General features: G+C 43.7%; 3 protein-coding genes across 4 annotated transcripts in view; 2 read left to right on the top strand and 1 right to left on the bottom strand.

The window, feature by feature from the left end:
- Positions 1-16101, top strand: part of SLC34A2 (solute carrier family 34 member 2) — a 20273-nt gene extending 4172 nt beyond the window's left edge. For both annotated transcript variants that reach the window (XM_073609157.1, XM_073609149.1), the window contains 12 exons: positions 1574-1679; positions 3596-3724; positions 3840-3968; positions 4372-4515; positions 5405-5516; positions 7834-8029; positions 8131-8217; positions 9179-9293; positions 10185-10352; positions 10858-10974; positions 11075-11199; positions 13881-16101. In XM_073609157.1, coding sequence (XP_073465258.1) covers positions 1577-1679; positions 3596-3724; positions 3840-3968; positions 4372-4515; positions 5405-5516; positions 7834-8029; positions 8131-8217; positions 9179-9293; positions 10185-10352; positions 10858-10974; positions 11075-11199; positions 13881-14453 — 1998 coding nt within the window. In that variant the 5' untranslated portion in view covers positions 1574-1576 and the 3' untranslated portion in view covers positions 14454-16101. The remainder of the gene's footprint in view (positions 1-1573; positions 1680-3595; positions 3725-3839; positions 3969-4371; positions 4516-5404; positions 5517-7833; positions 8030-8130; positions 8218-9178; positions 9294-10184; positions 10353-10857; positions 10975-11074; positions 11200-13880) is intronic.
- Positions 16102-60005: 43904 nt separating this feature from the next.
- SEL1L3 (SEL1L family member 3) lies at positions 60006-172414 on the bottom strand. Its single transcript, XM_073609138.1, has 24 exons — positions 172264-172414; positions 163452-164004; positions 145804-145933; positions 143628-143749; positions 138834-138949; positions 137247-137305; positions 115869-116001; positions 110714-110846; positions 110459-110602; positions 106047-106246; positions 104588-104767; positions 98388-98507; positions 96731-96871; positions 95992-96054; positions 95345-95518; positions 90725-90852; positions 85362-85445; positions 84481-84571; positions 81094-81178; positions 75830-75939; positions 73328-73455; positions 67973-68075; positions 67826-67889; positions 60006-60670 (listed from the first exon to the last, which is right to left on the bottom strand). The coding sequence occupies exons 1-24, from the start codon at positions 172342-172344 to the stop codon at positions 60516-60518; spliced, it is 3297 nt and encodes a 1098-aa protein (XP_073465239.1). The 5' UTR covers positions 172345-172414; the 3' UTR covers positions 60006-60515.
- Positions 172415-179861: 7447 nt separating this feature from the next.
- Positions 179862-187134, top strand: SMIM20 (small integral membrane protein 20). Its single transcript, XM_073609131.1, has 3 exons — positions 179862-180035; positions 183408-183464; positions 186989-187134. The coding sequence occupies exons 1-3, from the start codon at positions 179930-179932 to the stop codon at positions 187024-187026; spliced, it is 201 nt and encodes a 66-aa protein (XP_073465232.1). The 5' UTR covers positions 179862-179929; the 3' UTR covers positions 187027-187134.
- The last annotated feature ends 101224 nt before the right edge of the window (positions 187135-288358 follow it).

Genomic DNA, 288358 nt, shown 5'->3' with positions numbered 1-288358 from the left:
GGAGATAGTAATTATATATAAGTGGATCGGCAGGTTGAGTAGGATTGACTTGCTGGAAATGGCGCAGGATAAACATTGATGACAGAAAAGATTCAGTGTATGACTATAAAGGCAGGTTTTTGGTATTGTCCTCTAAACAATTCTCTCCCTTGTTTGGAAAATCTGTGAGCACATCATAGGATATACTTTGTAGATTAATACATGCAATGAGCATTGTGACTGCACCAAAAGACTCAGTGCGGGTTATTTACTAAAACTGGAAAGTGCAAAATCTGGTGAAGCACTGCATAGAAACCAATTAGCCTCTAGGTTTTTGTCAAAGCTTAATTGAACAAGATGAAGTTAGAAGCCAATTGGCTACCATGCACAGCTGCCAATTGGCTACCATGACAGTTTTTGCACTTTACGATTTTAGTAAATCAACCCTGGTATCATTATCTGAATAGGCCATAGAACTCAGAAGCATGTCACTCTTGTTTTGTATTTTTATCTTCTCACTCATTTGGCCAAATTTAGATTATGTGCCTTGCTTTTTAAATGAAGCTGTCCATACCTGGTTCGAATCTTGGCTGGTTCAGCAGAAAGCGGCTGAGATTCAAACTATTAATGGGCAGACTGAATGTACCAAGTTGATTGATTGATAGGGAATGTTTGTGAACTTTACTAGATCACAAGTTCTTGATGATGAACTGTCTAATGATGTGTTATTGCAAAAGAAAATCAGGTTAAAATGAAAACCACTGATCAATACATGAAAGATAAAGTCCTACAGCATATTCTTGTCCCTTGTTTCCTAGTACACACACATTGATAGCTCACATGCTGTTGTGAAAGACACAGTGACACCAGGAACTCTGTGTGACAAGTCAATAAATCAGGATACTCTTTAGCTCATTGTGTGCTCAGAACTCATTAACTTTCTAATACAAAGTCTTCTTTGAGAGAATGCAACCATTGTATAATGGCCATCACATTACCTGATGTACTTTAGGAGTCTGTTCCAGTAAAACAAACACAAATACAGACATCGCTGGGAATTTCAGAATGAGATTTTGGGAGAAAATTACTTCCTCTGAAATTCCCCTCTTTGGGTCTCGGCATGAATAAAAAAATAACAAACCATTGTTGTATGCGTAAAAAAGTAAGTAAAACAACATGATAGAGAGTTGGCCAGGGTAACCAAAGCAGCATATTGGACACAGAAATATTGTTCCACTTTATGCAGAGATTTGGTTACTACATATAGCGATTGCATTCCATGCTTCAAGGAGAAAAGAGTCTTTGTTAAATAGTAATGCGCAACGAGCATGTACAACACCCAATCACAATGCAACTAAAATTGTTCTGCCAGTTGCATACTAATAGGTGGAGAAATGCTTTTGGTTCATGTGGTATCTGTTGTTTGCACACCATTATTATTTGGATGCTGCTTTATTGAATGAGCTTGTTGATGGTGAACAGGATCTTTGACAAAAAGCTGTTGGGTTGCTGCATCTTACTGATAGAAAGTTTGTATGTTTTTGATCTAAAAACTCCTACCAGCATTTTCACTTGCAAACTGTATTGTTTCCAGAAAATGGCTCCCTTTCCGGAATTCCAGAACCATATTGCTAATGATCTGGAAGATGTCAAAAAACAGACGGATATCTCCCTGAATGGCAATACATTCCCTCCACCTGGTAAAGTACCTCCAACAAAGTGCTGTGTTAAATAAGAGCTTTAGTGTAAACAAAACCTTTCTGGGAATTCCAATGACTAGGCCATTTTGATTTCTAAATATAGCTTAATAAGAGCTAGAGTAAGTGCTAATATACAAATTAGGTGACCCCTACAGACAAAATAATTTGTTGTCAGTGACTTTCCTGCTGTAACATATTCGGGAGTTACTTGATTCCTCCATGGCACAACAGGCCCTCAAGCGATGCTTTTTGTTTTTTTCCATAAAATTTGTTGCTGTTTTTCTAAAACTAAACTACCCAAAGGTTATGTCTTAATGTTAGACACAAATCTTTCTTGGCAGATTTGTATTATTTCAAATAGACTAAAATATGCCTTCATTATGTAAGAGAGCTACTTAAACCTTTCATGATCATAAGTACATATCTATCTATATTGGTATAAATCCAGATATTTGACAGGATATTACTATCTGTTAGTGTACTATATAAAGCCTTGTAGATTGTACTTCTTTAATTACTACACACATCATACATTACTAATTGTTAAGTGATCTAAATATTAATTGCAGGGATTAGGGTTCCCCCTATCTTTCTCTCTTTTTGTATATAAATATGCAAGGAACTTATTGGTTTATGTCATTGGCCATTTTATTTTCAAGGGGTTCACTAAGGGCTGTCAGTATTGCTCTTTATAGGGAATTAAGGTCGGGAAATGTGTTGCATTTGGGAAGTGCCTCAGCCCATGACCTGAATCTTATCTCAGTTTCTTTAGTTCTAGAAGTTCTCTTAAACTTAACACACTGTAAAGTTTGACAATATTAGTATTTCTCCTTTTATAAGGTTCTAGAGGTAGATTGTTATGCAATTTTTATGCAGAAAACATTTTTTAGCATTTTTTGTTTTACATTATTTGCTAAATATCTATTTTATTTATTTTTTTCATTTTCAGTGAGTATATACTTTAAAGAATAATTTCAGGCATGATTGTATTTTATATATATTTTTATCCAGCTTAGACCAATTTCATTATACTATGATGCCCCTGGAAGCTGGAAATCACTAACGTAGACACCACTGCTTCCAGGTCCCCTACACGCCTGCCTACTGAGCACAGGAGGTCCGCTGCTCAGCACAGGCACTATTTAGAGAATGCTTTGCATTTTCTGAATTAATGCAAAGCCTTCTCTGATTGGACAAGGCAGGGCGATGACGTCACATTCTCCACCTGGTCCAATCAGAGAGTGCTTTCCATTTATTCAGAAAATGCAAAGCATTCTATAAATGGCACTTGTGCCAAAGCAGCCAACCTCCTGTGCTCAGAATGCAGTCACTCAGCACGGGACCCAGAAGCAAGTAGAGATAAGTGGAGTAGCAGATTTCTACTTCAGTGATTTCCAGCTTCAAGGGGCATCGGCCAGGTATGTTATATGCATAGTTACATTGGTTCTAGCTGGACCAACATAACTATGTATAAAATATTTATACCTGGACTTTATCTTTAAAGTGTATTTTACATTTGCAGACAAATTGGGACATCACCAACTTTATATTTGTTTTACCTATCCATTCACATGGCATAACAGAAATTTTTAAAAATTGCTGCTTTTTTCTTATTTTAAAATCCTATATAGATTTCCCCTTCTATGTAATGTTAAGGCTGTATAAAAGTTAAGGAATAATACGGCCACTCCATGTACATATATAATATATATAATTTAAAGTCATTACATAAACAAGATTTTTTAAACATTCATATGCACTGATAAAATTATAACAATAATAATAATACCAATCGATAAGATATTGATGATAAGATAAACTATTGCATTCATTTATGTATCCTACAGAAAACAAAACGTTTTAGGTTCCCGCAATGGTATTTTCTTGACATATACTTATTCATATATGTTTTTCAGACAATACTAGTTCAGACTTACCACCGAGTTACTCCTCTGTGACAGTCTGCCAAGATGTATCTGAAAAAGAAAAGGAGTTTGATCCATGGGACATGCCGGAACTTAAAAGTACTGGACCAAAGTGGGCAGGTAGGTGTACCATAGCCTTTGCTATTATTTTTTTTGATTGTTATAGCACAGTTCTTGGTGTAGATTGTGCTTATTTCACTGTGGACAACAAACAAAGTGTCCTCTTGTTTTTTAGAAATGACCACAAAACAACGTGTCTTGTCTGTTCTAAAGGCGATCGCTCGGTTTATCCTCTTACTGGGATTGTTGTACTTCTTTGTGTGTTCACTGGATGTGTTAAGCTCTGCCTTTCAGTTGGTTGGAGGTAAGTGGGTGCTACTTTATTCTAACGATGTTCAAAATGCTATAATACAAAGGTCATCCCAATTCAGGTCTAAAGGGGGGGGGGAGAGGGGTGGGGGGGGGGGGTGGCTTGAGAGGTGGATTCTCCCATTGCTGCTCTTCTAGAGTTGCATTTAGTGCACTGGAAATTACTACGGTACATAATTTCCAGTGCGCACAGACTAAGGGGCTGATAAACTGCAATACATGACATTGTACTTGAGTTTAAATAAGTCTGTGTTTGATACTGGATGGAGGGCTGAAAGATTTCCTCCATAAGGTGGTCATATTCTTATGGAGATTTTGGTTGGATTAAGATACTAATGTTTATTGCAATAACTAACTAACTAATCAACAAATTAATACATTTAATTAACTTATTTTAGGCAAAGCTGCAGGAGATATTTTTAAGAACCACTCTGTTCTCTCCAATCCTGTTGCTGGGCTGGTTATTGGTGTCCTGGTGACTGTTCTTGTACAGAGCTCAAGTACATCCACATCTATTGTGGTCAGCATGGTGTCGTCTGGACGTAAGTGGGAATTTTTAATTATAGAACATAGCTATGTGTCTGTCCCTACTTCTGTGGAGTAGATTATTGCTTTAATCATTGCTTCATGTCCCATTTGTCATCCAGAACAGTTGGTTTTATATTGTTGTAACCATATCTTTTGTCTTATTCACATTGACGATCTCTATAGTGAGAAGACTTTTTATACTAAATTGATCTGATCAATTCCAGGAACTTAAAAGTGGTACACCAGACAGACACTTCAATTACATATACACTAAAGGAACTGTATTACCTATCAAAAGATTGTTCTTTTTTGCCCTCCATTCATGTGTCTTACATACTTCACAGCCAGGTAGGCTTCACAGCCAGGTTCAGCATGGTTTACCTCTCCATCTACAGCCATCTCATTGGACATTGCACCAACATGATCACCTCTGGCCAATGAGCTTTAGGAAGTAATGCCAAACCAGAAATTAGGAAAGTGCTCTTCCTGACTAACAGAGAAGTACATCTTTGTTAATCAGGAAGATCACTCTCCTAATTTCTGGTTTGGCATTACTTCTTAAAGCTCACTGCTGGCCAGAGGTGATGATGCTGGTGCAATGCCCAGTGAGATGGCTGCAGATGGAGGGGTAAACCATGATGAACCAGAAAATGTGTGTCACCAACCTGACTGTAAAGTATGTAAGTCACAAGACTGGTTGTGCAGAACTTAAAATTCTTTGGCAGGTAAAATGATTAACATATTTTTTGAACTCTGTATTTATCTCTTTGCCTGGAATTCCACTTACTATTCATAGATAAACAAATCCCATCAGACTGTTGTGACAAGGCACAAACATGTTCCATTGTGTTCCTGAATACACTATAAGATTAATATCGGAGTCATATTTTTCTGTTTTGGCAGTTCTAACGGTCAGGACAGCCATTCCAATCATCATGGGAGCCAACATTGGCACATCAGTCACAAACACCATTGTAGCGCTGATGCAGTCTGGTGACCGGAATGAATTTAGAAGGTACAGTATCTACTCTTTTTAGATGACTATGAGATTGACAATCAGATAAAATTGAACCTACAGGCAGTGCTAATTTAGTCGACATAAATATTTTGTTAGACTAAATGAACACTATGTTAGTCGACTAAAACTACCATACCAAAACTACCATTTTGACACAAAATCGAAATTTGCGTCAAAATTAAAGTGGTTCTAAAGGCAGAAGGTTTTTTTTATCTTCATGCATTCAATGCATTAAAATAAAATAAAAACTTCTGTGTGCAGCAGCCCCCCTCAGCCACCCTTCAGAAAAAAACAAGACTTTAGTATCATTTTAACACTGCCTACAGAGTGTATATTAAATAAAAGCTACCTTAAAAATGCATTGAGGCTGCCATTACTGGTGTCCTCTTCTTAAACTCTTAAAGTGTTACTAAACCCAGTAATATGAAAATAGTTCATCCCCCCCCCCACAGTGCCCACAGCTTATAAATCTTCTTACATTAAAATACTGCCACTATATAACCTTTTAGCTGATCTGTATACCACGGTCAGTGATAAACTGCACAGTTTCTCCAGGGCTGAGAGTTCAGGTAGGAGGAGATTTCTGCTACAGCCTGTATACACACCCACTTGTGTGATGTCAATATCATGTGACCTGGCTATCTCTGAGAACAAGTAATTATTCTCTCCAGCATAAAAGATACAACTGATCATGTGCAGGTCGGCTACCCTACCTGTGTTAGCTGGTTTTCCCCAGATAGACAATGCAGGAGGGGGAGGATCTGTGCATACAGGATAAAACAGCCTTTTGTACACAATGCAGAGGATTAACCCCTTAAGTTCCACAGTGAGTATAACAAGTATGCTATGCTGCATATACAGGCTGATTTTACTGTTGTGGGTTTAGTAACACTTTGAGCTGGCAATTCATATCGCCCAGTGGGTGGCCCTAATAGCCCTCTCCTGGCCCACATCTCTTGATTAAAATTTCAAAGAAGTCGAGCAGAGAATTGTTAAATGAGATTCAATTAGATACAGGCACTGTTCGGGTATTTTGACAGCTGACAGAGCTGACTGTCAAAATACAATGGCCACAGTGGGAGATTTGTCCATCCATGACATGTACCCTGGTTGGAGGAATCTGTAAGATTTTTTTTTTTTCCGTTCAGCGTGACCATCTGTATGTGTATAGCCAACATTAGTGCCCTATTAGTGCCCTGATCCATTGGTTTCACTTTCTGAAATCCAAAACAAGTATACATCTTTTACTTTGACTTTGCTTGCTGCATGCCTGATCTTGGCTAGTGATCCAAAAGGTATTGATGCCAGACATGGCCAGGCAAATAGCATTTGAAAAGTAAGTCAGCAAGAGCTGAATAGAGAGTTACCCGCAATTCACGTCTGGTAAAACACAAGGCAGGAGGTGACTATTCTTTGGTGGCTTGGTTCTCAGTGCAGAGACGGCGGGGGACAGCTGCAGCATCGGTCTGATGCTGCATCCACCTAGGTAAGTATGAATCTAAAAAAAAACAACCCATACTTCTCTTTTACAACTTAAAGTGGTTGTAAAGGCACAAGGTTCTTTTACCTTCATGCATAGACCTTTTGTGTGCAGCAGCCCCCCCAATACCTACCAGAACCTCCTCTCGATCCAGCGATGTCCATGAGAGCCTTCCCTCTCCAGGGACTTGCACTCCTGATTGGCTTGAACTCCTGACTGACTGACAGCCAGTGAGCAAATCAGGGGATGGAGGGGGAGTGGGGCCAAGCCCTGGCACAGAGCTGCGACTCAGGAGCGAGCCTGCTTGGGTGCCCCCAAAGCAAACTGCTTGCTTGGGGGCACCTGGCAGGAGGAAGGAGCCAGGAGCGCCGGCGTGGGACCTGAGAAGAAGAGGATCCCGACTGCTCTGTGCAATGGTTTTGCAGGTAAGTATAGCATGTTTACAGGGGCGGATTGACAACTCCTGGGGCCCCCGGGCAATAGGAGATTATGGGGCCCCCGGGCAATAGGAAATTATGGGGCCACACAGTATACACACACACACAGTATACACACACAGACACACAGTATACACACACAGAATACACATACACACACTGAAAAGGTACTGGAGAGGCGGGGCAGCTATAATCTTGGAATTTTTTAAAAAACACAGATTTTTACATACTGTCCCTGGTTTTATTGAGGCTGGCAACCCTGATGGGGCCCCTTAGTGGCATGGGGCCCTCGGGCAGTGCATAACACATATAAAGTGACAGACATCTATATTATCTGCAAATAACATGCCATAAGCTGGAATTTCATTTAATAACTCTCAATATTTCCTCATAATAGGGCATTTGCTGGAGCTACTGTCCATGATTTTTTCAACTGGCTGTCGGTGCTGATCCTGCTACCCATTGAGATAGCTTCAGGATACCTGTTCCATCTCACCAATGCCATTGTGGATTCCTTCAACTTAGAGTCAGGAGAGGATGCCCCAGATATGCTGAAGGTTATCACTGAGCCTCTCACCAAAGGAATCATCCAGGTATAAATAAATGTAGGCCTTTGCCAACATCTTTCAGATTTCTAATGCTTAACCAATCAATAAAAACAGGTCACGCTAAATATGAAATTTCTATATTGCAGCTTGATAAGAAAGTCATACAGGAAATTGCCAATGGGGATCCAGCTGCTCAGAACAAGAGTCTGATTAAAAGAGATTGTGGAACGAAGGTAAAGTGTCTGTGATTTTAGAGATGTATCAGTATGGGTAGCAGAGATAACATTCATTATATTGTCCATGACCCAAGTGGAGTCTAAACCTGAGGTGTAGCCATTCAGAAAACCATATGCGATACAGCTAGAACTATTGTTTTCCTGAAAATATAAATTTCTTATTTTTATTAGTTCAATTTATGTTTAAAATTGTCTCCTACCAAGCTGTCTGTCTGCAGAGTGCTAATATAAGCACTCCTCTTGGGAAGGATTAAGGAAAACATGCTCCACCCACTCAGTACCACCCACAATATAGAGTGAGAATGTTATGTTACTGTGGATGAGAGATGGGAGCTTTTCCAAGGCTACACTTTTCTAACTCTCAGGGGATGCTGTAGACAGTGGCCACAAATATCTTCCTGCAGTCCTACATGGAGAAAACCATAAATGAATGTAAATACAAATCTTTGTTACTCAGAGGTAATACATACATTTCACAACATAAATTGTCATCAGAGATATAAATTTACAATCAATGGGTTGGCTGCAGATCAAGTGGCTAGACAAAATGCTGCTTCAGTTACACATCTGCATTTTTCGAAAAATATTGTGGTATAGAGCCGTGGTCTCCATACTATGGCCTGTGAGCCAGATGCAGCCCTATGCTTGCCTTTATCTGGCACCTGGGGCACTGGTTCTTACCAGTGGTATGTGGCACTATTCCTTTCACTGCCCTAACAATGGGGCATAATTCCTCCCATATTCCTCCTTATACTGAACACCAAGTTCAAGACATTGCCTACTCCCACTGATGCTGGGGCATTTTTCTACTCTCACTGGCCACAGTCCAGCCCTTCTAAAGTCTGTGTGACAGTAAACTAGCCATTTGTTTAAAAAGTTTGGAAACCTATGGTATAGATGAATGATAAAATCAATAAAAAAACACTATATGAATGTGCATGTTTGCTATTCTACACAGATGTGGGTGAATGCGTCAGTGCCAGGCAAAGAAAACTGCACTACTAGCAGACTCTGCTGGACAGATGAAAACAATGTGACATGGACAGAGGTCCAAGAACAAGTCAAGGCCACTTGTAAGTACTTATTCATGTTGCTTAGATCATACAGGGCAAGCTGCCAGACCTTACATGGGGTCCCTTGTTTCCTTGAAAGCCACTTTGCAAATGGAATTAGGAAAACATGGACATAAAAGTTAAATGAAACCTGTTCGGAGAGGCTGCCATTGCTGACCTGGAAGTGCTAGCTGCTTGTTGACCCTCTTCCTCAATACTTTGAGTCACCAACCTACAACAATGCAGATTAGAATTGCTAGCTTTTCTCCAACTTTCTAGGTCTGCCTACTTGTTCTGGCTCAGGGACCTGGAAAAAATTAGAGCTAATGCACTGACAGAACCTCCAATCCCCCAGTATTTAGAGTAGATCAGCAAAGGTGGTGCCTCAATGTTTTTCATAACAATTCTAATTTAAAGGGCCACTTAGCACAAAATAAATACGTTACAAGAATAACAGCTATGAAAATAAAAGTACAATGAGACACCTGAGCTCTATGTCTACTGTTGCTCTGTTTTAGCTGCCACTGCAAGCAAAACTAATAAGCAAAACAAGTACAACGAGTATGTTTCTTCTAATGGAATACTAATCTGGAAGCCTGTTCTTTCCTGGAATTATTTATTCACTCCTCAATGCACAACCATCATTTACTTTCGAAGATTCCCAGTATTTCCATCACAACCATGCATAAATGTGCCTGAAAGTGCAATTATTACAACCCAAGCTTTCCTTGTTCACAGATTACAAGGCTCCAAGGCCTTACAGTTAGGCCTTAAATAATGTTCGCAGCCACTGGACCCTATTTGAGTGCCATTGACTTACTGTACACAAAATAAAAGACCACTGCTACCATGTACATGGGTGTAGAAATTTAATAAACTAGTACATTATTTTTTCTATATTCTATTGTTTAGGTGCACACCTGTTTGCCAAGGCAAATCTTCCAGACCTGGCAGTTGGACTTATCCTGTTGGCGCTGTCATTGCTAGTGCTTTGCACCTGTCTGATCCTAATCGTCAAGCTCCTGAATTCAATGCTGAAGGGACAAGTATCAGTAGCCATCAAGAAGGTCATTAACACTGGTAATAATACATATTATATCTTTGCTTTGGTGCTCTTCCTGAATTTCCTTTTGCCATTATGTCAATTGGCTAGAGTCTGTTTCACTGGGCTCACACAGTGTATTATGCTTGCAAACACTAGCTTTCCATTTCACCCTGTTGAACACTTCATCATATACTGCCCACCCATTACCAACACTACTGACTAAATCCGGTGCCACTGGTCTTAAACAATAAAGCGTCATATTTGTACACTAGTCTCTTTACTGCAAGCCTATATGATCATCAGAAAGAAAGGAGAACTCTTCGATTTTTGGAGCCTCTGCACCTCCCTGACACTTCCCCTAATTAGTTTCCTTGTCCTTTGTAAGCCTGTTTTTAGGAACACAGGTATCCCCCCCCCCCACAACCACACTTTTTACATACTTGTCCTAGATTGCTACAACAGTATGCTGCTCATATACATCAACATTTTAGAGTGGTAGGTATGTCATTGTGTCATAACTAATTTATTGTCATTACACAGATTTCCCTTTCCCATTCTCATGGCTGACGGGTTACTTGGCAATGTTGGTTGGAGCTGGAATGACATTCATTGTGCAGAGCAGCTCTGTCTTCACATCTGCAATTACTCCTCTGATTGGTATGATTCATAAATGTGCAGAAGTTTTGTATGTCTTTGGGAAAATCATGATTGGGTGGCTACCATCATTGTCTAACATTTGGCTTCTGTCACCTTGTAGGCATTGGTGTGATTAGCATAGAGAGAGCTTATCCCCTGACGCTTGGATCTAACATTGGAACAACAACAACTGCGCTATTAGCTGCTTTAGCCAGTCCTGGGGAAACCTTATACAACTCTGTACAGGTCTGTCTTCTTAGTCATTTATAATCTTTGTTTCTCACAATAAGATCCATGGTGTTTAGCCTGCTTCATCTAGAAAACGAAATAAAGTATAATATTCCTGGCGAATGTCATTTGGTGTATTGGTGGGGTTCCTATGGAAAATGTAAATGTTTTGTTTTGGGAAGAGTTTTTTTTATTAAAATGTAACATAATTTAAAAGATTACATAAGCAGGTTCTTTATAGCCACTATGTTAAATTTGTAAAATTATAACAGACAGATTCCTGTTTTTAGCTGACAGAAGTCTGGCTTAAAGGTCCCAATAACTGTTATTGGTTTAGCCTCTATATTTGACAAAAACTACATGCCGTTAAACTAAGTTTGAAGATGAGACGTTTAATCTCCAGCTGATGAAGGGTATTTTACTGTAATTGTAAAAGATACGAGACCATACAATACACCTCCAAAAGAATTGGGCTCGTTCACACGTGTTATTATACTGCTATCCAGTGGCATCGCTAGGGGGTGGCTTTTGGGGCTATAGCCCCGAATCTGGGGCCCATAGCCCCGAGTCTCTGCAGGGGTCCCCAAGGGGAGGGTAGGCTTTCTGGGGACCCTTATGTAAGTGGGGGGCTCTCTGGGGACCCTGATTTAAGGGGGAGGCTCTCTGGGGACCCTGATTTAAGGGGAAGGCTCTCTGGGGACCCTGATTTAAGGGGGAGGCTCTCTTGGGACCCTGATTTAAGGGGGGTGCTCTCTGGGGACCCTAATGTAAGGGGGGCTCTCTGGGGACCCTGATGCAAGGGGGAGGCTCTCTGGGGATATATATACACACACACACGTATATTATATACATGTATATGCCCGTCCAAGTGTATGACTTTCTTTACTACACTGCTATGGGCTCTAGCCCCAGATCTTTTGTAGACCTAGCAATGCCCCTGCTGCTATCCCTCTAAAAAGTGAACCAATGTGACTTGCTTTTCAGAGGGCATTTAACAGACAATGAGGAGGTGATATGTCGCACACTCGCTGCTTGCTTTAACCTTCAAAATGCTGAACCATGACATTGCAAACACATTCATTGTATGTGGTTGAAGGACAGTTGCGGTTGCGGCACGGCCTTGAATGGGCTGTGTTCAGTGGCAGTATCATCTGCTGAATAGGACATGATGTTTAATGTTGCTATGGCAAAGCATCATAGCCCTTGCATGGGTACAGCCCTAAATGACTGTTTTTCTGTTATAAATGCCATCCCAACTCCACCCCCACCTACCACACTTCTCCCGGCAGCTCATGTAAAGAAGCCTAACTGCAATGCTAGAGAGATTTAAGACTGAACTCTGGATTGGAGAGCCAAGATTTACTGCAAGACTGGTCCCTGTGGCTCCCCCCCCCCCCGCAGTCTAGCGGTCTTGTGCAGTGGACTGTTCCTGACGTCATCACACCCATGGACCAGCCCTGGATGTGAAGACATCAGGAACAGTCCACCTCTGGAAGAGGGGGAGCACTGTTTTCTGTAGAATCGAAGGATCGGGTGAGTATAAGCTCTGTATTCACCCCTAAACAAAATAAGCAGTTAACCCATGCTCAGAGTTGGGCTTTAAGTAAGGTTTAGATGCTTTTGTTAAAAGAACAACATTCAAAGGGTTAGCAGTGCTGATAAAATAACAAACACATTAACAATTGTTGATCCAGCAAAGAATCAACTACTATTAGAATGAAGGGGGATTTTTCTGTTAAAAAATTCATCCTTTGCATTATAAAGATTTCTTGCCCTCTAGGGATCAGCAGTAAAGCATTCACAAAATATCCATTGCTTTCATTGTTTTAGTGAGCTGGCTTCTATAGGTACATGTTCAAGTTTAACAGAATACCCCATGCCAATCTAATTGGTCCTAACAAGGATTCAACAAGTTGCTCACAGGCATTCTTTCAGTGTCAGCACATCCAAACTTTGATAAATCAAGTGACCATTTATTTTTAAGGCTGATATGTAAAAGACATTCAATTTCCTAATACAATAACTGATTTGCAAATGTAATGCTATCTTTACAATACTCTTCTTATCAATTCTGTTCTTACAATGACCTTTGAGCTAAAAAGCAGTGCACAATGCTGCACTCATAGTAATCTATTAAATACCTGTTTGGCTTTAACAAAGTGATGTTACCATGCTTTGCTTCTTGAAGAATACTGACTTACTGCTTGCATAATGCATAACTAAAACTAAGAAAATAATATAATATATTGCACTTTACTAATCCTTAGATGCTGTAGCTGAATTCGTTTTCTTTTTTCAGGCTTTTTTCCTTCATTTTTCAACTTGTGATCCTGTCAGTAACACACCTCCTGTTCTAGGGTAAAACGCACATTTAGCATACTGTATTCATAGAGGAGCATTATTGTCACTGGAGGTCAGGAAGTGTGTTAGGACTACAGGTCACCTCCCTCTCCTCTTCTTCATAACATAGAAGGGTGGTGTTCTGCAGCCATAAACCACATTCTGATAACCTTGTTTGAGATCACACTGCAGAGTGCACAGGACACAGGGCAGCCCTGGAATTTCTGACAGGATCAACAAGTATTTTACTTTGCATTTACCAAACTGACAAAATGCAGAAAGGAAGCAAATATGAAATGTTGATTTAGAGTTTAAATTCACCTAAAAGTAAAATAAATGTTGTGCTTTTCTCTTTGCAGATTGCATTATGTCACTTTTTCTTCAATATATCTGGGATAATACTATTTTACCCCATTCCCTTCACAAGAATACCTATTCGGCTAGCTAAAGGTCTGGGAAACAAAACAGCCAGATACCGGTGGTTTGCTGTCATTTATTTGATTATGTGTTTTTTCTTGCTGCCTCTAGCAGTATTTGGCTTGTCAATTGCTGGATGGCAGATACTTGTGGGAGTTTGTGTCCCTATTGTGTTTTTGATACTTGTCGTCATTGTCATCAACACATTGCAAGCCAAATGTCCACGTGTGTTGCCAAACATTCTGAAGACATGGGACTTCCTTCCCAAGTGGATGCATTCTCTAAGTCCATGGGATTCTTGGATGACCCACGCTGCTCTTTTCTGTGGTCGCCGATGCTGCTGCTGCTGCAAGTGTAAATGCTGTAGTTGCTGCCAACCCACTGAAGATGAGGAGTTGTCTCTCGACAAGCCACAGGCCTTGGAATGTCATGAGAATGTGGTGGACTTGAGTGATGAACTACCAAATATTGACAGCAAAGAACAAGGGAAGAACCTGAGCCTTACTTCCTTGTAGGACAAGTGTAAGAAGGATCTACCTTGAGAACTGTATAGGCTATTATTATACTTTCATATTTATTAATGACATCATAAAATGACTATTTATCTCATACTGTGAGTTGCTTTGTCCATCAGGAAGCTCCCAAATAATAACCCGTATTCTCTGTTCTAAGTGAATCAAGTTCTGACTTCTATCGCTTAGCGTCTACTTAATGCTGCCTAAGTGCTGCAGTCATTAGTAGTAATAATAGTAATAATGATGTCAGAGTAAATAATTGGGGAGTTGGATGAGAGAGTGACATCATAGCTATAGACGTGTGGAATAACAAGCAACTGCATGTAAATATCACACTTTCTTCTCTTAAAATCTCTAAGGCTACTTTCACACTGAGGCATGTGGGCGCTGGCGGTACAGCGGCACTTAATATATCGACGCTTTACCGTCGTTTTAGCGGTGCTAGCGGGGCGGTTTTTACCCCCCGCTAGCAGCCGAAAAAGGGTTAAGACCGCCCGCAAAGCGCCGCTGCAGCGGCGGTTTGCAGGCGGGTTTGGATTGCTCCCCCATTGTTTTCAATGGGAAGGGGCGCTTTAGGAGCGAAAGGAGCCTTAGAGTTCTAAAAAGATGGTAGGTAGTTCAACCCATTAGCCTCTATCATAAAATAAATATATATATTTTTGTAATGTGAATAAAAAAGGGATCCTAAACTTTTCTGTGGGAAAAGAGGAACAATCTTAAAAGGCAATGTCAAAATTGGAGTGACACTGCCTGGTTTGCTGCTGTGTTCCTTTTGTCTTTTGCTTGCTCTTTTATTTGAATGCCCATGCCTGTTTATCTACTGAAAGTCCACCAGATGAAAACTTTTTCTTTATAACCAATCAAGTCATAATATCAATAGAATTTGAGTGGTTCCATTGTTGGCAAAAGCCTGCCAGCAACGCATAGGCAAAAACCACTTTCGTTTTGCCTAGTTGGTGGTGGTTTTCAAAATCGATCTCAAGCCAAAACCATCCCCATTGTGAATGTTGTTTCCCCAATAACTAGATTTTTTCTTTTTTCCCATCCAAGAGGTAGAAAAGCGATTAAGAAAATATCTCTTCAGTTGTCACAGGAATGGGTACCCTCTATGTGAGATTTCCCATCTACAGTACTACGGTTCTTATGACACCTGTAAAATTTTAGATTTGCCGTCAATTGTTGCGTAAGGGACAATTGCCTCAAGGACAGAAAGTGATGGTGAAAATATAGAGACAACCTACCAGAGATTCTAACCCTACCCTACTCTACTCAAAACTAGGACATTTTTGGCTGGAAATCCACTTTAGGTGACCACTTTGTGCTACTACAAACCATGTAGAGTGGCAGGATCTATGTTTTAACAAATCTGTTGGACTTATATCAGGAAGAACAATATAAGAGAGCAGTAATGAGTTTTGAATGCTTCCTACAGAATTGAATGTGTACTGTGTACATTAAAATACTTCAGGATAGTTTGGATTATGTATATAGCTGCAGAAAATAATATTTTGAATGTAATGTTCAATGCAAAATATGTGCCTTGTATTACTTATGCCCTTGGCATTGAGGTACTGCCAGGGTAAATGTAAAAAATGTAAGATAATGTTGTTTTCCAAAGCCTAATAAATATTCTATAATACAACAATGTCTTAACTGGCTAAAAATAACAACATTATGGTAAATTATTTCAACTATTAAATGACTTTACGCATTACATATTAACATGTGCCATGCAACATGAGCTACTGTCTAAAATGAATGGATAACTCTCACCCAAACAAAAGGTACATTAAATAACAATTTCAAGTATGGATATTTTATACATAGTTACATTAGTCCAGTTTTAATCAAACTAACTAGGCATATACCATACCTGGCTGGTGCCCCTGGAAGTGGGAAATCGCTGAAGTAGACACCACTACTCCAATGATCTCTACTTGCATTTGCACAGCCCTCATGATAAATCCCTATATTTTATTTAATCAATCTAGTCTACCTAGCAGCTCATGAGTTTACCATCAAAATCTCAATCTAGTGGCCATAATACTGTATTATTATGATTGAGGTATTCTAGGAAAATACTGCATTATGGACTCTAGATGGAGCTGACAATCATGGGAAATAAACATAGGCAAAGTATGGGGGTTTATTGTGAAAGCTGTGTAAATACTTGGGGCATTCATAAAGTTTGTTGTGTTTTTTTCCCTTATTTTGTATATGATTGCAATTTGTGTACAGTTGGTTTTTATTTTATATTTGTTCACGGTCTATTTTTTTGTCTCTGTATAACAAAAAAATAAATGACGAGGCTAGTAAACAGCTGAATTTTGGCACAACAACAAATCCAGGATAGTAGAAAAGGACATAAAGTGTTTCTAAAGGCTCTTTTTTAAATCAAAATAATAAACATATTATTTTCTCCTGCTCTGTCCAATTGTATTACACAGAGCCCTAATCCTCCTCTTCTAGGGTCCCCAGGCAGTGCTCTGGGCTTCTCTTCTTTTCTGAATGCCCCATAGCAAGCGGCTTGGTATGGGGGCATATTTGTGGGTGTGCTCCCGAGCCAGGTTAAGTGTGTCCATAGACACACACAGTGCATATTGAGGCTCTCTACTCACACGATTTGACTGGTAGCAGCAGGGGCCAATGGCACCCACTGCTTTCAACAGTGGCGGCTGGTGCTCAAAATTTTTTTGGGGGGTGCAAACAAACTGAAAAATTCTGAAAAAAAACCCCATCAATTGCAGCCTCACTGTACCATTAATCGCAGCCACTGTGCCATCAAACGCAGCCACTTTGCCCATCAATTGCCGCCACTGTACCATCAAACGCAGCCACTGTGCCATCAAATGCAGCCACTGTGCCATCAAACACAGCCACTGTGCCCATCAAGTGCTGCCACTGTACCATCAAATGCAGCCACTGTGCCATCAATCGCAGCCACTGTGCCATCAAATGCAGCCACTGTCCCTATCAATTGCCACCACTGTACCATCAAACGCAGCCACTGTGCCATCAAACGTAGCCACTGTGCCATCAGAAGCAGCCACTGTGCCCATCAATTGCTGCCATTGTACCATCAAACACAGCCACTGTGCCATCACACGCAGCCACTGTGCCCATCAATTGCCGTCACTGTGCCATCAAACACAGCCACTGTGCCCATCAAACGCAGCCACTGTGCCCATCAAACGCAGCCACTGTGCTCATCAAACACAACCACTGTGCCATATCAACTGCTCCCAGTGTGCCATCAAATGCTGCCACCGTGCCATCAAATGCTGCCTCTGTGCCCCATCAAATACAGCTACTGTGCCCATCTTATGCAGCCACTGTGCCCATCTTATGCAGCCACTGTGCCCCATCAAATGCAGCCACTGAGCAGCATCGATCGCAGCCACTGTGCCCATCTTTTGCAGCCACTGTGCCCCATCAAATGCAGCCACTGTGCAGCATCGAATGCAGCCACTGTGCCCATCAAATGTAGCCTTACTGTGCTCATCAAATGCAGCCTAACTGTGCCCATCAAATGCAGCCTCGCTGTGCCCCATCAAATGCAGCCTCACTGTACCCCATCAAATACAGCCTCACTGTGCCCATCAGATGCAGCCTCACTGTGCCCCATCAAATGCAGCCTCACGGTGCCCATCAAATGCAGCCTCACTGTGCCCCATCAAATGCAGCCTCACTGTGCTCCATCAAATGCTCCCACTGTGCCCCATCAAATGCAGCCTCACTGTGCCCCATCAAATGCAGCCTCACTGTGCTCCATCAAATGCTCCCACTGTGCCCCATCAAATGCAGCCTCACTGTGCTCCATCAAATGCTCCCACTCTGCCCCCCCGCCCGCCCTCTGTACTTATCCTGTCTCAGTGGCAGTGGGACAGCTCCTCTATGTCTTCTCCCGTCCTCTCTTCCTATCCTCTGCTATGATTGGACGCCTGATCACAGTGCCCGTCATTTCAGCCAATCAGGTGATGGGTAATAGATCCAAACACCTGATTGGCGGAGAGGCGGTTTAGTTTTAGGAAAGCGAATATTCATTCGTTTTTCTAACACAGCTGAGTGACCTGTGAGCGCCATGCTGTGCCTTTTTTGACACCTATTAGAGCCTGTGGCTCTAATCAGGTGCTTAAAAAAAACCTGCCGTTGTAATTCAGGCACCCAGCGCCTGAAAAGGGGGTGGCAGCGGCGGCCATAGATAGATTCATGCAATGCATGAATCTATCTATTGGTGCTAGAGGGGTGGCTGGAGAGAGGGGGGCGCGCAAGGACTTTCAATGTAGTGTAGTGAGAGCAGACAGAGAAAGGAAGCCCTGGATCCATGCCTCAGGTAAGTTTTGAGGGGATGGGGGGCACAGCAAGTGGCAAAATGTTTTTACCTTATTGCAGGGAATTCATTCAAGTTTTAGCAATCAATAAGTTTTAGCTTTAAAACCACTGTCAGTAACCCTTGGGAACCATCTAAAGTCCGATGGATTCCTTAAATAAAAAACACTTTCATGGTCTTAACCATTGACTACAATGCATTTTGCCAAAAAGTTTGATTTGGATTAACAGCAGTCTTGCGATTTCAGCTGCCCAGGGCCTGCATTGCGTTCAGTGAGAAAGGCAAATAATATAATTCAAATGAAAGTCGAGTCAGAGGAAGGAAGGAGTCTGTGTTGGATGTTCAATAAATTGGATTTATGAGTCCGCAACTTCTTGAAAATGCATGTACATAAGCTGGAAATGAGCCCTAGGAAGCCAGCACTACAGATGGGGGAGGAGGGTTGTTTGAGGGCCTTGAGCAGAGCCATTTTGTACACAGACTTTACATCTAGCAGATTTCTGACCTGACAGTTTCTTCACCCAGTGCAGGCCAGTTATGTTGCTTTTTACTTGATAAAAGCAGCTATAAAAACATTGTATTCATTAATAGATCTATAAATATAAAGGACTCTGTGTACATGTACTGATAAGATAACAGAGAAGAGTTCAGGGGCTGCTGAAAAAAACGCCCAACTGCTCCTAAACATTAGTTTACCAGCTGCAGTGTACATGAGGCCTAAAACAACTCCCCTATATCACTGAAGCAGTTAGCTGTCTACCTGGAGTTCAGCTTTAATGTACACAGGAGCCTTATTATCACAGGAAACATGCCAGAGCTTAGTAACAAAGCGTCATTGTTTTAACCGGTTCCCAACCAGCTCACGCACATATACTGCAGCACAATGGCACCGCTGCGCAAAACCCCGTACCTGTTCGGCGCTCGCTCCCGCCAGCAGGGGGCGCGATGATCGGTTTAGTTCCAGAACTGATCAATCTTTAGGTCCAAGCCAATGATTTCTGGCCTGGACCTGCTGATCGCTTCTGGAGAATTAAATGCTTCCCCTGCCTGTAAGTGTAAACACAGGCAGGGGAAGTGATGACCTCTCCTCTCCTGGAATTCTTTTTGGTTCCAGAGAGAGAGGACATCTTTGAGTTGCACCAACACTACACTAACACCAGTACACGTAGGCACGCTTTTCACCCCTGGATCACCCCCCGATCACCTCCCCCTGTTAACCCCTTCACTCCCTGTCACTGTGTCACCAAGTGCAGTTTTACAGATCTTTTACTGATCACTGTACTGGTGTCACTTGTGACTCTAATCAGCGTTAGGGGAGTTAGTGGTAGTTAGTAGTAGGCCCAGGTAGCTAATAAAGGTTTAACCCCTTGATTGCCCCCCAGTTAACCCTTTCACCCCCTTGTCACCAGTGATTACCATATTGGTGTCACGGGTGACGCTGGTTAGTTTGTTTTTTATAGCGTCAAGGTACTCGCCGTAAATTGACCGATAAAGGTTTAACCCCCTGTTCACCCGGCGGTTAGGTTTTAGCATCAGTTAGGTTCAGCGTCAGTCCCAAGCAGCATGAGATTAGTGCCAGTAGCGCTAACACCCACGCACGCACCATACACCTCCCGTGTATGGTGTCTAGTATAGTGTCTGAACGGATCAATATTTTTGATCTGATCAGAACTATACTAGCATCCCCAGTAGTTTAGGGTTCCCAAAAACATGGCGTTAGCGGGATCAGCCCAGATACCTGCTAGCATCTGCGTTTAGCCCTCCGCCCAGTCCAGCCCACCCAAGTGCAGTATCAATCAATTACTGTCACTTACAAAACACAACACACATAACTGCAGCATTTGCAGAGTCAGGCCTGATCCCTGCGAACGCTAACAGTTTTTTTGGTAGTGATTGAAGCAGGCTATGACAGTCAGGTGCTCTTTTTGCCTGTGAGTCTTGTAGTAACAGTAAATTTAGAGGCCAAAATGTCAAATCGGAGGTACGCTAGTGAAGAGGCCTACACGTTTCTGAGCATGGCAGATGAGAGTGAAGAGGAAGTCACCCATGTGTCAGATTCAGGCTCAGAATACAAACCAGTAGACAGCAGCGGCACCCTGACAGATAGCTCTGACGACGGAGTAGTGGTCCCTACTAAGGTCAGGCCTACCCGACCCCGTTCTTCTGCTGTTGAGGTGCAAGAGCCGCAGGGCTCTCGTATGGAGCAGAGAGCCAGAACTAGTGCCGCTCATCTTTCTGGTGAACTGGCAAGCACCAGCAGCCTAGTACATCCTGGTTGTACATCCAGCACTACAGTATCACGTGGTGACGTGGCAAGTCCCATAAGTGCAGTTCTAGGACTAGCACAAGTAGTGCCCCACAGCCACCAAAAAGACAAACACAGGCCCATCTAGCCCAAAGTGCCCTTCCTGCTGCATTTGCCAATCCTAATTGGGAGCCCACCACTTCTGCAGCACCCGTACTTCCCGCAATCACTGGCCAACCTGGAATTCAGGTGGAAACAGTTGATTTTACATCACTTGATTTTTATTCACTGTTTTTCACTAAAGATCTCTATAGATCTATTGTGGACCAAAGTGATTTGTATGCTGGTCAATTCATCGCTGCTAATCTCCAGTTTACCCTTGCCAGAGATTGGAAACCTATTATGGTTTCCCAATTTAAGACCTTCCTGGGCCTATCCCTCCTCATGGGCATAACTAAAAAAAGGGAGTTGCGGTCATATTGGTCCACTGACCCAATTCACCATATGCCCATGTTCTCTGCCTCCATGACCAGGACACGATACGAGCAGATCTTGCAGTTCGTGCATTTTAATGACAATGAACTCTGTCGTCCTCGGGGTGACGATGGATACGATCGGCTCCACAAAATTTGGCACCTCGTAAAGCACTTCAACCAACAGTTCGCAGTCTTGATTACTCCCGATCAAGTTGTCTGCGTTGACAGGAGTAGTAAAAGCTCTGTGACAGGACCACAGGCTATACATATAGTTTTATGGTTTATGAAGGAAAAGTTAGTCACGTGGAGCCCAAGAACTGCCCAAACTACATAGGGAACGCTGGTAAGATTGTGTGGGACTTGGTGTCACCCTTGTTTGGAAAGGGGTACCACTTGTATGTGGACAATTATTACACAAGCGTGCCACTTTTTAGTCACTTGTTTGATCATGGAATTGGCGCATGTGGCACCGTGCAATCTAGTCGCCTGGGCTTACCCTAGTGAGTTAATAGTGACTTACCTTAGTGAGTTAATGTTTTATTGTTACCATTGTTTGCTTTTCAGGTACGCCATTCAGCTGCAGCACTGATTTATTTATCTTGATCGTAACAGCATTTGCTCTCACGATATGTAAATCAACGACTCCAGCGCTGTAGGAGGTGATTTCACCACCACAGTTAAAAAAAACAAAAAACGGTGCATGTATGCCCATTGTTGAAAGTGGGTGGATGTAGGGCGGTTGTCACAAACTTGTTAGGAGGCCGAGATGCTGGGAGGGCTCCCCTTGCGGCCGAGCACAGCACAACCCTGAAGGTGACACAGGGATGCGGTGCCCACAGAAGCACGGGCTGCCTTGTAGGTGAAGCTGATTGCCAGGAACTTGGTAAACAAGCAAAGTCACTGGAAGCAGGCATGCTTGGAGGTCCAGCAGCTGGAACCAGTGGAATGTCCGGGTAGCAGAGACAGAAGTCAGGCCAGGGGTCAAACACAGCAAGACAGTCCAAAATCAGAGGGCAGCTAAGACTTTAGCACAGAAGACAGGAACAAATGGAGTCCATTAGCCAGGCTGGGGTCAGATGCAGGAAGCAGGCAGGAGGAAGTCAGGAAGGTCAAGCCAGGGAATCAGCAGAAGGCGGTCAAACAAGCTGGGTTTGGTACACAGGAGATCAGGTAAGCAGGAAACATAAGACACAGGAACAAAGGGAAAGCTGACGATAATCCAGCAATGTGTCCCTGTCAGCAGAGCGTTTGAATAGGCAGTGGCGCCCACATCACGTTGTGCGTGTGTCGTTGCGTATGCGTGTTCGCCTGATCGCGGAGCCGTTGCACGCGCGCATTCGTCTGATCGCGACACCGGGCGTCCATCTAGTTGAGACGTTGCGCATCCGTGTGCGCTGATGCGCGTCAGCACGTCCTTGCCTATGCTTGTTCGCCAACCTTGCGGTATTGCGCATAAAGATGCGCCTATTTCCCTGACAGCAGTCTTCTAATGGTGGGCATACCCACCGATCAATCTCTTTTTTCGTTCAGCCCACAGGCTTCTTTAAAAAAAGAATATTACAATATATGCCCAACAAGGACCAGCAACGAATACATACTGGTATGTTGCTGGACTTTGAGTGGTTATACCAGAATTATGCCTGCAGGTTTAGGTTTCATCTTGGTATCATTCTTTTCAGCTAGTGGTCGGCTTTCATGTAAAAGCAATCCTAGCAGCTAATCAGCCGCTAGACTGCTTTTTCAAGCAGTGGGAGGGAATGTTCACCCCCCCTCCCGCCGTCTACCATAGAGCTGATCGAAGACCAGAACGGCTCCAATCATCTCTATGGCCTAAGAAACCGTAAGCTATGAGCATTTCATGACTTCGGTTTCGCCGGATATAAACAGCGCCATTGGGAAATTGGAAAAGCATCTGATCACACCGATCTTGGTGTGATCAGATGCTTTGAGGGCAGAGGAGAGACATTTAGAGTCTAATAGACCCCGTTTTTTTTAAAAAGAGTACCTGTCACTACCTATTGCTATCATAGGGGATATTTACATTCTCTGTGATAACAATAAAAATGGTTAAAAAAAAATGAAAGGAATAGTGTAAAAATAAAATAAAAAGCAAAATAAATAATAATAAAAAAAAGCACCCCTGCCCCCCTGTGCTCGCATGCAATGGCAAATGCAAGCATCAGCCTCGTGTCATATGTAAACAGCAATTGCACCATGCATGTGAGGCATCACCACGAACATCAGATCAAGGGCAGTAATTTTAGCAGTAGACCTTCTCTGTAAATCTAAAGTGGTAACCTGTAAAGGTTTTTACAAAATGTATGTAGTTTGTCGCCGCTGCACGGCTGTGCGCAATTTTAAAGCATGTCATGTTTGGTATCTATGTACTCGGCATAAGATCATCTTTTATATTTTACCAAACATTTGGGCAATATAATGTGTTTTAGTGCAATAATATTCAAAAAAGTGTTTTTTTTTTTTCCCAAAAAATTGTGTTTGAAAAATTGCTGCGCAAATACTGTGTGAAAAAAAAAATTGCAACTACCACCATTTTAATCTGTAGGGCCTTTGCCTTAAAAAAATATATAATGTTTGGGAGTTCAAAGTAATTTTCTAGCAACAGAAAAATATTTTTTCATGTAAACAAAAATTGTCAGAAAGGGCTTTGTCTTCAAGTGGTTAGAAGAGTGTGTGATGGGTGACATAAGCTTCTAAAGTTGTGCATTAAATACCAGGACAGGTCAAACCCCCCCCCCCCCAATTACCCCTTTTTGGAAAGTAGACTAGAAAGCTATTTGCTGATAGGCATGTTGAGTCCATGAAATATTTTAAATTTTGCCACAAGTTTCGGGAAAATTACAATACTTTTTTCTTTCACAAAGTTGTCACTAAATGATATATTGCTCAAACATGCCATAGGCATATGTGAAATTACACCCCAAAATACATTTTGTTGCTTCTCCTGAGTACAGGGATACCACATGTGTGGGACTTTTTGGGAACCTAGCCGCGTACGCGACCCCGAAAACCAATCACCGCCTTCAGGCTTTCTAAGGGCGTAAATTTTTGATTTCCCTCCTCATTACCTATCAAAGTTTCGGAGGCCATGAAATGTCAAGATAGCAAGGGGTTTGTCTTCAAGTGGTTAGAAGAGTTGGTGATGTGTGGCAAAAGCTTCTAATGTTGTGCATAAAATATTACCCTTTTTTGGAAAGTAGACACTCCAAGCTATTTGCTGAATGGCATGTCGAGTCCATGGAATATTTTATATTTTGCCACAAGTTTTGGGAAAATTACAAGAATTATTTATTTTTTTTACAAAGTTGTCACTAAATGATATATTGCTCAAACATGCCAGGGGAATATGTGAAGTTACACCCCAAAATACATTCTGCTGCTTTTCCTGAGTATGGGGATACCATACATGTGTGGAACTTTTTGGGAGCCTAGCCGCGTACATGACCCTGAAAACCAATCACCGCCTTCAGGATTTCTAAGGGCGTAAAATGGTGATTTCACTCCTCACTACCTATCACAGTTATGGAGGCCCTGAAATGTCAAGAAAGTACAAAACCTCCCCCCAAATGACCCCATTTTAGAAAGTAGACACCCCAAGGTATTTGCTAAGATGCATTGTGAGTATTAAAAAAAAAAATAATATTCAATGTGCTCAGCAAGCCTCTCAGCAAATTCCTTGGGGTGTCTACTTTCAAAATAAGGGGTCATTTGTGGGGATTTGTACTGCCCTGCCATTTTAGCACCTGAAGAAATGACATAGGCAGTCATAAACTAAAAGCTGCGTAAATTCCGGAAAATGTACCTAGTTTGTAGACGCTATAACTTTTGCGCAAACCAATAAATATATGCTTATTGATTTTTTTTTACCCAAGACATGTGGCTGAATACTTTTTGGCCTGAATGTATGACTAAAATTGAGCTTATTGGATTTTTTTATAACAAAAAGTAGAAAATATAATTTTTTTCAAAATTTTCAGTCTTTTTTCGTTTATATCGCAAAAAATAAAAACCGCAGAGATGATCAAATACCACCAAAAGAAAGCTCTATTTGTGGGAAAAAAAGGACGCAAATTTTGTTTGGGTACCGCATTGCATGACCGCGTAATTACCAGTTAAAGCAGCGCAGTGCCAAATTGCCAAATTGTAAAAAGTGCTCTGGTCAGGAAGGGAGTAAAACCTTCCGGGGCTGAAGTGGTTAAAGTGTCATTGTTTTGGCTGAAATTAAGGAAATTGAATGTCAAATTATATTTTGGTAAATAATAATGATATATATATATACAGTATATATATATATATATATATATATATATATATATATATATATATATATTTATATACACACATATACAGTGGGGACGGAAAGTATTCAGACCCCCTTACATTTTTCACTCTTTGTTATATTGCAGCCATTTGCTAAAATCATTTAAGTTCATTTTTTTTTCCCTCATTAATGTACACACAGCACCCCATATTGACAGAAAAACACAGAATTGTTGACATTTTTGCAGATTTATTAAAAAAGAAAAACTGAAATATCACATGGTCCTAAGTATTCAGACCCTTTGCTCAGTATTTAGTAGAAGAACCCTTTTGATCTAATAGAGCCATGAGTCTTTTTGGGAAAGATGCAACAAGTTTTTCACACCTGGATTTGGGGATCCTCTGCCATTCCTCCTTGCAGATCCTCTCCAGTTCTGTCAGGTTGGATGGTAAACCTTGGTGGACAGCCATTTTTGGTCTCTCTAGAGATGCTCAATTGGGTTTAAGTCAGGGCTCTGACTGGGCCATTCAAGAACAGTCACGGAGTTGTTGTGAAGCCACTCCTTCCTTATTTTAGCTGTGTGCTTAGGGTCATTGTCTTGTTGGAAGGTAAACCTTCGGCCCAGTCTGAGGTCCTGCGCACCCTGTAGAAGGTTTTCATCCAGGATATCCCTGTACTTGGCTGCATTCATCTTTCCCTCGATTGCAACCAGTCGTCCTGTCCCTGCAGCTGAAAAACACCCCCACAGCATGATCCTGCCACCACCATGCTTCACTGTTGGGACTGTATTTGACAGATGATGAGCAGTGCCTGGTTTGCTCCACACATACCGCTTAGAATTAAGGCCAAAAAGTTCTATCTTGGTCTCACCAGATCAGAGAATCTTATTTCTCACCATCTTGGAGTTCATCAGGTGTTTTTTAGCAAACTCCATGCGGGCTGTCATGTGTCTTGCACTGAGGAGAGGCTTCCGTCGGGCCACTCTGCCATAAAGCCCCGACTGGTGGAGGGCTGCAGTGATGGTTGACTTTCTACAACTTTCTCCCATCTCCCGACTGCATCTCTGGAGCTCAGCCACAGTGATCTTTGGGTTCTTCTTTACCTCTCTCACCAAGGCTCTTCTCCACCGATAGCTCAGTTTGACCAGAGGGACAGCTCTAGGAAGGGTTCTGGTCGTCCCAAACGTCTTCCATTTAAGGATTATGGAGGCCACTGTGCTCATAGGAACCTTAAGTGCAGCAGAATTTTTTTGTAACCTTGGCCAGATCTGTACCTTGCCACAATTTTGTCTCTGAGCTCTTCAGGCAGTTCCTTTGACCTCATGATTCTCATTTGCTCTGACATGCACTGTGAGCTGTAAGGTCTTATATAGACAGGTGTGTGGCTTTCCTAATCAAGTCCAATCAGTATAATCAAACACAGCTGGACTCAAATGAAGGTGAAGAACCATCTCAAGGATGATCAGAAGAAATGGACAGCACCTGAGTTAAATATATGAGTGTCACGGCAAAGGGTCTGAATACTTAGGACCATGTGATATTTCAGTTTTTCTTTTTAAAATAAATATGCAAGAATGTCAACAATTCTGTGTTTTTCTGTTAATATGGGCTGCTTTATGTACATTAATGAGGAAAAAAATGAACTTAAATGATTTTAGCAAATAGCTGCAATATAACAAAGTGTGAAAAATGTAAGGGGGTCTGAATACTTTCCGTCCCCACTGTATATCTTTGTTTGCAGCAATCTCCAGTGACAGAGCAGCATCACCTCTTCCTGGCTGCAAGTGAAGGGAGGAGCAACCGTCTGGGGAGAGGTAGACTTCAGCCTGGCCGCTGTACAAGAATATCTTTATGCACTGAGGTATAAACAGGGAAGAGACTGTTTATATATGAGGGTGACAGAAGACAAACAAGAGAGAATCGGCCATAGAACACAGGCACTGTGATAGGCCTGTAATTACAGCCACAGCCACCGGAGGAGAGCCACCACCACCCAGTGTACAGAGGAAATTGTGACTGACTGCAGTGCAGCCTGGGAACTGTGAAAGACTGTGGGGAGCTTCTTGGAACTGTGGGGGATAGTATAGTCCCCAGGAAACAGCCTCTATTAAGAGGAGAACAGTATGGGACTACAAGTCCCAGGATAATTGTGTGATGCAGAATAGTGGAAAAGGAAGCCAGAGCTCAGGGTAGTCTCACATGGGGAGTGAGAGGTGACTGTTTGTGGGTACTATTGAGTCAGAGATGTTGTTGTTTCCTGAGCTCACCGCGATGTCGGAGTATGACTGTGCTGCTGCATTACCACAGAGGCTACAGCTGTTGGAGAGATCTGGAGGAGAGGGACATTACTGGTTTTGTGAGAGGTTACCGCCAACACCACAGGTTCCTATCATCAGAGAGTTGGAGTAGGCTTCCTTACAGACCGCGTAGTGGTGAGAAGCTGCTAGTGACAACCTCCCTAATCTACCCTAACTTGGGAAATCATTTGGGGACTAATGTCATTTACCATGGGATACAAGATCTGAGTGTTTCAGTGCAGGACTCTGGGCCCAATGTTTAATATCCCACCTCCCCCCCAGTCAGGAGAGACTCAAGGACCTTTTAGCTTTATGCACAAAGTGCAGGTTTATGTTCTCTTTCAATTCAATAGTCCCATACTAAAGGAGTTTCAGGAGGTGGAGTCAGTACAGGAAACACTGCTTGCAGGCAGCAAGGTACCATGGGATATGCACCTTTGGGATGTGGTGGAACGGGAGATTAGCATCAGGGATGTGCAGCCGACAAATCTGCAGGAACTGCGTGATGCTATCATGTCAATATGGACCAAAATCACCCAAATTACCCACTGCCCTACTGACACCATCTACTGCCCTACTGACATGACCACTGCCCTACTGACACCACCCACTGCCCTACTGACACTGTCTACACATTACCCACTGCCCTACTGACACTGTCTACACATTGCCCATTGCCCTACTGACACTGTCTACACATTACCCACTGCCCTACTGACACCATCTACTGCCCTACTGACATGACCACTGCCCTACTGACACCACCCACTGCCCTACTGACACTGTCTACACATTGCCCACTGCCCTACTGACACTGTCTACACATTACCCACTGCCCTACTGACACTGTCTACACATTACCCACTGCCCTACTGACACTGTCTACACATTGCCCACTGCCCTACTGACACTGTCTACACATTGCCCACTGCCCTACTGACACTGTCTACACATTACCCACTGCCCTACTGACACCATCTACTGCCCTACTGACACTGTCTACACATTACCCACTGCCCTACTGACACTGTCTACACATTACCCACTGTCCTACTGACACTGTCTACACATTGCCCACTGCCCTACTGACACTGTCTACACATTACCCACTGCCCTACTGACACCATCTACTGCCCTACTGACATGACCACTGCCCTACTGACACCACCCACTGCCCTACTGACACTGTCTACACATTGCCCACTGCCCTACTGACACTGTCTACACATTACCCACTGCCCTACTGACACTGTCTACACATTGCCCACTGCCCTACTGACACTGTCTACACATTACCCATTGCCCTACTGACACTGTCTACACATTACCCACTGCCCTACTGACACTGTCTACACATTGCCCACTGCCCTACTGACACCATCTACTGCCCTACTGACACTGTCTACACATTACCCACTGCCCTACTGACACTGTCTACACATTACCCACTGTCCTACTGACACTGTCTACACATTGCCCACTGCCCTACTGACACTGTCTACACATTACCCACTGCCCTACTGACACCATCTACTGCCCTACTGACATGACCACTGCCCTACTGACACCACCCACTGCCCTACTGACACTGTCTACACATTGCCCACTGCCCTACTGACACTGTCTACACATTACCCACTGCCCTACTGACACTGTCTACACATTGCCCACTGCCCTACTGACACTGTCTACACATTACCCATTGCCCTACTGACACTGTCTACACATTACCCACTGCCCTACTGACACTGTCTACACATTGTCCACTGCCCTACTGACACTGTCTACACATTGTCCACTGCCCTACTTACACTGTCTACACATTGCCCACTGCCCTACTGACACTGTCTACACATTGCCCACTGCCCTACTGACACTGTCTACACATTGCCCACTGCCCTACTGACACTGTCTACACATTGCCCACTGCCCTACTTACACTGTCTGCAAATTGCCCACTGCCCTACTGACACTGTCTACACATTGTCCACTGCCCTACTGACACTGTCTACACATTGTCCACTGCCTACTTACACTGTCTACACATTGTCCACTGCCTACTTACACTGTCTACACATTGTCCACTGCCCTACTTACACTGTCTACACATTGTCCACTGCCCTACTGACACTGTCTACACCAGTGTTTCTCAACTCCAGTCCTCAAGGCGCCCCAACAGGTCATGTTTTCAGGCTTTCCATTATTTTGCACAGGTGATTTGATCAGTTTCACTGCCTTAGTAATTACAACAGCCATTTCATCTGAAGGAAATCCTGAAAACATGACCTGTTGGGGCGCCTTGAGGACTGGAGTTGAGAAACACTGGTCTACACATTGCCCACTGCCCTACTGACACTGTCTACACATTGTCCACTGCCCTACTGACACTGTCTACACATTGCCCACTGCCCTACTGACACTGTCTACACATTACCCACTGCCCTACTGACACTGTCTACACATTGCCCACTGCCCTACTGACACTGTCTACACATTACCCACTGCCCTACTGACACCATCTACTGCCCTACTGACATGACCACTGCCCTACTGACACCACCCACTGCCCTACTGACACTGTCTACACATTGCCAACTGCCCTACTGACACTGTCTACACATTACCCACTGCCCTACTGACACTGTCTACACATTGCCCACTGCCCTACTGACACTGTCTACACATTACCCACTGCCCTACTGACACTGTCTACACATTACCCACTGCCCTACTGACACTGTCTACACATTGCCCACTGCCCTACTGACACTGTCTACACATTACCTACTGCCCTACTGACACCATCTACTGCCCTACTGACATGACCACTGCCCTACTGACACCACCCACTGCCCTACTGACACTGTCTACACATTGCCCACTGCCCTACTGACACTGTCTACACATTACCCACTGCCCTACTGACACTGTCTACACATTGCCCACTGCCCTACTGACACTGTCTACACATTACCCACTGCCCTACTGACACTGTCTACACATTGCCCACTGCCCTACTGACACTGTCTACACATTACCCACTGCCCTACTGACACTGTCTACACATTACCCACTGCCCTACTGACACTGTCTACACATTGCCCACTGCCCTACTGACACTGTCTACACATTACCCACTGCCCTACTGACACCATCTACTGCCCTACTGACATGACCACTGCCCTACTGACACCACCCACTGCCCTACTGACACTGTCTACACATTGCCCACTGCCCTACTGACACTGTCTACACATTACCCACTGCCCTACTGACACTGTCTACACATTACCCACTGCCCTACTGACACTGTCTACACATTGCCCACTGCCCTACTGACACTGTCTACACATTACCCATTGCCCTACTGACACTGTCTACACATTACCCACTGCCCTACTGACACTGTCTACACATTGCCCACTGCCCTACTGACACTGTCTACACATTGCCCACTGCCCTACTGACACTGTCTACACATTGTCCACTGCCCTACTGACACTGTCTACACATTGTCCACTGCCCTACTGACACTGTCTACACATTGTCCACTGCCCTACTTACACTGTCTACACATTGTCCACTGCCTACTTACACTGTCTACACATTGCCCACTGCCCTACTGACACTGTCTACACATTGTCCACTGCCCTACTGACACTGTCTACACATTGTCCACTGCCTACTTACACTGTCTACACATTGCCCACTGCCCTACTGACACTGTCTACACATTGTCCACTGCCCTACTGACACTGTCTACACATTACCCACTGCCCTACTGACACTGTCTACACATTGCCCACTGCCCTACTGACACTGTCTACACATTACCCACTGCCCTACTGACACTGTCTACACATTACCCACTGCCCTACTGACACTGTCTACACATTGCCCACTGCCCTACTGACACTGTCTACACATTACCCACTGCCCTACTGACACCATCTACTGCCCTACTGACATGACCACTGCCCTACTGACACCACCCACTGCCCTACTGACACTGTCTACACATTGCCCACTGCCCTACTGACACTGTCTACACATTACCCACTGCCCTACTGACACTGTCTACACATTGCCCACTGCCCTACTGACACTGTCTACACATTACCCACTGCCCTACTGACACTGTCTACACATTGCCCACTGCCCTACTGACACTGTCTACACATTACCCACTGCCCTACTGACACTGTCTACACATTACCCACTGCCCTACTGACACTGTCTACACATTGCCCACTGCCCTACTGACACTGTCTACACATTACCCACTGCCCTACTGACACCATCTACTGCCCTACTGACATGACCACTGCCCTACTGACACCACCCACTGCCCTACTGACACTGTCTACACATTGCCCACTGCCCTACTGACACTGTCTACACATTACCCACTGCCCTACTGACACTGTCTACACATTACCCACTGCCCTACTGACACTGTCTACACATTGCCCACTGCCCTACTGACACTGTCTACACATTACCCATTGCCCTACTGACACTGTCTACACATTGCCCACTGCCCTACTGACACTGTCTACACATTACCCACTGCCCTACTGACACCATCTACTGCCCTACTGACATGACCACTGCCCTACTGACACCACCCACTGCCCTACTGACACTGTCTACACATTACCCATTGCCCTACTGACACTGTCTACACATTACCCACTGCCCTACTGACACTGTCTACACATTACCCACTGCCCTACTGATACTGTCTACACATTGCCCACTGCCCTACTGACACTGTCTACACATTACCCACTGCCCTACTGACACCATCTACTGCCCTACTGACATGACCACTGCCCTACTGACACCACCCACTGCCCTACTGACACTGTCTACACATTGCCCACTGCCCTACTGACACTGTCTACACATTACCCACTGCCCTACTGACACTGTCTACACATTACCCACTGCCCTACTGACACTGTCTACACATTGCCCACTGCCCTACTGACACTGTCTACACATTGCCCACTGCCCTACTGACACTGTCTACACATTGTCCACTGCCCTACTGACACTGTCTACACATTGTCCACTGCCCTACTTACACTGTCTACACATTGTCCACTGCCCTACTTACACTGTCTACACATTGCCCACTGCCCTACTGACACTGTCTACACATTACCCACTGCCCTACTGACACTGTCTACACATTACCCACTGCCCTACTGACACTGTCTACACATTGTCCACTGCCCTACTGACACTGTCTACACATTGTCCACTGCCTACTTACACTGTCTACACATTGCCCACTGCCCTACTGACACTGTCTACACATTGTCCACTGCCCTACTGACACTGTCTACACATTGTCCACTGCCCTACTTACACTGTCTACACATTGTCCACTGCCCTACTTACACTGTCTACACATTGCCCACTGCCCTACTGACACTGTCTACACATTGCCCACTGCCCTACTGACACTGTCTACACATTGTCCACTGACCTACTGACACTGTCTACACATTGCCCACTGCCCTACTGACACTGTCTACACATTGCCCACTGCCCTACTGACACTGTCTACACATTGCCCACTGCCCTACTGACACTGTCTACACATTGCCCACTGCCCTACTTACACTGTCTGCACATTGCCCACTGCCCTACTGACACTGTCTACACATTGTCCACTGCCCTACTGACACTGTCTACACATTGTCCACTGCCTACTTACACTGTCTACACATTGTCCACTGCCTACTTACACTGTCTACACATTGTCCACTGCCTACTTACACTGTCTACACATTGTCCACTGCCTACTTACACTGTCTACACATTGTCCACTGCCTACTTACACTGTCTACACATTGTCCACTGCCCTACTTACACTGTCTACACATTGTCCACTGCCCTACTGACACTGTCTACACCAGTGTTTCTCAACTCCAGTCCTCAAGGCGCCCCAACAGGTCATGTTTTCAGGCTTTCCATTATTTTGCACAGGTGATTTGATCAGTTTCACTGCCTTAGTAATTACAACAGCCATTTCATCTGAAGGAAATCCTGAAAACATGACCTGTTGGGGCGCCTTGAGGACTGGAGTTGAGAAACACTGGTCTACACATTGCCCACTGCCCTACTGACACTGTCTACACATTGTCCACTGCCCTACTGACACTGTCTACACATTGTCCACTGCCCTACTGACACTGTCTACACATTGTCCACTGCCCTACTGACACTGTCTACACATTGTCCACTGCCCTACTGACACTGTCTACACATTGTCCACTGCCCTACTTACACTGTCTACACATTGTCCACTGCCCTACTTACACTGTCTACACATTGTCCACTGCCTACTTACACTGTCTACACATTGTCCACTGCCCTACTGACACTGTCTACACATTGTCCACTGCCTACTTACACTGTCTACACATTGTCCACTGCCTACTTACACTGTCTACACATTGTCCACTGCCCTACTTACACTGTCTACACATTGTCCACTGCCCTACTGACACTGTCTACACCAGTGTTTCTCAACTCCAGTCCTCAAGGCGCCCCAACAGGTCATGTTTTCAGGCTTTCCATTATTTTGCACAGGTGATTTGATCAGTTTCACTGCCTTAGTAATTACAACAGCCATTTCATCTGAAGGAAATCCTGAAAACATGACCTGTTGGGGCGCCTTGAGGACTGGAGTTGAGAAACACTGGTCTACACATTGTCCTACTGACACTGACTACACATTGCCCACTGCCCTACTGACACTGTCTACACATTGCCCACTGCCCTACTGACACTGTCTACACATTACCCACTGCCCTACTGACACCATCTACTGCCCTACTGACATGACCACTGCCCTACTGACACCACCCACTGCCCTACTGACACTGTCTACACATTGCCCACTGCCCTACTGACACTGTCTACACATTACCCACTGCCCTACTGACACTGTCTACACATTGCCCACTGCCCTACTGACACTGTCTACACATTACCCACTGCCCTACTGACACTGTCTACACATTGCCCACTGCCCTACTGACACTGTCTACACATTACCCACTGCCCTACTGACACTGTCTACACATTACCCACTGCCCTACTGACACTGTCTACACATTGCCCACTGCCCTACTGACACTGTCTACACATTACCCACTGCCCTACTGACACCATCTACTGCCCTACTGACATGACCACTGCCCTACTGACACCACCCACTGCCCTACTGACACTGTCTACACATTGCCCACTGCCCTACTGACACTGTCTACACATTACCCACTGCCCTACTGACACTGTCTACACATTGCCCACTGCCCTACTGACACTGTCTACACATTACCCACTGCCCTACTGACACTGTCTACACATTGCCCACTGCCCTACTGACACTGTCTACACATTACCCACTGCCCTACTGACACTGTCTACACATTACCCACTGCCCTACTGACACTGTCTACACATTGCCCACTGCCCTACTGACACTGTCTACACATTGCCCACTGCCCTACTGACACTGTCTACACATTACCCACTGCCCTACTGACACCATCTACTGCCCTACTGACATGACCACTGCCCTACTGACACCACCCACTGCCCTACTGACACTGTCTACACATTGCCCACTGCCCTACTGACACTGTCTACACATTACCCACTGCCCTACTGACACTGTCTACACATTGCCCACTGCCCTACTGGCACTGTCTACACATTACCCACTGCCCTACTGACACTGTCTACACATTGCCCACTGCCCTACTGACACTGTCTACACATTACCCACTGCCCTACTGACACTGTCTACACATTACCCACTGCCCTACTGACACTGTCTACACATTGCCCACTGCCCTACTGACACTGTCTACACATTACCCACTGCCCTACTGACACCATCTACTGCCCTACTGACATGACCACTGCCCTACTGACACCACCCACTGCCCTACTGACACTGTCTACACATTGCCCACTGCCCTACTGACACTGTCTACACATTACCCACTGCCCTACTGACACTGTCTACACATTGCCCACTGCCCTACTGACACTGTCTACACATTACCCACTGCCCTACTGACACTGTCTACACATTGCCCACTGCCCTACTGACACTGTCTACACATTACCCACTGCCCTACTGACACTGTCTACACATTACCCACTGCCCTACTGACACTGTCTACACATTGCCCACTGCCCTACTGACACTGTCTACACATTACCCACTGCCCTACTGACACCATCTACTGCCCTACTGACATGACCACTGCCCTACTGACACCACCCACTGCCCTACTGACACTGTCTACACATTGCCCACTGCCCTACTGACACTGTCTACACATTACCCACTGCCCTACTGACACTGTCTACACATTACCCACTGCCCTACTGACACTGTCTACACATTGCCCACTGCCCTACTGACACTGTCTACACATTACCCATTGCCCTACTGACACTGTCTACACATTACCCACTGCCCTACTGACACTGTCTACACATTGCCCACTGCCCTACTGACACTGTCTACACATTGCCCACTGCCCTACTGACACTGTCTACACATTGTCCACTGCCCTACTTACACTGTCTACACATTGTCCACTGCCCTACTTACACTGTCTACACATTGCCCACTGCCCTACTGACACTGTCTACACATTACCCACTGCCCTACTGACACTGTCTACACATTACCCACTGCCCTACTGACACTGTCTACACATTGTCCACTGCCCTACTGACACTGTCTACACATTGTCCACTGCCTACTTACACTGTCTACACATTGCCCACTGCCCTACTGACACTGTCTACACATTGCCCACTGCCCTACTGACACTGTCTACACATTGTCCACTGCCCTACTGACACTGTCTACACATTGCCCACTGCCCTACTGACACTGTCTACACATTGCCCACTGCCCTACTTACACTGTCTGCACATTGCCCACTGCCCTACTGACACTGTCTACACATTGTCCACTGCCCTACTGACACTGTCTACACATTGTCCACTGCCTACTTACACTGTCTACACATTGTCCACTGCCTACTTACACTGTCTACACATTGTCCACTGCCTACTTACACTGTCTACACATTGTCCACTGCCCTACTTACACTGTCTACACATTGTCCACTGCCCTACTGACACTGTCTACACCAGTGTTTCTCAACTCCAGTCCTCAAGGCGCCCCAACAGGTCATGTTTTCAGGCTTTCCATTATTTTGCACAGGTGATTTGATCAGTTTCACTGCCTTAGTAATTACAACAGCCATTTCATCTGAAGGAAATCCTGAAAACATGACCTGTTGGGGCGCCTTGAGGACTGGAGTTGAGAAACACTGGTCTACACATTGCCCACTGCCCTACTGACACTGTCTACACATTGTCCACTGCCCTACTGACACTGTCTACACATTGTCCACTGCCCTACTGACACTGTCTACACATTGTCCACTGCCCTACTGACACTGTCTACACATTGTCCACTGCCCTACTGACACTGTCTACACATTGTCCACTGCCCTACTTACACTGTCTACACATTGTCCACTGCCCTACTTACACTGTCTACACATTGTCCACTGCCTTACTTACACTGTCTACACATTGTCCACTGCCTACTTACACTGTCTACACATTGTCCACTGCCCTACTGACACTGTCTACACATTGTCCACTGCCTACTTACACTGTCTACACATTGTCCACTGCCCTACTGACACTGTCTACTTTTAAGGTATGCTAAGTTTATATTTTTATAGTGACATTCGTTTTATTATGTTTTTCTAAGCTTTCCTAACCATTTAGTTAGGTCTTGCTAGTTAATTACCCTGGTGATCTTTGATCGCTTTCATGTGTTTCAGGTAGATCTGCAGGGTCCCTACCCCTTTTCCAATTCCGTATTTAAAAGAAAAATGGAAAGATTTGTCAAAATGTGGACAGTTTATCCAAAATCTTTTGAATTACCCTCTAAATATGTAAATAAAGATCAGAAATAACGTAGTGGGAGTATCTTGGCGCACGGTGGAAGTGGCGGGTGGTAGTGGGAGTACCTCAGGTAAACTTTTACATCTGGTTCCACAAGCTTCAAGCTATGCCTCTACCTGGTACGCTGTCACTTTGCACGAAGAGATACAATGAGCTATAGCAGCTTACTGTATTGATTCTTCTTCTCTCTCACCCACAATTAGGTGGTGATTGCCAGGAGAGAAAAGTGCAGGCAGCAGAGCAGCACAGAGCTACCCAATGTCTGCTCCCTCTAGTCGATATCGGTCTAGACATTCATCAGAAGAACCCTACAGGCTGTCTATTTGGCAGTAGGCAGAGGGAGGAAGAAAGAAAATCATTTTGTCTATGGCCGGCTTTACTTTGGGAAGATCCCCACACATTTACTTCCTCGAATTCTGTCACACAATTGTCACTATACCCTGTATGTAGGCATGGCTGTGTCACATTTCACAGAGCCTGCCTTCTAAACTACAGAGGTACTGGGAGAAGGCATTTCAGGAGGCGGAGTCAGTACAGGAAACACTGCTTGCAGGCAGCAAGGTACCATGGTACCATGCTGCAAAGCATGCAGGGAATCCAGGAAGTTGTGGAAAGAGATGACCAACAGACAGGCAGAATTCCCAATATGAAAGAAGATTTTGTAAGTAAGACTATCTTAGGCTGGTAAAAATAACTATTGTTTGTATTGGTTTTACAATGCTGATGTATACTGTGACCATAGATCACCTTCAATTACAGTACTGACTCCAATTTTATGGTGGTATTTTAAATAATTTCATATAAAATTTAGTCTGCAAAATGGATGCTGGAAGAAAATGCCCTGCAGTTACGCATCTACCTCAATTCATTTAAAAAAAAAAATAGTTATTCAAAAATGTATTATTTTCTAGAAGTAACATATTAGAGTGATTGCCCATTTTTGTATTTGTTTTCTATTTTTATTTTGTTCAACAATTATTAACAGCTACATAAGGGTGTTGGGTTCAAGGCAAATTATGGAGCAATCTGCTTGGATTGCTCCATGATTTGGATTGAGTCCAGCGCCATTAAAATTTTACTGTTATTAATTGTTGGGCAATTATGAATCACAGCAGGGAGAGTTTCTGTCTCTTTAATTTTGTATACAAATTATATTTTCACTGTATACACCCTTTAATTATTAAAAGAAAGAGACAGCAATGTAAATGAATAAGGTGAGGTGGGGTAAGTTTTAGCAATCTTCCCTGTTAACTCTGCCCAAAACTGATATATTCGTTTTCTGTGGCTAAAATACATGCTGACTTATTAGGGCTAATATCTCTATTAGAGTCTCCAGGGCCTTTTTTGGAAATATTTTCCATGGAGTCTTCAAGGAGCATGAAGCCCACAAATTATTTATTAGCCACCAAAAATGAAAATATCAATTTTAAAAGGGCCTTTTTACATCTTCTGCTGGGTGCCAAATTAGAATGGCACATTGAAAAGCAACAGTGTTAATGGGCCCTAAACCTGAAGAGACCTGTAGATGTAGTCTCCATTATAAAAAAAACACCCTTACAATCCATAATATGCCTGGTTTTAGGTTCTTCATTTCTTCCACAAGTGATCATAAAGTGTATGTATTCCCTAACAACAAACTTTTCTCATTTGCTCCCTATTATTTGCTGGTCTGAAAAAATATACCATTGTAAGCATTTTGTTATATCTGTTTGATAAGAGCAAACTAATACTTGTTGGTCAGAGATCCAGTGCTGTTCTGTGCCTGTGCCCTCTGAGGGGTAATCCTGAAATGATATAATAAAACCCTGCCCGACTCCATCTCACTTCTCCTGACTACAGAACATCTCTCCTCTATGTAAGGTAATAGAGGAGCAGGTGAAGTGCTGTGTAGTCCTAACATACTTCCTGCTGTAGGGTGGCAACCCTGCTCTGCCATAGATACAGTTATCACCCTAGGACAGGAGGGTGCACCTGGCAGGATCACCAAGTGAAAACAAAGTAAAAAAAAAAGCCCCTAAAAGAAGCAAATGCTGATACAGCATCTTAGACCTGGGGAGCTGCAGTATATCAATATATGACATTTTTGTTCTTGGATATAGATATGCTTTATTAGGTACAAGATGTAACCAGTAATCCTGTACTTCTGGCAACATGTAATTACCCATTGATAAACTACTAAATAGTTACATAGTTAGTCTGGTTGAAAAATGACATGAGTCCAATTTGCTCCAGCAGAGGGAAAAAATCCTTCCCGGTCCCCCCAAGAGGCAATCAGATATTCCCTGGATCAACTTTACCTATAAATGTTAGCATCCACTTATATTATGTATATTTAGGAAAGAATCCAGAACTTTTTGAAGCAATCTACTGAGCTGGACAGAACCAGCTCTTGAAGGAGTCTATTCCACATTTTCACAGCTCTTACTGTGAAGAAGCCTTTCCGTATTTGGGGATGAAGTCTCTTCTCCAGATGTAAAGAGTGCCCCCTTGTCCTCTGTGATGACCTTAAAGTGAATAACTCAACACCAAGTTCACTATATGGACCACTTATGTGTTTGTACATGTTGATTATATCCCATCTTAATCTCCTCTTCTCAAGAGAGAATAAATTCAGTTCCTTCTAATCTTTCCTCATAGCTGAGCTCCTCCATGCCTCTTTTCAGTTTGGTTGCCCTTCTCTGCACTTTCTCCAGTTCCCCCATATCCTTTTTGTGAACTGGTGCCCAAAACTGAACTGCATATTCCGGATGAGGTATTTGCTGTCTATAGGAATAATTGATTAATTCAAATAAATAATAACCCAATATTTCTTCCCCAACAAAAAAAATCTGAATTGCAGTTACCCATGGCAACTGATTAGAATCCATCTTCCTAGGATTTGCTTACATTTTATTTATGCTTTTTTCCACTCATGGCAAATCAACAGGTTTACTTAAACATCCTTCTCTCCAGTCACATGTATTTACCTTGTTTTTGCTCCCCCACCACATATTCATCTTCTTCTTTGTAAGTGACAGGTCGATAGAATCATAGTTGACATGACTATGGACCACTGGTTTCACAGTGCTGATTGGGGCCACTCACATGCTCCTCCATACCTGAAAGTATGGGATATTTTTTGGGGGGGCTCCCAGTTCTAAACAGAGAATCAGGGAAGCTGCTGGGAAGGGGTGGGGGGAATTAACACAAACCTGTTACTTTGCTCCGAAAGGTTTGTTGGAAGAACAGGAACTCTTTTTAGTGGATTTTACTGCTCCCAAGCTTGATCAAAATCAGTGGTTGTCCAGTAAACAAGCTCTAGAAAAAAATAGCAACCACCCCAATTTCTAACTAACCTTTGCAGCAAGATGGGAATGGAAGGCATTGCACATCACAAACAAAAAATGTCCCAGCACACCTACCAGCTAGCCTGCAAAAAATAATTGACCCTGTGTAACATTTCACATTTAAAAAAAGAGGGTTTATTTATGAAACCCGCAGTGTCTCACCAAGGCTCCAGTGGTTGTCCACCAAGGATGACCATCCTTTACCTTGTCAAGCCCATCAGTTTCAACAGAAAAAGGAGAAACCACAGGCCAGGAGGTCCTTGCTCATTACACAATGTATTGAGATATAGGGAATTCGAAGTATTGCTTTAGGTGGCTCTTGTAGAACCACACCCATTTAAAAAAAATGTTTTAGAAATATTGGCATCTATGCAGGATGGGGTCCCACTGCGGGACCATAAGAAAGGGCCCTGGATCAATGGGAAGGACCAGTGGCAAGGGCCCCCAAACGGGGTCAGAGAGGCCCTTCATGGTTTCTTGCACCAGGGCCCTGAAGGTTCTGGTTTCGCCTCTGCATGGCAACATGTTTTGGGGTGTTCCTGTCCGTCTCAAGCCTTGAGAAACCTAAATAGGGTCCCCTAACCAGTCCACAGCAGCCATTCTGGTTGCTGTCAAGAAGCTATCTGCATGAGGAAGTGCCTGAGCTGGGGAAAGGCTGCCACCAAGTGGAATTGCATTAGATGCTGCTTTTTTGGATCGCACACTGTGAATGCATATTATCTTTGTTTTTTGAGAGCTAATAAACTAATGTATTTTGTCGTTGGTGCGGTTTTTCTTTCCTTTGTCTTTTACATATGTAAATCTGAAAGTGGGAGTCCGCTCAATCCTGTCCTCTGGAAAGAATCTGCTGTTGCTGACGGTGTTCATCCTTTACATTTATGGAGGAATATGGACTTTTGGATTATCGACTTGTGTAGGATTATGTCACACTGATAATTTCCTTTATCTTTGGTCACATTTGCACACACTTTGGTTAAGTTTTAAGTCTTTTGGCGTTTTGTACATATTTGTGCTGGGGAGTTGTGCATTTGCATGTACAAACATGTTTATATTATCTGGCTTACAGCCTATTACTAAGCCCCTAACAGGGTGAATCACATACATGGAGGAGACAATTTTTGTCTTTTTTGAATTTAATGAATAAAGTTTAAAGCAGTATTAAACCCAAAAACAAAAATGTAATATGCTGCAGCTTTTCAATTTATAATAGTAATGGCTGCATGAGTTTATTTTTTAGGCTAAAGACCTAAAACAAAAAATAAAACTTTTGACCATACATACACTTACTAGCTGTGTTTGTGTCTGGCGGAGTTATTCTTCCCACTTCTTTTCCCTATGACATAATAATAAGTTAGGGCAAATCTCCCCCATGAGAATACAGACAGCCAGTTCTAACCCTACCCTAATTTATCCAACACATAATACTATTTATAGTTGGATTTATACTTTAAAGAGACAGTGGGAGTTATTTACTAAAGGCAAATCCACTTTGCACTACAAGTGCAAAGTGCACTTGAAATTGCACTTGGAAGTGCAGTCACTGTAGATCTGAGGGGGACATGCAAGGAAAATTAAAAACAGCAAAAACAGCATTTTAGCTTGTACATGATTGGATAATAAAATCAGCAGAGCTTCCATTTCAGATCTACCCCTCAGATTTACAGCGACTGCACTTCCAAGTGCACTTTCAGTGCAATTTCAAGTGCACTTTGCACTTGTAGTTTGCACTTGTAGTGTAAAGTGGATTTGCTTTTTGTAAATAACCCTCATTGTTACCTTGCCAATTCAGGACATGGCCATAGTTCCTCTCAATGGCCCACCCAATGGAAGGTATACAAACCTATCAATGTTCCATCACCCTCTCTCATTATAGGAGTCCACAATAGGTAGGTTTCCGAGTTGGATGATGTTGGAGCTTACCTGGGTGGATGTTGTTACTATCTCTCCCTACGTGACATTGTTCAGACCTTGCAATTGACCACTTAGGCCCAAGCACAGTCACATGGGGTAAGTCACATGCCTCCCTTTCCCAAAAGCTGTAAGTCCCATTCCATTACAGAAACACAGAAAGAGCTCTAACAAAGCGGTAATGTGGTGAAGAAATGTGGATGGGCAAGCATAACTTGCTGGGGCGTTGTCTATCAGTAGGCAAAGTGTTTCTTTAATTTATAAGATATGGAAAAAATTTCACAAGAATTTCTAATGACCTTGTTTCCTAAATATAGCTAAGAAATGCTCCAGGAGATGTGTTTTACAATGTCGATTACAAAGTTCACCTTGTCGTACCATCATACAGTTCATTATGTGCACTCAGTGCCTGAGCCACTGGCTAATGTGTGACATATACATCACTGCTGAAATAATAATCAATGTTAAGAGGAACTACTGTGAACTGGAAAAAACTGGCTTGTATTTATAGGTTTGCATAATTCCACTATCCCTAGCAGACTGTAGACTCAGTGTCTTGGACCAAGCTTCTCATACATTAAAGTAGATTAAAGCCTGGTACACACTATCATTTTTTTTTTTGTTCAACCGAGCAGGCTGAACAAAGAAAAAACTGACAGCTCAGGTCGGAGCCACTGTACTAACAGTCTGATGTTAGTACAGCAAACTCCCCTGCTGAGCTATTGTGTTGGCTGCTGGTTTTCAAGCATGTTTGTTCGACAGAAGCCGGCCGGACGGCCAACTCCTGTCGGACCGGTTGCCATACACACAAGCCGAATGTCGGACAGTTTTTATTGAACCGATGTCACCCAACATTTGGCTCGTGTGTACTAGGCTTAACTGTAGCAAGCTGGAAATATAGCTAGCAGAAGAGGTGCATAATGAGGGAGCAAAACACAATAAATCTATATAATAAACTTGTTTCTCAGTACTCAGTCCTGTTAACCAGTTAAGCTAGCCAATTAAGGCCCACTTCTAACATTTTGACAAAAAGCAGAAATCTGAATTATATAAAATAATAAATAAAATATAAATAATAATAAATAAAAATAAAACATTACTGCCATTAGGTGAAAAGTCAGAAATTTTGACTTACCAGCAGAATTCTATGAGTACAATATGAGACACAGACTATTTAGATCCCTTTCACACCGAGGGCGTTTTGCGGGCGCTATAGCGTTAAAAATAGTGCCTGCAATCCGCCCTCAAACAGCTGCAGCATTGTCTCCAGTGTGAAAGCCCGAGGGCTTTCACACCGGAGCGCTGCGCTGGCAGGACGGGAAAAAAAGTCCTGCCAGCAGCTTCTTTGGAGCGGTGAAGGAGCGGTGTGTTTACTGCTCCTCCACCTCTGCTCCCCATTGAAATCAATGGGGCAGCGCTGGAATACCGCCGGCAAAACGCCGCCATTGCGGCGCATTGCGGGCAGTTTTAACCCTTTCTCGGCCGCTGGCGAGGGGGTAAAAGCGCCCCGCTAGCGGCCGAAATGCGCCGCTAATCCGATGGTAAAACGCCGCTAAAAATAGCGGCGTTTTACCGCCGCCGCTATGGGCGGCCCGGTGTGAAAGGGCTCTTACTCATTATGACTGGAATATATGCAGCTAATTGGACTAATTTAATTGGACTAAGTCTAATTTATGCATCCTTTAATGTACTCCAAAAATTCAATATTACTGGCTAAATCCTATTTTCATACGGTATGATATAGGAAAGAGGAGATGCCCAAATGCAGTTTAAACGAGGGGTGGGAAACAATGCTGATGGCCCACATAAAAAAAAAAATTAAAAATGGGTCAGGTAAGCTTGGCAAGCTGGGAGAGCAACTTGTGGCATCTTACACATGAAACATATGAGGCCTGAACATTCACCCGGTAGAACTTGAATAGGAAATTGCCCCCCCCCCCCCCCAAAAAAAAAAAAAAAAAAAAAATATACCGTAGAAGCTGCTAACTTTTAAAAAACGTTAAATTACTATTCCAGGGCTCCAACAGTGTCCTCACTCTGGACGGTTCTTCGGGTTCTCAGTGCTGCTAACTTGTATGTGGGTAGCCGGCTGTCTTCCCAATGCACATGCGCCAGTAGCGCTGCACTTTTTGAATAATCCCACAGCCTCCTGGGACCTGTGTTGTGTCTCGAGAGGTTGCAGGCAGGGGAAGGGGGATAGAAATAGGTACCTGCTCCAAAAAGGAAAGGAAAAAACAATTAGTGGTTGAGGAGGGGGAAGTGGGAGAAAAACAGAACTTCCCTTTTAGGTGAAGATCCACTTTAAGAAATGTGTGAACAGAAGCTCAGGTTGCAGCCTTGCGAATATGAGAAACAGAAGCCTGATGCTAAAAAGCTGATGAAGCAGATTCAGATTCATAATAACATAGATTCACAACTAACAGATTTGTAGTAACATAGTCAGGTTGACAAAAGACACAAGTCCATCTGGTTCAACCAATAAAAAATAAAAATAAACAAATAGAAAACCTTTCATATACACAATTCTATTCCCATACTGACGGTTGCAGATCTGATAGAGTGTGCCTTAACATAGAAAGAAGAAATCCTATCCTTTAGACTTTAGGCTATAACCTGTCTGATCCAACCAGCAATTGTGGAGCAAGAAGCAGGGAGACCCGTGCAGGAACCTTCAGGAAGCACAAAGATGAAATCTGATTGCCTAAAAGAGGTAGTAGCTAAGAGGTAAACTCACCTCAAGACAGTGGAGAGAAATATCCTTAGGATATTTCAAAACAAATGCAAGGAAGGGCAATAGCCTAGTTAGCATGGAAAGCAGAAACAACCTTTCAGGAGGATAGATGCCTTAGGCCTTAATACAACTTCTCCTTGCGCAACCTTACAGGATAAGGACTCAAACTAACTCAAAGACCCTCTGTGCAAAGATGATGGCTACAGGAAAAGCCACCTTCCAAGCAAGGTCAGACAAGGTAACATACAAGGTAATATCCCTATTAGGTTCAAAATGCGACTTCTGCAATGCAAAGTCAACAGAATCAGAATTAAGTCCCAAGGTGAACCAGAAGAGCGCACAGGGGGAATAAAGTGAACTACTTCCTAAAAAAATCTTTACCCAAAGAATGAGAGGTTAAAGGTGCTACAGTAAACTTTTAAATGGCAAAGGGCTTGAAGAACCTTTGGATGGAAAGGTCATTTCCTCAGATCCAGATGCTAATGACTAAGAAAGTCTACCTGCCAACTTTTCATGCCTGAGATGTGGACAGCAGACAAGGTGAGAACTTGAAGTTCTGCCCAAGAGAGGCTCAAGTCCACTTTCCTTTGAGTGGGTCAACTTCTTATGCCCCCTTGATGACTGATGTAGGCCACTGCCATGGCATTGTCCAATTGGATTGTCGGTGGGTGTCCAGAATTAAAGGGTTCCAAAATAGTATACAGTTACATAGTTGGTAAGGTTGAAAAAAGATACAGTCTATCCAGTTCAATCTACAAACTAAATGCTGAATAAAAACTTGATCCATAAATTTCCCTTTACTAGGGAGTGCACAGCTTTAATACAACCTAGCAAAAACTTCATAGAATATGTAAATTAATTTTAAATATAGGTTTTTAACATCCTTTGCCAACCAGATTAGTTCGCACTTGAGTAGTGTTAAAGGGAGATGAAAAATTGTCAGTCACATTATCAAAGGGAGGTCAGACCAGATTTTAATTAGAACTGTAACGTTACTGACAGAAAATCTTTTCAGAATGATCATGAAACAACTGGTGATAATAGTTACATAGTTGGTAAGGTTGAATAAAGACACCAGTTAATCCAGTTTAAACCAAGTCTGTGTGTTTATGTCGCTACCATTCTCCATAGCCCTGTACTTTGTGCTCACTAAGAAGCACATCTAAAAAAGTTTTGATGACATTCCCCACTGACACCACCAACTGTGAAAAGGATTTCTGCATCCTTATCGCAATAACAATAAAGAACTATCTACACAGTTTAAGATTGAATGGCTTCTCATCCAACTTCATTGTGTGGGCCCATGATTTTTTTTAGAGACCTTAGGTTAAATAGTTTGCTTCCAATGCTAGAGTCACCATTTAAATATTTGTATTTTGTGATCATATCCCCTCTAAAGCGTCTCTTCTCCAGGGAAAATAAGTTTAATGTTTGTAGTCATTCCTCATAACTTATTTAGCTTTGTTGCCCTTCTCTGGACTCTGTCAAGTTCAAGCAAAATCCTTCCTGAGGACCTCTGACCAAAACTGGATGGCATACTCAATATGTGGCCGAATAATAGTTTTGTAAATTGGTAGAATTATACTTCTTATTTCTTGAATAATTACCCTTTTTAATGCATACTAACAGTCTACTAGACTTGCTTGCTAAGGCTGTCATCTACTAGGATCCCCAGATCCTTTTCCATCTTCGATTCCCCCAGAGATTCTTCCCTTGCTAGTAACTTCCAACTTCCACTGAGTCTGCACTGTTTGTGGGTCTTTAAACAGGAGGGTGTCCAGGTACTCTAAAACACACAAAAAATGCACACAGAGAACAGCCAGGACCCAAGCAAACACTTTGTTAAAACATGGGCGGTATCAGGAGAGGTACTCTCCGAGGCCGAAATGCTGAGAGCGGTTCACCCTTGCGACTAAGCGCAGTCCACCCCCTGGAGGTGTGACAGGGAGTAAATGCACAAAGAGGCACAGGCTACCCAGGAAACAGGTGGTTGCTGGCGTGTAGCCCTTGTCAGAGAGGAGTAGCTGTGCAGTGACTGGCAAGTGGAGTATCACCAGAGCAGGTACAAGAAAAAGTCCAGGACCAGGCTGAGGGTCAAACACACAGGTTAAAATATCCAAACACAGGCTGGAGTGCTGAGGCAGGTAGATACAAGAGAAGTCAAGGATACAGGCAATGGTTCAAGGGCAAGGAGACAGTAGGCAGGTCCGGGTCACAGGCAGAGGGTCAAACACTGGAGAAGGAATCCGTTTTAACAAGCCAAGGGTCAGGTTCAGGAGACAAGCAGAGTAGTCGAGGTCAGTCTGGGTCAAAAGCAGGTAATCAGGCAACAATCAGGAAGCAGAGATACACAGGAAGCTGAAGACAAACCAGCAAAGATCCTGTGTGCCAGAGTCCTTTTTATAGGCAGCCCAAGGGTCATGTGGGATGTGCGCTAGTGTGCATGTGCGTGCGCCGGAGCGCCGTTCCGCCACGCATGCGCGCAGGCACATGGCTTTGATGCCTGGAAACACTATTTCCCTGACAGTGCCCCCCCCGAGGGGCGGCCTCTGGACACGCAAATTGGTCATCAATTCAGGATGTTCCTGATCAAAGATCTGGATTAAACGTGAGGCATGCACATTTTTAGAAGGTTCCCAGGAATTGTTTTCAGGGGGATACCCCTTCCACTTGATTAAGTACTGGAGCTGTCTTCCCTTCTTCCTGCAACTTAGTATGCTTTCTACTTCAAATTCGTCTTCACCGTCCACTTGGACCGGTGGAGGAGGTGTTTCTTCTCTGCCCGGGAAAGGACTGGGGACCCTAGGTTTCAGAAGAGATGTGTGAAAAACTGGGTGTATCTTGTACGAGTTGGGCAGGGCCAATTCAAAAGCTGCAGGATTGATCATCCTTTTGATCTTGAAGGGCCCTATGAATTTTGGTCCTAATTTCTGTGCTGGAACTGGCAATCTAAGGTTAACAGCTGACAGCCACACTTCTTCACCCACCTTGAAGACTGGATTCTCCTTCCTACCTCTGTTATAATACTTGCTGTAGTCCTCTTGGGCCTTTTGCATGGCTTCCTGGATCTTCCGAAAATTCAGCTGAATGGAGCTTACACTATCTTGTACCGCAGGAACAGATGTTTCTAAAAGAGAACTCGGGAGAAATGAAGGATGAAAACCGAAATTTGACCAGAAAGGTGTTTGATTAGTGGCAGAATGAACGGAATTATTGTACGCAAACTCAGTGTATGGTAAGAGGGAGAACCAGTCATCCTGGGAGTTGGAACAAAAGCAGCGGAGATACTGGTTCGTTCTTTCCGTCTGTCCATTACTCTGTGGGTGATATGCGGAGGGGAGGCAAATTTTCATTTCTAAAGATTTACAGAGTTCCTTCCAAAACTTAGAGGTAAACTGGACCCCTCTGTCAGAGGTGATACTGACAGGAACACCATGGAGCCTAACTACTTCCTTGAAAAAAATATCAGCTGTAGCTGAAGCAGAGGGAGTGCCCACCATGGGCAGGAAGTGTGCCATCTTGGAGAGACGGTCAATGACAACCAGGATAGTGGTGAACCTTCCAGAGGGTGGTAGATCCACGATGAAGTCCATGGAAATGTCTGCCCAAGGACGTTCAGGAATGGGCAGAGGTCTTAGCAAACCCCATGACTTCATATTTGGTCCTTTACTACGCTGACATGAGATACAGGAAGCCACATAGTCCTTACATTCTTGTCTCCAGCCTGGCCACCAGAAGGAACGGGATACTAATTCTACAGTCTTTAGTGTTCCAAAGTGGCCCGCCAGTTTATGGTCGTGACATGTCTTCAGAATTAGAGGTCTTGTCTCTGGTGGGACAAAGATCTTCCCCCGGGTCCAAAGAAGGTCATCTTTTTTCTGTAAAAAAGGCATTTTAGGGTCAGAAAAGTGACTGGATGCAATTTTAATCGTGGTCACCAGATCAGTCTGGGTGATCATACAAAAATTTTGTGGAGATAAAATGGTGCTGGCTTCGATTTCTTGGGTGGTTTCATGGAACATTCTCAAGAAGAAGAGAGCCCACCGAGCTTGTCTGCATCTTAAACGCTTGGCGGTTCTGTGGTACTCCAAGTTCTTGTGGTCTATAAAAATCATGACAGGATGGGATGCTCCCTCTAGTAGATACCTCCACTCTTCCAGAGCAAATTTAATGGCTAACAGTTCTCTATCCCCAACATCGTAGTTTCTTTCTGGTGCACTTAGTAAAAGCTACAGGGTGCAGGAGGGCTTTGGGACCTTGCATTTGGCAGAGAATGGCTCCAGTGGCTGTTTCAGAAGCATCAACTTTGAGTACGAAGGGCAGAAGAGGATCAGGATGCCGTAAGATTGGTGCGGAAGAGAATAAGGTCTTCAGTTTGGTAAAGGCTTCCTGTGCTTCCGAGGACCACAGAAACCGGCTATGTGGTGTGTGAGCTGGGTAATGGGTGCTACAATTGTTGAAAAGCCAGCAATAAATCTTCGGTAGAAGTTAGAAAATCCAATGAAACGCTGTACTCCTTTTTTATCCGTGGGGGCCAGCCATTCCTGAATCGCCTTGACTTTTTGAGGGTCCATAGCAACCCCATTGGTGGAAATGATGAACCCCAAGAACTGAACCGTTGTTTTCTCGAACTCACACTTTTCCACTTTGAGGTACAACTTGTGTTTCCTAAGGATTGCGAGGACCAGCTTAACATGGACTTGGTGCAGTTCATTAGTGGCGGAAAAGATGAGAATATCATCTGAATACACAACTAGAAAGTCATCAAGGTATTCCCGGAAGATGTCATTTACCAGGTGCTGGAAGGTCGCCGGGGCGTTGCAGAGCCCAAACGGCATCACCAAATACTCATAATGCCCGAACCTGGACCTGAAGGCGGTCTTCCACTCATCGCCTGCCCGGATCCAGATGAGATTATAGGCCTCGCGAAGATCCAACTTGGAGAAGACCCTGGCAGACCGGAAGCGCTGAAACAATTCTGGGATAAGAGGGAGCGGGTACCGGTTTTTAATGGTAACTTTATTTAACTCTCTGTAGTCAATGCAAGGTCTGAGGGAGCCATCTTTTTTTTCTACAAAGAAGATGCCGGCTCCGGCCGTTGATGAGGAATGACGATTAAACCCTTTCTCTAGGTTTTCGTCGATGTAAACCTAAGAGCCTTTAGTTCGGTTTCGGATAGTGGGAAGATGCGCCCAAACGGAATTTCAGAGCCTGGTAGAAGATCAATAGGGCAGTCATAGGACCGGTGGGGTGGTAGATGGTCAGCCTGTTGTTTATTGAAGACATCCCTATATTCCAGGTAGGCTGAAGGTACATGCTGAAGGCTGTCAGGTACTGGTACAACATTGGAACAAGAGGCTGGAGCTGAGAAAAAACAGTGCTGGGAACAATATTCGGAGGAAATGGAGACTTCCTTCTTTTTCCAATTGATGTGGGGTTCATGTGCTTGTAGCCAGGGTAGGCCCAAGATGATGGGGAACATAGGTGACGGGATTATGTCAAAGCGCAGGAACTCCTGGTGGCCGGAGTCCGTGGTGACAAGAATGGGATTTGTTTCTTTGGTGATAAGTCTGGAACGGGAAAGAGACCCATCAGCCAGGTGTATCCAGAAACTTTGTTTCTTGGTTAGCAGAGGGATATGTAAGTTAGCAGCCAATGTGCCATCCAAGAAGCAGCTGCATGCTCCAGAGTCAATTATGGCTGGGAGGCAGGTTACCTCTTCCGTTAGCTGTAAGGAAACAGAGAGGTTTACATAAGTCTGTGAAAAACCAGAGGATTGAAAGTTCATAATAGCTGGTGAATAGGACTTACTAGGCCTCACAGGGCAGGTGCGGAGAAAATGGCCCGACCCTCTACAGTAGAGGCACAGGTTGGCCTGACGCCTGCGCAGTCTTTCTTCAGAGGAGAATGGAGCCCGGACCAATCCCAATTGCATGGGATCAACGTCACAGGTGTTTGAAGCTGGGAAACCAGTACAAGGTGGGTGGATGGGCATTGGTTTAGGGCGCATCCAGCTGGGACGAGGAACCTGGAGGCGTTCTGAACGCCGTTCTCGCATGCGCCTGTCCAGCTTGGTGGTGGTTTGGATTAAGTCCTCCAAAGTTGCAGGAGTCTCCATTCTGGCCAGCTCGTCTTTAAGGACTTCAGACAGCCCTTGGCGGAATTGATATTTAAGGGTCGGCTCATTCCAACTGGCGTCAGCTGACCATTTTCGAAATTCGACAGTATAGTCTTCAACAGGTCTGCGCCCTTTGAACAAATTGTGTAAAGTGGCTTTAGCTGTAGCCATGCGTTGGGGGTCATCGTAGAGTTGCCCCATACTTTCAAAGAAAGAGTCTATGGTGTTTATTATTGGATTCCTTTGTTCCATCAGGCTGTGGTCCCAGGCTTGTGATTCATCAGTTAAAAGGGAGATGACAAAGCCTACTTTTACTACCTCAGAGGAGAAAGTCCTAGGCTGCAAGGCCAAGTACAGAGAGCAAGCATTTTTGAAGGCTCGGAATTTTTTGCGATCGCCAGAAAATCGCTCGGGTATGGGGACCCTGGGTTCAGGAGTAGCCACGACCACTGTAGGATTAGAAGCCACTTGAGAGGAGGACCCGCTGGTGGGTGCAGGAGCCGAAATAGGAGCTGCGGAAGGGCCGGCAAGTTGTTGGAGGCGACCATCTATCTGGGTGTAGCCATCTTGCAACTTTTGCACTGCATCCGTAAGTGCTGATACTTGCTGGCAGAGGATCTCAAGGGGTGAACGTGCTCTGTCGGCCTCTGACATGGCTGGTTTGTACTATCAGGAGAGGTACTCACCGAGGCCGAAATGCCGAGAGCGGTTCACCCTTGCGACTAAGCGCAGTCCACCCCCTGGAGTTGTGACAGGGAGTGAATGCACAAAGAGGCAAAGGCTACCCAGGAAACAGGTGGTTGCTGGCGTGTAGTCTTTGTCAGAGAGGAGTAGCTGTGCAGTGACTGGCAAGTGGAGTATCACCAGAGCAGGTATAAGAGAAAGTCCAGGACCAGGCTGAGGGTCAAACACACAGGTTAGAATATCCAAACACAGGCTGGGGTGTTGAGGCAGGTAGATACAAGAGAAGTCCAGGATACAGGCAATGGTTCAAGGGCAAGGAGACAGTAGGCAGGTCCGGGTCACAGGCAGAGGGTCAAACACTGGAGAAGGGCGGAATCCGTTTTAACAAGCCAAGGGTCAGGTTCAGGAGACAAGCAGAGTAGTCGAGGTCAATCCGGGTCAAAAGCAGGTAATCAGGCAACAATCAGGAAGCAGAGATACACAGGAAGCTGAAGACAAACCAGCAAAGATCCTGTGTGCCAGAGTCCTTTTTATAGGCAGCCCAAGGGTCATGTGGGATGTGCGCTAGTGCGCATGTGTGTGCGCCGGATTGCCAGACCGCGCATGCGCTGGAGCGCTGTTCCATCGCGCATGCGTGCAGGAACGCGGCTTTGATGCCTGGAAACACTATTTCCCTGACAAGCGGCAATGGACAGGCCAAAGAGAGGGGTGACAAATTGGTAATGCTGATGGCCAAAGAAAAACACAGACAGCGTTGATGATCTGGAAAGATGTGAATGTGTAAATAAGCATCTGCGATGTCTATTGAGGCCAGAAAATCTCCACAAGGAGGGAAGCAAAGACCCATTTGGCAGTTTCCATGCAAAACTTTTGAACCTGTAGATACAAGTTGAGTCTTCAGATCTAGAATGGTCCAGACTCTGCTTAGTATGGGTTCAAGTAGACAGAAATATGGCTGACAGACATTGGTGCTTCATCACTGGAAAGAGGCCTTGGAACCAGTCTTGGCTGGTTTGAAAAGCAACATCTAAATAAAGTATGGACCAAAAGGATGGCCAGTTGCTCAAGGGGGTCCAGAGAACAAAATTAACCCTGGGCTAAATGCTTAATGGGCTTCTGCCCTGTATTTACCATAGAAGACCTAGTACGCAGAAGCAACTGGGGATATTCCCTGGCTTTGTCCTCCACAGAGGGAATACCCCCGCAGGGGTCTTTGAGGACAGGGCTCTACTGCAGGCAAACTACTTCCCTGGACTTCATAAAGCACCCTCTGGTTAATGCTGCACATTACACTACAAGTTAAGGGGAATACATACAGGAAGATCCAGTGTATGGCAGTAATATTACAGACCTGCCCAGCATCATCCGTCTAGTCCTTGTACAGTCCCCCAAGGCTCTGCCAGGGAGTTAACCAACCTGGAAGGGGCATAATTAGCCAAAGTGGCTATAGTATAACAGGAGTCTTGATTAAGAATAGTGGAATATCATCAGAGAGATATACCTACATAGAAGTTGGTAAGCTTCTATAATTAGCGTGAAGAGGACCATCACCTAAGGACACTAACAAAAACTGAAGCTAGATGGGAGTGGATACATTGGGGATGACCTTGCTACCTTCCAGTTTTACCAGTATCCAGTCACCTGAAGGTAGATGCTTTTCATCCAGCCTGTGTTAAACAGCCTGAGTCCCATATTGTACAACTAACAAAGGCATTTTAGTGTACATTTAAAATATAGAGAATTCATGATTGCCCTACCAACATAGTAGAATATGTTAACAAACTATAGTTTATCCAATTTATTTTCATTTTATATGTAGTTGATCTGATTCTTTGTTCCGAATATGTTTAAAGCTGTCCTTTAAAGACCTTGATAATGAATTCCATTTTATGGCTTTTCACTTGTCATGTGTCCAAAATAATACTGGTCTTTTCCATGACGTTAAAATTATGACATACAATATAACTGTAGTGTTAACCTGGAATGTTTATTAAGCCCAGTTGTCAAGAATAGTATTTTACTGCTTGCCTTTTTTTTTTTTTTTTTTTATTAAAGTGATTGTAAACCTATTTTCTTTAATAACAAACATGTTATTCTTACCTGCTCCGTGCAATGGTTTTGTACAGAGCAGCCCCAATCCTCCTCTTCTCAGGTGCCCCGCTGGCCCTTCTGGCTCCTTCCTCCTGCTGAGTGCACCCTATAGCAAGTCGCTTGCTATGAGGCACTCATGCAGGCTTAATCCCGAGTCACGCTCTGTGTTTCCCTCAGCCCCGCCCCTACTTTTTTTCTCACTGGCTGTGATTGACAGCAGCATGTCCAGTGAGTAGAGAGAAAGAGGACAGAACATCTGCTCTCAGGCACAGCGCTGGATCGTGATTGGGCTCAGGTAAGTACAAGGAAAGTGGGTTTGGGCAGCTGCATAGAGAAAGGTTTTTCACTTTAATGCAGAGAATGCATTAAGGTAAAAAAAACTTCCTTTAGAAGTGCTTTAACACCATGACCTAATGTGTACACCGTTTTTTAGCACAGATCATGCTGTGCAAAAGTGCAAGGGTGCAGCAGCACACGCTGGAAAAAAAAAAAAAAAAAAAAAATCGGTTGTCAGCAACTCAGTAAAAAAATGAAATACATCCATATTTTCTGATTTTTCTGATCGATTGTGCTGGCTTAGTGCACACTAATGTTCTTCATACTTCAGTTAAGCAGGCTGATAATATACACAATTGCAATAAATTATATGTATAGCTAATATTTGTTTTTATTTCTGGGTAGAGTTGGAAAGGGTTGAAGCCATTAGTTAATTTCTTTGCTGTCTGTGGCCTATCTGAGAGACTTCCTGTCATGGAGACACAGAAAGTGAGAGGAGATCTTGACACAGAGGGGAAAATCACTGGAATAGGTGTTCCCACTGGGAGATACACCCATACCTCTTGTTCTGGTGACAACTTTAAAATGTGGGATTTCCTACTACTTTTAAGCATAATGTCAACCAGGGCAAAATATAAAGGATACATCTACCTTTCTTTCTCCCACTGACCACCACTAATGGAGGCACTTTCCCACTGACCACCACTAAACGGGGCTCTTTTTCACTGACCACTAATGGGGGCACTTTTCCACTGACCAACAATCCAATGGGAAGCTTCTCTATTGGCCACCAAAGTGAGGGAAAGTACAATTTTCACCTTTCTAGATATAATTATGTGTTAATAACTATTATCCATTACATATTTTTTCATAGAGAGCAGTCATATGTGTTAAATATGTTACGTGTGCTGCAATCTTTTTTATTTCTTAGCTTGCTGCTCATGCTAAAGTGCAGTGAATGGAAAAACAGTAATTATTAGCATGGCCTCCCTGAGACCTAAAAGTCATTTCAGGGGTTCCTCCAAATAAAAAAGGCAGAGAAAGGCTGATCTAATGTCTAATGCCGCGTACACACGATCGGACTTTACAGCATACTTGGTCCGGCGTATCGGATTTCGTTGGACAATTCAATCATGTGTGGGCTCCAGCGGACTTTGTTTTCTCAAAAGTTTGACGGACTAATGTCGCGTACACACGAGCGGACTTTCCGGCATACTCAGCGGACTTTTCCGTTTTAAATCTTTCCGTCGGACTTTTTCTGATGGAAAGTCCGCTTGTCTGTGTGCTGGTCCAACGGAAAGCCCACTCGTCTGTATGCTGGTTCAACGGACCAGATACGACGCAAGGGCAGGGTATTGCATTTCGCGCTTGCTGCAATAGGAAAAACAAATTTTCCTATTGTGGCGAGCGCGGGGCATACCAGGCCCTTAGGTCTGGTATGGATTTTAAAGGGAAGCCCCTATGCCGAAAAAACGGCGTGGGGTCCCCCTAAAATCCATACCAGACCCCGATCCGATCACACAGCCCGGCCGGTCAGGAAAGGGGGTGGGGACGAGCGAGCGCCCCCCACTCCTGAACCGTACCAGGCCGCATGCCCTCAACGTGGGGGGTGGGTGCTTTGGGGGAGGGGGCGCCCTGCGGGGCCCCCCCACCCCAAAGCACCTTGTCCCCATGTTGATGAGGACAAGGGCCTCTTCCCGACAACCCTGGCCGTTGGTTGTCGGGGTCTGCGGGCAGGGGGCTTATCGGAATCCGGGAGCCCCCTATAATAAGTGGGCCCCCAGATCCCGGCCCCCCACCCTATGTGAATGAGTATGGGGTACATGGTACCCCTACCCATTTACCTAGGGAAAAAGTGTCAATAATAAAACACACTACACAGGTTTTTAAAATAATTTATTAAACAGCTCCGGGTGGGGGTCTTCCTCCGGTTCCTCTTCTCCCGGCGTCCGGTTGGTTCTTCTCCGCTCTCTCCGGCCTCTTCTCCCGGTGTTCCAGTTCTTCGGCCGGCTCCTCCGCTGTCTTCATGCCACTCTTTTGCCAGCGGAGGTCCGGACTTCTGGGCTTCTTGTCTTCTTCCCTCTTCTCTTCTCCAGATGTTGACACGATGCTCTCTCCGGATGGACTGCTCTCTGAGCGCTCTGTTGTGACTTATATAGGCAGAGACCCTGCCCCCTTATGCCGGGATTGTGACGTTTTAGGAGGCGTGGTCACCGGGTGATGTTGACCACGCCCCCTAAAACGTCACAGTCCCAGCATGCCCAGGGACTGTGAAGGCATAAGGGGGCGGGGCCTCCGCCTATATAAGTCACAACGGAGCGCTCAGAGAGCAGTCCAGCCAGAGAGAGCGTTGTGTCAACATCTGGAGAAGAGAAGAGGGAAGAAGCCAAGAAGCCCAGAAGTCCGGACCTCCGCTGGCAAAAGAGCGGCATGAAGACAGTGGAGGAGCCGGCCAAAGAACTGGAACACCGGGAGAAGAGGCCGGAGAGAGCGGAGAAGAACCAATCGGACGCCGGGAGAAGAGGACCCGGAGGGACCCCGAAGCCGGAAGAAGACCCCCGAAGCCAGGGGAAGACCCCCCCGGAGCTGTTAAATTATTTTAAAAACCTGTGTAGTGTGTTTTATTATTGACACTTTTTCCCTAGGTGAATGGGTAGGGGTACCATGTACCCCATACTTATTCACATAGGGTGGGGGGCCGGGATCTGGGGGCCCTCTTATTATAGGGCGCTCCCGGATTCCGATAAGCCCCCCCGGCCGCAGACCCCGACAACCAACGGCCAGGGTTGTCGGGAAGAGGCCCTTGTCCTCATCAACATGGGGACAAGGTGCTTTGGGGTGGGGGGGCCCCGCAGGGCGCCCCCTCCCCCAAAGCACCCACCCCCCATGTTGAGGGCATGCGGCCTGGTACGGTTCAGGAGGGGGTGGCGCTCGCTCGTCCCCACCCCCTTTCCTGACCAGCCGGGCTGCGTGCTCGGATCGGGGTCTGGTATGGATTTTAGGGGGGACCCCACGCCGTTTTTTCGGCGTAGGGGTTTCCCTTTATAATCCATACCAGACCTAAGGGCCTGGTATGATCCGCAACGGGGCTCGCAAGGTGTCAATCTCGCCGATAAAAGCGGCAAGATTGACTTCCTTTTCTAGTCCCGTCGTACCTGAGTCACGTTCAAAATGAACGGACTTGTCCGTGTGTGGGCAAGTCCATTCATTCTGAAAGTCTGCCGTAACTCCGGCGAAAGTCCGTCGGAAAGACGGGCGGACCTAGCCCGCCGGAAAGTCCGGTCGTGTGTGGGCAAGTCCGTCCGTTTTTAAGTCCGGCGCATCTGGCAGACAAAGTCCGTCGGAAAGTCTGCCGGACCAAGTATGCCAGAAAGTCCAATCATGTGTACACGGCATAAGATTTGAAACATGTTTCAAATCTATCCGACAGACTCGAGTCCGGTCGAAAAGTCCGCTCGTCTGTATCCTAGTCCGACGGACAAAAACCGACGCTAGGGCAGCTAATGGCTACTGGCTATGAACTTCCTTGTTTTAGTCCGGTCGCACGTCATCACGTACGAATCCGTCGGACTTTCGTTTATCGTGTGTAGGCAAGTCCGTTCATTCGGAAAGTCCGTTGAAAAGTCCACCGGGCAAAGTATGCCGTAAAGTCCGGTCGTGTGTACGTGGCATTAGAGGCCCAATATGTAGATATCTGTCTGTCCTCCGGAAAGTCATCTCTTCCATGAGAACAGAAAATGGTCATTGAGGGTCTGTTCACACCAGCCGCTGTTGCAGGCAGTGCTGATCCACTGATCCTGGGAAACATTGGACTGTTTGCTTTGTTTTAGTGAACTTTATTAAAATGTCACACAATGACATTTCATAAAGTTCTACCAGTTGCTGAGTGGTGACTGCGCTGCTCTAAAAAATATGTATGTCCAGCTGTACTTTTTTCAGTGCACACCACCCGCACACAACCGCAATGTGGTGGTGTGAACTGGCCACACCAGTGACCAGGCTTTTTGCCATGACTTGCAGTGGGGATGTGGTGGGACTGCGGAGGAAAAGCCTCCCAACACACCTGGTGTGAATGGACCCTGACTGTAAGCAATACTAAAACTTCAAATCGCTGGCTTTTACAAGGAGGGTATGGCCAATGGAAGGGTATCCTAACCTAGACATAAGTAGGCTTTTTAGGTTTGCTTTAATTATCATTTTAGGATACTAAGTATATAAGACCTCTCTGACCTCTGTCTTGCTCTTTTCTCTTTAGTGAAAATAATTCACTAAGAAGGAGAACAAATACAATGACAATGAATGGACTTTTTTGTGTTGAAATATCTTTTGTACTTAGTATCTTTTGATAATGTGATGCAAGTAAATACTGACATTCCAGAGGCACAAAAGCTGTTTCTTTGGGGTAGGAAAAGGACACAAGTCTGGTCATTCTATTGACATGAGATACTACTGAAGGGATTTGTGCACAAGGAGATCAGAAATCCTCTGTAATGGGAGATTGTCTTCTGATATCACTAGGTACCTTCATTCTTGGAACCTAAGTCTCCTAGTAAGTTCATACATGACATGCAGGAGGTGTTGCTGATTTTCCTCCAACGATCATATTCTCAGGTATGACTGAAAATGCGATCATTTAAGGGCTGCATCGATGTGTGTAGGTATTCTTCAAACCACAATTTCTATTGTTTCTTACACAATATGGGTGTTTTGCACCCCTGTTCCATTACAATGCTGACACATCAATCTTCACATCTACACACTAAATATAAAGGAGGTTTATTTGAGCTTGGCTGATCAAATTCTAATGCTCATTTGCTGTCTCATGACAACATACTTTCAATTTTATCTAATCCAATAATGTACCAGTAATTGCAAACGACATTCTATATGTCCATTGTTTGCCTTTCTTAGACAAAACACCTGATAAGTATCACCATTCTAAAAATGTACAAAACATTACAATGCAAACAACATGGATGTATAACGACTCGTGGCAACCTATCACAGATCTGCTTTAATTTGCTAAACGATATGTACATGGCTGCCGTGGGTACAGAATATCACTGTGTTTTGCACTAGCTTATTAAAATAACCCTGTTTGTTACATCTCTGTGTTTTAAAATAAAACTAATCCTTCATTGAGTCACATTTACAGCATTAGGAATTATGGAAGAAATTGGCCTTCTATTGTCCTCTCAGATGGAATGATGAAGGACATAAAACATTGACTTCTGATGTGTCCGAATTCTCTGCTTCCACCATTCTGTGTGTCATCTGTGCAAGCCAATATTTCTTATTTCTGAATGGGGATTTTCCAGGTTGGTTCTGTCGTTTGGTTCACTTGCATTCGCCATGGTATAGGAGTTTTCTTCTAATAGTGGTCTGTTACGCAAACCATTGACTCTTCTGGAGTTTAAGATCAAATCTGGAAGAAAACATTGATGACACTGTTACATATATTTCTCCCTTGACGTAATGTAAGAATTTTATTACAGGACATTAACACACTGCAAGCAACAAAAATGAGGCTCTCAGCTTTCCCATCAGTCCAAAAATCTCTGGCTTCTAAAGCCAGCCATAGACGGAGCTCAATTGTGTTGATGGAGGAATCTCCCCTGCAGAGCTATTTTTTTCTCCCGATACCGGGGAGGCTTCCCCGCCCCTCCACCCCCCCCGGGAGAACACACAGTAATTATTAATCAAAATAGTGGCAAAATCACTTGCGCAAAAAGATAAGCCTGTTTGACCTACCTCAGTGTTTACTCAGGGGGTCAACATTGGCGGGTGAGGGCACAGACGGTAGATTGGTGTGAAGCAGTCTTGGATGCATGGAGCACGTTTGTTTAAAAGTATCTTCACGTGAATTTAATAGCCGCATAGCCACTTTGAATTTTGCACTATTGCTGGACTTTATGCACTTTAATGTTTTCATATGCACTTCATCTGTTATTGATTGCACTTTATTGACACATCTGGATATATGGTGATTATTGATTGTGTGGATTCATATTTTAATACTATTCATTGGGTAAGGTAAGTGCAGCTCCTGTTTACAACAAGTAACACGGTTATTATTTCTAGCAGCTATAGCCACTGGCAATAATCGCATGAAAAAACAAAAGGCTGGTTATACCCAAGTTGATTGATTGATCAACTTGGGCTCAATCAACCTGCCCATACATGGTTCGATACATGGTTTAATACTATTCATTGGGTAGAGTAAGCGCAGCTCCTGTTTAAGTAACACAGTGATTATTGCTAGAAGCTATAGCCACTGGCCATAATAAAAAAATAATAAGTATGGTGCCAACCTAGTGAAATAGAAAAAGATTTTTTTTGGTGTATAAATGTGATTAAACGTGTGCAGCTGCCCCACCTTTCATTTATAGTGAATAAAAAGTCAGATGCTACTAAACCACTTCTGCTTCTCAAGGCAAATAAACCATAAAAAATAGTATACTAAACATAATTCCATAAAAATCAATTTAAAAAAATGTAAATATTGAAAATCCACATGAAAGTGTAAATAGTCCTTTTTAGAATCCTCTAACCCCTGTGCTTTAGAGATATAAAGTGCTTAAATCTCCTTCCATTCCATCTCCTCCATTCCTTTTTATTCACTATACTGGCAATAATCGCATGAATTATTTTTATTTTTTATTCACTATACTGGCAATAATCGCATGAATTATTGATCAACTTGAGTACAATCAGCCTGCCAAAACTTGGTTCAAATCTCGGCCGCTCCCTGCTGAACCGGGCAAGATTCAAATCAATGGCCAGCTTAACGTTTGTTGCTACACTGAAAAGCCAGGGCAAGCTAGGCTATTGCCAGGGCTATATTTTTTATGAAATGCACCACTAGGTCCTCTTCAGTGTGCTATTACAGTTCAATTAATCCCTCTTGTATCAATCCCCTACTCCCTGATAGTGTCAATGGAATGTATTAGACCCCTTTCAAACTGGGGCCACGCCGCATTAGCGGTAAAGGCTTTTCGGCCTCTAGCGGGGTGCTTTTAAACACCACTAGCGGCCGAAGGGTTAAAAGCGCCCCCATGTTGCGGCGCTGCTGAAGCGCTTTGCAGGTGCTTCGGCAGCACTGCCCATTAATTTAGAAGGGCAGGGCGTTTACACCACTCCCAAACCGCCCCAAAGATGCTGCTTACAGCACTTTTTTTCCCATCCTCCAGGCTTTCACACTGGGGAGGCTTGAGAGACACTTTTCAGGCACTTTACAGGTGCTATTTTTAGGGCTAAAACGCCTGAAAATGCCTTCAGTGTGAAAGAGGTCTTAAGGAGTTTCACTCAGGTGTTAAATTCATGTGGGAATTCCTGTTTACCATGGTGTCTCATTACAAGTTTAACCCTGAGGCAGAACAAAGCTTTGGAGGTTTCAGCACCACGTTGTAAATCTTTTTGAAATGGAACCTGTTGCGAGACCATTCGTTGCAACAAAAATCGACTTCTAAAATTATATATTCATTTAACGTATTTTATGCATGTTATTTACCTAAAAAAGCCTCACTTTTGTAGCCACCATCATCTTGGATGTGATGTCAGTAGCCTCAGCAGACTGAGAGCTAAAGTGACCCCCTGTAGTATTCCACAGCTGGTACATAAAAGGTTATGTAGGGAGGGGGAGGGAAGGGCAGAGGAGCTGGTCCAGCACAGACAGTAATTAGACACTCCCATAGGAGGAGAAGGCTATGACATGCGGGAAGGGAGGAGGCTGTGCTAGGGAATTAACTATCCTTGAGTATTCAGGATATCTAGGAAATTCAAAGGCATATTGCAAGCGAATAGAAAAAGAAAAAAAAAATATTCATGGAAATGACAAACACTGAAAGTAATCATTTCAAATTCTTGATTTTTCTGTGACCTTAAGCAAGTTGGTGACAGGGTCTGTTTAAGAGTCTCTGTGAAGTCTAGTACACCCCAGTGTAAAAAGGAGATGCACACAATACATTCTTGCTATGCCAAGGAATCCTGGACACTCAGCCGAGACACAATACAATGACCTATATTCAACTTCCTGCTCCTATTAGGTTATCACACTTGTCTTCCTACACTATCTTCATATAGAAGTACTCAGAGCAGTGCTTGGACTTTCACAAAAGAGGTACTTCTATATCTAAGTATGAAGTGTAAATGTTGTGATGGACGCCATTACTATGACCCCATGCATTGTGTACTCATTATCTCCATTACTACACAGGCTGCTATACAGGTCATCAAATGCTATCAGAAAAGGTTTGAAATGTCAACACTGGTTAAAATCCAAATAAAAAGTACAGACTGTGAAATCACGACAAAGATAAAACCTGATCAATGTTTACACCTGCCTTAGTCAATACAACCGGTGCTGAAAGGTTTTTACTATGGCACACTAAAGCTGGCTATATACTAGTAGATTTTTTGAACGAAGGTTTATACGAACATTGGTACAAAATTCTCAGTACATTCGATGACTAGACAAATATCGTTCAAAAGTACTTCAAAATTTTGTTCGCTTTTTACATTCTTTTATGGAATGAATGTAATTTCCCAAACAAATACCACATTCACTGTTAGAAATTTCTTCATTCGAGAAAACTTTGCCACCCTTCTTCTCTGTGGTAGAAAATGTTCGTCAGTTTGAGTCCATTAATGGTTAAAAATCGAACACACATTCTTAAAATGAAATATTTTGAGAAAAATTCTACTAATGCATGGTCAGCTTAACTACGCTAGCAAAGCCTAAAATACCACTTTGTCCTCTTTCAGGCGGGTGACGGGGGAGCAGTAAAAAGGGGCAGCTGAGCCACAGTTTTAGCAACCCCCCAGCCGCAAACCCAAACTGTCCCCATACAATTGTGCGGGGCTTTATAGATGCTGCGGCTAAAATGCTTTACAGCATTTTTAACTTGCGGTGCAGAGGTACCACCCGTCAAAATATATTAAAAAAATGATGTAAAAAATAGACTTCCAATAGCCACATATGCAGTACTATTGAAGGACAATATGGGATGGGAATACACCCACCCCAAACAACAGGACCAGACTTTATGTGCTCAACATCAGAGAAGCCACATGTATATTAAAAGACAATATCTTTATTACAAAAAAGTTAAAAAACACATGTATAAGTGAGTAATATTGTAAAAATAGAAGACATGCCTCTCAAAATAGCCAAGGGGCAAGAGAGACCCAGGTTTTGTACATCTCTCAATCGATTGGGAGTATAGGTAACAGTCAAAGTTCCGTATTGAAATTGGGGAAATGTACGTGTATAACTGTATTCTTTCAGTCGGCCAGGTCAACGCATTTTGCCAATTTATGGCTTCTTCAGGACCATAAAGAAGCCATAAACTGGCGGAACGCATCGACCTTAGTGACTGGAAGAGTACAGTTATACACCTACATTTCTGGAACTCTCTTGCCCCTTCCTTGGCTATGTTGAGAGGCATTTCTTCTGTTTTTACAATATTATTCATTTGTACATGTGGTTTTTAACTTTTTTATAATAAAGATATTGACTTTTTATATACAAGTGGTGTCTTTGATGTTGAGGTGATAAATTCCAGTCCTTTTGTTTGGGGTGCGTGTATTTCTGTCCCATAATTTTCTTATATTCAATATATATATATATATATATATATATATATATATATATATATATATATATATATATATATATATATATTTACTGAGGCCTACTGTTGCTACCATCCTGCTATAGGCTTGCTAGTACAACAAGCTTATTATGTGATAATGATAGCACCAATGCCAAAAAATAAAAGACATTGCCTACTGCTGTCATGCTTGTAAATTGATAATTGATGCCATTTTTAGTACTACGGTCTTGTTTTATTTTTAGTAAGCAAAGTTCAAAGTGGAAAAAATGTGAAATAAATGAGTCACATAAGTGCAAGTGCTGGTACATACTGCAAACTCTTTAAAATGGTCCACAGGAACTAGATACCCTGGGAGCTTCTTGAATGTGAGATGCAAATGTTGTTCAAATCTAGAGGACTATAACCCCCTCTCACTTCACAATACCCCAACCTAATGGTAGATTCCTGAACCACAGAACATAGAACATATGATGCAACATGAGAACAGGCCTATCTCACCACTACAAGAAAAAATGACTTTACATACTCAGGTCGGGGGATCTTGTGGCATTTTTGAGAGACGTTTCTATTTTTTAAAATATTTACTATGATTTTCAATACATTTTTAACACCTCTGCTGACAGCCAAAAAAAGTATTGCTGCAAATGCCTTTTTAATTCTGTTTATGTGGAGTGTATACTCAATCTATACTGTAGTTAAAACATTCTTGGTCTCCTGAACTGGCATCTTTCCCATCATTAAAAACAGCTAACACATTGTACGGGACCCTATACCTTGTATATACTAAATATACAGTACATCGTATTTTCAAGTGGAAATAAAGCCCACTTTTAACTTGTACCTACAGGTAAGCCTGTAATAAGGTTTACCTGTAGGTACACTGAAAATCTCCTAAACTTGCACTGTTTAGGAAATAGTCACATGGGATGCAGCCAGTGACGTCACCGGCGCACGCGCTCTGAAGGGACGTGCCATACCTTCAGAGCTCCATGCCAGGGTTGGGGATCCCAAGCACATGTGCAGGAGTGACGTCATCATGGCCCCGGCCTTTCCTACAGCTGGAACCTGCGAATACGGAAGGAAGACCGAGTGAAGATGAAAGTCCCGGGGAGCTGTAACAGCATTGTGCTATAGCGTTCCGTATACAGATAAGTCTGTAATAATGTGCTAGTATGCGGTGCATACTCCCGCATGCGGTGCACTTGCTCCCCCTTAAAGTGGTTGTAAACCTAGTTACACCACCTTTACCTACAGGTAAGCATATAATAAGGCTTACCTGTAGGTACTGGAAATATCTCCTAAACCTGCACGGTTTAGGAGATATTTACCATATACGCTTGCACCAAATCATCGGCGCATGTGCACTGAAGAAAGGGCACAATCATGCCGTTTCTAAAGGGCCCGTGCCATGACCGGCGGCTCCCGCGCGCATGCGTGGCAGTGATGTCACATGGCTCCGGCCAGTCACAGAGCCGGAGTCCACGGCCCCAGAAGGAAGAGGGGTGAAGATGGATGCGACCACCAGCGGGGACATCACAGGCTTCGTTTGCAGGTAAGTGCAACATAATGGGCTAGTATGTGATACATACTAGCCCATTATGCTTTTACTTTGCAGGGAAAAAAAAAAAAAGGACAAAAAACCCATTAGGGTTTACTTCCTCTTTAAAGCATGATTCAAATCCCACATCAGACACATAAATGGGATATTGATCTATTATGAATGCATGCAGTGTTTGCTGTACCCAAGCCAGGCTGGTCACCCACAGACATAACACTCTATAGTATACTTCGTCACATTGAATACTGAGTTACTGTAAGTATGATTTGTAAAATCGGAGATTGAAAAAACTTCACTGAAGTGCTTTAAAAATTCAAATGTTACGTGACAAATTTTCAGTGCTAGTGGCTGTCAGAATTCCCAGACAGCAAATGCATTTGACTGGATGAAGCTGCTGTTAGGACGACAATTTTCCACTCTAATGCCCTGTACACACGGTCGGACTTTCCGATGGAATATGTGTGATGGGAGCCCGTTGTCGGAAATTCCGACCGTCTGTGGGCTCCATCGGACTTTTTCCATCGGAATTTCTGACACACAAAGTTTGAGAGCAGGCTATAAAATTTTCGGACAACAAAATCCGATCCTTTAAACTCCAATCGTGAGTAGACAAATCCGCATGCCACGCATGCTCAGAATAAATTAAGAGATGAAAGCTATTGGCTATTGCCCCGTTTATAGTCCCGACGTACGTGTTTTACATCACCGCGTTCAGAACGATCTGATTTTCCCACAACTTCTTGAGATCGTGTGTATGCGAGACAAGTTTGATCCAACATCCATCAGAAAAAATCCATGGATTTTGTTGTCGGAATGTCCGATCAATGTCCGATCGTGTGTACAGAGCATACCTTGACTTTTCAATTGAAGGATGTTGGGTGGAAAGATGTCCACAGGGATACACACAAAGTGAATTTTGGATTGTTCATTAGGAGCCGGATGTAATCCACTCAGTGTGTGTGTCCAGCTTTACTCTAGATAAGACATTCTCAACCAAGGATCTGTAGGAACCTAAAGTTCCTCCAGAAGTTGCTAGGGGTTCCTTTAGCTATGGCTGATCGACCTCACATTTGTGGGAGCATATATACCGGTAGTTACAGGTCAACACCATTTGGTAGAGCAAGCAGCATTACAACAATGATCTTTTTAGCTGTCTGTAAGGGTGGCATTCTGATCACCACTGTAAAGGGGACATCATTCCCAACTGCCCCCAATGTAAGAGGCATTATTAATTTTTTTTTTTTTTTTTTTTTAACAGGGGTCCCCGAGATCTTATAATTATTTCAAGGGTTCCTCTGGGGTAAAAAGTTTGGTAAAGGCTGCTCTAGGTTTATCAGAAACCCTTTAACTATTGGGCACTGCCATGTAATCATCTCTATTAGCTTTTCCACACAAAATGGAATGTTACCTTGAACTGCATATATGCATTGTACTGTGAATACAGCCAGCACCAGCGATACCAGCAAATACATCTGAAAAAAAAAAGAAAGACAGAAAATGTTACAGTGCGTAGAACAATTTATGGCAGTTATAAAGTAATATTGTAGAGGTGTACCATAGGGGAACGCAGTAATATATTCCAGGCATCATTCACTTGAAGGTAAAGGAGCACAAGGGTACAAGGATTAACACCCTCATCACTGCTGTGATTCTGACACCTGTAAAGCCCAACACAGACATTCCAGTTATAACAGCAAGTTCTAAGAAGGAAGACAGAAATGATACTACAAGAGATAACTATGAAAATGCTGAACAGTGTAAGTTACAAAAATAAAACTGCCTCATTTTCAACTTGTGTTGAATGTAAATGTTCTCATCTGTAAATGGTACAAAATAGTGTGACCAAACCCCCGTATTTTTTGAATATGTTCAGGTGTTTTTAACTAGCCCTGCAGGAAATGTCGTTCTTGTATGTGTGCGCTGTAAAATATTTTGTACTGTTTGCAGGTCTTATAGCAGCACCATCTTGAATTTAAACGCATTGTATGGTGTGCCCCCCAAATATGTTCTCATCTGTAAATGTTCACCACCTTAGTCCGCTTCCCTGCCTGACATAATGACTGTCAATAACATTCAGATAATTCCACCACCTCCAGATCCAGGGTAACACTTCATACAACTCATTTAAAGTATGGAAATGAAAAAAAAACAAACATACATACTCACCTAGGTGAATGCAGGATTGATCCAATGCTACATCTGTCCCCCCGCTGCCTCTAAGACCGAGAACTGAGCGATCAAAGACCACTGATCGCTCAGCTCTCTGTCTTCACTGAGCAGAAAGCCAGTGACTGCCAATCACCATCTATGTCCTCTGCCCCTCCAGAACTCACTGGAGTTCTCGATTCTGGAGGGGGCAGGAGCGGCTGGCTCAGGTTCTCAGCGGCTCATTGGGAGGCTGAGCCAGCTGGTGTTCTAGGCATTTGGGTGGATCCAGACATTAAAGTCGGGATCAATCCTGCACCTGGAATGGCCTTAGCTGACAGTGGACTTTAGAAGGAAAGAGGCCACCATTTCATGTCTCCTGAAAATGCTAGTTGCCTGACTGTTATACTGACCATGAAGCTTAAAGTGGAACTTCAGCAATTTCAGCACTTCTAAAAATCCATTAGGTGAAATCTAAAGCTGGGCCTACACATAATGACAAGGTGGCCTGCAATGATAGCAGCATTAGACCAGAAAGGTTCCATAGAATTTACCAGTCCAGCCAAACTAATGCCTAAGTAAAATATAAACAGCCTATTACAACAAATAATACTCTTGATTTGGAACTACTTGTGCTAATTCAGATATCATGTGGGGACATCACACTTCGTGGCCAGCTCACTGTCAACACTGGACCTTAGTGCTGCCTACTCAACCCTTGGGCAGAACTCTGCACACTGGGTACAGAGAACTAAGCTACTGTAATTTATGTAATGATACTGTATACTGGTGTTATTTAACCAGTTCAATACAGGGCACTTTCCCCCCTTCCTGCTCAAGCCAATTTTCAGCTTTCAGTGCTGTCGCTGTTTAAATGACAATTGCGCGGTCATGCTAAGCTGTACCCAAACAAAATTTTTATAATTTTCTTCCCACAAATAGAGCTGTCTTTTAGTGGTATTGGATCACCCCTGCGGTTTTTATTTTTTGCTAAACAAATAATAAAAAATGAAAATTTTGAAAAAAAAATTTTTTTTCTTCGTTTCTGTTATAACATTTTGTAAATAAGTACATTTTGTCCTTCACTGATGGGCACTGATGAGGTAGCACTGATGAGCATGAATGAGGTGGCATTGATGAGGTGGCACTGATGGGCACTGATATGCGACACTGATAGGCAGCACTGATGGGCACTCATATGCGGCACAGATGGGCACTGAAAGGCTGCACTGATGGGTACTTATGGGTGGCACTGATAGGTGGGCATGGATGGGCACCGATTGACACTGATATATGGCACTGATTGGCATCACTCCTTGGGAGGCACTGGCAGGTATTGCTGGTGGGCACTGATTGGCATATGAGGGCACACATTGCCACCAGGGATGCCATCCTGGTGGTCATCAGTTGTGGCCATCCCTGGTGGTCCTGGGTGGGTATCCGAGGGGGGGCTGCGCTGATAAACAATCAGCGCAGACCCCCCTTGTCAGAGGAGCAGCCGATCGGCTCTCCTCTACTTGTGTCTGTCAACGCGAATGAGGAAAAGCCAACGTCTCTTCCTGTTACATTGTGATCAGCCGCAATGGCGTCACTAAGGGGGGGCCAGAGGGTGCCCTGAACCTCCCAAAATTATGCTGTGCCCCACCAATTAAAACGCATTTTTGTTTCTACATGTAGCGGGGTGCTCTGCCTCTTTCTCGGGCTGCCGCCGAGTGGACACAAGCTCTCCTGAGAGGCAGAGTGTCCTGACAGCAACCTGCGGGGGATTTCTCCCCCTCCCTCTGCTCGACGACTGTGCATAATACGAGAGCCGCTCGCATAGCCACAGCCACCGATCTGCTCCCTCCTCCTGCATCCTCATTGGCAGGGAGGAGAGCGACTTCAGACAGGACTACACCAGCGGGGGGCGGGTAAGCCTCCCATTATCTAAGTGGCAGTGAAAAAACAGACTAATTTCTCCCATCCATAGGACAGGAGAATCAGCCTGTAAATTCTGAGACTGTTGGCTGCAGCTCTGTAAGAGTGTCTGGACAGACACTCTTACACAGCCCAACGAACACACCTACCCTGACCCCCCCCACTGACGGGAGATCAGAGAGAAATACACTATAGCTCTTCTCCACCTCTGTCTTCCTGCCCCGCCCACACTATCCCCGGCATTCCGCTGTATCTGGAGCGAGGTGTGTGTGGGCGGGAAATAGGAAAAACAGCAGCTGCAGATTCCCCTGTGTCAATGATTCCTGAGCTCCCAGCCTGGACCTGTGGGTAAGTGTACACTGCAGTACACCGTGATCACTGAACTGTCCCTCTCCATCCCCCTCCCTTCTCTCCCCCATCTGTCTCCCTCCCCCCTCCTGTACTTTCAAGACATTCACTAACTTTCAGTTCCAGTTAGGCTGGTAATAGACAGTGCAAATTTCTTTCCTGCAACTACAGATTGCAGGAAAGAAACTTGCATGATTCCATCATCAACACAGTCAGTGCTGACAGGGGAATCCCTTCCGCTGATCAATTGTATTCTCCCAACAAATAGCGATTATCACTAGCAGATATGGCAACCACTAGCAATAATCATAAGAGAATCCGGCAGGCTGGTTGTACCGAATTTGATCGATCAACTTGGTACAATCAGCCTGCCATTAATGGTTTAAATCTCAGCCAGTTTCTGCTGAACCGGCCGAGATTTAAACTGTCTATGGCTGGTCTTAGCACTTAAGAGCACTTTCACACTGGGGAGGTGGAGGCGTCGGTGGTAAAGCTCTGCTATTTTTTGCGGCGCTTTACTGTCGCTTTCACGGCGCTATTTGGCCACTAGCGGGACGCTTTTATCCGCCGCTAGTGGCCAAAAAAGGGTTTTAACCCTTTTTTGGCCACTAGCTTTGCCAGCGGTTCGGCGGCACTGCCCATTGATTTCAATGAGCAGAGGAGCTGTAGGAGCGGTGTATTCACCGCTCCTACAGCGCCTCAAAGATGCGGCTGGCAGGACTTTTTTACCGTCCTGCCAGCACACCGCTCCAGTGTGAAAGGCCTCGGACTTTCACACTGGAGTGAAAGGAGCCACTCTTTCAAGACGCTTTGCAGGCGCTATTTTTAGCGCTATAGCGACTGCAAAGCGCCTCAATGTGAAAGGGGTCTTAGGCAGACCATACATTGATCACTTTTTTCATTCAACTATTTGGTTGAATGAAAAAAAATGTTCCATTTCCCCCCCATCTACACATTCCAGGTGGATGGAGGAATCCTCCCACTGTGGAAGAGCGGCAGAACTATCAGGGTTGCTGTCCTGTCCTGGCTATTGACAGCGCTGGTCTCTGTCTCCATGGCAGCAGCACATTAGGACCCAGTGCTGGTTACTTTATGGGGCTGATGGGCTCATGCACAGGAGGGCCAGCACAATTGGTTGTTAGAAATGGGCTCGGGCCTGTTTGAAATCCCACTTGGCTGATCCCGCCAGGAAGCAGACAATGCACACGGCTAATCACAGGCAGTGAGACATTTCCCGATTCGCAGCTGCACAGAGCAAGAAATGTCTCCCTGGCTGTGATTAGCCGTGTGGAGTGTCGGCTTCCTGGTGGGATCAGGTATGTGGGATTTCAAGCACACCCAAGCCCATCTCTTATAGTTGTAGACAGTTGAGCTCCCTGCAGGCTGCTTAGCGGCAGTGTGTCTTCTCTGACATGCTGATAGGGATGCAATCCAGGTGATGCTCCTAGTCAAATCTAATGTTAAATATGATTGTGATTTTATTGATCAAAGCCCACACCTTACAGGCATGGAGCCCACATGGCAGCTGAAAATATGGTTATATATATATATATATATATATATATATATATATATATATAAAATAAATATAGTAAATACTGTTTTTATTAGATCTGACTGGGAGCATCACCGGGATCACATCCTGATCGGCAACAGAGAAGGTTATGCATCATTACTGCTGCTAGGTGACCAGCTGGGGGCTCAGCTCTCTACAACCAATAGTGCCGGCCTTCTCCTGCATGCACACATAATGTCACCAGCACTAAGTCCTAATAGACTGCCGCCACTGCCAAGGAGACAGACGCCAGACCAGCGCTGTCAATAGCAGGGGCAGGACAACAAGAGGAGGCTTGGAAACCCCACAGTGGCAGAACACCAGGGCCCGATCGCAAGTGCAACCTTTGCAACCCTGGTAGTTCTCCCACTGCTTTGGACTCTTATATTTTCCTGGTATGCTGGTGACATATATCTCTTGTTTTCTGCCACCCTGGAGGGCCCCAATACAGTAGGAAGGGGGCTCACTGCAAAACATGTATAAGGGTCTCGTTGCAGGATCATAATAAAGGGCCCCACATCAGAAGTAAAGGGCCCCAGGATATCTATCTATCTAAAAATACTTGCATTTTATAGTTGCCCCCTTACTTTTGTCCCTGTCCCCCCATGTGCCCACCCTAAATATGAAAGCTGGAGATGCCACTGATCAGCAGTGATTGGACACGGCTGATCACGTGATGTTACCTACAATCGGAGTTGCGGTGTGTCAGACTGACACGCCGCAACAACGATTGCCGCTATGAGCGCCCCCGGGGTGCGCAGCAGCTTGTTATCATAACCAGGTCATATGACGTCTGGTCAGGATATCACAACCACTTTGCCAACGTCATTTTGCTATATGGCGGGTGGCAAGTGGTTAAACATTACACTTGGGATATATTTTACTGCATTATTAATATTTATATATTTATGTTTCTCAGAAATGGTAAGTGACAAAAAATGAAACCTTTCATAGAGCTCTATCACCAGGGTGCGGTTGTCCCCAAAGAAAGATGCGTTCAATTTCAAATGTCTTAACATATATTCAGGAATGGTGACTCCCTCTTGGATTAGTTGAGCTAGGTTGAAAAAGCCCTGAAAAAAAGCATACAAATTAAGTAAGTCAAACAGCAAAAATAATAATACTGATAATAAGAAAAAGTGGAAGCACCCCACCTGGAACTACATTACACTATATTGTCAAAAGTATTGGGACGCCTGCCTTTACACACATATGAACTTTAATGGCATCCCAGTCTTAATCCATAGGGTTCAACATTGAGTTGGCCCACCCTTTGCAGCTAATTCATCCCATAGGTGTTCTATCAGGTTGAGGTCAGGACTCTGTGCAGACCAGTTAGATTCCTCCACCCCAAACTTGCTCATCCATGTGTTTATGGACCTTGCTTTGTGCACTGGTCCAAATCATTTGGTGGAGGGGGGACTATGATGTGGGGTTGTTTTTTCAGGGGATGGACTTGACCCCCTAGTTCCAGTGAAGGGAACTCTTAAGGTGTCAGCATACCAAGACATTTTGATAATTTCATGCTCCTAGCTTTGTGGGAACAATTTGGGGATGGTTCCATCCTGTTCCAATACTGACTGCGCACCAGTGCACAAAGCAAGGTCTATGAAGACATGGATGAGCGAGTTTGGGGTGGAGGAACTTGACTGGCCTGCACAGAGTCCTGACCTCAACCCCATAGAACACCTTTGGGATGAATTAGAGCAGAGACTGCAAGTCGGGCCTTCTCGCCTAGATCAGTGCCAGATCTCACAAATGCACTTCTGGAAGAATGGTCAAACATTCCCATAGACACACTCCTAAACCTTGTGGAGAAAGGGTGGGCCAACTCAGTATTAAACCCTACCGACTCAAACTGGGATGCCATTAACCACTTCAGCCCCGAAAGGATTTACCCCCTGAATGAGCAGGCCATTTTTTGCGATACGGCACTGCGTTACTTTAACTGACAATTGCGTACCCAAAAAAAATTAATGTCCTTTTTTTCCCCACAAATACAGATTTCTTTTGGGGGTATTTCATCACGTCTGTGGTTTTTATTTTTTGCACTATAAACAAAAAAGAGCGACGATTTTGAAAAAAAAAAACAATATTTTTTACTTTCTGCTATAATACATATCCAAAAAAAAAATATATAGAAAAAAACAAATGTATTCATCAGTTTAGGCCAATATGTATTCTCCTACATATTTTTGGTAAAAAAAAATAGCAATAATAATATATTGATTGGTTTACGCAAAAGTTATAGCATCTACAAAATAGGGGATAGATTTATGGACTTTTAAATTAGTTTTATTGTTTTTACTGGTAAAGGCTGCGATCTGCAATTTTTAGCGCGACTGCAACATTGCGGCAGACAAATCTGACCCTAAGTGACACTTTTTGGGGACCAGTGACCCCGATACAGTGATCAGTGCTAAAAAAAATGCACTGATTACTGTATAAAAATGGCACTGGCAGGGAAGTAGTTAACTACAGGGGCTATCAAAGGGTTTGTGTTCCCTTAGTAAAATTCTACATGTGTGGGGGAAGTGCCGACAGGAACACACAGATCGCTGTTCCTGATCACACTATCAGTTGCATAAAACGACACACGGTTACGTTGTTTCGCGCAATAGAGCCGCCCTGCGCAGTATAGAAGTGGTGGGTGGTCTTTAAGTGGTTAAAGTTCATGTAAAGGCAGGTGTCCCAATACTTTTGACAATAAAGTATATATAATACAGTGGAACCTAAGATTTCGAGTAACGCGGTTTACGAGCGTTTCGCAATATGAGCTGTTTTTAAAAAAACTAATTCTAACTGGCTTTGCGAGCTTCATCCCGCAAGACAAGCAGGATTTAAGCCTCTGGGGTGTGCAGTACCACATTTGGCCAGAGGTGCGGGGGCACCAGTGACGCTTGGAGACACTCGGAGCTGCTCGGTGACACTCTGAAACACTTCGTTCCCGAGTCCCTCAGAGCGTCTCCGAGAGTACCCCCGCACCTCTGGCCACATGCGGTACTGCATAGACAAGCAGTGGCTGTGGAACGGATTATCTGAGTTTTCATTATTTCCTATGGGGGAACTTGCTTTGATATACGAGTGCTTTGGATTACAAGCATTCTTCTAGAACGAATTATGCTCATAATCCAAGGTATTACTGTACTAGGACTCAGGGACATTACACTACTAATGTCACTGGAGGCAGTGATTCTAATGCCATCCAGTAATTTCACACCAAATGGTGCTGCCAACCCATGCCATGTACAACAATTTTGGTCTTTCCTCCATAACACTCATGGACAGTAGAATAAAGAAAAGAGCTAAAGGCTACAAAGGGAGGTATGGTAAAATAAGCTTAGCTTTCATTAGTAAGGTCCCAAGTCAATCAACAGTCTCACCTTGCTTTATGGTAAGAATGCTTTCAATGAAAATCTGAGAGATGTAAAGAAGGCTGTGTATTACCTGAGCATCCCCGAGCGCTGCCGCCTGTGTGTACATCTTTACTGACTCTTCCAGATGTCTATGGTGGTTTTCCCCACCATAATAATACATGTCACCCATCTTCAGTAAAGCTGCGAAAATAGAGAGGATTCATGATCAGGTGAGAATTATTACTCTAATAAAGAATGTACCTGCATTCAGAAGTCAAGTACATCAATCACTGCAATGCTTTCAGTACATCCTTGTGTATAGTAATAGCCATATCCAATAAGCCTTAATAGGCCATTAACATTTTTTAGTTTAGGCTACATCTCTAGCACAATAGTGAGACCCACTAGCCACAATATTACAGCTAACATAAGGTTAAGCTGTCAGTAAATGCACCTGCTAACACTAAGGCCCTGATTTATTAAAGTGTGAAGTGAGGTCAAATGCAGTGAAGTAAATCATAAGCAAGAAAAAGTATATATTTCTAAAACTGGTCTTAGATGATTCATTTTTTCGTTCTGCCAATGGGCTGAATGAAAAAAAAGACAAAGATTTCTGCATCCACACTATCAAAGTAGATGGAGGAATTCCCCTGCTGGGACAAAGTATTTTAAAAGCAGGACTCTTTGCTGTCAGAATATACTGATCAGTGGCTGCAGCCGATTGTTCTGTCAAACGGAAATTGCTACACATGGATCGAAATTCAGACAGTCCCTGCTGATGCGGCCGAATTTCGATACATGCATGACCAGGTTAAAACATTTTGTAAAGATAATTTTTTTATTAAAATACCAAACATGTTAAACTGACCAACTTTGTGCCATGATATTGCACATAGCAAACCCCGAACCTCCTCTTCTGGGGTCCCCCGCTGACAATCTCCTCTGTGTCTGGCCCCATAGCAAGCAGATCCTTGAGCTATGTGCGTTCACTGACACATAGCGCAGGTTGGCCCCGCCCCCCTGATCACTGCTCACAGGATTTGATCAACAGCAGCAGGAGCCAATGGCTCTTGCCGCTCTCAGCCAAGTCTGTGAGAGAGCATAGAGGGGAGAGAGAAGACTGGGAGACAGGCAAAGTGCTGGATAGATACAGTATGGGGGGGGGGTTGGGGCAATTAAAGCGGTAGTAAACCGCTGGGTGAGTTTTTTCTTTTTTCTGACCTGCAAGGTAATATCATAATGTGCTAGTATGAACACTCACATTCTAGCACATTATGTGAAACTTACCTGAAAACGAAGCCCTCCAGCAAAACACTGTCACCGCTGGAGACTGCTTCCATCTTCACCAGTCTTCCTTCCTGGTCCGCAGACCCTGGCTGTGCAACTGGCCGGAGCCACGATGCCGTCACTTCCGCGCCCGCGTGGGGGAGCCACCATTTACGGCACAGGACTCTGAAGGAACAGCCGTGTGTGTGGGGGGCAGACATAGATAGAGGTGTGTGGGGGGGCTGACACATAAACAGGTGTGTGTGGGGGGGGCTGACATATATACAGGTGTGTGTGGGGGGCAGACATATATACAGGTGTGAGGGAGGCTGACATATATACAGGTGTGTGGGGGGGGGGCTGACATATATACAGGTGTGTGGGGGGGGGGCTGACATATATACAGGTGTGTGGGGGGGGCTTACATATATACAGGTGTGTGGGGGGGGGGGGGTTTACATATATACAGGTGTGTGGGGGGGGCTGACATATATACAGGTGTGAGGGAGGCTGACATATATACATGTGTGAGGGAGGCTGACATATATACAGGTGTGTGGGGGGAGGCTGACATATATACAGGTGTGTGGGGGGGGCTGACATATATACAGGTGTGTGGGGGGGGTTACATATATACAGGTGTGAGGGAGGCTGACATATATACAGGTGTGTGGGGGGGCTGACATATATACAGGTGTGAGGGAGGCCGACATATATACAGGAATGAGTGCGTACAGGTGAGGTGGCCGGTGAATGTTGGTGGTCAGGCTCGGGGAGGGGGGGGCAGAAATAAAGCTGTGTAAGGGGCCCAAAAATTTCTGGTGGCATATACATGGTTTTAACCGTATTTGTGAATAAATCGTCAACAGTATATCAGATGCACTTTGTGGGTCATTGCCATTACTGGTAAACATCGATCACCCCAGCCCCTTAGCGCTGCCAGCTCTTGTTGTTAGCCTTCCCTTCAGCATTCAATCCCATGCTATGTGATAGCAGCACAGTTGAGCTGTTTGTACACAAATCCTGCATCAGGTGTTTTCACAGCCAACAGCGCCTGGAACCCAGGTTTATTGTTCTAATTGTCCTTTTGACCACTGCCACTGAAGTGGGGGAAATCTTAAAGCCCAACTCCAGGCAAATAAAAAACTATCCCTTGAAGTGGGGCTGTGCCTGCACTGCAAGGGTTAATTGCTCATTTATGTCTAGGGAAACAGTAAAAGGAAATATACTTATCCGATCCTCTGCTCTTCCCTGCAGCTAGACCAGTCCCTGCAGCTTCTGCACCCCCTTGCTCTGGTGATCTAGGGTCCTGATATCATCAAGACCACAGCAGGTCCATAGCCCTGCTCTTAACACAAGGACGCAGAGGGACAGTTCACCGCCAGATCGTGAGAGAGTGCCATCTGCAGGGAGAGCGGAGGATCAGGTAGGTAAAACGGTCTCCCCTCTGCCTTATTTAACTATACTTACTGGTATTTAAAATATAAAACTGTCTCTCCTCTGCCTTTTTTAATTTTTCTTGCACGTGATTGGGTATTCTTTGCAAAGTGAAACTTTACCTCATTTACTAAGCTCTGGAGCAACTGCACATGCAGAGTGCAACTGCACTTTGCAAAGTGCATATCCTATTTGCCTTAGTAAATCAACCCCAGAGTGTCTGAACAGCAATTTTCAAGTCTTGCCACAGATTCTCAATTGAATTTACGTCTGGACTTTGACTGGGCCATTCTAACACATGAATATGCTTTGATCTAAACCATTCCATTGTAGCTCTGGCTGTATGTTTAGGGTCATTGTCCTGCTGGAAGGTGAACCGCCGCCCCAGTCTCAAGTCTTTTGCAGGTGTGAGGGAGGCTTAACAGATTTTCTTCTAAGATTGCCCTGTCTTTGGCTCCATCCATCTTCCCATCAACTCTGACCAGCTTCCCTATCCCTGCTGAAGAAAAGCATCCCCACAACATGATGCTGCCACCACCATGTTTCACGGTGGGGATGGTGTGTTCAGGGTGATGTGTAGTGTTAGTTTTCCGCCATACATAGCGCTTTGCTTTTAGGCCAAAAAGTTCTGTTTTGGTCTTATCTGACCAGAGCACCTTCTTCCACATGTTTGCTGTGTCCCTCACATGACTTCTTGCAAACTGCAAATGCGACTTATTATGGCTTTCTTCCAACAATGGCTTTCTTCTTGCCACTCTTCCATAAAGGCCAGATTTGTGGGGTGCATGACTAATAGTTGTCCTGTGGACAGATTCTCCCACCTGAGCTGTGGATCTCTGCAGCTCCTCCAGAGTTAACATGGGCCTCTTGGCTGCTTCTTTGCTTATTGCTCTCCTTGCCCGGTCTGTCAGTTTGGGTGGACGGCCATGTCTTGGTGGTTTGCAGTTGTGTCATACTCTTTCTATATTCGGATGATGGATTGAACAGTGCTCCGTGAGATGTTCAAAGCTTGGGATATTTTTTTTATAATCTAACTCTGCTTTAAAATTTTCCACAACTTTATCCCTGACCTGTCTGGTGTGTTCCTTGGCCTCCATGATGCTGTTTGTTCACTAAGGTTCTCTAACAAACCTCTGAGGGCTTCACAAAACAGCTCTATTTATACTGAGGTTAAAATTACACACAGGTGGACTCTATTTACTAATTAGGTGACTTCTGAAGACAATTGGTTCCACTAGTTTTTATTTAGGGGTATCGGAGTAAAGGGGGCTGAATACAAATGCACACAACACTTTTCACATATTTATTTGTAAAATATTTTGAAAACCATTTATCATTTTCCTTCCACCTCACAATTATGTGCCACTTTGTGTTGGTCTATCACATAAAATCCCAACAAAAAACATTAAAGTTTTTTTGGTTGTAACATGACAAAATGTACTGTAAATAGTAAAAACAAGGTAAATCTTTTGTTGACCTAGTCTTACTAAGCCAGTCTTAAATTCAAGATGTCTAAATGTACATTGTGTTCAGGTTTACAAACCATTTCACTTCTGTCTTTAGGTGAATATCTGCAGCAAAATTGCTTTGCGATAGTGGATGAGTAGCCAGGGCACCAAATAATGATTTTGTAATAAAGTCCACCAATCTATTCCTATGGTTCTATTGGATATTATCAATGTACTTCAGTTTCATGTTCTTGGATCAAGACTGATGATCTAATGATCACATGTAAAACATAAAAGGCAAAGCGCATGGTTCCACCTAGTGGCTGAAAAATATTATGGTGGGACAGCTTTACCCTAATTAATATACAGTATATGTCACTACCACACACTCAGTAAAAGTACATTTTAAATATAAAATGCACAATTCTAGATCAGCAACACGGTCAGTGCTGTCTCAAAATGATAGGCTAAAAATCAAATTTAACAGGAAAAATAGATGTTTTGTTGGCAGGATGGCTTAATAAAACTGTGCATATGCTTGTTTTTAAAAATAAGTATATGACAAAGATCGGAGACACTATTCAAAAGCAGCAACCAATCATAACTGATCTCTTAGAACTGTAATGGCATTGCTACAAATGAATTCACTAGATTATTTCCTTTATTTAATAAACCTACTGACAAACGGTTCACTAATAGCAGGTCCATGAAATAAAAAAAAAAAAAAAAAAAAAAAAAAAGCTACATAAACATACCTTTGGGAGGGAAAATAATTCAACTATATACAGTACTTACTTTTTTTTCCAACATCCTCCCCCAGCTCCTAGGTAAGGGTGAGGTCCTCTTGCTTTTGGCCAAGATCTCAGATAATGTTAAGTGGCTCAATCTCATGAAAAGATGATCCTGCGCTTTGCTGCTGCGTCTTCTCACAACATGCTGCTCAGCATTCTCTGAGATCTTGTCGGCAGGAAGATGACATCACCCTCCAAGCTATGGAAGATTAGGAAGGAGGAGTATGTTACCTATGTGTCCCTCAACAGGTACAGTCATGCAGTGTTTTAGGGGGGGGTTGGGCATATTTAATAAGCAGACCTTGTCACTGAGGTGAAACGTCCGCTTAAGGCACAAATAAAAATTCAAAAGACGATTAAGATTGCTTTATTAAGTAATCTATATTCTGTAACATGGTATAATGAATACCCACCATATGTTGAGGGAGCGGGCTGGTGTACCGACAAATTATAATACCTCAATACGCAGGTATCCCTTAGCAGAAATGAAGACAGCTCCTGCAAAAGTAGAATTTTTATTATTTATGCAGGGAAGACTGTATATGTGGCATGGGTGTTTTAGTAATAGTTATCTCCTATGTACTTCAAATTCTGTTGTCCTGTGGTTTGGGGAAGAGACAAGCTCTATGCTACATCTATGTTAGTGTTAATCTACAAGGGAGGATGAAACACTCATCTGAGTTTGTGGGGGTTAAAGTGAGCGTTGCCAAGTGTGGAACGGGTCACTTCACACTAAGTGCACCGTTCTCATCCCTGTGTTTAATCACTTGACACCCAGACCTATTCATACACTTCTCACATAAGTGTAAATAGTACTTAGAACCCCCAAATATTTTATTTTTTATATATATATATATATATATATATATATATATATATATATATATATATATATATATATATATATATATATATATATATATATATATATATATATATATATATATATATATACACACATACACACACACATACACATATATACACACACACACACACAGTTGTGCTCATAAGTTTACATACCCTGGCAGAATTTATGATTTCTTGGCCATTTTTCAGACAATATGAATAACAAAAACTTTTTCTTTCACTCATGGTTAGTGTTTGGCTGAAGAAATTTATTATCAATCAACTGTGTTTACTCATCACTCATTACTCAATCATAATGACAACATAAACTACCCAAATGACCCCGATCAAAAGTTTACATACCCCAGTTCTTAATATCCTGTATTGCCCCCTTTAACATCAATGACAGCTTTAAGTCTTTTGTGGTATTTGTGGATGAGGCTCTTTATCTTCTAAGATGGTAAAGCTGCCCATTCCTCTTGGCAAAAAGCCTCCAGTTCCTGTAAATTCTTGGGCTGTCTTGCATGAACTGAACGTTTGAGATCTCCCCAGAATGGCTCAATGATATTGAGGTCAGAAGACTGAGATGGCCACTCCAGAACCTTCACTTTATTCTGCTGTAGGCAATGACAGGTTGACTTGGCCTTGTGTTTTGGATCATGGTCATTTTGGAATGTCCAAGTACGTGTGCAGCTTCCTGGCTGACGAATGTAAATGTTCCTCCAGTATTTTTTAACAACATACTGCATTCATCTTGCCAACAATTTTGACCAAATTTCCTGTGCCTTTGTAGCTCACACATCCCCAAAACATCAGCGATCCACCTCTGTACCTTTCATCATAGGCCTTGTTGACTCCTCTCCAAATGTAGCATTTATGGTTGTGGCCAAAAAGCTCAATTTTGTTGTCATCACTCCAAATGACTTTGTGCCAGAAGGTTTGAGGTTTGTCTCTGTGCTGTTTGGCGTATTGTAAGCGGGATACTTTGTGGCATTTGCGCAGTAATGGCTTTCTTCTGGTGACTCGACCATGCAGCCCATCTTTCTTTAAGTGCCTCCTTATTGTGCATCTTGAAACAGCCACACCACATGATTTCAGAGAGTCCGGTATTTCACCTGAAGTTATTTGTGGGTTTTTCTTTGCATCCCGAACAATTTTCCTGGCAGTTGTGGCTGTTATTTCAGTTGGTCTACCTGACCGTGGCTTGGTTTCAACAGAACCCCTAATTTTCCACTTCTTGATTACAGTTTGAACACTGCTGATTGGTATTCTCCTTTGATATCTTTTTATATCCCTTTCCTGTTACCTTTTCCCGCAGATCCTTTGACAATTCCTTTGCTTTCTCTATGACTCAGAATCCAGAAACGTCAGTGCAGCACTGGATAAATGATGCAAGGGTCTGCCAGGAGTCCAGAAACTCATTGACCTTTTATACACACACACTAATTACAAACAAACAGATCACAGGTGAGGATGGTTACCTTTAATAGCCATACAAATGCCTTTGCGTCAACTTGCATGTTATCAGGACAAAATCACCAGGATATCTAAACTTTTGATCAGGGTCATATGGGTAGTTTCTGTTGCCATTATGATTTAAAAAGAGTAAACACTGGTGATTGATAATAAATGGCTTCAGCCAAACACTAACCATGAGTGAAAGAAATGTTTTTGTGTTATCATTCATATTCTCTGAAAAATGGCCAAGAAATCATAAATTCTACCAGGGTATGAAAACTTATGAGCACAACTGTATATAGTTTTAAGCAGAGGCCCTAGAGAATAAAATGGGGGGTGCTGCAATTTTTTATGTCACACAGTATTTGCGCAGCGGTTTTTCAAATGCAATTTTTTTGGGAGAAAAATACACTTTAGTGAATTTTAATGCACAAAAACACAATAAAATACCCAACTGTTTGGTCAAATATAAAAGATGATGTTACGCCAAGTAAATAGATACCTAATAATTAATAATAGTTAATTGTGTTCCCTAGTGTGTGTTCTAACTGAAGGGGGAGGGGACTGTGTAGGGAAGATGGCAGATCGTTGTTCATACGCTGTATGAACAGAAGATCTGTCTCTTCTACCCTCAGAGAACCGGAAACTGCGTGTTTACACACACATATCCCGGTTCACCGTGTGTCAGAAGCGATCGCATGAGCCCGGCGGTGATAGTGACCGCTGGGCACTCGCATCGGGGGCGTGCAGCGCACGCCACTAGTGGCCACAGGGTGAAGCGTCGTTACATAACGTTGTTTCGCCCAGCCGTGCCATTTTGCCGCAGTACAACTGCGGCGGCTGGTCAGCAAGTGGTTAAAGATGCAGCCTCTCACTTCTTCTCATCTTTTTTAAGGGCTTTTCTTGCACACTTTTATTAAAACAAAGTTCAAGACATCACATGGGTTTCCCTCACAGGAAGGGAATATCTTAGCCACAAAAAACAAATGTACATCAGCCTCCTACAATGCGCTGCCGCTCTGGCCTCACACTTCAGGCCCTTTGCCTGCATCCTCCATACAATCTTACCACACAAGCTATGTACTCACACTTCTTAGCTCCATACTGCACTGGCTCCCTCCTATCCCCTAGGTGACCCCGGGCTGAGATGTCCTTTGTCCGCCTGGTCATTTCACTAATAAAAACTTCTAAACACACCTGTCCAATTAATGCGTTGGTTGTTTGCAAAACCAGAACCCAGGATTAGAGACTTCATCCCTCCCAAGTCTCTATGAAGTCTCCGGACTCCAGGTCCCCAATCAGCTTTTACCAGGTTGAGGAAACTGAAAATCCTGTTTCTTCTGTTTTGATACAAGCACCCTGGAGCCCCTTAACCTGCCTGTATGAGAACACTGGGTGACACAATAATCTTTTCACACTGTAGCAGGGCACAACACTGTCACATGTTACTCACTTATTTTTTTATGAGAAAAGAACAATCTGGGGATACTTACAGGAAGTTCCTCACAGAGATATGCTACATTTGTCTGAGATGATTCAATACCCGCTTCTGCTGCCAAGATGAAATGCAAAAAAGCCTCATTTCTGCAGAAAATCACACAAAACATAATCATTCATTTAGAGGCAAAATGTCAGATTGCCATAAACACCACAATGAGTTGTGTGGATATTGTTTCTATGGTTCCTATGGACAACACAGATATAGTCCTTGAAGACAATTTTTATATGTAAGCATAGCTGGTATTTTAAAGAGACCCAGTCACTGGAAAAAATGGGGGGCATATTGCTACTGGTATGAGGCGCAAGTGCCAAGAGGCAGTATTAGAGTTTGCTGCTAAGTTTTAACCTCTTCCCTTCCTCACACAAATTTCTACTGGTCTATCCCTATGATGGTCCTCCTCACTGGCCAACGGAGATGTATAGGAGTGAGGAAGGGGCAGGCAAGCTTTAGGAAATGCTGATGCATTGCTGTAGGTATGTACATCTACCTCAGCATCATACTTACCATATTGCGCCCCCTTTTGCCCAAATGACAAAACCTTCTAAAAGGATCGCACCTCACAATTTAGGGTATCGGGAGCATCAGTTCATCAAGACTTTTTTTTGCACATTAATTGTTTTTTATATAAATGTTGTTATGTTCATAGCTTGCAAAAGTACCAGTCGTGTAAAGATCACCAAAGAAAAAACTCAGCAAATCTTAAAACGAGGTGGAGGGAAACAGGAAAACATACTGTTTTTGCACATCAAATATTGTATTCTATTAAAATAAAATATAAAAAAGTAATTTTTATAATGATGTTTAGTAAAAATCCTCATATGCTTGAATCTGTTTGGGAAACAATCTCAATTAAAGTGTAGTTCTCTTACTTACATTGATCCATCCAAATAGGCATTTACAGCTTTTCTGATAACGAGTCCAACATTTCCATTTTGTTCAGCCACAAACTTCGCCAAACTGTGAAAAGTAGGTTTACTAGTTATGTTATTATTAGAATCTGTATTTTTATATTTTCAAGTATCTATTTCCTAAAAGTTGAACTCTAGACAAGAACCTAATAATACAGCTGTAATATATGTACAGTATATAAAAACAGTTTTGCCTGTCAAATGATTTGTAACTGTATTCATCCTATCCTATTACATAGTTACATAGTAGGCGAAGTTGAAAAAAAGACACAAGTCCATCAAGTCCAACCCATGTGTGTGATTTTATGTCAGTATCACATTGTATATCCCTGTGAAAGAGAATTCCACACCCTAGCCTTTAAGGTTAAACTGCTTTTCTTCTAATTTTAGTGAATGGCCGTGTGTCTTGTAAAATTCCCATTCTCGGAAAAGCTTTATTCCTATTGTGGGGTCACCAGTACGGTATTTGTACATTGAAATCATATCCCCTCTCAAGCATCTCCTCTCCAGAGAGAACAAGTTCAGTTTTGTAACTTTTCCTCATAATTAAGGTCCTCAAATCCTTCCTGAGGACAGGTGTCCAGAACTGGACAGCATACTCCAGGTGCAGCCAGACCAGAGAGTCTTGTAGAGTGAGAGAATTATCGATTTATCTCTGGAGTTAATCCCCTTTTTAATGCATGCCAATATTCTGTTGGCTTTGCATGCCATTGCTGAGCCTATCATCTACTAGGACCCCTAGGTCCTTTTCCTTCCTAGATTCCCCCAGAGGTTCTCCCCTTAGTGAGTAGATTGCATTCATATTTCTGCCACCCAAATGCATTATTTTACATTTTTCTACATTAAACCTCATTTGCCATGTAGTTGCCCACCCCATCAAATTTGTTCAGATCTTCTTGCAAGGTTTCCACATCCTGTGGAGATGTTATTGCCCTGCTTAGCTTAGTATTGTCGGCAAATACAGAGATTGAACTGTTTAACCCATCCTCCAGGTTGTTGATGAACAAATTAAATATGATTGGTCCCAGCACAGAACCCTGGGGGACCCCACTTCCCACCCCGATCATTCTGAGTACTCCCCCATTTATCACCATCCTCTGAACTCACCCTTGTAGCCAGTTTTCAATCCATGTACTCACCCTATGGTCCATGCCCACTTTGTACAATAAACGTTTATGGGGAACTGTATCAAATGCTTTTGCAAAATCCAGATACCCCACGTTTACGGGCCTTCCTTTATCTAGATGGCAGCTCACCTCCTCATAGAAGGTTAATAGATTGGTTTGGCAAGAACGATTCTTCATGAATCCATGCTGATTACTGCTAATGATACCATTGTCATTACTAAAATCTTGTATATAGTCCCTTATCCCCTCCAAGAGCTATGATCAAGACATGCCTAACAGAAAGTAAAAGGTGGACAAGAACCAGCCTGGACAGTGAAGGTTCAGCACTACACTGTGAAGGAATCGCTCTGTTCACTTAGCTCTCTTCTCCTATCAGCATGTTCCCTGTCAGAAGGCAGTCTCTGCATCCTGACTTCTACGGTCTATGTATAAACAATCTGCTGTGCGAATGCGTTTCACTCATTTGAACAAACACATAATGAGTTTTCCAGTAATTTGCTTAATTATTTCCTAGAATCATCAACTCCATCTAGTGACAATAATGCACTAAATTTCCTGAAATACCTCAATCAATTTTAGGATATAAATTAATTAACTAAATTCCGATAAAGTATTGTGACACCTTTGTGAATTACTGACACCTTCACACAGAAAATTTTGTTTATACATAGACCCCCTAGAGTTGAGTTCCTAATCTGAATCTTGCTGTGCAGAAGACTACAACAGAAGATTGATATCAAATCAAAGTCAGGTATTTATTCTACAACCCCTGGCAAAAATTATGGAATCACCAGTCCCTGAGGATGTTCCTTCAGTTGTTTATTGGTGTAGAAAAAAAAGCAGATCACAGACATGGCCAAAAACTAAAAGGCATTTCAAATGGCAACTTTCTGGCTTTAAGAAACACTAAAAGAAATCAAGAAAAGTAATTGTGGTGGCCAGTAACAGTTAGATTTATAGAACAAGCACAGGGAATAAATTATGGAATCACTCAACTCTGAGGAAAAAATTATGGAATTACCCTGTAAATTTTCATTACAAACACTAACACCTGCATCAGATTAAATCTGCTTGTTAGTATGTAGGTAAAAAGAAGGAGTGATCACACCTTGGAGAGCTGTTGCAACAAGTGGACTGACATGAAGCATGGCTCCAACACCAGAGATGTCAATTGAAAAAAAAGGAGAGGATTCTCAAACTCCTTAAAGAGGGTAAATCATCACGCAGTGTTGCACAAGATGTTGGTTATTCACAGTCGGCTGTGTCTAAAACATGGACCAAATACAAACAACATGGGAAGGTGGTTAAAGGCAAGCATACTGGTAGACCAAGAAAGACATCAGGCCTACCTGTACTAGGTTGCCCCCAGGACTTATACACAATGCTATAGTGCCTGGCCACCACACCAGTTCAGACGCAAACAGAGCAAACAACAGACTACTTGCATTTTAGCAGACAGATAGCGTGGTTCTAAGACAGTCCATGTAATAAGGCAGGCTGAGTTCAGGAAAAAGTCCAATATCCGATCTGGGTCATACACAGGGAAATCCAACAGCAAAGCAAGGCAGAAAAATGGGAGGCATGATCAGGAACAATGCAGGTAACTGTCTCTATCACAAGCCAGGGATAGAGTGTTTGGTTTGCTTATATCAGGTGACTGATCAGATCAATCAACTTACAGGGTGAACACAGACAGGGGAAAAGCAACAGCCAACACCCGGGTGCAGGAATGAGGAGCAGGGGCACTAAGTGATTATGACAGTTATCTAAAAATACTGGAGGAACATTTGCATTCATCAGCCAGGAAGCTGCGAATGGGACGTACTTGGACATTCCAACATGACAATGATTCAAAACACAAGGCCAAGTTGACCTGTCATTGGCTACAGCAGAATAAAGTGAAGGTTCTGGAGTGGCCATCTCAGTCTACTGACCTCAATATCATTAAAGATAGAGATCTCAAAACGTGCAGTTCATGTAAGACAGCCCAAGAATTTACAGGAACTGGAGGCTTTTTGCAAAGAGGAATGGGCAGCTTTACCATCTGAGAAGATAAAGAGCCTCATCCATAAATACCACAAAAGACTTCAAACTGTCATTGATGTTAAAGGGGGCAATACACGGAATTAAGAACTGGGGTATGTAAACTTTTGATCAGGGTCATTTGGGTAGTTGATAATAAATGGCTTCAGCCAAACACTAACCATGAGTGAAAGAAAAGCTTTAATTATTCATATTCTCTGAAAAATGGCCAAGAAATCATAAATTCTGCCAGGGTATGTAAGTGTCATATTTTGTGTGGCCACCATTATTTTCCAGCACTGCCTTAAACCTCTTGGGGATGGAGTTTGCTTCTGGGACAACAGCCATGCATACCAATTTGATGCAGTGTGCGGCGTATGGTCTGAGCACTGACAGGCTGACCTCACGCCCCTTCAACCTCTGCAGAAATGCTGTCAGCCCTCATATGTCTGTTTCCCAAAGACAACCTCTGGATATGACGCTGAGCATGTGCACTTAACTTCTTTGTTTGACCATGGCAAGGCCTGTTCTGAGTGGAACCTGTCCTGTTAAACCGCTGTATGGTCTTGGCCACTGTGCTGCCGCTCCGTTTCGGGTTCTTGGCAATCTTCTTATAGCCTAGGCCATCTTTATGTAGAGCAATAATTCTTTTTTTCCAGATCTTCAGAGAGTTCTTTGTCATGAGGTGCCATGTTGAACTTCCAGTGACCAGTATGAGAGAGTGAGAGCAATAACACCAAATTTTATCACACCTGCTCCCCATTCACATGTGAGACCTTGTAACACTAATGCCCTGTACACACGGTCGGATTTTCTGACGGAAAATGTGTGATAGGACCTTGTTGTCGGAAATTCCGACCGTGTGTGGGCTCCATCACACATTTTCCATCGGATTTTCCTACACACAAAGTTTGAGAGCAGGCTTTAAAATTTTCCGACAACAAAATCCGTTGTCGGAAATTCCGATCGTGTGTACACAAATCCGACGCACAAAGTGCCACGCATGCTCAGAATAAATAAAGAGATGAAAGCTATTTGCTACTGCCCCGTTTATAGTCCCGACGTACGTGTTTTACGCCACCGCGTTCAGAATGATCAGATTTTCCGACAACTTTGTGTGACCATGTGTATGCAAGATAAGTTTGGCTCCTCCGTACGCTTTTCTTTACCAAGCAGACGTCGTCTCGGGCACTCCTACCCACTTGTGGCTGCTCGTTTGAATGCTGATTTCCACTAAGCCTGTAGGAACGCTTGGCTTGATCAGCCACTGGAGGTGCCGGGAGGACCTAAAGGCCCAGGCCGGGTATTGGCCACAAGCTTCCACAGCTTGTTTAGCTGGTAAGCCTTTAATCTATGTGGTGGTGGATTCACAGTGTCCTTAAGTATAGAGGATCCCTCACAGGGTGTTCTTAACCCTCATTTCCCGTTGGAAAGTTTCATGGAAGAGACTTTATATGCATTCAATGATTATTTTCTATTTTTATTTAAATCCCATGGATTATTTTTATATGACCTATCCATTTGTTATATTGGATTATTTTTTGCTTATTCAAGAAGTCACATGTGTGTGTTTCCTCTGGACTATATCCATTTGTATTGGTTTTTCTTGCAGGTTATGCTCTAAATCACTATCTTATGTGTATATATGACTGTTCATTGCCTGCTCACTACATTGTGTATTTATTATTTTTTTCTCACTATTAGCGCAGCTCTTTTTCTTAATTAAACAGGTGTATCTAATAAAGTGGCTGGTGAGTATATATACTGTATATACACAATGTTTAGATTCATATTTGTCCAACATTTGTAAATTATATTTATCCTGTATTGCACATTGGCTCTCTACTAGCAGTATACAGTATATGTACTCCAGGGAGTACTCTGGTCAACTCAGAAGATACTTCTGCTTCATCACAGCAGCCTAGCATTATATTCAATAAATCATATATCATATGGATATCAGTAACTATTTTTAGATAAAAAAAAAAACATAATGGTTTGTTTGGAACACATTTAAAGATATTTAGGGGTACCGGAAATAAATGTCAAAAAGGTACTGGTAGTAGAGCCACACCAGGGAGTGCATGGTCACTGTAGGCTTTTAAAAAGGGGTATAAACATTAATAGGAGTTAACAAACACTCCTATGATATACCAACTATACCATATGTTTTACTTACAATACAGCTGCCTTTGGATTTCTCTGTGCGTTCCTTAAACTTCCCATTATTAAATATTGTGCTACGTTGATAGAGGCTTCAATATGGCCACCATCTGAAGCTTTAGACATGTATTCAAAGGCACGTGTCTGTGAGCAAGAAATATTGGTTTTAGTAATGTTTACTAAAAAACAAATGACATTGTACGAGATATATATTATATATATATATATATATATATATATATATATATATATATATATATATATATATATATATATATATATATATATATATATATATATATTTTCCTCTAAAATTCATGGTTTATAATTGAGAAATGTATAATTCAATAAGTGTTAAATCTTGAATAAATGTGTAAATAACAGACTGCACAGTACTAAGATTTAACAACTAATTCCGGCCATCCACATAAAGCTGAATAACAGATCATGAATACATTGATTTCAAATATTCTTGCAAAAATGGATTGTTCAACACAGCAAAAATAAAGATAAACTGACCCACCAATTTTTTACTTTTTTGGATAAAAAGATTTATTATTGATGAAACCACCTGAATTCTGCAATCCTATTCTTTCATTAATACAGATGTTATAGTGAACAGAAGTATTGTTATATGTATGGACAGCATAAGCCTGTGAGAACATTTTAGGTGCAAACACTGATACACATAAACTAGTGCAAAAGATTGACCACTTTTGCAAAAACAGCAATTTGCTGTCTTTTTTTAAATTACAAAAAATGTTTGTCAAAACAGAGAAAAAACTTGTGTACTAACTAAGCAAACATTTGCATTGTTTTCTGATGTTTTATGAAATAATTGTCTGCTGCAATTTTGGATATAATTTCCCCCCCAAAAAAATCAACACACTAATTATATATACTGTATGTATAACTTTAGATGACAAAAAAGTGACTCTTTTTTTTTCTTCCTTAAAATTTTATTGAAGTGAATAAAACATACAGAAATACATGTGACTTTTTCTGATTGAACCAATGCACAACCCAGGCTGGGGTAAGATCACAATGAAATATGAGTATATGCCATGGCCATTGGGTCTGGCAGCTTTTTTGTTCCACAACCCACACAAATAACAATCATTGATCAAATGTAAGGGTCACAGACTACATTTCAGAGCCTATTCTCCTCCTCCATCCCATATGGTGGCCACATGCGGTTAGATTTTAGTTTGCTTTTGTTTAACTACAGTATTCTAAATGTTTATTTGATTTTCCATCATCTCAAAGGGATAAATTGCTTATCATTTTGACCGTAGTGGCCAAAAAAATCTAAGAAAAAGGGTGGAAATGTTTCTTGTTTCTTATCGATGAGTGTGGTTCTCATTTGGCAAAAGTCAGAGATTGTATATTATAGTAATAAATAGGTGCTATTAAAAAAAGTACTGGTACATCCGGAAGAAAATTTTTTGTGGTCATGAACATTTATTTGTTTAAACAATTATGATAGAACAGGAATTCATGAAAGAATAATGCAAACAAAGGTTTAGCATTCTCCTGTATTATAATAACCTTTTAGAATGAACTTTTATAGGATAGTGCCTCATGTGATATGACACAATGATCGCGTTTGGTCTTATCCCAAATAATTCATCATTAGATGTTGGATGGTATCAGAACCTCGGGGCACGGGGTGCCACAATGAAAGATTATTGTTTTCGCAAACCACCATTCCCCTAAATACAGAAGTGTGCGGGAGTGACAGATAAGATCAGAAGCACACATTTTTAGATCTACACTTTTTATTCTTTCAAACAAAGTTTCTTAAGTCAATGATGGCATCATTGGTAAACAATTTCTCAGAAAAACATACGATCGATAATCCAACCTCTTATGACTAGCTATATACTTTACTGATAGCCTCAGGCTCCCATTACTGCAGAGTCCTTATACAGTAGGTGACCGCGATATTGTGTCAATCTCACCGCCATTATCGGCGAGATTTGACACCTGCGAGCCCTGTCGTGGGAGCTAGCGCCGAGCTTGTCGGGAAAGGATGTCACCCGGTGACCCCGCCCCTTATGATGTCACAGTCCCAGGGCATGATGGGACTGTGACGTCATAAGGGGCGGGCCACCGGGTGACATCACCCGGTGACCACGTCCCATGCCTATATAAGTCCTTGCGCACCGCTCACACAGCATTACAGCGGGAGAGAGCATCGTGTCAACATCGGAAGAAGAGAAGAAGGAACAAGACAGCGGAGAAGACCGGGCCACCGCTAGCAAAAGAGCAGAAGATAGCTGAGGAGCCCGGCAGAAGAACCGGACACCGGGAGAAGAGGCCGGAGAGCGGGAGAAGAACCGGACACCGGGAGAAGAGGCCAGAGAGAGCGGAGAAGTCGGAAGAAGACCCCCAAAGTCGGAAGAAGACCCCCGGAGCTGCCTAATAAATTACTTTAAAAACCTGTCTCAGGTCTCAGGGAAGCCTTGCTAAAAATGACTAGATCTACAACTCATGATACATTAGTATGATAGTCAATGGGAAGAATGCTCCTTACACTTGTAGTCATTGGGAAGAATTAGCCCCTTACAGATAGCTAAAAAGATTAATGGTGTCAATGGGAACCTATCTGAGAGGCCCTTGAAGGAACCAGAGGATCCCATAGAATCCATGGAAACCTGGTTGAGAAACCCTGATCTAGAGGCACTCCTCCTCCCAGTGTCTGCATGTAGATTATAAGGCTAAAATCAGTAGTGGAAATCTGTGGGCAAAACTTTGTGTTTTTTATTGACACTTTTTCCCCCAGGTGAATGGGTAGGGGTACGATGTACCCCATACTCATTCACATAAGGTGGGGGGCCGGGATTCCGATAAGCCCTCCGCCCGCAGACCCCGACAACCAATGGCCAGGGTTGTCGGGAAGAGGCCCTTGTCCTCATCAACATGGGGACAAGATGCTTTGGGGTGGGGAGGCCGCAGGGCGCCCCCCTGCCCCAAAGCGCCCACCCCCCCCATGTTGAGGGCATGCAGCCTGGTACGGTTCAGGAGGGGGGGGGGGCGCTCGCTCGTCCCCACCCCCTTTCCTGACCAGCCAGGCTGCATGTTCGGATAAGGGTCTGGTATGGATTTTGGGGGAGGGACCCCCACTCCGATTTTTCAGCATAGGGGGTTCCCCTTAAAATCCATACCAGACCTAAAGGCCTGGTATGCTCCTGGGGGGGAACCCATGCCGTTTTTTTGGCACGGCGTTCCTCCTCATGATTCATACCAGACAGCTGTCAGCACTGCTTGTCGCTCATCGCGAAAGGAAAAAAAAAGTTTTCCTTTCCCGATGAGCGAGCCAGCGCGAGGTGCACAGTACCCTATCACCGAGAACCAGCACGATGGGATTGCGCTGGAAACACATTCTCGCTGTTAGGTACTGTATTTTTTTTACCACCATCTAGCACTAACCACTTCTCCCTAAAAATAATTTTCCTGCATGTTTTAGTCTGAAAGAGCAGTGTGATAACGTGACAAAGTATGGGGTGACTTTAAAGCTTACTTTCTTTGGTTCCAATGTACAGCACTAAGTGCCATCCTCATGGCTATTCTCTATAATAGTATATGAATACCGACCCAATGCACCCAAAGTCGCATACAAAAGGCAACAATTGTAGCCCAATCATGATACATACTCAGTGCTCCCAGATTGCCAGTGAACTGACAAAAATGGCAAAATACACATTTGAAAGACATCTGATTGACATTGCAATTTCTATTTATTTGTCTCACCCAGAAGTGTCCTGATCACCAAGACCAGCCTTAGAATTTAGAATCTAGACCAACCTTTACAACACAGAGCCTTGAAATAACTTTCAGGTCTTAGGAAAGCCCTGCTAAAAAAGACTAGATCTACAACTCATGATACATTAGTATGATAGTCAATGGGAAGAATGTTCCTTACACTTGTAGTCATTGGGAAGAATTAGCCCCTTACAGATAGCTAAAAAGATTAATGATGTCAATGGGAACTTATCTGAGAGGCCCTTGAAGGAACCATAGGATCCCATGGAATCCATGGAACCCTGGTTGGGTAACCCTGATCTAGAGGCACTCCTCCTTCCAGTGTCTGCATGTACATTATAAGGCTAAAATCAGTAGTGGAATCTGTGGGCAAAACTTTTACTCTATTTAAATGCACAATTATAGCCTGGATTTGTCAAACTTAAAGAAATACATTGAAAAAACTGGTATGTGTCTAAGGGCCTTAATGATGAAAGGTCCCTTACCTTCATGTACAGTATCTGATTCATTCGTCACATCATGACAATGTTCTCCACATATAAAATCCTGTCCTGGCAGCACATTGACTTAGTTATTGGCACTCCTGCCTGCAGCACTGGGGTCCTTGGTTTGAATACTAATCAGCACACTACTTGCATGGACTTTGCATGTTCTCCCTGTGCTTGTGAGTTTCCTCTGGGTACTCCTGTCTAAATTGCACCTAGTATGAGTATGCATGTGAGGTAGGGACCTTAGATTCTAAGCTCCTTGGAGGCAAAAACTGATGTGAATGTACAGTATGTAAAGCGCTGCAAAAATTGTGGGCTCTATATAAATACCTGTAATAAATAGTAAACTAGTCATCATGGAGTCAGCGAGCAGCACCACTTACTTCATTGGCTCCAGATTCTGGAGAAATGCCATGCAGATGCATAACGCCAAGATTAAATGCTGCATCAGCATTCCCCTTATCGTAAGCTTTGCTCCAGTACTTCACAGCCTTCACATTGTCTTTCTTGAAATTATGGTAATACCAGCCCAAGCCATTCAGAGCCTCCACTTGTCCCTGTGGGCAAAGGCAGATAGGTAAGATATTCAATCCATGTCCAACACATATTATATCGTTCCACAATTCCTAAGGAGACTGAATGTATGGGCTAATAATGTATAAAATATTTTTTCTTGTGAATACAGTTAAAGTGCTACCTTTTTAAAAACATGAAGCATCCCTTGGTAGATTCTTTATGATAATAAACAAATATTCTCCAAAGTAATATTTTCCATAAGGTCTTTTGAGAGGGTCCTAACACAAACTATTATAGACATCCCCTGGAAGTTCCAAGAACTAAAAGAAACTGAGAAGTGATTCAACCCACCAAAAACCTTCTCCAAGGATTGCTACACTTCCGGTTTCAAAACCGGTTATTGTGGTAACTAACCAAACCTAAAATACCCTGCTCTCCATAGATCATAGGGGCAGCATACCTTGTTTTCTACTTACAGAAAAAAAAAAAAAAAAAAAAAAAAAAAAAAAATCACCTTAGAAGCAGATTTCTTCATTAACTCCAAAGCCAGTCTCTTGTTTTTTGGCACACCATCACCCTAAAGACATAGGCAAAAGCATTCTTTAATGAAAGCATTATATTAAGGGTATTCATTACACATTTGTGCATACATGTAAAGAGCCACCATGACCCACGGTGCAGTACGAGGACGGGTGCTTTGGGGATCATTTTTTGGGAAAAATCCTTAGACATTCCCCTAATGCATGCAGGCTGCAAGGGGCTGCATACTCACATTTCCTTGGTATGTGGATACCAACCTGCCTAGCATGGTGGGCTGGATAGCGCTGGGAGGAGACGTCAAAAAAAAAAAAAAAAAAAAAGGGGCAAATCATGTTTAATGAAATTTTCGCACAGGAGAATCTTGTTTGATGCAACATTTCAATAGCAAATGTTGTGCAAATCGCTGTTACAAATGTGGAAAAATTTAATCTTGTCCAAAAAAGGGTGAAGCTTAGGCAAAAATTGTGAAACTTGGCTAAATATTATGATAAATATTTTGCTATTTTTTAATCTTGAATTTGCTTGCACATGTTCACAGTACATAGAAATCTATAAATCTAAAATCACCATTGTTTACAGCATGTCTCTGTGTGAATCCTCCAAAAATACACCTATCTATACAAAAATAGGAAGGACTCTATTGCCTCCTTGTGGCCAATTCTCTAAACTACTAAGAGCAATATACAGAATAGGAGAAGTTATTGACAACATACTTTAAACAGCAGCACGGCATAATCATACATCAGCACTGGTTCTTCGTTCTCAAGAGCTCCTCGTTCATACCATTCTATGGCTGCTCTGGTGTCCTGGGTCACACCCTGCTGACCCCAAAAAAGCATTTGGGCGATTCTGTGCTGCAAGACAAATCAAAAAACAAAAAGAGTATAGAAGACAAAAAAAAACCCCAAAAAAACATAAGACAAGTTGCTGGATACAGCATAGACACAACATAAAAATGATTAAAAAAGCTTACCTCTTGGTATCAAAGGAATGTGTTCGTAATCTGGAATTCATTCAGCACTGAAATAAATATTTCAGTGTACATAACCTATTATTTATTTTACACTGATTTTGTTGATAAGAATCTACAGGATAAAATGTACCCTTTGTCATCCATGACGCCTTGGCTGTTTCAGTCACATTATGATAAACTTAATTCTGGTATGTGAACAACAACAAACAGGTCTTTGTGATAAGGTTTTGAGTCTATTTTATTTTAAGTCAAATGTATCAGGTTTTTAGCTGATATTTTACATCTGTTTTGCTACTGTAACAGGCTATACAAGTTGCACCAGTAATGCCGGATTCTGACTCATTCACTTGTGTGTGTAAATATTGGCTTGAGCTAGTGAGCTCTGTAAACAATGGGCTTTTTTTTTTTCAACAGCAGGTTATGAAAAACTAAAAGAAAACTAAAGCTCCACCTTAATTTTTTGTTTAATTTCAAATATTTTTTTTTCCTGATAACAAAAAATATATACAAACGAATTCAGATTGATTTAGGGCCTATTCACACCAGAAACTGCACATAACTGTGCATTATGACTGCATGTTTACATGCATTTTGAAGCGCACTTGATTGCGTTTTGCATGCCTTTTGTGCTGCGTTTGCAGTGTCTTATTCTATACATTTTTGGCTTGGCTTTCTTGGCTTAAAGGGGTGCGGTGCAGTGCATCTGAAGCGTGTTTGTAGCGCATTTGTAGCGCATTTGTAGCGTGTTACCTGCATTTGCGGTGCAGAAAAATACAGCATGCTCTACTTTTTTTTTACTGCGCTGAACTGCACTGCAATGATGTGAACTATGTCTGTCCAGCGATGTCCACGAATCCCTCAGCCATCCGGGACTCTCCCTCCTGATTGGCTGAGACACAGCAGTGGCGCCCAAGGCTCCTGAGGCTGTCAATCACAGTCAGTTAACCAATCAGGGGAGAGAGGGGTGGGGCCGAATGGCAGCTCCGTGTCTGAATGGACACATGGAGCTGCAGCTCGGCTTGGGTGCCCCAATAGCAAGCTGCTTGCTTTGGGGGCACTCAACAGGAGGGAGGGGCCAGGAGCAGCGAAGAGGGACCCAAGAAAAAGAGGATCCAGGCTGCCCTGTGCAAAACTACTACACATAGGAGGAAAGTATAACATGTTTGTTATTTTTTTTAAACAAGACTTTACAATCACTTTAAAGACTATAGGTCTAATTCACAAAGCTATAACCTATGTGTTAGTTTTCATAATGATGTTCAGCCATGTGATTGGTATTTTCAGCATCCCCTGGTTGTAATTACTGAAACCAATAGTCAATATAGCTTAGTAAACTGAGGTTTAAAAGCGTTACAATCATTAACATGGTAGCATTTTGCATATAATGTTCATGGTACCTGGGCATATGGATCTCCTCTCTCTGCGTTCTGTTTAAGCCACAGAAACAGGTCATCATTCTCCCTGGTTTGCTCCTTTAAAATATTGTCATCCATTAACCGTATGGTTTCTGCAAATGCCTTAAAGGCGAAATAAAAGTCAGCTTCGAGGGAGAAATTATACAATTTTTATTTTATGATTGCATACCTAGATAACTATAGCATACGACGTGTGCATAAAACTTAAAGTCATCAAATATTCAGAATGTTGACACAGGGAAAGATAATAATGTACAGGACTCTGGTTGCAGAAAAAAAACACAAGTCACAGCAATCGTGACATGCGAGGTATAAACAGCACCACACCCTATCTGGCTCCCATGCATGAAAGTGTTTGCTGTCCCAACCCATACTTTCAACACACCGAGCTCCTGCACACAAAGGCAACTAAAAGAGTTGTGTTGATGTAAAGTCCCGTCTCCTTCTCCTTCTTAAAGAGCTTACCCTTTGTCACTATTAAGTATCTAATGCTGAAAAAAGCTGTCCTGCTTCTCACATAAAGGAAGGAACAATAGTTTACACTTATCCTCATTTATTATTATAAATGTGCCATCAGGAAAATATAACGGACCACCAAAATTAATTTAATACAATAAGAGTATAATTTTATTAAATATGTAATGCTAAAAACAAACCTGAAAATAAGTCTAAAACATACAAAAAAGTATATGCATAAAATGTCTGCACAGTGTTGTGGACTATATCAATACATGTCTAATACTGTCAATGCATTTCGCAGACTAGGATGCACAGTGGCTGTCTTCGAGTCCATAACCCTTCATTCTATCAATAAAACAAATATGTTTTGGGCCTATTTCAGGCTTGTTTATAGCGTTTTGTATGTAATACAAATTAGACTTTTATTGTGTTAAATTCGATTTGGTGGTCCATTATATTTTTCTGGTGGCAGGTTTAAAGTCTTTTAATTTTCAAAATTTTTATACTTGTTAGTTACATAGTTAGTCAGGTTGAAAAAAGACACAAGTCCATCTAGTTCAACCATAAATAAATAAATAAAATAAAAAGTATCATACAATCCCATATACCCAATCCTATACCCACAGTTGATCCAGAGGAAGGCGACCCCCCCCCCCCCGAAAAGCAGGATCCAATTTGCTACAGCAGGGGAAAAAATCCTTCCTGATCCCAGAGAGGCAAATCGGATTTTCCCAAGATCAACTTTACCTATAAATGTTAGTACCCAGTTATATTATGTACATTTAGGAAAGAATCCGGGCCTTTCTTAAGGCAATCAACTGAGCTGGCCAGAACCACCTCTGGAGGGAGAGTATCCAAGTTAGTATTGCTTGGACACCCACAGGGAAATGTTATGACCATTTTTATGATTGCTTGAAGACACCACTGATCACATTTTATCTACTAATTCATTATTATATTCACCTACTGTTAAAGGAGAGCTGTACATTTTTAATAACCCTCCCACCTCCCTAAGCTAAACTGCACCAACCCCCTCCTGCTGCTTACTTACCTTAGTACTGGAGCCTTGGCCTCCCCCAGTGTTTACAGCCACTTCTGGCCAACATCTTTTTAAGGCTGGCCATGATGCCCCATTGACTTTGAATAAAACCATCTACTGAGACTTAGCGTCTATTCAAGTCAGACACAGGCAAAGAGATTTTCATTAGAAGAAGCTATAAATACTAAGAGACCACAGCTATAGTACTAAGGTTTATTAAAGAGAAGTATGAGATTTTTATTTATTTTTTTAATCATACTTACCCAAGTGGATGCAGCATTGGACGGATGTTGCATCTGTCTCCTGCCCACACTAACACTGAGAACCGAGCGATCAAACACTGCCGATTGCTTGGTTCTCAGAGCTCCTTGAGCAGAGAGCTGGTAACTGTCAGTCATTGGCTCTCTGCTCTGCCCCCTCCTTGCTTACTGGATCGATGGGCTGTGGAGGGGGGGGGGTGGCTGACTCAGCCTCTCAACGGCTCGCTGAGAGGCTGAGCCGGGTACTGGTCCAGGCGTGTGGGTGGATCCCGACCATATGGTCACGATCTTTCCTGAGCCAGGACTGGCTCTGTGACGTCAGCCGACAGTGGGCTTCAGCCTGCTGTATGCTGAAAACAGGGCGAAGGAGTGCAGAACGAACTGCACTTCTGTGATCCACAGGAGCAATGAGGCCAAACAAGCTTTGGCTGTACTTCTCCTTTAAAGAATCATAAATCATTACCTACATAATAATCTGAGCAAGTTAAAGCCTGAATTGCCAGAATCTATTTCCCTATCAATTTACCAATCAAGGAAAAATCCTGCCTGAGCAGTTGACAACCAGTATTGGTTCAAAGAGGATAACTAACTGTAAACTATTTGTTGGTTGCATAGTTTGGGGATATTTACTAGTTGCAATCAGTGAGTGTGTTAAAGCGGAGTTCCGCCCAAAAATGGAACTTCCACTTTAAGGGAAGGTGACCCCCTGACGTGCCACATTTGGCATGTAATTTTTTTGGGGGGGGAGCCGTTACCCTCTTTTTAGATAGTTCCAGCTCCCACTTCCTCCCAGCGCACCGCGGCACCGGAAGGGAGATCACCTCTGCCCCCTCCCTCTCGGCAATCATCTGGGACACGTCACACGTCCCAGATGATTGCCTGGCCAGTCACGGCAGGCCGCGTGGCTCGCGCATGCGTAGTGCGTGCCTGGCTGTGTAGCCACAGCCGGGCGCCCACAGTGACAATGCCGGCGCCGCAGAGAGGAGGGGGAGATAAGTGGGGCTTCGTTCCCCCGCATCGCTGGACCCTGGGACAGGTAAGTGTCCGATTATTAAAAGTCAGCAGCTGCAGTATTTGTAGCTGCTGACTTTTAATTTTTTTTTAAGCGGAACTCCGCTTTAAGGTTAATCTTCTTCAGCATGCTGAATTATCACTGTAATGCAAACTATCCAAATAGGCTGTGGTATGTATAGACTGGAATATGCACATGCAAAGCTTAGTGAATCTGATGTGGAATACCTCTCCCCCTCTCTAGCAGATATGGCCCTGTATGGAATTATATTCAGACAGTAGCAGTCAACAAGTGAAAACGCAGTGCTGGGATTTCTTTTTAGAAAGCCTAGTATGCTCCTCACCTTACATGTTATAAAAGCATTCCATATTAATTGTTTAGTTATAAAATAAAGATTGTGTAAAAAGAATAAAACATTGCATGAATAAACTTGCAAACATAAAAAAAAAAAAAGAAATAAGTAAAAATAAGTAAACAGAGCTGACTAAATCCATTACAGATAATGTTTTAAGTATTTTAGAATAAGGCAGGCCATAGAACACAGTGATTATTGCTAGCTATATTGCTATAGCCACTGACAAAAAATCCGACATGCTGGTTGTACCCAAGTCGATTGATGAATCGACTTGGGTAAAACCAGCCTGCCCATACATGATTCGAACCGTCTATGGCCGGTTTTAGTTTCCGGGGCACCAGCACATTCAGACGCTTTATCTAACCACTGGGTGGCTGCATGTTTTGCTGATGTGCACACTCCGGAATGTGGTCAAAATTTGAGCCAAACGTTCGGTTTGTACAATGATCAATGGAGCAGGTCAGATGACAAATTGAAGACCTGTGTAGTAGGGTTTCAGAAGCGGGTCCTATGTAGTATGCTTTCAAGTTCTTCTAGGATGCTTTGACTCACATGTGAGCTGCTCTCATTTGTTTTCCAGCTGCTCCAGAAGTACATATTACCATGTACACTCAGCCACGTTATTAGGTACACCTACTCAATTGCTTGATAACACAAGTTGCTAATCAGCCAATTACATTGCAGCAACTTAATGCGTTTAGGCATCTAGATGTGGTGAAGACGACTTGCTGAAGTTCATATCGAGCCTCACAATGGGGAAGATAGGGCATTTAAGTGACTTTGAACGCTGCGTTGTTGTTGGTGCCAGACAGGCTGGTCTGAGTATTTCAAAAACTGCTGATCTACTGGGATTTTCACACACAACCATCTCTAGGGTTTACAGAGAATGGTCCGAGAAAAAGAAAATATCCAGTGAGCATCAATTGTGTGGATGAAAATGCCTTGTTGATGTCAGAGAATGGGCAGATCAATGCAAGATGATCGTAACAGCCAAGGTATGCAGAATACCATCTCTGAAAGCACAACACATCGAACCTTGATTCAGATGGGCTACAGCAGCAGAGGACCACACCGGGTGCCACTCCTGTCAGCTAAGAACAGGAAACTGAGGCTACAACTTGCACAGGCTCACTAAAATTGGACAATAGAAGATTGGAAAAAGGTTGCCTGGTCTGACTAGTCTCGATTTTAGCTGTGACATTCAGATGTTAAGGTCAGAGTTTGGCGTAAACAACATGAAAGTATGGATCCATCCTGTCTTGTATTAATGGTTCAGGCTGGTGGTTATATGGTTTGGGGGATATTTTCTTGGCACACTTTGGGGCCCATAGTACTAGTTGAGCATTGTTTAAATGCCACGGCCTACCTGAGTATTGTTGCTGACCATGTCCATCCCTTTATGACTACAGTGTACTCATCTTCTGATGGCTCCTTCCAACAGGATAACGCACCATGTCACAAAGATCAAATCATCTCACCACTGGTTTCTTGAACATGACAATGAGATCACTGTACTCCAATGGCCTCCACAGTCACCAGATCTAAATCCAATAGAGCACCTTTTGGATGTGGTGGAAGGTTCGCATCATGGATGTGCAGCCAACAAATCTGCAGCAACTGCATGATGCTATCATGTCAATATGGACCAAAATCTCTGAGGAATGTTTCCAACACCTTGTTGAATGTATGCCACGAAGAACTAAGGCAGTTCTGAAAGCAAAAAGGGGTCAAACCCGGCACTAGCAAGGTGTACCTAATAAAGTGACAGTGATGTGTATATGAGCCCTAATAGGTACATTCCATTCATCGTTTCACCAAATTTGCAATTCCAGCTGTACAACAGTTGCCTTCCTCAAATATATCTTTGTGATGTAGGAGCACTGAACCTTATAAAGATGCGTTTTAATGGGATGGGTGGTTTGTGGTCCTGGAGGCTGCTCACCAGCAATTGTGGGGTCTTGCTGGACCCCCAAAGCAGCGGCGCTCCCATCCTTTCAAAACGTCCTCAAATATATACCAGTTATTAGCAGGTAGGGTCCAAAACAAAGTACCGTATTTATCGGCGTATAACACGCACCCCAAGTTTAGGAGAGAATTTTAAGGAAAAAAACTTTTAGGAGGGAAGTTTAAGGAAAAGAAACTTACATTAAAATGCCCATCAATGCAGCCTCATCAGTGTTCATCTGCAGCCTTGTTAGTGTCATTGCAGCCTTTTCAGTGTCATTGCAGCCTTGTCCCAGTGCAGTCTTGTCCCAGTGCAGCCTTTTCCCCAGTGCAGTCTTGTCAGTGCAGCCTTGTCCCCAGTGCAGCCTTGTCCCCAGTGCAGCCTTGTTCACAGAGCAGCCTTGTCCACAGAGCAGCCTTGTCCACAGAGCAGCCTTGTCCACAGAGCAGCCTTGTCCACAGAGCAGCCTTGTCCACAGAGCAGCCTTGTCCACAGAGCAGCCTTGTCCACAGTGTCCCTGCAGCCTTGTCCCCGCCGCCGCCGCCATACACATACTAGTACTTTTAAATATGGCGCCGCGGAGTTCGGAGGGACTCGGGGCCGGCGGAAGTGAACGAACGCCGCCGAGATACACATAGCCGAGGGTTCTCGGCTCTTTCCGGCGCCGCTCACAGTCCCGCCCAGTCCCGCCCTATGATGGACATAACACAGGTCCAATGGCGGGACTGGGCGTGACTGTGAGCGGCGCCGGAAAGAGCCGAATACACTCGACTATGTGTATCTCGGCTCTGTGATTTCGGCGGCGCTCGTACAGCACCGCCGAGTCCTTCCAAACTCCGCAGCGCCATATTTCAAACTACTCGCTATGTGAATGTTGGCGGCGATCGCCGAAATTCACATAGCGATAGCGGGGATCGGCGTATAACACGCACCCACGACTTTCCCCTGATTTTAAGGGGAAAAAAGTGCGTGTTATACGCCGATAAATACGGTAATCTATTCTAATAATCAGTTTAAAAAGTGTAAAATTCTGCAGAGGAAACAAGAGACCCGTAGGTATTCTGGTTTACTAGAGATGTTATTTTTGGATTCGATAATATAACATTTCATACCTGTTCTGTGTGCCTGGCTAATCGGTCCTTTGGAGTTTTCTTTGCAACATTCATGTAGTATGCAAGTGCTAGATCTAGATCCAAACTGTGAGTGTCTATCCCTTGGAGATGCTTATACCCAAGATTCATCAGAGCAAGTCTATCATCTCCTTGTGCCCCAATTAGGCTATATAACAGAGCCTGTGCAAAGAAAGAAATACAATGCCTTAAATTACAGATGCAATTACCATCATGTATCCATTTAATATCCTTTAAGGTGGACCCATCAGTAACTTTACAAATCTGCATGAATACATTCCTGATATATAACAAAATACAATGGGTCATTATCAAGTGTACCTTTGACTTTGCAAACATTTCCTTAGTCTCCTCTCCATCAGTGATCAATTATTGAAACTTTCAGAACACGGAAAGTTTCTGGCAGATCAAAAGGGGGACTGATTTATTAAAACTGGAGAAAAAATTAGAACAAACTATTTTCTATAAATGAAAGGTGAAACTTGTCTGGTTTGTAAAAATTCCAAATTTGTGCTATTTTTTTTCATGTTTAATCAATCAGCCCCATGATGAGAGACAGCAGGAGATGGCTGATCTGTGTTTGAAAAATGATTGTGTCATCTCTGAATATGGATCTTAATCTGGGATTTAGATGATGACATTGGGAAAACTGAACAAAGATAGTGTTGGTCTTCAGGGGGGTAAGGAATATGAAGCAACTGTCAGGGAGAGTACTGTGACCTCTTTAAGATGTAATAAACACATTATTTAACACGCATGTATTTAACAAAATATACTATTTTAACGAAAAAAGTATTCTATAGCCATATTGGCATAGCTGTGTTGATCTCCAACTTGCTTTCCCAATTTACCCAAAAGTGCTAAGTTTTGGAGTACAGTCATTAGTTAACTTTCCGAAGAGCCTTGGGGATCTCTAAGGGGATGTTTGCTAAAGCAGAATTGAAGCAAAATTCCATCACTGGGCATACACTAATCAACTTCCATCCCTCCTTTCCACCCTTGCATAACCTTTAAAAAAATTCTCTAAAGCTGTTTTTTACTCTCTGGCACCTCTTCTGGGTGTGGAGACCGGTTATCTGGTGCTGTAGTTTGCCCCCACACCGACTGGTCCCCTTTTTGTGAAGGGATCACACCATACCATCGTCTGGAGTTCATTGCTGGATGGCCAATAAGAGATGTCCATATCACTTAGGCAGTGATGTTGATACCAGAAGAAGTACCCTCCTCCTCTACAGTATGAAAGATAAACGACCAACGACACAGCTTGTTTAGTGACAATGGATTTAAGTAATTAAAAGGAGCTTTTAGCTTAAGACTAATATAGTGGCTAACTGGGGGAAAGTTTCAAAAAGGTGCCTGAAGAAAAGCTTTAAAGATATATATCAAGTCATTTTACTACTGCTAGATCAATACAGTTGGCAATATAATTCTTTGTGCAGACCTGGGCTGGGTCAGCAGGCACACCTAGGCCAATTTCATAGACAATGGCCAACAGGTAAGAGGCTTTGTGATATCCACAGCAGCTAGAATCCATTAAATCAGGGATAGATGAATTTAGATGCTGGAAACCATCAGACAAGTTCTTTATAACACCTTCAAATATCTTCTTCCCAAAGGCAGGTACTGGATCTTTCCAAAAATCTTAAAAGAAAAATATAGAACACAGTTCATAGGTTAAATAATGATGAAGTGGAATCTTTCCTAAACCTGATTTGTAAAGGTGGAAATAAACTTCAGAGACAGTGCATAAAATGAATTTGGGTTTCTCTAAACACCCAACACTTTTACTCCAATTTTACATTCCTATTCCATTAAAGTCCAAGGTGCAGCATCTCAGTTATGCATGCCTATCTGTATTCTTAAAGTCTGATCAAGGTATGTCTCAAAAATTGTGCCTACACCTGGCCAAAAAAACCCCAGGTCTCTCACATGGGCAAACTTTACAATAACTCCTCCACTGTAGTGTCTATTACCTCTGTACAAGACCATTCTGGCTCGTCCTCTGTACACTTCTGCAATTCACTTTAATGTCACAATTCTACATTATCCATTTAAGAAGCAAGCAAACATTTGCCATATTGATTATAGAGAGCTGAAAGTCCTTCAGGCATAATAAAACAATGGTGACAAAAGGAAAGCTTCATCTTTTTTGGCATTGGCAAGTGACACAAGCTTTGACTACAGGGTGGATTATCACAATTACATTTTTAAAGACAATGACAAGGAAGTAATCGAGTAATGAAAATACTTACAGCTCACGGCCACTTTCACAAATGGATAAACATGGTTTCTGCACCTAGCACAGATATTGTACATTAAACCTTCACTTTACTATAATTCCAGCCATGCATGAAAAGCCTGGGTGTACCTAGAAGTATAGCAGAGCCTGTAACTGCAGATGGGCCCTAAGGAATAGGGGACCCTGAACTGTCTGGTTACATACTAACTAATATAAGTAGAATACAAAAGGTAGTATCAAATTTAATGAATATAGTTTGGGAAAGGAAGATCACTATATTTAGGTACATGCCCATGTAAACTATTCCTTGCTTGACCAGCAGTCATTAGCAGTTAAATTGCTTTTGAAAAGGAATATGTAAAGGCAGGGGCCCCTAATGATTTTGCTATGGGCTCCCATCACACAGTTTAAGCACTGATGTAAAGCTCAATGAATGGGACGCTTTTCGTGGATAAGTAATGTAGCTCTGATCTGAAATGCGCTGAAAAAAAAGTTCTAACTACCTGGTGTACCTGCATCAGATTAATTGTTGGGAATTACACCCAGGACCACACTTTTGTGATAGCTATGAAGTATCTGTAGTGGAGCCTGCAGTCAGCCTACACTGCTCATCATAAGCCTGCTAGCGGTTTTAAACATAGATTGTAAGCTCTAATGAGCAGGGCCCTCTGATCCCTCCTGTATTGATTTGTATTGTAAGTGTACTGTCTGCCCTCATGTTGTAAAGCGCTGCGCAAACTGTTGGCGCTATATAAATCCTGTATAATAATAATAATATTAATAATATGTGCATGACAGCCACTTCAAAAGGTGAGGAGATTCATATGCAAAAGGTAGTTTACCGCCTATTGAGAAAATTACTCTTATGCCGCGTACACACGAGCGGATTTCTCGTCCGAAAAAGATATGACGACTTTTCCGACGGGATTCCGCTCAAGTTTGCCTTGCATACACACGGTCACGAAAAAATTCGCTGAAACTACGACCGTCAAGAACGCGGTGATGTACAAACACCAAGACGAGCTGAGAAAATTAAGTTCAATGCTTCCGAGCATGCGTCAAATTGTTTCCGAGCATGCGTAGGGATTTTGCGTGTCTGAATTGCCACAGACGACATACAAGAACATATTTGGGGGGCACGCTATACAATGCGTTTAAATTCAAGATGGTGCTGCTATAAGACCTACAAACGGTACAAAATATTTTACAGTGCACACATACAAGAATGACATTTCCTGCAGGGCTAGTTAAAAACACCTGAACATATTCAAAAAATACGGGGGGTTTGGTCACACTATATAGTTATATAGTGCTAAGCCCACTTACTGCGACAAAGTACCCCAAATTAGTGGGTCCTACTCTAGTAATAGAATGGAAGATCCTTTGTCTCAACCATGGGAGCTGAACTCCTCTATGTGGGAGAACTGAAGGGGATACATCCTATGCACTAGTGGCCACTAAATAAGAGGTAATGACCTCTTATTTACCTCTTATTTAGTGGCCAGCAGTGCATAGGATGTATCCCCTTCAGTTCTCCCACATAGAGGAGTTCAGCTCCCATGGTTGAGACAAAGGATCTTCCATTCTATTACTAGAGTAGGACCCACTAATTCGGGGTACTTTGTCGCAGTAAGTGGGCTTAGCACTATATAACCATATAGTGTGACCAAACCCCCGTATTTTTTGAATATGTTCAGGTGTTTTTAACTAGCCCTGCAGGAAATGTCATTCTTGTATGTGTGCGCTGTAAAATATTTTGAATTGCCACAGACGATCGCATTTTCGGATAGGAACTTTTCCCGACCGAAAAATTGACAGCATGCTCTCAATCTTTTGCTGGCTGGAATTCCGCCAGCAAAAGACCGGTGGAGCATACACACGGTCACATTTTCCGACGAAAAACTTGCATCGGTCTTTTGCGGGCCGAAATTCCGATCGTGTGTACGCGGCATCAGAACTGCTTTCCCCTCTTAGAATGCATGGATTTTGTCATAGAAGCATTCCTTGTCCTTCTTTTCTGCATGGGAAATCTGGTAATGGTAAATCTAGGAACTGGGTGGGTGGGAATTTTACATTCAAGCTTTATTATTCTTTGTTGAAATACAGAGATATAACTGAAGGGATCGTTTAAACAGGGTCTCCAAACTTTCCAAACAAAGGGCCAGTTTACTGTTCTCCAGACTTCAGGGGGGCTGGATTGTGGCGTAGGGGTAGAAAATGTCCCAGGCCCAGAATTGGTGAGAATAAACATGGCCTCAGGGTTAGTGGTCATTAGTAGTAGCCCAATCATGGTAAAAGGTGGGAGGAATAGTACCCCATCATTGGTATCAGTGGAAGAAATTGTGCCCTATTGTTGGTGTCTGTGGAAGGAATAGTGCTTTGCTAGCCTTTATCTGTCCCTCGGGCAGCAGTTTATAGATCCCTGCACTAAATAGTAAATACCCATGTTGACTGAATGGAGTATTATTCCTAGGTCTAATCATTTGGTGCTGGTTCTTGGGTATAGAACCAGAACAAGTCTGAACCAGCCCTGAACCATGCAGGGCAAACCAACAAATGCACTTTGATCGCCCTCCCCAGCAGCATAAAATTACAGTTTTCCATTCGGTTGCCAGGAACAAAGAAAAGCCCTGTGAACAGTGTAAGCTATGAATCATAGCGCACAGAGGGATATGGATTCCCCATGCAGTGAAGCACGCACTCTTTCATGCTTAGTAATACATGGCATACCCTTCAATAGAGTGGTGATGGAGCAAAGAAAGGTATGCATATTCTGGGGGTATACCTGTTGTTTTGTCATGAAATGGCAAAGCACAAGCTTGCTAAAAAGGAAACCTCTCATATCCTCATAAACTTTACATCAATGTCATCTATGAGCAGATGACACGCACCCACCATCCAAGAAATCAATCACTCTCATGCCCCAGACACACCATCAGAAATTCTGCCTGCAAAAGTCCGATGTGAGCTTTTGGTCAGAAATTCCGACCGTGTGTATGCTCCATCGGACTTTTGCTGGCAGAATTCCAGCCAGCAAAAGATTGAGAGCAGGTTCTCTATTTTTCAGTCGGAAAAAGTTCCTATCCGAAAATGCGATCATCTGTATGCAATTCAGAAACGCAAAAAATCATGCATGCTCGGAAACAGTTCGACGCATGCTCGGAAGCATTTAACTGCATTTTCTCGGCTTTTCGTAGTGTTGTACGTCACCGCGTTCTTGATGGTCGAAAGTTCAGAGAACTTTTTTGTGACCGTGTGTATGCAAGGCAAGCTTGAGCGGAAATCCGTCGGAAAGACCATCCAAGTTTTTTCTGACAGAATTTCTGATCGTGTGTATGGGGCATTAGGCCGTCTGTTTCATTTGTTTACTATAGCTGAATACAAAGGAGATAGACTCAATGTGTGAACAGCAGCACTAGCACAGGTCCTCTCCGCTATCCCACCATACAAGATCTGGCAAGTCCCAGGATCTCACAATGAAAGGGCACTACACATTTCCCCCCATTGACCTCATCAGGACCAGCCTGCTTAGGACAACATAATATATGGAGTGTTGTAATAATCTCTATATCTCTACACCAATACAACCCTCATTACATTACAAGGACACTTACCCAATGAAGTCTTCTCTGCAGAGCTTAGACGATAAAATAAATTACTATGTTTCCTTTCATCCTCTTGTGTCCAAGGAACCAGCTTACAGGTGGGTCTGTCTCTATATTTCAGGTGGAGGTCCATGTAACTATTCTTAGCTTGACCTGCAGATAAGCCACTTTTTTAGTAATTATATTTAATATGACATACACATCTGCTAACCTTTAAACATATGATTTTATATACAAGCTTAAATGCTTGGAGTCAGCCCTTACTCTTAGTCTCCTTCATGTGCTCCTCTTTTTGCATATTGACATACAGACGTACTATGTCTTTCACGTTAAAACATCTGCTGTAATAATCCTGTATTTGGCGATAAACTTCGTCTTCTGGAAGAGGGTTTGATATCTATAATCAGCAGAAACAGAAGACATGGGTGTTGTTCTCATTTACTTACTCACAAACCATCAACCATCTCACAAAATTTACAAATTCACAAACCATCATTCACAAATAAATTTAAAGTATCTTCATTCTACATCAAATATCATATACACAAAAAGGGGAAAAACTGTTGCTGTAACTGCTTATAAAGAATTCGCTGGATTTTGGCTTCAATTTGTTAGTGTGTCTAAATCTGCTAGTACATCTAACACTACCTTCCCCCAGACTGACAATGCTGCTGTGCAAAGATACCCCCCTGTGCTCATTCATCCAGAGTGGGGGCATTCTAATACAGGAGGTATGTTACTAGGCAGATCACCAGGCGAAAACAGAGTTGAAGTGATTCTAAAGGCTTGTTTAAAAAAATAAAAAAATAATAAAAACATTTTATAATTACCTTCTCTGTGCAGTTGGTTTTGCACACAGCATCCTGGATCCTCCTCTTCTCAGGTCTCTATTTGCTGCTCCTGGCCCCGCCCTCATATTGAGTGCCCCCTCAGCCAGCAGCTCTCTATGGGTGCACCTGAGCTGAGTCAGAGCTCCGTGTACCCATTCAGACAGGGAGCCCCAACCTGGCCCTGCCCCTCTCTCCCCTGATTGGCTGATTGACTTTGAAGGACAGCCGCGGGAGCCAATGGCGCCGCTGCTGTGTCGGGAGTGTCCTGGATGGCTTAGACACTCATGGAGATCTCTGGAAAGAGATGGGGTTCAGGTAAGTAATTAGGAGGGTGCTGGGGAGGCTGCTACACACAGAACATTTTTTATCTTAATGCTTGAATGCATTAAGATAAAAAAAAACCTCTGCCTTTGCAACTCCTTTAAGAGTGCCTAAAAACAGAAAACGAATGCAGCCATCACACCTTATGACCAGTAAGCTACAATATATTAAATTTTGATATTGAGTTTAATACCGCTTTAATCAGGACTCTCCATAGTTTATTTGGTGTATGCTAGATACAGCTAGACTGAAGTCAGCTTGAGTTTTCTTTACATTCTGATGGTGTTCCTAAGCTTAGGCCATTGATTGCTTCTGCCTGGTACTGTTGGGGAGGCTTCAGTAATCAGCGTAGGAAGGGTCAGTGGCCGAGTCCTAAATATTTATTCCCACCAGCCAATTGCTTAGGAGATTGTTCATTGATGTGAGATGGGGAAAGCAATAAAAGTTCAGAGCAATCTTCCCAAATGTTCTCCTTTTTTCCCTTCCCAGGTCTCTGTACTCTCTGTAGTTATGTTCAGACGTTCCTGAAACATTGGGCTTAAATTGCTAAAGGTGTATAAGCTGCTAAAAGGGAATTTGCCCCAGAGCTTAGTAAATGGTGGTGGTTTCACTCTGCAAAGAACCCAATCATGTGCAAGGAAATTAAAAAAATCTAATGTTTGCTTGAACACAATTGGTTGATGGAAGTCAGCAAAAATTCATCCCATTCAATAAGGCAAATTCTCTTTTAAAGTGACTAGTCTTCTTGCCTTTAGTAAATCAACCCTGTTGAGTCCACGCTGCTCTGGACTTTGTTCCCAATAAGCATGCACAGGCAGCATTGAAGAGACCTCCTTAAAAAAGGATAGCGCCTGTGGCTGCCCACCTAAAGAAAGGCTGACCACACACAATACAATCTAAATGTCCTTTAGATCTTCCATAAAGGATGCAGTGCAATCACCTGCCTGATTTGATACAAGTGGAATAGATTGTATAGATTTGCCTTTTTAGTACATAGTTTTGGTAAATCTAAGGAAGATTGTACAGAACATATACAATGAGACTGTATAGTATACAGTCAGGTTTTATTGGAGCTGCACTAACCATATGGAGGGAGAACATGCTAGAACCTTCTTGCTGACCCACATATTTGGAGTGTCTGATCTATTCATCCACACTGGTTATGTATGGGGCCAGCAAGTAAGAAGCTGCTGTCTGTACATAGACCTTGGAGGCTGCTGTACAAAGAAGCCACTCTTTGTGTTTTTGGGTATCCTTTTCCCTCATCCTCTCTCCCATGATACAAAATCCAGCTAAAGAGACTGGTGCCTATCTGTGTTATTCCACTGAAAGACAAGGGTCTAGCCATGAGAAGTGGGAGCAAATCAGTGGGTCTGGCAGAGGCGTGGTCCGCTGGGACCCGCTGATTGTTCGGGAGACAGGCAGAACAGCGGTCTACCTATGTAAACAAGGCAGACTGCCGTTCTGTGACAAGGGAAGGCTGTGATCCTGTGTTTCTGCTAAGCAGAAACACGGATCTCTGCTGTCCCACAGTACAACCACCCCCCACACAGTTAGAAAGCACTCCCAGGGAACTCCCAGTTAACCCTTTGATCGCCCCTGATGTTAACCCCTTCCCTGCCAGTGTCATTAGTACAGTGACAGTGCATATTTCTTAGCACTGATCGCTGTATTAAAGTCTCTGGTCCCCAAAAAGTGTCAAAAATGTCAGTTAGGTTTCCGATTTGTCCACCACAATATCACAGACCTGCTATAAGTCGCCGATCGCTGCCATTACTATTAAAAAAACAAACAAATAAATAAAAAACAAAATCTCCCAGCTTGTAGACGCTATGACTTTTACCCAAACCAATCAATATACGCTAATTGGGATTTTTTTTTTACCAAAAGTATGTAGCAGAATTCATATTGGCCTAAATTGAAGAAATTAGATTGTGAATGTTTTATAGCAGAAAGTAAAAAATATTGTTTTTTTTTTTCAAAATTGTCCGTCTTTTTTTGTGTTTAAATACCACCAAAATAAAGCTTTATTTGTTGAAAAAAAAGGCCAAACATTTTATTTGGGTACAGCATCTCATGTCTGCACAATTGTCAGTTAAAGTAACTCAAAATCAAGAAAAACCTTAAAACCCAACAGCGATTCTAACCTAAAAAAACATTCTGAATGGAGGTACACTTTAATTATGAATTTATAAGCAATGTAGTTTAACCACTTGCCGACCGTATAACTTAGATATACAGCGGCAAAAGTGGCACAGCTGCGCCAAATCAGGTGCCCAGTACATGATCCAACACTTCAGGGTCTGGGGTGCGCATGCACGTTGCCGGTGGCTCCCTCCCACTGTAATCACACACAGAGGTGGGTACCGCGGACTCGATGTCTGCCGGCACACCCGCCCATTGTTAAGTACACAGGCAGAATGATGATCTGCCTATGTAAACAAGGCGGATTGCCATTCTGTCAGGAGGGAAGGCATTAATCCTGTGTTCCTGCAAAGCAGGGACACGGATCTATGCTTTACCTTAGTAAAAGCACCTCCCACACTGTACACAAGCACACAGGCTAAGCACACAGTTAACCCTTTGATCGCCCCTATTGTTAACCCCTTCACAGCCAGTGTCATTAGTATAGTGACAGTGCATATTTTCAGCACTGACCACTGTATTAGTGTCACTGGTCCCCAAAAAGTGTCAAGTGTGTTAGTTAGTCCCATTTGTCCAGCGCAATATCGCAGCCCTGCTATAAGTCGATGATCACCGCCATTACTTGTAAAAAAACTAAAATAAATAAAAATATCCCATAGTTTGTAGACGCTATAAAATTTGCGCAAACCAATCAATATACGCTTATTGGGATTTTTTTTTACCAAAAATATGTAGCAGAATATATATTGGCCTAAATTGATGAAGAAATTAGATTTTTTTTATTGGATGTATTTTATAGCAAAGAGTAAAAAATATTTTTTTTTTTCAAAATTGTTGTTCTTTATTTGTTTATAACACAAAAAAGAAAAACCGCAGAGGTGATCAAATACCACCAAAAAAAAAAAAAAAAAAAGCCCTATTTGTAGGAAAAAAGGACATAAATTTTTTTTTGAGTACAGCGTGGCACAATTGTCAGTTAATATAACGCAGTGCCGTATCGCAAAAAATGGCTTGGTCATGAAGGGGGGTAAATCTTCTGGAGGTCAAGTGGTTAACTAAAGTAATTATAATGGCTGCTAATATGGTAGCCAAAATAGAGGAGAACTTCAGTCACAATGACCAAAATTATCTATATTTTTCCAATTTTCTGTGTAGCCAGGGGTGCTGGTTCCTGTTGTATTTTGTGCAATGGCTGTTTTTTTTTAATGCACATTTGAGGTGAAGTCAAGGAAAGTCAGAAGCCAGTAACACAGTGAAACTAAGTAAGCCGAAGACACAAAACAGGCTTTTCATGGACAACTGAAGTAATAATAGCTCCATAGTTAGTAAGGTTAAATAAAGACACCAGTCCATCCAGTTTAACCTGATTGAGTGTCTACAGTTGTCCTCTCCTTGTACATTGTGTCTCATTAAGATGCTCATCTATTATATTATTATTCTATTTAAGGTACCCATATAGCACCGTCAATTTACGCAGAAATCCACATCATACATTGCACACTCACATCAGTCCCTACCCTCAGAGCCGGTTCACACGGGGGCGACTTGTCAGGCGACCTAGCCGCCTGACAAGTCGCCTCCCGTTCTGTACAATGGAACCGTTCTAATCGGAGCGACGCAAGTCGCTCCGACTTAGAAGAAAGGTTCCTGTACTACTTTGAGGGCGACTTGCATAGACTTCTATACAGAAGTCATCTTGCAAGTTGCCCCGGCAGTCGTGTGCAGGTCGCCTCGGTGAGGCGACCTGCAAGTCCTGCCGCGTTTAGTGTGAACCGGCACTCAAGGAGCCCACAATTCAAGGTCCCCAACTCACATTCATATTCATGGGCCAATTTTTTGGACAGAAGCCAATTAACCTACCAGCATGTCTTTGGAGTGTGGGAGGAAACCAGAGTACTCGGAGGAAACCCACGCAGGCACAGGGAGAACATGCAAACTCCAGGCAGGTAGTGCCGTTGTTGGGATATAATGGGCATCTTGCGGTATGTGCTCCTTAGGAATTTAAAGTACAGGTTCACTTTATGCAAATTCTGTACTTGTTTTTGTTAAGTTTGTGTTTTTCAGCTGCTCAACATTCCAAATACAGCCAATCTATTCCTGATACTAAAACACTTGGTACCTACCTCATCCATTTGCAGAGCCTTAAGGCGGTAATATTTCACAGGTCCAAAGAAACCATCTATGCTGGAAACAAACTTGCTGCCCCCAAGAGCCATAAAACCATCAGTATCATCAAAATGTATTTCTTCATCAGCACTAAAAAAACAAAATATGGTGAAATCAAATAATTATAAAAATGTCATCACCAGGAAAGATATTGTTTCTGTTTCCTGCATGCAAATGCAATTTGGTTACCCTTATGGTTATCTCTCTGTTATTCTGTACTGTTGCACAGTAGCACAACAAATGGGCTTCTTGTGCTGCTTCTCCCTCTCCCCAATCTAAGCTCTGCTGCATAAGGATTGCAAGAGGCCTATACTAGGTCAAGCTCAGGTACTAAAAAATACATTTGATGCATTTAATGATGCATTGATTATTACAGTGCCTTGCAAAGGTATTCACCCCCTTGACTTTTTACCTATTTTAGGGTTGTCCCGATACCACTTTTTTAAGACCGAGTACAAGTACTGATACTTTTTTTGAAGTACTCGCCGATACCGATACTTTTTTTTAATGTTATGTGACAGTTTTCAAAGCACAATACAGGTTAGGTGGCACTGATATGCAGCACTGATGAACAGATAGGATTAGGTGGCACTGATATGCAGCACTGACAGATGGCGGGCACTGACAGATGGCACTGATGGCTGGTACTGACAGGTGGCTGGCACTGATAGATGGCATTGACAGGTGACGATGGCACTGATAGATGGCACTGACAGGTGGCTGGCACTGATAGATGGCACTGATAGATGGCTGGCACTGATGACACTGACAGGTGATGCTGGCACTGACAGGTGGCTGGCACTGACCGAACTATATGGGCTGGGTGTAAAAAGATGTCTGCTGCTGGCTTACTGCAGCCGAATGCAGGGTGTACCAAGATGGGCGTCAGGATGTCCAACCGCTGACGTCAACACGGAGCGTCACTTCCGGTGTTCCGCCCACTGACTTCCGGTTGCGCCGAGTCACTTTATTCCTCTCCCAGGTATCGGATCTGGCATCGGGAGCATTTGTGCGGAGTACAAGTACTCGCGCAAATGCTCAGTATCCGTCCCGATACTAATATCGGTATCGGGACAACCCTAACCTATTTTGTTACATTACTGCCTTTAGTTCAATGTTTTTTAATCTGAATTATATGTGATGGATCAGAACACAATAGTATATACATAAAACTAATTTTTCAGAAATAAAAAAACTGATAATTGGCATGTGCGTATGTATTCACCCCTTGTTATGAAGCCCATAAAAAGCTCTGGTGCAACCAATTACCTTCAGAAGTCACATAATTAGTGAAATGATGTCCACCTGTGTGCAATCTAAGTGTCGTATGATCTGTCATTACATATACACACACCTTTTTGAAAGGCCCCAGAGGCTGCAACACCTAAGCAAGAGGCACCACTAACCAAACACTGCCGTGAAGACCAAGGAACTCTCCAAACAAGTAAGGGACAATGTTGTTAAGAAATACAAGTCAGGGTTAGGTTATAAAAAAAATATCCAAATATTTGATGATCCCTAGGAGCACCATCAAATCTATCATAACCAAATGGAGAGAACATGGCACAACAGCAAACCTGCCAAGAGACGGCCGCACACCAAAACTCACGGACCGGGCAAGGAGGACATTAATCAGAGAGGAAGCCATTACTTTCAGCAAAAAACAAAATGGCATGTTTTGAGTTTGCAAAAAAGGGATGTGGGAGACTTCCAAAATGTATGGAGGAAGGTGCTCTGGTTTGATGAGACTAAAATTGAATTTTTTGGCCATCAAAGAAAACGCTATGTCTGGAGCAAACCCAACACATCACATCACGCAAAGAACACCAACATGTGGGGATGTTTTTCAGCAGTCAGGAATGGGAAACTGGTCAGAGCTGAGGGAAAGATGGAAGGTGCTAAATACAGGGATATTCTTGAGCAAAACCTGTACCACTCTGTGTGTGCTTTGAGGCTAGGACGGAGGTTCACCTTCCAGGAGGACAATGACCCCAAACACACTGCTAAAGCAACACTTGAGTGGTTTAAGGGGAAACATGTAAATGTGTTGGAATGACCTAGTCAAAGCCCAGACCTCAATCCAATAGAAAATCGGTGGTCAGACTTAAAGGGGTTGTAAAGGTAAAAATTTTTTCACCTTAATGCATTCTATGCATTAAGGTGAAAAAACTTTTGACAGTACCGCCGCCCCCAGCCCCCCCGTTTTACTTACCTGACGCCTCGAATCTTCGCTGCTCGTCCTCGTCATCTTCATTGCAGCTCAGCCTGGTCGCTGATTGGCTGCAGTGGATGGATTGAAAGCAGCGCAGCCATTGGCTCGCGCTGCTGTCAATCACATCCGATGACGCGGCGCGCCGGGGGGCGGGGCCGAGTGATACAGCGAGCGGCTATAGCCGCCGGCTGTATCACGGGAGCGCGCCCGCAAGCACTCACCACCATGTGAGGGAGCTCGCATTAAGGTGGTAAATGCTTGCGGGGAGGAGCTGAAACAGCCGCCGAGGGACCCCAGAAGACCAGGTTCGGGGCCACTCTGTGCAGAACGAGCTGCACAGTGAAGGTAAGTATAACATGTTTGTTATTTTAAAAAAAAAAAAAAAAATACCTTTACAACCCCTTTAAAGATTGCTGTTCACAAGCGCAAACCATCCAACTTGAAGGAGCTGGAGCAGTTTTGCAAGGAGGAATGGGCAAAAATCCCAGTGGTAAGATGTGGCAAGTTCATAGAGACTTATCCAAAGTGACTTGGAGCTGTGATAGCCGCAAAAGGCGGCTCTACAAAGGATTGACTTTAGGAGGGTGAATAGTTATGCACATTGACTTTTTCTGTTATTTTGTCCTATTTGTTGTTTGCTTCACAATAAAAAAAAAACATCTTCAAAGTTGTGGGCATGTTCTGTAAATGAAATGATGCAAATCCTCAAACAATCCATGTTAATTCCAGGTTGTGAGGCAACAAAACACGAAAAATGCCAAGGGGGGGTGAATATTTTTGAAAGGCACTGTACATAGGTGCATTCATTTGTATATTTTTTTTTTATCTGCCTAGACTTTAACCTCCCTGGCGGTATGATTATTTTGGATTTTAGGTGCTGAAAGCGGTACAATTATTTTGCACAGAAAGTTGGCGTTTTATATTGTAGGCTGTAATTCTTAACAATAACACACCTAAATCTGTCCAAACAAGAGTCTAGTAGATATCCCGGGTATGATGAAGTTTGAAACACAAAATCATAAATTATAATATAATAAATATAAATAATTAAAAAAATAATAATATAATAATAATAAAATACATTTCCCCACGATTCACTATCGCTCAGTTCTGCAAGTGTTCTAATTTACTATCGCTGTTTTCTAGCTGGTCTAAAACCACTTTTGACGTAAAGGGACACTTTTTGGTTGCTATGGACAATCTCAAGTTTCCAGGCAGAAAGAACAGAATATATCATATAAAACTGCATGCAGGGCACTGGACAAAGCACTGGGGACAAAAGGGAAGTGAAATGATGTCATACAGTACTGTAATCTGTAAGATTACAGTACTGAATGTGTTATGATTTTTACATTTTTTTAAATTTGCTGCCAGCCTCCGCCCCCGTGCCTCGCCACGCTCGCAGGGAACGGAGCCCGGCACAGAGAGGCTTCGGACGGAGGACAGAGCCCACAGACACAGCTGGGGGGACATCGCAGAATCCTGGGGACAAGGCAAGTATACCGCACCAGGATCCTGCAAACGGACCTGAAACTGATGCTGCTGTATCTCCAGTGTGAAAGCCTGGGGGCTTTCACACTGGAGCAGTGCGCTGGCAGGAGGGAAAAAAAACTCCTGCAAACAGCATCTTTGGAGCGGTGAAGGAGCGGTGTATACACCGCTCCTTCACCGCTCCTGCCCACTGAAATCAATGGGGCAGCGCGGCTATACCGCCGGCATAGTGCCACTGTAGCGGCGCTTTGAACTCTTTTTTGGCCGCTAGCGGGGGTTAAAACCGCCCCGTTAGCGGCCGAATACTGCTAAAACGACGGGAAAGCGCCGCTAAAAATAGCGGCATTTTACTGCCGAAGCCCCCACCGCCCCAGTATGAAAGGGGCCTTAATCACAATTTGATGCCACAGAGCAGATCCCTGTCCTGCAGGGAAAGGGATCCGAATTTTATGTTCTTCAGTTAGGCTATGTTCACATCTATGCGCTTTATAGTGCGTTTGCAGATCCACAGGAATGCATTACAATCCATCTAACCTTTTTTCCCATGGGTCCCGTTCACATCTATGCAGTTTCCTGCAAAGCGTTTTTTGTAAAGGTGAATTTTTTTTTTTTTTTTTTTTTTTTTTACACACAGCGTGGTGTTTTTGGCTTCATAGACTTCAATGGAATTGCATAAAAAATGCATGTAACATGAGTTTTTGGTGCGTTTTCCTGCATAACAACTCTTCTTAGCAACGTCAAAAAAAAAAAAAAAAACTGCAAAAATATGCATTACCTGCACATGCATAGATGTGAACCGAGCCTTAAATAACACTTACAGCTCTTGTCCCTCCCCCAGCCTGTGATCAGGTGGTGAAAGGAGAAGCAATATTGATGAGCTCATCTCTCTCTCACACTGCTATCTCCTCCTATCAGCATGTCACATGAGCACTACTGGTTCCTTGTTTTGTGTCCCCTTCTCCAAACTATAGCTCTGCTGTACAGGAGGCTACAAAAAGCTGATACCAAGTCATATGCAGGTATTTACACTACATGGATTAATGAATACAAAGCTGCATTAATTTGTGTCAGAGTGTGAGAGCAAGAAGCAGGGCAATTTGACTATTAGTTCATGTGCTGACAAGAAGCATAATGATAGGAGAAGAGAGCAGAGGGACAGAGAGATGAGCCCATCACTGTGCTGTTTCTCCTTTCACTGTCCAGTCACAGCCTAGGGCTCAGAGGGAGTGGGTTGAATAATACTGGCCATCAGACTGAGGACACCTAGCAGCAGAAAAACATACTACAGGTGAAATCTCCTGATTGAAAGAGAATACTTCTCTTTCAAAAGTGAAATTGTAAAATGGTGACACTGTCCACTGCCATAACACCAACTTCTGCCCTACAGACACTGTCCATTGCTCTACTGACTGACACTGTCCATTGCCCTACTGACACCGTCCACTGCCCTACTGACACCGTCCACTGCCCTACTGACACCGTCCACTGCCCTACTGACACCGTCCACTGCCCTACTGACACCATCCGCTGCCCTACCGACACCATCCGCTGCCCTACCGACATTATCCTCTGCCCTACTGACACCATCCACACATCATCCACTGCTCTGTTGATTACGTCCACTGCTCTACTGAATTACACTGTCCACTGTTAAGGTAAGCTAAGTTTATATTTTTACAGTGACATTTGTTTTATTATGTTTTTCTAGGTTTTCCTTACTATTTATTTAGGCCTTGCTAGTTTTTTTTTTTTTTTTTTTTTTTTTTAAAAAGGGCACCAAACCCTGGTGATCTCAGACATCACAACCTGCATCCAATCTCCATCTAGGTGGACATGGTGAGGTCTCTTTGGCAAAGAGGAGGTGCTGCTCATTTGCTGACGTACATCTGCTGTACAGAAGATACCCCACTTAGAGAGTCCGGTGACATCTAGCCATTCAAGTTCAAAGACCCAGGGCTGGGGATAAGAGCCACAGGCACTTACGATCTCCTTAAACAAGAGATCTTAAAAGCTGGTAAGCAGTAATAATATTACAGGTGGAGGAACTTTCCTGTCGCACTCTATCACATCTCCCTTGGTGTTGTGGTCGTATGTCAGTACTATTTAGAGGGCTGAAATATCACCACTTGGAAGATCACTATGAACTGTATATTCAGTGGGGCTTCTACTTAATAGCCCATTGGAGGGGACTCAATTTGTTTGAGAAGTTATTGATTTTCACTTTGTTTTTTTAATTTTTCAATCATTTTCTGCACATTTCACTTGTGATTGCATTCAAATATTTATGTAATAGCGTGACATATGGAGCTTTCACATCTCCATCCGTTTAGATGAATACTCTTTAAGTCACATTTTTTTGATCACTATTTATATAGCGCAGCTTTTTTTCTTACGTTGTATTTAGTGTGTGTGTCTCACATTATAGTTGCAGCTTGTTTTCCATTATATATGACTTATTTGGATAGCGCAGTAAAATTACCTTTTTTTTAGCCCAATGATAAGTCCGGCCCTGGCGGTGGGTAGTATGTGCATGTGAGGAGTGAGGAGTGAGGAGTGTACAGCGGTGAGTAGTATGTGCAGGATGGTGTCAGTAGGGCAGTGGATGGTGTCAGTAGTTCTTTATTTTTATTATTATTTTTTTATTTTCCTTGCATGTGATTGGCTATTCTGTGCAGTGGGAAATTACAAGTGCAAGTGAAGAAGTACCTCATTTACTAAGCTCTGCAACAACTGCACTTTGCAAGGTGCACAGTCTATTTGCCTTTAGTATATCAACCCCAGTATGTCTAGAGCTCACACACGCACAGCAGAACAAGTCTGCTGTATTAAATCCTGATATTTATATGTATTCACATATCCTTAAAGTAAGATTACATAGCTGAGTACGTTATTTGCTGTCTGCACTGGCATATTATAACACAATATAGCGCAGCTTTTTTTCTTACTTTGTATTTAGTGTGTGTGTCTCACATTATAGTTGCAGCTTGTTTTCCATTATATATGACTTATTTGGATAGCGCAGTAAAATTACCTTTTTTTTAGCCCAATGATAGGTCCGGCCCTGGCGGTGGGTAGTATGTGTATGTGAGGAGTGTGGAGTGTATGGCGGTGGTTATAATGTGCATGTGAGCAGTGTGGAGTGTACAGAGGTGAGTAGTATGAGCAGGATGGTGTCAGTAGGGCAGTGGATGGTGTCAGTAGTTCTTTATTTTTATTATTTTTTTTACAATTGTATTTTTAAAATTATTTTACAGTTTACTGTAGTTTCTGTTTTTCACAATGATTGGGGGTGGAGGTAGTGGACAGTGTCAGTAGAGCAGTGTGTCAGTAGTTTTTTGTTTTTATTATTTTCTCTATTTTTTACAATTTTGTTGTTTATTATTTTTTTTAAATCATTTTTTAAAACATTTTTTTCACAGTGCTTCTGGAGAAAGGGTAGGGAGTATGTGGCGGTGATGGTGTCAGTAGGGCAGTGGATGGTGTCTTCTGACCTCCCCCCCTCCTTCAGGAACACTTTCCTCCCTGTTCTTGGTTAATGCTGTGCACTGTCTGGCATGCATGAACTCATATTCCTATTATTTCTGTATATATACCAAGTAGTTAGCAGTAAGTGGCAGCCTGTAAGGAAATCAAGTGTTTAAAACATAACTGGAAAGGGAGGTAACTAGAGGTTGGACCTGTCACTTCTGGATGAGGGCACTGTGAGATAAGTGTGCACAATGGGTTTGATTTACTAAAGGCAAATAGGCTGTGCACTTTTCAAGGTACAGTTGCTGCGGAGGTTAGTAAATGAGCAGAAGTTCTGCTGACTTCCATCATCCAATCATGTGCAAGCAAAAATGCTGTTTGTTTTATTTTCCTTGCATGTGATTGGCTATTCTGTGCAGTGAGAAATTACAAGTGCAAGTGAAGAAGTACCTCATTTACTAAGCTCTGGAACAACTGCACTTTGCAAGGTGCGCAGTCTATTTGCCTTTAGTATATCAACCCCAGTATGTGTAGAGCTCACACACACACACACACACACACACACACACACACACACACACACACACACACACACACACACACACACACACACACACACAGCGGAACAAGTCTGCTGTATTAAATCCTGATATTTATATGTATATCAGGTAGGATTACATAGCTGAGCATGTTATTTGCTGTCTGCACTGGCATATTATGACACAATGGCACCTTTGTGTTTGCAGTGTAAATAAGAGATTTGGCTAACAAGTACATGTATTAAAGAATAGAAAAGGAAATCAACTTTACGAGGATATTTTGTTTTCCCATGGAATTAAAAAAATGGAAAAACAATCTATAATAATTTCACATGCAGGCAGATGACTGAATATGGGCACATAAAAATAAAAAAAAACGTAATCAGCTTTATGGTACCTTAAAGCAGTATTGAACCCAAAACTAAAAAATGTTGTTACTTTTGGGATAAAAGTTTTATATAAAGAAATAAATGCTGGTCATTGTAAGCACCCCTGTCAGTGTTAGCCCACATTCAAATTTTTGGGTGTACCGGTGAGAAATGCTTAATAAGAAGTCCCTAATCCTTTTTTAAAATGCACCTGCAGGGAACTTCATGGTATTGCAGCACCATGCAGTTTAACACACGGGAAAACGCACCACATTTTCTTCTAGTGCGTGAGCGTGCCGTTGAGAATAAATGGCACCCTTTTGCGTCTGCTAAAATGCAGCACGTTTTGCCTGCGGGTCAGGAAGGTGGCATGATTTTGCCAGCGTTCCTGACCCACACAAATGTGAACCTAGGCTTAAAAGGCTTATCTTGACCCCCTAACTGCTACATCAGCAGGACAGCTTGCTTTGATGATAAATAATAAGGCTTGCTGGCAGGGAAAAATAAAAGAAAGAAAGCCTAAAAAAAGAAAAGGAATGCAGCCATCGCATCTAAGAAGCTGCATTAATTATCCTTGCTTTTTGGTTTAACACCGCTTTAATATGGGTTTTCAGTTTTGAAACTGCACATTACTGATTTATTCCATTCATGTTTACAGGATAATAAATCAGCATTGCATGATCATACGATTACATCCCCCACCCCGGTCATGGATAGCTAATAGTATCTTATGATTATGAACTATTCAGGCTGGTCAGAGGTCAACCACAGCCATGGCTCACTAGAGACGTCTGGAGGAACTTAATCCTGTAAAAACAATTACATATTAAAAAAAAAAAATGAACATACCTGGCTTGATAAACGATTGTTTTTCAGATATGATGCACACCCAACATGCCCCAAATAAACAGCATTCCGCTCTGGCTTGCGCATGCCCGGGTCGGGCGGGATGGGCACATTGTCATACTCCTCTATGGAGATTGCTGCCTACTTTCCTGCAGCTTATACCATCTAATACTAGCACCTATACCCACTACATCCTAATTGCCCATCGACACCCTGCTCTTTCTCAGTGGCTTTTTGTTTTAAACTTTTTCCCACAAGCAGTTAATGGAACATTTCCAGGTAGGTGATCAATGGATCATTTAAACCCCCTATTGGATATCTACTAACAACCTTTGCATTATTTGACCCTTGTCTACACACTTTTATTCTTATATTATTTATTTATTTATTTATTTATTTTTTTTTCAATATACTTAGATGAACCCCTCTTTTCGACCATGCCCCTGAAGAAGGACCCTAGAAACATTAAACACCCCGAAACGCGTCGGGCTTGAAAAGAGTTTTTCTGGTTTCTTTTCACCATTGCCTATTGCTTGATTGTTTAATGTGTTTACTAAGTAGTACTGCTTTGTTACCGATGATATCCACTTTGTTTTTAATATTTGTATTTTCCTAATTGAATAAAACATATATCCTTTTATGATGTATTATAGTTTCTATTTCTAATTTTCTCTGTTATGCAAGTGCCGGGAAAGTCCACCTAGGGGAACCTTTTCTTGTGTTTAAGTACTATTGGACGTGGCACGGCTTTCCTCCTAAACAAGTTGGTCTTCCTTTCTTTGTTCATTGTCTCTTTGGTAGCAAATACCACTCCCCGCCTGACCAACATACTTTAGGCTCTTAATATTTTCCATACTCATTATAACTACCCTCCCTGGAGATCGGTACCTTCCCTTCCCCCGGTAGCGATCTTCATCTTACTCCTCGTGTTTGTCAACCATTTATATTAAATCCTACCCTCCCAATACATTACCTGATAATGGCTTCTGAAACGGAAGCTATACACTTTGAAAATGTATTTGTGGGCCAGGACTGGGATTCTTTAATGCAACAATACCTGGACAAATTTGGCGATAGTGATCGCACAGAAGCAGAGATTTCCTCTTTGTTCTTCAAACTTGCCAAGAACTTAGAGAAAAAAATCCTCATTTTTTTGGCATATCAGGTCGTTTCAAGATTACCTCAAAAGCAACATGAACCCATTGGGTCTCCGCGTCCAGATCTTCCCTACCCTGGAGGATCTGGACGCTGAGTTCAAGTCTACATGGGAAAATGCCCTACAAACATGCTCACGGAATCTCATGCAGATTCTGATAGATGAATACACAAGGAGATCTCTGGCATTGGATATTGAAATCACTAAGACTTGTGAACAACTTCAAAAATTCAAGACACACCAATCAGTTTCCACCAAAGAGAAAAAACTTAAAATCCATTTGGAATCTTTCAATAAAAATATTCTCATCAAAAAAAACTTCAAATTCCACAGGGACAAGAATGCATTTGAGGCCGGCAAGGCCTACAAATGGAACCAAATTAATAAAACATCCAGAAATTCGAATATACCTCAAAAATCTTCCTCCAACAAACCTCTGCCTCATATTCCCCCACTTATCACCTCTAAAGCAAAACCTCCCTATGGGACCAAACGCCCATTGTCAGGCGACTCCACCCAAGACCAGAAACCTAAGAAATCAATCTCAGATAAAATAATCAATCCCCTCATCCCGGCTCTTCTCGATAACACCACTAAGGGATTGTTGCCTAATCACTTGACACAGGCGCATCCATCTTCTTATCCTCAGGACCCCACTACCACACACGAGCCTAGTCGCAACGACCCATCTTTTTTAGACCTGGTTTTGGCCGGTCTCAAACCACCTCCACCAAACTTAAACACCTACACACAAATGACACTATGACTCTTCCCCCCATCACCCTCACTCACTCCGACACGGACCTGAGCATCATTAATTTATCCTCCCATCCCCTCTCAGAATATGAAACCTCCATTCTGAAAAAAGGATTAAATTTCTGCCCTAATTATACGTTAGATAAATTCGAACTATATAAAGACCTTCAATTATTTATCCGTAAAATAATTGTCAAAAAACTCTACCAAAAACAAGATACCAAAAGCAATTTTACCCCTCGAGAAAAATCGAGCCCTAGACCAACTTGTGGCGTTATTGGAGGAGAGTGATACAACTGATTTGATTGATCAAATAGATCTCTCTCGCATCCTCCAACAAATAGATGACCCTGTTGTTCCATCACATTCGGGTGACTCGAAATTAAAGAAAAAATCTGATTTGTACCCGCCACCTAGTACATGTCCGAATGCAGCAGCGTTTCTCAAACTTGTTAAAAACGACCTGGACAAACTCAAAATAAAAAAGAAAGGACCTTCCAATCTCAGCCCAGGAGAACTACAGGCGTTAGATTCTCTGAAGGCTAATAATACTATTACTATCAAACCTTCTGACAAGGGAGGGAATGTGGTAGTCTTGGATAATGAGCACTATATTAAGATTTGTAAGAAAATTCTCAACAATGTGGACTGGTATCGTCGTATGCCAGCCTCTATTGTTGAGAAATATAATAAAGAATTTTACGAGATAGTTGACTCTGCATTTCTCAACAATATAATCAGTAAAGCCACTTGGACCTTTGTGAGAAACAACTTTCCCAAGACCCCCACTTTCTATGCACTCCCTAAAGTGCATAAAAACCTGACAGATCCACCGGGTAGGCCCATAATCTCAGGCGTGGGCTCAATAAGCGACAACGCTAGCAAATTGATTGATGAATACCTTAGGCCCTTCGTCGTGTCTTTGACATCTTATGTAAAGGACACTAGCCACTTTTTACAAATCCTGGACCATTTGCCTGTTTCAGATCAAGCCCTCCTCGTCACCATTGACGTGGAGACGCTTTACAGCTCCATTCCACATGAACTTGGTTTGGCAGCAATCAGACATATACTTAAAAAAAAATTTGACTCCGATCCCATTTATAACGAATTCATCATTGAACTGCTCGAGTACATCCTTACTCATAATGTTTTCAACTTCCTCGGCTCCCACTACCTCCAGGTGCAGGGGGTAGCGATGGGGACATGTTGTGCCCCATCGTATGCCAACCTGTACCTGGGGGAGTGGGAGAAAACCCTCCTTTCAGATGGCAACATCACTCAATATACAAACCACATTCAAGGGTGGTATCGATACATAGACGACATTTTTGTCGTCTGGGAGGGCCCCTCGGATGTACTCGAGCAGTTCATATCCAGGATGAATAAGAATGACTTCAACTTGACATTCACTATGTCCTTCAACAACACTCATGTAACGTTTTTAGACATCGAAGTCTTCAAAGATGGACAGGGCAAGCTCTCTACGAAGCTTTTTAGAAAAAGCACAGCTGGCAACACCATATTGCATGCTGCTAGCTTCCATCCAAAACCTCTAATTGATTCCATACCCTACTCGCAATACATCAGGATCAAGCGCAACTGCACAGATAATGAAACCTTCCTTAAAGAAGCTGCTGCCTTACGAGACAGATTACTAATATGCGGATACTCTCATAAATCCCTAAAAAGGGCTTTTAAAAAAGCAACTGATAAACCCAGACAAACGCTTCTCCATTCTACTAAACAACAAAGAGATACACGCCATCTGAGTATCATTACAACCTATAATCAACAACACCAGCAAACTAAAAGAATAATTGAAAGATACTGGCACTTATTGGTTCTCGACCCTAGTCTGGGCCATTTAGTGCCAGAAAAACCCGCTTTTACTTTTAGGAGAGCGACCTCTATTGGGGATAAAATCACCAACAGCGAATTTAGATCAACAACAACTCATTGTAAATACAGGGGAACATTTGCCTGCGGTACTTGCCACTACTGTGGCTACATGCTGACCCAGAGAAATCCCACTCTCCCTAATGGGAAAACTTTTTTTCCTAAACATTTTGCCAACTGCAGGACCACTGGAGTGGTTTATCTACTCCAGTGTAACTGCGGTTGCTTTTACATAGGAAAGACTAAACTTGAGTTTTGGCGAAGAGCATACAGGCATATTCTGTCTATGAAAACAGCTGACCCGGATCTCCCTCTGGGTCGGCATGTAGCCCTGGTACATGGAGGCAAGTTTCCCGCTATCAAATTCTTAATTTTGGATCGCATACATCCCAACCCCAGAGGGGGCGACTGGAATAAAATTTTACTCCAGCGAGAACTAAAATGGATTCATTTATTGAAGGCCACTACACCCCCGGGACTCAATGAGGCTGTCTGTTTTAAACCCTTTTTAGAAGGCTACAATTCTGGGGGAATGGAAAAATAATTCCTTGTTTCCCCTCCCTTATCAATTCCCAGTTCCCTTCCCCCCTTTCCTTCTCCTCCCTCTCTCCCTTTCTTTCCCTCCCCTTTTCCTTCCTTCCCTTCCCTTTACCCACCTTCTATTGTGTCCTTTTTTGTGATATCACACTCAACTCTGTACACCAAGCTGATTGTCGGGCCTCATACATACCCCCCTGCCCTTTTTTTTTTTTTTTTTTTTTTCTCCCTTATTCCATATTGTGTACCATATTATATTGACCGGCATTTTCCAGGGAACCATGTATCAGATCCATACAATCAGCTTGGTTGGTTCCCTTCCAGGAACCTCCTTTTGCTTGTATATATATCATTTGCCTGTTTTCTATTTTGTGTCAGCATTAATCGCACTCCAACTTGCGACTAAGTCTTCTGTCCAATGCCAGATTCTTCATTGGATGTTTTTTGTTGGTGCTTCTGCCTATTATAATGTCTTGTATAAAGAGATCATACTACCTGATTTTGCTTACCTCACTATTATATTGTTTAACTTTTGATTCTGTCTGCCCTCCCTTGTTAAGGATTTTATGTTTTGCGACATGTCCCAGTCCTCTCTCCATACACTTCCATTGCAGCCACTGAGATCCAGCAGGGCTAACGTTTAATTCCCATGTACCCATTCTTTAATTCATTACCGTCCAAGGTTGTCCTGAATTTTTTTATATTCATCACTCTGTACCTTCCCATACTACTTTTTCGGTTGTGTTTTTCTACTCCACCTAGGATGTATACATCTCCATATGTTTTTCTTTTATGGCCAACTTTCCCATCCCTCGCCCCCCCCCCGAGGCGTGTGCAGCCAGAGCGGCTGCCCGGCACGGAAAACCGCCCCAGATCTGTTTCCCTGGGGCGGCGCTCAGGGAGGTCGCTGGGCGTGGCTCCATCTTACGCCCACCGCCTCCATGTTGCCACTCCGGCGAGCATGCTCAGTTCGCCGGAAGGGCACTTCCGTGTCGGTGGGGCGGGTGTGCGCGACGTCGCTCCAACGTCAGTGCGCCTTCGCGCATGCGCGGTAGGGGCGGCGCCGCGCACCCTCACCTCGGGAGGTTTTATTAGGCGTCCCAGCTGACGCCCTCCATCACACAGCTGTGCGTCTCATTGACGCCAGCTGATTGGAGCCCGTCTTATACTTAAACCGGCCCCACTCATTCCCTGCCAAAGCGCTCCATATGCCGGATGCAGGATTGCGTGTTTGGCCGTGTCTACATTTTCATCTTCTATAGGTATGTCTATTTACTCTTTTTCCCATTTTTCTCCTCCTTAAAGACCATTACTAAAAATGCATTATACTTCCTCTCCTAATATTCATTTATCTCGGGTTATATGAATGTACTGTTTTTTGCCTCTTTACCACTTCCTAATCCTGCTATGGCCCCATTCCATTTCCTGCAGGCTAAGAGGAATTTATACACACGGCTTTTTTAGCTTCACATTTGCTTGTGACATATGGATTATACACCATTATGCCAATTCTGTCCACAGTACTCTAGTCTTCTAACCATAAAATCTCTTACGATGTATGTACTCATTTGGACATATATTTTCTTATTATATATTTCTAATTAGGAATTTTTTCCATTATGCATTAATTCACTTCAATAATTATTATATATATATATATATATATATATATATTTTTATAACCCCAGTTTTCTATAAGGTATATGATACTTTAACTTACATTTAGTCCTCCTCCTGTTGCTCTGCCTCAACTATTTTGTTGTTTATATGTGTAAACCTGACAGCAAGCACTTTATTATAAAATATAGATACATATTCTTTGTATACCTATTTGGTCTGTCATTTTTGCATTTATTTACTTACACACATTGAATTCCTGCTAAGGTACCTTAATTCTTTCATTTTTAGGGGCGCCTTCCTGTGACCTCAGCATTCCGCTCTGGCTTGCGCATGCCCGGGTCGGGCGGGATGGGCACATTGTCATACTCCTCTATGGAGATTGCTGCCTACTTTCCTGCAGCTTATACCATCTAATACTAGCACCTATACCCACTACATCCTAATTGCCCATCGACACCCTGCTCTTTCTCAGTGGCTTTTTGTTTTAAACTTTTTCCCACAAGCAGTTAATGGAACATTTCCAGGTAGGTGATCAATGGATCATTTAAACCCCCTATTGGATATCTACTAACAACCTTTGCATTATTTGACCCTTGTCTACACACTTTTATTCTTATATAAATTTATTTATTTTTTTTTTTTTTTTTCAATATACTTAGATGAACCCCTCTTTTCGACCATGCCCCTGAAGAAGGACCCTAGAAACATTAAACACCCCGAAACGCGTTGGGCTTGAAAAGAGTTTTTCTGGTTTCTTTTCACCATTGCCTATTGCTTGATTGTTTAATGTGTTTACTAAGTAGTACTGCTTTGTTACCGATGATATCCACTTTGTTTTTAATATTTGTATTTTCCTAATTGAATAAAACATATATCCTTTTATGATGTATTATAGTTTCTATTTCTAATTTTCTCTGTTATGCAAGTGCCGGGAAAGTCCACCTAGGGGAACCTTTTCTTGTGTTTAAATAAACAACATAGTGCCGCCTATGTTGAAGAGTACCAGACGATGTGCACCAGAAAATATAATATCGCGAATTGTGATTTGATGCAGGAATGTTGCACTTTCTGTACCCTAAAAACGAATAATATAAAACTAAAGACCAACATTTGATGCAGATATTGGTTGAAGGTCTGTTCCTGGTCTGCCCAGGACTTGATCTGCACATCAAGCTGACTCCCTCTGGTAATGTCTGGACAAAGCTGCCTCCTCCCTTTGCCCAGCTGAGCATTGACGAGGAGGCAGGTTCCCTCTGTCTGTCTCCAGACAGCCACCCACCACGGATGGAGTGGGCACTGGCCAGCTCTGTGTTGCTTTGCTGCCTCCACGTCTCTCTTTTCCCAATGATCACGTCCTGTTCACTGTATGACTCCCCGGACAGTGATGCCAGGTGAGCACTGTCACTGTGCAATATGCACCTAATAAATGGGACCTCTGTTTATTTAGGGGCATTTGGACATTTCTGTGCACAAATATACATGGAGCAGTGGCACTGTGCCACGTATAGTTTATTCAGCCCATTGTACAGTGGGGAAAATTATTATTAGATCCCCTGCAGATTTTTTAGGTTTGCCCACTTACAAAGAAATGAAGGATCTATAATTTTTTTTATCATAGGTATATTTTAAATGATAGAGACAGAATACCAACCAAAAATCCAGAAAAAACACATGATACAAATGTTATAAATGGAGTTGCAGTTCAGTGAGTAAAATAAGTATTTGATCCCCAAGCAAACTTAGTACTTGGTGGAGAAACCCTTGTAGGCAAGCACAGAGGTAAGACATTTCTTGTAGTTGAGGACCAGGTTTGCACACATCTCAGGAGGGATTTTGGTCCTCTTTTCTTTACAGATCTTCTCTAAATCCTTAAGGTTTCTTGGCTGTTGCTTGGCAACTCAAGGTTTCAGCTCCCTCCATTACATTTTCTATAGGATTAAGGTCTAGAGACTGGCTAGGCCACTCCATGGCCTTAAAGCGGAGTTCCACCCAAAAATTAAACTTCCGCTTTAAGTGATGTTGACCCCCTGGCATGCCACAATTGGCATGTCATTTTTTTTGGGGGGGGGACCCGTTTTAAGATGCACCCAACTCCTACTTCCTCCCCTGGCGCAGGAAGGAAGATCACCTCTCCCCCCTCCCTCCCTGCAATCTTCAGGGACACGTCACAGGTCCCAGACAATTGCCCGGCCGTTCACAACACGCAGGGTGGCTTGCTCTTGCGCAGTGCACGCCTGGCTGTGAAGCCACAGCCGGATGCCCACAGTTAGAATGCCGGCGCTGTGGAGAAGAGGAGGAGAGGAGCGAGGCTCCGGGTGCCCACATCGCTGGACCGTGGGACAGGTAAGTGTCTGATTATTCAAAGTCAGAAGCTACACTTTTTGTAGCTGCTGACTTTTAAAATGAGTGGAACTCCGCTTTAATTTGCTTCTTCTTCTTGATCCACTCCTTTGTTGCCTTGGTGGTATGTTTTGGGTCACTGTCATGCTGGAAGACCCATCCATGACCCATCTTCAGTGTCATGACTGAGGGAAGAAGGTTCTGACCCAAGATTTTACGAAACATGACCCCATCCATTTTCCCCTCAATGCAACAAAGTCGGCCTGTATCTTTAGCAGAACAACATCCTTACCCCACGATGCAAAATCTTGCATGGAGCTCCAGACTGAGGGCAATTGATGGTTATTTAGTATTTCTTAGTATTTGCGAATAATCACTCCAACAGTTGTCTCCTTCTCGCCAAGCTTCTTGCTGATAGTCTTGCAGCCCATTCCAGCCTTGTGTAGGTCCGCAATCTTGTAAACAAAAAGGATGAATGGCGCAAGAACATACAAACAAGCTGGAATGAAGTAATTCACATTAACGAAAAGAGTCCAGGATAAAAACAGGGAATGTGACCTGAATATGCAAGATCAAAAATGGTAAACATATATAGGGACTCTGCCAAACCGTCCAGGGGATAAAAAAAATAGTCAATGAAAAATATATGTAGAGATGATAGTCACTGAAAATATGTAAATCACAGGAATCTGATACTAAGCACCAGCGGCAGCACACTTGAGAGTGGAAGCAAACAACTCTGAAAAGATAATGTGAAAAAAGGCAAGAAGCGCCAATCTAAGTGCAGTATCATTAAAACTTTAATTGGGTTATATAAAAGAACAACAGCCAAATGGCTACTCACAAAGATAGGGTTAATAAAAGCAAGGACAAGTGGTGGGTCCAGGGACGTCCTCCTCAGATGTTGAAAAGGTGCATGGTGCAGGTTCACGTGGAGGCGCTGTCAGCGCTGTGATGTACGGGTGGTCCGTGGGGTCCCTGCTGTAGGTGCTGGGCTGCAATGACGATGGAAGTGTCCGTAAGGAGAGCCGGCATCTACCCGGACATAAGGAGCCAGAGCCGTTGCAGTAGACCGGAACCGGAAGGAGACAGGCGTGGAACGCAAACACTGATCCAGGAGCCAAAGGGCGGAAGTGACGTGTGGACGTGTCAGATGACGCGTTTCAATGCTTCCGCATTTTCTTCAGATCTAATAGGCTAATGCAACAAGTGTCCTTTATATGGGAGCTGTGGAATCAGTTACTAAGCAACAAATGGAATCGAGCACAACATACTGAGTGCAATGAGAGGGTGGAATGAGATAAAAGAATTGAGTTTAAAACACCAGGAGAATGTAAGAATGAAATGTAAGATGGTTTGTATAAAAGAAGAAAAAAGGAAAAATCAAAAAATAATGAAAAATGAACCATAAAAAGTATATGAAGAAATAAGAAAGAATAAGAAAAGATGATAGTAAAAAATCATAATAGTGAAAAATAAGAAAAAATATAAGAAAAAAAATAGGAAAAAAATATATAATAATAATAATAAAATATGCAATCTTGTCCCTGATGTTCTTTGACAGCTCTTTGGCCTTGGCCATGATCGTGTGGTTTGAAAGATTCTGTGGACAGGTGTCTTTTATACACATAATCAGTTGTCCTTGGGAGCACCTCCTTAAATTGACAGGACTAATCTGTGTAACATAAGAGCACACACTGTAGCCAGTCTGTGGGAGCCAGAATTATTGTTGGATGGTAGGGGATCAAATACTTATTTTACTCACTGAACTGTAACTCAATTTATAACATTTCTATCTAGTGTTTTTTTTTTTTTCTGCAGTTTTTGTTGATTTTGTGTCTCTATCATTTAAAATACGCCTATGATAAAAATGATAGACCCTTCATTTCTTTGTAAGTGGGCAAACTTACAAAATCTGCAGGGGATCAAATAATTATTTTCCCTACTGTATGTGTATTTGTTTCATTCTTTATTTATTAATATGGGTCAAAATAACACAACATGGGTACAATAAGTTCATGAAGATTAATCATCACAAAGCAAGGACGAGCCAGAAGCGGTCGGTCTTGTAAACTAGCGCTCGTAATGGAGAATTAACATTCGTGACGTGGCAAATTATGAAATCTTGAAATGTAGCGCACAATTCTCTTCTTCTTTAACGGGATAATAATGAAGCTGCTTTGCTGGTGATACTGATGGAGGTATTGCAAACAAATTTTCAAAGGCTTTTTTTCTCCAGTGATATCAAGAAAAATAATATTATGCTTTTTTTGTTTTTTGGGCAAGTTACCACAACACCATTATCCCGTAGTTTTTAAAGTGTTCCACCCACTTTTACAGCTCTTCAGCATCCCTCACTAAACTGTGCACTGAAAACGAATTGGATATTTTTTTATTTTTCTTCTCAGCACCTACTGTATATCTGCTGTATTCATTTTTCACTTCCTCCTCCCTGGCCATGGCCCATCGCATCATTTCCTGTTTGCAATGCCTTCTGGGAAGGGGCGGCAATTTCTTCTGACACTGCCGTTGCTATGGAAACCTGACCTGAAACCTATTACACTGCTTGTGCTGCACTGAGCATGTGCGAGATCTGCAAGGATGAGATCCAGGAAGAAATACAGTCTGGCTTCAGATGCCCACATTTAAGATGGCCACGGCCTGCTGTAAGTTTATAAAATAACAAACTAGTGCTATAAACTAACAAAACAGACCTTAGTTTACAGACTATTTACTAGATTGCATTAAGCTTGTGTATTATAGCGGTATTTTTATTTAAAAAGTATAATTTCGTCCGGAACACCACTTTAAGATCAAATATACAACTATGTTGGTGTCCCTTGTCAATTTGACATTGTATTGTTTTAAATGTAACTGCCTACTCCCAAACTGTTATTTGAAGTAAAACACATAGCCACGTATTATTCTCCACAATTATTGTTATTGTGCATTAAAAAAAGAAAACAAATAAAATTAGACATGCTATCTGCCAATAGAACTTAACCAAAACGTGCATTCTATGCATCCAAAAATATAGAAAATATACCAAATCAAATCATTATTATTCAATCAAAAAATAAAATAAAAGCCTCATGCATGTGTCCTGCTTCTTAATATAGGGGGTCAACAATGCCAAGAGTTGGTGAAAGCAGGGGTCCGTCATCCGGAGATAATTTCGAAAAACATCTGGATTATTCTCCTGGAGCTCCCGCAGCAAAGGCATATGACATAATTGGTCACGATTAATAAAGCAACCAATTTTTGGTCCAAGAACTCCACCTCCTGTTTCTGGACTGGACTTGGGTCGAAGCAATAACTCCAAGGCCAATAACAAATAACATGTTATCTCCTCTGATTCCGCAACATGTCTGGTTAACGAATGGCCGTTCAGAAACTAACTGAAAAGCGCGAAATGAAAAGCACGACTGAAAAGCGCTAAATGAAAAGCGCGCATCAACACTCAACAAACACGAAATTAACAGGAGGAGCCCAAAGAGTGGTGCTAAAGAGCTGAAAAAACACGTAGTATGTCACTACGTTTGTGTTTGTTGCAACAATTCCTTGCCGTTTGTATGCAAGACAAAATCCAGGCACACGCCTTCGGACAAAAGTCTGAGGCTTTGTCTGCGGAAAATCCGATAGTGTGTATGAGGTTTTAGAGTTCAGGCGGAGTACAAGATTGAGAACCTGTACACATTACCTGCGAGCAGTCATACCCATGGTATCAACGTACGTATTTAAAAGCATATTTAGCTGTTTGCTTTGCATTCCACTTAAATCTGTATTATGTATCAAATCACAGGTGACAATACAGATATAGTCAGAAAAACATATTTTCATTTAGGATAGAGAGGGAGTTCCCAAAGATAGATTTCCCCTTATCTTATGTTGCAGTGACAACTGTAAGATTTTGAATTTCCCATCATCTTTTGTCTTGGTAAGAACGGTCATCAGTACAAACAGAGATTGTAAATTTCCACAGTGGAGGCACAGACAGCAAAATAAACAGTACAGGTTTCTAATTCTTCCTGACTCCATTCAAAAGTCAAAATAAAATGTTTTGGATATATATGCTTTAACTTTTTTTTCTGTTATTCACTTACCTATAAGTCTGAGATTCATAACTTTCCAATTCTCGCCCCAGAGAAGTACGTAATATTATCTGAAACACAAAAAAGGATGCAATTTAAATATGGATTATAGGCTAATGAATTAAGTATACAGTATATATTGTTAAAAGGTAAGGACCACCATGTGTTTCAAGTGGTTCTTCTGCCCTTCACAGGAAAACATTCTGCAATATATAATGACTTTGTTGTATTGAAACCTGTACTGAGACATATGAAGGTTGCCATTTGTAACCTCCTGAAAATTACACTCACCGGCCACTTTATTAGGTACACCTGTTCAATTATTTGGTAACACAAATTGCTAATCAGCCAATCACATGGCAGCAACTCAATGCATTTAGGTATCTAGTCGTGGTAAAGACGACTTGCTGAAGTTCAAACTGAGCATCAGAATGGGGAAAGGGATTTAAGTGACTTTGAACGTGGCATGGTTGTTGGTGGCAGACGGGCTGGTCTGAGTATTTCAAAAACTGCTGATCTACTGCGATTTTCACGCACAACCATCTCTAGGGTTTACAGAGAATTGTCTGAAAAAGAGAAAATATCCAGTGAGTGGTAGTTGTGTGGATAAAAATGCCTTGTTGATGTCAGAGGAGAATGGACAGACAGGTTTGAGATGATAAAAAGGCAACAGTAATGCAAAAAACCACTCGTTACAACCAAGGTATGTAGAAAACCATCTCTGAACACATACCACATCAAACCTTAAAGCGAAGTTCCACCCAAAAGTGGAACTTCCACTTATATGCTTCCTCCCCCCCTTCGGTGTCACATTTGGTACCTTTTAGGGGGGAGGGGAATGGGACCCCTGTTTATGACAGATCCCCTTCCCCACTTCCGGAAGATAGCCCCCTCCTTCTTCCCCCGCCGCTGGGCCAATTAGAAAGCGCATGCGCAGTATAGAACCAGGAGTGAAGCCGAAGCTGAAAGGCTTTACTGACTGGTTCCCTTACCACGGGCAACTGGAGAGTTACTAATTTAGTATTTTCTTTACAGGAAGGTTCTTTGCTGAAGGGCTTTATTAGGGTCTCTTTAACTGCTACAATGACATTACACATACATTTTTTGTATGAAGATATTTATCAGGGTGGGATCTACGGAGACAATGGGAGGTGACTAAGGAATTATAAGCCTGGGATAGGCAGATAACACTGATAAAAAAAAAAAAAAAAAAGTAGTAACAATGTGGCCTTACTTGAAGGGAAACTGTCATGGGAGACCAAAGCTGGCCCCTCCTTAGAGAATGCTTGTTCCCTGGCTGTCATGTTGATGTATTGGCTTCAGTTCTCATTACACAGTTTGAAAAATCGCTGTACAGTAGCTTTTGCTCTGTAACCATCTCCTACTAGGTCCAGTTCCAAGATGCTTTTCTGTACCTTATTATTGTATGTGCACTGCATGGAATTTATAGCATGTATAATTATTTTTATGTCTAGCTCGGGGGGTGGGGGTGGGGCGCTCAGATTTAATAACAGATTATAACGACAACCCAGATTAAAACATTCATGCAACTTTGCAGGCCTCTTCTTCAGCAGAAAAGGAATATCAGTGCAATCTTACCATTCTGCTGTGTACTGTGACATCGAGACGCACCCATTGATGCAACGGGAGAATAAAATGGGATAATATTGCAACATCAATTTCATTCGTTAGCTGCATCTGAGCGTGGATCTGACCTGTTATCAGAATAACACAGGTATAAAATCACATAAGTATTTGTTGTCTGTTGTTCAGTTAGCTTGAGTTTCGTTTTGTTTTTTTCTAAGGGGAATTACATGTTAACTAGCTAATACTCACCTGTTATGTGCTTCTGAGATCTGGACCACTACAGCACTGCCAGGTAAGATCATAGGTGTAATAAAGCACAGTGGCTTACTTGTTAGTACTCTTGGTTTGTAGCACTGTGGTCATCAGTTTAAATCCCAGCCAAGACACTACTTGCATGGAGTTTGACTGTTCTTCCTGGCCCTGTGCGGGTTTCTTCTCACACTCCAAAGACATACTGGTAAGTTAACCACTTAAGCCCTGGACCATTTTGCTGGCCAAAGACCAAAGCACTTTTTGCGATTCGGCACTGCGTCGCTTTAACTTACAATTGCGCGGTCGTGCGACGTGGCTACCCAACAAAATTGACGTCCTTTTTTTCCCCACAAATAGAGCTTTCTTTTGGTGGTATTTTATCACCCCTGCGGTTTTTATTTTTTGCGCTATAAACAAAAAAAGAGCGACAATTTTGAAAAAAATGCATTATTTTTTACATTTTGCTATAATTCCTCAGTTTAGGCCAATATGTATTCTTCTACATATTTTTGGTAAAAAAAAAAAAAAAAAAAAAAAAAAAAAAAAAAAAATCGCAATAAGCGTTTATTGATTGGCTTGCGCGAAAGTTATAGCGTTTACAAAATAGGGGATAGTTTTATGGCATTTTTATTAATAATTTTTTTTATCATGACTGCGACATTATGGCGGACACATCGGACATTTTTTTACACATTTTTTGGACCATTGTCATTTATACAGCAATCAGTGCTATACAAATGCACCGATTCCTGTGTAAATGACACTGTCAGTGAAGGGGTTAACCACTAGGGGGCAGTGTAGGGGTTAAGTATGTCCTGGGGAGTGATTCTAACTGTGGGGGGGGGGGGGGGCGTGGCTCCGCGTGACACGTCACTAGGCAGAACGGGGAGATTCTTGTTTATATTAGCATCTCCCCGATCTTCCTCTCCGTTAGGCGATTGCGGGTATCCCCGCATCGATCGAGTCCGCGGGACCTGCGACCTGACTCATGGAGCTCCCAGCCGGCGCATGCCGCCGCCGGCGAGCACGCAATGGCAAGGTGGCAAATTTAAAGGGACGTACGGGTACGCCCATTTGCTCAGTCGTGCCATTCTGCGACGTACATCGGTGTGCACCGGTCGAGAACTGGTTAATTGGCCCCTGACTTTTTTGTTTTCCTGGAGTATAGCTAAAGGCTGAGTTCACACTGGAGAACGCAGCGGCTTACAGTCCAGTGCTTCTCCATTCACCATTTCAGCCCGAATTTTGGACTGAATTCAGACCTGAAATGGACCAAAAGACACACAGGACTCTTGTGCAATTCACACCGGAGCCGCAGCCGAGATGTGTGAACCGGCTCCATAGAGAGCCGGTCACAATCTCCTGCTATGCGAATTGGATGTGGGGAAATTCAATTCCAATTCGCAATAGGGTGAACCCAGCCTTAAAAAGCAATGTGGGACCCTCGTCAGGACAACCCCCTGGTGAGTCTTCCTCACACCTGGAATATACAGTCGAGTTCCAGGCTAGGTTGTTTGCAATAGTACAACCAGATTTGTTTTGTTTACGAGTGTGCGAGCTGCTCTTATTCTCTACTGGTTCCCCCGAATGAATTGTTCCAATACAACCAAATTACTTCCTTTCTCAAGACTAAATTGAAACATGCTGCCCACCTGCTATCTCTGACTATTTGAGTTTTCATGCAAGACTAGAAATTTTTTTAAATGGTAAAATTTCACTATTACAGTATATGATAGGATTGATCTCAATCATACTGTAAGCTGCCATACACGCAGTAGGGAAAGCATGATCTTAAAATTACATTGGATATATCAGAAAGGCGGGACATAGCTAACGATTTATCTAAAATTTCTATCAATACAACCCTAGTAGAATCCAATTATAAAACATCACTACATTGGTACTTAGTCCCTACTACGGTGGTCAAACTATAGTTGCACTACTCTTCTGTTTTAAAAATTGTGGACTAATAGGAACTATGTTCCATATGTGGTGGCAATGCCCCAAGGTACCCAGATTCTGAATTCAATTATTCAATCCAATTCACTCAGTGACAGGAATCGACATCTCCAGATCACCTGAAATTGCTCTATTCCAGAAGTTGGATAACAAAAAACACCAAAAAGACTGGTCTCTTATATGATTTTAGCAGCTAGAATTGCAATTGGGAGATGTTGGAACCAGATGATGGTGCAATTTGAGTATGTAAAACAAGTGAAATTTAATTGGATTCCGAGTAACAAAAAACTCACATTCCTGCTTCAACATAACCAAAGCAAGTTCAACAAAACGTGGGACCCTTGGATTCAATATTTATCAGTGGACAAGCAAGACCACGGGAGCATTCTCTTTCCTAACTGGTAACCCCTCTACTTACTACTCTACTACTACTTACCTTATCTTATTTTTCTAATCTTTTCTCTCCCTTCTTATACATGCAGCAATAACATATGTTACGCTGATTCTATCTTGAACTTTACACTATTTTTATAGCTGGAATTTTTTATGGCATCCATACTTGATGTGTTGAGATTGCTTGTCTCTTTTTCCGGTTTATATAAACCCAGTGGGGTTGATTTACTAAAACTAGAGAATTCAAAATCTGGTCAGCCCTGCATAGAAACCAATCAGCTTCCAGTTTTTTGTCAAAGCTTAATTGAACAAGCTGACATTAGAAGCCGATTGGCTGTCATGCACAGCTGCACCTGATTTTGCATGCTCCAGTTTTAGTAAATCAACCCAAACGTTTCACTCAAGTTTCAATGGTACCTAACAGTCTGTAATTTCACTCCTGTTGGGAGACTCTTGGCTTAAATTGAATAAAAAGACAAAATTGAAAATACAACGTGTATTAACCAATGACAACCAATGAATGATGAGGTAAGGCTCAGACCAAGCCAATGGGAAGCTGGCACATGATATGTCCCAATCAGCTGCAGCCCTTCACTTTTTCCACCTTTTATTACGTTACAGCTTTATTCCAAAATGGATTAAATTCATTATTTTCCCCAAAATTCTACAAACAATACCCCATAATGTCAATGTGAAAGAAGTTTGTTATCTTTGCAAGTGTATTAAAAATAAAAAATGAAAAAAAATCACATGTACATCCTTGAGGCTGGGTTCACACTATTACAATTTCACCGCATCCAATTCGCATAGCAGGAGATTGTGACCAGCTCTCTATGGAGACGGTTCACATATATCCGATGCGGCTCCAGTGAAAATTTGCACAGGAGTCCTGTGTGTCTTTTGTTCCATTTCAGGTCCAAATTCAGCCCAAAATTCAGGCTGAAAATCGGACCTGAAACGGTGAATGGGGCGCACCTGATCCCTGCTATGAGCCACTGCGTGTTCCAGTGTGAACCCAACCTGAGAGGGTTCCACAACTTGATTGCAGTCCACCTGTGGTCAATTCAGTTGATTGGAAAGGATTTGGAAAGGCACACACCTGTCTATATAAGGTCCCACACAATGAATTTAATCCATTTTGGAATAAAGCTGCAGAACAAAATGTGGAAAAAGTGAAGCGCTGTGAATACTTTTCGGATGCACTGTAACCACATGGCCATATTTGGACAATGTCACTGACCATGATTTGGCCGTCACCCTGTTGTCACATGGAAGTTTCCCGCTGGTTCAAACCTAGGGAGGCCATACATGGGTCGAATTTCAAAATAATTTTCTATCAAAAATCTTATCTAAGAATTTTTGTTCGAATTTCGCACCATTAGTGGGCTGCAGCAACAGTCGATTTTCGTGCGGCCATCGAATCTGAGTAATTGGGCATGTTGGAAATTTTTTGAAAAACTAACGATTTTCTAATTAATGATAGGAGAATCATGCGAGAAATGTAATCGAAAAAGAAATGCACAAGAAATGAAATTTCCCAGCCACAAAAATTATTCTCTGTATCAACAGGAGGTGAAATTGAAGACTTGGTTGGTCGAATTTTGAAATCAATGGTGGCACCATCGGATCACAAAAACGCACGAAATTTCTGATTTTCAAAAGAAAATTCTTTTGAAATTCCACCATGTATGGTCAGCCTTAGTTCATCACTAGTTCTGACACCTAGAAGGCTAGCTTCCTTTAAAAAGTGATCTAGAGCAAAGTTTTCATATTACTATTCTATAGCTGGGGTATATCGATGATATTTTTAATTTGCTACTGAATTTCACTTCCCAAAAATGGAGCCATCACTGAGTATCAAACATATTAATCCATAGTGACCCGATAAGCACAAGAACAAGCAAATGATGACATGACCAATGCAGCAACCCATTAGATGATTTCATTTTTAATCTTCAATAAAAAAAGGACAGCTATAATCCGACTGGCTGCTCTAAGCAATATTTCCACTTCCCCGTGTGCCTCAATCTAGCCACAGGCACTCTGTGATCTGACAGGGATAGCTGCTCATTATGTACGCAGACAAAAGGTATACCAATTTTTATTCTAAAGAACTATTTAAAAGATTTAGAAATGACAACCTAATCTAACCCAATTTCCAGCATTCATTTTATATATTAATGGAAAATGTAGGTTACTTACCGGTAGGCGTCAGGAAAATTAGTGGTGTTGTATACATCCTATTACTATCTACATGGTGGATAATCCCACATTCTTTACTTTTACAATAGTCCAACAAATACATCCAGATGGAAAATGTAAACCTGAAAAACAAATAAAATGAACAAATACTATATGGATAAAAAAAAATAAATACTATATGGATAAAAAAAAAGGGTGCTAAAAGTCAAACTGTTTATTTTAGAAAGCAACCACAGCCTGAGTAGAAAAGCCTGTCAACTGCCAGCACACTGGAGAGAAAATCCATTGGTCTGGAAACAGTGGTCTCTCTGCAGAGGTCTCCCATGCCCCCTGGTAAGCTCATGCACACAGGCACAAAAAAAAAGCATATTTTTTAACAGTTCAGTGTATCTGTTTAGCTCTGAACGCAGCTGTTTTCTACTGGCTTTTGCACATAGCTGCGTAAAGACCAGTAAACTTGTACTTGGTATGATCCATAAAAAAGAAAAATCTGTAAGGACTATATTTTACGATGCATGTAAACATTTGCAGTCACCTGCGTCTTGGCAGAAAAAGCGCTTGCGTTCTTGCAACAAAAGACTATTTGCGCTGTATTATGTAAACATTGCATACATACAACATGCAAAGAACTTTTTATGCAGGGTTTTGCTGCCAGGTTATGTCATAAAAAAGTACTACAGTGGAACCTTGGATTACGAGCATAATCCATTCCAGGAGAATGCTTGTAATCCAAAGCACTCACATATCAAAGCGAGTTTCCCCATAGAAGTAAATGGAAACTAAGATAATTTGTTCCGCATTGACTTTTATTACATGCAATACCACATGTGGCCAGAGGTGGGGGGGCGCCGGTGAGCCTCGGAAATACTCGGGGACAGCTCGGCTGAACTCGGAAAGCCTCGGAAAGGCTCAGAAACACTCGGGAATGAAGTATTTCCGAGTCATTCTGAGTATTTCCGAACGGCTCCGAACTGTTCCGAGTGTCCCCGGCGCCCCCCGCACCTCTGGCCAAATGCGGTACTGCACCGCCCATTTGCTTGAATTCTGCTCGTTTTGCGAGACAACACTCGCAAACCGAGTCTAAATTTAAAAAAAAAAAGTTGCTTGTTTTTCAAAGCGCTCATTAACCGCGTTACTCATAAGCCAAGGTTCCACTGTATGTACATACCTAGTTTTAATCCACTCAGGTCTGGTCATGTGATTCTGAAGCTCTGAGCGCTCGACAACCTCTGTGAAATTCGGGAGTCGTGACATCACGCATAGGCTCCCATAGTCCAGCCATTGTTGCTGCTCCCTCCTCTCCCTGCAGCAGCTGCTCACTGACACAGGGAAGCTGGAGCTGCAGGATCACGTGACCAGACTAAGAATGGTAAGAATTCAGATCTCTTTTTTTATATAGGGTAGGCAGGATAGGTAGGCGGAGGGGCACGTTTTAAATAACAGATATATAGTTAGGCTTTTCTTCCACTTTGAACCATAAAAAAATTCTACACTCCTTACAGTGCAAGTGTGCTGCCTTTGAACATTTTGAGCTCAGGAAAAAAATCTGATAGATATCCTAAAACCTGCCATTTTCAGATAGTGATCTGCCTGTATATGGGCAGAATGAACTCTAATGTGCACCTATATAAGCAGATATAGTTACTGTACAGAAGAGGGGTGACCCTTGAAGCTTTTAGCAATAAATGACTGTCCAGGCACCTGGGGGGGATAAAAGTAGTCATGCAATAATTCCATACAAATTAATACAGATTAGCCCTGTAGTTTTATTTTTTCATATGCAATCATTGGGGTTAATTTACTAAAAACAAACAGACTGCACTTTGCACTTGCAGTTACTCCTAGGCTTAGTAAATGAGGTGAAGCTTCATTTTACAAAGAATACCCAATCACATGCAAGGAAAATAAAGAAAACAGCATTTCTGCTTGCACATGATTGGATGATGGAAGTCAGCATGGCTTCTCATTTACTAATCTCTGGAGCAAATGCGCCTGCACTTCCAAAGTGCACAGTCTATTTGCCGTAAGTAAAACCACCCCAATGTGTGCCTTATGTGGAAGAATAAGGAGAATCAGATCATTTCCTATCTACATTGCCATCATAATTACTGTAAAACAGGCACAGAACCTTTAGAAAAAAAAAAAAAAGAGAGTATTCAGAGAGATGGTATCTCACATTGGGTAATGTTTAACAAGCTGACGTCTTCTCTTCTCCAGATCTATGTTATTAAATGGCTGAAATTTCTTGATAAGGCTGCTGTATTCATGGCTCGAAGCAAGTGGGGAAGAAAGCAGGGTTGACACATCTATAAAGAGAAGAGTTGGTATTATTGCAGTGAACACAACATATCATTTCTGCAGGTAAACATTAAATGACAACTCTATGGAAAGTACAAAAAACAGTACAAGTTTCTTTCCAAGCAGGTCCAACATATGCATGTCCGTCTACATCCACTTACCTCCGAGTCCATACAGACCTGAAAAAATTATTTAACCACTTAAGGACCGAGCCTCTTTTTTACACTTGTTGTTTATAAGTTAAAATAATTTTTTTTTTTTTTGCTAGAAAATGCTTAGACCCCCCACATATTATATATATATTTTTTCTAACACCCTAGAGAATAAAATGGCGGTCGTTGCAATACTTTCTGTCACGCGCAGCGGTCTTACAATCGCTTTTTTGGAAAAAATACACTTTTCTGAATGAAAAAAGAAGACAACAGTAAAGTTAGCCCAATTTTTTTTTCAGATTGTGAAAGATAATATTACACCGAGTACATTGATACCCAACATAAGGCCAGTACAGTGGTGTAGTGGGTAGCACTTTCACCTAGCAGCAATAGGGTCGCTGGTTCAAATCCCAACCACGACACCATCTGCCTGGAGTTTGCATGTTCTCCCTGTGCCTGCGTGGGTTTCCTCCCACACTCCAAGGACATGCTTGTAGGTTAATTAGATCCTGTCGGAAAAAAAATGGCCAAATATGTGTATGTTGTATGTGTGTGTGTTTGTAAGCGCGTCGGGACCCCATGGGGTAAAGGATCACGCTATACCGCAGATGGACACCAGCAGCAAAAAGCGCCCTGAGGCAATTCAGTTTGCATAGGTAGCGCTATACAAGTCACTCATTCATATGTCACACTTCAAAATTGTGCCCACTCGTGGAATGGCGACAAACTTTTACCCTTAAAAATCTCCATAAGCGATGTTTGAAAATGTCTACAGGTTACCAGTTTTGAGTTACAGAGGAGGTCTAATGCTAAAATTATTGCTCTCGCTCTAACGATTGCGGTGATACCTCACGTGTGGTTTGAACACCGTTTTCATATGCAGGCGTTACTCGCGTATGTGTTCGCTTCTGCGTGCGAGCTCATTGGGACGGGACGCTTTAAAAAAAAAAAAAAAAAAAAAAAATTGTTTTTGCTTATTTATTTTACTTTTAATTTTTTATTTTGACACTGTTTAAAAAAAAAAAAAATGGGGGTCACTTTTATTCCTATTAAAAAAAAAATTCATAATTGAAAAAGAAAAAGAAAACAATTCTCCTTTAATAGCTACCGGCGGGTACGGTAAGCGGCGGAGAGGACCGGAGGGGGGGTGGGCACCTCTCCCGCTGCCAATAAAAGTGATCTCGCAGAGACCACTTTTATCTTAAAGAGAAACGCACGGCGTTCCCGAAAATACCAAGGTTATGACAGCTAGCTGCTGCCATAACCCCCGGTATTTAGCGTCAAAGTAATGACGTACGGGTACGTTGTTTTGCGCGAAGTGGTTAAAGAACTGTGTCATTTTCTGTATCTTGACCTAAATGTGATGGATTGGAGGTAGCCTGACATAAACAAATGCAAATCTGTATTCATCCTGCTGCCTATAGATCCTACACGGGTCCAGATAGATCCTTTGTCTTAGTCCGCAGGGTTCAATATTGAGGTGGCCCACCCTTCGCAGCTATAACAGCTTCAACTCTTCTGAGAAGGCTGTCCACAAGGTTTAGGAGTGTGTCTTTGGGAAAGTTTGACCATTCTTCCAGAGGAGCATTTGTGAAGTCAGGCACTGATGTTGGATGAGAAGGTATGCCTCGCAGTCTCCTCTCTAATTTATCCCAAAGGTGTTCTATTAGGTTGAGGTCAGGACACCGTCCAGTCAAGTTCCTCCACCCTAAACTCGCTTAGCCATATCTTTATGGACCGTGCTTTGTGCACTGGTACGCAGTCATGTTGGAACAGGAAGGGGTAAAAAACCCCGGTACCGCATTTTTGCCACGTTTAGCGTGTGGAATTTATTTTTTCATTGGCCAGAGTACTTGCCATTGAAATACATGAACGGCCAAGCACTAAACGCAGCTATCGTTTAGGCGTGTTTACACTAGTATTTGCCACATTCTGCGTTTTTTTGGTTGAAACGTTCCTCTCCTGAATGCAGGAAAATCGCGTTCAGTAGAGGAACGTTTTGGCCAAAAAAACTGCGCCAAAAACTAGTATAAATGTGCCTAAACGATAGCTGTGTTTTTTTCATTTTGCATTTACTGCCCCTAAACTCTGCTGCTCCTAAACTCTGATAAAAGCCTATGGGGTTTATTTACTTAAGGCAAATAGACTGTGCACTCTGTAAGAGCAGTTGCTCCAGCAGGGAGAGAAAATCCATCACTTCCCTTACTAAAAGCATCACACTGGGGTTGATTTACTAAAGGCAACTAGACTGTGCACTCTGCAAAGTGCAATAGCTCCAAGCTTAGTAAATGAGGTAAGGCTTCACTTTTCAAAGAATACCCAATTACATGCAAGGAAATTTTAAAAAAAAAACAGCATTTTTCTACACATAATTGGATGATGGAAGTCAGCAGAGCTTCTGCTCATTTACTAAGCTCTGGAGCAACTGCACTTTGCAAACTGGACAGTCAATTTGTCTTTAGTAAATCAACCCCAATGCCCCAATGTGTACACACAAACACTGGTTAGGCACACATTTAACCCTTTGATTGCCCTATATGTCAGTTTAACCCCTTCCCAGCCAGTGTCATCAGTACAGTGACAGTGTATATTTTTAGCACTGATCACTATATTTGTGTCACTGGTTCCCACAAAGTGTCAAAAATGACCCAGCATGCACGGCAGAGCCTGCAGTGGGTGGTCAGCCTTTATTGACAGTAGAGCAATTTTTTTTTTTTGTGTCCGGTGGTGGCGGCAGGCGGTGGAAAAAAGGAATTGTCAAAAACCTGTCTACTATTTTTATTTATTTTTGACACTTTTTTGGTAAATGGGTAGGGGACAATGTACCCCATACTTATTCACATGTGGGGGCTGGGGGCTGGGATCTGGGCGCCTCTGCTCCAAAGCACCCATCCCCCCATGTTGAGGGAGGGCATGTGGCATGTTCAGGAGGGGAAGGGGGGGCGCTCGCTCCCCCCCCCCCCCCCCCCCCCCCATTTCCTGGCCTGCCGGGCTGCATGCTCAGATAAGGGTCTGGTATGGATTTTTGGGGGGACCCCACACCGGGTTTATCTTTCTTTTTTTTTTGATAGCCGGGAGTCGACAATTGCAACCGAGTCAATTCAAATGTAATTTCACTTGTTGCAGCTGGTTCTATACATGCTACAGATGTGCCACTTTACAGGCAGACTAAGGGGACCCGCCAACCCCGCCCAGGCACGATATTTAAAGGAAGTTTTTGTTTTCATTGTTTCACTTCATTAAACATTAAACATCATTAAAATCACTGCTCCTTTAAAAACAATATTTTTTTAAAACTTTTTTTGCATTGATACATGTACCCCAGGGCAGTACCCAGACCCCCATACCCTTTTTATGGCCAACTACTTGCATATAAGCCTTCAAAATGGAGACTTTTGATTTCTCATGTTCGGCTCCCATAGACTTCAATGGAGTTTGCGGTTCAGGGCTGAACATTTCCTTTGTCGGCCCATCTCTAGATATCCGTTATGGGATGTACGTTGTACATAAGGCTTAATTTGAACTATTTTTGATGTTAGCTACCATCTTGTCTTATAAAAATATAAAATTTTATCTTATCGTTATCATGACCTGCAGGATAACGTTTATGTATGTGCGTCACCCATGACATCTCTCCTCCCTGGTGAAAAGTGTTCTCCAATCAACTCAAATCATCTCCAAACTAATCTTATTGAGATTACAGAGAGAAAACAGTGTGATGATCTTCTGGAATCTCAGCTATGAGGACTTTTCTGTGACATTGCCTACTGTTGTTTCTTTACCTACAGTATGTCAGCTTTAACATATGTCTTATATGATTAATGTCACAGCAAACAAGGAAATGAATGTTACACATCAGAACAGTGTAGGGATGGCATCATGACAAACCATCTGCTTTCACTTCCTTTCCTGCTTTGCACCTAGACATCCACTTCTACAAAATGGTGGGATTTTTGTAGACCTAAATGTCAATAAAATAAAAGTCCAATATTTCATTTTTTAGATCTGGATAGAGGCTGGGAGTGTTAAAATCACTTACTTCTGTCCTTGCCTAATATGAGCAATGTATATTGTAGGTTATGGCAGAAAGTGAAGAAGAGACGCTTGCTTCTTGGGAGGAAATCAATGGCAAACCTAGACAACATTACAAAAAGTAGAAGCCTCACCTTACCGACAAAGTGCCGTATAGTCAAAGTTATGGTATTCCCTGTAGTAACCTATGGCTGTGAAAGATGGACCATAAGGAAGGCTGAATGCCGAAGAATTGATGCTTTTGAACTATGGTGTTAGAGAAGCCTCCTGAAAATCCCTTGGACAGCAAGAAGATCAAACCAGTCAATCCTGAAGGAAACCAACCCTGAATATTTACCGGAAGGCCGGATCCTGAAGCTGAAACTCGAATACTTTGGCCATCTAATGCGAAGACAGGACCCATTGGAATGGAAGCTGCCATCTAATGCCGTGTACACACGGGCGGACTTTGACTGGAACCAATCCAGCGGACAATCCGACCGTGTGTGGGCTTCATCGGACCTTCAGCGGACTTTTTCTGTCGAAAATCAGATGGACTTTAGATTTGGAACGTGGTTCAAATCTTTCCGCCGGACCCAGTTCCTATCGAGAAATCCGTTCGTCTGTATGCTAGTCCGACGGACGAAAACCGACGCTAGGGCAGCTACAGTATTGGCTACTGGCTGTGAACTTCCTTATTTTAGTCTGGTGTACGTCATCACGTACGAATCCGTCGGACTTTGTAGGCAAGTCCATTCGTTAGAAAGTCCGCCGAAAATCCGTTGTAACTCCGTCGGACCTTTGATGCCGAAGAGTCTGCCCGTGTGTACACGGCATAAGCCTCTGTTTGATCTGCAGGTGCCATGGTGCTGCACATGTGATCTGCTATGACAGCAGCCATTTGAAGCTTGACAGTTCAGATGAGAGCTGACATAAGCACACTAGTAACAGTATTGGCTCTTTCACACTTACTTTGCTCTCTGAAGCACGATCTCCATTGGGATTGCTTTTCACAGAGCATTTGACAGACAGTGAGGGGGTGTTGTATTGCCTCCTCACTGCCCGATTTAACCCTGTACTAGCATGTCACATCCACATTCATTGTATGCAGTTATGGGGTGCTTGCAGAGTGATTCCATTCCCTTGAATGGGTTGTGCTTATTGGGTGTAAGCAACAGGAGGTATAATTCCTGCCAAGGATAGGAAGCAAAGCATCAATGTCGCAGCCTATGTTTCCCTTCCCCCCATTGCCTCTGCAGCTAAAGGAGTTGTGGTTGGGGGGGGGGGGGGGGGGGGGTGCTAAAAACCAGGCTCAAGCATGGGGTTTTACTGCCCCTCAACCACTAGTGTGACCTTGTGCCATTACACTCGGTATACAGTGCTGTACATTATTAACTATATGTAAACCCTCACTGTTACTGGCTACACTCGCTTAGTTGCTGACCTACTGATGTACGTATTGTAACAATTTGGAATGCACAATGTGTTTGTCCTGATTTCAGTTCAATTTGTTTCAATCTTTTAATTTCCTTTGACATTCAGGTTAGTGTTATTTTATCTGTACTGAAAATGAAAACTTTCAATAAAAACTACCTGAATAAAAAAAAAAAAAAAAAAAAAAAAAAGGAAGAAGAAGATGATCGTTTTGGGATGTTTTCTTATAAACCCTGCAGTCATCCTGAGTATAAAATATCCTGGTCACTGTGAGCCAGTGTTCTATTGAGGAACAGTAATAGGAAGAATGCCATGTGTGGCCCAAGGTTTCTTCATAGACCCACTCAGATCCAGGGTGGATAAAAATCAATGTTTTTTTTTTTTTTTTTAATTTAAAGCAGATTTTTTGATTTTTATCAAATTTATTTTAATAAAATGCTTTTGGAGTACAAATCTATCTAAAGATAGTTTTCTATTTAAGATACATTAACCACTTGAGCCCCGGACCATTATGCTGCCTAAGGACCAGAGGTCTTTTTCCGATTTGGCACTGCGTCGCTTTAACTGCTAATTGCGCGGTCATGCAATGCTGTACCCAAACGAAATTTGCGTCCTTTTCTTCCCACAAATAGAGCTTTCTTTTGATGGTATTTGATCACCTCTGCAGTTTTTATTTTTTGCGCTATAAACGGAAAAAGACCGAAAATTTTGAAAAAAAAATGATATTTTCTACTTTTTGTTATAAAAAAAATCCAATAAACTAAATTTTAGTCATACATTTAGGCCAAAATGTATTTGGCCACATGTCTTTGGTAAAAAAAATGTCAATAAGCATATATTTATTGGTTTGCGCAAAAGTTATAGCGTCTACAAACTAAGGTACATTTTCTGTAATTTACACAGCTTTTAGTTTATGACTGCCTATGTCATTTCTTGAGGTGCTACAATGGCAGGGCAGTACAAAACCCCCCCAAATGACACCATTTTGGAAAGTAGACACCCCAAGGAAATTGCTGAGAGGCATGTTGAACCCATTGAATATTTATTTTTTTTGTCCCAAGTGATTGAATAATGACAGAAAAAAAAAAAAAAATATTTACAAAAAGTTGTCACTAAATGATATATTGCTCACACAGGCCATGGGCCTATGTGGAATTGCACCCCAAAATACATTTAGCTGCTTCTCCTGAGTATGGGGATACCACATGTGTGGGACTTTTTGGGAGCTTAGCCGCGTACGGGGCCCCGAAAACCAAGCACCGCCTTCAGGATTTCTAAGGGTGTAAATTTTTGATTTCACTCTTCACTGCCTATCACAGTTTCGGAGGCCATGGAATGCCCAGGTGGCACAAACCCCCCCAAATGACCCCATTTTGGAAAGTAGACACCCCAAGCTATTTGCTGAGAGGCATATTGAGTCCATGGAATATTTTATATTTTGACACAAGTTGCGGGAAAGTGACACTTTTTTTTTTTGCACAAAGTTGTCACTAAATGATATATTGCTCACACAGGCCATGGGCATATGTGGAATTGCACCCCAAAATACATTTAGCTGCTTCTCCTGAGTATGGGGATACCACATGTGTGGGACTTTTTGGGAGCCTAGCCGCGTACGGGGCCCCGAAAACCAAGCACCGCCTTCAGGATTTCTAAGGGTGAAAATGTTTGATTTCACTCTTCACTGCCTATCACAGTTTCGGAGGCCATGGAATGCCCAGGTGGCACAAAACCCCCCCAAATGACCCCATTTTGGAAAGTAGACACCCCAAGCTATTTGCTGAGAGGCATGGTGAGTATTTTGCAGCTCTCATTTGTTTTTGAAAATGAAGAAAGACAAGAAAAAACTTTTTTTTTTTTTTTTTTTCCCAATTTTCAAAACTTTGTGACAAAAAGTGAGGTCTGCAAAATACTCACTATACCTCTCATCAAATAGCTTTGGGTGTCTACTTTCCAAAATGGGGTCATTTGGGGGGGTTTTGTGCCACCTGAGCATTCCATGGCCTCCAAAACTGTGATAGGCAGTGAAGAGTGAAATCAAAAATTCACGCCCTTAGAAAGCCTGAAGGCGGTGATTGGTTTTCGGGGTCCCGTACGCGGCTAGGCTCCCAAAAAGTCCCACACATGTGGTATCCCCGTACTCAGGAGAAGCAGCAGAATGTATTTTGGGGTGTAATTTCACATATTCCCATGGCATGTTTGGGCAATATATCATTTAGTGACAACTTTGTGCAAAAAAAAAAAAAAAAAAAAAAAAAAAATTTGTCTCTTTCCCGCAACTTGTGTCGCAATATAAAATATTCCATGGACTCGACATGCCTCTCAGCAAATAGCTTGGGGTGTCTACTTTCCAAAATGGGGTCATTTGGGGGGGTTTTGAACTGTCCTGGCATTTTATGCACAACATTTAGAAGCTTATATCACACATCACCCACTCTTCTAACCACTTGAAGACAAAGCCCTTTCTGACACTCATTGTTTACATGAAAAAGTTATTTTTTTTTGCAAAAAAATTACCGTATTTATCGGCGTATAATACGCACTTTTTTCCCCTTAAAATCAGGGGAAAGTCGCAGGTGCGTGTTATACGCCGATCCCCTGCGATCCCGAGCTGTCAAAGTGTCAAAATCGCCGACCGCGATTTGAAAATGGCGCCGCCGGCGCCGAAATACACAGAGCCGGTCCTCGGCTCTTTCCGGCGGCTCTCGTTTACTTTCGGCTCCACTCGTAGTCCCGAGCGGAGCTATCCGAACCTACTCGGATAGCTCCGCTCGGGACTACGAGTGGAACCGAAAGTGAACGAGAGCCGCCGGAAAGAGCCGAGGACCGGCTCTGTGTATTTCGGCGCCGGCGGCGCCATTTTCAAATCGCGGTCGGCGATTTTGAAGCCCACAAAGCAGGGACAGGGGATCGAAGCCTGCACTGGGGACAAGGCTGCACTGGGGCAAGGCTGCACTGACAAGGCTGCACTGGGGAAGGCTGCACTGACAAGGCTGCACTGGGGAAGGCTGCACTGACAAGGCTGCACTGGGGAAGGCTGCACTGACAAGGCTGCACTGGGGAAGGCTGCACTGACAAGGCTGCACTGGGGAAGGCTGCACTGACAAGGCTGCACTGGGGAAGGCTGCACTGACAAGGCTGCACTGGCAAGGCTGCACTGACAAGGCTGCACTGGGGCAAGGCTGCACTGGGGCAAGGCTGCACTGACAAGGCTGCACTGACAAGGCTGCACTGACAAGGCTGCACTGACAAGGCTGCACTGGCAAGGCTGCACTGGCAAGGCTGCACTGACAAGGCTGCACTGGGGCAAGGCTGCACTGGGGCAAGGCTGCACTGGGGCAAGGCTGCACTGACAAGGCTGCACTGACAAGGCTGCACTGACAAGGCTGCACTGACAAGGCTGCACTGACAAGGCTGCACTGGGGAAGGCTGCACTGACAAGGCTGCACTGGGGAAGGCTGCACTGACAAGGCTGCACTGGGGAAGGCTGCACTGACAAGGCTGCACTGGGGAAGGCTGCACTGACAAGGCTGCACTGGGGAAGGCTGCACTGACAAGGCTGCACTGGGGAAGGCTGCACTGACAAGGCTGCACTGGGGAAGGCTGCACTGACAAGGCTGCACTGGGGAAGGCTGCACTGACAAGGCTGCACTGGGGAAGGCTGCACTGACAAGGCTGCACTGGGGAAGGCTGCACTGACAAGGCTGCACTGGGGAAGGCTGCACTGACAAGGCTGCACTGACAAGGCTGCACTGACAAGGCTGCACTGGCAAGGCTGCACTGGCAAGGCTGCACTGACAAGGCTGCACTGGGGCAAGGCTGCACTGACAAGGCTGCACTGACAAGGCTGCACTGACAAGGCTGCAATGATCGGCATTTAAATGTAAGTTTTTTCCCTTCAACTTCCCTCCTAAAAGTTTTTTTTTCCCTTAAAATTCCCTCCTAAATTGGGGTGCGTGTTATACGCCGATAAATATGGTACTTTGAACCCCCAAACATTATATATTTTTTTTAAAGAAAATGCCCTACAGATTAAAATGGTGGGTGTTTCATTTTTTTTTTTTCACACAGTATTTGCGCAGCGATTTTTCAAACGCATTTTTTGGGGAAAAAACACACTTTTTTAAATTTTAATGCACTAAAACACACTATATTGCCCAAATGTTTGATGAAATAAAAAAGATGATCTTAGGCCGAGTACATGGATACCAAACATGACATGCTTTAAAATTGCGCACAAACGTGCAGTGGCAACAAAATAAATACATTTTTAAAAGCCTTTAAAAGCCTTTACAGGTTACCACTTTAGATTTACAGAGGAGGTCTACTGCTAAAATTACTGCCCTCGATCTGACCTTCGCGGCGATACCTCATATGCATGGTGCAATTGCTGTTTACGTTTGACGACAGACCGCCGCTTGCGTTCGCCTTAGCGCGAGAGCAGGGGGCGACAGGGGTGCTTTTTTTTTTTTTTTTTTTTCTTCTTTATTATTTTTTTTGCTTTTTTATCTTATTTTTAAACTGTTCCTTTCATTTTTTTTTTTTTTTAATCATTTTTATTGTTATCTCGGTGAATGTAAATATCCCCTATGATAGCAATAGGTAGTGACAGGTACTCTTTTTTGAAAAAATTGGGGTCTATTAGACCCTAGATCTCTCCTCCGCCCTCAAAGCATCTGATGACACCAAGATCGGTGTGATAAAATGCTTCCCCAATTTCCCAATGGCGCTATTTACATCCGGCGAAATCGAAGTCATAAAATGCTCGTAGCTTCCGGTTTCTTAGGCCATAGAGATGTTTGGAGCCACTCTGGTCTCTGATCAGCTCTATGGTCAGCTGGCTGAATCACCGGCTGCATTCTCAGGTTCCCTGTTGAGACAGGAGGGGGTATATTCCCTCCCACTGCTTGTAAAAGCAGTCTAGAGGCTAATTAGCTGCTAGGATTGCTTTTACATGAAAGGCGACCACCGGCTAAAAAGAATGATACCAAGATGATACCTAAACCTGCAGGCATCATTCTGGTATAACCATTCAAAGTCGTGAATGGCGTACCTGAAGACAAAAAAATGGTTAACAATAAAGCACAGTAAAACGGTAAAGTATAAAAAATTGCATACCTGAAAAGCAAACATGATAAAACATAATAACAATAAAACATTGCAGAATAGAATACAGTAAAAAAGAGCAGAACAAGAGAGAGAGAGAATAGAGAGAGAGAGAACAATAAAACGACAACTATTTTTTTTTATTTTATATATATATATATTTTTTTTTTTTTTTTACACTTTTTTTGTAACTAACTTTTATAAACGGTAACCGGTTCCAGGTTCGGGTCTCTCAAAATGTGATGGCATCTTGGGAGACCCTGTGAAAGTGCGCCTAGTCTGTGCAATGCTGTACCCTACGCTAATACTCAACTAGTGTATGGTAGCGTTCAAAACATTCACCAATGCAAAGACCAGGATTGTCAGGACAGGAGGGACAATAATAGAGGGTGTCACGCCTATATACGCGCTTGCTGCAGACACGACATCTTTTTTGGGGGTTCGTTGGGTAGGGGTACTCGGGAGGACATAAAGAAAATGCCTCTCATGCAGCCGACTGCATTTGGTTGGGGATGTGAATGGGGGAAGTACGGGCGCTGCAGAAGTGGTGGGTTCCCAATTAGGATTGGCGAATGCAGCAGGAAGGGCACTATGGGCACGACGGGCCTGTGTTTGTCTTCTTGGTGGCAGCGGGACACTACTTGTGCTTGCCACCTCACCAGCTTGAACTGCACTTATGGGACTCGCCACGTCACCAAGTGTTACTGCAGTGCTGGTTTGACTACGACCGGGGTGTACTAGGCCGCTGGTGCTTGCCAGTTCAATAAAAAGCTACCAAAAAAACTGTTAGTGATCGCAGGGATCAGGCCTGACTCTGCGAATGCTGCAGTTATGCGTTAAGTGTTTTGTAAGTGACAGTGATCGATCGATACTGCACTTGGGTGGGCCGGGCAGAGGGGCAAAATGCAGGTGCTAGCAGGTATCTGGGCTGATCCCGCTAACACTGCATTTTTGGGAACCCTAAACTGCTGGGGACGCTAGTATAGATCTGATCGGATCAGATATTGATCAGTTCAGATACTATACCACTAAGGGAGGTGTACGGTGCGTGCGTGGGTGTTAGCGGTACTGGCGCTAATCTGACGCTGCCTGGGGCGACGCATATCACCGCCGGGCGATCAGGGGGCTAAACCTTTATTCGGTAATAAACGGCGGGTGCCCTGACATTATAAAAAATAAACGAACTAACCAGCATCACCCGTAACAGTTATACGGTGATCAGTGGTGAAAGGGTTAACTAGGGGGCAATCAAGGGGTTAAAACATTTATTCGGTAGTATATGGGGGTCCCTGTCGCTATAAAACCTAAATATTTACGTCCCTAACTAGCGTCACCAGCGACACTAATACAGCGATCAGAAAAATGATCGCTTAGCGACACTGGTGACAGGGGGTAATCAAGGGGTTAAAACTTTATTAGGGGGGGTATCCTAGACCTACAGGGGGGTAATACTAACTGTCCCAACACTGTAACTGTCACAAACTGACACCAATGCAGTAATCAGAAAAAAAAACAAAAAAACTGCTGGTGTCAGTTTGTGACGGGGGGGTGATTGGGGGGGAGAAATCGGGGGTGTTTAGTGTGCCTGGCATGTTCTACTGTGTGTGTAGTGTTGTGCACTCACATACCTGTCTTCTCTCCTCGGGCCGGAAATTACCGAGCCGAGGAGAGATGACATCATTTCCTTTGCTGCTGTTTAGCATACAGCAGCAAAGGAATGTTCTCATTGGCCGTTGGCGATCGCGAGGGGGGGGCCACGAACGGATGGCCTCCCCCTCATCTCTGATCGCCGCTGGACAAAAGACGACCGCCTCGGGCACCGGGGGGGGGGGTCCGATCGGACCCCCCAGCCGCGGAAGGCAAATCACGTATATGTACGTGATTTTGCCTGTCCGTGCCACCTTGCCGACGTAAATCGGCGTGAGGCGGTCGTCAAGTGGTTAATAATTTCGTTTATTCAGCATGGAATGGAGCTTTGTTATGTAGCATGAGGCTGTATATATTCTGCAATATTTACATTTTTTGGTAAACTCATTGAATGAGTTTACCAAAAAATGTAAATATTGCAGAATATATACAGCCTCATGCTACATAATGAAGCTCCATTCCATGCTGAATAAACTAAATTATTAATGTATCTTAAATACAGTGGGGACGGAAAGTATTCAGACCCCCTTAAATTTTTCACTCTTTGTTATATTGCAGCCATTTGCTAAAATCATTTAAGTTCATTTTTTCCTCATTAATGTACATAAAGCACCCCATATTGACAGAAAAACACAGAATTGTTGACATTTTTGCAGATTTATTAAAAAAGAAAAACTGAAATATCACATGGTCCTAAGTATTCAGACCCTTTGCTGTGACACTCATATATTTAACTCAGGTGCTGTCCATTTCTTCTGATCATCCTTGAGATGGTTCTACACCTTAATTTGAGTCCAGCTGTGTTTGATTATACTGATTGGACTTGATTAGGAAAGCCACACACCTGTCTATATAAGACCTTACAGCTCACAGTGCATGTCAGAGCAAATGAGAATCATGAGGTCAAAAGGAACTGCCTGAAGAGCTCAGAGACAGAATTGTGGCAAGGCACAGATCTGTCCAAGGTTACAAAAAAATTCTGCTTAGGGTTCCTAAGAGCACAGAGGCCTCCATAATCCTTAAATGGAAGACGTTTGAGATGACCAGAACCCTTCCTAGAGCTGGCCGGCTGGCCAAACTGAGCTATCGGGGAAGAAGAGCCTTGGTGAGAGAGGTAAAGAAGAACCCAAAGATCACTGTGGCTGAGCTCTAGAGATGCAGTCAGGAGATGGGAGAAAGTTGTAGAAAGTCAACCATCACTGCAGTCCTCCACCAGTCGGGGCTTTATGGCAGAGTGGCCCGACAGAAGCCTTTCCTCAGTGCAAGACACATGAAAGCCCGCATGGAGTTTGCTAAAAAAAACACCTGAAGGACTCCAAGATGGTGAAAAATAAGAGTCTCTGGTCTGATGAGACCACGATAGAACTTTTTGGCCTTAATTCTAAGCGGTATGTGTGGAGAAAACCAGGCACTGCTCATCACCTGTCCAATACAGTCCCAACAGTGAAGCATGGTGGTGGCAGCATCATGCTGTGGGGGTATTTTTCAGCTGCAGGGACAGGACGACTGGTTGCAATCAAGGGAAAGATGAATGCGGCCAAGTACAGGGATATCCTGGACGAAAACCTTCTCCAGAGTTCTCAGGACCTCAGACTGGGCCGAAGGTTTACCTTCCAACAAGACAATGACCCTAAGCACACGGCTAAAATAACGAAGAAGTGGCTTCACAACAACTCCGTGACTGTTCTTGAATGGCCCAGCCAGAGCCCTGACTTAAACCCAATTGAGCATCTTTGGAGAGACCTAAAAATGGCTGTCCACCAACGTTTACCATCCAACCTGACAGAACTGGAGAGGATCTGCAAGGAGGAATGGCAGAGGATCCCCAAATCCAGGTGTGAAAAACTTGTTGCATCTTTCCCAAAAAGACTCATGGCTGTATTAGATCAAAAGGGTACTTCTACTAAATACTGAGCAAAGGGTCTGAATACTTAGGACCATGTGATATTTCAGTTTTTCGTTTTTAATAAATCTGCAAAAATGTCAACAATTCTGTGTTTTTCTGTCAATATGGGGTGCTGTGTGTACATTAATGAGGAAAAAAATGAACTTAAATGATTTTAGCAAATGGCTGCAATATAACAAAGAGTGAAAAATTTAAGGGGGTCTGAATACTTTCCATCCCCACTGTACATAGCTCTGCAAGCTGAGATAACATGCACTGCATTGATGCATCCGCACAATTTCATAGTAACCATGAGACAAAAAGTTCAGGAATATTCCTTTATCCCATTGTAATTGGTTCTGATATTGCTGTTTTACTAACCTGACAGCTTATTATTTTAAATAGGAAACCTTCATTTTGTTTGCAAATATTAAAGATTCTAACTACCAGCAAGAATAAGTCCTTACATTTAACCGGTTCAATACCGGGCATTTTCACCCCCTTCCTTCCCAGACCAATTTTTAGTTTTCAGCGCTGTCGCACTTTAAACGACAATTGCGCGGTCGTGCGACGTTGTACCCAAACAAATTTGATGTACTTTTTTCCCCCACAAATAGAGCTTTCTTTTGGTGGTATTTGATCACCTCTGCGGTTTTTATTTTTTGCGCTATAAACAAAAGAAGAGCGACAATTTTGAAAAAAAAAACACAATATTTTTTACTTTTTGCTATAATAAATATCCCAATTTAAAAAAAAAAAAAAATAATGTTTTCCCTGAGTTTCGGCCGATATGTATTCTTCTACATATTTTTGGTAAAAAAAAAAAAAAAAAAAAAAATCGCAATAAGCGTATATTGGTTTGCGCAAAAGTTATAGCGTCTATAAAATACGGGATAGATTTATGGCATTTTTTTTTAAAAAATTATTATTTTTTTTTTTTTTTTTTACTAGTAATAGCGGCGATCGCAATTTTTTTTCGTGACTGCGACATTATGGCGGACACATCGGACACTTTTGACACATTTTTGGGACCATTCACATTTATACAGCGATCAATGCTATAAATGTGACAGGCAGTGAAGGGGTTAACCACTAGGGGGCAGGGAGGGGTTAAATGTGTTTCCTAGGGAATGCTTCTAACTGTAGGGGGAGGGGACGCACAACGGGAGGAGGCCGATCATTGTTCCTCCGTTCTGGGAACACAGATCGCTCTCCTGACAGGACGTGGATCTCTGTGTTTACACACAGAGATCCACGGTCCGGCCCGGTTAACAGGCAATCGCGGGTGCCCGGCGGACATCGCGGCCGCCGGGCACACGCACCGGGTCCCGAGCAACGCGGCAGGCGCGCGCCCCCAGCGGCGCGAGCCCCCTAGGCGGCCAGGAACCAGAGGCCGTCATTTGACGTCCACCCAGGATGGGAGATCCCATCTGTGGACGTCATATTACTATAGGCGGGTAGGGAAGTGGTTAAAGAGCACCTGTCATTCCAGATCCATCATGGCAGTGCCTGTTAGCGGGCATCCACTCACCTGCTGCCGCCATGTCCCTCGCCTTGTTCCATCACTGCCGCATCACCAACTGTCCCATTAAAGTGAATGGGACTGTTGAGTCAACAGCAGGTCAGAGGAGGAGCCGCTGCGGGACAGAGATGATAGTTGCTCTTTAAAAATTATGATCGAGATGATTTAAATCAATCCTTTTTACTAGTGATTTAAACCACGATTTTAAATCATGATTTAAATCATAATTTAAATCTCAATTTAAATCGTGATTTACCGTAAATTGTGATTTAAATCGACTTGATTTACGGTAAATCAAATCAACCCTGCTCAGATCTATCGGAGGGATTGCAGATGAGATTACCAGTAATCAGATAATAGTTTATTTGCATATCCTTGTCAAACAAGATTCTGTATCTACACTTCCTGTTGCAATAAATCCTTTACATAACAATATATGGGTGGTGCAGATGGTTGCAAATGGCAACACAGATCATTTATCAAGGACAAACTACACAGGGGGATTGTTATAAGATTTGCAACCAATCAACCCAAAAACTGACTGCAGTAAAAGATTATTCTCATTCAATTTGCTGGCGATTTTTAGACTTCAACTTTTGCTGCAGCCATACAATACAAAACTTACGAGTATGCATATATAATATAATTAAATACCAATATAAAAATAAAACCTATAATACAAATTGGACATTGTCAAAGTTGTGCACAATTAGTGCTCATTCCCTAATGCCCCATACACACGATCAGAAATTCTGCCAGCAAAAGTCAGATGTGAGCTTTTGGTCAGAAATTCCAACCGTGTGTATGCTCCATCGGACTTTTGCTGACAGAATTCCAGCCAGCAAAAGATTGAGAGCAGGTTCTCTATTTTTCGGTCGGAAAAAGTTCCTATCTGAAAATGTTCGTCTGTATGCAATTCGGACGTGCAAAAAAATCACGCATGCTCTGAAACAATTCAATGCATGCTCGGAAGCATTGAAGTTCATTTTCTCGGCCCGTCGTAGTGTTGTACGTCACCGCGTTCTTGATGGTCGAAAGTTCAGAGAACTTTTTTGTGACCGTGTGTATGCAAGGCAAGCTTGAGCGGAATTGTCGGAAAAACCATCCAAGTTTTTTCTGACGGTAATTCCGCTCGTGTGTATGCGGCAATAGTCGTACCCAAAATACGTCCAAATAATACGCAGGGCAAGATCATATCTGCTGTATGCATGTAAGGATTGTGTGTTGTTTACATGCATACAGAAGGCAGTGTACAGGGATACTATTGGCTGCTAGCGTTGCTAGGGCCAACAAGTCAATATCAACAATGTGCCCATGCCGCTCATTACAGCTGCCAGCAAGATCCTGCATATTATATGGCCTGCGTTGCTGAATATACATTATTGATATTGACATATCAGCCAGGAGCAGCAGCAGTGACCAAGTCGTCCGTGCAGTTCCTGGAAAAAGTGAATACATGGTAATAGCTATAGAAGTCATCAGCAGACTTGCACAACTACACATCATTATTCTTGCTCTCAGTGCCCCCCCCACGGAAATTCATTCTATTTGTCATGTTTATTGTTATCTCAGAGTAAACGAAAATCACAAATTTTGGGTCGCCATCAGAACAGGTGCCTGTTCTGCTCTTCCTCCTACTATGCTTCCAGAACCTCTAGAATTGAACTAGAAGGGTGCTACAAAAAAGAAAAAAATAAAACTTTTGTGATTGGTGATTTTAATGCATAATGACCTCTTTCGGTAACCGGAAGTACATATCATCGACTTACCTGTTTCAAATGGACACGCAGATATGGATTTTTCTTTTCGTCTCCACCTGTGCTCAGAGTACCATGACTTACATATCTGGTGATCTTTGTAAGGACGTTGATGTGGTGGACTGGTTTCCATCACTTTAAAAGTCTTTGCTGCTGCATAGAAAATGGTTTCATTGTGTGTATAGTCCCTTGGTATGTGGTCGTTGTGCACCACCCAAGCTCGGAGGGCGGTGTAGTACACGTCTGTGCTGTGCTGCATATCGTCACTCCTGTAGACCATAACACTGGGAAGCATCAAGTCCACCAACCGGCTCCGTAGCTCATGGACATGTTTCTCATTCTTCCAAGACTTTTTAAATACTACAATCCCAGTTCTAAACTCTGAGGAAGCCACAACATCCATGTGCACCGTGCAAGGCCGGGTACACAGATATTTCACGGAAATGTTTGCATTGGCAAGAGTCTTTGGAACGTTCTCAAAAGTGACATAGTCTTTGTTATTCAAGTATTGTTGGGTTTGTTTGGTTACAGATGTTGTCTCCTTGGTGGAGCACAGGAAAGGAACCTGGAGGAGGAAGAAAATCGATTTACTTTGAAAGCTCTTGCACAAATACAGAATGGATTAGTCATTGAAAATGCAAAAATCTACAACAATTTAAAGACAATTTGATGAATACACACGTAAAGCTGCAGTCTAGTACAAAATTTTAAGGCATACTGCACCGGTCTAATGAAGTATATCCCAGGTCCAGAGGGCCCCACGGTGATGCCGGATTCCCCCCACAGCTGTGATCTTCTAGCAAAACAGGGACAAAGGACTTTGCCTTTGTTCTCCTTTTCTGTCCCCTCAGAATGCAAGGCTTCCTGTGAATGGAGGTGGGATGGATAAATGACAGGAGAGCTTCTGCAGTGATCTGCTGCTTCACTGCTCTCACCTGGCCCCATGCTACAATTTTAATCTCTGACATGATTGCAAGCCTTGCGTCTCTTCCTGGTTCAGCTCCCTTATGATGAGCATGTGGCCTTCCAGCAGATGAGTCTGGAGGATATGTCATTCTCACCTAGGTCAGAAATATAAAAGTCGAGGGCCAATTATCATAGGAAATACTTATTTCCTATGATTGTTGGCTCCATCTAGTGGCTAGAATGTGCTATTTTCCTGATTTACTCTATTCTGTAGTAATAAAAAGCATTTAACGTGGAGAGAAAATACCCCAATAACATTTTTAGGCTTCCCCGTTTCCTTTAAAGCTTATTTACTGTTTGTTCATGTGAGATACTTTTTCTCAATTAAGCTTTGCCTAAGCAAGCTGTATGATGAAAGTAGAGGCTACTAGAGGGTCTGAAAAAGCTTCTATCTGCAGTACGATAGCAGCTGTGTGTTACTGTATGGAGTGTCCCCCAACCACAAACACAGCAGATTGACAGGAGCTGTTACTATATGGAGGGGCCCCAACCACTAAGACAGCAGCATGATGGGAGATGTTACTATATGGAGGGACCCCAACCACTAAGACAGCAGCATGATGGGAGCTGTTACTATATGGAGGGACCCCAACCACTAAGACAGCAGCATGATGGGAGCTGTTACTATATGGAGGGACCCCAACCACTAAGACAGCAGCATGATGGGAGCTGTTACTATATGGAGGGACCCCAACCACTAAGACAGCAGCATGATGGGAGCTGTTACTATATGGAGGGACCCCAACCACTAAGACAGCAGCAAGACAGGAGCTGCCACGTGACATTAAAAATAAAAGTATCGGTAATCGGTATCGGCGAGTACTTGAAAAAAAAGTATCGGTACTTCTACTCTGTCTTAAAAAAGTGGTATCGGGACATCCCTAAAGAGAGGTATGGACTCCAGAGAGAGAGATATCATTTTGTCCCTGTACAAATCATTAGTAAAGACCTCATCTGGAATATGCGGTTCAGTTTTGGGTACCAGTTCTCAAGAAGGATATCGGGGAACTGGATTAAGTGCAGTGAAGGGCAACCAAACTGGGGACACTCTTTACGTCTGGAGGAAAAAAGATTTAATCTCCAAATATAGAAAGGTTTCTTCACAGTAAGAGCTGTGAAAATGTGGAATAGACTCCCTCCAGGGGTGGTTCTGGCCAGCTCAGTAGATTGAAGGCCTGGATTCTTTCCTAGATATATATATTATAGATATAGATTCCTAGATATACATGTCGAGGTATAGTTGATCCAGGGAACATCAGATTGCCTCTCGGGGGATCAGGAAGGATTTCTTCCCCTGCAAATTGGTTCATGCTTTATTGGGGCTTTTTTGCCTTCTTCTGGATCAACTGTGGGTATAGGACTGTATATTTTTTTTCCCTTCTCTTGGTTGAACTGGATGGACTTTTTCAACCTGACTAACTATTTAACTTAATGAAGGGAGCTGTCTGTTACTATATGGAGAACCCCAACCACGAAGATAGGAGCAGGAAGGGAGCTGTCTGCTACTATATGGTGTACCCCAACCAATAAGATAGGAGCATGAAGTGAGCTGTCTGTTACTATATGGAGAACCCCAACCAATAAGATAGGAGCATAAAAGGGAGCTCTGTTACTATATGGAGGGACCCCAACCACTAACATAGCAGGATGAAAGAGCTATCTGTTACTAATAGGAGGTACCCCAACTACTACTACAGTAGAATGGCGAGAGCTGTCTGCTACTGTATGGAGGGACCCCAACCACTATTACAGTAGTATGGAGGGACCCCAACCACTATTACAGTAGTATGGAGGGACCCCAACCACTACTACAGTAGTATGGAGGGAGCTGTCTGTTACTATATGGAGGGACCCCAACCACTACTACAGTAGTATGGAGGGAGCTGTCTGTTACTATATGGAGGGACCCCAACCACTACTACAGTAGTATGAAGGGAGCTGTCTGTTACTATATGGAGGGACCCCAACCACTACTACAGTAGTATGAAGGGAGCTGTCTGTTACTATATGGAGGGACCCCAACCATGAAAACTGCAGTTTTAACATAAGGTACGCATACACCTAAGATTATCACCCAGTCATCACTCCAGCCACAATTGATTACCATATATAAAAAAAAAATAATAAAGTGGGCGCTACCTTCAACAAATAAATGAATATGTGAAAGTTCAAAAATAATCAATGCACATATGTTAATTATACATAACTCTTCACATAACAAATAAACAGTCCATAATGTTACAGTGAGTCCATGTAAAAGAACAAAACGAATCCAAAAATATGTATCCAGTCACCGTGTTCTTATGAAAAATCGTAGTAGTGTTTCAATCTCCAAATAAATGTGCTCCACCCAATGTGCAAAAAAACAATATGCGCTCACCAGAAATAATCGCCAACAGAGTGACCATCAGGCATATAACTAATATCGAATCCCCTAATCTAATCTAATTCCCCTTCTCACAGATACACGGCAGCTCCTCCAGCAACCTTCCTCACTCCTCTTTCCCACTTAGACCCCTTTCACACTGGGTCATTTTGCAGGCACTATTGCGCTAAAAATAGTGCCTGCAAACCGACCTGAAACAGCCGCTGCTGTCTCTCCGATGTGAAGGCCTGAGGGCTTTCACACTGGAGCGGTGCGCTGGCAGGACGGCAAAAAATGTCCTGCTAGCAGCATCTTTGGAGCGGTGAAGGAGCTCTGCACATTGAAATCAATGGGGCAGCGTGGCTATACCGTGGCTATACCGCCGACATAGCGCCGCTGCATCGGCGCTTTGCGTACGGTTTTAATCCTTTTTCGGCCGCTAGCGGGGGTAAAACCGCCCCGCTAGCCGCCGAATAGCGCCGCTAAAACGACGGTAAAGCGCCCCTAAAAACAGCGGCGTTTTACCACCGACGCACCCACCGCCCCAGTGTGAAACCGGCCTTAAGGTGCTGAAAAGGGAGGCTCCAAAGCGGACCACAAGAGGGACGTGTATAGTCTAGTATGTTTTTTAATAAAACCAGGACATGCAATTCACAAACACATGTCAGGCTTGCGCTTCAATGCATTTCGCACATGTGCGCGTCATCAGGAAGTTGATTAAGTTGTTTATTTGTTATGTGAAGAGTTATATATAATTAACCTATGTGCATTCATCCTTTTTGAACTTTCACGTATTCATTCACTTGTTGAAGGTAGCGCCTACTTTATTATTTTTTATATATATACACTGCATAGCATTTGGCACTATTAAAGGGGCAGCAACCTAATTTTATAGAATATTGATTTAGGGTGAGAGGAGTTGGCACCCTTCATATATTTTTTTACAATTGATTACCAGGTAAAAATCATTATATTGATTAGGACCTGAACCCCCAACCATCTACAGTAAGATCAGACAGCAGGAACGCTCCTGGACATGATACATATACTGGGGGCTTTGTTAACTAGGACTGATAGGATTTGTGACTAATTAAACTAATGGTAGAGGGTCAGAAGAGAGATATTATCTAGAAATGAGCCGAATCTGTCTTTCAAGTGGATGACTAATTGAAGAGTAGTAATAACAGGGATTACAAATCCCAGAGGCTGAAAGATTAGCAACAGAGCTCTGGGAAACGAGAATCTTCCAAACACGCCGAGTGCAGAGCCACAAACACCGCGCTCCTTCTAATCATCCAAGAATTTACTATAGACTAGTATGGGGAGGGAGGTGATCAGAGAGCGATCTTGAATGGATTTTTATTAAAATCACAGTGTTTAAAGACATTCATGATACACTACCCATTTTTCATTTTAAAAAATGGCACCATGTCTTTTTTTTTGTAAAGCCCAGAATTAGAGAAAAATCTACCAATGCTGCACCCCCCCCCCACACACACACACACACACACAATGCAAGGCTTAGAGGAGGTCTATAGGGAGCTGCATTACTTACCTTACACTCCCCTCCGGCATCTCCAGTTCTCCGTCTCCCTCTGGCACTCTAGACAGTGGGCAGTCCCCAGGCATCATCATGTACAATGTAGGGCTACTAACCCAGCATTGTATGTATGCAACAAGAAATGTAAGGGTGCAATAAGGATGGCTACATGAACATGAAAGACACATAGCGGAGGAGAGCAAAGAAAATCCCAAGAAAGTATGTAAACAGTAAAAAAGGGAGGACAGACCATATTGGCCCCATAAAGAATGAGGAAGGACATCTGGTTACAAAGGATGTGGAGATGGCGAAGCTATTTAATTTATTCTTCTCCTCAGTCTTCACAAGGGAATCGGGGGCTTCAGTAACCAAAACTGCAGTGTTTATCCTCATGACACATCACAGGAAGCACCTCCATGGTTAACAGAGAACAGAATTAAAATTAGACTTGAGAAACTTAACATTAATAAATCACTGGGACCAGATGGCTTGCATCCGAGGGTACTTAGGGAACTCAGTCAAGTGATTGCCAGACCGTTGTTCCTAATTTTTACTGACAGTCTACTGCAGTGTTTCTCAACTCCAGTCCTCAAGGCGCACCAACAGGTCATATTTTCAGGATTTCCCTCAGATGAAACGGCTGTGGTAATTACTAAGGCAATGAAAACTGATCAAATCACCTGTGCAAAATAGTGGAAATCCTGAAAACATGACCTGTTGGTGCACCTTTAGGACTGGAGTTGAGAAACACTGGTCTATTGACTGGAATGGTACCAGCTGATTGGAAAAAAGCCAATGTAGACCAATATTTAAAAAGGGCCCAAAATACATCCCTGGGAATTACAGACCAGTTAGCCTAACATCAATAGTATGAAAACTCTTGGAGGGGATGATAAGGAACTATGTACAAGATTTTAGTAATGAGAACGGTATCATTAGCAGTAATCAGCATGGATTCATGAAGAATCGTTCTTGCCAAACCAATCTATTAACCTTCTATGAGGAGGTGAGTTTCCATATAGATAAAGGAAGGCCCGTAGACGTGGTGTATCTGGATTTTGCAAAAACATTTGACACAGTTCCCCATAAATGTTTACTGTAAAAAATAAGGTCCGTTGGCATGGACCATAAGGTGATGGATTGAAAACTGGCTACAAGGGCGAGTTCAGAGGGTGGTGATAAATGGGGAGTTCTCTGAATGTTCAGGGGTGGATAGTGGGGTCCCCCAGGGTTCTGTGCTGGGACCAATCCTATTTGTTTTGTTCATAAATGACCTGGAGGATGGGATAAACAGTTCAATCTCTGTATTTGCAGACGATACTAAGCTAAGCAGGGCAATAATTCCCGCAGGATGTGGAAACCTTGCAAAAAGATCTGAACAAATTAATGGGGTGGGCAACTACATGGCAAATGAGGTTCAATGTAGAAAAATGTAAAATAATGCATTTGGGTTGCAAAAATATGAATGCAATCTATACACGGGGGGGAGAACCTCTGGGGGAATCTAGGATGGAAAAGGACCTGGAGGTTCTAGTAGGTGATAGGCTCTGCAATGGCATGCAATGCCAAGCTGCTGCTAACAAAGCAAACAGAATATTGGCATGCATTAAAAAGGGGATTAATTCCAGAGATAAAATTATAATTCTCCTGCTCTACAAGACTCTGGTCCGGCTGCACCTGGAGTATGCTGTCCAGTTCTGGGCACCAGTCCTCAGGAAGGTTGTACTGAAAATGGAGCGAGTACAAAGAAGGGCAACAAAATTAATAAAGGGTCTGGAGGATCTTAGTTATGAGGAAAGGTTGCGAGCACTGAACTTATTCTCTCTGGAGAAGAGACGCTTGAGAGGGGATATGATTTAAATATACAAATACCATACTGGTGACCCCACAATAAAAGATAAAACTTTTTCACGGAAGGGAGTTTAACAAGACCCATGGCCACTCATTAAAATTAGAAGAAAAGAGGTTTAACCTTAAACTACGTAGAGGGTTCTTTACTGTAAGAGCGGCAAGGATGTGGAATTCCCTTCCACAGGCGGTGGTCTCAGCGGGGAGCATCGATAGTTTTAAGAAACTATTAGATAAGCACCTGAATGACCGCAACATACAGAGATATACAATGTAATATTGACACATAATCAGACACATAGGTTGGACTTGATGGACTTGTGTCTTTTTTCAACCTCACCGACTATGTAACTATATATATGTGGAGGAGGCAGGCATGCCACTGCAGTCAGGGGTACCTTAGAGAGGACAGAGGGAGCCTACAGAAGCCAGGAGTTCCACTAGTAAATGTTCAAACTAACGTTCATATGAATATTGGTGTGAACATTTGTGCAAAAATGTTTTGCATATTTTATGATTGAACAAATGTTCTAAAGTACTTCAAAACTTTAGATGTTTTTAACATTCATTTCAGGCTGCAAAGCAACAAAATGTGATTATTTTAAAAGGGGTGATTCTTTTCTATACCCACTGTATTCATTCAGAGTTACTTATCCGGAGGTATTTATTCCCATGTAGTGAGTCAGCCCACAGCTGTCTAATGCCCATTGTATTCTTCTAATGAATGTAACGGCTCCCCTTTAACACAAGTCCAGTCCAGGAAAAAAGGATTTTCTGGTTCAGTTATTCAGAACAAAAACCAGGACAATTTCCAGGAAAAAAAAAACAATTCCAGGGCAAACCTGCAATGCTTGTATGTTGGGAAATAAGGAAAGTGTTGTCAATGAGATGTCAGTGTGCAATCATATACACATCCTATAGGTACGGAGATGTGTGCTGTACATGGTTAGAGTACAGGGATCATATACACAGCATGTAGGTAGGTATGGAGCTGTACATGGTCAGGGTACAGGGATCATATACACATCCTATAGGTAGGTAGGGAGCTGTACATGGTCAGGGTACAGGGATCATATACACATCCTATAGGTAGGTAGGGAGCTGTACATGGTCAGGGTACAGGGATCATATACTCATCCTATAGGTAGGTAGGGAGCTGTACATGGTCAGGGTACAGGGATCATATACTCATCCTATAGGTAGGTAGGGAGCTGTACATGGTCAGGGTACAGGGATCATATACTCATCCTATAGGTAGGTATGGAGCTGTACATGGTCAGAGTACAGGGATCATATACACATCCTATAAGTAGGTATGGAGCTGTACATGGTCAGTGTACAGGGATCATATACACATCCTATAAGTAGGTATGGAGCTGTACATGGTCAGTGTACAGGGATCATATACACAGCATTCAGGTAGGTAGGTATGGCGCTGTACATGGTCAGCGTACAGGGATCATATGCACAGCATTCAGGTAGGTAGGTAGGTAGGTAGGGAGCTCTACATGGTCAGTGTACAGGGATCATATACACAGCATTCAGGTAGGTAGGTAGGTAGGGAGCTGTACATGGTCAGTGTACAAGGATCATATACACAGCATTCAGGTAGGTAGGTATGGAGCTGTACATGGTCAGTGTACAAGGATCATATACACAGCATTCAGGTAGGTAGGTATGTAGCTGTACATGGTCAGTGTACAAGGATCATATACACAGCATTCAGGTGGGTAGGTACGGAGCTGTACATGGTCAGTGTACAGGGATCATATACACAGCATTCAGGTAGGTAGGGAGCTGTACATGGTCAGTGTACAGGGTGTGATGAGGGTGATTCCAACCAGCACAATGATTGATCTACATTATGACACACAGCTGTCTGATCACCAATCAGGAAATCACACAACTCATATACTAGATCTACTACACCATGGAGACAGAGATATACACATAGATATATACATAGAGAGAGAGAGAGATATTGGATATAGACACAGATAGAGATATTAGACATAGAAGACCTATGTGATCAGGCAGACAGCACACAGGGCACCCTATGATGAAAGCAGGAAAATAGGATTAGATGGGTGTCAGTGTGTCCTCACCATGCACAGTATAAGGAGGGCTCCCCTGACATGTTGCAGCCCCTGATTGCACGATCTCTGATTGCACGATCTCTCCACCATTCTCCCTCCGATCACTCTTCTTCCTCTCTTCTTCTGCGCAGGGGAGGGGGCGGGGCCAGGCTGCCAGGTGGAAGCAGGGTGAGTCTTGTGTACTCAGGCAGGTGTTTCATCGATCTTCCCAGCCTCTGCCCTGCCACCTGCTGGCGGCCTATGTGTACTGCAGCACAGCTTATTAGCACGCTGACGTATAGATGTAAACCAGACAGACACACAGGAGGAGTGACAGCAGAAAAAAGAACAAGTGATCCTTGGAGTCTGCAACTTTTTTATTTTTATTTTAGGGACCCCCGGTTCCCCCCAGTCCCGGGACTCCTGATTCTTGACTTTTGTAGGGTGTGAAGAATTGGGCACCAGTCACTTTTGTAAAGCATTTGTTAGGGTCAATAATCTCCAGTCCAGAAAGCAACAACTGCAAACTCCAGATTCTATTTACAGTTGATACAGTAAAAGGGCCTTTAAGCCAAGACCAGTGTTCTTTATTCCATTGACTGTTAAAAGTGTTACTAAACCTGCAACAGTAAAATCAGTCTGTATATGCAGTAAAGCATGCTTGTTATACTCACTGTGGAACCCAAGGGGTTAATCCTCCGCATTGTACAAAAATCCTGTCTTCTCTGATCCTCCCCTTCTTCCAATGTCCCCAATCCATCTCCTGATAAGACAGAGCCTTTGGAGTCACTCTGCACATGCTCAGTTTGGTGTGTATTGCTAGAGAGTTTTTTTGGGGGAGAGTGCATATGATCAGCACAGGGCCAATCAGCACTGTCCAGACAGAGGGTCAAGGGTCCCACGGTCCAGTGATGAGGATGCCCGGAGCCTCGCTCCTCTCCCCCTCCTCTCCGCGGCGCCATCACAGAAACTGTGGGCACCTGGCTGTGACAGCTTACGCTTTACGGCCGGGCGCGCACTGCACATGCGTGAGCCTCGCTGTGCTCTGCTATTGGCTAGGCAATCTTCTGGGACCTGTGATGTGTCCCAGAAGATCGCTGGCAGGGAAGGGCCGCCTAAGGTGAAAGGAGGAGTCGCCTCGGCGGGCAAGAAAAGGAAGGAGGAAGTGGGACAGGAAGTCCCACTAAAAAGAAGGTACACACTCCCCCCACCCCCACCCCCTAAAAAATGACATGCTAATTGTGGCATGTCAGGGGTCGAGGAATGCTTTTGGGTAGAACTCAGCTTTAAGCCATCTTCTTTGGACACCTTTTCTAAAGCCAAAGTACTCATCCGATGCTGTGACTGAGCTTCAGTCCTCCCGGGGCGAAGTCTCCGGCCAGGCAGTGTAAGTGTCAGGTCATAGCCTTGGGCCTGTCTTCCTCAAGCCTGTGTCTTCCCCATGCAGTGGACCTGGGAGATCAGAAAACTACACACATGACAGAGCAGTTATGGAAGTGCTGGATCTCAGAGTGTCTGTACATGAGTGGGAAAGCCCCAAGTGGGCACAGATGTGCCGTGGGGCTCTTCTGGGACCCAAACCCGTGTCCAGGGCATTTGCACAGGTATCAGATTATCAAAGCTGGCACTGCTAGAGGGGGAAGGGGGGCAGCACTAACATTACAGGGCACTGACGTTCCTCTCTAAATTTTAGGACTTGATTGTGGGGACAGCAGAGGAAGAATGGGGACAGGGTACTTGTCAAAAACAGGTACCCGCTACCCCCTCCCACCTGAGGACCCCGAGGCCAATTGTGGCACCGGAGGAGGGGAGGAAGCAGATCAGCAGAAGTTCCACTTTTGGGTAGAAATCCGCTTTAAGACATTTCTTTTCTGGATCATGATATGATTTGTTTCATTTCATGTTATCTATTGAAAACAATGAAATTATTCATTCAGATTTCTGGAGAAGAGGCATGTAAGGGGAGATATGATTACAATGTACAAATATATGAAAGTGTTATTAACTACTTGCTTACTGGGCACTTAAACCCCCTTCATGCCCAGACCAATTTTCAGCTTTCAGTGCTGATGCACTTTGAATGACAATTGCGCGGTCATACAACACTGTACTCAAATGAAATTTTTATCTTTTTTCCCCCCACAAATAGAGCTTTCTTTTGGTGGTATTTAATCACTGCTGGGTTTTTATTTTTTGATAAAAAAATTAAAAAAGACTGAACATTTTGAAAAACAAAACAGTTTTCTATTTTGTTATAAAATTTTGCAAACAGGTAAATTTTCTCCTTCATTGATGTACGCTGATGAGGCTGCACTGGTGGGCACTGAGAGGTGGCACTGATGGGCACTGATGGGCAGCACTGAAGGGCATTGATAGGTGGCACTGATGGGTGGTAGCGATGGGCACTGATGGGAGGCAGTGATGGGCACTGGTAGGTGACACTGATAGGCAGCACTGCTAGGTGGCACTGATGATGAGGCACTGATTGGCACCACTGGTGGGCATTGATAGGTGGCATGGTGGACATTTATAGGCGGCACTGATCGGTGGCATTGATATGCACTGGTGGGCACTAATTGGTGGCACTGGTGGGCACTAATTGGTGGCACTGATATGCACTGGTGGGCACTGAGAGGTGGTACTGATGGGTGGCACTGATGGGCAGCACTGAAGGGCATTGATAGGTGGCACTGATGGGAGGCAGTGATGGGCACTGGTAGGTGGCACTGATGATGAGGCACTGATTGGCACTGATTGGCACCACTGGTGGGCATTGATAGGTGGCACTGATCGGTGGCATTGATATGCACTGGTGAGCACTAATTGGTGGCACTGATATGCACTAGTGGGCACAGATGATGTGGCTGTGCCTCGTCCTCTTTGGGACAGATGTCCCTTTCACAGAAGCTGGTGATTGCCTTTTTTTTTCTCCTCACGCTGTCAGTGTGGGGAGAAAAAAAAAAAAAACTGATTACATCACGTGATTAGCTGTCATTGGCTGACAGCTGATCACGTGGTAAGGGGCTGGGATCGACCGACCAAACAAACAGGGGGTCGGGTGGTTTGTTTGCCGCAAACAATAGAGCACCAGTCGCCACTGCTTTTTAGGCCCTATTTCCTTTATTTTCACCTGGTGATCCAACCAGTAAATCTTTTATTTTTCAAAAGACCAGGCCGTTCTGCAAATGTGGCAGTTAAAATGTTGAGACAAACCATTTACCGCTGACAAGGGTGTTTATAATAATCAGCTTTTATTTATTTATGTAAAACTTTTATCCCAAAAGGAAAAAAAAAACTGTTTCAGTAACTGATTGAAAAGTGTTATCTGGAGTTCAGTGTATCTGAATCTGCAAATATATATGCTGTTTTCCAAAGGTGACCCCTGCTTTCACCCAGATTGGGGGCACCTTAACACAGGTAGCGTGTTACTGACCAGATCACCAATTAAACACATAAAGAAAAAAGCCTAAAAAATAAAACTAGTGCAGCCACCATATCTAGGAATTAGTATATTGCAATATATTTTATTTTTGGTTTTGGGTTTAATACCTCTTCAAAGGCAACTCCAGTAAATGTGATAAACCGTTTAATCTTAAATCCTTGAGAAGGATGATTTGAAGATTTGGCTACGATTTGAGGTTAGAATAAAGAAGATTTAACCTTATATTGCTTAAAGAGTTCTTTACTGTTAGAGCAGTAAAAATGTGGAACTCCCTCCCTAAGGAAGAGGTACTATCTAAGAGTGTCCATGACTTCAAAAAGTTTTTAGATGTCTTCCTCAGGATGCGGAATTTACAGGGCTGTGGGAATTGCTAGAAAATAAAAATCACACACATATAGGTTGAACAGGATGGAACTATGCTTTTATTTTCAACCATATAAACTTTGTACCTATGTAACTGACCCTCATCTTTACCGCCCAATTCCACTTTCCAGCCTCAGCCTTTTCCCTATCTTGCCCCCCCAAGTATCTCCCAGGTCCTCTTCCTCCTTCAATGGTGAGCGGTCCTGCAGCCGAGAAGGTGAGTCACTGACTGGGGATTAGGATGGAACCCAGAAGTAAGTTGTCACTCCAACCAAATTGGTGCCCAATCAGATATGGCCAGGGTATTTCCTGCCCTGAAGCTGCATGTAACAAGGGGGCAAGGATGCTTGTGACATCATTAACCCAACATGGCAGTGTCATCAACCTAATATTGCCACCTGGCCAAATTAGGTCAATGATGTCACAAGCACCCGCCCCTTTGTAAGGTGCAGCAGTGGGTCAGGGAAAGCCCTGATTGGGCACTGATTTGTCAGTAGTGACAGTGACAGCTTACTTCTGGGCTCAGTCTGTACCTATGTTGGGACCAAACCTGTGCTTATCTTTACCTGTGACACCCTCATAGGGATGAATGATAGCAGAGACGTGGTGATGAATTGCAGAGCAGTGAGTCTGCAGTGGAAATAGGATGAGTATTGAAGCAAAAGCTACTTTTTTAATTGTAGCTACTGCTGGGCAATGAATTATATATATATATATACACTCACTGGCCACTTTATTAGGTACACCTTGTTAGTACCGGGTTGGACCCCCTTTTGCCTTCAGAACTGCCTTCATTCTTTGTGGCACAGATTCAACAAGACGTTGGAAATCCAGAGATTTTATTCCATATTGACATAATGACATCACACAGTTGCTGCAGATTTGTTGGCTGCACATCCATTATGCAAATCTCCCGTTCCACCACATCCCAAAGATGTTCTATTGGATTGAGATCTGGTGATTGTGGAGGCCATTGGAGTACAGTGATCTCATTGTCCTGTTCAAGAAACCAGTGGTGAGATGATTTGATCTTTGTGACATGGTGGATTATCCTACTGGATGAAGCCATCAGAAGATGGGTACACTGTAGTCATAAAGGGATGGACATGGTCATCAACAATACTCAGGTATTTAAAATATGCTCAATTGATACTAATGGGCCCAAAGTGTGCCAAGAAGATCCATTGATACAATGTAGGGTGGATCCATGCTTTCATGTTTACACCAAATTCTGACCTCACCATCTGAATGTTAAAGCTGAAATTCGAGACTCATCAGACCAGGCAACGTTTTTCCAATCTTCTATTGTCCAATCTTGGTGAGCCTGTGTGAATTGTAGCCTCAGTTTCATGTTCTTAGCTGACAGGAGTGGCACCCGCTGTGGTCTTCTGCTGCTGTAGCCCATCTACTTCAAGGTTTCATGTGTTGTGCATTAAGAGATGGTATTCTGCATATCTTGGTTGTAACGAGTGGTTATTTGAGGTACTGTTGCCTTTCTATCATCTCAAACCAGTCTGCCCATTCTCCTCTGACATCAACAAGGCATTTTTCTCCACACAACTGCTGCTCACTGGATATTTTCTCTTTTTCACTCTATATACACTAAAGATGGTTGTGTGTGAAAATCCCAGTAGATCAGTTGCTTTTGAAATACCTGTATTCAGACCAGCTCTTCTGGCACCAACAATCATGCCACTTTCAAAGTCACTTAAATCCCCTTTCTTTCCCATTCTGATGATTGGTTTGAACTTCAGCAAGTTGTCTTCGACACGTCTAGATGCCTAAATGCATTGAGTTGCTGCCATGTGATTGGCTGATTAGCAATTTGTGTTACCAAGCCATTGAACAGGTGTACCTAAAAAAGTGGCCAGTGAGTGTACATAGAATTGGGTTTAACCACTTTAGGGTATTTACCCCCTTAATGACCGGGCCATTTTTTGCGATATGGCACTGCGTCGGTTTAACTGACAATTGCGCAGTCGTGCGAAGTTGTACCCAAACAAAATTGATGTCCTTTTTTTTCCCACAAATAGAGCTTTCTTTTGGTGGTATTTGATCACCTCTGTTTTGTTTTTTGCGCTAAAAACAAAAAAGACCGACAATTTTGAAAAAAAAAAAAAAAAACAATATTATTGACTTTCTGCTATAATATATATCCAAAAAAATATATATAAAAACTAATTTATTCATCAGTTTAGGCCAATATGTATTCTGCTACATATTTTTGGTAAATAAAAAAAAAAATTGAAATAAGCTGGTTTGCGCAAAAGTTATTGCGTCTACAACCTATGGGAAAGATTTATGGACTTTTATTTTTTTAAATTATGCTTTTACTGGTAATGGCGGCGATCTGCGATTTTTAGCGGGACTCCGACATTGAGACAGACAAATCTGACCCAAAGTGACACTTTTTGGGGATCAGTAACATTATTACATTGATCAGTGCTAAAAAATTGCACCGCTCAATGTATAACTGGCAGGGAAGGGGTTAACACTAGGGGGCAATCAAGGGGTTAACTGTGTTTCCTGGGTGTGTTCTAACTGTGTGGGGGCTGGGCTCACTGGAACACCACAGAGATCGCTGTTCCTGATCGCTGGGGACAGCAGATCTCCAGGATGTCCCCCGTCAGAATGGGGATCCGCCTATTTTACATAGGCAGTACCGCGATCGCAGGTCGCCGGCGGACATCGAGTCCGCGGGACCCGCGGGCGTGCCCACAGTGTCACATGCATAGGTGTGCGCAGCCTATTGCATTAGGGTGTGCACCCCAAAGCTCAAACACACGTGTGTGTATGTGTGTGTATATATATATATATATATATATATATATATATATATATATAAATGTCAAATGTATTAAAACATGGACGGTGTCAGTAGAGCAGTGGATGTGTTAGTAGGGCAGAGATTGGTGTCAGTAGAGCAGTGGACAGTGTCTGTAGTTTTTTATTTATTTTTGAATTATTTTATTGCAATTTTATTTTTGTATTATTTTTACAATTTTATTAAGAACCCCATTGATGGGGCTTTGGTGAAATATGAGCAGGGGGAATCTGTGCCCCATGGGATGATTAGGGTGTGGCCAGGCACACCCGTCACACCCCCTGCGCAGGCCTATGGTCACATGCATGGACCGCCACATGGGTACAGCAGATTGCGCAATTGAGCAGACCTGCCGCCATATATATAAAGTGCCCCCGTCCTCCCACGCAAAGGCGAAAATGTATGTTGGTCCCGCATGCACGCTAACAGCGATCGCCCCACACATGTGAGGTATCGCCGCAAACGTCAGATCATGGGCAGTAATTCTAGCACTAGACCTCCCCTATAAATGTAGTAACCTGTAAAGGCTTTTAAAGTGTTGCGTTGCGATAGTAAAATTGATGTCGTTTGTCGCCGTTGCACGGGTGTGCGCAATTTTAAAGCGTCTGGAGTGGGACAAATTTAGATGGGGGAGGGGGTGCCCGATTTTAGCCTTGCCTAGGGGTACGGGGTCCGGGCAATTCTGAAAGCCGATTGTTAGTATAGCCAGGTGCTATATTTTATATTTATAACTATAACTTTATAAATATAGAACTAGATCTCAATAAACAGTTCTGTGAATCAGCAGCAGGGGGTGCTGTGGGCCAACAAAGGTTTATTATTAGATGACAACTTGCACTAATGAAATGACTATTCATGGGATCCTCCTGCTTCCTCTGTATTCATTATACGATGTGATCACACCGGGATGATCGCTGTACTCCTCTTCTGCAACCTTGTATCAGCACAGAGACAGCAACCAATAAGAAGCCTAGTTTTATGACACTGTCACAATCCCTCCAATCAGAGGGCGCTGCGCTTGTAGTTTCCGGCTCCGGAGCAGCGTGTCCTTGCCGGGTGTTGCGGCCATGGCCGGGAATAGGGGAGTTCTGATATTTGGGGGGTTTATTGCAGCTGTAGCCGCCGCCCTGTACCCCATCTTCTATCACCCCATGACACACGTAGATGAATACAGTAAGTGATTGTATGTGTGAGCTCTGCACACCCTCATTGTGTCCCCATAGCTGGGAGTCACACACTGCTTCCTGTACAAATATATAAAGAGACTGCTCATCGATGCAAACTTTCAAGGTAATGTAACCACTTGACCTCTGGAGGGTTTACCCCCCCCCCCCTTTAATGACCAGGCCAATTTTTGCATTACTTTAATTGACAATTGCGTGGTCGCTGTACGCTGTCTACCTAAATTAAAAAAAAAAAAATCCCCACAAATAGAGCTTTCTTTTGGTGGTATTTGATCACCTCTGCGGATTTCGTTTTTTGCGCTATAAACAACAAAAGCGTCAATCTTGGGAAAAAAAAAAAAAAACAATACTTTTTACTTTGTGCTATAAAACATACCCAATAAAAATAATGTAAAAATATTGAATTTCTTCATCAGTTTAGGACAATATGTTATCTGCTCCATATTTTTGGTAAAAAAAAAAATCCCAATAAGCGTATATTGATTGGTTTGTGCAAAAGTTATCGCGTCTACAAACTATGGGATATTTTTATTTATTTTACTAGTAATGGTGGCGATCAGCGACTTATAGCGGGACTGCGATATTGCAGTGGGCATTCGGACACTAACTGACGTTTTTGGGGACCAATGACACTAATACAGTGATCAGTGCTCAAAATATGCACTGTTAATGGGGCTTTTTTCAGCAGCAACGTGGGGGAACCCAGTTCCGGCACCTTCAGAACTGACTGTATGTAATGGCCTGGGGTGTGCTACAGGGTTTATTGATACTGACTACTGGGGGATTTATTGTTGCTGGAGGGATCCACTGTTGAGGGAGGGGTCTATTGTTGCCTTCCTGCTGGAGGGTCCATTGATGCTGGCTGCAGGGAGAGTTTTTGATGCTACTGGGGATCTATTCTTGCTGGTGGGGGTGTGTGTATATTGTTGGAAGCGGTCCATCCCTTAAAAGGGGCGGTACTGGGAGGTGGGTAGGGGTTGGAACCAAGGGACAGTGCTCGAAGGTGTATAGGGGGCGGAGACAAGGGGTGATTCTGAAAGGGGGAGTTCCTGCACCTATTCTCTGAGAAAAAAAAGCCCTGACTGTCACTATACTAATGACACTGGCTGGGAAGGGGTTAAAATCAGGGGCGATCAAAGGGTTAACTGTGTGCCTAACATGTGGTTTTCTAAGCTGGGGAGGTGCCTTTACTAGGGGAAGACATGGATCCTAGTCCCTGCTTTGCAGAGGCACATGATCCATGGCTTCCCTCCTGTCAGAACGAAGATCTGCCTTGTTTACATAGACAGACCACCGGTCTGCCTCTCTGCTGGATAATCGGTGGGTGCCGGCAGGAATCGAGCCCGCGGTACCCGGCGCTGGTTTCTCACACAGCGGGAATGAGGCGGCGCGCATGCACGCCCCCTACCCGGAAGAGCCGGGTGACGGGTATATATACGTGTTCCAGCACAGAGCTGCCGCCCTATAGCAGTAAAACTGCTATAGAGCGGACCTTAAGCGGTTAAATTAATTACTAAATGTGCCCATTAATAAAATAAAAACCTCCATTTGTCACAGAGCATTGCAGCCACGGTCAGTGCAGTGCATTACTTACCCCTTGTCCCAGGTCTGTACAGAGGGATGGAGGAAGTGCAATGGTGTCATTGCTGGGGTGATCTGAGTGCGTGGGGGAAGATGGGACTTGTAGTCCTTCCATTTCCCATGAATGGATGGTATGTCTGTGTGAGCATAGCTATGCACTGCAATGCACTGAAATGTAAGTATTCATAGGACACTGCAGGGAGAAGCATCCATAATCACACTGTACAATCTCCTTTAGATCTGCCAACAACTGTGCTTGTCTGATTGGATACGAATTGGCTGGAAAAGAATCTTGCCTGCTGCATTTTTGGCCAGTTAATAAAAACGCACCTCCCTGTTGAAATGCATTGAAAATGCATCAATATCGCACTTGTGTTACGTTATGATGTGGTTTTTGAGTCGCATGACCTATGAAAAACACACCATAAGTACAGTAAAATCGTGGAAAATAACAATAAAATCATGGCAAAATTGTGTGCGTTTTCGGCGCCAATTTTTGGCTCCTTTCTCTTTATCGGCAAAATGCCGAAAACACAATTTTCAGCCGCCGATATTTTGGTGCATCTCTATCTAAAGTCACACTGACCTGCAGCTTCGAAATCGTGCCACATCAAGTGAAGTAGCAAAATTTCAAAGTCACATTCAGTGTGAATGGGGGCAAAGATTATATCAATATATCCAAAGCTTTTTTCTTTTTAGAGAATAGGTGCAGGAACTCAACCCCCCCTCCCGAACCGCATTTAACAGTGGATGTGGCCAAATTGCAGCGGGAGGATCTTAAAGGGGAAATATATTGCAGGAGTGTGTTATGCACAGAGTTCAGGGAGGCGCTACATACGGAGTTCAGGGGTTAGCGGTGCTCTACATACGGAGTGCAGGGTTTAGGGGTGCGCTACATACGGAGTGCAAGCATGCACAAGCATGTAGGTGAGGGTCGGGGGATGAAAAAATTGTTGGGAATGGGATTTTAAATGCTTGGGTGTCATTTTTTTTTTTTTTTTTTACATTTTGTTTCGTACTAAACTTTTTTTTTTAATCAGGGGACAAAAAGTCCCTTATGTGAAGCATTTTTTGGATAACAAGTTCTCTTTAATGAGGCCTCAGGGGTCTAAAAGACCCCTGAGGTCTCACCTGTCCTCCAGTGAAACTAAAGGAACGTGGATCGCACCGCATGGGGAAAGTGACACCAGGACCCGGAAGTGACATTTTACACTGCCTGCACATGGATACAGGGGACACCAGTGCATCCCCGTGCGTGAAAACCCGGCCACACATGGGTGTAAGCTTCTGCACGCTGTGTGAACAAGACCATATGCTTTACCTCCATTTTAACCCCCAAGTAAGGACAGGAACAACAGTTTATACTTGACCCATATTATTATAAGCAGCGCTCTATGAGTAAGATCCAAAGTGTAGTAGTCATACAAACAGGCACTTGTGGAATAAACATTGTTGGATCATCATTCCATGGTTACAAGTGCCTGTTTTTATGACTACTACACTTTGGATCTTACTCATAGATCGCTGTTTATAGTTCTTTTTGTTTGTTTCACATTATTTTTGTGTTGTGCCAGCTGTACTGAGTTTGATCATTATCAACCACGGATTGTTTACATCACAGCTACATCCAACCATACATGACCCAGTCCTTTGTAGCACTTCGGGATGTTTTTTGTTTCTCTTGACCCATATTGTTGTTTGATCATCTGATACAGGTAACAAGTTGACAATAAAATGAAGACTGATATGTATGCGCTGATATCTTCTGTTTATTTTGTAGAAAAAGAACAATCAATAAATAGACAAGGAGTGGTACAAGAGGACGTACAGCCAACAGGTATGTCTATAATTGAATTTTCCAGGTCTGCTATTCAAAATGTAGTGAAATTATTCAGTCAGGATAACAGCCAGGCAACTAGTATTTCATAAAGAAGGTTCAGTAAAAGCAGCCTCCTTAGTCCCCTCATTATTGCTTTTGTTTTGGAAAAATTGCCACAAATCTTTTGGTATAAAAGTTTTGTTTTTTTCCTGTTATTCCATCCAACTATTAATTTCTGGGCACAGGCTCTACATTGGGTAGAATGAACAGCTTCTCCATTAGCACCCTCTAGTGGCATTCTGGAAGTACTGCTTCACAAAGACCTCTGAAGGGTAAGGATGAGCTCAGGCGTGTTCGCAAACAGCACGTGCAGAGCCCGCCAGGAAGTCGGCACTGCACAGCGCTAATCACAAGCAGTGAGACATTGTCCCAGTGTGCGGCTGCACAGAGAAGAGGGAGAAGAACCGGCATTTCAAATGCCTGGACTTCTGGACTGACTACGTGGGCACTGACAGCTCAGCATTCTTGGAGGTAAGCACAGCGGAGGCCAGGGAGGTGGGAAGGTTGTACAGTGTTCACCTTTTCCTATTTTCAGGTAAAGTTGAAGTAACACTTTGGTGTTGATTTACTAAAACTGGAGAGTGCAAAATCTGGTGCAGCTGTACATGGTAGCCAATCAGTTTCTAACTTCAGCTTGTTCAATTAAGCTTTCACAAACCTGGAAGCGGATTGGTTTCTATGCACAGCTGCACCAGATTTTGCACTCTCCAGCTTTAGTAAATCAATATCATTTAGACAGTTTTTAGGTACAAAAATAAAGTATGTGTGCTAAAAATAAACTTGCCCTTTAAATCTCTTAATGGCAATGTTGTAGTTTAAATGTATATAGTGTTATGAGATGATGTCCTGCAATCTTTGGTAACCTGCCTATATGTGAGGTGCTCATAGACAGAGTACTACTCTCAATAAATAATACTGAACAAGGGGTAACTCTCATGGTAACTTCTTTGTAAACCAACTAACTTAAAGTGATTGTAAAGGCAGAAGGATTTTTACCTTAATGCATTCCATACATTAAGATAAAAAAAAATCTTCTGTGTGCAGCAGCCCCCCTTAATACTTAACTGAGCCCGATTTTCCTCCAGTGATGTGCACAAGAGCCTCGGCTGTCCGGGGACTCTGCCCCCTCATTGGCTGAGACAGCAGTGGGAGCCAGTGGCACCCGCTGCTGTCTCAGCCAATGAGGAGGGAGAGTCCCCGGACAGCCGACGCTCTCATGCAATATCGCTGAAGGAAGATTGGCCAAGAGAGGGGGCAGGGCCAATGAGGAGAGAGAGGAGGCAGGGCCTAGAAGTGGCTCCGTGTCTCAATAGACACACAGAGCAGCGGCTCAGTAGCGAGCCTGCTCGGGTGCCCCCATAGAAAGTTGCTTGCTGTGGGGACACACTCGGCAGGAGGGACGGGTCATGAGCAATGATGAGGGACCTGTGAAACGGAAGATCCAGGCTGCTCTGTGCAAAACCACTTGAAGCAAGTCAGGAGGAGGTCACTGCACCTTCCAATGAATTCTGAGTGTTCTCAGAAGCATCTTAAACCGATGTTTTGTTTTGAGTGTTTTTGAGCAAAACCCCAAAGCCACTCAACAGAGGCCCTAACACATATAAACCCCTAAGGCCTCCTCCACACAGGTAAAAAAATGCTGCGTTTGTAGCCATGTAACTTTTTTTTTTTTTTTTTTTTTAACTGATCCGTACACAGATGCATTGTTGTCTATGGGATGATGCATACAGCTGCATAAAGGTCCAAAAACAACATTATTAAATTATTACGTCCATGTGGAAGAGGCCTAAGGGACCTTTAACACAGGCAATCCAATCAGGTCCACCTGTTAGTTTTTCAGGCGGATCTGATTGAATGGTCCATGCATTCCTATGGACGTGTGTCTGTGTATACCCACCTACCTTTGGGTCCAATAAGGCCCGCTAAAAAAAATAGAGGATGACTGCATCTTCTTCTTTTTGGGCTTCCTGGATCAGAGGAAGCCATGTGAAAACGGACAGCGGAGTCTGATTACTCCCAACCACCCATAGAGCAGATATTTTTATATCATAAATATAAAAGATTATTTCTATATTTATTTTTATATTCACTTTCATCTTAATTTTTACCACGTTTCCATTCCTCTTTTGACTTTTACTATGAGGCCTCATGCACACTGGATGTTGAAATAACGTTATAAAAAAGCCAATAGCTTTGCGATGAGGTTTTTTTTTACCGTTTATTAGCGTTTTTCCGTGTTATCGTTTTTTTTTTTTTTTTTTTTTTTTTTTACTGCTCAAAAACACCACTGCCCAAAACTGCTGTGTGCGTGTACACATAGGATAACATGATGGAGAGTTTAATGACTGTAGAAAAAAACGTCTACAGCCAAAAACTGCTGCTGTAAAAACGTCAAAAAACGCCCAGTGTGCATGAGGCCTTATTCTTATCTTTATTTTTCATATCTATTCTTATTTGCATTTTCATACTTATTCTCACTTCCATCTTCATTTCCCCATTTTTTTTTTGTACAATTTGCACCATTCATCATCATTATTCATTCACATTCTTTATTTTTACCACTTTCTTACAGTCTTTTATATTCATTTTCACGTTACGTTTTTCACTCCCGTACATCCATTTTCTTCTCTTTTTTCCACATTCACACCTGAACGGCCACTCCCGCTAGGACACGGCACGACCCAGATCTCTGTAAAGATGCCTATCAGTGCCCACCAGTGCCACATATCAGTGCCCATAAGTGCGGCATATTAGTGTCACCTAATCAGTGCCCATAAATGCCACCTCATCAGTGCCTATCAGTGCAGCCTCATCAGCACACATCAGTGAAAGCGAAAAATTGCCTGTTTACAAAATTTACTGACAGAAACTAAGAAAACTTTTTTTTCAAAATTTTCAGACTTTTTTTATTTTTATTTTTTTAAATAAAAAACCAAGCAGTGATTAAATACCACCAAAAGAAAGCTCTATTTGTGTGAAGAAAATGATACAAAATTTCACATGGTTACAGTGTAGCATGACCGCGCAATTGTCATTCAAAGTGTGACAGCGCTGAAAGCTGAAAATTGACCTGGGCAGGAAGGGGGTGAAAGTGCCCAGTAGGCAAGTGGTTAATCTTCAACTGCCATGATGCTGCACATGTGATCAGTTCTGACACCAGATATTTGATGGTTTGACCGTTGGGTTTGGATCACAACCAATGTGACTATTACATTCACGGCACATGCCCAGAATGTAACTGTTTTTTGAAACTGATAAATCGATGGGTTTAGATCCGCTTTAAATCTGTTTGATAGGTGTGAACTGTAAAGAATACCTGTTGATTCTGCCAGAATTTTTGTGAGCTGGTGAAAATGTTTGTTCTTGGGTATAGATATACTTTAAGATAATTTCATATTATATGCCCCCACTACATTGACTTAGTGCTTGTATAATTGCTGATAGAAGAAAACTGATTGTCCATTTCCCTTTTATTTTTTTAGGGTTGAAGATCTGGTCGGATCCTTTCTCCAGGAAGTGAAATAGCGGCTGCCCAATGATGTAATGGTCTTCTAGGCTTGGTCTTCAGTTGTGATAGAAACATGCTCACTATGGATTTTGTACATATAATAAATACAGATTTAATTTCTCCGATGGAATTAATAATGTAAATATGTTTAAAAATATGTATAAAGAGTGTAAAATAAGAAGTAAGAGGCAGTAGATCCAGGATACAATGCTATAAATAAAGGACATTTATACACAATATACTTGTTTGTCTGTTGCCTGGACAATGATGCTAAGGCTGCATTCACACTTGATTTTAAAACACTGCAAAACTCCATTACTTCTTAATAGCACCCCAATTGCGCCGTGGTAAATCTGCAATTGCAAAGCGCTACGCTTGTCTCTCAAAAAGGAACATGAGCTTCTTTTGGGGCGACAGCAGTGCGCATTGCGATTGTAATGTGATTTACCACACGACAATCATGGCGCCATTAAGAAGTAATGACATCGCAAATGCATCGCGTTTTGCAGCGATTTGAAATCGTGGGGGGAATCACTGCGATTCCAGCCGTGATCAGGTGTGAATGTAGAACTAAAGCTGGCCATAAACATTAGTAAAGAACAACAGTTCTGCTGTCACCAATGCTAGCTTACCTCTAGGGAGCTCCTGACCTCATATAGGCACAGGCAAAGCTTCTGAAATAATTCCATGTTTTAAGCTTGGTGGTGAGTATTACTTTTCCTTCTCGCACAAAATTGCATCAGATATCTTTTTTCATGTTAACCTCCCTAGCAGTAATACCGAAAGTGTGGCTTGGGGTTACATTTCAGTACCATTAGCGGTAACCCCTAGACACTCTCAGGATCGCATCGCAGTATTCTGGTAGAGGTTACTTACCTTGTCCCCAGGATCCTGCCAAGTCTCCCCGCTATGTCCTCCGCCCGATGCTCTGTGTTCCGGGCCCTGTTCCCTGTGAGCAACGCGACACACATGGGGACAGAGCCATCGTGAATTTCAAATAAGTGAAAAAAACAGAACAAATACAGTACACTGTAATCTTACAGATTACATTACTGTATCAAATTATTCCACATCCCTTTTGTTCCTAATGCTTTGTCCAGTGCCCTGCATGCAGTTTTATATTATAAATACTGTTCTTTCTGCCTGGAAACTTGAGAATATCCATGGCAACCAAAAAGTATCCCTTTACATCAAAATCGTTTTTGGTAAATTAGAATCACTTGCAGAATTGAGCGATAGTGATTCATGGGGAAATGCATTTTATTATTGTTATTATTATATTATTATTTTTTATAATTATTTATAGTAATTTATTATATTATAATTTATGATTTTGCGTTTTAAACTTTATCATGCCCGGGATGTCTACTAGACTCTTGTTTGGACAGATTTAAGTGAGTTAATTACAGGCCTACAATTTAAAACGCCAAATTTCCATGCAAAACAATGTACCACTTTGAGACACAAAAATCTAACATAATCATACCGCCAGGAATTAACAACAAGGAAGTAAACTATGAAATCCGTGCTCAAAAAAAGGTGGGCAGAAGGCAAAAGACAAGTCAACAGTATTGCCTGCTATCTCCCTGCAGCTGATCTTTCCTTGCCAGGTCTTGTTCTGCATTGTGTCTCTGTGTGGAGGTGGCCATCTTGGTAGAGGCAGGGCTTTGCTTCCTCATGTCAGAGCCTCCAGCAAGGAAAACAATGAGCAGGACAGTATTGAGATAACCACATCTCCTAAGACTAGCAGTTAGAGGCAGCATTGCCTTAGATTTCACATTGCACATATACAGCTATAAGGGAGTAAGGATATGGGATTTCTTAGGCGCAGTCACCGAGATATTAGCCTTTAACAAGCCATCCCCAATATTCAGTGTACTTTAGCTATGCCCAGGTCCTAGTCTATGTGATATCTTCTGCTTTCTAAAGTTAGGTGGTATGGTAGGTGTTCAGAAGGTTTTGGGGAGACACTGGTGGATATTAGGACCGGTTCACACCGGGAATTGCACAGGAACACACTGTGAGTTTCTGCGATTTACATGCAGTTCAATTTTGGCCCATTCATTTTGAATGGCCTGAAGTCGCACTACACCAAAAGTAGTGCATACACTACTTTTGGAAACATTTGTACCATGCGATCCAGTGCAGGCATCTGCACTGTTTGGGGTGTCATTAACCTCTTGCCGACCGCCTCACGCAGATATACTGCGGCAGAAGGGCTCGTACAGGCAGAATCACGTACCTGTACGTTCGCCTTTAAGAGGCGGGCACGCGCGTGCCGCCGCCGGCAAGCTCTGTGAGTCGGGTCGCGGGTCCCGCGGACTCGATTTGCTGCGGGGATACCCACGATCGCCTCATGGGGAGGAACAACGTGGAGATGCTAATGTAAACAAGCATCTCCCTGTCCTGCCTAGTGACAGTGTCACTGATCTCTACTCCCTGTCATCGGAGCAGAGATCAGTGACGTGTCACACACAGCCACGCCCCCCACAGTTAGAAACATGGCCCTAGGACACACTTAACACCTACACTGCAACCTAGTGGTTAACCCCTTCACTGCCAGTGTCATTTACACAGGAATTAGTGCATTTGTATAGCACTGATTGCTGTATAAATGACAATGGTCCCAAAAATGTCCGATGTGTTCGCCATAATGTCGCATTCACGAAAAAAATCGCTAATCGCCGCCTTTAAAAAAAAATTAAAAATCAATAAAAATGCCATAAAACTATCCCCTATTTTGTAAATGCTATAACTTTTGCGCAAATCGATCAATAATCGCTTATTGAGGATTTTTTTACCAAAAATATGTAGAAGAATACGTATCGGCCTAAACTGAGGAAAAAAATAGTTTTTTTATATATTTTTGGGGGATATTTATTATAGCAAAAAGTAAAAAATAATACGTTTTTTTTTCAAAATTGTCACTCTTTTTTTGTTTATAGCGCAAAAACTATAAACCGCAGAGGTGATCAAATACCACCAAAAGAAAGCTCTATTTGTGGGAGAAAAAGGACATCAATTTTGTTTGGGAGCCACATCGCACGACCGTGCAATAGTCAATTAAAGCGACGCAGTGCCGGATCGCAAAAAGTGCTCTGGTCAGGAAGGGGGTAAATTCTTCCGGGACTGAAGCGGTTAACTTAATATTGACACCTGCTGTAGATTGTAGCTAGTACAGCACCCCATGATTTCTAATGGCAGCCCTGCTTGGCACTCAATTTCTTACAAACATTTTTCATTATACTAGACTCAAAAGGTTGCCTACCCCAGGTTTTAGTTACCTGCCTTCAATTTATCCATTCATTGGTATATACACTATATTGTCAAAAGTATTAGAACACTTTAATGGAATCCCAGTCTAAGGCTGACCGTACACTATACAATCTTTCTTTTTTTTTTACATTTACCAAAACCGTATAATATGAGGTCAAACCTAAAAACTTTCAATTCGTATGCAATCAGGCAGGACCTTATACTACATAGTTGAAGGTAAATCTAAAGGAAATTGACCAAGAAAATTGTATAATGTAGGGCCAGCTTTAGTCCATAGGATTCATAATTGAGTTGGCCTACCCTTTGTAGCTAAAACAGTTTAAACTCTTCTGGGAAGGCTGTCTACAAGGTTTAGGAGTGTGTCTATGTGAATGTTTGACCATTCTTCCGGAAGCGCATTTGTGAGGTCAGGCACTGATGTTGGACGAGGAGGCCTGACTTGCAGTCTCTGCTCTAATAATGTGTGTAAAGTGTACTGTAAAGCAGCTACAAAAATTCATAACAAAGGTGTTCTATCAGGTTGAGGAAAAAAGGTGTGTAGGCGCTGCAACCTTCCCCTTCATCTAGAGTCCTTCCTATAAGGTTGAGGTCAGGACCCTGTGTAGGCCATTCAAGTTCCTCCACCCCAAACTCGCTCATCCATGTCTTTATGGGCTTTAACTTGTGCACTGGTCCAAATCATTTGGTGGAGGGGGATTATGGTGTGGGGTTGTTTTTCAGGGGATGGACTTGACCCCTTAGTTCCAGTGAAGGGAACGTTCAAGGCATCAGCATACCAAAGACATTTTGGACAATTTCATGCTCCCAACTTTATAGGAACAGTTTGGGGATGGCCCCTTCCTATTCAAAAATGACTGGACACCGGTGCACAAAGCAAGGTCCATAAAGACATGGGTGAGTGAGTTTGGGGTGGAGGAACTTGACTGACCTGCACAGAGTCCTGACCTCAACCCGATAGAACACCTTTGGGATGAATTAGAGTGAAGACTGCGTGTCAGGCCTTCTTCACCTCATAAATGCACTTCTGGAAGAATGGTCAAACATTCCCATAGACACACTCCTAAACCTTGTGGACAGCCTTCCCAGAGGAGTTGAAGCGTTATAGCTGCAAAGGGTGGGCCAACTCATTATTAAACCCTACGGACTAAGACTGGGATGTCATTAGAATTCATGTGCGTGTAAAGTTAGGTGTCCCAATACTTTTGACAATATGGAGTAACTTCCAACATGGTACTTTCATAGATTAGGATTAGGACCAAATGTTGTGCAATTGCAATTCTTTTTTTTTTTTTTTATTTTAGCTTGCTAACTGAAATGCATACTTGGAAAAGTTTAGTTTTACTAGTTATTTGCACAGTTGGTTATCTCATGTTGCTTTGAAAATTGCTACATTGAACTAATTAGATAAGACTTATCTATGGGTTTGTAACTTCAATATTAAGCATGTTTTCTCTTTGATGTTTCTGGTATTTTGGCCACGCTGCTGTGTTTTCTGAGATATAAAAGTGTTGTACTGAAAAATGTGAACATCACTGGGTTTTTTATGTTTTGCGCTATAAACGAAAAAATAGCAAACATTTTGAAAATAAAAACAATATTTTTTCCTTTTTTTTATAAAACACATCCAATAAAACATTTTAAAAATCTAATTTCTTTATATATTTAGGCCAAAATGTATTCTGCTACATGTCTTTGGTAAAAAACAAAAAAAAAAAAAAAAACAATAAGTGTATATTGATTGCATTGCGTGAGATACACTATATTGTCAAAAGTATTGGGACACTTGCCTTCCCACACACATGACCTTTAATGACATCCCAGTCTTCGTCTGTAGGGTTCAATATTGATTTGGCCCACCCTTTGCAGCTATAACAGCTTCAACTCTTCTGGGAAGGTTGTCCACAAGGTTTAGGAGTGTGTCTATGGGAATGTTTGTCCATTCTTCCAGAAGCGCATTTGTGAGGTCAGGCACTGATGTTGGACGAGAAGGCCTGGCTTGCAGTCTCCGCTCTAATAAAATGTGTAAAGTTTACTGCTTTTATTAATAGATCTCTCAGTTTCTCATCCTTGCTTTGCAGTGATGAGCAATTGACAGATTTCTCCCTCTGTACAGAGCATCTCTATTGTTTACCAACACAGGGCTCTGGGCTGTGATTGCACACAGCCGATCCCTCAGCAGGTCCCAGCCATAAATCATTGGCCGGGACTTGCTGATAGGCTCCTGCTGTGTACAGTCACAGCATACACCCGCCCTAAACCCAGAAGTAGGCAGCGATGTACAGGTACACCACTTTGCCTACAGTGGCCGTTCATCCACAATACATTGGAGACGTGAGAAAAGTGGTTAAAAAATTAAAAGTCAGCAGCTACAAAAACTGTAGCTGCTGACTTTTAATAAACACACACTCAGCTGTCCAGGGATCCAGCGCTGCCCTCCCTATAACCAGTTCTTCACCGATCTTCAGGTCCCCGGTGCCGGCATGTTAACTGTGGGCAGCCCACTGTGACTCCTTGCGGCTTTACATCTGGCTGTCCACTGCACATGCGCAAGCTGCACTCTGTGAGTGGCCCAGAAATCTGTATGCAGGGATGGGTGGAAGGAGAACTGCTGTTCGGATCACCTAGGACAGGGATATGCAATTAGCGGACCTCCAGCTGTTGCAGAACTACAAATCCCATGAGGCATAGCAAGACTCTGACAGCCACAAGCATGACAGCCAGAGGCAAAGGCATGATGGGACTTGTAGTTTTGCAACAGCTGGAGGTCCGCTAATTGCATATCCCTGGCCTAGGAGATCCGAGCGGAGGCAAGTATGGGTACCTGTCAAAACTAGGTGTCCATTACCCTCCCCCACCCCCAAAAAAGTTCCAAATGTGGCAGGGGGAGGAAGAGAAAGAGTGGAAGTTCTCCTGTTGGGTGAAGTTCTGCTTTAAGAACCAGGTTTGGTACAAGGCCCTTCAGCCCGCTATACACAATGGTCTTGATATGTTTCTGTCCTGTTGGCACGTGGAGGTCCCGGAGCTGGGAAGATGTTTGGGAATATCCCCTGCAGAACCTGGTTTCGGCCAGGGATAGGGTAATACAATTCAAAGTTCTTCACAGAGTCTACCTTACTTACAAAAGATTACATTTTGTGTATAATTATTAGCATTTATAGTATAAGACTTTTTTGGACTGAAATTTCTCAATGCCTTTGTTCTTTTACTACCATCTCGGTACCCTTGTCCATTGACATTTGTATATTAGGTCTGGTCCCATCTACTAGCTACCTCCAGGGCCATGAGAACTTTGATAAGCCTGTTATTATTTTATGCTCGTAAATCTATACTCCTTAAATTGAAATATCCTCAGGCACCTACCTTAGACTTCTGGAAGTCCATTGTTAATCAAATGATACCATTGTACAAGTTCACATATGAATCAAGAGGATGCCCCTGGAGTCCGGGAATACTGTCGTCTCAATGGTAGTGCCCTCTAATTCGTTCTGACTTGCTCCTTTTTATCTTACGTGGGGGGTAAGCGATTTTTTGTGGGCAATTTGTCAGGGCAATGGCTGGTGTTAACGCTTCAATAATCTTGGCACCATGGTTGATATGGTGTCATGGTGATTGAAGCACATTATTTCTATTATTACATTGTAGTAATAAATGAAATCGTTCAACTCACCATAATGCAGAATCAGTGGGAGCCCTGAGCGTGTCACTTGCCACAGTCCCCTGCCACCAGATGCAGCTTGTGACTTGCCACGCCCCCTGCCACCAGATATGGAATGTCACTTGCCACGCTGCCTGCCACCAGATGTGGACTGTTACTTGCCACGCTGCCTGCTACCAGATATGGATTATCACTTGCCATGCTGCCTTCCACCAAATGTGAGTTGTCACCTGCCACATCGCCGCCAGTGCCACCAGATGTGAATTGTCACTGCATTGGTGGCAGCACTGGTACATTTAGCACAGAGGCAGGCCTCTGTGCAGTGGTGGGTTCCGAGAGAAGGCAGGCGGGCGGTGAGAGATGATGTCTTCTCTCTGCTCCCCACTGCACCTCCGACACTGAGGCTGACAGAACACCGGCTGTGAGGGTGGAAGAGCGGTGATGCGGGGGGCGGAGAGAGATGATGTCATCTCTGCTTGCCTGCCTGCCTGCTCGCTTCTCTCATCCACCTGGCTCTCATGCCACCCGCCTGGCTCTTTCCTGCCGGTTGCACCCGCAGCCTGGCAGCATAGAGGCCAAGGCCCGGTAGTGGGCCGTAGCCCAAGAGTTGGGAACCCTTGAGTTAATTGGCTGCTTGAGGGCAGGGACTGATGTGAATGTACAAAATATGTAAAGCACTGCATAAATTAGAGGCGCTATGTAAGTACCTGTAATAAATAAACACTACCACAGAGTTCTTAATCTTATTTATTTTTATTTTTTTCCTGTGAATAAAATATACCCTGCTATGGTCTGGAGAATTTGGAGAAGATCTTAGAAGCAAGCTCAGTCAATAAGACATTCACACTTGCAGTTGGGGTGGCGGTAAAACTATTTATGAGTTACGGTTATACCGACCCCCTAATCATTCTCCTTGTAGCTGAAAAGACAATGACCTGGGGTGTACACATGCTGTAACCACCGTGCTTTGTTTCGTGGAAGGAATTATACCTCCTGTCACATTTGGCGGGTGGTAGTTCAAGTAAATAGGGCGTCGTGGCTGCAGCTTGGTGTTGTGACATTTAGGGGGTAAAAAAAGACCAGGAGGAGGCGACATATCACCACCTGTTAAACGCCTCCAAAAAGTGATCTGAGCCTGGTTCGATTTTCTGAGGAGTATCAGTCTTTGCCACCATTGTGAAGGCCAGGCCTTAGATAGCTGACTGCTGGGATGTGTACAGCCTTGTGTTATGTGTCTGTAAGAATGAATGTTTTTAAGAGTTGAACTCCATCTAAAGAACAAATGAATGGCCCAATAAAAGATAAAATAAAAACAACAGACATATTTTGCTGTTTTTTTTTTTCAATCAGAAACTGCAGTACTTCTTTTCTGCCACAAGATGTCTTCAGTCTTCCAGATTGAATGACTGCCAGCACCATTCCATCGCTTTCTCTGAGCCCAGGCTGTCAAAGGCCCACCTCTAGTGTGTGTGACTGCCCATTGAAGGAAAAACAGCCAGTGATGAGTTCCTCTTTCTGATACCCTGCTCTCTCCCTATCAGCATGTTCCATGTGAGTGCATGAACTGACTGGCCCCTTTCCCTTCTCCTACTCTGCCCTGCTGTACAGGGGGCTATGAGAGTCTTCTACCAGCTCATATTCAGATACTTACATTATTATTATTTTTTTAATGCAAGCAGTGTACCGACAACACATTGCATTAGTTTGTGTCTTTTTGTGTTTCTAGAGTTCAGCTTCAAATAAGCAAGAATGAACATAAATTGTAATAAAATTGGATACCATAATCACCAAAAGATGGAGCAAGCAGCAAACTTTTCTCTGGCTTGTGTTTTAATACCACAGCTAAATTTCTATTGCTGCTAGTTAACTTTGTGAGTTATAAGTAGATAAATGGAAATTCTACCTAAATTAAATTATTTTTCTTTATTACACTTATGCCCCGTACACACGGTCAGACATTGATCGGACATTCCGACAACAAAATCCTCAGATTTTTTCCGACGGATGTTGGCTCAAACTTGTTTTGCGTACACACGGTCGCACAAAGTTGTCGGAATTTCCGATCGCCAACCACGCGGTCACGTACACCACGTACGACGAGACTAGAAAAGGCCGGTTCAGAACCAAGCGCGGCACCCTTTGGGCTCCTTTTGCTAATCTCGTGTTAGTAAAAGTTTGGTGAGAGACAATTCGCGCTTTTTCAGACTCGTGGCTTTCAGATCGTTTTCTGCGGTTCAGTTTGTGCTTGTGGGTTTGTATCTGCTCTTCAGTGCGTGCAGCAAGTACCCTTGACTTGTGTGACGGATCCTATCCCACACTCCACTGAGTGCCTCCGTCAATAACACCGCTTTCTCCAGTATGACCATCAGACAGATATAATATTATAGCTGCAGTAAATACAAGTCTAGTCGATAATAGCTTGTAGAATCTTGACTGCTTTATTGGGCAGAATACAGCCTTTTTATACACATTTAACACAAGGGGTTAGATAACGAGGTAGGGCTGACTCATGGACACTCCCCCCTCCCCTCTAACAAAAACTTAAAAGACAATAATATAATTAACATGTTAATTAACACAACACTTAAGGCAGACCTGGTGACCAGACAGTTCGTCTCTGCAGGTTAATGTGATCAGCTCTTTCAAGAATCATGTATTGGGCAAGTTCAAAAAAAATAAAAGATTAATATAGAAATACCAAATAACAGGGTGAATGTGGACAGAAAAGGGTCCTTGCAGCCAGTGTCCGCGACAGTGCCCCCCCCTGTCCCATAGTCCGGCAGACCCAACTAGATCCACCACGGGTCAGCTTGGGGCTGTCCGGGAGAGTTTTATAGTTCTGTTTGCCGGGAAAGTCCATCAGCATTCCCATTCTGCTTTCCTGGCTGATACTGTATGGTAAAATTGTAGGGCTGCAGTGCCAAGCTCCATCGTAACAAACGTCCATTATCCCCGGAGACCCGATTAAGCCAGATTAATGGATTGTGGTCGGTGAGCACCGTAAAAGATCGTCCGTAGAGACAAGGTTGGAATTTCTTGAGAGCCCACACCAGCGCCAAACACTCCTTCTCCACGGCTGCATAACCGACTTCCCTGGGTAGCAGCTTCCGACTGATGTAGGCCACTGGGTGCTCACCGCCATCAGGTCCTACTTGGCTCAGTACTGCCCCCAGACCGAATGTAGAGGCATCTGTGTGGACACAAAAACGTTTGGTTGGGTCAGGGGCAGCTAGAACAGGAGCTGAAGTTAGTGCATTCTTTAATTGTTGGAAGGCAGCTTCACACTCAGGGGACCACAGTACCTGTCGGGGAAGGTGCTTCTTAGTCAGGTCTGTCAGGGGCTTAGCGATGGAACTATATTGCGGGACAAATTTCCTATAGTACCCAGCTGTGCCGAGGAACGCCAGGACCTGGGTTTTAGTACGGGGGGTTGGCCACTTGGCAACGGCCTCAATCTTAGCAGGCTCAGGTCGTTGTTGTCCACTGCCTACTCGATGTCCAAGGTACTGTACCTCGGACATCCCTATGCTGCATTTCTCTGGCTTAAGGGTTAGTCCTGCAGCCTTGATGCGGTCTAGCACGACACCCAGATGAACCAGATGGTCCTCCCAGGTATCACTGTAGATCGCAATGTCGTCCAGATATGCACAAGCATAGTCCTGGAGGCCATCGAGGAGTTGGTCTACCATCCTCTGGAAAGTCGCCGGTGCATTCTTCATCCCAAATGGCATTACTTTAGACTGGTATAAGCCAAATGGGGTAATGAACGCCGATTTCGGAATAGATTCCGCATCCAGAGGAATTTGCCAGTATCCTTTGCATAGGTCAAGGGTTGTCAGGAATTTTCCCCGAGCAATGCGATCTAACAGATCATCGACCCGGGGCATAGGGTAAGCATCAGTGGTGGTGCACTCATTTAATCTGCGGTAGTCTACACAGAAGCGAGTTGTGCCATCCCGCTTCGGTACAAGGACCACCGGGGAAGCCCAGGGGCTGCTGGATGGCTCAATGACTCCTAATTCAAGCATCTCCTTAATCTCATGACGCATCCCCTCTCTCACTGCGTCAGGTATCCGGTAAGCTGCCTGTCTTAGTGGCAGTTGTCCCGGGGTCTCCACACGGTGCACTGCCATAGTAGTGTACCCAGGGACTGTGGAGAACATTTCCCTTCTCTGACTAAGGACCTGTCTAGCTTGTTCTCTCTGCGTCGGCCCTAGCTGGTCGTCAAGCTTTATCATCTCTATCCCTGCAGTAATTCTATTTAGCTCCGGGAGCACCAGCAGGGGAAGATTCTCAGAATCTTCCACAGCTGGAGCACATATAGCGGCTACCTCTCCTGATCTTTCCCAGTATGCTTTCAACATGTTCACATGAAAGGTCCGTCGGACTCTTTCATCCGAACATTTAGCCACTAGGTAGGTTGTGTCACAGAGCTTTGCCACAACCCGGTAAGGTCCCTGCCAAGTGGCCTGTAACTTGTCCTGCTTGGTTGGTCTGAGGGCAAGAACCTTCTGCCCAACCTCCAGAGTGCGGTTCCGAGCAGTACGATCGTACCATCGTTTCTGCCGCCTTTGGGCAGCCCGAAGGTTCTCCTGGACAGTGTCCGTGAGCTCCTTCAGTCTGTCCCTAAACTCAAGAACGTATGCTACGATAGAGGACCCTTGGGGATCAATTCCCCCTTCCCAGTGGGCTCTGACTAGATCTAGGGGCCCCCTCACCCGCCTCCCATACAGTAACTCAAATGGGGAGAACCCGGTAGATTCCTGCGGCACCTCCCGATAAGTGAAGAGAAGGTGTGGCAGATATCTCTCCCAATCCCTGTGAGAGGTTGCAAATGTCCTAAGCAGCTGTTTCAGTGTTCCATTGAACCTCTCACACAGTCCGTTGGTCTGGGGGTGATAGGGAGAGCTCTGTAGGGGCTTTATCCCACACAGCCTCCATAACTGCTGAGTGAGCTCAGCAGTGAACTGGGTCCCCTGGTCAGAGATGATTTCCCGAGGGAAACCCACCCTGGCAAAGATCCGGAGCAAAGCATCAGCCACAGTTTCTGCATGGATATTTGCCAGGGGAATGGCCTCCGGGTACCGGGTGGCATAATCCACCACAGTAAGGATATATCTCTTCCCAGAAGGACTAGGTCTGGGCAATGGTCCAACCAGGTCTACGGCAACACGGCTAAAGGGTTCATCAATGATCGGTAAAGGGTGTAGGGGAGCTTTCAGCGGGCCCCCATGCTTACCCACCCGCTGGCATGTGTCACAGGTCCGGCAATACTGTCGGACATCCCCTGTAATCCCCGGCCAAAAAAACGACTGAGTCAGACGGTGGAGGGTCCGGGACATCCCCAGGTGTCCGGCTAAGGGTATGTCATGCCCAATGCGCAGCAGGTCATGACGATATTTCTGCGGCACAACCAGCTGCCGCTTGGGTGGATGGGAGGCTGTCTTTCCCTCAGTAACCCGATAGAGTAATCCCTGGACCCACTCTATTCGCTCCCTCTCCAACCCCCCAGGGTCCAATCCTGCTCTTTCCCTATAGCTAGCTAAGGAAGGGTCGCTAAGAGTTGCCTGAGCAAATTCTTGGGGAGAAGCCCAAGTCGGGATAGGGTTAGTTGGGGTAGTACAGTCTAGGTCAGGGGTGACAGGTCTTACATGGGTCCCGTCCTCGAGGGAGCGCACCTCCATCCGGGCTTGCTGGCGGGTGGTAACAGGATAGGCTTCCGGGGATACATCCAGGGAGAAGGCTGAATTTAAACGTCCCAAATCGTTGCCCAACAAAACCTCTGCAGGTAAGTTCTGCATTATTCCCACTTCCACTTCTTTGGCCCCCGAACCCCAATCAAGGTGAACCCTGGCAGTGGGGACCCGCATAACATTTCCCCCGGCCACCCGCACAGCCACAGACCATCCCGTCTGCTCTGCCGGGTTTATCATTCAGGACTGTATCAGGGTAATAGTAGCTCCCGTGTCCCGCAGTCCCTGGGCAGCCCGACCATTAATCCACACGGCTTGTCGATGGTGCAAACGATTATCTGTAGTGGCAGCTTGCACAGGGTCTGCCTCATGTAGAATTCCAATATTCTCCTCACTTGGGTAAGTCACATCATCTCTCTCCAGACAGTGTGCAGCAGCCCGGGCAGGTCCAAGGGGCCTGTTGTTCCGCGCGTCCTGGGAAACATTCTGCGGACAATACCTCCTAACATGCCCTGATTGGTTGCATCTGTAGCAGAGGTCCCCTTTTCCTCGTGAAGATGGTAGCTGAGTGGGGCCGGGGATTGACGGCTGGTGTGGAGGGGCAACGCTCCGTGGAATGTTGGGGACAGGCCGAGCTGGGGTCTTAGGCTCTGGTTGTACAGTCCGCCTTGAATCCACGTATTGGTCAGCTAGGGTGGCAGCTTCATCTACTGTGACTGGCCGCCGATCCTTTACCCAGTCTCTAACTTCATGTGGGGTATGATCATAGAATTGTTCCAGGAGGATTAGCTGGAGCGCATCTGCCATGGTAACAGCTTGGCGCCCGGTCATCCAACTCTCCGCTGCTCGGGTCATTTGATGAGCCCATTCTGTGTAAGGCTCTCTCTCCTTTCGGCGGAGGTTGCGAAACCTCAAACGGTGTGCCTCTGGAGTAATGCCGAAGCGAGCCAATAGTCTTTCTTTTACCCGGTCATAGTCCTGGCTGATCTCATCAGGGACATTATTGTACGCCTCTGCAGCCCTTCCTGTGAGACGGCTGACCAGGAGCGTGACCCAATCTGCTTTATTGACACCTTGGAGACCGCATTGACGCTCAAACATTTGCAGGTAAACATCCATCTCATCTTCACCATCTTGAAACATGCGGAAGGCGGCATAGGGTAGCTTTTTGCGGGCCGCTGGAGCTTCCCGGTTGAACATAACTGACGCTCCTTGGTCCCGCTGGAGTTCAGCCATTCGCAGCTGGGACACCTCTGTTAACACTTGACTGATAACCTCCTGCGGGGGGTGAGTACCATACAAGGCCAGTCGCCACTGGACGTCACGCTGGAACTTTGCCGCCTCTGAGGTATCTGCTGGTGGGTTACTGGCCTGGTCAATCTCCATTAGTTCGGTGATGAGAGTCGCTTTGGATTTGTTGCTGGAGACTTTTCCACGGGCTTCCAAGAGATCCTTCAAGGTGCTGCGCTTGAGTCTGGCGTAGTGATGTTCCATCTGCTGTTAGGAGCAGGGGGTCCCGGTGGTGATTTGGGTGTGCCTAGGCAAGAGGAGCATCCCAGAGCTTGCCACCAATTGTGACGGATCCTATCCCACACTCCACTGAGTGCCTCCGTCAATAACACCGCTTTCTCCAGTATGACCATCAGACAGATATAATATTATAGCTGCAGTAAATACAAGTCTAGTCGATAATAGCTTGTAGAATCTTGACTGCTTTATTGGGCAGAATACAGCCTTTTTATACACATTTAACACAAGGGGTTAGATAACGAGGTAGGGCTGACTCATGGACACTCCCCCCTCCCCTCTAGCAAAAACTTAAAAGACAATAATATAATTAACATGTTAATTAACACAACACTTAAGGCAGACCTGGTGACCAGACAGTTCGTCTCTGCAGGTTAATGTGATCAGCTCTTTCAAGAATCATGTATTGGGCAAGTTCAAAAAAAATAAAAGATTAATATAGAAATACCAAATAACAGGGTGAATGTGGACAGAAAAGGGTCCTTGCAGCCAGTGTCCGCGACAACTTGTCATTGTGTTCTTGTTCGTTCGTTACTGTTTTTCAGGTCGCTCTTCACAGGCCTTGCTGTTCTTCAGTGCGTTCTGTTACTTCGTTCTGAGCAGCCGACCGTTTTCTAGCCATGTTGCGTATACGTACTCCTCGTAGAGTTCATGCTGTGCAGGGGCTTGGTGTTGGGGTCCTGACCTTGACACAAGTCCAGTCCATTAACAGGGTGGGGAGGAGTTCATGGACAAAGAATTGGTTGCTTCGGGGGCGTGTCCGGATGTAGAGCGCACCAGACGTGTTGCTGTGGAGCTCCAGCAATCCTGACAAAATCCTTTGCCATCCTGACCGGGAAAAACCACTCAGAGCCCCAGTACTCTCCCCACTTAATACGGGACATCACCCGCACTAGACCCGGGGAAAATTGTGGAGCTGGGCCGCGCTGACTGGTTATACTCGGCTGCGGCCGGCCCCACACAGTAACGGCCGCCGCCATCTTGAGGCCTGTGAGGCCTCCGACGTGTCCGGGCTGAGGCGCCGGGATCGGGGAGCGAGGAGCGGCCAATCTCCCTGTCTCCACGACGGTGGTTCCTGGGGGAGACTTCCCGACACTGAGGGCTGGAGGACAACTCCTCTCTGGGGGTTCCCGGACGCCGTGGCCGCCGCCATCTTGCGGCCTACAGATCCTCAGGCATCCCCGGGCTCGAGTGCCGCGGTCGGTGGAACGGGGGGCGGCATCTACCTCCGCGCCTTTAGCGGCGGCTCCTGGGAGCTGCGGGGCTGTGTGGAAGACCTGCCAGAGGAAATTCTGAGAGCCGGGGCCTGCTGCTATCCGGAGACCTGTGGTGCCTGGCCCACCTTCCATACTGAGGTACTGTGCCCTAAAGAGGTTGTGCTGCTTGCACTAAAATACCATCCAGCAAGGACTGCCTTTATGGTGTGCCCCGGCCCTGTGCACCCTCTGTCCCACTCCCTCTGCTCCTTGGTGCCTTCCTGCCCTCCCCCATAGACTATAAGCCGCCCCTCAGAGCAGAACACACTGCGGATGGGCCCACCCAGAACCCGCTGTACACACCCCAAAAAAAAGGTCTCCCACACCGCTACTTCGGTGGCCGCGTCGTCCGGGCGCCATCAGACGGCTACGATGGCGGCGAACGCACAGGCGGTGGCGGAGTCTGGGACCAAGGAGTCCCCAACGGGAGCAGAGATCCTGGCAGCCATCACAGCATGCAAAGAAACCCTTACTACCAAGATAGATTTCCTAACAGTAGATGTAAGCCTCATTCGTCATGACATGGATAAATTTCGATCACGTATATCCGAAGTAGAAGACAGGGTCTCCACAGTGGAGGATGCGATCCGGACGGATTCGAGAGAGGTGAGGGCCTTGCAACTTCAGGTGAAGGCGCTACAGGAACAAGCCATTGATACCGAAAATCGCCTTAGGCGCAACAACATTCGTATAATTGGTTTACCTGAGAGAGTTGAGGGCTCCAAACCAGCGGAGTTTACCGAACAGCTATTGTCTACCTTGTTTAATCTGAGCAACATGCCACCCACTTTTGTGGTCGAAAGAGCCCATAGAGTCCCACTGCTCCCTCCGAGACCCGGGGGCTCCCCCACGCCCCTTCCTCCTACGCTTGCTAAACTACCGGGACCGGGACCGTATCCTGGCGGCGGCCTGTTCCAAGCCGGAAATCAAGTATGAGAATACTAGACTGTCCTTCTTTCCTGATTTCTCACAAGAGGTGCAGCAGCGCCGCAAATCCTTCACAGATGTCAGACGCCGACTTCGAGAGAAGGGAATACGTTTTGGCCTTCTATACCCCAGCAGATTGAGGATCACAGATGGCGACTCCACACGCTTCTTTGATACCCCCGAGGCCGCAGCGGCGTGGTTGGATACCCACTAGGGTCATATCAGCAACTGGAACATCTACGGCTCTATGACTTGTGAGACCCAGCTACATATCCTACCTCCATTTAAGGACCCCCACATTCGTCCCCTCTGGTCTCCCAGCACAATTTATTTTCAGCTCCCACCCTCTCCTGCATTACTATACACCAACAATATCCTAAATCTATACGGGGTACACTGGGATATTGAACCTAATGCTAGCGCCTCCTGTTGGAGGAGCTCCAGCGGCACCCATACTAACTTTTTTGTTTTCCTTTTTCTCATTGTTTTTGATTTTGTCCTTTTGATCACTGATCGGAGATCAACCCACAGGCGCTCTCATTTTCTTAGGATCCCCCCCCTTTGGTCCAGAGATCACCACTCACACTCATGTCCACGTACCCCTCCCACATACCTCCTTCATCAGCTCCTAATCGAAGAAGGCCTATCATCCCATCTTTTTAAGGAGGGTGAAATAAGTCCCCACTTTTTCTTTTTTCTTTTCCTTTTTGTTGTTTTTGGGACTTTGTTACCAACTATAGATGGATCAAGGAACCACGGACTGATCTGCAGTAAGAGTATTGCAGCGTGATAACCCTACTTAGGGGTACATCTACAGTTAGAAGTTTGTTTGTTTTTTGGGTAAAACTATTCCCAATTCTCCTCCCTGGGTTATATCTTCCCTTCCGGGAGAGGAGATGGGAATTAGTAGGATAAGCACCTTGTGCTTGGGCATTTTAGGTTTTAGTTTGTTCTGTTTAATTTTAGGTTATAGAAGGTTGCTGCAGTGGTCAATCGTTACTGCCCCATGGTGGTTTGACTTGGGGTCCTTGCTGTCTGTGAGTTGCTCCCCCATAAGCCCCCCCAGCCATCCTGCTTTGCCTTGGTTTCCTTACTTCAGATGGCTACCTCCCTAACTGATACGTTCACTGTCCTTTCATGGAACGTCAGAGGCCTAAATTCCAAATTTAAACGTGCGCTACTAACCAATTACCTTAAACTCCACTCCCCTCACATTATACTTCTACAAGAAACTCACCTCACAGGCAGCAAGGTTCTGACCCTTAAAAAACCCTGGATACAGAGGTCCGTTCATGCAACATACTCCTCATATTCAAGGGGGGTCTCAATTCTAATTGCTAAAAAATTTCCATGTACAATTGAAGAGGTATGCACGGACCCCCAGGGTAAATTTGCAATTTTAGTGTTTAGACATTGGTCTCAGAGATATATTGTTGTGAATCTGTATGTCCCTCCACCCTTCTCTCCAGACCTTCTCTACGCAGTCCTGGAAAGGGCGGCCCCCTTTTGTCCCGGGAAACTCTTAGTAATGGGAGATTTTAATGCTATTATCTCCCCAGACATGGATAGACCTGTCCCTCCTAAGACACATAACTCTGACTTACTTTGCTGGGCACGGGCAATGGGATTGGAGGAGATTTGGAGATGGAGACATCCTGCCCTTAGGGCCTATTCGTGCTTCTCGGCTTCCCACAAGACTGCCTCAAGAATTGACTTGGCCTTCTCCAACCCATCGCTTTTGGCGGACGTAGTGGAAGCCTCATATCTCCCTAGTGGATTATCTGATCACAGCCCTCTGGTTGTGGAATTCCGCTCGTCTGCATCCCGTGATGCGGCTTTGTGGAGGCTGGGGGCACGATGGATCTCCCACCCCGAGGTGGCGGATATTATTCCGCCCGGGTTGGTTGATTTTTGGGATCATAATAAGGACTCTTCATCTCCACAAATAGTTTGGGACACATTCAAAGCCTATGCCAGGGGCCTCGACATTTCCACCATTGCCAGTGTCAAGAAACAACAAAGCCAACAGACTCAGTTACTTCAACAGTCAGTTGATGATCAGGCTGCGGTGTTTAGTGCAGACCCCTCGCCTTCTCATTTTGACACGTTAAATGCAGCTCAGAGTGCATTGAACATACATATGTCGGAGGTCACTAGGCTAGACATACATACAGGTAGACAATGGTTCTTTGAGCAGGGTGACAAAAACGGTCGTTTTTTGGCTATGTTGGCTCAACATGACCATCCACTTACAGTAGTCTCTAGCCTGCGTACCTCAGATGGAGAGACAGTGGCGTCCCAATCTGACATATTGGAGATGTTTGGTGCCTTCTACGGAAGGCTCTATGCCTCCTCTCTTCCCTCCGATTTCAGACCAGAGTCACTACAAGATCTCTTAGATCCGCAGGCACTTGGTTGGCTCTCGGACGCGGAGAGACAGTCACTGATCCAGCCTTTTACGACATTAGAAGTTTTAAACGTTATCCGCTCTTTCCCCACCGGTAAGGCTCCGGGGCCAGACGGACTTCCCATAGATTTCTATCGAATCCACTGCGATCTGCTGGCACCCATTCTGGCCCAGCTGTATAATACTTGCCTGTCTAAGGGTGACCTACCTCCATCAATGCACCAGGCATACCTTACCTTAATACACAATCCCCCCAAAGACCCGGAACTATGTGCATCTTACAGACCGATCGCACTGTTAAACAACGATCTTAAAATCTTAACCAAACTGCTAGCCTCCCGTCTCTATCCATTGTTGCCATCAGTAATTGATTCCGACCAAACAGGTTTTATGCCCAAGAGGTCCAGTGACGTAAATCTCAGGAGACTTTTCACAAACATCCATACCCAGCATAAAAACTCGGGGACAAGGGCCATAGCGCTATTGGACATGGAAAAGGCCTTTGACACAGTGGAATGGCCCTTTCTGAGGGAGACCCTCCGTAGAATGGGCTTCCCACTAAAATTCATTGCGTGGTTACAGGTGATCTACAAGTGCCCCACCTCTTCGATTCGACTTGGCTCCAAATTATCATCTCCCTTCAAATTGTTTAGGGGAACTAGACAGGGCTGCCCCCTCTCTCCGGCCTTGTTTGCCATAGCCATTGAGCCAGTTGCTGAAGCCCTACGTACATCGCCCCACATTAAGGGGCTGCGTATTGGCCTGCTGGAGGAGAGGGTAGCCCTGTACGCTGATGATATGGTCCTTTTTCTCGCGGATGCTGGCCCGTCGCTCCAGGGTGCATTATCGGTCCTAGACACATTCTCTGAGGTGACGGGTCTTCGGGTCAATTGGTCAAAATCCACCCTATTCCCCATAGACTAGGAAGCAAAAAACACCTCTTCCCCTGACAGCCCGTTGAGATGGGTGGACACCTTCAAGTATCTTGGAGTCCAGATCTCTGCCCATGCCCAAGATTTCATTAAACTAAACCTTGACCCAGTGGTGGGAGATATGAAACTTAAACTCAAATCATGGAGCAATCTACCCCTATCGGTTTGGGGTAGAGTTAATCTCCTTACAATGAAAATCATCCCCAAATTTACTTACCTCTTTCGCCACTCCCCACAGTGGATCCCCAAATCATTCTTCACCAAACTTAACCAAAAATTCTCTGACTTCTTGTGGGGCCCCACCCCACCCAGATATAAACTGTCTACCCTGATGAGGCCCACATCACAGGGAGGCATGGCTTTCCCAGACTGCTACAAATATTTCCTGGCCTCTCAGTTAGTGACAGTGGTCTGGTGGTTGGTCCCTGACAAAACTAACGCGGCCTCAGCCCTGGAGGCTACGGTGGTGGGTTCCTGGGAGACCCTTCAATTTTTAATTCACAGAGGTCCACGCGCCCTGCACCCACTTACCCCCTCCATGCACACTACTCTGCGAGCATGGCGAATAGGTCTTAGTATTGGTAAATACAACCGCTCAGAACTTTCTCCCAACGCCCCGCTATGGTCAAACCCCAATTTACCACATATCTTTAAGCTCACAGACCCCCAGGCATGGACTAAATATGGTATTAAATTAATTTCACAAGTGGTGTCACAGACCTCACTGCTTTCTTTTGCCCAGTTATCTTCAATGTACAATCTTCCGAAACACTACCAGTTCCGTTATTTTCAACTAGCACACGCATTTGCGGCTCAATTCCCCCACGCATCTTGCATCCTGACTCAATCCGAGCTGGAGAAGACGCTCAGATCCGGCTGCGCTGAGAAACCTACATCATCTCTGTACGCGCACCTGACCTTTGTGTCCCTGCCACCTCTGGAAGGGCTCTGGTCCCATTGGCAACGCGACATTCCTGCATTGGATAATGATGACTGGGATGACGTCTGGGATTTCCCCTTCAGGTCACTTGTTTCCATAAGAGACAGAGTAGTACAATTTAAAATTGTTCATAGGGCTTACTTCACCCCACATAAACTACATGAGATGAACCCTCAGCATTCTTCGGAATGCTGGAGATGGGTCTATCCCCAGGAGACTTCGCACACATCTTCTGGCGCTGCCCAAAAATACAGCAATATTGGGGAGAGGTACTCGACTTGACTAACAAGGTGGCCTCAACTAATTTATCACCGCTGATGGAGATTTGTATACTAGGTTTACTAGAAAATATTGTTCCAACCATAGCCAAACGCACGTTGACCAGTTTATTACTTTTCTATGCCAGGAAGTGCATCGCAATACAGTGGAAAAAACCTAACCCCCCATCAATCACACAGTGGAAACGTTTGGTCAATGAGAACCTCCCGCTATCAGGGCCAGATTAAGAGCAACATGGGCCTGGTGCTAAGGATTTTGGTGGGCCTTTTTATGAAAATAAATAAAATGAAAACGCAAACAATTTTTTGTTGAATTAAATTAAAGGGGGGGGGGGGTGATAGCGAGATAGGGGGACTGAAAAAGAGGGGATGAGAGGGAGTGGAAAAGAGAGAGAAAGGCGTTGAATGAGAGAGATGAGGATGAGAGAGAGGAGGTGAGAAAAAGGGGAATAGAGAGAGGGTGAAAGAGAGAGAGGGGGATAGGAAAGAGGGGGTTGAAGGGGGCGAGAGAGAAAGAATGGGGGATGAAGGGGGTAAGAGAGAGGGGGGTGAGAGTGAGGGGGGTGAGTCTGTGGGGGGCACAGCATAGTACATTACACGGGGGGGACTAGCACAGTACATTACATGGTGGATACATGGATACAGAACATTTAATGGTGGGCGAAGCACAGTACATTACATGGCTGGCACAGCACATTACATGGCGGGAACAGCACATTACCCTGTTGGCACTGCCCAATACAGCACATTACAAGGTAGGCACAGTACATTATATGGTGGGCACAGCACATGACATGGTTGGTACTGCACAACACAGCACATGCACACGGTGGGCACAGGACCTTATATGGCGGGCACAGCACATGACATGGCGGGCACAGCTGAGCACATTACATGGTGGGCACTGCACGTTACAAGTGGGCACTGCACAGCACATTATATGGTGGGTACTGCACATGGCATGGTGGGCACTGCACAGCACATGATATGGTGGGCACTGCATGACACAGCACAGCACATTACATTGTGAGCACAGCACATTAATTGGTGGACACCGCACATGACATGGTGGGCCCTGCATAACGCATTCCATTGTGGGTACTGCACGGCACATGCCATGGTGGACAATGTAGAGCACATTACATGGTAAGCACTGCATGGCGCAGCACATGACATGGTGGGCACAACACAGCACGACAGGGTGGGCACTGCACAGTAATTTACATGGTGGGCACTGCACATGACACGGTTGGCACTGCATGGCACAGCACATTACATGGTGGGTACAGCGCATTACATAATGGGCACTGCATGGCACATGACGTGGTGGGCACAGCACATTACATGGGGGCACTACAATGCACATGACATGACATGGTGGGCACAGCACATTACATGGGGGGGCACTGCAATGCACATGACATGGTGGGCACAGCACATTACATGGGTTCACTGCAATGCACATGACATGACATGGTGGACACAGCACATTACATGGGGGGCACAGAACATTACATGGGGGCACTGCAATGGACACGACATGACATGGTGGGCACAGCAATGCACATGACATGGTGGGCACAGCACATTACATGGGTTCACTGCAATGCACATGACATGACATGGTGGGCACAGCACATTACATGGGGGGCAGTGCAATGCACATGACATGACATGGTGGGCACAGCACATTACATGGGTTCACTGCAATGCACATGACATGACATGGTGGGCACAGCACATTACATGGGGGGCAGTGCAATGCACATGACATGACACGGTGGGCACAGCACATTACATGGGGGCAATGCACATGACATGACATGGTGGGAACAGCACATTACATGGGGGCACTGCAATGCACATGACATGACATGGTGGGCACAGCACATTACATGGGGGCACTGCAATGCACATGACATGACATGGTGGGCACAGCACATTACATGAGGGCACTGCAATGCACATGACATGACAAGGTGGGCACAGCACATTACATGGGGGCACTGCAATGGACATGACATGACATGGTGGGCACAGCACATTACATGAGGGCACTGCAATGCACATGACATGACATGGTAGGCACAGCACATTACATGAGGGCACTGCAATGCACATGACATGACATGGTGGGCACAGCACATTACATGGGGGGCACTGCAATGCACATGACATGGTGGGCACAACACATTACATGGGGGCACTGCAATGCACATGACATGGTGGGCACAGCACATTACATGGGGGCACTGCAATGCACATGACATGACATGGTGGGCACTGCACATTACATGGGGGCACTGCAATGCACATGACATGACACGGTGGGCACAGCACATTACATGGGGGCAATGCACATGACATGACATGGTGGGCACAGCACATTACATGGGGGCACTGCAATGGACATGACATCACATGGTGGGCACAGCACTTTACATGGGGGCACTGCAATGGACATGACATGACACGGTGGGCACAGCACATTACATGGGGGCACTGCAATGCACATGACATGACATGGTGGGCACAGCACATTACATGAGGGCACTGCAATGCACATGACATGACATGGTGGGCACAGCACATTACATGGGGGGCACTGCAATGCACATGACATGGTGGGCACAGCACATTACATGGGGGCACTGAAATGCACATGACATGGTGGGCACAGCACATTACATGGGGGCACTGCAATGCACATGACATGACATGGTGGGCACTGCACATTACATGAGGGCACTGCAATGCACATGACATGACATGGTGGGCACAGCACATTACATGGGGGGCACTGCAATGCACATGACATGGTGGGCACAGCACATTACATGGGGGCACTGAAATGCACATGACATGACATGGTGGGCACAGCACATTACATGGGGGCACTGCAATGCACATGACATGACATGGTGGGCACTGCACATTACATGGGGGCACTGCAATGCACATGACATGACACGGTGGGCACAGCACATTACATGGGGGCAATGCACATGACATGACATGGTGGGCACAGCACATTACATGGGGGCACTGCAATGGACATGACATCACATGGTGGGCACAGCACATTACATGGGGGCACTGCAATGGACATGACATCACATGGTGGGCACAGCACATTACATGAGGGCACTGCAATGCACATGACATGACATGGTGGGCACAGCACATTACATGGGGGGCACTGCAATGCACATGACATGGTGGGCACAGCACATTACATGGGGGCACTGAGATGCACATGACATGGTGGGCACAGCACATTACATGGGGGCACTGCAATGCACATGACATGACATGGTGGGCACTGCACATTACATGAGGGCACTGCAATGCACATGACATGACATGGTGGGCACAGCACATTACATGGGGGGCACTGCAATGCACATGACATGGTGGGCACAGCACATTACATGGGGGCACTGCAATGGACATGACATGACATGGTGGGCACAGCACATTACATGAGGGCACTGCAATGCACATGACATGACATGGTGGGCACAGCACATTACATGAGGGCACTGCAATGCACATGACATGACATGGTGGGCACAGCACATTACATGGGGGGCACTGCAATGCACATGACATGGTGGGCACAGCACATTACATGGGGGCACTGCAATGCACATGACATGGTGGGCACAGCACATTACATGGGGGCACTGCAATGCACATGACATGACATGGTGGGCACTGCACATTACATGGGGGCACTGCAATGCACATGACATGACACGGTGGGCACAGCACATTACATGGGGGCAATGCACATGACATGACATGGTGGGCACAGCACATTACATGGGGGCACTGCAATGGACATGACATCACATGGTGGGCACAGCACATTACATGGGGGCACTGCAATGGACATGACATGACACGGTGGGCACAGCACATTACATGGGGGCACTGCAATGCACATGACATGACATGGTGGGCACAGCACATTACATGAGGGCACTGCAATGCACATGACATGACATGGTGGGCACAGCACATTACATGGGGGGCACTGCAATGCACATGACATGGTGGGCACAGCACATTACATGGGGGCACTGAAATGCACATGACATGGTGGGCACAGCACATTACATGGGGGCACTGCAATGCACATGACATGACATGGTGGGCACTGCACATTACATGAGGGCACTGCAATGCACATGACATGACATGGTGGGCACAGCACATTACATGGGGGGCACTGCAATGCACATGACATGGTGGGCACAGCACATTACATGGGGGCACTGAAATGCACATGACATGACATGGTGGGCACAGCACATTACATGGGGGCACTGCAATGCACATGACATGACATGGTGGGCACTGCACATTACATGGGGGCACTGCAATGCACATGACATGACACGTTGGGCACAGCACATTACATGGGGGCAATGCACATGACATGACATGGTGGGCACAGCACATTACATGGGGGCACTGCAATGGACATGACATCACATGGTGTGCACAGCACATTACATGGGGGCACTGCAATGGACATGACATCACATGGTGGGCACAGCACATTACATGAGGGCACTGCAATGCACATGACATGACATGGTGGGCACAGCACATTACATGGGGGGCACTGCAATGCACATGACATGGTGGGCACAGCACATTACATGGGGGCACTGAGATGCACATGACATGGTGGGCACAGCACATTACATGGGGGCACTGCAATGCACATGACATGACATGGTGGGCACTGCACATTACATGAGGGCACTGCAATGCACATGACATGACATGGTGGGCACAGCACATTACATGGGGGGCACTGCAATGCACATGACATGGTGGGCACAGCACATTACATGGGGGCACTGAAATGCACATGACATGACATGGTGGGCACAGCACATTACATGGGGGCACTGCAATGCACATGACATGACATGGTGGGCACTGCACATTACATGGGGGCACTGCAATGCACATGACATGACACGGTGGGCACAGCACATTACATGGGGGCAATGCACATGACATGACATGGTGGGCACAGCACATTACATGGGGGCACTGCAATGGACATGACATCACATGGTGGGCACAGCACATTACATGAGGGCACTGCAATGCACATGACATGACATGGTGGGCACAGCACATTACATGGGGGGCACTGCAATGCACATGACATGGTGGGCACAGCACATTACATGGGGGCACTGAAATGCACATGACATGGTGGGCACAGCACATTACATGGGGGCACTGCAATGCACATGACATGACATGGTGGGCACTGCACATTACATGAGGGCACTGCAATGCACATGACATGACATGGTGGGCACAGCACATTACATGGGGGGCACTGCAATGCACATGACATGGTGGGCACAGCACATTACATGGGGGCACTGAAATGCACATGAAATGACATGGTGGGCACAGCACATTACATGGGGGCACTGCAATGCACATGACATGACACGGTGGGCACAGCACATTACATGGGGGCAATGCACATGACATGACATGGTGGGCACAGCACATTACATGGGGGCACTGCAATGGACATGACATCACATGGTGGGCACAGCACATTACATGAGGGCACTGCAATGCACATGACATGACATGGTGGGCACAGCACATTACATGGGGGGCACTGCAATGCACATGACATGGTGGGCACAGCACATTACATGGGGGCACTGAAATGCACATGACATGGTGGGCACAGCACATTACATGGGGGCACTGCAATGCACATGACATGACATGGTGGGCACTGCACATTACATGAGAGCACTGCAATGCACATGACATGACATGGTGGGCACAGCACATTACATGGGGGGCACTGCAATGCACATGACATGGTGGGCACAGCACATTACATGGGGGCACTGAAATGCACATGACATGACATGGTGGGCACAGCACATTACATGGGGGCACTGCAATGCACATGACCTGACATGGTGGGCACTGCACATTACATGGGGGCACTGCAATGCACATGACATGACACGGTGGGCACAGCACATTACATGGGGGCAATGCACATGACATGACATGGTGGGCACAGCACATTACATGGGGGCACTGCAATGGACATGACATCACATGGTGGGCACAGCACATTACATGGGGGCACTGCAATGGACATGACATCACATGGTGGGCACAGCACATTACATGGGGGGCACTGCAATGGACATGACATCACATGGTGGGCACAGCACATTACATGGGGGGCACTGCAATGCACATGACATGGTGGGCACAGCACATTACATGGGGGCACTGAAATGCACATGACATGGTGGGCACAGCACATTACATGGGGGGCACTGCAATGCACATGACATGACATGGTGGGCACTGCACATTACATGAGGGCACTGCAATGCACATGACATGACATGGTGGGCACAGCACATTACATGGGGGGCACTGCAATGCACATGACATGGTGGGCACAGCACATTACATGGGGGCACTGAAATGCACATGACATGGTGGGCACAGCACATTACATGGGGGCACTGCAATGCACATGACATGACATGGTGGGCACTGCACATTACATGAGGGCACTGCAATGCACATGACATGACATGGTGGGCACAGCACATTACATGGGGGGCACTGCAATGCACATGACATGGTGGGCACAGCACATTACATGGGGGCACTGAAATGCACATGACATGACATGGTGGGCACTGCAATGCACATGACATGACATGGTGGGCACTGCACATTACATGGGGGCACTGCAATGCACATGACATGACACGGTGGGCACAGCACATTACATGGGGGCAATGCACATGACATGACATGGTGGGCACAGCACATTACATGGGGGCACTGCAATGGACATGACATCACATGGTGGGCACAGCACATTACATGGGGGGCACTGCAATGGACATGACATCACATGGTGGGCACAGCACATTACATGTGGGCACTGCAATGCACATGACATGGTGGGCACTAGGCACATTACATGGGGGGAAGCAGCAGTCTTTCCCATAGCACAATAAAACACCTCCCTAACAAATGTACTGACCTTATGTCAACAGCAGCATGAGAGATTTCCTCCCGGGCTCCTGCTTGTTAGAACATCAGCGCCCCTCCCCCAGACAGCTCCCAGACACTGAGGATCTGTGTGAGTGAACAGATCATGTGATAAGAGTCAGACATCGGCAGAGACAGGACTCGGCTGCACTGACTCTTGTCTCCTCCATGTGTGCACACAGGGCTCCTCTTCCTTCAGGAAGGCACACAGATATTAATAAACCACTGGCATGGGCCTATATTGAGGGAGGGGCCTGGAGCTGCAGCTCCACCAGCCCCTATGTTAATCCGGCCCTGCCCGCTATACAAAGACACATACGCTAAAAGAGGTTGTCCTTTGAAATTCGACAGGGTCTGGTGTAAATGGATGGAGGTTCTGAATATCTCACATTGAACACAGATTCACAATAGTCCTTAGGTTAATATACTGATTAAAATACTGTGTCTCTAGGCTTAGATGTCTGAAATCTCAGGCGTAATTTGTTATGGTATCTAACTAACTTAATTCCCTCTGTGGAGAACCATATACATACCTTAATTGCTATTAATTAACCTGGCAACTCACGCTGTCATATGTCCCTTCAAATGTTCTATTTAATCTGACACAGTCTTGATGTACTGTAGCAGCCATGTGTTATTGTGTTGTTTGTTGTTTGTCTCAAAAATCTTAATAAAAATATTTGTAAAAAAAAAAAAAAGGAATTGGTTGCTTCAGCGTGACCAGTTCTCTCATATGCCTTTGCTCCGTGAGATCCGTGAGAATAATCCTGATGATTTCAGGAACTTTCTCAGGATGACAGACCCCGTATTTGACCGTTTGTTGGCTTCGCTGACCCCCTATATCAGCAGGCAGGATACCTGCATGAGGCAAGCCATTACTCCGGAGCAGAGGCTCGTCGCTACCCTGCGGTACTTGGCGACAGGGAGAAGCCTGCAGGACCTCAAGTTCTCAACAGGCATCTCCCCCCAGGCTCTGGGGATCATCCCAGAGACCTGTTCTGCCATCATCCAGGTCCTGCAGAAGGAGTATATGAAGGTAAGATTTTTATCCTTTAACCTCACATTTTATTGTATTTAATGTTTGATAATATATTGTATTTCTTTCCTCATTCCCTAATCAATCCTTCATACATATTTGCCTTCACTAACCTCCCCAGCATGTTCTCCTGGCCCTATATTCACCTCATGTAGTCACTTAACAATGTATTTTATCAGCTCCATAGTAGTGCTTTACCCCAAACACCCCCTAAAATGTTTAGAAGTGTGATTTGTGCTTTAAATTCTGGCAGAGTGCCATAGGCTTTTTTTTTGTAGTGTCCCCAAATCGTTTTTATTAACCCTCCCTCCCCCCAACTGCTAAGTCAGCTGATCCCAATTCTCTATCTATCCTCAATCATCTATCTGCTGACTTTGCCAAACCCATACACACTATACCCATCTCTTTTGTGCTCAGATGTATGGATGAATTCCCCAAAGCATGTAGTGCAAGGCCCTGCCTGTATACTTTCAAATGGTACTGTTTCAAGTTTTTGGATCCTATTATTATCTTGATAGGTTATAGCAGAATGTCCAAATGTGCTCAAATGTGTACAGTGCGTATTTATATCTTTGTATTATGACACTTCTTACCTGTCCAGTGGGCTGCCAATAGTGTAACTAAGGAAGGGCTGTTCCAAGTAATACCCTGTATTTAGGCATTCATCTCTCAAAGAAGTGAAGAGGGTTACCTGTCCAAGATTCCCCCCCCTATAATGTTAGAAATGGCCCATGAGAGGGGGGGGGGGGGAATATGATAGGTGTACCTTATACTTTGGTGTTGTAAAATTCCCCTTAATAAATGTTATCTGGATGTTGGCCAAGAATGTTTGTGTCTAATCTGCTTTCCATGTTTATGTGCAAAAATACTACGTTTTTTTTGTTTTCCTCAACAGTTTCCTTCCACGCCACAGGAATGGCAGACTGTGGCCTCCCACTTTGCCCAGCGGTGGGACTTTCCTAACTGCGGAGGGGCAATTGATGGGAAACACGTCCACATCGTCCCACCACCCAACTCGGGGTCGTACTATTATAATTACAAGGGGTTCAATAGTATTGTGATGTTGGCGGTGGTGTCGGCTAATTACGACTTCCTGTATGTGGACGTGGGGAAGAATGGCCGTATGTCCGATGGTGGAGTCATCACCCAGACGGAATTTTACAGGCGTCTCCAGAATGGCAGCTTGGACTTGCCACCTCCAGAAGAGCATGTGGAAGGACTCCCATTCATCTTCGTTGCGGATGAAGCATTTGCGCTGGGGGACCATCTTATGTGGCCATTCCCGATGAGGTCCCTCACCCCGGAACAGAAGGTTTTTAATTACTGGCTGGCCAGAGCCAGAAGAGTAGTGGAGAACACATTTGGAATCGTGGCCAGCCGGTTCCGCCAATTTCTGACACCCATCCATATGTCGGAGTATAAACTTAATCATGTAATCCTGGCGTGCTGTGTTCTACATAACTTTTTACGCCAACATTCTGACAACTATGCTGGCTCAGTTGGGCCTGAGGCCGGAATTCTAAATGAAACAACCCTGACGGCGCTTGAAAGTGGCCGTCCTGGCTTGCCCTTCTTGAGTGCCAGTGATGACCAGTTAAGATACCTTGAGTTCTTTGCGGGTAGGGGGGCCATCAATATGTCAGACAATTTGTGAAGCCTTTATGAAAAAAAACAAAAAAAAAGCAAATCTTTTGTGACATTTACTGCTTGTGTTTGTTTTAGCTGACCCTGACAGAAATGTGGGGAGTCCTGAAAATGCCGTGATTGTTTAACCTTCTACAAAGCACTGTTGGGTGTTATTTACTAAAGGCAAAGACACTTTGCACTACAAGTGCACTTGAAACTGCACTGAAATCTCACTTGTAGTGCAAAGAGGATTTGCCCTTAGGAAATAACCCCCATTTTAACAGAAAGCAGCAATTACATCACCACAAAAGTGTTGTAGCATTGAGACAATAATCCACACATTGTTGATTAACAATCTTTTTAATACCTGCACAATCACATGTGCATTTAGAAAAGGTTTTTAAAACAAACCAACATGTTTGTTGTATAACAATTTTTGGGGTGGCATTATAAAAAATAGAAATGTCCATTTACGATAAAACAGGCATGTGTAAAACCAACAAGAAAGACACAAATCTTGAACTTACAAAGTTCACATTTGGTAGAACTTGAAGGCAATATCAGACATGAGTATTTAGGAACTGTGTTTGATATTGTGTTCAGATGGGGTGAAGTCACCCCAGGAAAAGCCAAATTTGGAAGATGCACACAAATTTGCCAACATGTGCTAGCTGCCATCACGGGGGATCAAGGGACGTGTTTTGGGGGAGAAACCTCTTCCTCTCAGCTACTTTATTATTGAGGAAGGGGTTGCACCCCCAAAACGCGTCCATTGATCTCACGTGATGGCAGATAGCACATGTTGGCACACTGTGTGCATCCTCCAAATTTGGCTTTTCTAAAAATCGCTAAAACATTTTTAACATTGTAGCACACAAAAAAACAAAGGGATTTGGAGGGGTTTTAAACCCGCCCCAAAACATCAATGATGTTTTTATTTTTTTGAATAACATCATTGATTTTTTTCTTGAGGTTTTCCAATTCTAAATTACACCCCATGATCTCCCCAATCAGGATCTGGGCACTTTCTGATGTGAAAGGATCTGGATCCACAACATCACGATCACCTAAAAAGAGAGAAACCAAACAAAAACAGGTATCAAAAATATGTCGGCATCCATCTCTTACCTGAGCCTGTGGTCGCAGACACTCACCTGTTGTGGTGACAATTTCCACCACATCTTCTTCCTCCTCCTGCACTTCTTGGGTTGGGGGGATTTCCCCTTCTTCCAGAGGTGGGGGGTTTGTGGTCTCCTCGGATGAGGGGTGTCCTCCGAGTCTTTTCTCCCCTATGTAAAACAAAAATGGTATACTTAGCACACAGATATTTGATGGCAGAACTATAAATAGGAAACATTGCTTGGAAGTGAGGTACAATTGTCTATTTTTGCAGAGTTCCAAAATGTAGCATTTTCATTGTCCTTTGTCAAGCTGCAATACTTTACCTGTTTGGTACAAGCTTCACAGATGGAGTCACCCCTATAGTATACACTGGAGCACCTGTGTGGCCCCCCTAATAAAAATGGTGTTCTTGTGTCCCACACTAGTGCTCCAGTGTCCAGATGTGAAAACAGCTGCTCAGTGGCCTCTCGTTACACAGAATCTAGTTTGCATTTCATTCTAGTAACAAAGCCATCTACACAACCAAATTAGTTTCATACAAGTAGGGCGTAAAAAATGTGGCCAAATGCATATGGCCAAAACAATGGTGTTTTATAGGCTGAAAGAAAAATGTTTGATACGAACAAATAATGTGCCCATGAACATGAAAGTTGCCATTTTAAACTGTACAACAGTTCCTAAAAGCACATGGAGCAACACGAACATAATAAACAGAAAGCATAGGAACACAGCACAACTACTTACTTTTTTGCAGCACTCTCTGGATCTTTCTGTACTGCTCATGTTCTCGTAATTTCAGGTCCGACCACCGCTTCCTGAGCTGATCTTTCGATCGTCGTACCCCGAAATTCCGGTGCAGACTCCTGACCACTTTCGCCATGATCTTGGCCTTTCTGACATTGGGGTTGGGGTAAGGTCCATACTTTCCATCATAGTTGGCCTTCTTCAGGATGTCCACCATCTCCAACATCTCCCCAAAGGACATATTTGAGGCCTTAAATCTCCTTCTGGATCAGGACGTGTCCGGATCCGGGCTTTCCTCCTCCTCCTCGTTCCTGTAATTAGCACACACCTGCTGTGTATCCGCCATGTGCTCTTCCCCCACTGTGCAGAACGAAAAGGGGAGGGGAATAGACTAGAAAGAACGTCAGGGGCGGGCGGAGTTACACGCATGCGCAGTGTGTATAAAGCGTAACACGGGTGCGTATTACGTACGATCTGTGAGTGGAGGAAGGAGCATCGGAAGCGCCGATTGTAAGAACGAAGGTAAGAGACAAACTTGGGCCTATACTGCTTCTAGATTGAGGCCTATATTGTAACAAGATTAGGAGAGTTTTGGCTGACATTAGGGTTTGTCTTGTGTTGTGTCTTGCAGTGAAAATGGATATCTTGAACAATACCGACTTCATGGCAATATTCATTGACATGTTCAGGGAGCTGCCTTGTCTGTGGGAGATCAACCACCCACATTATAAGAACCAAACAAAGAGGAAGGCAGCGCTGGATCAATTGTTGGAAATTGTGAAGCAGGTGATCCCCACGGCAGACATCACCTATTTGAAGATCCTAATTGGTGGCCTGAGGAGCACATATGTAAGGGAGCGCAAGAAAGTACAGGATTCGCAGAGATCAGGAGCAGCAGATGACAACTATGTCCCCAGGATGTGGTACTATGACAGGCTGCATTTTCTGGCAGGCCAGACTGAACCCAGGTCATCACTCTCCAGTCTTGCTTACACGCTTCCTTCCCCCCCAGCTGAGGCTTCTGACGCCCAACCTGGGCCTTCCAGGCAGCAACATGTGGAGGAGCCCAGCTTGAGTCAGGTATAGCATTCCTCTAAATATTTCTGCTTGTCCAATCAATGATGTTAACTAGATGTTAGTTTGGAGTACTAATTTATGATTGTGATTGATGATGCAAAACATTACAACCATGTCCCTTTTTCATACACAGGGAAGTCTCAGCCAGGAGGTGGCCGGGCTGAGCAGGCTGCCTGATATGCAGGTCCCTCCCCTACACCTGCAAAGAGAAAGTGGCAGGAAGAGGAGTACCCTAGAGGAGGCTGCCATAGGCCTCTTTTGGAAGGCTACAGAGGCCCTGGGAGCACCACACACTGTGGAGGAGGACTTTGCTGCCATAATTGCCTGTAAAATGCAGCGGATGGAGGAGGGCCAACAACTCATGTGTGAGTCATTAATGTTGGAAGCTCTCAATAAGGGGTTGAGGGACCAAATAACATCTGATACCCACATTTGTGACCTCACACATGGTCCTCCTCCTCCTCCTCCTCCAGGTCCTTCTACTTCTCCTCCTCCTCCAGGTCCTACTAGTCCTCCTCCTCCTCCTTCAGGTCCTACTCCTCCTCCTGCCACATCTCCAACAGCAGAGCCACAGCCAGGAAGGAAGCGTGGAAGGAAGACCAGAAAGTGAGGACCCTGGATCCAGTCTGGTCTGGCAAAAGATGCAGCCTCTTATGGTACCACAGCCTGGGGACACAGATGTCATCTGCTGCTTTCCAGATCTCTGGGACTTCTGGACCAGACTGCACTCCCTTACATATGGACTCCTCAGGCCACCAATTTTGATGTTCAAGAATTGATGTCTGCCCTGGGGGTCCAAGGCTTCGCTAATTTCTGCTGTTTATCCAGCGTTGCCTCCCTCTTTGTTTGGTTCTGAGCCCTTAATAAAGGATTTTTGGTTTCTATTATACTTGCCTATGTGTTTTTTCCTTCAGAAAGGACAGTTTGTTTGTGAAGATTCAGGTACATTTCAAAAATACAATGTGAAATTAACAAGGGACACCAACACCAAACAATCTCCTTGAGATTAAATAATATAAGATATCAATGGTGTTGTGGTAACTTGACACACAAAACACACACAAAAATATTCTGGAGTAAAACTAAAAATAAAATAAAACAAAGATCAGCCTTGGAAAAAATACAAACCGAAAAAAAAAAAAAAAAAAACTGCCTTTAAAAAAATAAAATAAATAAAAATATTTTTGTCAGATGTGACAAATCAAAATGTATGAAGGGAATCCCGATAAATAATAAAGAAATAAGTTTGTAAGAAGTCTGTGTGAATATGAGCAGCAAAACTACTTCATTTTTCTCACATTATAAAGAAGAAGAGAGTGCGCTGTATTAAACCATTTTTAACATTGCACCGTGACGAAAGTGTTGTATCCATTGCGAACGCTAAGTTTACCAGACCGAGCTGTTCCGTCTTGGAATTTCTTCTGAGCATGCCTGGCACTTTGTGCGTCGGAACAGGCCACTACTGTTCGGAATTGATGCGATCGGATTTTGTTGTCGGAAAATTTCATAGCCTGCTCTCAAACTTTGTGTGTCGGAAAATTCGATGGAAAATGTCCGATGGAGCCCACAGACGGTCGGAATGTCCGACAACACGCTCCGATCGGACATTTTATATCGGAAAATCCGACCGTGTGTACGGGGCATTAGGCAGCACACATGCAGATCTCATATTCCTTCTGATAACTGGTAGGAGCCTATAAAACTCAAAATGCAATGTACTGACCAGAATTTTTTATACACATAAATAGCACACACACACGTTCAATATCCATGCAATAAACCACACATTTATTCTTGAAAAATTTTATTAGGGATGAATATTGTGTTAACTGTGGACTAAAAATAAAACTTAAAATTTCTAAGGTCGGTTATCTAATGCTTTACTGTTCTACGTTATCCTTAAAGCAATATCTTTTATGGCCAAATGGTCCACTTTGTAAAGTATAACATACAGTGCCTTAAAAAAAGTATTCACACCCCTTGAAATTTTCCACATTTTGTCATGTTACAACCAAAAACATAAATGTATTTTGTTGGGATTTTATGTGATAGACCAACACAAAGTGGCATATAATTGTGAAATGGAAGAAAAATTATAAATGGTTTTCAAAATTGTTTACAAATAAATATGTGAAAAGTGCGGCGTGCATTTGTATTCAGCCCCACTGAGTCAATACTTTACCACCTTTCACTGCAATTACAGCTGCAAGTCTTTTTGGGGATGTCTCTACCAGCTTTGCACATCTAGAGAGTGACATTTTTGCCCATTCTTCTTTGTAAAATAGCTCAAGCTCTGTCAGATTGAATGGAGAGCCTCTGTGAACACCAAGTTTCAAGTCTTGCCCCAGATTCTCAATTGGATTTAGGTCTAGACTTTGACTGGGTCGTTCTAACACATGAATATGCTTTGATATAAACCATTCCATTGTAGCTCTGGTTGTATGCTTAGACCCCTTTCACACTGGGGCGCTTTGCAGTCGCTACAGCGCTAAAAATAGCGCCTGCAAAGCGCCCTGAAAGTGCCGCTGCTTTATCGCTAATGTGAAAGCCCCCGCCGCCCCAGTGTGAAAGGGGCCTTAGGGTAAAGAGAACCTGTGCTTACAGGCTCCTTTGGTAATAACAACTGCTATCTAGAGAAACATTTTTGCTGACATAATAGGCCCCTTTCAGGATAATTTTTATAACCAATGGGGCAATTAGTTTGTCGTCATTTTGTAGTGTTGGTCGTACATTTATTTTTGAGGACCTAGGAAATTTGATGTCTGCCATGCATAGCAGTTCAGTCCCCCTTTCTTTGTGGATAAAGGTGTAAGTGTTTGTATAATACATTATGATGTGTTTTTTGAGGAAACTTACCTGTCATGGCAAATCACTAATTACCACACTGCTGGCTGCTGCTTGCAGATGTGCCACCGCACCCATTTGAGGGTCTAGGTATGGTTTCGGTCTCTGTGCCCCACTTATCATTTAATGCGTATACACCTATGTAAGTTTATTACTGCAATCTCAATATAGTGTAGTTTATGTATCTATGATTATGAATTTTTTTGAATGTTGATTCCTCTGTACTTATTATGTATTTTCATTCCATTCAGATGTACCTAAAGAGCTCCTGAAGAACCGCACAGCTTCGAAACATGTTGAGCCAAGTTATTTTGGGTTATGGAGTCCAAACACTCTTCAAAAAGAATTATCAGAGAACCCTGATGACTCATGAAAGACTAAGAGCTCATTTACACTTGCTTTGACTTTAACTTGCTTTGACTTTAAAAGGCCTACTGCTTTAATATGCTTTTATGATTTGTTTTTGATGCTTCTGTGATGCTTTTTTGGAGCTTTATTAAAGCTTGGCAAATGCCCTGTATGTAAGAAAAAAGAGATATGACCTGCCAAACACCATGGTGACAGAACCTCCATCCCTATTATGTATATAGAACAGGAAAGGAAATTAGTGGGGCTTTGAATGAGGAGTGTCACTGTAACAGATATTGCATATATTATTTGTATATAAATGTTTTATTCATCAAATGTAAATACAAATACATTGATAAATTCAATAATAAAAAAAATACATATTGCGGTCATAACATTGGTACACCATATGCAACAGAGCTGCTATTAAAAACAAGTGAAGATACACATACACATTGATAATTACATAATACTTGATATACCCTAAATATATAGAGGTATATACGGGCCAGTAAAGGGGTAATGAGCCAGACTTGACTGAGCACCCCATGGAAACTCAACGCGTTTCATGGCTTATGCCATTCATCAGGAGTTGGGTAAGGAAATAAACTGTAAATACAAATTGGTATATAATATTAGTTAATATATTCTACCCCTAAGGGGAGAAAAAAATCTCATGGAGTGAAAGGGGTCTATACTCACAGGTCGGCTAAAACACTGTGCTTGGCTAGCATCGAGAAAGATGGAACCCCAAACTGACTGTCTGTTCCGGCAGTAGTACCCCCATTCAGCAGATCCCCAGAATATTAGTAACCCCGCTCAGCAGATCCCCAGCTCATTAGTGCCCCAGCTCTTCTGATGCATCACTCAGTAGTACCCCAGCTATGCTGATCCTCTGCTCAGTAGTAACTTGCAGCTTGGCTGATCTCCCAATCAGTAATAACCCCAAGGTCTGCTGATTTTCCACTCAGTAGTAACCCCGGGCTCTGCTGATCCTTTGCTTTGCTGATCCTCCTCTCTCTCTAGTCCCCGCTAACCTCCTGTCTGACATCTGCTAGCTTCTCCAGCTCTGGCCCCCAGCTCTGCTGATTCTCTGCCACTCAGTTCTTTCTCTTCCCAGTCCCTGCTCACCTCCCGCTATGTTGCTCCCATGCTGCTCACTATGTGTGCAATCTGCTAGCTTCTCCTGCTCTGGTCTCCAGGCTCTGCTCAGTCCTATGTCTCCGGTTCCCACTCACCTCCTGCTATAGCATTCCCATGTTGCGCACCGAATGTGCCATCTGCTAGTTGCTCTGCTCTGGTCTGGACCCCACTTATCCTCCTGCTGCTTCAAGTTGCACACCGAATGTGACCTCTGTACCAGACACTCCCAGAATAAATACACATGAACCGGAAGTGACTACTGATTACATCTTTCTGGTTCGCTTGTTGGTTTCCCAGTGCATCCTGGGATATGTCATACCTGCAATACCTCCAAAACAAAGCAAAGCTAACTCTGAATGAAAGCCCCTCAAATGCTGTAGGTTCTGTAAGTGAGCATTGTGATAGACTTCTATAGAGGCTTTGGAGATGCTATGAAGCATCAAAAAGCGATATGAAATATAATGTTTGAAGCACGCAGCAGTGTGAGCAGGAGTGTAAGCTAACCATTTTATTTAGTGACGGAGGTTTTGATTGGCATTAAGCCGAGGTTCACACCTTTGCGTGCTGTGTGGGCTGCGTTTGCATGGGCACGGCAGCTTATTCATTTGAATGGGCTGCTGTGACTCACAAAATGCAGGAAAAAGGTCCCTGCACCATTCCAGAAATTGCAGCCTGCACAGGAACCTCAATACAGTGCAGTTCCCACTGCGGGTGCCATTTCCAGTGCGAGTGACATGTCATTAAGATTAATGCCACCCGCCCGCGGGTCCCACAGCGGTTTCCACCCGCACAAGTGTGAACATAGGCTAATGCCCTGTACACACGTTCGGATTTTCCGATGGAAAATGTGTGATAGGACCTTGTTGTCGGAAATTCTGACCGTGTGTGGGCTCCATCACACATTTTCCATTGGATTTTCCGACACACAAAGTTTGAGAGCAGGATATAAAATTTTCCGACAACAAAATCCGTTGTCGGAAATTCCGATCGTGTGTACACAAATCCGACGGACACGGAAGTGCCACGCATGCTCAGAATAAATAAAGAGATGAAAGCTATCGGCCACTGCCCCATCGTACGCTTACACCACGTACGTGTTTTACGTCACCGCGTTTAGAACGATCGGATTTTCCAACAACTTTGTGTGACCGTGTGTATGCAAGACAAGTTTGAGCCAACATCCGTCGGAAAAAATCCTAGGATTTTGTTGTCGGAATGTCCGAACAAAGTCCGACCGTGTGTACGGGGCATAAGAGTGCTTTAAAAAAGCATTTTCAATGCCATATTTTGAAGCAAGTGTTAACAAGCCCTAAGTGCTCTGTGCCTACTGGCTGTCGAGAGCAGTGTCCTCTAGATCAGAGATATGCAATTAGCGGACCTCCAGCTATTGCAAAACTACAAGTCCCATCATGCCTCTGCCTCTGGGTGTCATGCTTGTGGCTGTCAGAGTCTTGCTATGCCTCATGGCACTTGTAGTTCTGCAACAGCTGGAGGTCCGCTAATTGCATATCCCTGCTCTAGATGATACAGTTTGATGAGTTAAAGCGGGAGTCCACCTATCTATCGTTTTTTTTTTTTTGGAGTTCATTCACAAACTTTTCTTCTCATGATTATCTACTCACATGTTCTGTGTAATAAGTTCGCCTGTGTCCGATTTCGTTGTAAAGAATAACTTATAAAATTCACTGAAGGCGGTTTCCATCTTCATTGTGGGCATTTGAAGCCCACAAGCATGTATTTCCTGGATGCAGTGAATTCTGTGCTCCCAGCATTCACCGAGATGTTGTGATGACACTGTTGCACAAGGCATGCTGGGAAGCCTGAGACTAGCTCCCAGGGGACTGTGGGAGGTCTGGGAGAGGCTAGAAACACGCCTACTCCCATGGGAGGAAAACCAGGAAGTGCTAAGAAGATTAGAAATAAAAGGTAATTACGGCGATTTAAATTTTTTTACACAGCATGTCAGCATCTAGGTAAGGAAGAGAATGCATAGAGATAATGTTCAAAATTTGGGTGGAACCCCGCTTTAAAGATTTTGCAGATGCTAAGTGCAGGAAGAACGACATTATGTAAGTATTGTAGTGCGATGCATAACTGTGATGCATGGCTTGCCAAATCCAATTATCTGTGTAATGTGTATTCTTACAGTCAATAAAATTGAGAAAAAAATCAGACAAATTTCTTCTTTGTAACCTAACTTATATTTATATATTCAGATATATATTTTTTTAGAACAAATGCGGTTTAGCATTAATTTAAAAGGACACTAAAGGTTTTTTTTATTTTTAATAACAAACATGTCATACTTACCTCCTCTGTGCAAGGGTTTTGCACAGAGTGGCCCCGATCCTCCTCTTCTGGGGTCCTTCAGTGGCGCTCCTGAGTCATCCCTGCATCGAGTGCCTCCCCCAGGGGAAGCGCTTCCCAGGGGACACCCATGTGGGCGCACTCTCGAGTCCTGCTGCTGTGTCCATTGACACCCCGGCTCCCACGTCATTGGATTTGATTGACAGCAGTGGGAGTCAATGGCTGCGCTGCTACCAATCTATCCAATCAGGACCCGAGACACCGGCAGGAGCGTGTGTGTTTGTTCCCAGCGCTGGAAAGACAGGGCTCAGATAAGTAAAATGGGGGCACTGGGGGGCTGCTACATTAAGGCTGCTTTCACACTGAGGTGCTTTACAGGCGCTACAGCGCCTGAATAGCGCCTGTAAAAAGCCTCTCCTCTCACTCCAGTGTAAAAGCCTGAGTGCTTTCACACTGGAGCGGTGCACTTGCAGGACGGTATAAAAAGTCCTGCAAGCAGCATCTTTGCAGCGCTCCTAAAGTGCCCCTGCCCATGGAAATCAATGGGCAGCGCCGCCGAACCGATGCTGCAGCGCCGCTGCACCACTGCTGCAGCGGCGCTGCAGCTCTTTGCTGCACTCTGCGGGCAGTTTTGACTATTTTTCAGCCGCTAGTGGGGGTTAAAAGCACCACGCTAGTGGACGTATAGCTCCACTAAAATGACGGTAATGACCCGCTAAAAATAGCGGCGCTTTACCGCCGACGCCCCCAAAGCCTCAGTGTGAAAAGCACACTAAAGGAGCTTTTTCACCTTAATGCATAGAATGCATTAAAGTGAAAAACACTGAGGGTTTACAACCCCTTTAAGTTCACTTTTTTATTTGTCATATAATTTAATTTCTATATTGAGGGGCCCCCCAAACTTGAAGTGCCCTGGACCCTCCAAGGTGTATATCCGGCACTGGACACAGATGCAGCTCATGGAAGGCAGGCTAAAACTCACAGGAGATCAGAGGTGTAGGAAGACTAGAAAATGGCAAAGGTAGCAGAGGCACAAGGACACTGGAATGCTCAAAGGACACAGGTTGCAAGCAGGAACACACTAAAAGTCCCTGGGGACAAACTGAAAGGCACTGGGAACACTGGGGGTACAGAGATCACAATGCAAAGCACTGGGAGATGCTTGCAAACAGACATTAGAACAAGGGGGTATAACTACAGGATCATTAGGAATATCAGGGTCTATGGACGTCAGAATTTAGAGCACTAGGAGCAAAGGGGTCGCTTGGAAGCTTAGGAAACCAGGTACATGAGGAAGCACTGGCAGTATACTAGGAATCTTCTCAGAAAGGCAGGGACACAGGTTAGCAGTGGGGGTACACTAGGAATTTTCTCTACTAGGAGTTGGGGTACACTAGGAATCCTCTCTGCTAGGAAACACTGGGGGACAGTAGGAATCTTCTCTGCTAGGAAACTATTTGGAAATTACAGGGGGGACTGGCACTAGGGCTACTAGCCTAAGGGAATGAGCCCAGCTTAAAGGGTAATTCCACTTTCAGGAAGCAAAAATAGCAAATAAAAAAAATAATGTAGCATAAACAATTGCAACACAAGTCATATTGTAATTGAATGTTACCTTTTCTTTTCAATCTGCAGCGCTGTAATCGTATGTAAAATGCAATGCAATATGGCAACCTGGAGGCATTCTGTACACAGATGGTGTATAGAACATCCCCCAGAAATGTCCTGATTGTGTGATTGGCTCATTGATTTTCCCAGAAGTCTACACTGAGATACAAGTCAGATTTTAGATGAGATACTCTCAAAGGGAAATCATTTTAAATCAGTTTAAAAGAGATGCAGACCCTGCCATTTATCTCTTTAGTGGTAGTTGATTCCTACCTTGAGTTCCCTTTTTTCACCAGGCTGATCACATTATTCTGAATGGGAGGATCTGGTTCAATAATAATCAGATGATGCATTTGCTGTGTTCTATTGAGGGAAGCTTACATTTCTATTGCAGAGGATGTCTCTGACTTGTATCTCTAGACTTCAGGGAAAATCAATGAACCAATCACAAAAGCAATAAATTACATTTTTGGCGGCGTTTGGTACAAAAAGGTATTTTATAAAAGCATTAACTATAACAAGGCTTGTGAAGCAATTGTATAAGCTATTTTATTTTTTTATTTGCTATATTTTTTTCCATGAAAGTAGAGTTTTTTTATAGGCCTGACAGGGTCTCCCTAAAGCCAAACTCCTGTAGCTCATTCACCACTCCAGTAATCCAGCAATGGTCCTCTTCCTTGCTAAATGATGCTCAATGTTATTCAACTCACATTCTGGCTACCTCATCAAACCACCCTGTACTTACAAGATTACCCCTGCAGCATTCAGGACCTGGTCAATGGTGGAGGAGTAGGAGGATAAGCAATTTTACAAGTCTGGACTGAAGATCCATGGAAAAAAGTTATTTATATAAAATAAAGACAGGGTAAAATTTCACAGTTCAAAAATATTTGGGAATCTCGGATTAACTACCAGATAGGGCAGAAGTGTCTGAAGGCACTTCTGGAATCCAAGCTTGGAGTATCATCATCGCACCAAACACCTAACTTACCCTTTACTTTACCCTTTTTCCTTTCTTTTTCTTCTTCCTTAACTGCACCCCCAGACTGGTTATCTGGAGCCTGGGAATTCCTCTATGGGGGGGGGGGGGTAGACGCAAAGGCCTATTCTCAGGCTTCTTTCTGTTTTGAATGTTACCATTGGTTGATAATGACGGATAATCATTCTCTCTATTATGCCGCGTACACACGACCGGACTTTACGGCATACTTGGTCCGGCGAACCTGAGTCCGTCGGACAATTTGATTGTGTGCAGGCTCCAGCGGACTTTTTTTTCTCAAAAGTTTGACGGACCTAGAAATGAAACATGTTTCAAATCTGTCCGACGGACTCGAGTCCGGTCGAAAAGTCCGCTCTTCTGTATGCTAGTCCGACGGACAAAAACCGACGCTAGGGCAGCTATTGGCTACTGGCTATGAACTTCCTTGTTTTATTCCGGTCGTACGTCATCACGTACGAATCCGTCGGACTTTGGTTGATCGTGTGTAGGCAAGTCCGTTCATTCGTAAAGTCCGTCATAAAGTCCGTCGAAAAGTCCGCAGGACAAAGTCTGCCGTAAAGTCCGCTCGTGTGTACGCGGCATTAGACATTTGTATTTGTTTGATAATCTTTACCTAAAATATACCAATAAAATGTATTGGAATTGAAACAAAAATAAAGACAGGGGTTAGGAACCCTGGAGTTGAGCTTTAAGTGTATAATTACCTGCCTTAATATCAGGCTCCTGTAGTCTTCTGTAAGATGCAACCTCAAAAGAAGGAGGGCCAATGATGCAAAGTACGCATGACCTCCTTTGTGTAGCACAGCTCACTCATTATTCAATCAGAACACGCATTGGGTAGAAAACCAAGCTTTAATTCTTACATGCAATGGAGAAAAGTGAGGTCACCATCCTGTCTGTACTTTCTGACAGAAGCAGAAGTGTTCTTTCTGGCTACAAGCCAAAGACAACAAGGTGCCTGACATTTTCAAGTCAACAATGGGAGTCTATTTCTTTCTGAACAGACTTGTTTTAAAGACCAAAGATTTCCTAATCCAGTGTCTGGTTACTGGCCCACTAGGCCTAAAAGGGCCTGTGAGGTTGTATATGTGGCAAATGATCTGATGAACTGAATTACATACAATTAAACACAGGTTAGCAGGCCAGAAATCCATACAGTTCTGGCCGCACATTGCATCAGACCTCACATTTCGCTAACCCACCCTGTCCATATTTTAGTGAAAAAAAGTGAAATTTTACACCTGGAAATGTATTCGCCAGCATTTTTGCTTGCAATTGTATCATCACCTTATTATAAGAAAATAGTGTCTTTTTCTGGCATTTATATTAAGATGCTGTCTAAAAAAGTTTTAAAACTCCCAAGATACCCATATTTATTCTCTCTTTTCCACAATATTAATCACTGGAGTTCAGCGGTGCAGCAAAGCTGATTTATTTCCTGACAAATCTTATGAGTTTTGAAGCAAATCCAGCTGACATATTTTCCACATATTTCACAGAATAGCATAGCTACAATGTCATACAAAATTAAGGGAATTTGACTAACTGAAGAGCAGAACTAGCATCCAGAGCTTGTGGATGGCTCTGTGGTTCAAACACATAAACAAAAACAAGTCCCCATAGAAATAGCTGTAGTCAAAAAAAAAGAAATAACACATTTAAGCTCAAACAGCAAAACCAGCTTTTGAAATGTTTGTATTTTACTTGTTTGTAGCCATTATGGTTCCACTTGTGTGTGTCCCCAGTGCAGTGCTCAAGTTCACACCTGGCCATAGACAGTAAGACCTGTTTTTTTGTATTAGGGCAATGGTTTGCCCTAATACAAGCTTGTGAAGGGAAAACACTAATCCATGCGCCCGGCCCCGGTCTACTGAGATACTGATGTTATTTTGCACCATTTTCCTCTGGACAGCAGGAGGAGAGCTAAAGCCAAGCAACCTAATAGATTTCAATGCCGGGCGCTTAAAATCCTTGGGATTGTAGTCCAAAATGGCAGCTATGTAAAACAGGAACTGACTTTCTGAACTACAGATTCCAGTGTGCCCTGGGCAGCAAAAGAAGTTAGCAAAAGATTTTTTTATGGAACTGCCTGGGAAAGTGGGCTGTATGGGCACTGAGGAGAGCAAGGAGAGCACATCTGCTGCAGGCTGACAGACTGGTGAGAAGCCAGACCGGCAGGGACTAAGCCTGAGGTCCAGGGAGAGCTGCCTGGGGCCATGCAGCATAGACTACAGGGATTGAACTTGTACCGCTGCAGCAGGGTGACCAGAGTGTACTCTAATGCCGTGTACACACGAGCAGACTTTTCAGCATCAAAGGTCCGACGGACTTTCAACGGACTTTCAACGGAGTTACGACAGACTTTTGAATGACCGGACTTGCCCACACACGAACGGACTAAAGTCCATTCGAAAGTCCATTGGTTTGAACGTGATGACGTACGAATGGACTAGAATAAGGAAGTTCATAGCCAGTAGCCAATAGCTGCCCTAGCGTCCTTTTTTGTCCGTCGGACTAGCATACAGACAAACTGATTTTTCGAAAGATTTGAAACATGTTCCAAATCTAAAGTCCGTCTGATTTTCGACAGAAAAAGTCAGCTGAAGGTCCGATGAAGCCCACACACGGTCGGATCGTTCCGTAGGACCAGTCCGGTAGAAAAGTCCGTTCGTGTGTACACGGCTTAACTCTTTTCTTCCCACAGTGGATCATCAGAGGCATCTGAGAGAGAGCAGGGGGCCCATTGAGGATTCATTGCCCACCTTATTAAGTCTATCACAGCCATACTGCAGTAGAGCCATACCTATTCAGCATCTATACCACATCCATACCTTTTCTATACAGCACCTATACCAACTCTCTACTGCATTGTGCTGAACCTTTGTTGCATTGTGCTAAAGCTCTGCCACACCTGAATTACATCCACTCTTGCACTTGTGCTTAGACTGTACTGTGCCTGTGCTGTGCCTATACTGCATGCAGGTTAACTGGGACAGTTGTTAAAGGCACTGACGCACCCATAGGGCCCTTAGGATAGCTTACAGAAAAACATTTCAAAGGACTGCCTTTCCCATAACTCTTATCCTGCAACCCCCTTTGTTCCCCCACCTCCAAGACTCCCCTGCTAGCATTCCTCTTTTCTTTTGGACAGTGCATATTAGCATCGCTGCCATAAAATGCACACTGGCAATATGGTTCCAACACTCTGTAGATTAAAGTAGGATAGAGTAAGGGAGGGTTATACCCCTGTCAGAATTTTTTTTTTTTTTGCACCATTTGTGTCTCATTGAGGAGATTTTCCTTCACTTCCTGTTCCATAGCCAAACAGAAAGTGAGAGGAAATCCCTGCAAATGAAGGGAATTCTTTGGGGACCCCCAGGTCACCAGAACTAGTGTCACCATTGGAAGTTTTTTTCCTCTATTACTTTTTCTGGGGAAAACCCAAAATTTAGGATTTTCTTTTACGTTCACTTTCAATGATAATGGTAAACAGGACAAATAGAGAAGTAGAATCTCCTGTGGTACTGCATGCACTGTACACTCAACCTAGTGTGTCAGAGGGGATGAAGTCCTTATGGAGGTCAATCAAAGAACAGAGGACCCATCTTAACCAGTGGCTCATACTGGGGTAGTACTACACATAGAAAGAATCAATCTTTGCAGCAAACAAAATTTGCAAGAGGTATATAGATGGGCAGAGAAAATGAATCAGGACCTAAAACAAGGAAACACATTTGTCTTCATGTATTTGCAACTCTACTCAGCCACCTTGTGGAGGTTCGCATCACTAAATACAGTAAAACCTTAAATTGCGAGCATAATTTGTTCCAGAAACATGCTTGTAATCCAAAACACTCTTATATCAAAGCAAATGTTCCCATAAGAAATAATGGAAACGCAGATGATTCGTTCCACAACCATTTATTGATAAGTCCTTCAGTTTATAGTCCATATAAAAAGATTATAGCAATGTTATAGGTTGTGTAACCATAAAATGTCTATCCACAAATGGAAGCCTCCACAAGGAGATTAGAAGCAAAATCCAGCAGGAGCCACAGAGTATAAAAGAAAGGAGAGGCACCTCTAAGTGTAGCAATATGGTCACATTTAATGAAGGTACAACATTTAGCAAGTCACATGGTTGATGAGTAAAACAGGAACATATAAGTATGCAGGCATCTGGGTAAAGCTGTCCACATAGACCATCCTCTGCACCGCCGGCTCTCACCGCTGTCAGTCTGAAATTGTGACCGGAAAGACTACCCTACAGTAGAGCAATCTGAAAGCGAGGCTTGAAGCGCTCGTGGAGCGCAGCGTGGAAGGGATGATGTTGATGGCGGTGCGGAGGATTGTCTATGTGAACAGCTTTACCCCGGATGCCTGCATACTTAGATGTGTCTGTTTTAATCATGAACCATGTGAGTTGCCAAATGTTATACCCCTTCATTAAATGTAACTATATTGCTACACTTATGCTCTGTACACACAGTCAGATTTTGCCACGGAAAAAGTGCGTTCGGATTGTGTTGTCAGAAATTCCGATCGTGTGTGGGCTCCATCGGACTTTTTCCGTCTGAATTTCCGACACACAAAGTTTGAGAGCAGGCTATAAAATTTTCAACAAAATCCGATCGGTTAAATTCCGATCGTGTGTACACAAATCAGACACACAAAGTACCACGCATGCTCAGAATTAATTAAGAGACGAAAGCTATTGGCTACTGCCCCATTTATAGTCCCAACGTATGTGTTTTACGTCACCGCGTTCAGAACGATCTGATTTTCCGATAACTTCGTGCGACCGTGTGTATGCAAGACAAGTTTGAGCCAACATCCGTCGGAAAAAATCCATGGATTTTGTTGTCGGAATGTCTGATCTATGTCCGATCGTGTGTACAGGGCATTGGAGGTGCCTCTCTTCCTTTTTTATACTCAGTTGTGACGTGATTCTACTTGTATTCAAGACATTGCTCGTTTATGAAGTCAAAATGTATTTTAAAAATTTTTGCTGGTCTTGCGAAACACTCTCAATCCAAGGTTTTACTGTAGCTTAGGTCTAAAATTTAGAGGGAACTTGTCCTTGGCTCATTCAGGGCAAAAGCAATAAGTTCACCTTGAAGAACAGGCAGTAAGAGGCATAGAAAACCCTAGTACATCTGAGTATGGAAATACACATAACTGTATCCCAAACTTGCCCACCCATCATTTTGTGCTGGACCCAAGCATTGTCACAAAGGGACGGGGAAGCACCATCTGAATGTTCGGTCAATTATGTAATGGGGTGTACACACGGTCGGACTTTTCACATGCAAAAGTCCGACGGACGCCGCCGGACCAAATCCGGCGGACAATCCGACCGTGTGTGGTCTCCATCGGACTTCCGACGGACCGTTTCGGCCGGAAATCCGACGTACTTTAGATTTGAAACTTGCTTCAAATCTTACGTCGTAACTCCGCCGGACTCAGTTCCTGACGGAAAGCCCGTTCGTCTGTATGCTGGTCCGACGGACCAGATACGACGGAGGAGCAGGTTACTGCATATCGCGCTCGCTGCAATAGGAAAAACAAATTTTTCCATTGCGGCGAGCGCGGGGGGCATCCCAGGCCCTTAGGTCTGGTATGGAACTTTAAGGGGAACCCCCTACGCTGAAAAACCGGCGTGGGGGTCCCCCCAAAATCCATACCAGACCCCGATCCGAGCACGCAGCCCGGCCGGTCAGGAAAGGGGGTGGGGACGAGCGAGCGCCCCCCCCCCCTCCTGAACCGTACCAGGCCGCATGCCCTCAACATGGGGGGTGCTTTGGGGGAGGGGGCGTCTTGCGGTGCCCCCCCACCACAAAGCACCTTGTCCCCATGTTGATGAGGACAAGGGCCTCTTCCCGACAACCCTGGCCATTGGTTGTCGGGGTCTGCGGGCGGGGGACTTATCGGAATCCGGGAGCCCCCTATAAAAGGGCCCCTAGATCCCGGCCCCCCCACCCTATGTGAATGAGTATGGGGTACATGGTACCCCTACCCATTCACCTAGGGAAAAAGTGTAAATAATAAAACACAAAACAGGTTTTTAAAATATTTTATTAAACAGCTCCGGGGGGATCTTGCTCCGGCTTCGGGGGTCCCTCCGGTTCCTCTTCTCCCGGCGTCCGGTTGGTTCTTCGGCCGGCCCCTCCGCTGTCTTCAGGTAGCTCTATTGCCAGCGGAGGTCCGGGCTTCTGGGCTTCTGGGCTTCTCTTCTCTTCCCCAGATGTTGACACGACGCTCTCTCCGGCTGGACTGGTCTCTGAGGGCTCCTTTGTGACTTATATAGGCGGAGACCCCACCCCCATATGATGTCACAGTCCCTGGGCATGCTGGGACTGTGACGTTTTAAGCGGCGAGATTGAATTCCTTTTCTAGTCCCGTCGTACCCGAGTCACGTTCAAAATGAACGGACTTGTCCGTGTGTGGGAAAGTCCGTTCATTCTGAAAGTCCGTCGGGAAGACCGGATTCCGGAAAGTCCGGCCGTGTGTAGGCAAGTCTGGCTGTTCAGAAAGTCCGGCGGTAGTCCGCCGGAAGTCTGGCGGCAAGTACGTCGGACCTAGCTTTCCAGAAAGTCCGACCGTGTGTACGCCCTATAAGGGGTTTCAGTTGGTGAACAGCGTGGCACCGGACTGCATGGTAAGGTCACTTTGTGTCCCTCACCCTTCTTGCTCTAAATCAAATCTTGCCCAGAGGAAAATAGGATTTTCTTTGTGTTTTATGCTTTCGCTATTTATGCAAATTAAAATGATGATCACTATATAAATCATTGCTGTATATGCATAATGTATACTCTTAGCAGTCAAACAGAAAAATTGCCATTTGTATAAGTTCACAGAAGCAGAACACAAAGACTTTGCTGCCGCAAGGAAGACAGCTTTACATACCTTACAATTGAAGGATCACGGCTTTCAGACCTTGTTGAGTCCTGATTAGGGATGAGCCGAACACCCCCCGGTTCGGTTCGCACCAGAACCCGCGAACGGACCGAAAGTTCGCACGAACGTTAGAACCCCATTGACGTCTATGGGACTCGAACGTTCGAAATCAAAAGTGCTCATTTTAAAGGCTAATTTGCATGGTATTGTCCTAAAAAGGGTTTGGGGACCCGGGTCCTACCCCAGGGGACATGTATCAATGCAAAAAAAAGTTTTAAAAACGGCCGTTTTTTCGGGAGCAGTGATTTTAATGATGCTTAAAGTAAAAAAAAAAAAAGTGAAATATTCCTTTAAATATTGTACCTGGGGGGTGTCTATAGTATGCCTGTAAAGTGACGCGTGTTTCCCATGTTTAGAACAGTCCCTGCACCAAATGTCATTTTTAAAGGAAAAAATCTCATTTAAAACTGCTTGCGGGTTTAATGTCATGTCGGGTCATGGCAATATGGATGAAAATCAGTGAGACAAACGGCATGGGTACCCCCCAGTCCATTACCAGTCCCTTTGGGTCTTGTATGGATATTAAGGGGAACCCCGCACCCAAATTAAAATAAGGAAAGGTGTGGGGCCACCAGGCCCTATATACTCTGAACAGCAGTATACAGGCGGTGCAAACAAGACAGGGACTGTAGGTTTGTTGTTAAGTAGAATCTGTTTGTAATTTTGAACATTTTTAACGTGTTTAGCTCCAGCCAAAAAATCTTTTCTAAGCTTTTTGGAAAACATAGGGAAGGGTTATCACCCCTGTGACATTTGTTTTGCTGTCTTTCCTCCTCTTCAGAAGATTTCACCTCACTTTTTTGTCCCAATGAAAAATGTTTTTTGAAAATTTGGGTTTTTTTGTGGAACAAGGATTGGAAAGCATCAGTGGAAAGGAGAACTTGTTTTCCCATATTAACTCTTACAGGAGAGAATTTCCCTTCCTAGGGGTAGATTTCATCTCACTTCCTGTTGTCTCCTTCCGTTTGAAAGTAGGAGTCGTTTGTAAGTTAGATGTTTGAAAGTAGGGTCCTGCCCTATATACTCAGCAGAAATTTGGGCCTTAGGTGTTGCTGTGGCCACAACACTGTAAGCCCTCACAGGGCCCTGCTGTGAAATATTAGATCAAGAATTGTAATTACATGCCCCTGTTGAACAGGAGCTGAAAAATTAGGCCTTAGGCACTGGTGCTGGTGCCACAACACTGCAACCCCTCACAGACACTCTAGTTGGAACGCAGGAACGAGCCCTGCTGCAAATTATTGCTTCAAAAATTGTAATTACACGCCCCTGTTAGACAGGGGCAGAAAAATTGGGCCTTAGGCACTGGTGCTGGTGCCACAACACTGCAACCCCTCACAGACACTCTAGTTGGAACGCAGGAACGAGCCCTGCTGCAAAGTATTGCATCAAAAATTGTAATTACACGCCCCTGTTAGACAGGGGCAGAAAAATTGGGCCTTAGGCACTGGTGCTGGTGCCACAACACTGCAACCCCTCACAGACACTCTAGTTGGAACGCAGGAACGAGCCCTGCTGCAAAGTATTGCATCAAAAATTGTAATTACACGCCCCTGTTAGACAGGGGCAGAAAAATTGGGCCCTAGGCATTGGTGCTGGTGCCACAACACTGCAACCCCTCACAGACACTCTAGTTGGAATGCAGGAACGAGCCCTGCTGCAAAGTATTACATCAAAAATTGTAATTACACGCCCCTGTTAAACAGGGGCTGAAAAATTGTGCCTTAGGCACTGGTGGTGGCGCCCAGAACCAAAAATGTTCTTACAAGCTATCAGCGTGATGATTGAGGAGGAAGAGGATAATTACTCAGGGATAGTCACTCAGCATCAGCATAGGCAGTCTTTGAAGGGATCTGAGATTTCAAAAAAAATTATTCGGTTACATCAGCATCAGGTGCTTGGTAGCTGGTGGTGATCCAAGACTCATTCATTTTTATGAAGGTCAGCCGATCGACCGAGTCGGTGGACAGACGCACCCTGTGATCGGTTACCACGCCTCCAGCAGCACTGAATGTGCGTTCCGAAAGAACGCTGGATGCAGGACAGGCCAGTAGCTCAATTGCATACTGTGCAAGCTCTGGCCAGTGATCCATCCTCAAGACCCAGTAACCCAGAGGATTTTCGGTGGGAAAGGTGTCCAAGTCTGATCTTGCCCCTAGGTATTCCTGCACCATGTAAAACAGACGCTGGCGATGGTTGCTGGAACCGATCATACCTTGGGGCTGCGGACCAAAAAATTGTCTGAACGCATCGGTCAGACGGCCACCTATTCCACCGCTCCTTCTTTGACTGACCGAAGCCTCAGCAACACGTTGTCCAGAAACAGGAGTTTGTAACCTCCCAGTCTCTGGGAACGCGTTGCACAGACCTTTCTGCAAGGCCTCCCGAAGATGTTTCATCCTCTGCTCCCTCTGCGATGGCAAGATAAGGTCCGCAACCTTACCCTTGTAACGTGGATCAAGGAGGGTTGCCAGCCAGTATTGGTCCTTCTCCTTGATACCACGAATACGAGGATCCTTACGCAGGCTTTGCAGGATCAGGGAGGCCATGCAGCGTAGGTTTGCTGAGGCATTCGGTCCGGAGTCCTCTGGGTCACTAAGAACGACATGGTCCGCAGCCACCTCCTCCCAGCCACGTACAAGTCCATGTGTTTCTTGGGACTGATCCCTTAAAGACTGCTGCTGATGCTGAGTGCCAGGCTCCACCTCCATACTGACACAATCTTCCTCCTCCTCCTCTTCCTCCTCGTCCTCTTCCTGTGTGATCGGCGGGCACGCAGGAACACTGTCTGGATAAAGGGGGCCTTGAGAGCTAAGGAAGTCCTCCTCTTCCTGCCTCTGTTCTGCCTCAAGTGCCCTGTCCATTATTCCACGCAGCGTGTGCTCCAACAGGTGGACAAGGGGGACAGTGTCACTGATGCATGCACTGTCACTGCTCACCATCCTCGTGGCCTCCTCGAATGGTGACAGGACAGTGCATGCATCCCTGATCATGGCCCACTGGCGTGGGGAAAAAAAACCAAGCTCCCCTGACCCTGTCCTGGTGCCATAGTCGCACAGGTACTCATTGATGGCCCTCTGCTGCGTGTGCAGCCGCTGCAGCATGGCCAACGTTGAGTTCCACCTGGTGGGCATGTCACAGATTAGGCGGTTCTTGGGCAGGTTAAACTCCTTTTGGAGGTCCGTCAGCCGAGCACTGGCATTATATGACCGGCGGAAATGCACACAGACTTTCCTGGCCTGCCTCAGGACATCCTGTAAGCCCGGGTACCTGCCCAAGAACCGCTGCACCACCAAGTTAAGGACGTGAGCCAAACAGGGCACATGGGTCATTTGTCCCTGTCGGAGGGCAGAGAGGAGGTTGGTGCCATTGTCGCAAACCACCATTCCTGCCTTAAGTTGGCGTGGCGTCAACCACCTCTGAACCTGCCTCTGCAGAGCTGACAGAACCTCTGCCCCAGTGTGGCTCCTGTCCCCCAAGCACACCAGCTCAAGCACCGCATGGCATCTTTTGGCCTGCGTACTTGCGTAGCCCCTTGAACGCCTACGGAGCACCGCTGGTTCCGAGGAAGAGGCCATGGAGGAAGAAGAAGAGGAGGGGGTGGAGGAGAGAGGTGTGTCACAATCAGCATTTTGGAGGCGTGGTGGCGGAACAACCTCCAACACTACTGCACCTTGTCCTGCATCCTTCCCAGCTGCCAGCAGAGTCACCCAATGCGCCGTGAAACTTAGGTAACATCCCTGTCCATGCCTGCTGGACCATGAGTCAGCGGTAATATGCACCTTACCGCTGACCGCCCTGTCCAGCGAGGCATGGACATTGCCTTCCACATGCCGGTAGAGAGCCGGAATCGCCTTCCGTGAGAAAAAGTGGCGTTTGGGTACCTGCCACTGAGGAACCGCACATTCCACAAACTCACGGAAGGGGGCAGAGTCTACCAACTGAAAAGGCAGCAGTTGAAGTGCTAGCAATTTTGCCAAGCTAGCATTCAACCGCTGGGCATGTGGATGGCTGGGAGCAAACTTCTTTCGGCGGTGCAGCAGCTGGGGCAGGGAAATTTGCCTGGTACAATCTGACGTCGGTGTACCAAAAGCAGATTGCCCACAAGTACTTGGCTGTGACACACCTAATTCTACACCTTCATTCCTCTCACTGCAGGTCTCAGAGAGGACTGAAGGTCTAGTGGGGTTGGAAATCTCAGCTGATGAGGAGCAAGGAGAGATCCTCTTTGTTCTTTGGTGTGGGTCTTTTAGATACGCTTGCCAACGAACTGCATGGCAGGTCAACATATGTCTGGTCAAGCATGTGGTACCCAAGCGGGAGATATTTTGGCCACGCGAGATACGCTTGAGACATATGTTGCAAATAGCAGCGGTGCGATCTGATGCACTCGTCTCAAAAAAGGCCCACACCAAAGAACTTTTTGAATAACGCGCAGAGACTGCAGCGCCCTGCACATGTGGAGCTTTGGGGTGTGATGCAGTCAATGTGCTGCCCTTAGGCTGGCCCCTGGAGGGCATCCTGCCTCGTTGGTGATGTGCTGCCGCCTCCTCCTCCTCCTCCTCCTCCTCCTCCTCTCTCCTATCAGGCACCCACGTTGAGTCAGTGACCTCATCATCCCCTCCCTCCTCATCACTGGAGCAAACCTGGCAGTATGCTGCAGCAGGGGGAGCATGACTGCCAGATTGCTGTCCTTCTTGGGCACCCCCTCTGTCCGCGCTCATGTTACTGCCTTCATCGAGCTCAGTATCGTCATCAGAGCCTTCCAAACGCTGGGCATCCTCCTGGAGCATGTACCCAACACTGTGGTCAAACAGTTCGAGGGAATCCTCATGAGGACATGGTGGAGCTAGGGAAGGAGTCACTGATGACATTGAGCTGAGGGAAGAGGCCGCTGCTTTGCCAGACAAAGCACCCTGGGCATGGGTGAGAGAGGATGAGGAGGATGAGGACGGCTTGGTCATCCACTCGACCAAGTCTTCCGCATGTTGCGGCTCAACATGGCCAGCTGCCGAAAAAAAGGCCAAGCGTGTCCCATGGCCACGTGCTGATGAGGATGCACCGTCTCCACGACCAGCACTAGACACAGAGCCTGCTTGCCCTCTCTTATTGGCTTGTGACTGTCTGCCTCTCCTTCTTGGCCTTCCAGACATACTAATGGCCTGTAGCTGCACTAAGCTGGGATAGAACACCTGTAATTTTCTTCAAGTAGCTTTATATACTGTAACCAGACAAGCCTGCCTGTCAGTAGGAAGATAACAGGAACGGATCTAGCTGAACACTGTGAGCAGGACGCACTGTACTAAATGTAAATAGTCTAGCTGCCTGACCGTGGTACTAATAGGATCAAATAGAACACCTGTAATTTTCTTCAGGTAGCTTTATATACTGTAACCAGACAAGCCTGCCTGTCAGTAGGAAGATAACAGGAACGGATCTAGCTGTACACTGTGAGCAGGACGCACTGTACTAAATGTAAATAGTCTAGCTGCCTGACCGTGGTACTAATAGGATCAAATAGAACACCTGTAATTTTCTTCAGGTAGCTTTATATACTGTAACCAGACAAGCCTGCCTGTCAGTAGGAAGATAACAGGAACGGATCTAGCTGAACACTGTGAGCAGGACGCACTGTACTAAATGTAAATAGTCTAGCTGCCTGACCGTGGTACTAATAGGATCAAATAGAACACCTGTAATTTTCTTCAGGTAGCTTTATATACTGTAACCAGACAAGCCTGCCGGTCAGTAGGAATTTAACAGGAACGGATCTAGCTGAACACTGTGAGCAGGACGCACTGCACTAAATGTAAATAGCAGGAACGGATCTAGCTGAACACTGTGAGCAGGACGCACTGCACTAAATGTAAATAGTCTAGAAGATAACAGGAACGGATCTAGCTGAACACTGTGAGCAGGACGCACTGCACTAAATGTAAATAGTCTAGAAGATAACAGGAACGGATCTAGCTGAACACTGTGAGCAGGACGCACTGCACTAAATGTAAATAGCAGGAACGGATCTAGCTGAACACTGTGAGCAGGACGCACTGCACTAAATGTAAATAGCAGGAACGGATCTAGCTGAACACTGTGAGCAGGACGCACTGCACTAAATGTAAATAGCAGGAACGGATCTAGCTGAACACTGTGAGCAGGACGCACTGCACTAAATGTAAATAGCAGGAACGGATCTAGCTGAACACTGTGAGCAGGACGCACTGCACTAAATGTAAATAGCAGGAACGGATCTAGCTGAACACTGTGAGCAGGACGCACTGCACTAAATGTAAATAGCAGGAACGGATCTAGCTGAACACTGTGAGCAGGACGCACTGCACTAAATGTAAATAGCAGGAACGGATCTAGCTGAACACTGTGAGCAGGACGCACTGCACTAAATGTAAATAGCAGGAACGGATCTAGCTGAACACTGTGAGCAGGACGCACTGCACTAAATGTAAATTGCAGGAACGGATCTAGCTGAACACTGTGAGCAGGACGCACTGCACTAAATGTAAATAGTCTAGAAGATAACAGGAACGGATCTAGCTGAACACTGTGAGCAGGACGCACTGCACTAAATGTAAATAGCAGGAACGGATCTAGCTGAACACTGTGAGCAGGACGCACTGCATTAAATGTAAATAGTCTAGATAGAAGATAACAGGAACGGATCTAGCTAAACTGAATACAGTGTATATATATATATGCAACACCTGGGATGCATATATATACACAATACACTGTAAGTGCAGCTAACTGACTGACTGTTCTGCCTAATCTATCTAACTCAAATCAAATGACACTGTCTCTCTCTCTCTCTATCTCTCAGCACACCGGAACACACACTACACAGGGCCGCCGTGCAGGCGGCCTTATATAGTGTGGGGTGTGTACTAAATCCCCTGAGCCATAATTGGCCAAAGCCACCCTGGCTTTGGCCAATTACAGCTCTCTCTACTGACAGCGCTGTGATTGGCCAAGCATGCGGGTCATAGTGCATGCTTGGCCAATCATCAGCCAGCAATGCACTGCGATGCCGCAGTGAATTATGGGCCGTGACGCGCCACACGAATTTAGCGCGAACGGCCCATAACGTTCGCAATTCGGCGAACGATCGAACAGCCGATGTTCGAGTCGAACATGGGTTCGACTCGAACACGAAGCTCATCCCTAGTCCTGATATGTTCAATATCATTCTGGTAAAATGAAACCGCTTCACTACCTTGTTTGTCTTAGGCTTCATGCAACCTGTATTCTACTGATGCTTTTTTTCTCCTACAGTAGTTTAGCAGCAGCAAAAACTTCATAAAAAGCCATGTTTTTGCATGTGTGTTCATGTGCGTACACACGCATTTATGAGTGTTCCCGCATCTGACATTAAGGCATTTTAATGGTGAGAATTTTAGCCAATAGAATGTATTAACACGGGAGCGCGCCTAAATGCACTTTTGAGCATTTTTATGTTCAAAAGTTCCTCTCCTGAGCGCACAAGTGATGGGTTCTTATGTCTGCCTCTAAACTGCTCTAAAAACCTGTGTGCATGGACACATAGGTTACCATAGAGGGGCATTTAGAGACAGAAAAAAAAAACATCAAACGACTGTAAAAGCAGTGTTTTTGAGCTCATTGAGTACTTACTTGACTCTAAGATTTATTGTTAAGATGTAAAGGCATACACATGTAGCACCCTCTAGGTAGGTAAGTGCTAGAGATAGATTTTTGTAGGATAGGTAAATTTAGGTAGGCCTGGCTCTCAGCCAGGCCTGTTTGTTTTGATCTGATCTGGGCTGGGAGTGGCTAAGTGCAGCAGCTGGTGACTCACAGGCAGCATCACTGAGACCTCCCTCTTCTTCCTAAAAAGTGCTGGAAAGAGAGGAGGAGAGGAGAGGTGGAGCTGCCTGGGGTGTTTTAGGGAGCCCTGACCAATCCCCAACCTGGATTGGCAGGGGGCGGGCCTCCTTAAATACCCAGGGTCAGCCTAGCTGGGCAGGGAGTTGTTGGAATTGTTCAGAGCTTGGAGATGGAATACTAGGCTCTCGGGGCCTTTGAGGGAGCCCCCCAGTCTGGGGGAGGGGCTTTGGGTCTGGGATCGGGTGCATCGGCACCCTTCAAGTTATCGTGAAGGTGTTCTGGACAGGAGGAGTAAGAGAGGACAGCGGGTAGGGTTGCCAACTGTACGGTTTTCTCCCGGACAGTCCGGTTTTTGAATGATGTGTTCGGGTTTACATGTGCCCCAGACCCGGACACATCATTCACATGGACTGCACCGAGAGTCACATTTGATGTCTCCCCCCTCCCTGACAGCAGCTTGGTTTAGCAGAGCACAGTACAGTGTCAGTGAATAAAAGCTCCTCCCCTCCTCCTCCCCCTCCTTCTCTATCTTGTACACACACAAGGAGGAGGGGAGCAGGGGCACGCTGATATCAGGTCTGTAGAAAGTTTTTATTAGGCTCCGTAGATTTGGGAGGGAGGAGGAGAGAGCGGCTGAAAAGGAGGACAAGGTAGAAAATATGTGGAGTGATCGAGGGGTTAGGAGGATATGTGCTGGGGGGCGGGTGGGGATGTGCTGGGGGGTTTGGCAGGGGGAAGACAATGCTATAAGTGTGGATTGGATTTGAAATATGACAACCTCTCCTTGCATTATCTCTCTCCCTTCCCAAAGCAACCCCCAGCACATATCCTACCCCCCTCCCCCTCCCCCATGCACTGGGCCTGTTCTCTCACAAAGCACCCCCACCCCCAGCACATATGGGCACAGACTGCATATGATGGGCACAGAGGCTGTATGATGGGCACAGAGGCTGCATATGATGGTCACAGAGGCTGTATGATTGGCACAGGCTGCATATGATGGGCACAGAGGCTGTATGATGGGCACAGGCTGCATATGATGAGCACAGAGGCTGTATGATGGGCACAGAGGCTGCATATGATTGGCACAGGCTGCTTATGATGGGCACAGATGCTGCATATGATGGGCACAGTGGCTGCTTTTGATGGGTACAGTGGCTGCATTTGAAGCGCACAGTGGCTGCATTTGATGGGACACAGTGGCTGTATTTGATGGGGCATAGTGGCTGCATTTGATGGGCACAGTGGCTGCGTTTTATGGGGCACAGTGAGGCTGCAATTGATGTTTTTTTTCCAGAAGTTTTCAGTGTGTTTGCGTCCCCCCAAAAATTTTGAGCATCACCCGCCACTGCCCCCCAGTACATATCTAATTCTTCCCACACCCCTGCTAGCACTAGCTCTCTCCCGAGGACATATCTGACCCCTGCATTCCGTGCAGAACACTCACAATTCAGTCACGTGCACTGTTTGCTGCAACGAGCTATGCGCCACATTACTACTCTCTTTCAGGCCACCAAATGTGTCCCAGGTCTTTTACAATCTTATAGCGTATACCCCCCCAAAAAATGCCACTGCTAAAGTGTTCGGGTTTGGCTTGAAGAAAAGGTGGCAACCCTAACAGCAGGAGAGAGCATTGCCGGGCAGGTCTTCAGGGAGAGGAACAACTGGTGAGTGACATGCAACTGATGAGTGACATGCACAGTCAGAAGGACTGGGGAGGCACACCTGAGAGAACTGGGAGCATGCAGTCTGGGATGGGTACCGAGCCAGTGGAGTGGACTGTGGAGTCATGGGTAGTGGAGACAGGCAGCTGCAGCCAGGAGGGCTGGCAGGGCCTGAAGATGGGTCACTGGGCTCAGTAGCCAAAGGTAGGACAGCTTGCATCAGGAACTTTCTATTGCTACACCATAGGGGCCCATGGTCCCTGCCTGCAAAAGGCAGTTGCTAAGGCCTGGCTTGCCAGTGTCAGGCCTAACAACGCGGTGATAGCTGTGCCTGGAAACTTGAGCAAGTAAAGTGCTGGAGGAGCTGTGGAGTAATAGTCTGCAGCAAGACTTGTGCTGGAGGAAGAGAGGCGTGTATATACCAGTGTGCATATAAGTTGTCTCAAGCATTTGTTCTAATTCTACTGGGCATCCCATACTTCCTTTATACCATCCAAGTTCAATTCCCCCAATAAAAATACAAAACAAAGCACATGGACTGTTCATTGTCTTAAGAGTGTCTGGGGATTGAATACCGGGCTGGGCAGGTTGACAGGTGGGCCACATCACTTAGCAGCCCCTACAGGGGTACCGCTACACACAGATAGACATCAAAGAAGAAACCTTGTTGCTTTTCCTATAAATTCATTGCAATTAAAGCAGTAGTAAACCCCAAAACAAAAATATAATATATTGCAGCTTATTAGTCCATAGATGTTATAGCTGTATTCGTTTTCTTTTTTTAAACTATTTCCCATTATTTCACTCAGTGATCTGCCAGTACCACACTTCCTGCATTAGGGTGTCTGACAGACATTTTACAGAATCAGCCACAGAATCACAGATCACTATAGTCCTTGGCATATGTACTCTAAAAATGATAATCTACCCATAGTCCCTATGTAGAAAAGTAAATTTTCACATATTATTATCAGAAACAGGCTAAATGTGTCCCTAGGCATGTTTAACAACGTCAATACAGGGCACTTATACCCCCTTTCTGCCCAGACCAATTCTCAGCTTTCGGCGCTCTCACATTTTGCATGACAATTACCCAGTCATGCAACACTGTACCCGAACAAAATTTTTAGCATTTTTTTCAAACAAATAGAGCATTCTTTTGGTGGTATTTAATCACCACTTTTTATTTTTTTGCGCTATAAGTAAAAAAAGAGCGAAAATTTGGGAAAAATTCACACTGTATTAGTTTCTATTATGAACTTTTGCAAATAAGTAATTTTTGTTCATAAATTTGGGCCAAAATTTATACTGCTACATATCTTTGGTAAAAATAACCCAAATTAGTGTATATTATTTGGTCTGTGTTAAAGTTATAGAGTCTACAAGCTATGGTGCAAATCATTAAAAATCAATCACACCTGATGTACTGACGGCCTATCTCGTTCCTTGTAGCCCTGAAATTTCAAGACAGTACAAATATCCCCCAAATGACCCCTTTTTGGAAAGCAGACAGTCCAGGGTATTTAGTAAAAGGGAAGGTGAGTTTTTTGAAGTTGTAATTTTTTCCCCACAATTCTTGGAAAAATGAAGAAATTATTTATTTATTTTTTTACACAAAATTGTCATAATAACAAGTTATTTCTCACACAAGGCATAAGCATACTTCCAATTACACCCCAAAATACATTCTGCTACTCCTCCTAAGTATGGCGATACCACATGTGAGACTTTTTCACAGCCTGGCCACATACAGGGAGCACCATCAGGCGTTCTAGGAGCATAAATTACATATCTAATTGAATTCCTATCACACTTTTGAAGGTCCTGGAGCATCAGGACAGTGGAATTACCCCAAAAATGACCCCATTTTGGAAAGCAAACACCCCAAGGTATATTCTTTGAGGCATAATGAGTCTTTTGAATATGTATTTTTTTTCCAAAAGATTTTGGAAAATGTGGAAAGAAAATGAAAACCTATTTTTTTTTTACACATTTGTCAGTTTATAAGATTTTTCTAACACATAGCATGTACATAGCAAAAATGACATGCCAAAATACATTCTGCTACTCCTCCTGAGTATGACGATACCACATATGTAAGACTTTTACACATCCTAGCCAGATAGAGAGGCCCAATATGCCGGAAGCACCATCAGAAGTTCTAGGAGCATTAATTACACATTTATTTTCCTGACACCCTATCACACTTTTGAAGGCTGGTGATAGGTACTCGGGTACTCTGGGGCTGGTGACAGGTACTCTGATGAGCTGTGACAGGTACTCTGGGGCTGAAGACAGGTACTCAAGCTGGTTACAGGTACTCTGGGGCTGATGCCAGTACTCTGGGGCTGATGACAGGTACTCAAGCTGGTTACAGGTACTCTGGGGCTGATGCCAGTACTCTGGGGCTGATGACAGGTACTCTGGGGCTGGTGACAGGTACTCTGATGGGCTGTGACAGGTACTCTGATGAGCTGTGACGGGTACTCTGATGGGCTGTGACAGGTACTCTGGGGCTGAGGACAGGTACTCAATCTGGTGACAGGTACTCTGGGGCTGATGACAGGTACTCTGGGGCTGGTGACAGGTACTCAGATGGGCTGTGACGGTACTCTGATGAGCTGTGACAGGTACTTTGATGAGCTGTGACAAGTACTCTGATGGGCTGTGACAGGTACTCAGGGGCTGAAGACAGGTACTCGGGCTGGTGATGATGACGGGTCATCTGATAGGCTGGTGACAGGTCCTCTTTATTTGTGGGGCAATCGGGGCACATCACTGTACTGCAGCACATTTTTCTTCCAGGTCTCCTCCTCACACACTGAGGAAGAGGACCCGGAAACGGCACTATAGCGGTTTGCTGACATTTGTGTCCGGCTGTGATTGGACACAGCCGGTTACGTGGTAAAGAGTAATTTTTTATTGGCTCTTTACCCTCATTGGGGATGGGCTGTGTCCCGAGGGACACGCCTCATCTCCGATTGCCGCGCTGCTGGCCCCCGGAGGTCCTCCAGGGCCCACAGGAGCGGCGAGAACTGGAGGACATCATATGACATCCACCTAGAGGGAGGAGATGTTCCTTCCAGCATCATATTACCACCGTAGAGAAGTGGTTAACCATGGGACGTATTAAACTGCATAATGGGATAATGGGATGATTGGCTGCAATGTTCAGCATTCTCACTAGGTGTCAGTATACTTTTTACACACATACTGTAAATCAGTGGTTCTCAATCTCAGTCCTCAAGTACCCCCAAGAGGCCATGTTTTCAGGTTTTCCTTTATCTTGCACAAATGCTTTAAATCAGAGTCAATGGTTTGGTATTTTGGACAGCTATTTTATCTAAGAGAAATTCCCAAAACATGGCCTGTTAGTGGTACTGTAGGGCCGAGGTTGAAAACCACTGCTGTAAATGGTAATGATTCTGTTCTTACTCAAAAGATTTTATTCTTTTCTGCAGTGCTTGATACAAGAAGTCGTCACTAATGTTTAACTATTCACTGCTGATATATATATGCAGCTGTACAATAGAATATTAGTAACTTATACAGAAAAATGGAAACATTACTCAACTTTTTTCTAGGTCTAGATGGCTGATTTCATACATTACATGTACACTACACTATTTTTTACTTTTTTATTAGGGACCTGAAAAAAGATGTTATAAAAATGAAGATTATAGGTTGCACATGCCAAGTAAAAAAAAATAATGCATTTCTGATAAGAATGCGGTTATTATTTATCTGCATGGGGATTATGGATGGAATATCACAGTTACATATTATCCACATGTATAAAATAAGTATTTCCCATTATCTTATCCAAAACAAATAAAATGTGTTTCTTGGCATGTGTATCCATAATATTGCACCTATAATCCCCATATGGAAAAATAATTATATCCATTTTCTTATCAGAATAAGATCACTATGGCCGATGTGCGGTCATGTGACCGCCTGGGTGATGTCAGAGGGAAGTCTCAGCCCCTCCCACTGTAGTCCTTAAACTGGTCGATGAGATTGGAGGGCAGTCACATGACCACACATTGGCGATTAGAAAAAGGTATGTAGCTGCCAGGTTTTCTAAAAACACTGACACTGAGAAGTGTACCTGATTATTACAGAGGGGCTGGCAGGAATTCCGATCAGTGGCTTTACAACCACTTTAAGATGCCAGGGACCGAAGACACAAGGTGAAAAAATTGTGGGACAGGTAAGTGGCTGTTTATTAAAAGTCAGCAGCTACAGTTTTTGTAGCTGCTGACTTTTAATTTTTGCACAGGGGACTCTTTAAACTGCATATTGGGATGATGGGATGATTGGATGCAATGCTCAGCACTCTCTCCAGGTGTCAGTATACTTTTAACACACAAACAGTATATGGTAATACTTTTGTTCTTACTAAAAATATGTTATTCTTTTCTGCAGCGCTTGATACAATTATGTTGCAAGAAGTTGTCGCTAATGTTTAACTATGCACTTGCTGTTATGCAGCTGTACAATAGAATCTTTGTAAATTATACAGAAATAATGGAAACATTACCCAATATATTTCTAGGACTAGATGACTGATTTCATACAGTACATGTATGTGTAAAGCACTAAATTTTAACTGTTTTATTAGCAACCTGGAAAAAGATGTTAAAAAATTAAGGTTATAGGCTACACACTTCAAGGAAAAAAAAGAGCTAAATTTCTGATAAGAATGCGGTTATTATTTACTTGCATGGGGATTATGGATGGAATATCACAGTTACACGTGCAAAGGAAAATATTTGAACTTTTCCTAATGCACATCTCATGTAACATATTTGACCTTTTTATTAAAAATATGGGTATAATTATTTTTTCTACAGGGGGATTATGAGGGGAATATCATTGTTACACATCCCATGTAATGTCTTTGACCTGTTTCTGATAGGAATATGGGTACAATTATTGTTTATGAATGGAATATCATGGTTACACTTAACAAGGAACATATTTAACCTATTTCTGATAAGAATATGCACATAATTATTTGTATACATGGGAATTATTGGTTGAATATCATTGTTTCACATTCAAAAAAACAAATTTTACCTGTTTTGATAAGAATATGGGTAAAATTATTTTTCTACAAGGGGATTTAGGAGGAAATATCATCGTTACACATCCCACGTAATGTATTTGAACTGTTTTTCATAGGAATATGAGTATATTTTTGTTCTACATGGGGATTATGGATAGGATATCATGGTAACATGGTTGACAAGAAACATATTTAACCTATTTCTCATAAATATATGCATATAATTATTTTTTTTCATAGGGATTGTTGGTGGAATATCATGGTTACACATTCCAATGAACATATTTAACCTGTTTCTGATAAGAATATGGGTAAATTTACTTTAATATATATGGGGATTATGGGTGGAATATCTTTGTTACACTTAACAAGAAACATATTTAACCTATTTCTGATAAGAATATGCATATAATTATTTTTCTTCATGGGAATTATTGGTGGAATATCATGGTTACACATCCCCCTGTAATATATTTGACCTGTTTGAGATAAGAATATGGGTCATTTTTTTTTATATATGGGGATTATGGGGGGAATATCATGGCTACACTTGGGGAAATATGGTTACATTTAACAAGGAACATATTAACCTGTTTCTGTAAAAACTATGGGTATAATTTGTATTCTGCTTTGGGATTATGGATGGAAGATCATAATTAAACTTAACATGAAACATATTTAACCTATTTCGGATAAGAATATGCATATAATTATTTTTCTTCATCGGGATTATTAGTGGAATATCATGATTACACATGACAAAGAACATATTTAACCTGTTTCTGATAAGAATATGCATTTATTATTTTTGTACATGGGGATAATAGGTGTATTATCATGGTTACACTTCCTTCTTAATATATTTGACCTGTTTTAGATAAGAATATGGGTAAATTTACTTTTATATATGGGGATTATGGGGGGAAGATCATGGTTACACATAAAAAAGGAACATATTTATATAATAAATACATTCAAAATATAATATTTTAGTATAATTAGTTTTCTACATAGGGGTTATGTGTGGAATATCATAGATACACATCCTATGTAATGAATTTGACCTTTTTTCTGATAGAAATATGGGTATAATTATTGTTCCTTATAGGGATTATGGATGGAATATCATGGTTACACTTAACAAGAAACATATTTCACCAATTTCAGATAAAAAATATGCATATAATTATTTTTCTACATGGGATCATGGGTGGACGCTCATGGTTATATCTGCCAAGGACCGTATTTGACTTGTGTCTGATAAGAATACGGGTATACGTATTTTACTACAAGGGCATTGGGGGAGGGGGGGGGGGATATCTGCATTTCACATCCCATGTATTGTATTTTACCTTTTTCTGATAGGAATTTGGGTATTGTTGTTGCTCTAATTTGGGATAATAGATGGAATATCATGATTACATTTAACAAGAAACATATTTAGCCTATTTCTAATATGAATATGCATATAATTATTCTTCTACATACTGAATATATTGGTGTATGAATGAATATTGGTGTGATGGTTACACATTCCAAAGAACATATTTGTGTTTGATAAGAATATGGGTATAATTATTTTTGTACAAGGGGATTATGGATGGAATATCAAGGGTACACACGGTTAGACAGAGTATAGGTAATATTACTTTTATATACGGGGATTATGAGGCAGGGCCGTAGATAATTTTTTGTTCTGGAGGGGGGTTCAGCAGCAGGTACTAAGTAAAAGTCTTTTTAAATAAAAAAAATTGCGCCAAAATTATAAAGACTGGAAAAAGGAAAAACGATATGTGTTGCCCCTAGTAAGCAATCGCTTCCTTAATTCTATTTTATCAGGTCCTTTAGAAAATCGAACCTGATTTCAGTTTTTTCCTTCTTCCAGTTTTTATGAACACTGTCCTATAAGGTTGGTTATCGTCCAGTCTTAGTGTCTAAGCTGAATAGGTGCAAAGTGAGTGTGCTGCCTACCTTCAAAGAGATGGTGCCCTTTGCACCTCCTCAGTAAGGTTGGCTTTTATGGTGCAAAGTGCACCATGTTTAGGGATGAGCTTCGAGTTTGAGTCGAACTCATGTTCGACTCGAACATCGGCTGTTGGCCAGTTCGCTGAACAGCGAACAATTTGGGGTGTTCACAGCAAATTCGAAAGCCGCGGAACACCCTTTAAAAGTCTATAGGAGAAATCAAAAGTGCTAATTTTAAAGGCTTATATGCATGTTATTGTCATAAAAAGTGTTTGGGGACCTGGGTCCTGCCCCAGGGGACATGTATCAATGCAAAAAGAAGTTTTAAAAACGGCCGTTTTTTTGGGAGCATAGATTGTAATAATGCTTAAAGTGAATAAAAAGTGTAATATTCCTTTAAATTTCGTACCGGGGGGGGGGGGGTGTGTCTATAGTATGCCTGTAAAGGGGTGCATGTTTCCCTTGTTTAGAACAGTCTGACAGCAAAATGACATTTCAAAGGAAAAAAAGTCATTTAAAACTACTTGAGGCTATTAATGGATTGTCAGTCCGACAATACACATAAACGTTATATTAAATCTGTCCTAATCTGTAAACGACTAATGAATACAAGCAGCCAGCATAGTTGGTTGATATCCAAACACAAAAATCCAAAATCTATAAAATGCGGTGCTAAAAATAGCAACTGATGGAATGTCCAAAAGAACTAAAAGGTGGGGGTAATCCAATCACCAGCTATAGTGCGTAGATGGGGGAGCACTCGGCACCACGTGATAAGGTAGTCTGCTTGCCAGATGACTGTAAAAGATAGGCATGTGAAAATATTCCCAGGCTCATCCCGCACATTGGGCTCTCATCCATTAAGAAGCAGCAATATCCAGGTGGAATTCTCCCTCTATCAATTTCTCCCAGATTTCACACCAGAAGCAGGACTTCAAAATTGTGATCAGCAAACGATATTATGAACCCGAGATAGTTCAATCCATAGATAGGAGGCGATGTGCCCAAAAATGGAAGGAGTGAGTGGTGTCCAGGAGACGCAGGAACCTGACCAGCATAAGGGTGTGTATTTTGGAGTGGCGGTGTATCTATGAGGGATTATGCTGGTCAGGTTCTTGCGTCTCCTGGACACCACTCACTCCTTCCATGTTTGGGTGTCTGTGGGCGGGGGGCTTATCGGAATCTTGAAGCCTCCTTTAACAAGGGGACCCTCAGATCCCGCCCCCCCATGTGAAATGGTAATGGGGTACAAAAGTACCCCTACCATTTCACAAAAAAAGTGTCAAAAATGTTAAAAATGACAAGAGACAGTTTTTGACAATTCCTTTATTTAAAGTATTCTTCTTTCCATCTTCTTTGGGTCTTCTTCCTTCTTCCTTTGCGTTTTCTTCCCCGCTTCGTTCTTGGGCCGCTCCACATCCATGGGAGGCTCCCGCTGTGTGACACTTCTCTTCTTCTGACACTTCTTATATAAAGGAGGGCGGGGCCACCCGGTGACCTCGCCCCCTCTGGTGCACGGGGACTTGATGGAGACTTCCCTATGGCTTTCCTTGTGACGTCAGAGGGGGGCGGGGTCACCCGTTACGTAACTGGGTTCACATCTGAGCAGGTGCGAGAAGGTGTGTAATTGCACACCTTCCTGCACTGGCAGAGGAAAAACACACTGCTGCTTAGGAGATACGCGGAGGTACATTATAATGGGGGAAACTCTCAATCCACGCACATTTCATGCACCTCTTTCAAATTGCACCCCCCTTGCAATCTGCAGTGGGTGCCAGTGCTATCTTAACGACACCCCAAACAAAGGTTGCAAAACACAGTGTGTTTGCCTGCACCAGATCGCATTCACAAAATGACCATGCAAACCGGTTGCAGTGCGGTTCCTAAATTGGTGCATGCATGACTTTGGTGCGATTTGAGCCCCTTTAAAAATGAACGGGCCTTGATTGCACCACAATCAACACAGTAATCCTGGTTTAACACTATAGTTTGCATGTGAATCGCACAGGAACTGCATTCCTGTGCAATTCACATGCGATTCTGTGTGGTGTGATTTGAGCCCATTCATTTTGATTGGGCTGAATCGCACCAGAGAAGTGCAGGCACCTTTTTTTTTTTGACCAACCATGCGATCTGGTTCAGACAAACACTGCATTTGCGACTTTCTTTTGGGGAGCTTTTAACTTTGAACACCTGCAGCAGATCAAAAACACAGTGTGTTTACAATGCGTTTCCTGCACCACATATGTGTGAATCAGTGGTAAAACAGGGACAAGGCATGCCACTGAGGGCAGCGGAAAGTCCAGCCTGGCTCTGGCATTGGCAGACAAGTTGTGGTGCCAACTGCTGAATCAGTAAGCCGGTGAACACCACCACAAGCTTGCCAGTGCCAAGCTGGACTGTCAGTAAAACAAGCAATAGGAAACTCAGCTTAGCCTCAATCAACTGTCAGTAACACAAGGAATGCAAAATTTAGCCCAACCAGCCTCAATCACATACTTTGATCAGTCTGAGCAGTGGTAAGTCAGAGGACACTCTCTGAAACCCTCTGATACTAGGCCAGAAGATAAAGAGTGACATACCTGGACAGGACAGCAGCATCCATGTGGGGTGCTGGTGGCTACACAGCACTGTACAAGCACTCTGCGCTCCAGGGCCCAGGTAAAGCTCCTCACCCGAGCCCAAGGTGGGAATGGCACTGCAAGCCAACGGGAATACAGGGTGCAGAGAGCAATGGGCAGGGCTATATGCACCACCGGCTCCCATTGTGCTCAGCGTGCTGCCTGGTGATAGATCTGTCAGCCTTCAGCCTGAGCCCGATAGACCGGCACAACATGCATGCGGGTATGCCTAATGATTTATTACACTTGCTGCAGCGGCATTATTACACTCTGTGTGCCACTGCAGTGCTGCCTGTCGCTGGTGCCATGTGTGGCTGCAGAGCAGGGACACCATGCATTTCATTTTGGCCCTGGGGGGGTTTGAACACCCCTGACCCCCCTTATCTACGCCCCTGCTATGAGGGCATATCATAGTAACATTTAAGAAGGAATATATTTAATCTGTTTCAGAAACAATTATGGGTATAATTTGTTTTCTACATGTGGATTATGCTTGTTACGTTTTACACATAAACAACAGGGAAAAATTCCCTACAATTCTTCTCAAGAATTTTTTTGTGCTCTTTTTGGTTTACTTATACTGTATGATTATAAAATATGGTATGACACTATGAAACTGATGACATCTAATACAGGAGTAAATATATGGAAGGGAAGAATACTTTTTAAAACAACTGAATTATGTTTTTGGCGTACATTTTCAGGTATTTTGTGGTCCAGGCATTGATCTAGACACATTAAAAGGCCATACCTATTGGTATTATGTCCATCAGAAATAACTCTTGTGACAGTAAGAGGCCCTGTCACTGTGAGAATATAGGAAAATGTGACATAGGATTGGCATTAACGGTAAATGTGACGTTCCTGACTAGTGTTTCTGGGCAGAGAAAGCTGTGTATTTGGTTTTCTCTGGATTCTGTAATTCTGAATCAGATCATTTAATCCTGTGTCCAGGTTTTGATTGACTCATGCAGCCTGGCCTAGTACACAGGTGTGCAGGGTTTTTATATACAATGTGGGAGACGGAAGGTCTCACCCAGGGGTAAGGGGCACCAACCAGAAGCCAAGAGACAGGAGGTCTAATCAAGGGGTCAGAGGGCCCAGCCAGAAGCCAAGAGACAGCAGGCCTCATTCCAGGAGTCAGGTCGGCTCCTATCAGGTTGTCAGAAAAACCCCAATCCGTAGGCCAGAGGTGGGCCGTGCAGCAGGGCGCTGCGACTAAAGGGTAGTGAGCCTATTATCCAGGAAAGCTGGACAACACAGTCAGAGAGACTCGTAATGCCGTGTACACATGTCCGGTCTTTCCGTCAGAATAAACTGAAGGACTTTCCGACGGATTTCCGCTGAAACTGTCTTGCCTACACACGATCACACCAAAGTCCAACCGTCTAGAACGCGGTGACGTACAACACATATGACGGGACTAGAAAAAGGAAGTTCAATAGCGAGTATCCAATAGTTGCCGTCTCGTACTTGCTTCAGAGCATGCGTTGTTTTTGGTCCGTTGGAACAGCATAAAGACGAGCGTTTTTCCCGATAGGAACTGATTCCGTCGGAAAGATTTAAAACATGTTCTATTTCTAGGTCCGTCAGAATTTTCAAAAAAAAGTCTGATGAGGCCCACACACGATCAGAATGTCCGATGAAACTATTCCGTCGGACTTTTCCTGCCGGAAAGTCTGACCGTGTGTACGCGGCATAAGAGGTGCAACGTGGTACTGCAGTTGAAGCTGAGTGAGCTTATGAGCCAGGTAGCTCAACATTTTTCAGTGTTTGTATTCTGCTGAAGCTGGAGAAGATCCCCTGCGTGGAGAAATTAACGTAGGATTGTGGTTTTGCTTTCTGCGTTTAATAAAACTGGACTACCAGGACCCTAAATATAGTTTCTGTCTGCAGTGGATTCACTTTTATAAACGCATCTACCACGAGAGCTAACTACAGTGCCAGAACAAGGTTATCTAGAGCCCACAACGAACATGCAAAACGGGCCCCCCCCAGGTGTATGAGCATTATGTGTCAGCAAAAATTCCCCCCAAAAAAATTAACACAAATTTGCATGCTTCACACTAAGTGTAAATTCCCCCTCCTCCCTGGACAAATTCACCCTGAAATCCCCCCTCCCAGCACAAATCTTTGCCCCCATCCTGCAACCCCCAACACAAATGCCCCTCCCTTAAAAAAAATAACACCCTTCCTAGCATAAATGTTCTAACCCTCAAATTTCCCCTCTGAGTACATACCCCCCCCTGCTCCACACGCACTCCAAATCTCCCCTCCCAGCACAAATTCCCCCTCCTAGCACAAACACTCCTCTTCCCCCCCAAAAAATTCCCTTCCTAGCACAAATACTCCCCAATCATCCTTACTAGCACAACCCCCCCCCTCTAAAGCCCCCTCCAATATCACCTCTTCTAGCACAAACCCCCCGAACCCCCCCCCCCCCAAATTTTCACTCCTAGAACAATTCTCACCCTCTGCTGTCCGAAAAAATTCCCCCTTCCAACACAAATCCCCTCCCACCCAATCTCCTCACAGCGCCCCCCAACTCACATGATTCCACAGTGCCCAGGGCAGCCAAATTCCCCATGTCACACACTATATACTTAACTTGTATTTTAGATTTAATACAACAGCTTTCATGTAACATTGTTTGAAATATATTTTTTAATTGGACAGAAACATTTGTTTTTGAGGCACTTTGAGATCAAGCTTGAAGAATGTTGATACTGAGCAGAGTTTTGGCTTCATGTGTCTTTTGCTGAGTAATAGGCTTATGTTTGTTCCTCCAAAAATGTAAGAAATAACAGATTATTAATGTAATTTCCTTTGCTGTAAAGGCTACAAAAATAAAGCCACTAGTGTTGTGCTGCCTGGCAGTAAGTATACCTCTGAAAAGTGTCGGAGACATGGAAGAATGTCATATGGGAGGGCTTGTTATAGGAATGGAATACAGATTTTATAGATGCCTGGAGAAAACAAATTGCTGGAAATCTAGATTGTAGAGAGTGAAGTTCTCTCAACTGAAAAAGCCTAGTGTCCTAAAAAGTGAGGCCTTAGAGGTGTCATGTATCTCAACATTCATAAATTGTCACCTCTAAATTTAGATCAATTTAAGTCTAAGAGAAATTCAGGAAATTTAAACCTTCCTCACACTATCAAAACTACCACAAAACATTGTGGTTGAAGTTTCCCTTCATGAGTCAATGGAAACTGCGCTATTGCCAAAAAATTTGAGAGAATAATTTATTTGTATTTTTATTATGTATACTCAGTAGTCATTGATTGCCAGCTCATCATCTGCACAGAGTTTGCATGTTCTTCCTGTGCTTGCTTGGGTTTCCTCCAGATACTCCATTTTCCTCCCACACTCCAAAAACATGATGGCAGGTTAATTGGCTGTCTAAATTGACCCTTGCATGTGTCTGTATGCATGTGAGATAGGGCCGAAACTAGGGGGAGAGCATTGAGAGGGGTGGCACCGGGAGGTGCCACCAGGTACCGTTGCTCTAAGGCTGCCACTGCCGCCTGATAAGGTCTAATGGCTGCATAGTCTGGCAAATACTGGAGAATCAAATAGAAGAAGAGAGACAGCACTAGAGTTTAATCTCTCCGCTCCTCCCCATAGAAAATCATTCCTGAGTGTCGCTGCAGCTACTGTTGCTTAGCAACATAATGGAGCAGCCAGGAGGAGTGGATTAATTCAGTACTGGTGTGCTGTGTGGTCTCTGGTATTAGCTGGGCTATGCAGGGGTCGCCGCCTGTCCATTAGACTTCATCGATTGGCAGTGGCACCCTTAGAGCAGCGGTACCCAGTGCGGGCAGGAACCCCCAGCAGTGGAAGGAGCAAAGTAATCCAGCACTGGAGCACTGTGAGGTCTTCCTCCTTCCGTGCAAGTCCCACCCAGTGCCCAAATAGCCCACACCTTTTCTACCAGTGCTGCAATACAAATTTACATGGGGGAGCCTTCCTGGAACTGAAAGGTATTTTTTAGGAAAGTTTGTGTACTGAAGCAGGGGTCCAAAACCCCTGGGATGTGATATCAATTTGTTGCCTGTTAATAATCAGGCCGTGCAGCAGGGCTATCACTGACCACAGTAGCCACTCACCTCCTGCTGTGCGGCCATGTCACTGAGCCCATGTGTCCACTCCTGGAGATCTGCTCTGGAGAGTGGGAGTCTTTTCATATCAACAAGCGAGTAATCACCCACTTGTTAACATGATAAGTTGGACAGCTCTATATTTGCAGCTCCTTCCACCCCATGCCCTGCTGACAGGATGACATTGGCGGCGAGGGGAGACCTGGGGGAGGACACAGCTGAAAACCTGGGACTAGAAAAGGGGGAGTTGGTGTGGCAAGGACTATGGATTAGGAGGGGGGTGGGGCTGCAAAAAGGCCCTGGACTGGGGAGGGCAGAGGAGGCCCTTGACTTGAAAAGAGGAGTTGGTGTGGCAAAGGACCTGGATTAGGAGGGTACGGTGCAGAGGAGGCCCTGAGTTTGAAAAGGGGAGATGGTGTGTCAAAGGACCTGGATTAGGAGGGCAGGGTGCAAAGGAGGCACTGAACTTGGGGGGCTGCAGAGGAGACCTTGGACTGGAAGGGGGATTACAGAGGAGGCCCTGGACTAGGGGAAGGGAGTGTTTGTCACACATTCATTGGCACAGTCATTAAAGCATATGTCCCTTTAAACTCCTCCCACTGTTGATGCACTCTGACCACACCCACAGTTTCGGGTGCGCCGCTATATTACCGCACTATATTTTTTTTGTGGGGGGGGGGGGGTGAAAAAACAAATGACCTGTTCGAGTGCCAGATGGGCTAGCTACACTACTGGATAGAGACCTTAGATAGAGACCCCCCTCCATCTTCTCTATTAACCTCTGATGGGACTCTGCTTGTGGATGGTGGGTCCAGATAGTGCATTGGGGGCATATCAAAATGAATGGCACCACAATGTGTCAACACGTGTAACGTGCTTTGCCGCAACACACAGATGTAAATTAACCCTGAGTTACTAGCATAACCATCAGGAAACTAGCATTTTGAGGAGATCTACACCAACATTCATATTTCTTTTTGCATGGATTTCTTTTAAAGGCTAACTCCATCTTTTACAACATGTTATATGCTACACCTGTATTTAGATGCCAGGTGAACCTCCCATGTCCACTATGGCAGATGGGCTTGTAGTTCTCAATGGAATACAAGTATCCTGATCACAACACTAGTAGTCCATTGACACTTCCTCAAGCTCTCCAACTGACAGTGCTGGAGAAAGAAACTTGACATTGCACCCATCATCCATTAATACTTTGCAGGCTCCTATGCAAAAGAAAAAAACGAAGGCTTTTTTTTTTTTTCATGAAAAAATAAGGACATTTATAATAATTTTTTTTTAAGAGGTGGAAGTAGCCAAAACATGAGCAATATCTATCTCATTCCACTTACTGGCCACTTGAGGGTAGCATTGCCCATTTTTCTGTCCAGAAATACTATACAATCCATTACATATAATTTGTGTGAAGCTGCAAAACCTATTATTGGCATTAACACTCCTCATATCCTCAAAGTGGAAAAAAAAAAACATTTTATGTAGGAAACCACATAATAGCTACTTGTTATTTACCGCATAAAAAGGGCCAATTCTTCTTTTAAAGTCCCTTCTAGTTATGTTGTAAAAAGTTTTCAAGCCGAGTAAAACATTGAAAAATGTAAATTGAAGAGGATTGGAAGTCTTGGCTGCATATAGGGGTTCTGTATAATCCATAATGTTTTATATCCTAGCATGAAAACAGAAGAGGTACTTTGGATTAGACACAGTGGTGTTTAATTATATCATGAAGTGAGAAATAATGTGCAGTAAACTATGTTCAACATTGCACAAGACATTTTTGTTATAGCCATGCATCAGTATTAACTAAATAGATGAACAAGGAAATAAAAAACATTTAATTAGTTTGGAGCTAGACGGACTTTGTGATTTGCATGTACAAGGGCTTATGATACAGATATAGAGAATTCTGACTGCTGACCTCTGTAATGTAATAAGAAATGTAAGTGTGTAATCAGGGTGGCTAAGATAAACACGAAAGGCACATAGCGGAGGAGAATAAAAAAACCCAAGAAGTTCTTTAACTATATCAATTGTAAGAAAGGGAGGTCAGAACATATTGGCCCCGTAAAGAATGATGAAGGCAATCTGGTTACAAAAGACGGAGAGATGGCGAAGGTCTTGAATTTATTCTTCGACTCAGTCTTCACAAGGGAAACTATTCTGCAAGACTGCAATGTTTATCCTCATGACCAGTGGCGGCTGGTGAAGTTTTAGGATGCCAGGGGTGCCAGACGCCGCCCTTTCTTTTCACCCCTCCCACTTGGTGAAAACAGGTGTGGTTTCAGTGAAATAGTGGGCGTGGCTCTAAGGTGGTGTGGTTAGCGTCTGAGATGAACGAGGGATGGAGGGAGAGGGAGAGAGGGATGGAGGGACAGCAGGCCCAGATCCTACTCAACAATAGAAATATGTGTATTCTAGAAAGTTTAACAATGAGCAGATAAAGATATTCCAAACACCTGGTGTTAGCACTTCAATCAACCCGGCACCATGGTTGTTATGGTGTCAGGATGATTGAAGCGCATTATTTCTATTATTACATTGTAATATAAGATAAAATCATTCAACTCACCATAATGCAGAATCAGTGGGAGCCCCGAGTGTGTCGCCTGCCACCAGATGCTATCAGGTGTCCCCAGTGGAGTCCATCCTTACATGCAGCCTGTGTCCTATCAAATGCAGCCTGTGTCACATAAAATGCAGCCTGGGACTATGATTGGATAGTGAAGAAATCAGTGGCTCACTAATTCAGCCTTCTCAAAGCTTCCTCTTCGAATCAGCAATATCCATTGGTTAGCTAAACAGTATTGTTTAAAGTAGTAAAGCCTAAATTAATTACAGAGTTGCTACTGCACAACACAGTTTTAAAGTTGATGTGCCAAGCTTTACAGGAGTCTAGTACAAAGAGGGTCTAAGATAGTACCTAAAATACATTTCAGTATTTTAATTGATACATAACTGGACTCTTATCTGCCAAGAAAAGAATGACTAAGATTTGTCCCCAACAGAACCAGAGAATAGTAGAACATTTATAAATTCTAATCTCACTTTCACCTTTCAGCATTAGTGGCACTACAAATTACAAACATCCAGTAAAGCTCTTAACTAAGCTCTGGCTAATGTATCATTACATTATACTCCACCACTAATATTACATTATGCTCCACCACTAATATTACATTATACTCCACCACTAATATTACATTATACTCCACTACAAATATTACATTATGCTCTACCACTAATATTACATTATGCCGATTTAGCTTTACATACTTACTTCTCGAACCTCCCGGTTCATTCACAGCAGAGCTCCCTTTGGGGGTGAATGATACCGGGAGTATCACCTGGTGGTGTGTACACTACACTTCCCATAGATATCTTCCGGTCTCTACACTAATCACTGCTTATTCTAGCAGACAATGTTGAATATATGGTATATCAATTGACATTACAATTAGCCCTCTTTCTACTTTCCATAGGCTACCTAATGGCCACTGGTCATCTCGCCTACATTGCAAATACCACAGGTTTATTACAAGTCTCATTATTCAAATGTTTTTTTTAGGTTGCTCCGCCTGACTTAAGGTGATCATTACCTCTTCAGTGGGCGGAAAACCTACACTGTTACATTGTCTATGCATATTAATCATCTGTAACTTTGTTATTGAGATGCATGTTGTACTCTTTTTGACCAACCATAAAATTCAATAAAATATTTTATGAGAAAAAAAAATATTACATTATGCTCCACCACTAATATTACATTATACTCCACCACTAATATTACATTATACTCCTCCACTAATATTACATTATACTCCACCACAAATATGACATTATACTCTACCACCAATATTACATTATGCTCCCCCACTAATATCACATTATGTTCCACCACTAATATTACATTATACTCCACCACTAATATTACATTATACTGCACCACAAATATTACATTATACTCCACCACTAATATTACATTATGCTCCACCACTAATATTACATTATATTCCACCACTAATATTACATTATGCTCCACCACAAATATTACATTATACTCCACCACTAATATTACATTATGCTCCAACACTAATATTACATTATGCTCCACCACTAATTTTACATTAAACTCCACCACTAATATTACATTATACTCCACCACTAATATTACATTATGCTCCACCGCAAATATTACATTATGCTCCACCACAAATTACAGTATACAGCCCCACAAATAACAGAGCACAGCTTGGTAACCCCTCAGCACATCTTTGTACCCCCAAAACACCCCTGTACTCCCCAACACATCTATGTACCCCCAGCATGCTTCCTCTTTGGACATCTCTGCACCCCCAGAATGCCTCTGAACCCCCAGCACATCTCCAAATCCACATTTTACCCTTGTATCCCCCCCAGGACACCTCTGTACCTCCTTGCTCATCTCTTCACCCCCACACACACTTCTTTGCACACCTTTATAGCCCCCAGCACACTTCCATCTTCCCCCACAATCCTCGGTACCCCTGCATCTGCACCCCAAGCAGTTCTGTACACCTCCTATATCCTTCAGTAAGTCTCAGCACCCCTCTGCACCCCCCACCCAGCACATGTACATCGCTGAACATCTCTGCAAGCCCTCACACCCCCCCAGCACATGTACATCGCTGAACATCTCTGCAAGCCCCCCCCACCACCACCCCTGCACTAACGATTAGCAGCTGTGCCGAGCAACTCGCTGTACACAAGCCAGTGCCTGTCCCGGTCAGATGCCCCTCCCCCTCCACTGTAAAGTATGCACAAGTATGTAAAGTAAAAGGAGATGCTGGGTACCGTAGAATTTCTCCCAACACCACTTTATAGCAGGCTGGTAGAGTCCTTTCCTGGCTGTCTGCCTCCCTACACATCGCTTGGCTGCACCGAGAGGAGGAGCGGAGCTGCCAGCCCGCTCCATGGGCACTGCTAAAAAAAACAAATTTGTTACAGATACCCCCCGGAGCACAGCGACACTTATGTTGCTAACTGTGTTGTCCTCTCCTCTCCTGCGGTGTCTCCTTCCAGCGGCGATGGAGGAGTCCGCTCCTCTCATACTTCCTGTTTTCTCTCTTTCGGGCGCAATGGGAGAGAGAAAACAGGAAGTGACATCTGAGTCAGATGTTAATCAAACCGCTCGGCCGTAGTAATAGATATTACGAGCGCCGGGCGGAAGCTACTCGGCGCTTCAGAAAGCACCGCAAGGTGGGATAAAAGCCTGCAAATGAAGCGCTGCGTCTGCAATCTCTTGATTGCATTGACGTGGTGCTTCCCATAGTGCACTGTGTCCAGCGCTCTTACACAGTGCACTATGTTAAAGGATTTTTTTTTTTTTTCTTGACTACACAGGAGGGGGGAGGGGGCGGCGCCCGGGCGCCCCCTATGGGCGGGCCGCCACTGCTCATGACATGTCACAGGAAGCACCCTCGTGGCTAGCAGAGAATAGAATTAGAAATAGACTTGAAAAACTTAACATTAATAAGTCACTGGGACAAGATGGCTTACACCTGAGGGTCCTTAAGGCACTCAGTCAAGTAATTGCCAGACCATTGTTTCTAATTTTTAAGAACAATCTACTGACTGGTATGGTACCAGCTGATTGGAGAAAAGCCAATGTAGTACCAATATTTAAAAAAAGGCTAAAGATATATCCCTGGGAACTATAGACCAGTAAGCCTAATATCAATAGTTTGCAAGCTCTTGGAGGGGGTAATAAGGGACTATATACAAGATTTTGTAATAAAAACGGTATTATTTTCCCCGTCTAGTGTTCAGCATAGCATTTCAAAAATATGTAAGGTACTAATGAAAGAAACAGAACCTGAATTTCTACCTTATCTTGGAAAGTGCAAGAACTGGGGGTAAGACTAAATGGGCACCAGAAGGGGAAAATATTAAAATTAGCATGTTGTATCTCAAGGATGTTAAGATGGCAGAAATTAGTTTTAAATTCATGGCTAGATGGTATGTGACCCGGATGAGAGCTCAGAGGTTTGGGGCAAACACATCCCCTCTATGTTGGAGGGAGTGCGGTTCGCCCGGGACCTTTGCACACCTATGGTGGGAATGTACTAAGATACAGACCTGGAGGGAGATCATCGAGGTTATTCAGGAAATAACAGGGGAATACATGCAGGCTAAACCCTGGGGATGTTTATTTCATAAAACTGTTAAGCCTATAACACAATACAGGTAATCCTTGGTATCACACCTGTTAAATGTAGCTAAGGGTTTGATACCCAGTTATTGGCAAACACCAAAAACCCCAAGAGTGAGGAAATGGATACTATAAATTGACAAGATCTGTTCCATTGAAAGGATTATACATGAAGGGGAAGATCGAATAGAAAGATATAATGAAATCTGGGAAAAATGGCTAGATTTCAAGAAATCGGGGAAGTGTTTAGAAAATGTGGTACAGGAGATTGAAAATATATAGGAATATTGATATTGTGAGCATATAGAGGATTGATTAGCTGTGGAAGAATAAAAGAAGAAGAGGAGGGTGCGGTTTTTTTTGGGGGGGGGGGGTTGTAAATGACAAGATTAAGACTATAGATGGTATAATTATATATAGATGAAATGAATAAAAATTATTGAATAGCAAAAAAATAAAAACAGTATTATTAGCAGTAATCAGCATGGATTCATGAAGAATTGTTTTTGCCAAACCAACCTATTAACCTTCTATGAGGAAGTGAGCTGCCATCTAGATAAAGGAAGGACCGTAGATGTGGTGTATCTGTATTTTGCAAAGGCATTTGATACAGTTCCCCATAAACGTTTACTGTACAAACTAAGGTCCGTCGGCATGGACCAAAGGGAGAGTACATGGATTAAAAAATAGCTACGGGGCGAGTCCAAAGGGTGGTGATAAATGGCGATTACTCGGAATGTTCTGTTGTAGAAGGCGGAGTCCCAGTGGGGCAGCGGGTGACAGCGGCGAGTAGTATCCTCCATGCGTCTCCTCCCATCCTCTCCTCCCGTCCACTCCTCCTGATAGGCGTCCAATCACAGTGCCTGTCGTTTCAGCCAGTCAGGTGACGAGTAACAGACCCGAGCACCTGATTGGCGGAGAGGCGGTTCAGTGTTAGGAAAGCGAATATTCATTTGCTTTTCTAACACACCTGGGTGGACTGCGAGCGCCAAGCACGACACGTGGCCTTTAGAAGCTATGTGCACCAGATCTGAACCCCAAAGACATGTCATATCGGATATGTATGCCCTACTATTTGCTAAAATCTCTACTAAAGACGACACTGTCAGCCAAAAATGGGAAGAAGAACTAGATACTGACTTAACTCAAGAAGACTGGGACCACATCCTTACCCACATACATAAAGGATCTCTGAACGTTTCCGCACAGGAAAACGGCTACAAAATTATCTCACGGTGGTATAGAACTCCCGATAAAATCCACAGATTTCACCCCAGCATCACACCACTATGTTGTCGATGCAACAGTGCTCACGGATCACTGTTGCACATATGGTGGGAATGCCCCCTAATCCAACCCTACTGGAAAGAGATACACCATCTTAGTTCACAAATCATGACCTACACCCCGGACTTTACTCCAGCCCAATATTTACTCCACCACACTTCCATCCCACAAGGGGAATACAAAAAGTCCCTCACCCTACACCTGATCAATGCGGCAAAACTTTGCATGCCCACTCACTGGAGGTCTACTTCTCCCCCCAGCATACCCGAATGGTTACATAGAGTGGGTAAGATAGCTATGATGGAGGATCTAATCCACCAGGCGAGAGGCACCTCTTCCAAATTTCATACAATATGGGCATGTTGATTACATTTTAAGGAATCCGCAGAATACCGTAGCCTCCTTTCTGAATCCCAATAGCTTGACCCGAGGGGCAGAACCGTCTACCTATTAAATGAGCCAGATACATCTCCATGGATACATCTCCCCCCCCTTCCCTCTATACCCTTTTACCCAATGTATATCTCCCCCCCCCCCCCCATAATCAAATAATGGCCTCACAGACAGAACTTTATTGTAGGACCATTACACCAAATTCATATGATATTACCTGGATAGTGACGTAATATCCAATCCTCTCTGTTGAAAGCATCACACAACCAGGAGATTGGTAAATGGCACCCCAAAGCCAGGCAGAGGAAGCTTCCACCCAAACACAGTTATTTCCCGACGGGTGTGTTTGGGTGATGTGGCTAACTACCCGATCTCACTGAGTAATGCATGATCCGAGATGTCGTATTGTATGTACTATGCAAAACCTTCAATAAAAACATTGAAACAAAAAAACAAAACAAAAAAAAAGACACGTGGCCATTCACTAAAATTAGAAGAGAAGTGGTTTAACCTTAAACTGCATAGAGAGTTCTTTACTGTTATGCCCTGTAAACACGGTCGGATTTTCCGACGGAAAATGTGTGATAGGACCTTGTTGTCGGAAAATCTGACTGTGTGTGGGCTCCATCACACATTTTCCATCGGAATTTCCGACACACAAAGTTTGAGAGCAGGCTATAAAATTTTCCGACAACAAAATCCGTTATCAGAAATTCCGATCGTGTGTACACAAATCCGACGCACACTCAGTGCCACGCATGCTCAGAATAAATTAAGAGACGAAAGCTATTGGCTACTGCCCCGGCGTACGTGTTTCAGAACGATTGGATTTTCCAACAACTTTGTGTGACCGTGTGTATGCAAAACAATTTTGAGCCAACATCCGTCGGAAAAAATCCATGGATTTTGTTGTCGGAATGTCCGATCAATGTCCAACCATGTGTACAGGGCATTAGAGCGGTAAGGATGTGGAATTCTCTTCCACAAGCAGTGGTTTAGACAGGCACCTTAATGACCACAACATACAGGGATATACAATATAATATAAACATAAAAGCACACACACAGGTTGGATTTTCAACCTCACCAAGTATGTAATGTTAGTTTATGCTTTACCCCAGAAAAAAAAAACTGGGAAAAAGTTAAATAAAAATGTGACAGTACAAAAAACAATCATATACATTGCTGAGGCCCATGTACCATGAATGGGCTGCTTGTTTATGTGGCTGGGGCCATCAGGTGCTGCATTCAGGCAGCCCATGGCAGTCTATAGGGACACAGCACCTGGGGGCCCAGCCACATAAATGAATGAAGGCTCAGTAAAATAAAATAAACTACTACCCCCCCCCCCTTCACCTCCAAAAAACACATCTTCTAAATACAGATTTTTTTTTATTCTAAACAAATTTGGCCTAAGCAACTAAATTATTGAAATTGGGAGTTTCTGCTAAATTTGGCTGATGTATAAAATGGTAATTTCCCAGTCAATCAACTTCACCAAAATCCCTCTGTTCATCCCTAATATAGAACAATTCTATCTCAAAATTCAAACTCTATAGAAGATCGCACTCAGGTGAAAAACAAGAAAAATATCAATCAGCAGCTGGCACTATACCAGTATATAGCCAGTATATAATAACCAGTGCAGCTCTCATATTAAAATTACACATGAAAAATATACATAAATAGTGATGTTGACTCTCATCACCACCAAATAAGACTGAAGTGGCCAAAAAAGTTTTTTAAAAGTGTTACTAAACTTGTGAAAAGTTACATTAAAATAACAAACATGTCATATTTACTAGGGGTGTTGAAAATAATCGGCACATCAATGCATCGCGATTCAGCCTTGCTCGATTCTGCATCGATGCAGAGATCAGCTGAATCGCGATGTGCGCTGACGTCATCGCGGCTCCTCCCCCTTGTCACATTCATCTTAGCAGACACTCCAAACCCAGCCACCTTCCATGAATCCCCTTCCCTCTCCCCTCATCATCCCACCCCCTCACCATCCAATAGAAAGTGATCCCAGGCAGTGTCATGGTGGCGGAATGAGGCGGTGAGGAGCCACGCTGTGTGCACGTTGGTGGGGCACTTGGGGTGGTTGGAGCTGTCCGCGCTGGAGCTACTGCTGATAAGAGTGGCTGTGGCCAGCTTGTGGAGCACGGAGCTCTGAGGAGAGTGGAGCCATCAGCGCTTTTGGTCCCAGAAGGGTTTGGGGCGGCCACGGCATATCCAGCCAGAGGTGTCACGGATGAGGCAGAGCCAGAGGAGAGCGGTAGAGCCAGGTGAGGGGGCCGCGGGGAGGACACCGAGGGGACTAGGTGTGGTAAGGGAGGTGCCAGACTGTCATATCCAAGCTGACCAATACCCCGCCCCCCTCACAACCTGTCACCATACAATACTGTTTCATTACCATAGTGCTCCCCTGCCCAGTGTCACCACGCACCAATTCCCATCCTTCTCGACCAGCATCCACACAGTCCTCTGCTCTCCCCCACCTCCCCCACCGCTACACAGTGAGCATGCAGATAGGGCAATAAAACAAAAAAAAAATGTGCAGTGCTTTGCTGTGATAAATGTACAAAAGAGTCTTATTAAGTAGTGAACAAATATAGTCCTGAAATATATAAATATAAATCTGATTAAAAGAAATCTTTTGCGTATTCAAAGTAATTCCAGTGCTGAGTGTGCTCTGCTGTGTTTAAATCATTCACCAGAAATCAGGAATGATTTGAGCACACTCAGCACTGGAATTACTTTGAATACACAAAATATTTATTTTAATCAGATCACAGATATATATATATATATATATATATATATATATATATATATATATATACACACACACACACAATATTGCAAAAAAGTGAGTACACCCCTCACATTTTTGTAAATATTTTATTCTATCTTTTGCTACAATGTAAAGTAGTGAGTGTACAGCTTGTATAACAGTGTACATTTGCTGTCCCCTCAAAATAACTCAACACACAGCCAATAATGTCTAAAACACTGGCGACAAAAGTGAGTACACCCCTAAGTGTCCAGATTGGGCCCAAAGTGTCAATATTTTGTGTGGCCACCATTATTTTCCAGCACTGTCTTAACCCTTTTGGGCATGGAATTCACCAGAGCTTCACAGGTTGCCACTGGAGTCCTCTTCCACTCCTCCATGATGACATCACGGAGCTGGTTAATGTTAGAAACCTTGTGCCCCCCCACCTTCCATTTGAGGATGCCCCACATATACTCAATAGGGTTTAGGTCTGGAGACATGCTTGGCCAGTCCATCACCTTTACCTTCAGCTTCTTTAGCAAGGCAGTGGTTGTCTTGGAGGTGTGTTTGGGGTCGTATGTCTGCAGTCTCTGACCATCTCCTGTAGTATGTCTGCAGTCTCTGACCATCTCCTGTAGTATGTCTGCAGTCTCTGAACATCTCTTGTAGTATGTCTGCAGTCTCTAACAATCTCCTGTAGTTGGTCTGCAGTCTCTGACCATCTCCTGTATCATGTCTGCAGTCTCTGACCATCTCCTGTAGTAGGTCTCCAGTCTCTGATCATCTCCTGTATCATGTCTGCAGTCTCTGACCATCTCCTGTATCATGTCTGCAGTCTCTGACCATCTCCTGTAGTAGGTCTGCCGTCTCTGACCATCTCCTGTATCATGTCTGCAGTCTCCGACCATCTTCTGTATCATGTCTGCAGTCTCTTACCATTTCCTGTAGTCATTTGGGGGCAGTCTGGAGCTCCTCTTTAACTGCTTGAATTTTTTAGATAAAAAGCATGCACAGTAATCGTGATGCATCGTGATGCATCGTGGAATCAATTTGAACCGAATCGTGGACAGGATAATCGCAATCTAATCAAATCGTAAAGATGCGCACCCCTAATATTTACCTGCTCTGTTTTGCACAGAGCAGCCCAGATCCTCCTCTTCTTGGCTCCATCTTCAGCGCTTCTGGCTCCTCCCTCCTGCTGGGTGTCCCCATAGCAAGCAGCTAGTCCATTCACACACAGAGCTGTGGCACGGCTCTGCCCCCTCTGTCTCCTGATTGGCTCACTGGCTATGATTGACAGCAGCGGGAGGCAAGGCTTTCGTGGACATTGCTGGATCAGGAGGGGCTCAGGTAAGTATTAGGGGGGAGGAAGGCTGCTACCCACAGAGGGTTCATTCTTTGCATGAAGGTAAAAAACCTTGTGCCTTTACAACCACTTTAAACACAAACTAAACAGAAAAATGCCCATGAAATTTCGAGAAGAGTGTTCAAAATATGAAGTGAAAAACAAGTCCCACATGCCGTGATGAAAGTTGAAACTTCAAAATAGCCAGGGTGACATCTCTCACTCTCCTGCAAGGCTTACCAGAATGTTTGTGACCCCTTATATAAGAGTGGACAAAAAGCACTTATTAACACACCATGGAAAGGGGTATTCTTCATGAGGATGCCAATGATGTTAAATGGTCAAACTACAACTTCCCTAATGCTTATCACAAACTTCTCAACAGCCCAACTCAGATCAGCAGGATCATGGAATGCAGTTAGATACATGCAATGAAGAAATGTTCCCCATAGTGTAAAACCGCATCTAAGGAGACATTGAAAACGTCTCATAAAGCCATGCAGATATAAACAAAATAAATACATACGCTGCACTTCCAAAATAAACTCTACACATTCAGTGTATGTGATAACCAAAGTCCATTAAAAAATCATACAGTGAAAAACACAGTCTCTGCCGACTGTAAATAGTGGCAATAGTGCAACAATTAAAAATATATATAAAAATATGTAAAAACTTTAGAATTAATAAATGATGATAAACAAATATGCTAGTATAAAGTGCTAACGTGCATCCATGTGGTGAATAATTATACCAAAATTAATAGTGTCCATAGGATCAGATATGATATATAATTTGATCCACTAGAGAAAGATGTAAAGAAAAGTGCTTCTGTGTGCATATGTGACACCCAATAATATAAATTCAGAGGTGCTTTAAAGTCCATGCGATTCGGAAACTGCTGTGTGGATAATCCAAAGCAAGCTGTAGTGATCACACTCAGGTGCTCCCCCCTAGGTATTAAACGCTCACCTCAGATTGTGTGACTTTGCACTTAAGCTCAGTCATAACATGCCTGTGAACCACCTCTGGGCTCTGCAGTTTTGACCAGACTCCTGGATCCGTCAACGCAATACCTCGGTTTAGTAAAAAAAGGGACTGGATGGTGTAATATAGTTTGAACAGTTTATTAATCACAAAAACGGAGTCCTCAATGTTCCACCCGGGCTGGCCAAAAGCTAGAAATTTAACTAATGATCAGGACGAACGCGGAGGAATTGGCATACCATCCCATGTGGCGATCAGCATCATATGATACCTCACCACACAACAAATATAACAATGCAATGCTTGTAAAAAACTAAAACCATAACAGAATTACATATACTAAGATAAATGGAAACCAGAAATACCTTAATGTAAAAGTGTAGTTTAAACAGGGTCCCATTACTGACACTAACAATCTCTTTAAAATCGCATTAAAGATGCATCATAAAAAAGGGGGGTTTAATTAAAACCCTATAAATATATAAATATGGAAAATGGTAAATATGCAAAAAAGAATATAATGAAACTAGAGAATATTATAGATAACAATTAATTCAAACTTAATTATTAATAAATATATTAAAATATATTAAAACTCATTAATAAAATGCATATATATACTGTATATATTAATATTAATATGGTCAGAATTTCCGGTAAACTTCCTTTGAGATGAACATCCTGCTTTAAAATGTTCCAATACTTGTGGATAATTCTTTCTACCTCCCTATTTTGTAGATTAAAATCTAAAACAATACAAGTGCCCATGTCATTGTTGGTTCCATCATTTCTGGTGCTATCTTTAAGTAGATCTCCCCTGTCCATATTTCTGACCTTATTCTTCTCTTTTGTCAAGAAATCCTCACGGTATCCCTTTTGTCTAAACATTTTGCTCAGCATCTCCAATTGCAGTTCAAAATCAGCATCTTGTGTGCAGTATTTTCTTATCCTCATATACTGCTCCGTGGGATATTCTCTAACCAGGGCCTAAAATGACAGCTCATAGTGGGAATATAAGATTTGCCATCTGTCGCTTTAAAATATGTTCTTGTTTCTATACCTCGTGATGTGTTCCGGATCTCCATGTCCAAAAAGTGTATCATATCCTTACTAATGACCCATGTTAAGTTGATATTTTGATCATTATCATTCATGGTTTGGAGTAGTATTTCCAAAGAGTCCTCGCTTCCCTTCCATATGATAACAGGTCATCAATGAATCGCCTGTATAACAGGATGTTGGGGTCCCTGTTGCATAGGACACCTTTGGCCTCCCATTTAGCCATGTAAAGGTTTGCGACACTAGGGGCAAATTTTGCGCCCATTGCAACACCTTTAATTTGTAAGTAGAAGGTGTTCTGATACCAGAAAAAATGATGTTCCAAACAGAAGTTCAAACATTTCAAAATAAACCTGCGTTGGTTCTTTCTTATATCACTATTGTTTTTCAAAGCCCACTTAACTGCCCTCATGGCACCTTGATGGTCGATATTTGTATAAAGTGATGCCACATCACCTGTTGCCATCACCAAGTCATCACTGGTTGTACATTCTTTTAATAACTGCAAGGTGTGCTTAGTATCTTTCAAAAAGTATCTTTCAAACTAAGGTTTGAAGGTGAATATCAATAAATTTACCTAATCGAGTACCATACACAATGGTACTGAAAGAGGGTTATTAAGTAAACATGAAGAAAAATATCTGGTCCCCACTGTCAGTAGAATTCCAGTTATCTACTATATACCAAAAATTCACAAGGATAAGGGCAACCCCCCAGGCAGACCAATTGTGAGTGGGATAGATTCCCTAACATCTCGATTAGGTAAATTTATTGATATTCACCTCCAACCCTTAGTAAGAAATACGCACGCTTTCTTGAAAGATACTAAGCACACCTTGAGAATGCACAACCAGTGATGACTTGGTGATGGGAACAGGTGATGTGGCATCACTTTATACAAATATCGACCATCAAGGGGCCATGAGGGCAGTTAAGTGGGCTTTGAAAAACAATAGTGATATGAGAAAGAACCAACGCAGGTTTATTTTGAAATGTTTGAACTTCTGTTTGGAACATAATTTTTTCTGGTATCAGAACACCTTCTACTTACAGATTAAAGGTATTGCAATGGGCGCAAAATTTGCCCCTAGTGTCGCAAACCTTTACATGGCTAAATGGGAGGCCAAAGGTGTCCTATGCAACAGGTTCCCCAACATCCTGTTATACAGGTGATTCATTGATGACCTGTTATCATATGGAAGGGAAGCGAGGACTCTTTGGAAATACTACTCCAAGCCATGAATGATAATGATCAAAATATCAACTTAACATGGGTCATTAGTAAGGATATGATACACTTTTTGGACTTGGAGATCCAGAACACATCATGAGGTATAGAAACAAGAATGTATTTTACAAATCTTTTATTTAAAGTGGAGTTCCACCCAAAAGTGGAACTTCCACTCATCAGGTTCCTCCCCCCCTCCGGTGACACAGTTGGCACCTTTCAGGGGGGAGGGGGGTACAGATACCTGTATATTACAGGTATCTGTACCCACTTCCGGCGTAGATAGCCGCAGAATCTGCGGTTATTTACGCCACTTCCTGCTCCCTTCCCGCTGCCTGCTGGGAAACACACGGGTCCCAGAGGCAGCAGGGAGCATTCGTATTGCGCGGCGCGACTCGCGCATGCGATGTAGGGAACCGGGAAGTGAAGCCGCACGGCTTCACTTCCTGATTCCCTTACCGAAGATGGAGGCGGCAGCACCCGAGGACGGAGAGACACTTCGGCCTCGGGTGCCGACATCGCGGGCGCCCTGGACAGGTAAGTGTCCATGTTTTAAAAGTCAGCAGCTGCAGTATTTGTAGCTGCTGACTTTTAAAAAAAAATTTTTCGGCGGCGCTCCGCTTTAACCAAAGAGAGAGATCAATAGGCCCTTGACACGGAATAAACATCAAAGAAATGTGTAAGGAACAAACAAGAGTCATTCAATATAGAAAAAAAGAAACAAGATGGTAAGACAACAGTTTGTCCAACTCTGGCAGGAGTTACATTGTTCAGTACAACAATGCCATGTGACCCTCCCCTCTCATTTTTACTTAATAACATTAAACAATTGCAACTGTGAAATCACAGAGCTCGATAGGAAGAAGAGAGACAGGGTTAAAATTAAAAGGAGAGCAGAAAGTAGAGTAGATAGAAAAAGAGATGGCAGTTGGGGTGAAGGGAAGGAGGGGAGGGGGGAGGGAATGGGGAAAAAAAATTGGGGGGGTAATCAGATCTTCAGAACCTTAGTGTCGTACTACTGTTATTTTAATCTGGGGTCGTGCTTCTAAATAGAGTGCGAACCTCCTCAGAATAGACAAACTTGTTCCAAAGTAACCATGTCTTGGAATATCGTTCTTGTTGGTGCCGTGCTGTTAGGATTAGGGCCTCAAATTTATTGATTTGTTCTACTTTCCTGAGCCACATCTCGATAGTCGGAGATTGTGGAGTTTTCCACTTCAGAGGAATACATGATTTGGCCACGTCAAGGAGGTGATGAATAATTAGATTTTTTTGTAGGACTTCACCGGAGCAGTCGAAACATGGAGGAGAAAGAAGGCAGGGTCATCTGGAATTTGCCGATCTGAGAAATTATGGACAATATTTTTGACCTCTGACCAAAATTGTGCTATTATAGGGCATGTCCAAAAGACATATAGTAGGATACCCCGTTCCTCCTGGCATCTCCAACATCTGTCTGAAGTTGTGGGGAAAATTTTGCTTAACCTTGCTGGTGTTCTATATCTATGCAGATGGACAATATATATGCGAAATGGAGGATGCGTCGTGTTTGTTGTAGACTAAATGTGCAGTTCAAATCTCGTTCCCAATCAGCAATGCAGCTTAGGGAGTGGGAATCTGAGGGAGTGATGAGAAGATTATACATGCTTGAGAGTGTGTGGGGTAATGCCCCATCAGTTGAACATATTTCCTCTAAGGTTGTGAGGGGATGATCGAATTTACCTGGAGGGGGAAGAGCCCTAAGGAAGTGGGAGAGTTGGAAAGCGTTGTAAAACTTCAGGCAAAATTACACCAATGGGTCCATGAGGTCTTGCAACGAGGGCCATCTTCCCTGCGTTAGGAAGTGTGAGGCCTGTATATGACCTGAGGATATTAGTTGTTTAAAGGGTTCATCCTGATAGCCCAGCGAAAAAGATGGGTTCCCCAAAATCGGGAAGAGTGGCGAAGTCACGGATGAGAGGGACCCTTTTTTAAACAGATGGGAGCACACCATTGCAGTCTGGCCGAGTAGCGGGTGTGACTTTACCTTATTAGGTAAGGAGTCATAACACCATGGTGCTCTATTCAAAGGCATAGGGCTTTGATCTTGTTCTAGCTGAATCCACAGCTTGAGGGATTCATGCCTACACCAATCAACCAGTCTATTGAGGTGAACTGCCTGATAATACTTGTGTACATCTGGTACTGCCAATCCCCCATATTGCTTTGGCAGTGTAAGCTGAGATCTCTTCAATCGGGGGTGTTTGTGGGCCCATATAAATTCAAAAAATACCTTTCGTATTTGTTGGAAATAATTAGATGGGATGTGTACAGGTAATGCCTGTAGGAGGTATAGAAATTTAGGAACTATACTCAGAATATTGCAGCGGCCGAACCACAAATGTAAACATTAGTTCCATTTATTGAATAGCATCCGGACCTTTGTACTGTAAGTAGCAGGGGGGAAATTTAGTTCAAATACCTTTGATATGTGGACTGGAATAATTGTGCCCAAATATGTCAATGCCATGTTGTTCCATTTCAACTTAAAATTCGATTGGAGTTGGGCCTTAAGTGTCTGTGAGAGATTAATGCCCTTCTGATTTTATGAAATTTATTTTGAGGTTGGAGAGGGCACCGTATTTATCAAATTCCTTAAAAAGATTCGGGATGGATATCATGGGGTTCCTCAGGGAGAATAACATGTCGTCGGCATATGCCTATACTGTACGTTGAGAGTTTCCTACCGTAATGCCACTAATATCTGGGTTTCTGCGAACCGAGCAGAGAAAGGGTTCCAATGACAGGGCGAAGAGGAGGGGCGAAATTGGGCACCCCTGCCGTGTCCCATTGGAGATTTGTAAGGGAGCTGATAAGACTCCGTTAGCTCATACATGAGCTGTGGGTCTTGAGTATATTGATGAGATCCACTGGGACATATTAGCCCCGAATCTGACATATTGAAGGACTGCATGCATGAAGGACCAGTTCACCCTGTCAAAGGCCTTCTCCGCATCCGTGCCCAGGAACACACAAGGGGTGCGTGATTTGTTTGCTGTGTGTATTAGGTTTAGTACCTTGAAGGTGTTGTCCCTTGCTTCTCTCTTGGGCACGAACCCTACTTGATCTAAGTGAATGAGGTGAGGTAGATGTTGTTGTATTCTATTTGCAAGTATTTTGGTGAACAGCTTAATGTTGGTATTGAGCAGGGATATTGGCCTGTAGTTTCCACAGGAGCTTGGGTCTCTACCTTCCTTTGGTATAACCGCAATGTAAGCTTGCAATGATTCTACTGCAAAAGGTGATTCAGGGCCTACTCCGTTAAATAATTTAACCCATGAATGTGCTCAAGGTCGGCATAAAGGTTTTATAGTAGCAGATGGTGAAACCATCAGGGCCAGGGGCTTTCCCGAGTTTATTTGTCGCTATCGCACCTTGAACTTCTTCAATCGTGATGGGATCTTCTAGGGCTTCCTGAGCTGAATCAGATAATTGTGGCATTTGAGAGGTAGACAGGTATGATTGCATGTTTTCTTGTGAAGGGGGATCCCTATCTATGTTGTACAACGATGTGTAGAATTTCTGGAATTCTTGGGCAATGTCGAGGGGTTTGGAAACTTTAGTTCCTTTTGGCTGGCATATGTGGGGTATGTATGTCGCTAGTCTTTGATCTCAAAGCGTCCGCGCTAGCATTTTGCCGCATTTTTCCATCAATTCATAGTACATTTTTCTACAAATCTGCATCGACGCTTTAGCTTTAAACTGTAGCAGGTCATTAATTTGGGAACGTGTGACTAGGAGATCAGTCTCTAAGGAGGGGGATGGAGACTGTTTATGTCGTGCTTCCAGCTGTTGTACGTTGTCAAGTAGTGAGTTCAGCTATTGGGTGCGCTTTTTAAGTCTCGAGCCATGCTTAATAAGCACTCCTCTAATGACCGCTTTGCGAGCCTCCCAAACGATGCCGGGATCACAATCCGCTGTATCGTTCCTGATGAAGTAGAACTGAAGTTACAAGAACGTATTTTAAAGCGACGGATTGCAATTCTTATATTCCCACTATGAGATGTCATTTTAGGCCCTGGTTAGATAATATCCCACGGGGGCAGTATATGAGGATAAGAAAAAAACTGCACACGAGATGCTGATTTTGAACTGCAATCGGAGATGCTGAGCAAAATGTTTAGACAAAAAGGATACCGTGATGATTTCCTGACAAAAGAGAAGAATAAGGTCAGAAATATGGACAGGGGAGATCTACTTAAAGATAGCACCAGAAGTGATAGAACCAACGATGACATGGGCACTTGTATTGTTTTAGATTTTAATCTACAAAATAAGGAGGTACAAAGAATCATCCACAAGTATTGGAACATTTTAAAGCAGGATGTTCATCTCAAAGGAAGTTTACCGGAAACACCTAGAATTGTATATAAGAGGGCACCTAATCTACGGGACAGATTGGTACATAATGTGGTGGAACCACCCCCTCTTAAACCAAATATGTTCTGGGATATTAAAGGCTTCCACAGTTGTGTACGGTGTTATAGCTGTGTAAGGGTCCCTGCGAATATCAGAAAAGTAAAGGATTTCTCTAACCCTCAGTCTAAGCAAACATACATCATCAGGGATTTTATTTCATGCGATACAGTGGGCGTGGTTTATGCAGTAAAATGCCCGTGCAATTTAATCTATGTGGGCAGAACCATAGGAGCACTAAAGGATCGCATGGAGGAGCATGTTAGGGACATTAGAAAGGGGTTCGATAAACTATAATTATCTCTCTATACATTTTAAGGATGTCCAAAATCAAAGCACTGATGGTATGCAGTTTTGGGGCATTGAGACACAGAAACGTCACTGGAGAGGTTCCAACTATGTGAGGGATGTTAGTAAACGGGAATCATGGTGGATACACCAGTTAGGGTCTTTGGCACCTGGTGGGTTAAATAAAGAATTTGATTTAAAATGCTTTTTAAGTAACTATTAGGTATTCAGTCCATCATGTATATAATTAATTGTCATTTGCTCCTAATGCTCATTAACAGATGAGTCACAGATCCGTCTCCATATAATATTTAATATAAATAAATCAAAATTCCCATGCAGTCTATAAAGATTCGGACCATATTAATATTAATATATACAGTATATATATATATATATACATTTTATTAATAAGTTTTAGTATATTTATTTATTAACAATTAAGTTTTAATTAATTTTTATCTATAATATTCTCTAGTTTCATTATATTCTTTTTGCATATTTACCATTTTCCATATTTATATATTTATAGGGTTTTAATGACCCCCCCCCTTTTTTTATGATGCATCTTTTTATGTGATTTTAAAGAGATTATTAGTGTCAGTAAGGGGACCCTGTTTAAACTACACTTTTACATTAAGGTATTTCTGGTTTCCATTTATCTTTAGTATATGTAATTCTGTTATGGTTTTAGTCTTTTACAAGTATTGCATTGTTATATTTGTTGTGTGGTGAGGTATCATATGATGCTGTTCGCCACATGGGATGGTATGCAAATTCCCCCACGTTCGTCCTGATCATTAGTTAAATTTCTAGCTTTTGGCCAGCCCGGGTGGAACATTGAGGACTCCGTAGGGCGCTGGCATAATGGAGAATGTATAATGCTGTTATCATCATTGGATGTATCTAGGCAGCTGAACTCCATGTAGTATTTTCATTGAGCACATAGGTTCTAGCACTAGAGTGTCCCCAGGCTACCACAAAATGGCCGGACGCTCTGTATTAACTGACAGGTCAGCTGTCCAATCATAATTCCCCCTAAAGAAGATACGGAAGATCCCTGCATCGGCATGCGTTGGGGAGGGGGCAGGAGGTACATTCAGCAGGTGATCTGTCAGGAAGGTACCCCATACCATCCCGATACCGGCCAGGTATTTTTAGATGCTTTTGTTTGATGTAGAGTGGCGCACTGACGCGCCTGATCTATGTGAGTACCCCACAGGGGTTTTTTTTTGACTAATAAACTGTTCAAACTATATTACACCATCCAGTCCTTTTTTTTACTAAACCAAGGTATTGCGTCGACGGATCCAGGAGTCTGGTCAAAACTGCAGAGCCCAGAGGTGGTTCACAGGCGTGTTATGACTGAGCTTAAGTCACACGCTCTTAGGTGAGCGTTTAATACCTAGGGGGGAGCACCTGAGTGTGATCACTGCAGCTTGCTTTGGATTATCCACACAGCAGTTTCCGAATCGCATAGACTTTAAAGCACCTCTGAATTGATATTATTGGATGTCACATATGCACACAGAAGCACTTTTCTTTATATCTTTCTCTAGTGGATCAAATTTTATATCATATCTGATCCTATGGACACTATTAATTTTGGTATAATTATTCACCACATGGATGCACGTTAGCACTTTATACTAGCATATTCATTTATCATCATTTATTCATTCTAAAATTTTTACATATATTTATATATATGTTTTATAGCACTATTGTCACTATTTACAGTCGGCAGAGACTTTGTTTTTCACTGTATTATTTTTTATGCACTTTGGTTATCACATACACTAAATGTGTAGAGTTTATTTTCGAAGCGCAGAGTATGTATTTATTATGTCTAAAACGTTCTTCCAGAAACAAAGATGGCCGACAGCCGGTCACGCCATCTTTCCTTCTGGAAGAAAGGATTCTGGAGTCTTTTTTTTTTTAGACATGCTGTTTTTTATAAAGAGACACTGAAATCACAACTTATTTTCCCTTTTATTTTTTTATTCTATGATAAGGCTTACATGTAGGTAAAATGATTATCTCCTAAACGGTGCCCGTTTAGGAAATATTCTCACTTGATGCAGCTGGTGACATCACCAGCGCATGCGCTCTGAAGGTCCGGCATATCACGCCGGACTTTCAGAGCACAGTTCCGGAACCAAGGGCGTGAAGTTATCACGGCCCCGCCCAATCACAAGGCTGGAGTCCACAAACCCGGAAGTGAGACTGGAGGAAGATGGAAGCCCTCTCAGTGGTGACAGCGTGCCACTGGTGGGCTGTGTTCTAAGGTAAGTATTTCATAAGTATTTCATACTGTGCTAGTATGCCCTTGTCTTACAGAGGAACGCTTTTTTTTTTTTTTTTTTTTTTAATGCAGAGGTTTACAACCGCTTGAAATTCTGCAGAATCTTGGCAGTCTACCAGCCTTCTAATGTAAACACACAGCATGTGCTGTAAGTTACCGCCTTTGTGCTATACCGGGAAATATATGATAGAAATGTAAAAAAACATCACTAAAAGACTAATTCATTGTACATGAACGTCTATTATTTCCTGGTTTTAAGAATATTGGTGGAAGTTGTCATTTTCAAGCTAACCAGATGAAAACAGGAAATATGTATGCCTCGCCTCTGACCCTCTTACCTGTCCTCATAGTGTGCAGAACAAAGCTTGATGAGACAGATTAAAAAAATGTGTGCACTGTTTATATACTGTTATTGTTTCTATAGTAACTTGCGACTATCTCCTGATTCTGTCAGTGTCAGTGGTCAAAATAAATCTTTCAACTCCAACTGCAATGTGAATGCATTTTCTAGTTACAATTCTATTGTCTAAAAGAAAATCATTTCTAAAGGTTGTGAATACAAATGATAAAAATATTATCATTAGCATTATGGTAGAATGTCTATATTTAAAGTGGAACTTTACCCATAAATGTAACTTTGTCTCAAATGACTACTTTCCCTGCCATTATCAAATTTGGGGAGATTTTTTTTTAAAGTGGAACTTCGCCGAAAGCAAAGTCTGCCTCACCGGGGGTCTCCACCCAGCCTTGAGCACCACCATTATGTTGTGCAGATGTACCCATTGGCTATGCCTGGCGTTTGGGTTCTGACAGAGGCCATGCCTACATCTGCACATATGCATGCGATATACCAAAATTTAAATAAGAATGGTGCAGAGAGAGATCATATCGGTGCCCATCCCAAAAACGTGCTACAAACCAAAAGATAGTGGGTGGCAGGGATTCTAAAGGGGATAAACATACATATGTATAAAAATACGAAATTTCTTTATTGAACTTGTAAAAGACTAATGCCGCATACACACGATCCGAAATTCGGCCAGCAAAAGACCGATGAGAGCTTTTGGTCGGAAAATGCGACCGTGTGTATGCTCCATCGGACTTTTGATGGCGGAATTCCCGCCAGCAAAAGACCGAGAGCAAGTTCTCAATTTTTCGGTCGGAAAAAGTTCCTATCCGAAAATGCGATCGTCTGTACAAATTCCAACACGCACGCTCGGAAATTATTCAATGCATGCTCAGAAGCATTGAACTTCATTTTCTCGGCTCATTGTAGTGTTGTACGTCACCATGTTCTTGACGGTCGAAAGTTCCAAGAACTTTTGTGTGACTGTGTGTATACAAGGCAAGCTTGAGTGGAATTCCGTCGGAAAAACCATCCAAGTTAGGCTGCATTCACACCTGAGCGTTTCAAAGTTGCGCGTTTTTTACAGCCTTTTTACTGCGAGTTTGCTGCGTTTTTGCCGCGATTTTGTTCAGGTCACCAATGTAAATGGCAGAAAAACGTCTGTAATCTGCCCCAAAGAAGCTCATGTTCTTTTTTGAGCTTAGGGCTCAGATGTGAACAGGTGCCATTGAAATGAATAGGATTTTGCTTGTTGGGCATTTTTCAGGCGTTTTTAGGGCGTTTTTTGAGTGTTTTATGAGCTGAAAATGCTTAGGTGTGAATGCAGCCTTAAACAAAAGAAACACAAGCTTAAAGATTGTGGTAATCATTAGACAATAGCTCGAAAAGGGCTGACTGGCTATACCTGTACATCTAAAACCCCTTGATGTAACATTAATCTGGAGAGCTGGTCTCAGTTCAGAATGATAATGTGGTTCCAATGCCCAACGCATTTTGAAGCCAAAGCTCTTCTTCAGGGATAACCCTGGAACCCTAATATTGAAGATAGCATTCATAAATACAAAAGTATAGGTAACAAGTATAAGCAAGACATAGGATACATAATGTTGATCACTTACGACTTTCAGAAGTAGGACAGAGATCACACATGGGGGTATAACCTGTGTTAAGTTGTTAAAAACACTTGAGTACTATAAAGGTGCTCAGTCATGCCGGAATGAGACAGGAGGCCAGAAGGCAGAGGCAACAGCAGGGGTCTGTGGGAGCTACAGCATAAATAGTACATCACCAACAAGAATGAAAAGAAAAGGAGAAAAAAACAACAAAAATAGAAGCAAAATTCAAAAACAAACAAACCTACTTATTCTTTGCCATATACAAGGCCTCACACTGTCCAGCAGCAAGCAAGCAGTGTCAGCCATGCCACCAGATGGGCCAGACTACAAACACCAGATACAAGAAGGGGAGGGAGCCTCCCCCAAAAAGACCAATAAGTCTGGCCCTGTTAAAGCGGAGGTCCGCCCTCCGCTGCAAAAATTAAAATCCAACAGCTACACATACTGCAGCTGCTGACTTTTAATAATAGGACATTTACCTGTCCTGGAATCCAGCAATGTCGGCACCGCAGCTGATGCTTCCATCAGCTTCCGCCGCCATTGCGGGTAAGGGAACCCGGCAGTGTAGCCTTACAGCTTCACGCCGGGAACCCTACTGCGCATGCGCGAGGCTTCGCTCCTTTCTTCTACTGGCCTGGATGGAGGGGAAGGAGGAGCAAGCACCAGCAGTGACGTCAAAGGGCCATGGCCCAGACTCCTGGAAGTGGTATCGGGATCCGCTCCCCCCTCTCCACCGAAAAGTATCAAATGTGGCATCAGAGGGGGGGAGCAGGCAAATGAGTGGAAGTTCCACTTTTTTGTGGAACTCCGCTTTAAGGCTGTAGCTCACAATGATACAGAGCAGCGCCATCCAGCGAGGCCCCGTTGGTTCTCCCATCGTGCATGCATGGGACACAAGACCATAGAAATATGTCCACAGTGGCGTCACACACATGGTGGTGGCCATATTGAAGACTAATGTCTCCAAAGTCCGGAATGTGGCAGAATCAAACCCCGAAGCACCAACTGCACTCCACAGGGGGATGGACAGCATAAGGACCCGGTGAATCACCACAAATGCCCCTATAACCGAGAAGAACACAGAACACAGAAGGTGAGTAGTAAATTTCTTGACTTTTCAGGATTAACCTGGGAGGAAAGGTTGAAAGCTGGTAGCCTCATTTACAGTGCTATGAAAAAGTACTAATACCCCTTGAAATCTTCCACATTTTGTCATGTTACAACCAAAAACGTAAATGTATTTTATTTGGATTATATGTGATAGACTAACACAAAGTGGCACATAAATGTGAAGTGGAAGAAAAATTATAAATTTTTTTTTTTTTTTTTTATGAATAAATACAGTATCTCACAAAAGTGAGTACACCCCTCACATTTTTGTAAATATTTTATTATAGCTTTTCATGTGACAACACTGAAGAAATGACACTTTGCGACTATGTAAAGTAGTGAGTGTACAGCTTGTATAAGAGTGTAAATTTGCTGTCCCCTCAAAATAACTTAACACACAGCCATTAATGTCTAAACCACTGGCAACAAAAGTGAGTACACCCCTAAGTGAAAAATGGCCGAATTGGGCCCAATTACCCCGGTGTCATGTGACTCGTTAGTGTTACAAAGTCTCAGGTGTAAATGGGAAGCAGGTGTGTTAAATTTCGTGTTATCACTCTCACTCTCATACTGATCACTGGAAGTTTAACATGGCACCTCATGACAAGGAACTCTCTGAGGATCTGAAAAAAAGAATTGTTGCTCTACATAAAGATGGCCAGGCTAAAAGAAAATTGCCAAGACCCTGAAACTGAGCTGCAGCACGGTGGCCAAGACCATACAGTGGTTTAACAGGACCAGTTCCACTCAGAACAGGCCTCGCCATGGTCGACCAAAGAAGTTGAATGCACGTGCTCAGCATCATATCCAGAGGTTGTCTTTGGGAACTAGATGTATGAGTGGTACTAGCTTTGCTGCAGAGGTTGAAGGGGTGGGGGGTCAGCCTGTCAGTGCTCAGACTATATACCGCACACTGCATCAAATTGGTATGCATGGCTGTCGTACCAGAAGGAAGCCTCTTCTAAAGATGATGCACAAGAAAGCCCGCAAACAGTTTGCTGAAGACAAGCAGACTAAGGACATGGATTACTGGAACCATGTCCTGTGGTCTCATGAGACCAAGATACATTTTTTGGTTCAGATGGTGTGTGTGGCAGCAACCAGGTGAGGAGTACAAAGACAAGTGTGTCTTGCCTACAGTCAAGTATGGTGGAGGGAGTGTCATGGTCTGGGGTTACATGAGTGCTGCCGGCCCTGGGGAGCTACAGTTCATTGAAGGATCCATGAATGCCAACATGTACTGTGGCATACTGAAGCAGAGCATGATCCCCTCCCTTCAGAGACTGGGCCGCACGGCAGAATTTTAACATGACAACGACCCCAAACACACCTCCAAGACGACCACTGCCTTGCTAAAGAAGCTGAGGGTAAAGGTGAGGGACTGGCCAAACATGTCTTCAGACCTAAACCCTATTGAGCAACTGTGGGGCATCCTCAAACGGGAGGTGGAGGAGCGCAAGGTCTCTAACATCCACCACCTCCATGATGTCGTTATGTAGGAGTGGAAGAGGACTCCAGTGGCAACCTGTGAATCTCTGGTGAACTTCATGCCCAAGAGGGTAAGGCAGTGCTGGAAAATAATGGTGGCCACACAAAATATTGACACTTTGGGCCCAATTTGGACATTTTCATTTAGGAGCATACTCACTTTTGTTGTCAGCGGTTTAGACACAAACTGCTGTGTGTTGAGTTATTTTGAGTGGACAGCAAATTTACACTGTTATACAAGCTGTACACTCACTACTTTACATTGTAACGAAATTTTATTTCTTCAGTGTTGTCACATTAAAAGATATAATAAAATATTTACAAAAATGTGAGGGATGTACTCACTTTTGTGAGATTGTGGGGGTCATTTACTATAGCACCAATATGCGTTCCGGCAGTCTATAAAAATAGCACCCAATTAAAGCCAATTAGACTTCAATCTTTTAGAAAATGGGTGGACATGCAAATGGAAATCGCTCTATTGCAGGCGAACATGCCTGTCAAATGGGCATATGCGGGAATAGTTGAAGTCAGTGGGGCTCGAACCTACAAAATCCAAAGTCCTCACTGAAGGCTTGTATGCAAGTCATTTTCCATAAAAGGTGTATGGGGATCCGGGTACTGCCCTAGGGGACATGTATCAATTGAAAAAAAAGTTTTTAAAACAACAGTTTTTTCAGGAGCAGTGATTTTAATAATGCTTAAAGTGAAACAATAAAAATTAAATATTTCTTTAAATATAATGTCTGGGAGGGTCCCCTTAGTCTGCCTGTAAATTGATGCATCTGGCCAATGCGTATAACAGTGTCGCAGCACTTTGGGTCTGATATGGATTTTAAGGGTAACCCCATGCCAACGAGCGAGCACCCCCACCCTCTTGAACCGTACCAGGCCACATGCCCTGGAAATGGGGAGGATGCTTTAGGGTCCCCCCAAAGCACCTTGTCCCCATGTTGATGTGGACAAGAGCCTCTTCCCGACAACCCTTGCCTGGTGGTTGTCGGGGGCTGCGGGCGGGGAGCTTATCGGAATCTGGAAGCCCCTTTTAACAAGGGGAACCCCAGATCCTGCCCACCCTATGTGAATGGGTATCGGTACATTGTACCCCTACCCATTCACCAAAAAAAGTAGTGTAATGTGACAAAAGACAATAGCTGGTTTTTGACAATCCCTTCATTAAAAATGTCTTCTTCCCTTTTTCCCCGCTTCTTCCTCTGGTCTTCCTCCGGTCTTCTCCTTCTTCCTCCAGCTCCTTCTTCCCCGCTTCATCCTCCGTTCTTCTTCCTCCGCCGCCACTCCCACCGCTGCTCCTTCTGCCGCTCCCACTGAAGATTCAAAAATCAAGCCTCCTCCAATGCTGCGATGGGGCATGATGGATCCGTGAT

The sequence above is a fragment of the Aquarana catesbeiana genome, linkage group LG01, assembly GCF_042186555.1.
Source record: "Aquarana catesbeiana isolate 2022-GZ linkage group LG01, ASM4218655v1, whole genome shotgun sequence".
In the NCBI taxonomy this organism is placed as follows: domain Eukaryota; kingdom Metazoa; phylum Chordata; class Amphibia; order Anura; family Ranidae; genus Aquarana; species Aquarana catesbeiana.
The sequence above is the reverse complement of the archived record's forward strand: the minus strand, read 5'-3'. Positions and strand labels throughout refer to the sequence as shown.

Coding starts and splice junctions, on each gene's coding strand:
- SEL1L3 (XM_073609138.1), bottom strand. CDS start 172,344: ATGGTGGAGAGATCGTGCAATCAGAGATCGTGCAATCAGGGGCTGCAA. Junction 110,603..110,713: donor GCACATGAAGGAGACTAAGA/GTAAGGGCTGAC, acceptor GCTTATCTGCAG/GTCAAGCTAAGAATAGTTAC. Junction 96,055..96,730: donor ATGCCGTGCTGCTGTTTAAA/GTATGTTGTCAA, acceptor CTATGTCTTTAG/GGTGATGGTGTGCCAAAAAA.
- SMIM20 (XM_073609131.1), top strand. CDS start 179,930: ATGGCCGGGAATAGGGGAGTTCTGATATTTGGGGGGTTTATTGCAGCT. Junction 180,036..183,407: donor GACACACGTAGATGAATACA/GTAAGTGATTGT, acceptor TTTATTTTGTAG/AAAAAGAACAATCAATAAAT. Junction 183,465..186,988: donor AGAGGACGTACAGCCAACAG/GTATGTCTATAA, acceptor TTATTTTTTTAG/GGTTGAAGATCTGGTCGGAT.